The sequence below is a fragment of the Enhydra lutris genome, unplaced genomic scaffold (assembly GCF_002288905.1).
Source record: "Enhydra lutris kenyoni isolate GAN:26980312 unplaced genomic scaffold, ASM228890v2 scaffoldscaffold39, whole genome shotgun sequence".
NCBI classification, from domain to species: Eukaryota; Metazoa; Chordata; class Mammalia; order Carnivora; family Mustelidae; genus Enhydra; species Enhydra lutris.
In genome coordinates this window covers 15,505,257-15,762,013 of record NW_019154123.1, presented here as the reverse complement: position 1 = coordinate 15,762,013, position 256,757 = coordinate 15,505,257, and the positions used below count along the sequence as shown (strand labels likewise).

General features: G+C 39.2%; 2 protein-coding genes across 3 annotated transcripts; both read right to left on the bottom strand.

Moving 5' to 3' along the window:
* Positions 1-16,907: 16,907 nt before the first annotated feature.
* LOC111155013 (DnaJ heat shock protein family (Hsp40) member C13) lies at positions 16,908-136,007 on the bottom strand. Of its 2 annotated transcripts, XM_022515006.1 has the most exons (57): positions 135,904-136,007; positions 116,720-116,800; positions 104,056-104,131; positions 103,109-103,258; positions 102,638-102,679; positions 99,589-99,789; positions 96,396-96,602; positions 96,209-96,304; positions 95,756-95,847; positions 91,878-92,044; positions 91,694-91,773; positions 91,442-91,611; positions 90,373-90,472; positions 88,125-88,232; positions 87,355-87,510; positions 86,233-86,289; positions 84,088-84,209; positions 81,890-81,965; positions 81,520-81,615; positions 80,569-80,712; positions 77,493-77,507; positions 76,841-76,923; positions 75,362-75,515; positions 72,153-72,256; positions 71,906-72,065; positions 70,369-70,431; positions 68,356-68,457; positions 66,886-66,990; positions 65,864-66,066; positions 64,698-64,782; positions 61,407-61,561; positions 60,835-60,880; positions 58,856-59,010; positions 57,338-57,539; positions 55,625-55,740; positions 54,717-54,795; positions 53,194-53,329; positions 51,274-51,458; positions 50,762-50,836; positions 49,064-49,183; positions 47,718-47,897; positions 46,812-46,979; positions 44,421-44,534; positions 42,820-42,936; positions 41,311-41,488; positions 39,771-39,862; positions 38,037-38,136; positions 35,797-35,871; positions 35,464-35,576; positions 30,726-30,895; positions 30,535-30,577; positions 30,012-30,185; positions 28,073-28,252; positions 27,640-27,780; positions 25,753-25,896; positions 23,482-23,581; positions 16,908-17,775 (listed from the first exon to the last, which is right to left on the bottom strand). In XM_022515006.1, the coding sequence occupies exons 2-57, from the start codon at positions 116,785-116,787 to the stop codon at positions 17,669-17,671; spliced, it is 6,747 nt and encodes a 2,248-aa protein (XP_022370714.1). In that variant the 5' UTR covers positions 116,788-116,800; positions 135,904-136,007; the 3' UTR covers positions 16,908-17,668. The 2 variants fall into 2 exon arrangements, with proteins under 2 accessions (XP_022370714.1, XP_022370715.1); XM_022515007.1 differs by lacking the exon at positions 77,493-77,507.
* Positions 136,008-190,971: 54,964 nt separating this feature from the next.
* LOC111155122 (acid phosphatase, prostate) lies at positions 190,972-254,362 on the bottom strand. The gene is made up of 11 exons (XM_022515187.1): positions 254,193-254,362; positions 246,584-246,679; positions 242,844-242,930; positions 242,042-242,194; positions 236,679-236,777; positions 232,543-232,635; positions 230,643-230,775; positions 226,295-226,377; positions 224,008-224,111; positions 220,029-220,198; positions 190,972-191,090 (listed from the first exon to the last, which is right to left on the bottom strand). Exons 1-11 carry the CDS (start codon positions 254,307-254,309, stop codon positions 190,972-190,974), a joined length of 1,254 nt encoding a protein of 417 aa, XP_022370895.1. The 5' UTR covers positions 254,310-254,362.
* Between the last annotated feature and the right edge of the window lie 2,395 nt (positions 254,363-256,757).

Genomic DNA, 256,757 nt, shown 5'->3' with positions numbered 1-256,757 from the left:
TATGGTTTCACTTATTTGTGGAGCATAACAAATAACATGGAGGACATGGGGAGATGGAGAGGAGAAGGGAGTTGAGGGAAATTGGAGGAGGAGATGAACCATGAGAGACTATGGACTCTGAAAAACAATCTGAGGGGTTTGAAGGGGAGGTGGGTGGGAGGTCCAGATCAACACGGACCCGCTGGCCTGGGCAGTCTACCTTCCTCCTTCGGTTGAAGTTAGATTTAAATTCTAAATCCCTTTGAAACCTTTCTGCAAGAAACCTCCTTCCAATCCTTCAAGACAGATGGACTAGGGGCACCTGAGTGGCTCTGTTGGTTAAGCATCTGCTTTTGGCTCAGGTCATGAGCCCAGGGTCCTGGGATCGAGACTCATGAGGGCCTTCTTGCTCAGATGGAAGTCTGCTTCTCCCTCTCCCTCTGCTCATGCTCTTTGTCTCAAATAAATAAAATCTTAAAAATAAATAAATAAAAAGATTTATTTATTTAAGGGAGAGAGAGAGGCGGGGCAGAGGGAGAGGGAGAGAGTCTCAAGCAGACTCTGCATTGAACACAGAACCCAAAGCGGGGCTCATCTCAACGACCCTGAAATCATGACCTGAGCGGAAACCAAGAGTTGGACGCTTAACTGAGTGTGCCATCCAGGTACCCCTCTCTTCTTAACCTTTCTTTTGCTGACAAAATTTGAGACAAAAACCATCCAGAAGAAAAGAAGAGAAGCAGAAACAGCTATTCATGGCGGTGCTAACATTTTGCCAGAAGTGGAGCAAGAATGTTAAGGGACTTAAGATATTTCCTTCCTATTCATTGTTAGCTTTGCTGCCCCATGATTCTTTAAAGTGTATTGAATCAAAAAGATTTCTTATTTATATCTAGTTGAAACAACACAATACTAGACCATCTGGAATTGAAAGAACTCTCGATTAATCGTAGAGCTGAGACAGAGGACACCTGCAATTGTGGGCAGCTCTGCTGGCCCTTCCTGGGCACCCATGGGGGATGTCCTTGTTCTCAGGAGGTGTTCATCCAGCTGACAGGTCACTCAACCCTAACCCCAACCATCTGTTCTGGTTAGGGCCAGATTTTTATCTACCACACAACCTTGAGAAGATTAACTGGTATGTAGATAATAAAAAGGTATTTTCAAAAATTTCTCTTTTTAGAGTCCATTTCCACCATAGAAAGCCGAGGACAGTATGCAGGATGAGTCTGAAGCAAGTTCAAATGAAGAATCTACAAGTGAAGCAAGATAACAGGTGGGATTTCTGCTTATTTGGGGACACTAATTCCAGCCCCAAGCCTCACTGGGTCAGATTCTGAAAAACTGGCATTGTCGAATATACCTAGAAGTCAGGGAGACTGGCCTGGAGCAGGAATTTGTAATTTTGGAAACTAGCCCACACAGCACTAATTCAGACACAGCCTGTAACTTTACTAATGTCAATTGGTAAAGGTTGCTGTTGGATGTTAACATCCATTTTGTACCATGTGGATTTGGGCTATTATTTATTTTTAATCATAAAAAAGAACTAATTTATACAAGTACAGTTTAATTCATTCACCAAATACCACTTATTGAGTGCCCGTTATGTTCTACATTCTGGAAGATCCACAGATGAACAAGACAGACATGATCTCTGTACTCAGAAAACGTACTTCCTGTAGAGAGATGGTCAATTAAACAAAATGCTTTCCTTTGAGGAGTCCACCAACTCCGGCAGATGGGAAGAAGAGAAGGTGCGAGTAGGACAGAAAAATGTTCTGGGTGGAACCATGTATGTGAAGGTCTGAGAGAACAGGCTGGCGAATTCTAAAAAATGAGAATTTCCCTATTTTCAAAAAGGATGCAGAGACAGTGGCAGAGATGACCACAGAGGGCCTTGTAATCCAAGAGGAGGCACTGGACTTGGTCCTGCAAGCAGTGAGGAGCCATGGAAGGGCATTAAACACAGGACTGAAAAGACTGTACCTGAGTTTTAGAACTATTACTCCATGAAGAATGGATTGGATTCAGACTATGCTGGAAGTAAGGACAGGAGTTGGGGTCCTGATGCACTGATGCAGGGAAGACAGGTGAGAGGCCTACACAGTGGTGGAGACAGAGTGACCATACTTTGTACAGATACTCAAGATACAGAAGCAACAAACAGAATTAAATGAAAGTGGTGAGGTGAAGGACAGGCTAAAAATCAAGGATGATGCTTGTGGCTCTGGCAAGGCAATTGGCTAGATCCCAAGGTTCACTCAATTTTACTTAATAGATCTTATAGTTTTATTTTTCACTTTAAACCTTTGGTGCAGCTGGGATATATGTGCATGTAAGATGATGAGGTAGGGGCTCATTATATAGATCCTTTTCTAGATAGGGTGGGGCCTATACATAACAGCTGGCCAGTTTGCTTGATGGATCCATTTCTCCACTCACCCAAGTACACACGTCTTTGTCCCAAGCTAGTTGTCATATACTTGGACTGATTTTCAAGACTGCTTCTGTTGACCTTTTGTTCATAGTGCCTATTTCAGTTATTTTCTATAGCTTTAAGATCTGGTTGAGTAATTCCTTATCCATTTCTTTCACATGTTTTTATAGCATTCTCCCAAATAAGCCATAAAATTATTTTATTGGGACTTGAGATTGCATTGAGTTTACTTTGGGGTCAACTGACACCTCTATGATTTTGAATCATCCTACCAGGAAAAAGACGCATCTGTCTATTCAAGAATTCCTTTATGTCACTCAGTAGAGGGCCAAACTCCATATAAATCTAGCATAGTTCATACTAAGGTTGTCCCTAACTATTTTGTGTTTCTTTTTGTCATGGCAGATAATATTTTTTCTATTATATTTCCCATACGTTGTATGTAAAAAAGCTTTTTTTAAAGCTTTGGTTTTGCTAATTTTAAATTTCCCCTAAGTTGTATTAATTTTTTAAAATTTAGCTTTTAATAAAAAGTGTCTATGTCTGAGTTCAAGAGTTCAAGCACCATTCAAAGCTAGCTATGAAAAAAAGAAGCTAGTTATGAAGCACAATGCTTCCTCCTTCCCACCCTCCAATATGCTCATCTCCCAGTCCCATGGCCAAACACTTAAAAACTTTTAATTGATAAGCATGGTTATCTGCTTCCAAATAATGCAATTACACTACTTCTTATCTCCCAGGTTTTTTTGAAAAACTTTCACACCTTCAGAAAAGTTATATGACAAGTATAATGAATACCCGTATACCCTCACCTAGATTCACATTTGCATTCCTCTCTGCTATTTGAGTTAGTTGCAGACATCGTGGCACTTATCCATAACACATTGATTACATTTGGGAAATGCGACCTTGACAAAACACTACTATTCATCTATAGTCTGTTATATTGTTACCCCTTACTTATTTTACCTTTTGCCATCATCTTTTGATTTCTGCACTTGGAAGATTCAATTGTCTTTTGTCTTCTCTCCCCACCAAACATACAACAGTCTCTCACTCACATCCTGTTCTTTTATTCTCCCTATATAATCATATTAGCATTGTCATTAGGGAAGTACCAGTCAGAACCTCACAGCACTACGTGGCCCCACGGAGATTATTCTGCCCTTTGACTCTTCGAGAAACCCCTCCCTCAGGTATGTCAGTCTCTTTTCCTCTCAGGATGCTGAGCCCAGAGACTACGAGCTTCATCTTCTAGAAGAGTTTGTTCCCAGAGTCTCTTGAACTGCTCTGGTCTGGACTGGTCATGCTCTAAGTCAGCTGCTAGCTCTTGTCTTGATTTAGCATCTCTTCACCACCTTTTGGAGAATCCCTCCTTCCTTTCTTAGTTACCCCACTCAGGGGGAGAACATCATCATTCAGGAGGTTCTTGTAACACATTCGTGGGAAGTAAATCTGAGACCTGGTGTTTCAAGTCTAAATGTTGTCCCCTCACTTCACTGGGAGTTTGGCTGACTCTAGAATCCGAGGCTGGGAAATTATTTTTCCCTTAGACTTTTGAAGGCATCACCCTTTTGTCTTTTAACATTCAGTGTTGAGCAATCTAGTGCTATTCTGATTTTTGCTCCTTTCTAAGTAATGTTCTCTCCTTCTCCTGCCACACCCTGGAAATTTATAAGAACTTCTTGGTTCTGTATTGTAAAATTTCACAATGATGTGCGTCTGTAAGGGTTTATTTTCATCTGTTGGACTGGGTACTCAGTGGCATACTCCTCCTTTCTGGGAATGCTTTGGAATTTCTTATTTTGTTCTCCACCCATCTTAGCTCAAGCTGCTATAACAAAATACCATAAACTGGTTGGCTCAATTTTCACAGTTTTGAAAGCTTGAAGTCCAAGATCAAGGCACCAGCAGATTGGGCAGCTAGGGAGGGCCCAGTTTCTGGTTTCGCAGTGCTGCTTCCTCACTGTGTTCTCACATGGCAGAAAGATCTTGAGAGAGCTCTCTGGGGTCCCTTTACAAGGGCACCCTCACGACCTTATCACTTCCCAAGTACCTTGGGGTTTAGGATTTCATAGGAATTGGGGAGGAGAGACACAAATCCATAACATCTCCCTTTCAAAACTCTTTCTGGATCCACCTTTTTTTTGGATAATGGGCCTCCTAGGCTGGGCCTCCCCTACTTTAACTCTGTCTCCTGTTTTTCCATCTCTTTCTGTTTATTCCGCTTAAGGGAATTTCTTCAATGTTATCTCTCAGTGTCTTCCATTGTTTCTCATTTCTGCTGTTTGGTATTTTTTTGTAAGACCAGATTTTAATTCTCTGGAAAAAAATTTTTTTTTAAGTGGCATCCTGTTGTTTTGTGCATGCAATGTTTATCTCTAAAGGTATTAAATATGATACCTTTCTTTTCCAATGTTCTCTTCTTCCTTTATTGTTTTCTACAAATTACCCTTTTCCTTCCTGTTTCGGCCTTGTTCACGCTTAAAATCCTGACTGGAGGTATACACTTGTTGATATCCAAGCTTAGGTTTGACTTCAAAGGTTTTCCATCAGGCTAAGCTGCTTTAGGAATGTCCTGGGTATATGCAGGGTGGGGTATCCTTCAACTCTGTAGCAACTGATAACGTTTCCAGCTCTAAACTCAGGAAGTGCATAAATATTCTGAATTCCTCTTGATCACTCAGGGCTGACAAGCAGTGTCTGGCCAACTCTCACATTTAAAGCCAGGAAACATGCTCCATTTCCTCTCTTGGAATGCTGGGAAACTGGACAGATGTACACGGAGGGCTGTTCTGAGTCCTGTAAAATATTCAAGGGTGAGAGTGGGGTTTGAGCTTAAGTTCTAGTTGAAGTAACTTCAGTGCATTTACACACAACTAAATATTTGCAGAATTACTTCCATATGACCTTTCTTTTTGAAGACAAATGACTCATTCCCTCACTGACTCAAGTCACATTTTCATAAACTTTTCCATGAAATAGAGAAATTGAGGGCATGGGATTCCTCTTTTCCTGCCCACAGATACTGCCATTTGGCAAAGGCCAGGGAATGAGCCGAATGTTCCTCGCAGACATTTAATTTTACATATACTGTCACTGACATATAACCAAAAACTCTTTATATATACTAACCACACAATCTTGTTAAATAAACCATATACCTTTTCCATGTTAAAAGATGTAAGCGTAAACATTGATTCTTATTTATATATGTAACTCGGTTACATATATAAATAAGAACATTTATATATGTAACTCGCACACTCGGTCCCTGAGACTTTCCATGAACAGTTCTGGGACCTTTCTTTTCTCTTACAAAGTCATTTTCCTAAATGGGGGGGGCGGTTTTGTAAAAATCTGAACATGTACACGTCTTTGGTAAGCTTGGTGGAAAAATAAACTTTTAAACTGGCTACCCTACTTCCTGCATTCATGGGCCCTGGAACCCGTAGTAAACTGCTCTTGCCTTTTACTCTTTTCAATCTGGAAGTCAGGGGATGGTCAACAACCCAGATGTCAAGTTTTTTTGCTCTAAATGCTAAGTAACATATTAAAGATATGTAGTTTAAAAAAAAAATAGCAATAGGCAAGCATTGATGACCAGGAGAGAATCCACAGCAGAGGAAAGAGTGTTTCATGATAAGCCCAATTTGTGGCAAACAATATCGTACATAATTTTTTTTTAAAGATTTTATTCATTTGACAGACAGAGATCACAAGTGGGCAGAGAGGTAGGCAGATAGAGAGGAAGGGAAGCAGGCTCACCGCTGAGCAGAGAGCCCGATGTGGGGCTCAATCCCAGGACCCTGAGAAAATGACCTGAGCCGAAGGCAGAGGCTTAAACCCACTGAGCCACCCGGGCGCCCCTATCGTACATGATTCTTAGAAGCGATCTAGCTCTGGGCTTTTTAACTGGAATTAGAGTGGGACTGAGTTCTGTAATATTTAAAGAAATATGTGCTTTTGTACACTTTTGCCTAGAGGGCTTACATTATCTTTCATCAGATTCCTAGCAGTGAAATATTTCCTGACTGACCAACTCAGACATTTTATAGAAGAAATTGATGCCCAAGGTCAAAGACCTAAGCAGGGTAGATTCTGCCTGCCACACCAGCGACTTCCCTGATGCCATCCAGGAGGCTGGCGCCCTATCAGGGGTTTACATCTGTTGCTTGTTAGTGACAAAACAGCAGGATAAGGGAGGCATTAATGACCTCATTTAAAGATGAGAGGTCACACAGTGAGGGCAGGACTGCAGCCTGATGGCCCCAACTTGCTCCAGGACAACTGGTAGCCTCTCTCTTGCTCTCACGTCAACAGACTGGGTGACACAAAACCAAGACACAGACAGTTCAAGTCCACACAACCTTTTGGGGTTGAAGTGAATGAGTATGGACTACTTAGAATTGACATCTAGACCCTTGGGCATCAGCGGTGATTCTGATATAATGTGGATAACTCAAAACTCTACACATGCTTTTTAAAATTTTTTTAATTTTATTTGTTTATTGACAGAGATCACAAGCAGGCAGAGCAGCAGGCAGAGAGAGAAAGGGAGGCAGGCTCCCCGCTGAGCAGAGAGCCTGATGCAGGCTCGATCCCAGGACCCTGGGATCACGACCTGAGCCAAAGGCAGAGGCTTTAACCCACTGAGCCACCCAGGCACCCCCCTTTTTTTTTTGAAGATTTTATTTATTCATTTGAGATGGAGACAGAGAGAACACAAGAACTGGGAGAGGCGGAGGGAGTGGGAGAAGCAGACTCCTGGCTGAGCTGGGAGCCCAACATGGGGCTCAATCCCAGAATCTGGAGATCATGACCTGAGCCAAAGGCAGATGCTTAACCATCTGAGTCACCCAGGCGCCCCTTAACACATACTTTCAATTAGCCCCAAAGAAACACATACTCGGTCCCTGGAGCCAGCCACTTACTCAGTTCTAACTCAGTGTCCGTTTCAAGTTTTGGTGTGTGCTGTTGATCAGCAGAGCTGTCACTCCATGCCCTGCCATCTGGACTTTTGCAGGCCAAGGTTTTAGCTTTGGTGCTTCTTTTGGGAAGGGAAGCTGGAGACTGCTTGCTGCTGTCCCTCAGCCCTGCTAGAAATCCACTTCCCAAGGAGTTCTGTATTTTCTAGCTTTTTCTTTCTTTTTTTTTTTTTAAAGATTTTATTTATTTATTTGACAGGCAGAGATTACAAGTAGGCAGAGAGGTAGGCAGAGAGAAGAGACGGAAGCAGGCTCCACGCTGAGGAGAGAGTCCGATGCGGGGCTTGATCCAGGATCCCGTGATCATGACCTGAGCCGAAGGCAGAGGCCTTAACCCACTGAGCCACCCAGGCGCCCCTTTCTTTCTTTTTTTAAAATATTTTAAAGTAACCTCTATACCCAAAGTGAGACTCAAGCTTACAACCCCAAGATCAAGAGTTGTACACTCTACTGACTGAGCCAGCCAGCTGCCCCTCTAGTTTTTTCTAATCAACTAACTTCAAACTCTGAATTCTACAATTCATTTGAAGACAACGGGACTGGCTCAGCTATGTACATGGTCTGTGCTTCAGTCCACAGACGGAACTTTTCATTGAACCCAGTTGTCAGGCATTCTTCTCAATTCAGAAGCAAATTTAAGTCACTTTCTCGGATTTGCCTCTTGGACCTCCGCTGCCTGTGCACAAGCAGCAGCTCAGGGAGAAAGATGTTTTCGTTGTAGGAAACAGGTGGATCTGCTGACTAAGACTGCAGCATCTCTGATGTTGGAGTCAAGATAGTTCCTTTTTAGTTAGGGATTACATGGCAACATGACTACTTCTAAAAATGACTAAAACATTACAAATTGTTTTATGTAGACCTTAAAGTCCTTGGAATTTGTTTTACCCTATTCCTGATCATAAACATAGGGAGAAAAATTGCTATTGACAATTGCTGACTTCAAGGCTCAGGATTATTTCCGCCAGTGTTTGGCCCGAGGTTCTCAGAGTCCTCACAGCAGCTCTGCAAAGGAATGATCAACCTGACCATGTAGATAAGGAAACAAGCTGGAAGGAGTCTTCACATTCCTTGCTCACACTTACTCGGGTCACTCGAAGGGAAGTGGTGGTTATTGTTTTTTAAGTAGTTTCTGCTCCTGGCATGGGGATTGAACTCAGGACTTGGAGATCAAGAGTCACATGCTCTACTCAGTGAGCCAGGTGCCCCAGAAGAAGTGTGGCTTACCATACAGGACACCATGAGGTCCTGAAAATTCAAGCAGACCATTAAATTTCTAGTCAACAGGTTGCCAGAAATAGACTAAATTTATCTGTAACATTTTTTTCCTTTATCAAACTGCTCTTTCCAAAAACCTAGCTAAGCTTAGGTATTTAGAGACATTCCATCCTATAATGGAATTTAAGATAAGGAAAGGGATTACAGAATTTCTGGACTGAAAGGTATTCTCCAGCCACCTGGTGATAATCCTCACCTTTACTGGTGAGGGCTTGTTCTGTGTTCGTCCCTTGCTCTGCTCCTCCACATGGGCTGAGTTACCTGTGTCTCTGAGTTTCACCACCTGTGACCACCTTCCCTGAGATAAACATAAATTGATCACACCCCACTGCTGTCTGTTTCCTAACACAGATCTCCTTCCTAAATCACAATTAGGCTGGGATGCCCACACCTCCATCTGGCTCTCAGGATACTGCCCAACCGGCCACTCCCCGGGTTACAGGCTGGGTTCTCTTTCTCAACCCCTATACACCAACCACTCCCTAGAGGTCCTCTATTTACTTTCTTGTCCCCGTGCTTGTGCTGTCTTGCTTTTATACCTGAGAACCAAGGCAAAATGCTCCATGTGTAGGTCTTAGGTAAACCCTCTACTCCAAAAGATTAAAACTCAGTTTTCAATCTGAGGCCCTGCTTTTTCATCGGTTGTTTTAGGCATTTACCCGGAAGTGGAATTGCTGGATCATATGGTAATTCTATTTTATATTTTCTTAAATTGAAGTATAGTTGATACACAATGTTACATCGGTTTCAGGTGTACGGCATTAGTGACTCAACAAGTCTATGCTCACAAGGGTTCAACGGTATTACAATACCATTGACTATAGTCCCTATGCTGTACCCTTCATCCCCAGGATATATTCATCCCAGAAGCTGAAGTCTGTATCTCCCACACTCCTTTGCCTATTTTGCACATACCCCATGTCCTTTCCCTCTGACAAGTACTAGTTTGTACTCTGTATTTATGAGTCTGTTTCTGCTTTTTTATTCATTTAAGGTTCCACATATAAGCAAAAATTATATGGTAGGTCTTTCTATGTCTTATTTCACTTAGCATAACACCTGTAGATCCATCCACACTGCCACAAAAAGCAAGTTCTCGTTCTCCATCATGGCTGAGTAGCATTCCATTAGATATAAACCACATCTTCTTTATCGGTTCATCTATCAGTGGTCACTTCGGTTGCTTCCAGATCTTGGATATTACAAATAATGCTGCAATGATAATAGGGGTGCAAGTATCTTTTCCAATTAGTTTTAGTATCCTTTGGATAGATGCCCAGTAGTGGAATTGCTGGATCATGTGGTGGTTCTGTTTTTAGTTTTTTGAAAATTCTCCACACTGTTTTCCACAGTGACTGTACCAACTTGCATTCCTACCAGCAGTGCATGAGGGTTCCCTTTTCTCCACATCCTCGCCAACACTTGCTGTATCTCATCTTTTTTGATTATAGTCCTGACAGGTGTGAGGTTGTATCTCACTGTGGTTTTGATATGCATTTCCTTAATGATGAGTAATTATTTTTACTTCTTTTTTTTGAGGAACTGCCACACTGTTTTTCCACTGTAGCTGTACCATCGTGTTTTCCCACTAACAGTGCACAAGGGTTCCAATTTCTCCACATCCTCATTGATGTTCGTTTTCTGTTTTTTGATAGTAGTCATCCTGCTGGGTGTGAGGCGGCATCTCACTGTAGTTTGATCTGTATTTCCCTAGCAATTAGTGATTTAGCACCTTTTCATGTGCATATTGGCCATCTGTATGCCTTATTTGGAGAAATGTCTATTTAAGTCCTTTGTACTTTTTTTTTTTTTTTTTAAAGATTCCATTCATCCACTCGACAGACAGAGATCACAAGCAGGCAGAGAGGCAGGCAGAAAGAGAGAGGGAAGCAGGCTCCCCGCTGAGCAGAGAGCCCGACGCGGGGCTCCATCCCAGGACCCTGAGACCATGACCTGAGCCGAAGGCAGAGGCTTTAACCCACTGAGCCACCCAGGCGCCCCAAGTCCTTTGTACATTTTAAAATTGAGTTGTTGTTTATAGTGTCGTTATTCACAGTAGCTAAAATATGGAAACCTAAATGTCCATTAACAGAGGGATGGATAAAGAAAATGTGGGATTAAAAAAAAAAAAAAAAGAAAATGTGGGATATACATACAATGGACTATTATTCTTAAAAAGGAAATTCTGACATGGGACGCCTGGGTGGCTCAGTTGGTTAAGCAGCTGCCTTCGGCTCAGGTCATGATCCCAGCATCCTGGGATCGAGTCCCACATGGGACTCCTTGCTCTGCAGGGAGCCTGCTTCTCCCTCTGCCTCTGCCTGCCATTCTGTCTGCCTGTGCTCGCTCTCCCTCTCTCTCTCTCTGATAAATAAATCTTTAAAAAAAAAAAAAAAGGAAATTCTGACATATGCAACATGAATGAATTTAAAGATATTATGCTAAAGTGAAATAAGCCATGCACTAAAAGATAAACACTGTACGATGCCACTTGTTTGAGATACCTCAAACAGTCAAACTCACAGAGACAGAAAGTAGAATGGTGGTTGCCAAGGGCTGGGGAAAGGGAGAATGGAGAGTTAGCAATGAGTTAATGAATATGGAGTTACATAAGTACATTAACTCAGTTCATGAGTACAGAGTTCCAGTTTTAGAAGGTAAAAAAGAGTTCTGGAGATAGAGGTGCTAATGACAGCACATTATGAATGTACTTAGTAACACCTAACTGTATACTTAAAGTGGTTAAGATGATAAATTTGTTATATGTACTTAGCACATTATGAATGTACTTAGGTGTTACACCTAACTGTATAATTAAAGTGGTTAAGATGATACATGTTATGTGTACTTTACCACATTAAAGGGAGAAAAAAAAGGACTTAGGAATCGGGCTAAAGAAGCTTCCAATAACAAAGACAAGACACTTCCAATTTCAATAAAGATACAGACATACCTTGGAGATCCTGTGGATACTGTCAATCCCAGAGCACTGAAATAAAGTGAGTATCACAATGAGTCAAATGAATTTTTTTGTTTCCCAGTGCATATACAAAATGTTTACATTATACTGTAGTTTATTAACTGCAATAACATTATGTCTAAAAAAATGTACATACCTTAAGTAAGAAATAACCTAATTGCAGGGTGCCTGGGTGGCAGGGAAGGTGGTCACAGGTGGTGAAACTCAAAACTTAACTTGAGTTAATCAAATCCAGCTCTTGATTTCAGCTCAGGTCACGATCTCAGGGTTGTGAGACCGAGCCCCACGTCGGGCTCCAGGCTGGGCAAGGAGTCTGCTTAGGATTCTCTCCGACCCATCTTCAGGCTCCACTTCTAGTTCTGCTATTTCCACCACATCAGCAGTTACTTCCCCCACTAAGATCTTGATCTCCTCCAAGTCATCCGTGTATGCTGGAATCAACTTCTTCCAAATACCTGTTAATGTCGATATTCTGACCTCTTCCCATGAATCCCAATTGTTCTTAATGGTATCTAGAATGGGGAATCCTTTCCTGAAGGTTTTCAGTCACTTTGCCCAGATCCCTCAGAGAAATCACTAGCTATGACACCTAGAGCTTTACAAAGTGTATTTCCTAAATAAGACCTGAAAGTCAAAATTACTTCACGACCCATGGCTGCAAAATGGATGTTGTGTCAGCAGGCATGAAACATTAATCTTGTTATCTCTATCAGAGCTCTTGGATGACCAGGTGCACATGAGCCGCAATATTTTGAAAGAAATCTTTTTTTTGGAGCAGGAGGTCTCAACAGTGGGCTTAAAATATTCGGTAAACCAGGTTACAGAGGTGCTGTCATCCGGGCTTTCTTATTCCATTTACAGAGCACAAACACAGTAGATTTAACTTAATTCTTAAGGATCATTCAAACAGTAAACAAGCATTGGCTTCAACTTTAAGTCACCAGCTGCAGTAGCCCCTAACAACCTGTCTTTCAAAGCTTGGAAGCCAGGCACGGACTCCTTCTCTGTAACTATCAAAGTCCTAGATGGCATTTTCTTTCAGCAGATGGCTGTTTTCATCTGCAATGAAAATCTGTTGCTTAGCGCAGCCGCCTTCACTAGTTATCTTAGCTGGATCTTCTGGATCTTTTGCGGCAGCTTCTATATCAGCACTGGGGGCTTCCCCATGCACTTTGATGTTATGGAGACAGCTGCTTCCCTTAAATCTCATGAACTCACCTCTGCTGGCTTCAGACTTTTCCTTCTGCAGCTTCCTCACAGAATTGAAGAGTCAGGATCTTGTTCTGGATTAGGCTTTGGCTTAAGGGAATATTGTGGCTGGTTTAATCTTCTGTTGAGACCACTCATACTTGGCCATGTCAGCAATAAGGCTGTTTCACTCTTAACATTCATGTGTTCACTGGGGCAACACTTTTAATTTCCTTCAAGAACTTTCCTTTGCGTTCACAATTTGGCTGTGTGGTACAAGAGGCCTAACTTTCCACCTAGCTCAGATTTGTCATGCCTTCCTCTGTCAGCTTCATCATTTCTAGCTTTTAAATCAAAGTCAGAGATGTGCAACTCTTCCTTTCACTTAAACACTTTGTGGTCATTGTGGGTTACTAATTGGCCTAAACTCAATATTGTTGTGTGTCGGGGAACAGGAAGCCTGAGGACAGACTGGGAAAGAGGCAGTCAGCGGAGCAGCCAGAACACATACATTTATTAAGTTCACAGTCTTAAACAGGCATGGTTTGTAACTCCCCCAGATAATTCCAATAGCAACATCAAAGATCAGTGATCATAGATACCAAGAAATACAGTAATAGTAAAAAAGCTCAAAATATTGCAATAATTACCATAATGTGACACAGAGACATGAAATGAACAAATGCTTTTGGAAAAAATGGTGCCATGAGTTGCTTGACACAAGGTTGCCAAAACCTTCAATTTGTAAAAAGGAAAAAAAAAAGGCAGTATCGTGAAGCACAATAAAGCGAAGTGCGACAAAACAAGGTGCGCCTATAACTGCAAAGGAGTGAAACAAAGCAAATGTTTAAATCTAGGATACCCCAAAATACAACAGTAATGGTAAGAAAGCATATTGGTCACCTTCAGAACAAGACAGGGAGTAAATTAGTTATCTTGAAAGTTGATAAGGAAATGAATGAAGACTTTATCCTGCCTCTCCCATAGAAATGTACCACTGGATAACAAACAGCAGATAAAAGAAAGCATTTCCTTTTTCTTTTATCGAGGTAAAATTGGTATATTACATTTTGTTAGTCTCAGTTATACAATAATTCAGTGTTTGTAGAAACTAGTGATCACCACAGTAACTCTAGTTACTACCCATCACTATACAGTTGACACCCTTCACCCATTTTCCCTACTCCCAAACTCCTTCTCCCCTACTAACCACTAATCCGTTCTCCATGTTTATGAATTTTATGTTAGTCCGTTTGCTTTTGAGATTCCACATGTAAGTGAAATCTTGTATTTGTCTCTCTGACTTATCTCACTTAGGGTAATACCCTCAAGGTCCGTCAATGTTGTCACAAATGGCAAGATCTCATTCTTTTTTATGGCTGAATGATATTCATATATATATATGTATATATATATACATATATATATATATATATATTCATTCCACATCTTCTTTATCCATTCATCCACTGATGGACATTTCAGTTGTCCTCATATCTTGGCTATTGTAAAGAACACTGCAAAGAACACAAGCGGTGCATGTACCTTTTTCAATTAGTGTTTTTGGTTTATCAGATACCCAGATGGAGAATAGCTGGGTAATACGGTAGTTCTACTTTTAACTTTTTGAGGAACTTCCATATTGTTTTCCAGTGACTGCACCAGTTTGCAGTCCCAACAGTGCACGAGGGTTCCCTTTCCTCTGCATCCTCTCCAACATTTGTTATTTCTTGCCTTTTCAATACTAGCCATTTTAACAGGTATGAGGTTGTATCTCATGGTTTTGATTTGCATTTCCCTGATCATTAGTGATGTCAAACATTTTTTCATGTGCCAGTTGGCCATCTATATGTCTTCTTTGGAAATGTCTATATAGATCCTCTGTCCTTTTTTTCAATCAGATTTTTTGCTATTGAGTTCTTTGCATATTTTGGATATTAACCCCTACTAGATATAATTTACAAGTATTTTCCACCACTTAGTAGGTTACTTTTTCTTATTACTGATGATTTCCTTTGTTGTGCAGAAACTCTAGTATGACGTAGTCCTACTTGTTTACATTTTCGTTCTTTTTTCTTTTTTTGCAGGAAGCATTTCTTATTAAAGTATTACAGTTATTAAGTGAAAGGGCCTTAGAATAGCAGCATTTGGTACTCCTGATGTATGAATGGATCCAGTCACAATGAGCTTCCATTATTGTCAATATCACATGACCTACAGACATACTGTGCTTCTAAACAGAAGAACCCAACACCCCTCTAGTCTTCCAAAGGGACAGAACCTGAATCTGATGAAGATTCTGGATGTAAAGGACAGAGGATTAAGTTGAACTGCACCATAAGTGTGTAATCAGTAACTTCCAAAGTCTGGGAAAAACAAACAAAAAAATGGCCTTGGGGCCTTCAACAAAATTTTGGGGGAAAAGGGGATAGAAGGGGAGCCACAAGATTAAAAAAGACTCAAAAAGATACTTAAAGAAGAAAAAGTGCAAGACCAAACTCTAGCGTTTAGGATGTACACACGGGTGATGAACTACAAAGGAAAACAAGGGAGTGTCGGACCAGTGGTCACTTTTGGAAGGAGGGGCTGTGATTTGATAGGTGCACATGAAGCGGCCTCTGGAGAGGCTAGCAAAGTTCTTGACCTAGATGGTAGTTTTAAGGGTGATTTGCCTTATATAATGATGCATTAAACTAATTTGTCCAGTGAGATTTTCTGTATCTGTTTTGGTTTACAATATAAAATGTTTAAAAACAAAACAAAACAAAAACCCCCTTAGTTTTCCTAGTTATGTACACCTGCTGGAGATTGCTTTTCTGGCAGGATCACGGCTTAGAACACAGACTTTGGTGTCAGGTCTAAGTAGCTTTGATTTCTTACCCTGTTACTTACTGTGTGACTTTTGCTAAGTTGCTTTGCCTCTCAGAGCCCATGTTCTTCACCTGGAAGATGAAAATTTTATCAGTATCAAGCCCATAGGCTTGCTCTGAGGATTAAATGAGGCTATGTATGTGTAAGTTTATATGATGTTTGGCTTTCAGGCAATGTTCAGTGAAGATGAGCTATGACTGGTATCCAAATATCAGTGATCATAGATTAAATAGCCTTTTAAATATCACCAATACAGGGGCACCTGGGTGGCTCAGTGGGTTAAAGCCTCTGCCTTCAGCTCAGGTCACAGTCCCAGGGTCCTGGGATCGAGCCCCACATCGGGCTTTCGGCTCTGCGGGGAGCCTGCTTCCCCCCACCCCCCCGCCTGCCTCTCTGCCTACTTGTGATCTCGGTCAAATAAATAAATAAAATCTTAAAAAAAAATATTATCAATGCAATATTTATGTTCTCATAGTATGTAAAGGAAATATATTGATATGCACTCTCCTAAAACACCTACTCCTAAATTAGCTGTTATAATCTCTTTTAATGAACATATTTTTATGACGAGTACTATCTGGAGACTAAAATCAGTTATCTATTAAAATACTTACACGGGCATATTATTCCATAATCTTTGAGAGATTATGCAAAATTCTGAATTAGTGATTCCATTCCATTCTAGCTCTGTTTACACATCAACTGTGGAATAAACTTGGTTCTTCCTTTCAAAGTCAATGTGGAGGTTTGGGTATCTCCTCATTCTTCAAGAAGTGTTTGTATTCTTTACATGTTCATATTTTCTTGCAGCTTGTGACCATACTAGGAGACCTACATGTTGAGATCTGTGTTATCTGAAGTATGTTCTCACTCTCAATTTCTCACCTCTTAAAAATACTGAAATGTGTGGACAGGCAATGTGTCTCACACGTCAGAGTATTGATAGGCTCGCCCACTAATGAATTCCTTAATAGAAACTAAAGGAAATGCTATGTTTCTGGAAATTTAGATGCAGCTGAAATATTAACCAAGGACGTTAGGAATAATCAGATGATCAGATGTGTCAATGTACTTGTTTGTAGGAGGAGCAGTGAATGTGAGGCAAGTCTGTTTATTCCTACTGCGAAATCGATCTCAGGAACAGGTAAGAGGTATTCCATGGAAAAATTAAATTAGAACAAATATATCATTAACAAAGCAGTCAATTCCCTTTATTTTTAAAATTTTATGTACACATATGAATGATCTGTATAATGTACATTCAATATAGAAAGCTTTATATATTTGATAATGTATAGAACATTTCACAATTACACTAATCTCTTACATAACATCTTGACATCCGTGTTTAAATTTTTAAATTGTTTTGCACAAGCTCCTTTTTCATTCAATTTGGTAAAGCCAGTTTATACATACCGACATGTACTGTGAGCTCGCAGAAGGTTAATGATTGATGAGAGGATACCAGTGAACGGGCGCAAGGACAAAACCCAACGGTGTTTGACGGTGGAGGACAGCCACGTGGACTCGATGCAGGAGAGGGAAAGACCCTTTCCCGGGGGTAAGTGACCTAGTCCAATTTCCGGAGATTGCAGTTCAACCCCACAGTCACACTAATTCAAAAAAACATTATAAAAACTAGGAGAAAGTTTTGTCGTTTTGATTCACAGTCTTGTAAACAGATATAAAGGAACAGAATGTGCTTACATACATCAAGAAAAAAAATTCTTGTGTACCCACTTAGGTTGATCCACAGAGTGCTTTCTTACAGCGTGATACGATTAGAATCACTGACTTTTTTTCCTACATAAAAATATTTTTATAGAAAAAGGAGTAACACTGTCATGAAACCAGGAGAAAGGCAGTAAGAGTTTGCTTCAACGTATCAGCTGGAGGAATGTGGACTGGGCACCGGCCTTTCAGCATTTATTGTCTCTCACAAATGTGTCAAGTCTGATAGCCAAGGTCGCCTGCCTCGTGGTCTACGGGAGGCGGCAGGTTAGACATGACTGACGAGGACGTCCCTGCAGTAAGATAGCCAGCAACTCCAGGTCCTGCAAGAGAGAAAGGAAAACACACACCTTCTAGAGGGCAGAGCCACGGGAAAACAGTGACCTCTACAAAAACGTAAGAAGCTAGTCAAGCATCTTATCATACCTTAACAAACAGCTACACAATGCCATTTTCAAGGTATGGCGTTAGTAGATGACAAAGTTAAAAATCACTTCAAAACTGATGCTGGACAGGCACACTGGTGTGGAAACATGGGAAACTGCCCCTTCTCAATTCTGGTAATTTAATGTTTCCAAAAAAATCCTGGGCACTAAAGGATAGCTATGTCAAATGGGGAGGGTGAGGAAGGGAACAAGTAGAGGAAAGAAACTGTACTCAGTTGGCCCAACCAAAAGTCATCCTTGATGATATGCCCAAGAAAAACACTTTATCAACATTAAAGGTAACCAACTTTCATTTGGTGCAAAGAAGTGCTATCGTAACAAGTAACACCAAATGAACAAGGGCAGCTACACTGATGTCTCTAAAAAAGGAATGCTCTGGACATCTGTCATAGATCAAAACAAGAATGCCATGGGAAAAGAGCAGTATTTTCACTTTTTAGGTCTTCCTTGATTCTAACCATCTCTAGTGCATGGAAATGCTACGTATGCCAGCATTTATCAAGAGGTGTCCTGTGTGCATTCTCTATAACGGCTTTAGCCCTCCAGTTTATCTTAAACATCGCAGACAATTACATCCCCGGAGCAGTGCACAAACCATACAGAGTACTTGTGAGAGACATTGTAGCATAATACTGCAAACTGAGCAATACTTTTAGCTGAAACTGGAGGAAATAAGGCAAACGGCTAAGGAACATCAAAGGGTTAGAACTAGAAAGGCAGTGGAAGCGGCATGCATTTAGCAAAATGGTTCTCTACCTGCTTCAGAGAGCTACACAGAAGTTAGCAAGCTGCCTGGCAGAGCGGATCTAAAGCCCGCTCCTGAGGTGAAGGGGGCTGCTGCCAGTTAGAAGGGAAGGAGAGACACCTGAGGGGAGAAAAGAAATATAAGCAGCAAGGGAAGTTATAAGGAAGTGCAAACAGCAGAGCAGTTTGATGGAGGCTAAGGCATAACAGGCACTAATGCAGGACAAAAGGGGCACAGTTCAGATTCATCTCGTTCACCTCACACCTTATAAGCACTTGTATCGAGGACATGAAACGGCTCGCATCACTGAGCAGACACTGCGTCTAGTATGTAATTACACAGCCAGAGACAATTCAACCCATGTGAGCTGTCACATGCCAATCAGAGGGCCGAGGCACTGGGAACCCTCATCTAATAAAATGGAGAAAAGGGACTTTCCCTTTCGAAGGCACCACAAGGTCTGCATCTATCAACTCCTGTGTTTCGCCCATCAGGGAGCCAGGCCTTCCCCAAGCTGCCCAGGAGAAGACCTCCGGGGCACCCTACCCCTTCCAACAGGACAGTACGGAGCCACCGCCCCCACTGTTACCATCACTTGCCACCCACCTATCACTCTTTGAACCGTAGGCAGCAGCAAGATGACCAGAGAACTATTAAGCAGGTCTCACCAAAGATAGAAGCCTGAAGAATAAAGCCCCAACACCCTGGACTGGTAAAGTGCCCAGATACTTCCAATTATGGACTCAACTTGGTTTGCACCAAATGAGTAGATTATGGGACCAAATCACAAATGCTACTATGTAGAAAATAGAGTAAGGCTACTGTTCTCAAACTGGGTGCTGAGACATCCTAGGACAAATTCACAGGGATGCTGCTAGGTATTTTACATTGGAGAGAAACACAGCAAAATTTCTGGACACCACACAACCACTTTCAAGTTGTTTGGATCTAATACTTAAACTTAACTGTTAGGTTATTTCTTTTGGCCTAAGGGTAGAAGATATTAAGGGGACTGTGAACTGAGAAAGTCTGGGAACCTCTGGGCTAAGATTAAATTGTGAAATGCTGGGCCTGGAAGGATTATCCACAAGAGACCAAATTCTAGCCCCACCATTTGCTGCTTTAGGAAAGATAAACCAATTCCTGGACATTTCTGTAAATAAAGTCTGAAATGCTCTTTCCCTCATATCTCTGACCTCTCCTTTAGAGCATGTCTGGTTTCCAGGGGCTAGAAGGTACAGTAAAGTCATGAGGGCAGGACAGAGCAGTTGTATTCTCCAGAGAAAGTCAGAAGGACAGAGTAGGGGCTGCCAGAAATAGGGGTGTGCGGCAACTCTGCGCCAGGCTGCCGGACTTAAGAACGAGAAAAGATGCACTATTAAAGAATCCCACAAAATGGAACTGGCTGCAATGGAGTCGTGAAAGAGCATAGGCTTTGGTAAAAATGAGCACAGGATTCCTAGCAGGGAAATAAAAAGAAGGAAGCTCTGCCTTAGCAGTGATAAACTGACAGCCTTAGGGAATCTTTGCTAACATTGCTCACATTGTGTAGTCTTGGGACAGGTGTAAAAAGAAAAACACAAGGTAAAAAAAAAAAAAAAACCCAACTCTGTAAAGAACCGACAGACTGGTTTGAGGAAGGACCCAAGAACTGCACCCTCTCTCCCTTTAATGACCTTAGGAAGCCAAGTTAACTATTCTACATGCCTCTAATTAAACATAATGTAAACATATACGGAGGGCTGTGTGTGCGTGTGTGTATAAAGCTCTTCCTCTCCAATTCCAATTAAATATAAATATACGTGTACATGTTTGTGTGTATACAAAGCTCTTATCTTCTTTTCCAACTCCTAACAAGCATGTTTACCTTGGTCTGTTTCTCTTCCTTTCCCTGTTGTTCCTTCCTTCTCTATTCTGATTTTTTAAGTGAGGTAATCTGAGGATTTTCACTGCCAAAATGATTTTTATAGGCTGTGAGCTTGTCAGTACCCAGCTCTTCTAGAACCGAATAAATAGCTACGTAACAGGGCCCACAAGCAACCACAGCTTTCCTGCATCCTGGGTAAAACCACACTGAGATACTTTTAGATGAAGTGTTTATCAGAAAACAAAACAATTATGCCAGGCTGGAGAGCCTCTGGAACCAGCAGTCTCATCTCGATTCATCAACGATGAGTAGTCCTGTCAGGAAGCCTTATTTATAACCCCAGTCCTAAGCCTGTGACTGAATGGCATCTGCTCAGCAGCCAGGGTGAAGAAAGTCATTAAGGAATATTTTTATTCTTATCCTACTCTGAAATAGTAATTAATTTTCTTTTCTCTTTTCCCATCTCCTACACGAAGTCCACTTACTTGCCAAACTCCCCAGAGGCACTTCAGAAAAAGGGCCAGTGAAGTGTGTTCTCACAGCACCTTACTTCATTTGCACGCTGATGAGAGAGGCGCTTGGGCACAATGAGAACCGTCTCAGGGAGACTGAGGGTGGCGTGGGGTAAATCCTAATCAAAGTTACCACTCAACACACCACTGTATACACTGCCTAGAGTTATACATCGATTTTACCATTATACAAAGAACTTGCCCCTTTTAGCAAACACATGACACACAACACGAAGCACCCATGGAAAAGCTCAAAAACAAGAAGGAAACATTTGGCAGTCTAAACAATGAGCAGACAGCAATTCAACCCCTAGCGCTCTCTTTAAACAGTCCTTTGAAAAAAAACACTAGAACTAATGGGAAAAATTTTTCAAACTTCTCGCCAATAGAACACCCCAGATGGATGATGCGCTAAGAACTGGACAATCTGAGGGCCCACGCAGCTCAGGGCTAGTCCGCACTGTCCCATGCACACGTGTCTATAGGCTTCAGGAGGGCCTTCAGAATGGCCACAGTAACAGTAGTCCATTTTCAAGTTGGGATTTATACCATTGCCCCCTTAGTCGACTGACTTTCTATAGAACCTGCTGCCCCTTGAGCAGGCCCTAAGGAGGCTGTAAAGAAATCTGTGACCATTTTTCTTCTTCCCCAACCCTCTTCCATCCCTTATAGCTCATCATAGCTCTTTTCACACCTTACTCAGAAGCCACCCCAGGGATCCAAATAGAAGGAAAGGCACAGAGAGGAACCTTTTTGATCCCTGTACTTTCTTCTCTAGTTTTAGCATATTTGGATGGGGTGAGGATCAACAGATTTCTAAATGAAATCTAGGTCCCTGAAGATAAATCCCTATCTCTTCTGTATTCTAACCATAGACCTTTAGGCCCACATCTTGTTAGTAAGTCAAGGACCACCTCAAGTCTTTTACTCTATTAAGTCAAGTCAATGAACACTAAGCACAATGGAGAGCACAACAAATTAGAAGAGTTCTCCCTGCAGGGAAGCTTATAATCTACATCTTACTATTCTTCAGGGCCAAACTTTCAATAAGTACTTATCTTTAGCTGGAGGAAAAACAAGGCAGATTTTCCAGTCACAGCATCCTTAGATACAAAGTAATGAACGTAACACCACAGAAAGGTGGCTTTTGGGGAAAAAAAAAGTCTAAACAGATAAAGTTTTTAGTTCCATACTCTTACTTAGAAACTACAACTTTACTTCAAATCTGAGAGAGAGACAAGAGATAAACAAAGACCATTTTCTAGGTATTTCTCCTTACAGAAATCACCGGACAGGGCATGGAAAAGTTAGATGGAAGACCTATGACACTACTCTTCATTCATGTGCACCTGGCACTGGCAATCAAAGCACCATGTGTTTATAAATGTTAGGGCGCTGCCTCTACATTTTAGTAGATTCATATGAAAGTGGTCATAGCGAAGAAAAAAGCAATAGTGTCACAACTGAGACTAAAATTAAAACCAAGCAAAATGTTTTCTAAAGCTGTCGCTTTTTAATACTCAAGATTTAGTCTTTACGATGTAGACACTTCTATACTAGTGATCTAGATTACTAAAATGATTACACAGGCATGCAAACCACTGGGTACTGTTTCTTTTCTCTCAGTCTACCCACATCATCTCTGGTTAGGGGAGGACGCAGAACTGACTTTTTTTTTTTTTTTTTTTTTTTTAAATATACGTATTATACACAAGCAGATGGCAAAACCTACCTATTATTCTTAAGGTTAATTTCAAACTAAAAACTCTTATACCAGAGACCATATTTCATCTTCAGATATAGCAATAAAATGGTATGACTTTCTTTTTAAACAGAAATCAGTATGAAAACAAATATTCCAAAATTGTTGAGCAATTAGCATGTCAAATGGACAAATGCCCTGAACTTCAAAAATATACGTTCTTTTGATCCCTACATAGTAAAATGTCCCTTCCTTTTTGGTACCCACATTATTTCTCCCCTTGAGAGGACAAACTGTAAATATTTTGTAAAACTACAGATCAATCACTGGAAACTTAGAAGAAAAGTATTTCACATGTGAATGTACACATCTGGAGCTTCAAACTGCTACTCTACCAGAAACAGAACGATGCTATCAGGTTTCTGATACTGATCCTTCTGAGTAGATAGTTCTCTTTTTACACGTCTGAGACAAACATTTTAATATCATGCTCCAACTATAACCTATGACACCATGAATTAACTGGGTCACAACTGAGCAAGGTCCACGTTTCTGTGAGCACACGTTCAACACAACAGCGGTTGGTGTCTGTCCAGGGCTAACCCCAGAGGTCTACCGCATGCCCACAGCACCCGGGACAAGTGGCTAGCAGCCTAGGAAGAAACTCTAAGCACTACATTCAGTCTAGTCAGGACAAAAGGAAGGCTCAAGTGGCTTTTGCCCTATGTCTCAGAGTAACCAATTAGGTGCGGTTTACCTGTGAGGTATCCTGCTGTTTGTGACTCAGAAATAAACAAATCATGTTTCTGATCTTTGAAGGCACTCCAGACTGAAGAACGAGACAAGATTTCATTCACCTAGGGAAGTAAAGCAAACTCTTTGAGCATAAATGAATTAATAAGGACCAGGTCCAACTAGAGCTGGACGCTGTTATTTGAGCCTATAATTTACTGGCTTGTTTGTAATTTGAGCAGGAAGATTTTCTCATGATAGTAACAACTAGCTGAGCATGTGGCATGAGCCCATGAAGTATTCCTAAGGAAGGGGTCTGGGGAGAAGATGCTACAAACTCAAGCTAAAACTTAAAGCAGCCTTTCAAATTATGGGTTGTGACCTGTTAGATGTTTATGAAATTGATTAAGAGGGTTGTGATCGGCATGCCTGAGGTTAACAGGTTAATACAGAAAGCTCCAGAGCATCACATGTAAAATGGGTAACTACTGATCTGTGATGTATATACATACCAGAGCACAAAATATGTATGTAGAGTGTAATGGACAAAGATGAAGGACATATTTCTTTGTGATACAGATTTATTAAAAAAAGTTTAGGAAATCCCAACTCAGAGACTGTCTTTCATGTATCAACACTGAGATCAAATATTTATTGGGCACCTCCTTATGTGGAGGCACAACGGACACAAAGATGAGAAAGCGTCTGTCTCTGAAGCGCTTACAGTCTAGTCCTAGTGTGGGACACAGAGAGCGCCAGGTAATTTGGTGGCAGGCACTACAGTACAGACACACACAGGGCCATGCGGGTCCAAGAGACTCCCTGCCCCAAGCTTGGAGGCACCCCTGGAAGTAATCACTTGTGAAGGTGGCGGAGGAGGTGCTATTTTGAAAACTATCACACCTGCCTCCTCCTCTTCAGACTGGAAGATGCGTGTCAGGGTTACTTGGCTAATTTCATCAACAGAAATCTGGAGGCAGGTCCAGGGTAAGACAACCGCATGCACATGGTACACACCCACAGAAAAAAACCCCCAATACTTCTAAGCACATAGTTGATGACCACAGCAAGATATGTGGCCTCTCTTCTTTAAGATTATTTAAAAACATTCAAATGGTGATACGGATAGAATGGACAATGGCATAACAAATGTTTCTTTAGTGAGACTCTACACAAACACAGTGGAATCACTAAAAGACAATTTAAACCTCTGAAAGAACACTAGTAGGGAGTAACAGTCCTTGGGCTGCCTGGGTAGCTCAGTTGATTAAGTGTCTACCTTCAGCTCAGGTCATGATCCCAGGGTCCTGGGATGGAGTCCCACATCAGGCTCCTTGCTTATTGGGGAGTCTGCTTCTCCCCCTGCTTGTGCTCTCTCTGATAAATATATAAAATCTTAAAACAAACAAACGAACAACAAAAACAAATGTCTATCACCAGAAGAATGGATAAACGAGTTGTGGCACATACATACAGGATTATTTCAGCCATAAAAAGGAATGAAGCATCGATACAAGGTATTAATGTGATGAACCTTGAAAATGCGCTAAATGACATACCAGACACAAAGGTCATACATTGTATGGTTCCATTTTACATGAAATATCCAGAATAGATAAATTCACAGAAAACAAAGTGGTTCTTGCCAGAGGCTAGGGGGAGGGAGAAATGGGGAGGAACTGCTCAACGGATATGGAGGTTCCCTTTGGGGTGATGTTTTGGAACTAGATAAGGTGGCAGTGGCACAACACTGTTAATATGGTGAAACACAAATAAAATGGTTAATCTCGTGTTGTGTAAATTTCACCTGAATTAAAAAAAAAAGAGAAAGAGCTTTACTAGATAATGCTAGATGGTAACATTGAATGAGAACTCTCAGAAGCAACAATACAAATAAAGCCAAAGAGGAAAATTAAATTACTGGGCCAGGTGGAAGTCAGCACAAGCATGCGGCTGACACACACTGTTAAGTGTTAACAAAGAAAGAGGATAAACGAAAATGGCCTTATGGGATTGTTAATCATTGTGGTTAGTTATCACTGCCTGGCAAAAAATCCTACAACTAAATATTAACCTCAACCAGCACTAAATGCTCCATATTCTTCTATGCTGAAGAATTCCAGCATTTTTCTTCCTGAAATGTACATCACACTATCAGTATTCCAAAAAAGAACCCCCACCAAGTGACTATTTGAGTCTATGACGAGAGGCGCACAGATCATCCACAGCCAGGACCCCTGGCTCAGAGACTACCCTACTGTTACCAGCCAGCTGAAGTCACCCCGTGCAGACCCACCTGTTCTCCATGCTGCAGGCTTCGAGTCATGGCCTTGAGAGCTTTAACAATCTGAGCCTTCGTGGCTGCTGGGCTGTCGAGATTTTCAAGGCCAATGCCTTCAAGTAATTTTAAGAGGTATGGGACCAAATCTACTTTCAGGGCCTAAAAGAGAATATTGAACATATATAAATATGCTGAAAAAGATTCACCAACGAAACAATTTCACCCTGGAACCATACCTGGAAGAAGACAACCTCCTTTCTTTCATTTTAATGCAGATAAAGATTTCCTTTAGAGATCTAATGAGAATGACACTCTACTTTACTCCATGCCATTAACCGTTCTAAATGCTGTAGACTGATCATTTTACTTAATCCTCACAACATGTAACAGCATAGGCACTAGGATTATTACTGATGAAAAAAATCATCACACAGAGGTAAAACCTGATAATCACAGGCAGTGACAGAATCTGTATGTTGGCCCACAGAATGCAGAACATGACCTTTAGCCACGACACTGGACTGCTTCCTTTAATCACTCCACACTAATGGGCACAAAATTTTTTTTCACATTTTCTTAATACATCAATCTTTGCATTCACCAAACATTTCCCATCAGCCTATTAAAAGTTAGATAATACTCAGGTATCACACAATTGTCACTACCCACCCTGAAGCTCAAAGGGAAGAGGGAGAAGTAACTAACAGTGAGTGTACCTCCCTTTACAGATAGCATTCTCCTAACAGCCCTGGAAGGATTCAGAACTATTTCAGATGAGGAATCTGAATGGTCTAAGTTTATGTGTCATGCCTGAGGTCACAGAGCCATCAAGTGGTAGTACTAGCTCAAGTTTTTTCCAATACAACAACCCCTTCAAGCCAATCCTAAATTCGAATTCCAAAGTATCCAGTTACCTCTTTGAGAGGTACCCAGTACTTCTAACCTGCCTAAATGAGGGGCAAGTGGTGGAAGGGGATAGAAGATGGAAGAGGAAAAGGGGCCAGGAGAATTGGAGGGCCAGATATAAAGATGCAGGACCTTGTACTGAGGCTAAGGATGTCAGCTGTCACTTTATCATCTGGTGGTAACGGGCAACCAAAGAAGAGTTTTTAAGATGAACAGTGACCCAGTTATATTTAAGAATTGTATTTTAGAAAGATCACTTTTGCAATGGTTTTGCTCGTTTAGTGTCTGTCTACATTAGTATCCACCAAGTCCTATCTACATTAGGTGGGAGGGTAATCTCTCTGAAAAAGACAGTAATCTTGGCATGTTTCTTAAACATGACTTAAGAAATGAAGGCATCAAAAGACAGTGAGTCCTTCCAAAGAGGAGGAAGTAAATTTTACAAAGCAAGCTAAGAATAAATGCTTAGCAAAAAACCAAAATTTAAAATTAAGCATCACAAAGGTACTTTTGTTTGCTTATTTTTATAAAGAGAGTGCAGGAACAAGATGGGGGAGAGGCAGAGGAGGAGGGGGAAACAGAGAACCTTAAGCAGGCTCCACACCCAGCACAGAGCCTGACATGGGGTTCACTCAATCTCACCACCCCAAGATCATGACCTGAACCTAAATCATTGAGTTGGACTCTTAACCGACTAAGCCACCCAGGTGCCCTGAAGTTGTTAAGATTTTTGATAGCTGGTCTGCCTTTATGAGTGAGTGTGTGTGTACATGTGTGAATGAAAGTATATGTGTACACATACATATATACACATTTATATATATGTATATATATATGCACGCCTCTATGAGTATAAAATATAAAATCATGCACGCACAAACCCCAACTTATCTCCCTACCAAATCTAAGTCACAGAAACCAAATCAGTGCTAAATAATGAAAATCTATTTGCTATGTTTGTTTTCCTAAAATAGTACTAAATGTAGAATCACTTACTTGTGCCACTAATTCACTCTGCTCCTTCTGAAACATTCGATTAATTGCTTCACAGGCTAGACCAACAGTATCTGGTCGCTTTTTCATTCCATTCATCAGTGGGCCAATGGTATCTAAAGATGCCATGGCTCGAACACACAGCTAAGTGTCCAAAAAAAAGGTTACTTGTAGAACAGCAGTATTTCATATAGCACAGTAAATACAATAATAAAATATGTGGAAAACCTCCATTCAGCTCAAGTTTAATAATGAACTCAAATTCAGTCTCCTATTAATTACATCCTTTGAACTACTTTCAGAGTTGTTATAATACTGTTGGTTCATATGCAGAGAGGCACATGGTAGGAAGGGGATCTATACTACACTGTGCACTCATCAGAAGAGGGGACCATAAACTCCAGAAGTAGAAGCTACAAAATGCATTCATACATACCTCGTTTTCAGACAGGGCATGGATAACACGAATGGCACTCTTAGGAATGGCATTGTTCCTATGATTCATCGCTTGGATCACTTTAGGGAGGTGGCCCAAAGGTGGGACCTGGTCAGCCAGCTGAGGCTGTGCATTGAAGAGACAAACTGTGGCCATTGTCAAAGTTTCCAGAGTTTCTCCCTGGAAGGTGTAAAACAAACAAACAAACAAACTATAAAATACTGACAAAGTAAGTCCTAAATACCCTTGGATATTATTTGATATTCTAACCTAGAGATCTATAAATTCTAAGTGCTGATTTTTGAAAATTGATTCACAAATCCTAAAAAAACAACAAACTTCCCATCTTGAAAAAGAGGTATGAATTCCAAGGACTTTAAGAAGGTCATATCCTACTCTAAGCAGCCTTTCACTGGGACACGTCATATCTCATTTCTGTTGCAGGTTTAAGAGATCATCTCCCAAAAGGTATTATGAGAAAGCTGTAGTCAATGTTAGAGAAATGTCAGTTATCAGGGAACATCACTAGTTCAGGAGAATGCAAAAATCATGAAATGTGTGTTCCAGTTCTGTTAAAAATCCTACTCAACAGGTCCGGCTGCCATAAGGCACTTTCTGTTGTAGACAGCAAAGACCTGTAACTTATACCACTATATGCAGACATATACAACCGCAGCATCTCAAATGAACATGGAAATTGGGATGAGCCTACCAAGAAAGGTGATGTGAGGAAAAGATTGTGTTTTTTTCCCCCCTAAGTTTCTGCCTTTTGAGGATTTCTTTCTTTTTGTTTTTTTTTTTAAAGGAAGCTATATACGTAGTAAAAATCCTAGTGAAGAGAAAACCTGATTATGGCAAGTGACATATGCAAATATTTGGTAAACTAATTTTTTTTTCCGAAGCTGTGCTAATCTAATGTTAGTAACTAGTAATTCTGAGGCAGTTGGCATGTGCCAGACGTTATGCTAAGGACCCTCTATATATCAAAATTCATTAAAACCTCGGCCTTACGGCAGGTGCTATGATCCATCTATAAATGAGGCAGAACCACGAGGTACTACTGCTCAAGATCACATAGTCAGTCAGTGGTGGAGCTGGTACTGGGTCCAGGACCATCTAATAACACAGCCTGGGTTCTTTACTCACCTTGCCCACAGCCCGTCTGTTTAATATAACAACAGTCACGTACCTCAAGTATTTTTGGTCTAAAGGTTTAAGTAACAAAACCTTATATACTTTCAGGATTTGACTCAGCGAATGAAGACCAAGGCTACTTTCTCACTCCTGCTTCCCTAGTAGCCTTGGCTTTGGTACTAGGTTCCTTCATACGGTTAACTACTCTGTTGTCAACTGTTAACTACTCTTCTTTCACGAGGGTCATCCCGGTCACATATGGAAAGCTGAGTGAAGAACACACCCTAGCAGGACACGCTTCCAGGGGAGTACTGAACATTTACATTTCTCCTTAAAATTAAAATTCTTTTAGAGCCTCTGTAATCGTCAGAAACCGCATTCTGTCAATAGTCATTTCCAACTTTGGTTCAGAAATAATTCTTTTACTAATGAGTTGCACTTTTGAAATGCACCAAAAAAGACGAATAGGTATATCTGAATTTAAATGTGGCCACGGTATTAGAAGAGGGAGCCAGTTCTTAGTGTATGGTCAATTATGATGGTTTTTTTTTTTTTAAGATTTTTATTTATTTATTTGACAGCGAGAGATCACAAGCAGGAGGAGAGAGAGGAAGGGAAGCAGGCTCCCTGCTGAGCAGAGAGCCCGATTTGGGGCTTGATCCCAGGACCCCGGGATCATGACCTGAGCCAAAGGCAGAGGCTTAACCCACTGAGCCACCCAGGTGCCCCTATGATGGTGTTTTAACAGAAACACCATCAATATGTTTAGCAAATTCAAAATGTTCTGCTGCTGGCTGAAGCTTACATGTGGATTGTTCTTCTCCAGGAGCTCAGTTAATTTTTCTAATAGTGCAATAAGAAATTCTCTGGGCTTTCTTAGAACCCAGGCTGGTTGTGCAATGAAGATTCTCAAGAAAACTCCTCCAACAGCAAGTTCACCCTCTGCTTCTCCAAACACCACAGCAAAATCTTCAGGCAACTTTAAACAAAGAATGAATCACAGTCAAGTCACTTAATCATTAGTCCTACATGAAACAAAAAATGCAAATCCCATTAAGTGGTTATTAACATAATCAAATTATAATTACTGTAAGTTTTATTTTCCCTTAATAAAATTCAAAAAAGGTGCTTTGATTACTTACTTAAAAAGTGAATATTCCCATTTTTGAATTTAAAACCTTATTTTCCAGGGGAATACTTAAATGTCTTAATGACAAAATATCTGACGGTCATTAAACTGACTCAGTAGGAATTAAAAAACAACAACAAATCTACAAAAAATATAGTAAAATGTAAAATTCCTTCCTCTGAATAAAAATATATTTTACCTTCCAATTTACATCAGGGTTGTCTCGCTGATTTTTAAAGTGCCTTAGGGGGAAAAGAAAAGGAGAGGGGAATATCAAACTTCAGTCATAACATACACTTTCATTAAACATTAGAATAAGTATTAGAGAGATGATGGATGATGGAGAAAACATCTGTCCTTCTTGGCGATTTACCTGAAGGCTTTACTTACTCTAGCATCATTTCTCTAACTGTTGTAGACACTTTATCTCTGGAGCTATCATTCCAAATCAGCTCTGGATTTTCGTGAGTTCCTTCAAAAATATGTACAGCAGCTTCTGGGTTGTCTCTCATGGCATCCATAAAAACGCTTGGCAGAAATTTCATTAATGTAATGCGGACCTATATGAGGGGATTTGAGAAAGAAAAAAGGTCTATTGGACAGCTCAATGTGTTTGGTGTGCTTTGCATTTCTCTAGGATGGATTACTGCTGTTACTTGTGGTGTGGCTGATCTGGGCCTCAACTATCAACCAAACCACCCGGAGTAGGAGAAGAGATCAATCTTGGTTTATGCAAAGGTAACTTTAACAAGACTCATATGACCCGCTCTTACATACCTATCCAGTTTCGTTTTTTCTGTTTCAAATTTAAGACCCTTGAAGAAATTCAATATTGCTAATGCATATACTGTCCAGAGCACACCTTGCTAGATCACGCCTTGCACACATGGTTTCTTCTTCCCAGAATACCCTTGGTTGGCCTGTCCCTTCAGCTCTCCATCATGCCCCTGCCCTTGCAAACAAATTTTTTTCATGCTGCCTTTGTGCCTTTCAAGTGCGTTTATTTTGCTATACTCTGTTTTATACTACACTGTGTCTTTTTTCCAAAAAGGACTTAAAATGCAGCTTTAAAAATAATACAGGGGTGCCTGGCTGGCTCAGTCAGTAAAACAAGCAACTCTTGCTCTCACAGTCATGAGTTCAAGCCCCATACTGGGTGTAGAGATTACTTTAAAAAAACAAAAAAAAGGGCAGTAAAAATAATACATCCAACACACACACGCACGCACTGAAAATTAGTTTGAGGCCTAAGGTCAAACATAAAATGAAGGTTGGGAAGTGTTTAGTTTTCCTCTGAGATCTTCACATGATTTCTTTCCTTCATATCACTCGAGGCTGTGCTCAAAGTTTTCTTCTTCTTCTTCTTCTTTTTTTTTTTTAAAGATTTTATTTATTTGAAAGAGAGAGTGAACACAAGCAGGGGGGAGGACAGAGGGAGAAGGAGAAGCAGACTCACCACTGAGCAGGGTGCCCAATGCAGGGCTTGACCCCAGGACCCCAAGATCATGACCTGAGCCAAAGGCAGATGGTTAACTGACTGAGCCAGCCAGATGCCCCTCAAACTTATCTTCTGGAAAGCTTCCCTGACCTAGTCTTTCTCACTCATTGCTTGCATTCTCAGACCTTGGCATGGAGCAGATAGTCAAAAACTTATTTGAACAAAGACTAATATAAAGTCAGGACACAAGGGAAACATCAAAAACTACGTAACTGATAGTGATGTACTACAAATTTAGTTCTGAACTTCCTAAGCAGCCAATGAACTAAAGGAAGTTATGTCCATTACATAACAGACAACATTCACAAAATAGGAAGTATTTCACTTTTCTTGGTCATGAGAGAAATCAAATTAGAAGTGATCAGTGACTGATATTATTAAACATTTAAGTAAAACAATTTATATAATGCAAATTCTTTGACTATAAGACTTGAGAGTTACGTACAGGCTACTCAGTTATCCGAGAACAAGAGCTGGCACACTAGGAGCCAAACTTGTCCTGCCACCTGTTTTTGCATACAAAGTTTTATTGGAACACTGCCACAACCATTTACAGTTACTGTCTATGGCTGCTTTCCTGTGACAATGGAAGAGTTCAGTATTTGTGAAAAAAAATCAGATGACCCAAAAAGGATAAAATAGTTACCATGTTTTTTCCTTTATAGGAAAAGTTTACTGGTCCCACCCCCACCTCACATCATCTATGAAAATTAATTCAGATGGATCTAGGATGTAAATCCAAGAGCTAAAACTATAAAACTCTAGTAGGAGGACACACGGGGATAGCTCTTTGTAACCTCGGATTTGGCAATGGTTTCTAATATATGAGATCAATAGCACAAGCTATAATAGCAACAAAAAACCCAGACTGGGCTTCATCAAAACTAAAAAAATTATGTGCTAAGGGGCACCTGGGTGGCACAGTCAGTTAAGCATCTGATCTTGGTTTTGGCTTAGGTTGTGATCTCAGAATCGAGAGACTGAACCCTTTGTCAGGCTCTGTGTTGGGTGAAGGGCTTGCCTGGGATTTTCCTTTCTCTCCCTCTGCCCCACCCCCTCACACTCCCCCTCTCAGATAAATAAATATTAAAAAAAAAATTTGTGCTTCAAAAGACACCATAAAAAAACAGAATGACATTCATGGAATGAGAGAAAATATCTGCAAAGCATGTACTAGATAGGGGACTGGCATCCAGAATGTATAAAGAACATTAAAGAACAATTACAACTCAACGGTAAAAAGATAACCCTATTAGGGCGCCTGGGTGGCTCAGTGGGTTAGGCCTCTGCCTTCGGCTCAGGTCATGATCTCGGGGTCCTGGGATCAAGTCCCGCATCGGGCTCTTGGCTCCGCAGGGAGCCTGCTTCCTCCTCTCTCTCTCTGCCTCCCTCTCTGTCTACTTGTGATCTGTCTGTCAAATAAATGAATAAAATCTTAAAAAAAAAAAAAAAAACAATTAAAGAATAAGCAAAAGATAAAAACAAATAGTTATTTTTCTAAAAAAAGATGTACAAATGGCCAAAAGCACATGAAAAGATACTCAACATTATTAGTCACCAAGGAAATGCAAATCTAAACCATGAGATTCTATTTCACACCCATTAGGATGGCTATAATCAAAATCAATATCTAATAACAAGTGTTAGAGAGGATGTAGAGAAATAAGAACCCTCAGACATTGCTGGTAGGAATGTAAAATGCTACAGCCATTTTGGAAAACAGTATGACAGTATGACCTTCCTCAAAAGGTTAAACAAATAGTACCCTCTGATCCAAAAATTCTATTCTCAGAGAAATAAAATACATATCTTTAGTCAGAAGAGCCAAAATGAAGGAACAATTCACATGACCATCAACTGATAAATGGAAAAACAATGTGGTTTATCTATACAAGGGAGTATTATTTGGCAAGAAAAAGGGATGAACAGTATGGAATAACCTTGAAAACGTGCTAAGTGACAGAACCCAGTCACAGAAGAACATATATTACATGATTTCATTCATATGAACTGCCCAGAATAGACAAATCCAGAATATAAGTTAGTGGCTGCCAGGTGCTGGAAGAAGAGGAATGGGGAGTGACTGCCAAAGAGAACAGTTTTTTTTTTTTCCTGCACTGAAGAAAACAGACAGTGGTTACCCAATCTGTGAATATAATAAAACCACTGAACTGGTCACTTTACATGTGTGAATTGAATTATATCTCAATAAAGCTGTTAACCGGGGCGCCTGGGTGGCTCAGAGGGTTGAGCCTCTGCCTTCGGCTCAGGTCATGGTCTCGGGGTCCTGGGATCGAGCCCCACATCGGGCTCTCTGCTCAACGGGGAGCCTGCTTCCTCTTCCCTCTCTGCCTGCCTCTCTGCCTACTTGTGATCTCTCTATGTTAAATAAATAAAAAACTTAAAAAAAAAAAAAAAGCTGTTAACCAAAAAGGAAAACAGTTCACACCTCCCAGTTCTAAAATACCTTCCTGCAAACCAGTCAATGAAGGGGCTGGTACTTGTATCGTTCCTATACAAAAAATTTAAGTGTAAATATATTTACTTTGAGAAAATCTGTCCCTCATGTATTTCGATGGACAAAAAATTACTAAAGAGCTCAAAGTTAACTCCAGTACATGTTTAAACAACTAAAACATTATGTACATCATGTAATATTAGATATTACAACTTTGTGCTACCCAACTCTAGCTTTAAAAAACTCTGTATTATATACCAATACTCATACTTTTATGGACCCTTTCTACAGAAATCCAAGTGTAATCTCCCTCATCAACCCTTGTGATGACAGACTGTTAACTTTATTCCCAAAATAAAATTGTTTCCGAGACTCTGACACATTCTCAATATCCCAATCTAGAGACAAGACAAGGAAAAAACCTAAATCCAGATTGTTTTTTTGAGGTAAGACTGACTCTGGAAGTGGTGGCTCGGGGGTTTGAGTCCTGAAACACTTCTCTGAGGTGCTAACTTCCCGGGCTAGGCACAGACAATGAATGCTTCAGCTAGCACTACTTCTGCTGAAACTGAGTTAATGAAGGAGACTGGCTACACCTGTGTCTGGATGGAATTCTACTCAGAAGTACTGTTTTAACAGGTTCATGTTCTACAAACAGGACTGTTTCCAAAGATCATCCGATCATCTTCAGATTCTGGACGAAAGATCTCCCTGCAACATGGAGAAGCTGTTACACTCCGTGCCTGTATGGACTTACTTGCCCAGGTGCTATGTCTGTACTAACAAAGATGTGGGGCGTTTAAGAACACAGATCACCATATCCCCTTCACGAGCTACTTCCACAGGCCAGTCCTCACAGTGTCAAAGTCTAACCCAACTATCTTCTGTCAAAACTTACATATACTCTTCTTCTTTCTTCAAGGAAGGCATACGGTTTACCACCATAATCCAAACACTGTCTTAAGACTTCTCAATTCCAATAAAGCCTTCTCCATCTATACTTTTTCTCAAAGTAGTAATGCAGAGCAACAATTTCAAGTATATCGATCTTTCAACTTTCACATCAAATCACGTCCTTAGCCTCACCATCAGACTTTGGTAAACTTCATGAAATCAATATCAAAGTAACAGACCTTAAATAATTTCTTTCTAAGGACCTATTTTGTGCTCACCTTTGGACCTATTAGTTTGTCTGCTGTCATTTTAGCAAAAAGTTCCGCTGTTTGGGCTCGAACCTGTGGATGCGTTGAATTGCAGAACATATCTAATAAGTAAATCAAAGCTCCTAGGAAGGAAAAAAAAGAATTAGCATTTATACTATAAAGAATATGACTTTTCTGATCAGCTGAATTCATTTTCAACTTTATTTCAACTTATTGGAGTATGAGTTTTTTAATTATAATCCTTCCAAAGCATTCTCCTAGTTTATCAGACTGTACAGAAACAGTTTAAAGTAAGCTTCTTATTTGGAGCATGACTGGATGAGAAAGCAATCTATACGTTACCTTTTGCCATTGCTTCTTTGATTATTTTTGTGCTTGATGTCAAAGCATAAAGAGTTTCCAAAACAAGTTGGCGACCTGTAGGATAGAAGATATTTCAAGGAATGCACCATCATCACATCAGCTGACATTTACTGGGCATCAGCTCTGGCCTGGCACTGGCCTAGGTGTTCTACAGAGCGTTATCATACTTAGCTCTTCACAATAACCAGCGACAGGTATTATTATGGCCTTGTTAGGAATGGGGAAGAGAAGGCCCAGTTTAACCAGTCCATGGTGTCACAGCTAGTGAGTGGCGCAGCTGGGTTTTACTGAGAGGTCTGACTCCAAACTTCACACTCGTAACCACTGTGCCATACTGTCTTCCTACCTTGATCATTACCTTCTTACCTTCCTACCTTGATCATTAAACAGGCAAAATCTTTCCACTTCCTGGCACCACACTGAAGATACTGGTCAGGAATCCAACATTTTTATCTGGTGCTCTGGTCTTAGAGAAGTGAGTAGGAAGCAGCAGTCGCAAGACACTGCTCCAATCTAAGACATGACAGTATCTTTCTGGACGCAGCCTATACATCTCTCATCCCCTGCCATCAAAGTATATTCGGCTATTGGACTTTAACTCTTCCAGAGTCAAACAGCAATGACATACAGGGGACCAAAGGGGTAAGAGTTGGCAATAAGGGTGGAGGCTGCCAAGCATTAAGCTGACCCTGAAGCAACAACAAAGGCTGCTCCCTGGGCTGGGCTCTGCTCACATACAGAAGAACACACATTCAAAATCCTAAGAGAAGCGACAACACTTTACTGAAAATGCACCACTGCTGAAACACACTTTCAGAGGAGAACAGTAAGTCTTTGGAGGGGATACTAGGAAGGTTAAATATTTTATGTATTTAGTATCCCTTAGCAACCAGCGGGAAGACAGGTGATTTAGTCTAAAATATTAACGACAGCAGAGTAGGCTGAGCTGTCTAGATGTCAACTACTTCACCTGTAAGCTTAAAATACTGACTGGACTATAGTTCTCAAACTATGATTTTTGTAACATTCTTTACTTCATAAGTCAGTGTGATTTTGCATTGTTTAAAGCCTCACAAAACCACTGAAAACCGATAAAAAAGAAAAACCAACTAAGGTTGTAGGTATGACACAAGTAATCTGCAAATGACTTTCAAAAGCCGTCATTTTAGAGAACTATTTCAAATGTTATTTATTAAAGAAAACAACATCATTCAATGGAAATTCAACTCCATTCAAGTCACTGAAGCACTACTGTGTGCAAGTCACTAAGGCATAAATAGAAAGAGAAAGGCTCTTGTTCTTAAGGAGGCAGACAGGTGTGAGCCAAGAGCAACATGGCTTCCAAGGGGTTGGCAAAGCCAAGTGAGTAATGTATTCTGACAGTCCGTGGTGAAGCTGGAGTTATACTACAGTTGCCTTTGAAAAGCAATCTCAAGGTTAATTCTGGCACGAACACACACGACTGTGTTAGACAACCGCATAGTTTAAAAGAAGCCTATATCAGTGCAGGCTGTATTCAAGAAATAAGATAGGTATATTTTTAAAAACTGATCTCACTTTGGTGGTAATAATCTCTATCCACATCAAATCCGTAAAGGACAAATAATGCAGGATTGAACTGTAAGCTGAAAACAAGGTAATTTTTTTTTTAAAGATTTATTTATTTATTTGACAGACAGAAATCACAAGGAGGCAGAGAGGCAGGCAGAGAGAAAGGAGGAAGCAGGCTCCCTGCTGAGTAGAGAGCCCGATGCGGGGCTCGATCCCAGGACCCTGGGATCATGACCCGAGCTGAAGGCAGAGGCTTTAACCCACTGAGCCACCCAGGCGCCCCACAAGGTAATTTTTATCTTAAGCATTTTTTCCTATCATCTAAGAGCAATGAGGTTTCTTTACAAACCATGGGTCAATTCTCAATTACTCAGTGCATACCATTCTCAGAAAACTGAAACTGAAAAACCTAGGTTATTTTCCTTTGCTTTTGGACCTCTCTTACCTCTAACTTTCAACCTTTGAAATGGTAAATACAAAATAGTTTTATTTACTGATGTAAAACACAATTAAGAAGACAACTCAATATAACGGATACTACTTAAGAGATTCTAAAGTAAATATGGATATCATGTTTTGTCAGAGGTTTTCTATTTGCTATGTGATTGCTCCCTCTATAGGTTGGCTATGCTCTGGTTTCCAAAATTCCATTCATGAAATATACATACTTGATGGTAATGAATGCAGAAGAGCCAATAAATTGGACAAAACCATTGATTCAGCAATATTGTTGACACAATCTTGGTTAGATGTCACTATATTCACAACCTGAAAATTAAATCAACAAGATATTAAGAGTTTGGGAAATAATTTTGGTCCTAAATAAAATTAAGTCCAATTAGTCAGACCCAAAAAAGTTTGAGGCTTCCCAAAGTGGAAAAAAATGTTTGGAGGAGAAAATAACTTTTAACAGTTTAATTTTAAAAGATTGGTTTTATTACTTTGATCTTTTGTGAAATAATAAAAATAATTAAAAAACATTTATGCTCATGTATATAGTATATATATATATATAAACTTCCTATTAATTTAGAGATAAGAATTAAATGTAATCATCTAAAAAATATATTAGAAACAAGTCACAATCTCGAGGTTATAAAGATGCTTTCAATCCCATACAGTTCATGCTCCATACTATGTATTTCAATCACAACTGGGGTGGGGAGTGGTTAGAAGATAATGATCCTCACTACTGGGACTTCCTTTTTGCTTTTAGAGGGAGACAGTAAATATCTTCAGTGCCCAGCACAAGAGATTTAGTTTATCTTTCTATCTGTTATAAAGGAACAGGCATGTTTTTCTTTCAAAGAAGATGACCTCTCAAGTCTAACTTTTATAGTATACATCTAGAAGATCAATGTCACTTGAAACACATGGTCAGCATCTCAAACCAACATGTCAGATTTAATGATGTTCATTTAAAAAGTTATAAGGATATGGAAGAATTAAGTAGAGAAACATGCTTTCCAATTAAAAGAACATGCTTGTTAATAAGCTTTTTAAATTATTTTATTATTTTATTAAAAATAATTTTTATTATTTTATTAAAAATCTTTTCAACCAAAATGCAACCTAAGAACATGTTATGCAACTAATTCATAAACTGCTCATAAACCTATTGCTTCAGGGTTTAATTTGGCGTTCTTTACAATAAATTGTGTATGTTACAATTAGCAGGATCATCTGAAAAATGATCCGGGAAGCCTACTCTGGATTGCCTTGACAATGAGACCCCTGTAGCCAGAAACCTCCTGCTTCTCCCAGAGGAAAAGGCTGCACCCAGCCTCCCATGGGACAAGTGGTTTCATTCTCCTAAAAAAGGGACTTCCAACTTCTCTTGGACCGCTAAAGCCCAAAGATTCTGGGCAGCTGGCTTTCTTAGACAGCTCCTGTAAACATCGTAACAGCCCAGTTGTCTGTAACCCTCAGTGAAGAGGGTGCTTTTGTACTAATCTAATTTTGTACTAAAAAAGGACAGCAACTGAAGGGAAGGGGGTAGGTGAGTCCTCTGAACACAAATGTACAGCGTGTGGCCAGCAGTATGCCCTGGTCTCTGGGGACACTGAGAGATCAGGGAAATCCTGCCCCCTGTTCCTGTCATCTCTGGCTTCCAAGCTTCCCCAGTAAGGCCCATTCCTTAACCCACATTGCATGACACTATATAATGCATCCCAAGTTCTGATGCATGGCAGACAATGACCACACAGGGAACCACCCTGAACAACAACGTGCAACACTGTTCTTCAAAATGAGTATACTAATTTAAGTTTTAAGAACACATTTACTTGGCTTAATAGACAAAATAAGAAAGAAAAGAAAAGAAAAGAAAATACATGCAAACTTCCATTCAACTTCAGATAGTGGTAGGAGAGACAGCATGCTTTAATACAAAATTCCTTTACCTCTAATGCCAACTGCTGCACTTGACCCGCTCCATGGACACGGAGAAGAGAAAATATTAACTTAAAGTGCCCAATGCATTCACTCTCAGAGCCTAAGGAATAAGAATAAGAGGTTTATCTTTTATTTCTAAGAGATGTTCTAAGTACATACCTTCAGAAAACTGATCTACACTGTTGTTTACTATCGATTCTAAGTCTCTGACAACACTTTCTCAACATTTGTGACACGGAATAAATGGAATACCTTCTAAACAGCAGTAAATCTTAAGAGGCAAAAAGTAAGATAAAATTTCTTAGGTTTGTTTTGTTTTCATTTCCATCCATATCCCCAGCCTTCAAACTAAAACCAAGTATCTCAAATACACAATGCAAATGCAACTTAAAAAATAAGGGTGTAAGATAATGATATTTCTACTCTTTACCTTTAGACCTTAGACCTACCCCCTCAGCCTAATTACAGTTTGAGAGAGTGTGACATCATTTGCTTTTAATATAAACTGAATTAGAACTCTGTCAGTTGAGGACTACATTACAAACAACTGTAATGGATATACAAAGGGCTCCTTGTGAAAATACATAAAACTGAATACTGTTTCCATTCCTATGCACCTCAAACCCCAATCCCATATACTTACTATCATTATGTTAATTGAATAAAAATATTAAACATTAAGGTTCTGTGCAGTGTATTTTTCCTTTTACTATATGTTAGTGGAATATATAGTATAATCTGTAGTTTTTTAAGACTTCAGAAGATAATTCACTAAGACTCCTCAATTTAAAGGAGTCTGAAAATATTCTATAAATAGATTGCTTTTAAATTCATTTTCAAACCACTATACCACTGTAATATATATGGAAAAGAGCAAAAGAGTAACTGAGAGTTAATGATAAATGTTAACAAAAAGGATTTGGGGTCCTCAAGTTACTTAAACTGAATCTATATTGTTTTAGGTTTTATGCACCATATTTGTTATCAAAGTTAGAATTAGAAGAAGCTTTCAAGTTTTCACTCATGCGTCTCCCTGCTGTCAGGCAAGAGTGGTAACATTTTTGGAAATATCCTCTTAAGCCTGTGTAAGAATGAAAACTCACTTTTTTTATTACAATTTTTATACACCAAAACCTTCAGGTAGTTTCTCAAAAATATAAGAGCCCATCTATACACAGCATTGGGTTAGATACCAGAAGAGACAAATCAGATCACCTAATAAATCGATCTAATTTAAGCACTTACATGTCAACTTATGTAATCAATATGAAATTTTATACTATCAAGTTATTCTGTCTCTTCAACTCATCGAGACTAATTTTTCTCCTAGAGATATGAATTCTAAACATGATGCCTTCATCTCCCCTCCTTCTACTCGACTGTTTATAGGTAAAAATATTATGAGCCAATTCTTGTTACATTATATCAAGTATAACATTATAACCAAGTATACGGTTTTCCTTAAGTTTCTCTGATAAAATCAAGAACTGGAATGTTTAGGGCCCTGCTATTGTAAGGATCTTACTGATCAAGGGTACAGTCACACACCTGGATTATATTTTATGACATTTCTCAGAGCTTCCAAAGCCATTTCCACTCTTGGCAAGCGGTCTCCATGTTGCTCTGACTCCACTTTTGCAGCATGTGTGATAGCCATGAATGTGTGGAGGTACTGGGCCTGGGAGCCTATATAATCCAAAAGACTTGCAGCAAATGCTTTTGGGACCTAAGTCGAGTGGAGAAATATTTACAAACATGTGTGCTCTCAGAAATAACTATGAGACTCCACAGCAACACCCACTCCCTTCCTCCCAAAAAACTTCAGGGTATGGAACGATTAAATTATACATATACATGAACACTTATGGATTTGGGGGCAGAAGAAGTAAAACCCAGTTGCATTAGAAATCATTTCTCAACTTTTTTTGTCCCAATACATTAGAGATCTGATAGAGTCCCATTAGGACCTTAGTATACAAATTCTGAATTAGTGTATCTCTTCCTTTTATAAATCAAAGTAACTGATAGTACCGTATGTAACTTCCACAATTTGGTTATATTTTTATATTTAAAAAAATATTTTTTTAGAATATAAATTTGAAGGACAGTTTTCAAAGAGACTTCACAAATCAATGAACTCACTCTGCTTAATAGCTATTTATACAAATTATTCTGTGATACATAATATACATTATGGTTTAGTAGATTCCTTTTTTCCCAAGTGCAAACTTTAAAACAAAGCCCCAGGGGGACACCTGGGTGGCTCAGTCGGTTAAGCATCTGCCTTTGGTTTGGGTCATGATCCCAGGGTCCTGGGATCCAGCCCCGCGTTGGGCTGTCTGCTCAATGGGGAGCCTGCCACTCTCTCTGCTTGTGCTCTCTCTCAAATAAATAAATTTTAAAACACAAAAAACAAAAACAAACCAAAGCCTCACTTCTTCCCTTCTTATAGACCAACCAACCACCAAATCTTCCTTGCCACTCCCTCCAAAGAAAAAACTACAACAAAAAATTCCTATACATGACCACCAAGCACTAGAAGATAAAAAAGCTCCTCGTTTGCTTCTGAAAGTGATTAGGGATCATCAAAAGAAATGACATGGTTTGACCTCAATCATTTTCTAAAAAATTTCTTTGCTTTCCACTGGTATCTTCTTATTTTCCTCTAATAATTGGCCAGAGAAATACTTCTGTCTGGTGGTCTGATATTCTACATGATATAGTTAATGTGTAAGTGACCTTGCACTTCCAGGAGAGACTAGTAAGTCAAAGGCATATGCACATGACACAGTTAGGTAGGTAGCATCATGCATAAAATATAAAAAATAGTCGGGCAAGGAATATTTATTTTCATGAATCCACAAAATAAATTCTTCAACAAGCAAAATAAAGAGGTTTACAAATTACTTATGGTAACCACATCACATACCCAGGTGAGTGTAACACACTTGGCAAAGAACATGTATTATTTCAACTTATTTAGTGTGAATAAACTAGCAGCTTTCAATAAAAAAAATGACTGAGGGTATCAGACAAAATGAAAAGTAGAGAGCTTACCTCTAGTTGGAAAGTAGGGACTTCATTATACACCCTAACAAAAATCTCCCCTACAATAAGTTCTTTGGCATGATCACTATAGACAAATTCTGATCCATAAGTTTTGTCACAATCACCCTTTTTAAAAAAGAAAACAGACTGTTAGATGTAAATGAGGATCATCATCTGATTTATAAATCTAACCATAGTCAATTTAATAACTTAACAGATAAATAGCCTGGAAGTTCCATTTTTTTTCTAGAGGGAAACTGTGGTGGGACACACATCAAAGCACTCAATGCAGTATTAATGTTTACAACTAATAATATTAACTCTTGAATAGGCATGAGTTATTTTTTAGTTCAAAGGTTAATATTATAACTCATTCTAAAATTTCAAAAGATCACAGAGGTCATCCAACGAGGGGTCTTAGAGCTAATGTTTATAAAGCTAGTATGACACTTGGTTCTTCTCACTCCACTCAGCAGACATCTGGCCTGGTCAGCTCCAGGGTGATGGAGCTAAGAAGTGAACACATCTGGACTGGCCTTTAAAAATTAATACACTGGTATGTGCTATGGTGAGTGCTGTGAAGTGTGTAAACCTGGTGATTCACAGACCTGTATCCCTGGGGCTAATAATACATTATATGTTAATAAAAAATAAAAAAAAATTAAAAAATAGTAAAAAAATAAATTAAAAAAAGAGAAGTAATACACTGAATGGAAGTGCTAGAAAATAGAGTCTCTGAAGAAAAAAAAGAAAGAAGACATGGTAATACAGAGGTTGCCACACTGGGAAGCGTATCCATTTAAGGAAAAGGAAAAAGACAGAAAAGAGGAATGTCAGAAAAACAGCACCAATGTAGATTTAGGTGGAAATTACACAGAATTTAAGTTGGACTGAAATGGTATGTAAAAGTATACAATAAACTGTAAAGTGTTAAACAAAGAGAAGATGCTATTATGTTTCTTCTGGCAAATGAAGAGATGTACAAGAATGTGAGACCTGTTCTCTCCAGCTCCGCAATTCTCAAAACTTTGATCTGTAGAGTTCTATCATGAAATGAGTTTAAAAAAAAATCCTGAATAATTCAGGACATAACATTGGTCTTTATTGTTCAATAAAATCTAAGCCCATAAACGTAACTGTCTGCTAAACCATCAAGTCTCAACCATCCAGTGTATGGACTAAGCAGGCCTTATCTTTGGCCACAGGACTATCTTGGTTATTTTGTTGTTGTTTTTTGTTTTTCACAGCTTCATAGATTCTCCACCAGAAGGTGGCAAGACAGGAGAAACTGTTCGATTCTGATACCAGAAAGCAACTTTGATGTACTGGGAAAAGAAGCCAAAGACAACAACTCTAACAGTGTTTTTGGAGATAAAAATTCGTTAAAAAGGGGAACAGCTACATGTAAACGGGACAACAACAAACACAAATTTATCATTTAGTACAAGACTGCTGTTCTTACATGGGCCACCCATTAGGTGGCAAAAACCTGTAGGCCTAACACCAAATGGAGAAACAGTATGTTTCTGTCTTGTCAGTACTGAATTATGTTTCCAGAGAATATTTTTTGAGACCAAGTAACCCCAGAAGTTTATGAAACAATAACATACCTTTTTAATCATGTTTTCTTGTTGGGATTCAAGAAACTCAAGTAGTTCTGCTCTTGTAGAATTATTCCATATCAAATAGGGGCTCTCGGTGTTGCTGTTGAGCATCTTCAGAATCTAGGACACAGAATATTACTATTTTTTAACAGAAAAAAAATAGTGCAAGTTAGCATTTACTGAAACTGCTGATGACATGCCAAGCCCTGTAGTAAGTGCCTTAAGTATAATGGGCCTCAATAGTTCTAACGAGTTTGTTGATAGTATCCATTTTACAGCTGAGAAAAATCAAAGCTAAGAGCAATCTAATGATTTGTCCCAAGTCACACAACCAGCCCTTAAGTGGGGGAAAACTGGGATTCAAATTAGAGTCTGTGTGACTTCACATCCTTAACATTTGCTCTGTTACAGTGAAAAATATGAGAGATAGTTTGTGCTGAAACATTTAATAAACTCTTAGTAAACATAGGCTTAGAAAGAATCATTCCATACTACCTTTATATAAACATGTCTGAAAACAAAATCGAAATCTTTCTGAAGCACACTGCTGTGAAGGGAAGCAAAATTTATGGGCAGAGAGTCACTTTCGATTTTCTTAGCCAAACCCAAGGCTGCATTAAGCAATTCTGAAAGCATAGCTTCTGCTTAGCCATCCACAGCGCTTTCCCTTTGTCTATCTGGTCCTCTGCAATTAAAAGTGAATAGACATCTAACTCTCCTTCAAATGTTTTAATACAAATTTCTGTACATTTTGCATTTACAAAGCTCTATGCTAGCAGGAAGTCAGTGGGTTAATACCTTTGTCTTAGACAAAGCCATCTAACTTGTTTTAAAAATGTTAACCATTAGTTAACTAAAATGACTGAAGAATACATTCTTAGGTAGGACACCTGGGTGGCTCAGTTGGTTAAGTGTCTGCCTTCGGCTTTGGTCATGATCCAGAGTCCTGGGATCAAGCCCCACATCAGGCTCCTTGCTCAGCAGGGAGCCTACTTCTCTCTCTGCCTCTCCCTACAACTCCCCATGCTTGTGTTCTTGCTCTCTGACAAATAAATAAAATCTTAAAAAAAAAAAAAAACTCTTAGAAGAATTGTAAAACTTTGAGAATTGTGGTTTAAAATAAACATTTTAAAAAATCCAAATGGTGTTCAGACCAAGATTCTGAAATGCTCCCCCCCACCCCCGTAGTGTATCAACAACCTGCCAGTATTTCTGGAAAGAATGTCTCCCCAGTAAAATACATCATGCTGCTGAACACAAAACTCAGAAAAAGTATGAAGATTAAGAGTAGCATCTAAAGCTCTTCACCTCTTACTCAGGGGACACTGAAAAGCAATGGCCTACACCAAAAAAAAGAGTCAGACTGAATTAAAAACAAATATTTAAAAATTCTAAGAGTACTTTATATCTGGGACACTGAGGACTTCTTCCCTTACAAAAGGATTGCATAATCGTAAGAGAAAACATAAAAAAAGTCTAGAATTCTTTCATTCAAGGGTAACTACAGTTACCATATTAGCACAGATCCATCCATACACTTTTTTAATACCAAAAATGGGATTTTTAGCCTTTTCACTTAAAATACTTTAAACTTCTTTTAATGTCTTTAAACATACCTTTACAATTTAGGGCTTCATAGTATTCTAATGAATGGATTTTTATAGTTTAATTCTTTAATGCCACATTCTTAGATTGTTTCTCAATGATCCTCACAGAAGAGGCCAAAGAGGTTGGCAGAGCTGTTAAAAAAAATGCTTGATTTCTGTCATGAATGCATGTATGTGTGTTAGCTTTTAGGATTTCAACTCTGTGTCTAAGTTAGAGACTGTAAGAAACAGCCAAAAATGGGGGTGCCTGGGTGGCTCAGTCGGTTAAGCGTCTATCTTCAGCTCAGGTCATGATTAGGGTCCCTGCATCAAGCTCTGTCAATGGGGAGTCCGCTTCTCCCTACCCGGTACTCATGCTCTGTCTCTCCTATTTATTCTCTCGAATAAATAAATAAAAATCTTAGGGGGAAAAAAAAAAAAAAGAAAGGAAGAAAAGAAACAGCCATAAATAGACTCAGAGTCTCCTAACTCCCACTTCTCTGCCCATTGTGAAATACCATTTCCAAGTTTGTTCTCTTTTCCTGTCCCCTTGTGACACAAGGCTGCTAAGAATTATGGTGGGCTCCAGAGCCAAAAAACAAAGTTAATTTTCCCCTGCAGAAAGAGTAGGCTTGCAGACCTGATATTATCAGGATCAATCCACAATAAACTGAATTTCTTGGATGAAAGAACAAACATGATCATTCTCAATTTTTAGGTTTCCTAGAGCAATCAACATTGTTGTGTTATTCTACTATTTAAATGATCTTGGAACATTCATCAAAACCCAGGCTATTCTGAAGCAACATACCTCTGTAGCACTAACCACAGCAAGTTTTCTAGCAACATAGGGTGTCAGCATGCCAGCTAAACTTTTTCTTATGGTTGGATTTTCTGGGGTCGCCTGTTCTTCAGGCAGATATCCTCCAAGGCGACTTAGGGCACGGACACTCAGTTTAGCAAGGCTGTTGGCTACTTCCTGTTATAAAAAAAAATTAAGACATTGAAGTAGATCTGTTATATTACATAAGTAACATGGTACCTTTATGGAATCAAAACCATAAGGAAAAAAAAACAAAACAAAACTATTTGGGACACATTTAAGGAGCAAAAGCAAGTCCCCAACACTGATGTAAGAGCTTATGCATTAGAGCTTACTCTTTCATTTACACAAAAGGAAATCAGAATCTGTATACTCATTTATAGCCAATACAGTATCTTGTAGATAACTGGAAGAAGCACATTTGGGCGTAGGGTGGGGAGTAGGGGATAGGCAGGCAGACTTGCCTGCTAAAGAAACACATGAACGACAGGAATAATGAATGACAGTGACTAAACAAGGAGAGACAGGAAAAAATATTCAAGAAAATCAGTTAAGTACTAAAGTATCTAGGGGTGGCTAGCCCCAACAGCCCAATATTACTGTTATATTTCCCTGTGTTACACAACCATAATTTTGCAATCATAAAGGTCACTCTAAGTAATCAAGAAAAGACTGTTACATTCTGTATATGCTACTGCAAATTCCCACCATTGTATCCTTCTAGCACAAGTAGTTAAGATAAAAAGTTCTGGGGCTTAAAGAGCAATAAGCTTAAGTTATCTAGAAAACAGTTTATGTCTGGGGCTCTGAATAGCTGGAACTCTGCTTTGCATTAATTCCGCATTAACCTATGGTATGGGTTCAAATTCAAGATTAGAGCAGTGTGAAAGTTACCTGCTGGTTTGTTTCCTCGCTTTTCTGAATGCCACTCTCTTCTAGTGTGTAGTCATAATTAAACAGATAACCAAGCAGATGCCACAAAATCCCAGCCTGAAATAGGTGTGTCTGAAGCCAGAAATCCACAGCAAAAGAACTGACACATTCTACTCCAAGAGCAGCAACCCGCGGAATACTCTGTGAGAATAAGAATAATAAAATTAGCAGCGCCTGGGTGGCTCAGTTGTTAAGCATCTGCGTTCTGCTCAGGTTATGATCCCAGGGTCCCGCATCAGGCTCCTTGCTCTGTGGGAGGTCTGCTTCTCCTTCTCCCATTCCCCCTGCTTGTGTTCTCTCTCTCGCTGTCTCTCTCTGTCAAATAAATAAAATCTTTAAAACAAAGAAAGAAAGAATAATGAAATTACAGGGTTTAAAAAACTCCCAAGAGAAACTGGCTGTGAATTTATGTCAAGGTAGCTATCTTACTGTGCAAGATGTTTACCTCCTAGTCGATTTTCAATTCCAACTTAAATCTGAATCCAATATCCTTTAAAGCCTAAAATTAAAAGTGACCCTGTGACAAGACAGAGAATTATCTTTGAAGCTAGTGTTTAAAGTCTTGGGAACACAGTTTTTTCCATTTTTCTTATCTTTAATTTTTAAAAGTAGTGATAAGGCATTAACAGCAACTCACACGCTAGGATCCTAAGTGTATCAGCAGTATCTTCAGCAGAGTTCTGTGGATTTGCTTCCTTAGGTCAGAGTCTGTATTCTTATTAAATACTTCTAAGGACATCGTGTAAATATAGTTGAGAGATTTTCATCAGATTCCTTATTTCTAGATACCTCAGGCCAGGATCAGCACCCCAATCCTGTTCTATTCCAACACAACTCATTCTCTCTGGTTATCTAAGAAATCTCTCTCTCCTTCCCAGTCACCACTTCCATCTACCCCAGCCAGCTGCCCACAGCCCGACTGGATTGGGAGGAAGTGCTAAGTTCTCAGCTCCACAGAGCCTTTCTCACCAGGCAGTTACTGACTATTTCATGTTTCACATGGTCCTTTACTTGCACCACATCTATTTACTCTAGTCTCTCATTTCTTCTCTGCCTCTCTTCAAATGTTCAGATGAGACCCACTTCGCTATACAAGTATCACTTTAGTTTTATTCCTTATAGATCACAGTTAAGAACAAAAGCCTCCATTTACAGCAAAGGCTCTGTGAAAAATGATTTTAGAGATCCAAATAATGCACATAAAAATGATTTTGGGAAAAACAGCTGATTTATAAATTGGGAACTGGCTACTTGACAAGAACACCCATTGCTTACTGCATCCAGAAAGCATTAAAAATGAGCTGTACCTTGCCAAAATATAGCACCCGACAGAGATCCTTGATGATGCCAGGCATTTCTGTGATCTTTTCTCGGCATTCTTCAAACTGAGCGGCCACGCTATAGCATTTGCTTATGTGTCCACACACCTGCACACAACAAAACAGAGCAAAACAAGAGAGTTACATGAGCTCCTTATTTAAGACAGCAGAAATAAAATCAGCAAAGATTCATGAATAATGTTTTAATAGTACATATGATGCTTCAAAATTAAAAAACATTTCTGGGGCACCTGGGTGGCTCAGCCTTGGGCTCAGCTCATGATCTCAGGGTCCTGGAACTGAGCTCTCATCAGGCTCTCTGCTCAGTGGGGAGTCTGCTTCTCCCCACCATGCCCCCACCCCTGCCTACTTGTGATCTCTGCCTGTCAAATAAATAAATAAAATCTTTAAAAAAAAAAAAAAGAGAGAGAACATCTCTGTTGAATCGCCAGTATTCCTGGTTATGATTATGATTTCCTACAGATGCAGGGTTGGCAGCCAATGGCCATGCAGCATAGGGCAAAATGACTGTGGCCTATTTTTGCATGGCCGGAAGCAAGGAATGATTTTTACATCTTTAAAGGGCTGCAAAGAAAACCACAAAAATATGCAACAGAGACTGTATCTATAGCCTGAAAGTTTGAAATGTTTACTCTTTGGCCCTTTATAAAAATTGTTTGCCAACTCTGGATTAAGGTATTTTTGTCCAACCTATTAACATTGCAGAATTACAATTCTCAGGATGAAACTAAAAAGCTTGAACTTGATTGTTTTAAATCCTAAAATCCACTGGCATTAAAAAAAGGATCACATAAAAAGATGCATTCTACAATAATCTCAATGAATTCCTGATGGATTTTTCTATCATTCAATTATAAACAGAAAGAAAATAAACCAATCAAAACACTGTAGCAGTGGGGGGAGCACCTGGGCGCCTCAGTCAGTTAAGTGCTTGCCTTCTGCTCAGGTCATGATCCCAGGGTCTTGGGATCAAGCCCTGCATTGGGCCCCCTGCTCAGTGGAAAGCCTGCTTCTCCCTCTCCTTGCCGCTCCCCCTGTTTGTGCTCTGTCAAATAAATAAATAAACCTTAAAAAAAAAAAATAAAAACTACAATAGGGGTGGATTATTGAATCTGTATAAGACAATGAATGTTAGTTGAACCTGTGGTAATCTTTTCACAATATATATAAATCAAAACATCAAGCTATATGCCCTAAATTTATACAATGATGCATGCCAATTATTTCTCAACACAACTAGGAAAAAAGTACAAGGGATGATGGACAGAGGTAAACAAGAAAGTTAGGGAAGGGGGCAGATGATAAAGGACACAAGAATGGCAAAATGACAAATGTGTGAAACTGGGTGATGGAGATAGAAAGCTTCATTATATTATTCTCTAAGAAAAAAAAAATTAAGCCACTAGATCACAAGTAATTTACTGCAGTACTTCTTAAAGCATGATGTAGAGACCAACAGCATCAGCATCACTTGGGAATTTGTTAGAGAAGCGTATTCTCAGTCCTCCACCCCAGAACCACTGAATCAAAACAGTGGGCAGCAGGGCAAGTGGAGGTTAGCCAACCACATTTTCATGAGCCCTCCAAGTGATCCTCATAGATGTTCAAGTCTGAACTACCACTAGTCAAGTATAACTTTCTTAGAACCATACATGTTAGCCTCACCTGTACTGACATGTCACTTGGTTTACTAGAACGATTCAAGACAGCCACACAGCGACTAAACGCCTCCTGTAACACCTGGAAAAAGAGAAGATCAGCCATTAATTCTACATTTGGACTTGAAGCCAGAAAAGCCTTTTCTTATAGGAATAAAATATTAAAAATCTTTTCATGTTAGATACTTGGTAAATAAAGGTGTTTTGCTTAACATTTGTTAAATAAACAAAGGATTACCATAAGTTTCTTTTTAAACATTCCCAATAAGCTAGTTTGTAAGCTGCAAGTTTACCAATCTTGAATCCAATACTATCCCATTCATATTATGAAATAAGGCTCCATTCTATTTTTAATTCTGACACTAGAATATGGAGACTATAGCATGTTATTTGCTGGAATAAATTAAAATTAAGAAATTATATGAATTTTACTTATACTTGGTGAATTCTCTATTGCCAAAAGTCATACAATGTGCCTGAACGAGCTTGAAGTGAAGCACAGAGGACATTCCACATTACCTCAATTCCATTCTCCCTTCTGAGCTCTTCAGCATTGAGGGCTGAGCAGTTGACAGTATGGAAAGCCAGCTCTGTAGCAGCAGGCAACAGTGGTGATTCTTTTGAGAAAAGGAGGTCATCTGAAGTTTCCATTGTTATAGTCCTAATTAGCATGGGGTATCCTGCATATTTATAAGGCTGTAAATCTGAAATAATCAATGGTTAGTGTTGGAAAAATGGCAAACAAAACAAAAACTGACTTATGGTTTTAAGTTAACTATTTTTAATTATGTTCCCTTAAAGAAAATGATAAAATATTTGACATTTTAAATGTCTCCTAATTCTAGTTCATAAAAAGAAATTAAAATGGTATAAATCTCTTGGATCTTTCTTTTTCTAGCACACTTGTTTGGCTCATTTCTCCAAAATGCTTCCACCAAAAATAGAGTATTTTCTGATAAATTTACTGAACTTAAGTATGTAGTGGTTTTGATCCTTCACAAAATATCTACTTTCTATGTTGTCCATGGGATCTTTGTAACTTTTCACTTGATCACAGCACAGACAAATCAGGATCCCACACCAGAATTAATTAGCTATAAATCCCCTTTGGGTAAGTGGGATACACAGCCTGAAAAAACTTTATGACCTTGATAACAAACCAATGGTAAGCCACAACTACCACTCTTATATAGCTGTTAGCCATTAAAACACAACCAATGGTTTGAAAATGACTTCTTTAAACTCATTTTTTTAGTGGTAAATGTGATATACCTAAATGTGTTCTGTTCAACTCATGCAAAAGTGAATCAATTAACCACTGCTCTCAAATTGCTAGATCCCCATGCTGTCCCCTCCAATAGTAAAACTGCAAGCCCACTTGTCTTTAATTACCCAACAGTCCTGCTTATGTCAAATCCCCACTGTCCTCCCTTCCTTTTCTCCTAACATCATCCTACAGAGCAAATGGGTCTCCCACAGGGCACTTCAAGCCATTCATTTCCCAAGCCAAAGGATACCTGCTGTTTTGAACCTAACTTCCCATCTCTAACAAAGCCTTTAACGTTTACAACATACTCCTGGCTTTGTAGGCGCTATTGTTATTGCAAATGACCCTGCAAACATGCCGGAAATTCCCAATAACCCTGTATGCTGAAATCATACCTATTTCTTCTAAAACAGTGTTTTTCAAACTGTCCCACAGGATCAGAGAGGGTTGTTGTTTTTTTTTTTTAATTTTTTGATTTATTTGACTGAGAGAGAGACAGAGCACGTGAGCAAGGGCAGTGGCAGAAGGAGAAGGAGAAGCAGGTTCCCCACTGGGCAGGGAGCCCCATGCAGGGCTTGATCCCAGGGCTCTGGGATCATGACCTGAGTTGAAGGCAGACCCTTAACTGAGTCACCTGGGGCCCCAGGATCAGAAAGTTTTGAGAGCTACCAGAGGAAATGAGAAGTATGAGAAAAGCATATGATCATCTGAAGTTTCTGTTGCGTTTGAAAGACCAGACCAGCCTTTAGAAGCTTTTAAAAAGTTTTAACAGGCGCAGTCTTTTACATGTGATTTGTGATTTAAGAACAACATGAAATGATCCTTAAATTCCAGATCCATTACAGATCTCCTTTAATGTTTGCTGCTTAATGGCTAAACACAAAAAACTACCCAAGTACCTCCACAGAACACAAATGTCCTTCAGGAAAGAAAAATGAAAATTTGCTGGAAATGTAAAGTATTGAAAAACATAGGCAGGAAGTAGAAAGTATAATACAAACAACATTTTGGGCCTTCTGACAGAAAACTACTCTTTTACTATATGTGAAATGCAATTCTAAGAATCTTTTGCAATAATAACTCTAAATCTATTGAAATATGCTATAGAAACAAGTAACCTTGTAGAGTTAAATGGAAGGTAAACTAAAATTTGAGATTAACATATGCCTTACCTTCCTTATGACGGTTGAAGAGGATGCTCTGTGTTTTCAGAATTAAAATTATATTCTCTGGATCTGGTCCATCCACTATTTTTGCTGATTTGGTACATAAAAATTCATATGCTTTATTTACTTTTTCAAACATATCCTGTAATATGACCAAAGATAATTAACTTTTAGTTTGGAACATCTCAAACCACAACTTCAACAGAACACAGCTGGTCTGTATTTTACCAGCAACTTCTTTAGTTATTATTTTGGTTTTTTTACATTAAGGAACTCATTCCAATTGTAATCTAGCTGGTATACTTGGAAGGTGAAATTTTCTCTCTCCCCCACCCCCAAATAGCTTTTGATTGATCTTAATACCATTACTAAAAAAATTCTTCACTGGGTTTATACCCACATTGAATTCATACACACTAAAGACAGTTTCTAAGCTATTATAAAGACAGTTATAATAGAAGAGATACTATTTAATGAGTACTATAGCAGGCATTGTACTGAATATGCTTTACAAACATTATCTCATTAAAGCCTCCAAACAGCCACATGAGGTGTGTACAGTTATATCCTCATTTTTTAGATAATGTTAAATAACTTGTCTAAGAGCACAAAGCCAACTGGTGATGGGCTAAGACTTACACTCAGGTCTGACTCCTAAATCCATTCTCTTAACACTGTATTATGTTCCTTGATCTACATGTTGATTCTTGTGTCAAGGTCATATTGTTTTATTATTATAGCTTTATAGAGTATTTTAACATCTGGTTGGTTAAGTCTAGAAATTTAACACTGATTTCAAAAATTTCTTCCTACTTTGATTGTTTTCTCTCCCAGATGAATCTGCATTGCTACCCATTTCTCAAAAAATTCCTAGTTTTTGATTAAAAAGTCTCAAATATATAAAAGCATTATCATTTCAATACCAAGTCTTCCCAATTAGGAATACTATCTCTAATAAAAAAAGTTATTAACCTTGAAATCAGTGAAAATTACTACAAGTTTCTAGCAATAAACTACCAGTCTTAGTTACAGAAGTTACTGTGTGATTTCATCTTTTATGAATCCTTCTTGGTATTTTAGTAAGAAGCTGGAAGAGGCAGGATCAGGAAACGCTGACACCTGTTAACTTCAAGTCTGATCCAAATTTTCTACTTTTTCAGGTGTCATTAGAAAAAAAAAAGTACCCAGAGCAATTCGTATGGCAATAACATCATCTACAAATGAATTAAGTTCATCCACACTCCTGATGTTCAATTATTTATACAACTGTCCATTAGCGTTAATTCTCAGATGGGAGAAAATATCCAGAAGTTATGAGTCACAAGGGCAGTCCTTTTGGTAAACTGAGGGAGGACCATTCATGCAGAAACCATGAGCATGTGGGCTAAAAGTTAATTTAACATACACTGGGCATTGTATTATGAGGCAGATACGAGCAGAGGGAGTAAGTGTCTCTTTTATCCATCTACCATAATAATAGAGCCAAAGAAAGTCAATCCGAAAGTCCTAACTCCAAAGGCAGTACATACCCTCCCTTCTGGATTCTTATCAGGGTGGTACTTTTGAGCAAGTCTGAAGTAAGCTTTTCTAATCTTGCTCTCATCATGCCTGTTAAACAACAAAATTATTTTTTTTAACAGAGTAAGGTGCAAGAAAAAATTTTATATTATTTAAAACAATACTGTAAGAACCTTACTTTTATTGTATATGATCATAAATTAGGCATCAAATTAAACCCAGCAAGAGTCAAGAAAGAATATTCTTTATATTAACTTTATATCTAAAATATAAAAACTCAATGTTCCCTATGGAAAGTTATCAATCACTTCAAATTACAAAACCATATTTGAAAAACTAAAGTATGTTTTTTTCAAACCAATTTTTCAGAATGACACTTCAAACTCTGTAATATTAAGTAATTTTAACTATCAGCCTTGTCAAAAATACACAAATTCAGTCTATACTTGAGAAAATGTCCTATAAACCATTTTTCTCTCATATTATCTATTCTACTACAAAATCATCTCTAATAAATTAGTGAAGTAAACCTGCATTCTTACACATCTGTCACTTAGTGACCTAAACATACTGTTACCAAGTCTCTTTCTCATGTATAACACGAACTGTAAGAGGAAAGGCGAAGATGAATATCTGAGTATCCACCATGTGTCAGGTATAGTGCCAGGTGTTTTGCAACCATTACTTCAATTAATAGACAGCGAAGGCTTACCAGCAAGGACAGAGAAGTGTTAATTCTGCTAATAAATGTGCAGTAAATGGTAATCACATGGATACAGTTCCATATGGCTATTCCCATAGGTGTATATACCAAATAAGCAAAAAAATTTAGAAGTTGTTGGTTTAAGAATTTCATCTTTGATACTAATATCCTAAGACAAGGCAGAAAGTTACTACTGAAATACTGAAAATAACTCACGGCCCCTGTCCTTGAGGGAGATTAAGCACTTCATAAGCATCATCTATTGACATTGTAGGTGGCTTCTTTTCTACTTCCTTCTTCCAGGCATCAAGTGTATCTTTTAGAAGCTTAACCTTAAAGACAGAGGATTAAAATTTGTATCTCTTAAAGTTAAACTATTTCTGAATGTAACTTTTAAGTTACAGAATTCTTGTGCTATATATATATTTAAACTGACATTTCTAGGCTATCCAATTATTACAATTATTGAACTACAAATAATCAAAATCACCTTCTTGGCACTGCTAAACAGAGAGCAAGGTATCTGCTATAGGGCTACATCCCTCTCTTTATCTTATGCGATTTTTTTTAGAGGGGGTGGAGAGGCAGAAGGAGAGAGGGAATCTTAAGCCAGATCCACGACTAGCACAGAGCCTGATGCAGGGCTTGATCCCACAACCCTGAGATCATGACCTGAGCCAAAATCAAGAGTTGGACACTTTACCGACTGAGCGACCCAGACAACCCTCTTATGTGAAATATTTATTCTCTGCCAATTTTTAGGTCTTTATTTTTAATTGTTAAACGTTCAGGAAGTACAGAAAAATTTGAAACTAGTAGATGATACACTGCAGTAAGAAAGAAAGCAGTCTATGGTGGCATGCTTCTCCAGGTGATCTCATGTAATTCCCCATAAGCTGGCATTCAAACAAATCTAAGGGATAGTAAAAACAAGGGAGTCTGGGTAGCAGGTCAGAAGAAGAAAGCTAGCATTTATGCATGTCTCTATGCCAAGGAGCTAGGTGCTTTACAGACTGTAGCAGACTTAATTCTTTTATAAAATTTCAATAATACGTTCAAAAACCATTCAGATTCTGAGCTATAGCTCAATGTTTCTCACTTAGGAAGTGATGGAACTGGATTCAAACCTAGGTCTCACTAAAAAACCCATACTCCTCTATTACTTCATGCTGAATCCAGACCAAGTGGCAGAGACACCCGTCTTCATCTGGTCACAGTACTGTAAAGAGGCAGTGTCTACTGGTATAAACAGAACTTTTCTGAGATCTTTTGTTGGTAAGGATGATGGCATAACCTCTGCTGCAGTAACAAACCAACATGGGCACCCAGGCTTCATTCCAGGCTTCCAGTAGATATTCAGGGGCTCAAGTTGGAGAGTTCCTAAGGGCAGTGCTGTATAAATCAGCAGGTCTCACTTAGAACCTCCTATGTGTGCCAGGAATTATGCTATTTTTTAATATGAGTTCTCAATTTGCCCAACCACATGAGATAGTTGCTATTAGTAATAGTAGTACTATTACCGTAACTGAGGCCTAGAGGAATCAAGCAATGTTAAACAGACCTATTAATGGCCCAACTGAGACTCAATCCCAGACTGCCTAACTCTAATATCTGTGAGCTTACTCAGTATGCTATAAAGACAAGTTTCCACCAAGCCATTACAGTATATGATTATTTATATAAGTGAAATTATGTTTATATTTGTCAAAAAGATAAAGATTGTAAAGTTCTTAATAATTTCTCAAAAAGTTATCTTTCAGTTTGAGATTTACCCAAATATATTAAACTACACTCAGAGTTGCATAGTGCTTATGGAAGGGGGAACACTTAAGGAAGCTATAATCCTTATCAGAGGAGGAAGAAATATCCAGAAGTGATTAGAAGCTATTTTTACAGTTTGAGAAGGCACAAAATAATCTACTGACTTACTGGATCTTTAATGGGCCAATCAGGAAATCGGAGTGTATCACAAAGTTGTTTGAGGTAATAAATATTACAAAATAGTTCATTTTCTAGTTGTGGATAGTTGATTACTGGGATGGGACAATACTGATAAAGTGCTCTTGTGTTACTCTGAAGACGTGGTGTGAAATCAGCAAGATGGGCAGCAATCTTCTCTATCATGAGGCGCCTGCAATTACAAAAATCTCCAAGCATTATAAGGGATTATTTCAGTGGGGGAAAAAAAAAAAGGTTAAGACAGGTAATCACGTACGATAACAACATGGATCTTCTTTAGAATAATTCAATTATTGGCCTAAAATTAAGTGTTTATAAAATATGTTACTGAGGGCATTCTAAAGTTATTGTGTAAAAATCCTCAATCAATATAAACTTATTTGTAGTATTTATCTATAAACACAACTATAGAACAAAAGGCTGATATTCCCAGTCCTTTCAAAAATCAGTCATTAGAAGGTCAAATGGTATGGCATCTGCATACCTCATACAACGCATGAGGGCATAACCAGAGGACTGTTTCCCAGCACCCCAAAGAAACCCACTACATGGTATTTATTTTAGTTAACAATCTGGGCTCTGACCCTCAGTTCAGCAAAAACGTGATGTAATTAGTACACAGACAGCTGTATCTTTTAGACAGGGACTCATATTAACCAATCAGAGGAGAAAAATATTAGATAGAAAAACTGTTGTTAAGACTTTCCATATTCCTATACATTTGTACCCAGTGAAAAACAGGACTGTCATACAGAACATATTCAAGTTGGTGCCTAGCACATGCCAAGTCCACGGGTCAACCTAAGCCAAATGATAAAGAGCAAGTGGCACTGTGAGTGTGAAGTTAGCCAAGGGAGTGCATAACTGACTCAGAAGATCAACTGCCATCTAGCTAAGAGGACTGAGTGGCCCTGACATTTAATCTATGAAGTGTAAACTCTTTTCCAGAGCCTGTCTGGATGCTGACAACTGCTTCTGTGCCTCTACTTTTTCTTTTCCTCTTAAAGGACATTCTTTAGAAATGCTAACTTCCACATTAAGGTCAAAATAAGCTGACTAGGGGGCTTCATTCTATGATTTGGGGTTATCTTTGGTGCGATCCATTCGACATAGGCATAGTTTTTAATTAGTGGAGTACAATTCTATTTCCAAATACCAAGGAGGCATGTCTTGATTTTATCTCCATATATTCCTCATACATACTGCCTAAAATTCTACCAGTTCTATAAACTGGTTTAAGAATCACCAGTGGTTAACAGGCTCTGCCCTTATATAAAGCTCTATTAAGGTAACAGTAACTTTGTCAAATCATGTTAGAATAGAAAAAAGCGTACAGCCCAGTCTTATCAAACTCATCACCGACTTGGCACGAATGACTACTGTAGCTGAGATCATGCAGCTAGTTAAAACAGTTCTTTTAACAGAAGTCAAACCAGATGGCAAGATGCACAGATTCTGAGTATAAAATGCAGTCAATGGGCTATTTACCTCATTTCACTGCTCCAGATTGCTTCTGGAGTATCAAATTCTCCTAGAAAAATCTCAGAAAACTTTTCAGGCTCATAATTTTCTAAGTAACAAACCATTGCTTCTGGAAGGATGTGCCCAAGTATACTTCTCTGAAAAATATCTTGTCCTTTTGTCTTTAAAACAAAACAAGACATAGAAACACTAAAGTTATCTTTCAATTTTCTAATAAATGAATTAAGGTTAGAGAACATTTTAAGAAAACAACTGGAACAAACTGCTTTTATGCTTTGGAAATTAAGATGAAAACATGGCAAAATGTGAAGGGGAAGATGTCTGGTATTAACTGGATTTGGCATGAGCCAAATCCAAGATAGGATTAACATTTGCTGGGCCTCCAGCAGTCAGGTGTCAGGTGCTGCCAACGTTACTTGGGACAACTGGCTTAGTTATACAGGAAGGGAAACCACAAGGAGAAGATCTCACTGAAGATTTACATCCATTCTGTGTTATGCTGCTGGTTACAATTTTCACCTGCTTCTGTTTTCAAAAACAAGTCAGTCCAGAAAATCAGCATCTTAAAAAGTCTGTCCTCATGAAGTATGGCTACTTAGATGGAGAATATCTACTCAAAGTAATTATAATTAGCTATTTTAAGAACTTCATATTCTCTGGCTGGCCAAATGTAATCAGAATAATGACCATACTTTACCATACTAAATTTTAAAACTCATTTCTTTACCTGATAGAAATAAAATCCTAAGGACTAGAAATAATTTTCTTTTCTCCTTCTAGGCAAATTGATAATGTTTTATTTCTCTAGGATCTGACAAAGACAAAGAAAACCCAGACATAGTTTTACCACCTAGTGGCAGGACAAATTAGATGATGAATACTTCCAGGCTTTTTGCTAATAAAAGTCATAAATTCACTATCCGTTAAATTTTAGGATGAAAAAATGCTTGCTTTGTTCTTTATACTACTATGATTTGGTAATTCCTGCACCCAGAGTTTTGTCACACAGTTTATTCAAAATATTGTTAGGTGAAATGATGTATCATTTCTCATGTTATAAAAATTTGGAAAAAAGATTACATATGCATTAACTGCACAGGAAAAAAAAGGGAAAAAAACGCTCAAGAATGCCTAATGATAGCATTAGAAGCAATTTTTTAAAAAACTTCCTTAATATTCTCATTTTCTATTTGTATAAAACTGTGGAAATTATATTGCCATGGCCATCTCTTTAATAGCATTAGACAGATTATTTCCAGGGCCTCACTGGCTTCTCTAGAAAACATGCAGTTTGAACTAGTATCCACTGTTAAAGTGGCATAAACATTCCTTGATTAGTCTCCTCAACAGTGGTCTGGTTTTGGTTTATTCTTATGCTCTCAATAAGATCTGAAAATCAATGCTCCATGAAAACCCTAACAAAATTTGAAACATCTTTTAGTTATGTTTTGACAATAAAGATAAGGTTTCAGGTTGCAAAAGCTATCTGGATGAGTCTTATCTTTTTTGGATTCCTATTTTTCTTCCCCAGTAAAATGGAAGGACACTTGAGAGCACCCTAAAAATTAAGCAGGTTCAAAAAAGAAACCTGGCACTTCTGCCACCTTGTGATCTGAACAAAAAGAAGACTGATGTCTTAACTAAATTTTAGCTGATTATATGAGATTCAGTTATACACTCAAGTATTTATGAAAATTATTAATCTAAATTTCACACAAAGGGAAAAAGTTATAGTCATAGTGTCAAGTTATAATTCACATCTAAAATTTCAATGTTAAGTCTAATGGGCAACATTTATTTTCATTAAAAAAATTACCTTACGACTTTCTATGTACAAGGTAACACAAGGAATATGAAAAATGAGTAAAACAGTACCTGCCCTCAAGTGCTTACATTCTAGTAAACATACACAGCTAGGGGAACTTAAGTGCCAAGATAGCTTATCCAGCGTTAAGTTATATATTCAGAGGATTAATCTGGCTTACCTCCTCTGACTTGAAAGCCTGTTTGGTATGCGTATACTTCAAAAATCTAGGGGAAAAAAATGACCTGTCAGACATAGGAACTGATTTAAATTAAGTAACCTTAGCTTCCTAAAGATCAGATTTTTTTATAGATAAATAAAAGCCGCAAAATACATATTCCTAAATTGTTTAATTTCTAATTAAGGAAAAAAATTAAATGAATTAGGAAGATTTTTAAATTACAGTCATAGTAAGATTATGTAGTAATATGAAAAATCACCCAATTTGAAGAAAAATCAAAATGTAAAACTGTATGTGTAGTATGAGTAGAGTTATATTAAACACATATTAATGGAATTGTTATGTATTATAAAAGATGTTGACAAATTCTTCTTACCACTTCGTGGTAAAGTGGCATAATTCTGAGTTATTTTTTTACTCACTCTAACTGCCAAATTTTCAGACATATAGTTAAACAGCTTTTATAATGAAAAACTTAACAAAAGCAATGATGTACTCACAAAAATAATCAATTTAAAAAATCTATCCCTCTACATTTCAAATAACTTTAAGATTACCTTTAAAGTTCTTACCGAGCAATAGGAAGCACATTGGAACCTGTATACATCATGATAAAGAAAAATACTCCACTAAGATAAAGACGAGGTAACTGTGGGTTATCTTGCATGATATGGTGTAACAAAATCGCAACCTTCTCAACAAGGATAGGGTCAAAGGTCAGCAGTAGCTAAAAAAAATAAATTGTTTTTGTTACTGGATTATTAAAAAAAACTTGCAATAACATCATTTACTTTAGGAGTATGTATTTCATGTGCTGAAGTTATAGTTTCCTTTCTGTGAGTTATAAAATAAAAACTGTGGGATTTAGTAACTCTGTCTACCAGACTCAATAGATTTGAAAATTAGTTCATTTTACAACTTAATGTACAGACAGTAAAACATTGAGAACTGATTAAAACTTATTCAGAAAAGGCCCAAAGACATGGGAAGCTATGTTATCATTACAGATAAAACTGTTTCTTGGGGCGCCTGGGTGGCTCAGTGGGTTAAGCCGCTGCCTTCGGCTCAGGTCATGATCTCAGGGTCCTGGGATCGAGTCCCGCATCGGGCTCTCTGCTCGGCAGGGAACCTGCTTCCCTCTCTCTCTCTCTCTCTCTGCCTGCCTCTCTGTCTACTTGTGATCTCTCTCTGTCAAATAAATAAATAAAATTAAAAAAAAAAAAAACAAAAACAAAAAACTGTTTCTTATGCAGGATTCTTTCAGAGTGGACTTCTTTGTTAATGACAAAATAAAAAGGAAAAGTAGCTATGCTTTGGGTTAGTTTCAGAACATGAAGCATTCCCTGAAGACTACTTGAGAACTCAAGGAGCAGAGAACTATCAGTGCACACTAACAGCACTGAAAAATAGATGTCCAAGTGCAGGTAGAGGGCAAACAGGTAACCGAGTATCAGTAGTACTTCCACTGCCAGAAAGTACCAAGAGAGGAGGTCTCTAGAAATTTGAGCTAAGAGTACTGAAGAGAGTACCTGGGACCACCATAATGAATCCAGGCTATTAAAAAATCATACAGAGTTGCTATGAATAAACACTTGACAAAGATATGTGGTAAGTTTTATCTTAATATAGGTAGCATCTCAATTTTCTATAAACACTTTACAAGAATCCCCAACATTGGGTCAAATTCTACCAGTAAAAAATTGCATAACGAGTAAATTCTGGCTCATATTAGGAGGTCAAAGTTGTAGACTCTGTTCTAAGACTGAACTGCTATATGTCTTTAAGTAAATAATTTGGATTTCTCTGTGTTTTGGTGTCTTTACCTTTTCAATGAGTTATTTAGATTGAGTGTTTAGTACTATGCCATATTTTATAAAGGAAAAACTGAGATACGGTAGCACAGGATTTTCCCTAGTTTAATAGCAGTTGTAGTTCAAGACTTGTTATCATTTTTTAAAAAATACAGGAATTAGGAGGCACAAACTCAGAATATTTGAAACTGACTATACCAGAAAACCTAGGACATGCACTCAGATACTCTCTAAAAATTCTGAAGATGTTACCAAAAAGGTCAAGCCAGTGATTGCTCTTAAAGTCAAATAAGTACAGAAATTTGTACCAACCAATGTAAATAGCATGTTCCTAAAAACTACTATAGCTGCCTGTGTTTAGCAAGAGTACAATCTCCCAGAATGTGGGAAATTGAGGAAAAACAAAAAGGGCTTCTAAAAAACATTTTTTGAACTCAGCATAAAAGATATAGGCAGTATATACTATTAAGAACAGATAGGCTGGGCGCCTGGGTGGCTCAGTGGGTTTAGCCTCTGCCTTCAGCTCAGGTCATGATCCCAGAGTCCTGGGACTGAGCCCCACATAAGGCTCCCTGCTCAGCCGGGAAACAACTTTTCCCTCTGCCTGCTACTCCCCCTACTTAGACTCATTCTCTCTCTCATACAAATAAATAAACTCTTTAAAAAAAAATAAATAAATAAAAGATGGACTCTTTCCCTCCAAAGCTTCATGTTACCCCAACCGTATCTCTTAGGTTTTTTTAGTCATTCTTTCCTGGCCTGAAAATCAACAGTGTTTGCATTTACCTCTTTCTTTCCAGCTTCCTAAGTCTTATACTTGGAAGAGGAAGGCCTTTACCTACATGCCCAGAATAGAAAACAAATCCTTCTCTTGTACCACCCCACATACACAGCCGTATAATGCTCCAGACCGGAATGGGTGGTGGGTTCCAAGAAACAGTAATTATAGCACTCTTTCATTTAAGCAGTGAAACAAAAAGGTCCATAACAGAAAAGCATATTTTGAAATGTTGATACACTTAAATGACAGAAGTTGCAGAGGTGGGGGGGGGGGGGGGGGAGTTAAATAGGGCACTGTCACTGTTTTATTTCAGAGGACAATTTTCATTATCAGTGACTTACACAGGCATTTGCATATCTATGAATGTAAAAATATACAAACTAAGTAATTCTCTCCCTTCTCACACCAATGTACAACTGATGTGTACAAATAGCAAAAGTTACTGCCATATACTTCAAAGTCACATCATGCGTGGTGAATACAAAAAATGAGATTTAGGGGTGCCTGGGTGGCTCAGTCAGTTAAGCGTCTACCTTCAGCTCAGGTCATGATCTCAGAGTCCTGGGATCAAGTCCCACATTGGGCTCCCTGCTCTCTGCCTCTCCCCTTGCTCATGCTCTCTCAAATAAATAAAATCTTTAAAAATAAATAAATAAAGAGATTTAATGACAGGATATTTAACAGATAGGAGGGAAACACTGACCTAAAATCTCTGGGACCTGACTTACTTGGATTTAATGTGAATCTGAATAGCATAATTCTAAAAAGCGGAATAATAAGGGGAAAAAAAGGAGAAAAAATACTTTAGTATATCCTATGTAATTCCAACTCAATGCGTTGGACTGGTTGTTATCCATGAAAACATTTAACTGAAAAGAGTAAAACTCTAAGGCAAGCTGGCAAGACTGCTATGATTATTTCTTGGAACACAGTGGACCACATGTCCACTTCTGTGGCCTACTGGTGTGCTTCCCAGGAGTCCTAACTTCAATGGTATGATTTGAAGAATGCATAATAAATAAAACCTTCTGAGAGTAATTCTGGAGTCTGGAAGCTTCCTATGTTAAGGTTCTTAGATAGAAATCTTCCATAGTGTATTCAGAATATTGACTCAATTAGGACTAAGTGAAATAAATGTAAATCAGGGTTTAGGTTTTTTATAAGTGGAATACACTACAATAAAACAAAAACTAGGGCTTATGCCAAAATTGAATAAGGGAGAATGATTCTTAAAATATTGTTCCTAATTTGGTAACAGAAAGGTAACTCACCTGAATAATATGGGGAAGGCAAGCACTGTCTGACAGCAGTCTTTTTACTCTGGGTAAAGGGCGAATGATGGCATTATCTTGATCCCTAGAAAATATTTTCTAAGGTCAACATTTAATATATTTATTAAAATTTGTATGTGCAGAGGATATGACATTCTACTAGGCATGAAGCATGTTACCTTACTTTTTTGTTAATGAAGACTAAGCTCTCATACAGCTGGGAACATGATTAGGTATTTTGGTTTAAATCTATTTGGCTGTTTAATATGACTTCATTTCCTTCCATAAGATTTCCTTGAAAAACAGTGCCCTAGAAGAGCCAAAGACTCTTATTTATTATTTAATTGATTAAACTTGGTGTTGTCCAACACACTGTCAGAGGATATTTCCCCCCAAAGGGCGTATCAAACTTTGTCACATAAATTTAAACCTTAACTACTCTCAGTATTTTCCACATAGAGCTTTAATTTTAATGTTACCTTCCTTCTAAATGCTAACTGTATGCTTTTGATTCTGATCTGAATTTTAAAGATAACTGGCACCATAAAAGCCTTAAGTGTTATGAAACTGATAATTTCTCAGTAACTTCCATCACAAAATGTCTCCAGTAGAGTAATAAACAAAATGATACATACACAAATATTCTATAAATATCAAAAGTTCCACGCAAAAGTTACAATTATTATTGAAAAACACATTCTCACCTTCACTTGTCAAGTGGGACAAGATAGGGGCCAAGATGTGGGTTTAGACTCAAGTTCTATACTAGGAGTGGCTAACCTGACAAAGAGCGGGTGGCACTCAACATCAGACTGCAGTAGACTGCAGTATGTTTATTTCAAATGTTCATATTTGATTCACAGGAATGTGACAATTGTTACTGTTGCTAGAGTGCAGCTAGTAAGTCTCAATTTGGTAACATTATTTGAAGTCTCCCAGAGAAAGCCACTTTTTAGTTACCTTTTCAATATATTTTGCAAATAATTTGCGTGTTTCAAAAGGTCCAAAACTCAAAGCAGCATTCCCTCAAGGTCACAAATGGAATATCTTTGCTCTAAATCACCAGGGTTATCCCATGTTGCTACTGAGGAAGCTCCCATACAAATGGAGAGAACAAGATATTTCAGAGTCACTGTTAACCATGGAAATGTTCAATTATATTTTACCTGCTTGGAAAATATCCACACATTGTGATCAACATGTTCAGTATAAGGGTAGCAAGGTCAGTTTCATTTAGCACAGCCTGTCCACTGGCTAACAGACACCATTTAAGCTGAGGTATTGCCTGAAGTGGTCGCCATCCATCCATGCCTTGAGCCCAGCATCTGGTTTTTGCATTTAACATTCCTTTGGTCCATAATTCTTGCATCTAAATCAATGGAAGGAACCATTACTACCAACACAAACGAAACAAAATGAGGTTTGCTAAGGTCTTCTATTTTGTAGTAAATACATGAATGACGGTAATAAACATCCAAGTCCACTATCACAAAAAAAAAAAAAAAACAAAAACCAGTAACAAACTTTTGTTGACAAGTCTTCAGGAACCTGAAATAGGTTACTAATGTAAGAAAATAACCATTGAGTTTGCCAACCTGCAGAGCATAAAGAACACTGGAAAGAATGAAAACAGTAGGCTGAGTGTAAAATAATATATACAAGCAGAAGGCTTGGTCCTCTATAAAACTATCTTCAGCTAAATTCCAACTGAGCCTGGGAGGGCAAGAACAAATATCAGCAGATGTTAAGATGGAAATTGCCCCTGGATTGCACTGGAAATTTTCAGTGAATTTCAGACTGCATATTAAAATTTACCTATTCATTCCATATAGAAGCATTATAGTTTGAAAAGCCTTAATATTTATAATATAATATCTTATAATTATTAATGTAGCAATTGCTATTATTACTTTAAAATTCATTAAAAATCTAAGTGCTACCTCTGTAACAACAGCCTGTAAACAACAAGGTTTGAAGACAGGACTGTGTCTGTGTCTGCGTGTGTGGTTCTTTATAACTGCAAGCCAGTTAATCCTTCATGTAGAAATTGCATGGCAGAGCCCCTGAAGCAGATCACAGTACTTCAAATCATAGTTTAAAAATACTCAACATCTCTTGCTATGTGTGCTAAGCAGGAGGGCCTAAGAAGAACAAAGACCATCACAGAAAGTTCCTCTAAAACACCAACCTCATGAAATCCATATGGACCACTCCTTTCTTTGTCTGCATTGCCAAAGTACCATTCCTTTTCACTCTCTCTTTTCATATCTGGAGCAGCTTCGATTACATTGCTCTAAGTTTTAAAAAGATGTAGTTATTTTTCAAGGCAGAAATCTAAGGGGGCAGATATCATAAAAAAGTAACACAGTACTAACTTTCTAGGTTTATACGCCCTTGAAAAATCACCTAAATTTCAGGTGACCTTATCTTAAGAGTAAAGTATTAGATGTCCAACCGAGCAGTCCAAAAATGCTATTTCCCTACTAATAGGCATTTGAAATAAATGGTTTCCTAAATTCACTTGGCAATCTAAACTAAATTCAAAGACATCTGCATTCCCTATGGTCATTAATAAATTCTCAGGCCAGTAAAATTTTAGTAGCAAAGAATATTATAAATAGCTATATAAATAAATATAACATTAACTTTAAACCACAATGCTGAAAACATTAAAGTTCTTTTGAGGGAAGAAAACTCCAACCAAAAATTTCAATAATCATCTGTGATCGAAGAGTTAAAATACTAAAAGGGAGGTTTTTAATGCTTTTAAACACTTTCAATCTACTACCCTCACTGCAGTAATTCTTATAATTTTATGTATCAATGTTTATGGGAACCAAAGATAAAATTTTTATGTAGTTAGTATATTTTATTAAAACAGGTTTTTAACTACCCTCATAATTACTACTTATGATTAGATTCATATAGAGAGGCACAGCAAAGTGGTTAAGTGCTTAGAATCTGGGTTCTAACTCTGGCTCTGTTCCTTAATGGTTGGTCCTGGGTAATACACTTGGCTTCTCTGTCCTGCAGTTTTCTATAAAATGGGAGGGCCACCAGGGAATTTAAAGAGTTAATATATCATGTATTCCAAAATAGTACTGGGTATACTGTCACTCTACAGAAGCATTACAATTACTATTATGTATACCTGATAATAGAAAATGCCATATTCTAAATATTCAAATAGCACTTTTGTACATAACTCAGCCAAAAACTAACATGGAACATCTCCTCGAACCAGGAGATTAAACAAAACCAAAACGTAACACCAAAAAAAATCACCAGTGAACTAGGTATGGATTTCTTCTACTCGTTAGGTACTGAAAGTTAGCTTTCAGTAGAGACCTGGAGCTCTATCCTCTTACTGTCTGGTTTCAATAAGGCCTCCAGATTTCTAAAGGCAAAATATATTCTCAGTGGCTGTCAATGGTATAAGTTCTAATTACATAACTGACAAATTCAGTTTAAATCTTACAGATTGCATTGCCTCAAAATAAACCACATTAGAAATACAGTTACTTTCAACACTGTCCATTTGAGAATGTTCTTATGGTTATTTCAACTTTTACTGGCCACATTCAGGGCCACATATACTGACACGTTTTCATGTCCATTTTTAGGATTCTTTTTGTGAAATCTAGATAAGCATACATACTTGCAGTGGTACTGTAGCTCGGCTCACGTGGAGATGTGCAAGGGTAAGCAAGTCCACAAGGATTCTAATTCCATTTGAATCCATGAGATCTTTAACATTTCTCTGGAAGGCAAAAACACTTTTACCTAACTGAAAATTTATCTTTCCAATAGGTGCTATTACAAAAAGACTCTCAAAGAAGAAAACATTTAGGATCTCTTTGGAAAAGCTGACATACAACTGATATTACTTAAGTGTTTTCAGGATTATGTGTTCAACAAACATGAATTTAGATAAATGTGAAAAGGCCAAAGCAAAGAAACAGCATAAAGAATTTTTACTTAAACATATTCTCAGCAAATAAAAATAAAAATAAACAAAGCCTGGCAGGAGCAACACCCACGATAAATTCTGTGGTTCTCGAATTATCCAGCATTTTCCTAGATTTTTTTTGTTAATAGCCAGATTATTATATAATCAGAAATAAAATCTAGTATATTGAAAAACCTTTTAATGTTCCAGTTCTTATAAACTTAAGATAAAAACTGGCAATTTCTTAGAAGTTCGGAAGAGATTATAATTTAAATTTTCATAAAACTTATTAATTATACTTCATTTTAAAATGTGCACTATTTTCTAAAAGTGAGAATAAAACTAAGCAAGTGAGAATATCATGAATTTTAGAAATAAAAGACTTGCTCAGATTTCACTGCAACATCATATAATTGTGAGTTAATGCTACATTTACAACTATGAATTCTTGTTAGAAACCAATATTAACCTATTAAAATGTCTTTTTTTTTTTTTTTTTTTTTTTAAAGATTTAGTGCCTGGGTGGCTCAGTCAATTAAGTGCCTTAGGCTCAGGTCATGATCTCATCAGCAGGGAATCTACTTGTCCCTCTCTCTCTGCCCTCCCCCACTGCCTGAACTCTCTCTCAAATAAATAAGTAAAATCTTAAAAACAAATGAAATTTTCCTTAAAAAAAAAAAAGATTTATTTATTTGAGAGAGAGAGAGGATATGTGAGAGGGGCAGAGAAGGGGGAGAGAGTCCCAAGCAGACTCCACACAGTGGGGCTCAATCTCACCACCCTAAGATCAAGACCTGATCTGAAACTAAGAGTCAGAAGCTTAGGGGCACCTGGGTGGCTCAGTCATTTAGCGTCTGCCTTCAGCTCAGGTCATGATCCCAGTGTCCTGGGATCCAGCCCCACATCAGGCTCCCTGCTCAACACGGAGCCAGTTTCTCTCTCTCAGCTCCCCCATACTTATGTTCCTTCTCACTCTATCAATCTCTATCAAATAAATAAATAAAATCTTGTGGGAATAAGAGTCAGATGCTTAACCAACTGAGCTCCCTAAAATGTCTTAAAAAAGAAAATGTGGGGACGCCTGGGTGGCTCAGTCGGTTAAGCCACTGCTTTCGGCTCAGGTCTTAATCTCAGGGTCCTGGGATCGAGTCCCGCATCGGGCTCCTTGCTTGGCAGGAAGCCTGCTTCTCTCTCCACCTCTGCCTGCCACACTGCCTGCTGTGCGCATGTGCTCACGTGCTTGCTCTTTCTCTCTCTCTCTGACAAATAAATAAATAAATAAAATCTTAAAAAAAAAATGTGAAGAGCTAAAGTGCCTCTGGAGCTTGTCTTCAAAATTACTTTATCATCAAAATGTACACTGAATAAATAAGAAACCTTCCATTTTATGTCAAACATTTATTTTACTTCAAGTCCAATCCTACAGAGTCCCTAGAGAAAAATCAGCTATTGGATTTCATCTCTCATTATTCTTCATTCAGAATTTTATTATCATTAATTTACTCAGTATCTGTAACAGTAGGACAGAATGTACGGAGAATATTTGGCAAAAAATTTTCACTCCAGAAGTTGATAGCACAAAGAGATTTCTGATCTAAAAGGAGAAGATAAGAAAAGAATCATGTCTGGATAATTAGCTCAAACTGTAATAATTTATCTTTTTGTTATATATTCGTGTGATTTATTTCCAAATAACTGTACACTTAAGCAAAAATACTGTACCTTATTAAGGATCAACTTGTTAAGGAAGAGGATCAACCGATCTCGTTCAAGTTTATCTGTGCACTATTGAAATAAATGAGAATTTAGTCAGAAGTGAACATAAACACAAACTAAGTTATTATCATCACTAGACAAACAACAGTCAATAAGAAATAGTCATCTTTTAAATGTCAAGAACATGAGAGAAGACTATTCATTATTCTTTAATTCCTCAATGTCTTACATTCCCCGAAATTTTATATAACTTATCTAATTTCCCTAGAAAGGCATATATTTTAAAAGTCAAAAACAGAGTACTTTAACATGTATTGTATACATATACAAATACATGCTTTAATATATGAACATTGAGACAAATTACCCCAGATGACACTTCTCAATTAAGGAAATATTCTAAAGAATGGTTAATGATATTTCATATAAACCACATCATGATGAACACAAACAAGAAGGAAAAATGTATCTGCCTAAGAAATACAAAGGCTATGCTACAAGTACTCGGGTTTGCTGGAGTTAACAGCGAATTAGAATTCAATAGCACAATCTGGTCTAACAACAAACAATAAAAATTTTCATCTGGTTATCTTATTTCCTAGGTATGCTTTTATGATCTTATCCAGAATCAGTTTTCTAATATACAAAGTATGATTGACAGTTAAGGTAATTATAATAAGCACTGATGGCCATTTAAAAACCGGTGAAATGGTTCTAGGCAGTTCACTGAAATTCAAAATGTTAAATATAAGAGGAATATAAGCACAAATGAAAGAACAAAGTGTATATACAGCAACAAGTAGCTTATACTCGTATCTGAGTTGCAGGATAGATGAACAGGTCACTATGTTCTTTCCCCCAGCCAACCTCAAGTGTTAAAGGACAAACTTTCTAAAATGTACTAACTCAAGGTTCCCCTTTTTTGGCTATCATTATAGTTCTAAAAACTTTTATAATCTTCACACTGAAATTCAGCATGCTAGCCAGTGCCTGGGTGGCTTGGCTGGTTAAGCGTCTGCCTTTGGTTCAGGTCATGATCCCAGAGTCCCAAGATCGAGTACACCATCACGTTCCTTGCTTGGCAGGGAGTCTGCTTCTCCCTCACCTTTTGCCCCTTCCCACCACTCATTCTCTCTCTATTTCTCTCTCAAATAAATACATAAAATCTTTTAAAAAAAATTTAGTGTGCTAGCATAATTTAAGATTCTTCTGAACTGGAAAACCAAGTATATACACAAACCCAACAGTCACTATTTCTTTTATACACTGGTCCAACTCGTCCACACTTAAAGATTGGCAAATAAGTCACTAAAGTTCAAAAGCAGCAACTGAAAAAAATAAACTTGACATGTACAAACACTAACCCATTAGTCATTTTCTATTCATCTAACTTATATTTAACTAAGTATAATATAAACTACACAAAACTCATACAGAAAGTTATGTTAACAATGTAATCAAACAGAATTTATATTCAGTTGAAAATTTAACAAGTACCCAAAAGGCACTATCAAGTAGCAGTTTCCTTAAATGATATTCTTACCCTCTCTAACATTCCGATGATATATCTTGTATCTGTAAAAGGTCCTATTTCTTCATGACATCTGCCATAAACAATAGCAAGAGCTTGTAAACATAAACACTTCATGTTTACTTTTGGGGTGAGCAGGAAACGATGATAGAGCTCGTTGAAAAATTCATACCTAGATTTTTTAGAGAAAGTTCACAATGGAATCAGCCATGAAACTAACAATGAAATCAAATATAACAATTTATGAAGAGTAGCTTACGATCTCTTAATTGATCCACTTTCTTCATTCTCATCTTCCTCCAATAGTAATCTCAGGTAATAGTCTCCTATTTTGATTTCCTCTGCCAGGCACTCATATTTAACCTTTATTAATAAATGTACATTAGAGTATTTTAGTTTACAAGAAAGTGTTGGCAGTTTCCACATAATACTTCTTAAATTCTGTTCAGAGCTTTTTTCTTTTCTTGTAAGGCCACCTTTAGTAGGAAAAAAATTCATCATTTCTTAAAATATCTGATAATTCATTATTACTAATATAACTTACTATTCTAGTTAAATGTTACGGAGTTGGAATTCTATGCCAAATTTACTAAAGTAAAACTTGCTGATAAAAACTTTCACAGGACTATATGGTATTAATGAGGCTGAAGAGAAGGAAGACTTACAACACTGTTAAGAGATAATCTGCTTCACTCCTTTCTCAGTTTGTGACAATCAACTATGGAGTAAATGATCCTGCACCACACACGGTTTGTGCAATTCATACAAGTTACCCCAGGTTTTTCCTCATCTCCCAAAACATCAACTACACTTTACGGTGTATTTTTATTTATTCATTCTCTGCATGTCACATTACCCCAGATTACAAAGGAGGTACACATGAAGGAGAAGTCCATGATGATCAGGAGTTATGGAAGCACCATGACCTTTGTACTCAAGCTGCTTGTCTAAAGTAAAGATTTGCAAGCAACTGTAAAAAGGAATTCTACTGACCAGATTATTATAATTCTTTTTCCTAAGCCTAAAATAACTAATTTCTAAAAATATAAATTCTATAAAATCAAATATAAATATATACGTATATCCATTTCACTTTCCTTCTATAAACTGAGCATTCAATTCAGTCAACTTCTATTTACTAAATATATACTGTGCGTGCCATGCGCTGTTCTAGTCGTCAAATAAACAAACATAAAAATTATTGTCCTTGCCGGAGTAGCAGATAAAAAAGCAAAATACACAGGGTAATTGGGTGACAGTAAGTATTATGGGATGAAATAAAGCAGGGAAAGGGAGAGGGAGGGGGAGAGAGTAGAAGGTTGTATGTATATACAAAGAGGGCCGCATTTTTAAAGATTTATTCATTTTTAGAGAGAGAATGAGTAAAGGGGTGGGAGGAGGGGGACAGGGAGAGATCTCAAGCAGGATCCTTGCTGAGCATGGAGCCTGACACAAGGCTCGATCTCACAACACTGAGATCATGACCTGAGCTGACATCAAGAGTTGGACGCTTAACCAACTGAGTCACCCAGACACCCCAAGGGCTGAATTTTTTTAAACAGAGTGGCCAGGAAAGGCGTATTCAGATGATGACATTCAGTTAAAGACCTGAGGGAAAAAACAAGTTATAAAACTATCCAGGGAAAAAGAATATTCTACTAAGAAGGAATAGCAAGTAGAGAAAGATCTTCAGTCAAGAACATGAATCTGGTGGTTTCCAGGGAACTTGGTGTTGCTGCAGCAACAGTGAAAAGGGTGAGTAGTAGATCATGAGATCAAAGAAAGAATGCTTGGGATTAGAGGATACGCAAATCCTGTCTCTCTCTCTCTCTCTTTTTTTTTTTTTTTTAAAGATTTTATTTATTTATTTGACAGAGAGAGCAAGAAAGCACAAACAGGGGGAACAGCAGAAGGAGAAGGAGAAGCAGGCTCCCTGCTGAGCCAGGAGAATGATGCCGGGCTGGATCCCAGGACCCTGGGATCATGCCCTGAGCCAAAGGCAGAGGCTTAACCATCTAAGCCAGCCAGGAGCCCCGTAAATCTTATCTCATAAGTCATTTGAAGGACCCCAGGCTTTTTCAAAGTGAGAGAAGCACCAGAGGGCTCTGCGCACATAAGTGACATGACCTACTTTATTTTAACAAGATCACAATGCTCCTATGTTGATAAGATTACAAGGAGGCAAGGGTGGAAGCAGAGATACTGCTACAATCCCACAAAGAGAGGAGGGTTGGGTTCTGGACAAATTTTGGAAGTGTACTAAACAGGATTTGCTGACAAACTGGATGTGGGGCATAAGAGAAAAGATGACTTCAAGGGCTTTGACTAGAAATTAAGAAGGAGCCATTATCTAAGACCAGAAAGACTACAAGAGAAGTAGGTTTGGGAGCAGAGCAAGTGCACAGTTTTAGAGCTACATTCTAGTTGCTTATTGGACATCCAATTATAAAATAAGAGTATGAAGTCTCAGAAAGAAAATCTGAGATAAAAATCTGGAGGCCACCAGCAAAGAAAAAACAGTTAAAGCCATAAGACAATAAATATAAATATGAGGTCCAAGAACTGGTCCTTTGTGCCAGTTTAGCAGTAGGGAAAATAAGAAAAATGAACAAAGGAGGAGTGCACAGTGAAAGAGGAGAAAATCCAGGATAATACAGATTCCCAAAACCAAAGTAAAGGAAGTTTTTTGAGGAGGAGGGATTGAGCACAATCAAATCACTGTATTTTGCAAATGCAGCTGGATTAAAGCAAAGCCTACAGGATCATGAGTATGTTCAAATTCACAACTGCTATGAAAGCTTACATTATGCACACACTTTTCTTGATCTTATTCTATTGTTCTTCACATGAATATTTTAATAGCAAAGTAAAATATGGGGGTGCCCGAGTGGCTCAATCGGTTAAGCATCTGCCTTGGCTCAGGTCATGATCTTAGGGTCCTGGGATCGAGCCCCGCATCAGGCTCCCTGCTCAGCGGAGAGCCTGCTTCTCCCTCTCCCTGCTGCTCTGCCTACTTATGCTCTCTCTCCATCTAATTTAAAAAAAAAAAAAAAAAAAAAAAAAAAAAAAAAAGTAAAATATGGCCACATTCAGAATCAATTACCACAAAAAAGTTAGTTAAACAAGGTACAAGTACAAGGAAAAAAGAACAAGCTGTATTTCAGTGGAGAAAAAAAATCTAAGGGGGAAAAAAATAAGCAAAGAACAGATCTAGAAAGGAGAAGACCAAACTCACTGAAACTCCTACATTCTCAGGTACAAAAGTTCAGGTACAAAGCTGAGTTACTTAATGTAATGAATTTTTATTTTTTGTCTCAGACAAAAATAAAAGTTTTCTAGTATTTCCTCCATAAAATTAAAAGGGAAAGGTAAAAAAATGTTATATAACCATAAATCTTTGAAAAACACTCCAAAAATAACATGTGCTTCCAAAAAGAAAAAATTGGTATTACAAAAATTAAACTTTACCTCAAATTCATGGTGGTTCCAGGAGATCACATTAGCACTACCAAGCTCTCTATCAATATTAAATGCTCTCATTTCAGATTCAAGACAATCTCTCAGTTCTTCTCGTGTTTTGAAATTCCAAATTAGGTTTGACTTGGCATGATCCTGACCAAACCTATACATATAATCAGAAAATAGTAGGAAGCAATAAACATTTTAAAAAAATCTATAAACGTCACTTACTGCTTTATAATAAGAAAACAGTGGAATTAACAAACTTCAGCAAAAACTATGTTCTTTATGAAGAACATAAAATCTCTGTAAATTAAGTATAGTACAATGTAAATGGTAGAATCTTGGTGATAGGTAACAGGTGTACACTGTAAAATTCTTTGACCTTTTCGGTATGTTTGAAAGTTTTCATAATAAAACACTAAAGAAAAAAAAAATGAACCCAAACTACAAAACCATATCTGTGTGGATTTCAAAACAAGGAACTGATATTTCAATTTCAATATTTATTGCTAGTATAAATTTCAGTCAGAAAATAATTACAATTGACTATCAAATTTCAGGTTGGGAATAAGAATTTCTGAACTATGCACCTGGGTATGAAGTATGTAGGATGAGCAACATTCTAGATTAAAATGTTACAAACTACCCAAGAAAGAATACAGCTAAACAGCCAAGTTCTGATTGATATTTGTAAAATATCTTCGTTTTACTCCTAGAATAATTTAACTGCAGTAATAAATTTGGACACAGGTCTGAATTGGAGGTGGATGGGCATCATATCCTTCTGTTTTCATTCTGCAACACTCCTAGAAAATCTGATGTTAGAGTTCAAGAGAGTTCTATGGGAGACAACATAATTGAAGGATTTCTGAGAAAGAAAACCAATATTCTTAAGACCATACTATATACTACATTTATATTCTATACTTTAAAAGTACCGTGAGAAGTTTCCAAAGCACATTATTTTCCTTTATCAGCCAAGGTATAATCAATATGTCAGCTTCCAGAGTAAGTATTGTAAATTACCCCAATTTGGAGTTAGCAAATCTCCAAACTGTTTCAAAGTCTATGTGTGTATGTCCGTGTATGTGTGTTTGGCATGGAGAAACAGTGGGCAGGGCCAGTAGATGGAGAAGGGGTAAAAAGATCAGAAAGGCTGGAAAGTATATTCAGCCAGCTAAGCTGGATACCATTTCCTACATGTCTCCTTATGTTTTCATCATCTACCACTTTTAAGTAGCCATCTCAAAGCCTTAATAAAAATTTAAAGATAACTTTAGCTCCTCAGTCTACCAACACTCTTAAAAGACATTAACATATGGAAGCATCATTAATCATACCAATCTTAACAGTTATAATTCTTGACCTTGAGAGCGTAAAAATAGCCATAGCATAGAGCACTAGTTTCAGGCAAGAAAAACCCATCATGGTTCTTCTAATGGCAATGCCAAATTTAATCTGTTGGAAAAGAGGCTTTAAGTTTACCTATAATAGAAGAGATCCCAATTTGCTTCTATTTTTATTCTTTGTCTTCTCTTTCGAAGAACCACTGGCTTTTGATTTATATTCTGGAAAAAACAAAAATAACACTTCATAATGCTCAATCTGGGGCTACCGAATAGGCTCAGTGAGAAAAATCATCACTTTATAAGTGATGAGAAACACGTTCTACATCAAATTTCGGCAGAAATAAATTAATGAAGCCAAATCTATAGGATACGAATATAAAATTTGTATCACAATGTGATAAATATGGTACTAGCAGATAATTCTAGTGTTGTTGAAATATTTTCCAAGTAGCCTAAAGTTATTGTTTCAATACCAAATTGTTACAGTTTATAGTGATGACTGATAAAATTTATAGTGATCAAAAAGTGACTTGTTTTAAACATTTACATGCAGTTAATACATAAGTCATGGGAAAACAATAAATGCAAAAGATTACAGGTTATTAAACTGCTATCAAAGCCATAAGGAGCAAGTATAAATTGAAACAGCTGATGGACAAGAAATAAGAATCTACATTCAGACACATGTGAGGTGAGATATGAATTTATTAGACAAAGAATCTCAAAGACAACTCCACATGCCAGGCAGCTGAATGCATTTCACACATGTAGCAGGTACTTAAACTCACCGTATTGTTTCTGTCCTGAATTTAAGTTTAAAAAGGAAAAAATGAAAAAGTTTTAAATAAAAATGAGAGTGAGCCTGTATGTGTTAAGCTGTATCTATCATACAAACTTCAAGAGGAGGTCGCAATTATAAATCATCTCATTTTAAGACAGAAGGCGGCCCACCTGCTTCTCTAAGTCTATGACTCAAATTTTAGGAAGTCATAAACCCTTTTGAGAATACAAAGAAAGCTATAGCCCTATTCCAGAGAAAGACATATACGTAAGGCTTGTAACTAACTGAAGGGGAGGATTTCAAAGATTTCTTGAAGTCTATACATGGGCTGGTAGTTAGGAATCTCCTCTCCAAGTGAAGCCTGAAGATATGGTAGACATTAAAATTCTGACCTTTGATGTGACAGAACCAAAAAGTAGAAAGTAGTAGAGATTAAAACACAAAAGTCTGTAAGTAACTTCATTAAAGAAGTGACAAATTATATAAAACAAAGCAGGAAAAAAAAAGAATAAAAGGAATAAAGCCTAAATGAGTAATAAAATTTAAAAAGTAAATACTGTTTAAAATACAAAACCTACTGGTCATATAAGGAACTGTCTCTTGCAAATTTTAATTCTGTGCACCCTCATGAAAACTAATGAAAGGTGACTTGAATAAAGCACATAAACAATTGAAAGATTTAGTTTTAATGATAAAACTTTCTCTGTAATTTCTAATTAAGCAGCACTTTCTTCAATTTCCCCTGTACTCAGGACAAAAAGCTGGGAGTACAGAGTAGTGAAAATGTAAATGCTATACACAAAAAGCACAATCAGTTCTCTCCATAAACAGAGTTCACAGATTCACGAGACTTAGGCTAAAACCCCTAACTAGCTAAACAAATTCCTCAACTAAAATAACAGAAGTAAGAAAAAAGCAATATTATACATTGGCCAATGGTTATTATTAATCGAACACACAGCAATAGCTACAAATGAAATTGACTTAAAAACATTCTGATTATAAAGAAATGCAGTTCCTTTTAAGCCTAGCCAGTTAATCTTGACAATGGTTAGTTTTCAGACTAGCTAAAGCACATGATCATTCCATATTTGGGTGTTATTATTTCTACAAACAAAAGAATCACAAAGATTATTCACTGTTTCCTAAAGAAATTAACATTAAAAATGGCACTACAGCAAAAACAATCCATTTGCTACTGAAACACTTTCTTGACCAGCAGTTCTATTTGGCATCCTTATTTGTTCAAAGTTTTAGATAACACCCACATAAATGAAACCAACAGAACAATAAAACATTATTGATATTTACAAATATATTATTTTTCCTCTGAATTGTTGTCTTTAAATAGCATGTGTTATCTGCATTTACAGCTAAATGAGCTTTGCGTTCAAACTTTTGTTGGATAGATGTATATGAAATCAGATGCCAAAAACTTACTTCAGTTAATTACATCCAACAGCTTGAACAACTATTTTAGAAATAGGCTTAACTACCTGAACTCAAGAGGTCATAATTTTTAATATCTGAAAATCATTCATATCCTATCTGTAGATTTTCAATTACTCAAATGGTATAGAAATATTATCATGACCAGACATATATAGCGCGTCTATTATTACCTTGGTTTTTTTTTTTAGAGAGAGAGAGAGAGAGATAGGAGAAGCAAGTGAGTGGGGGTGGGGTGGAAAGAATCTTAAGCAGCACACTCCGCACAGACCTTGACAAAGTGCTTGATCGCACAACCCTGAGATTGTGACCTGAGCTGAAATCAAGAGTCAGATGCTTAAATGACTATGCCACCCAGGTGCCCCTATAATTACCCTACTTTTACATCAAAGCAGCCCTACAAAGTAGAAAAGGGAGGCATTGTTATTCTGATTTTATGGAAGAGGAAAGTAACGCTCTGAAAACCTGTAAGTTGTTTTATGGGTTAATAAACCACAAAATTAGGCTCAGATGTAGGTTAAACAGTTCAACATGGAAGATTCTCCTCACTATCCTAGCCATTTAGAAAGCATGTCTAGTTCTTAATCTCAAGAAACAAACTGAGGGTTGCTGGGGTGGTGAGAGGGTGGTAGCAATAGGATGGCTGGGTTGTGGCCATAGGGGAGGGTATGTGCTATGGTGAGTGCTGTGAAATGTGTAAGCCTGATGATTCACAGACCCGTACCTCTGGGGCAAATAATACATTATGTTAATAAAAATAATTAAAAAAATTTAAAGTATGTCTAGTGATTCCTTATATTGCATATGTCACTTACACAGATCAGCATGAACTCTTTAGGCTCAAGTTCTATAGAACTGAATTTTGGGCTCAATTTCAGATAGACACAAAAGACTACAATTGTTCTGTAGCACTGATTCCTATGTCTAGATGTTCAGGAAATTCGTAAGAAACCTGTTCAGTGAGATATTTATATTATTTTCTCTGTATAAAGAAATAGCTACCATAAGTAGAGATGGTTTAAAGGAAAGAATGTAAGTGTGGTCAATAAAAATGGTGAGATCAAGTCAACTTTAGTTGATTTAACCATTGTACATTCCATCCTAGAGAGAAGAATATGCATTACTGAATTAGGTTCTACTGATCATACTACATGCTAAAGAGTGAGACTAAAACTGTTTTTGACCTGGCCTTGATTTGAGGAGCTAATATTGAATAATTTAAGTACACACAGTAAATTTAAAAATGTGAATCTTATAACCAAAGCACCTGTCTAGCTCTGAATAAAAATGCTGAAGATGAGCACCTTTATTTTTATAGCTATAAAATAAAATTCAGAGAAGGAAGGAAAGAAGCAGATTCATACAAATAAATTAGCATGGAAACTAGAAGTCATGGAAGAAAACCTAAGAGTGGAATTTTATATTAAATTTCATATAAAATACCTAACTAAAATCCTAATCACTGATTCATAAAACTATGAATTAAGAAAAATTTATATAAAAATACGAATCACAATTAGGTGACATTTCTTCCTATGTTCAGTCAGAAATATCTGACTACCCTCTCTGTGAACAACAATGAAAGCAAACCTACAATACACAGAAGTGCTAGAAGTCTGGAAGCAGATTTTTACCTCTTTTTGCGCAATGCCCATTCTATCCCTCCAGTGCATCAACACAAGATCTACTTTTTCTTTGGCAAATTTTTCAACTTCCTTAGCAGCTTTTCCAGCTAGTCTTTGCCACTCTGGAACTTTATTAAATTTTCCATACTGATCCTGTAAAATAACATTAAAATCCATTATAGTCCTGTTTGCAAATTTATTTTTAAAATCTAAGTAAAGCTGAGTCACACTATTTATTTTACATAAAATACATACTGGATGTTGGGGACTCAGTGAAGAAACAAAGTGAAAATTCCTACAATAAATTATACTTTTGTCCAAGAAATCTTAACTTTTCTGCTTAAGTTTCAAGATGACTCCTATGTGAAGGGTGGCAAGATGTGAATGGGAGATGGGCATAAATAGAAAAATGGAGTGAGGAAAGGAAAAGAACACATACAAGACATTATTACAATGGTGTATCTTGAAAGATGTTTAAGTAATTTTCTCAGAGATAGCCTAACCTTAATAAAAAAAACAGCTTTTGTTAGAAAAAAAAATTCCTACCTAAGTTACTTTTTCACTATTGGCCCCTTTCACCAACATTTATCAATCACACATTATATGCGAAATATCACATTATACATTTGAAACTTAAAAAAAAAAAAATCCATTCCTGAATGTGCCAATAAGCTGAGTTAAGGAAACAAAACATACAAGGTTACTACTATTCATAATACTAGGTTGAGGTGATGGTTTTAAAACTCTATAAATATATGAAAAATTACTGAACTGTACACTCAGAATAGGTGAATTATATGGGATGTAAATTTTACCTTAATAAAGCTGTTACTAATAATACTACTTTTAGTACTGCTATTCAATACAGTGAATTCTTGGTTTATGTCTAAAATTTTTAGTGTGTTTTACAAAGAGTGGTCTTTTCAACCTGAAAAGACACTTAGGACAATCTTTATTTACCATTGCTATTTTCACATTATCTCTAACATGCATCCGATCAGCATCCTTCTCAGGAACTGGATCTGAGCTGTCCAAGTAAGCCAGCAAGCCTGGCGGCTAAAAGCAAACAAACACAAAACATAAAATCCATTTTCAAGACAACGGCACCAAAGAAAATTTAGCTTTCAAAACCCAAATAAATACTATGATTTAAGCTACTGAGGTTAGCTTTTATGTGACAATTTATGTTAGCAATTATGTGACAACTCCTATGATATGCATCTTTTAAATAAAAAACAAACTAAAAAAATCCTTTAACAGTATAAACTTACTCAATGAAATTTTACTGGGCAAGAATACATAAATCTTCCCGGGCGTTCAACCGACTTACCAAAATGCGTTTCAACAAGTTCGTCGCAGTTGCATTATCAGCTGTCCAGAGTCCCACTAAATGTCTACTTAGCTGTCTGAAAAAAGCAGACGTTGAGAAAGGTTTGCTGCTTTATCTCAGCTAGAACAGAAAGGAATTTTTAAGAACAAAATATCATATAAGAAATATAGCTACAGCAGAGAAACCGTTCTGATGTTAAATACTTAAAGTTAGTATTTTAATGTGCAGAGGTGTATGAAAACTAATTCAAAATACTGTTAACATTTTAGAATTTTCTCCAAATCAAAGTGCGTTCCTGATAAACTCACTAATTTTCAGTGGACTGGAACATGAAAAAGTAAGTAGGTTTTTACCTCATTTAAAGAGGGAAAACAAGACAATTGGATTTGATGATGTTATTAGTTTGTGTAACAAGTCCTAATACAGCGATCATACAGCATTCTGGCATTCTTTGGAATTCTGCACATGAGTAAAAGTCAATAACTATGTTCTAATATAACCTACTTGGCAAGGTCAGAGATAGAAAATATTTTCAGTTTTGCAGTCTGGAGACTTAAAGCACTTAAAGCAAATTATTTTACTCATGCCACTTTAGAGGTAAAAGCGTATTTTAGTTCAAAGTGAACAACTAAGATCCGTGTTGAATTTATAACTTAGTGATTTATTAATCGGACCCTCACTATTATGCTCCTCATAAGCACAGAATATTTTTTTTTTCTGAGAATATATTTAATTCACTGTTGACCCTTCTGTGCTTCAGTAGGGATTCAAACTGTCATTTGCTACAAGAATGGGTGTGAAACCTATAAGAGAAATAACCCAAACTATAGACATATGTCCTTACAAGGTTACACTCCCAAAAGAAAAAAGTTTAAAAACCCAAACTGTACTCTGCGCTATCACCAAAAAAATGAACACTACTAAAACTATTCATTTCTATGTCTAGTTAAAAATTAACTACTTAATTACACTTATAATTTCCTTCACACGTATCAGGTAGGTATCATTTATCAGGGATTCCTAAAAAGCCTTTAAATAGGGATAAATGGGATAACTTTTCATCATGGTAATTTGTAAAAGATAATGCAAATGAAAAGTGGAAACTTGTATTATAAATTGACAGCTTTTCAATACTGTGACTGACCACAATAAAGAATGTAACTGATTGTTTAATATAAAGAGGAACACAACAAGCAAACATCGAACATGTGGGTTTAACGGAGTAAGACATTAAATTGTCTCTATTTTAATGGAAGATGGTATCTAGTATTACTTATAAGACAATACATCAAAGAAATAATCATTCTTTTAGGTCTTTTTGTCCTCTCAGGCAATGTAAAAGACTACTTTCATGGCTAACATTTATAAATTGAAGGATGCAGACAGCCTCTAAAATAGTATAAACAACAGAAAACCACTGGCAAGGCAGCATACCACCATGACATCCAATAACTGGATATAAGTGACAAAAAAAGGAAATTTGTGATATGATAACAAAGTAAACCTAAGTCAGCAATTACTGTTATCATTTAAAAAGTCAAAAGAATATGATGAAAATATTTTATGATATTCTTTTTTTTTTTTTAAACTAATGTGTCATAGTATGCTATGGATATCTGAAGGGTCACACATCAGGAATCATAAAGAAAAATTAAAAGGGATGGAATTTATATGGGCTGGAATAAGTGAATAGATTTATGTACTTCTGTACATTTAATTATTAAAAAATAGACAATTTACCAAAGTGGAAAATGTTTAACTATAAGAGATTTAGAATACCTAAGCCAGTTAGACAAGGTTTTCTTTATTCTTGGAGTACCTAATTGACCAAAGATATTTAAAAACTGACATGATGACCAGAGGAAATACAAAGAGAAAAAAGCCTGGGCATATGGTTCTAGTTCCATAAGCTTCTAGGCACTCTTTTCCATGTTCCAGTCCCATGACTATGTGTGTACAGCCATAATAGGAAAGTGAGGGGGAAAAAATTCACACAGATCTGCTTCCTCCCCCAAGCTCTCCAGGGGCAGGGGTAATGATCATCTAGGCACAATCTTTCTATAAGGAAAGGAAAAGGAGAACTAGGTAAATCAAAAGAAAAAGAAACATTTCCATAATCCAAACAGTCTGTTTTATGTAATATCCAAATCCATTTTATAAGCAGCAAGTTAATTTATAGCAAATTAAATTTAACCTACCTATTTGTAAGCATCCTTTGATCTGAGCTTATTGTAAACATCGCAGTATGCAAGTGTCGAGGTAAGGCACCTTCACTTAGGGCAAGCTCCTGCATTTTTGTAGCAATTTCTTTGTCACCTTCCTTTGGAAAAAGGGTAAGATGATCCCTAAGGCAGCATTCCAGAACAAACTATCCTAATTTTATAGAACTAATTTTACATCTCTAGTTAAATAATTATATAGTATACAATGTAATAAAAATTTGAAATGTAACTTAATTACCCAAAAATAACACAGATGATACAAGTAATTTTGAAAATAATATTTGCCCATGGAACAAGGTTTTAAATGTTTACAGATACATTTATCTTATGAATTATGCTTTGCTTAATTTAATATTAAAATTATGTTCATTCTCTGAGTTTATATAAGCCAATGAAAAGGAAAGGTGACTCAGGGAAATCAGTAATTCCTACCCAAGGCTTCTGCAAACCTGCCTTGCTTTTAATATTAACAATATATTCATTTTCATGGTGAACACAGTTCTTTATTTTTTTAAAAGAATGACGTGATAAACTGGAGTAGTTCTTTTCATCCTCATTTTACTTTGCTTTTAGATGGACTCACTCTGGCAACAGAGTTAAGACAGGGCTACTAATCAAAGGTAATCACAGAACTATGAATTAAGTAAGCAATGTGATATTTAAGACAGCCTGCTGGAAAGCAAAAATGCTCACAATATTATTAAAAAAAAAAAGCACAAGTATACAGTACAAGTGAATATGTATTATGTATATATCATTCTGACAGTATCAATACAAATATATACACAGTAGGTATACATATATATACATAATTTGCATGTGTACACATATAATTTTGAACACTACACGGTCTGAGACAAAATTTACCAAAATGCCAATAGTAGTTATCTCTGGATGATAAAAATATAAATGATTCATTTTATTTGTTCCTTGAATTTTTTCTGTAAACACCAATGTTTCTTCAAACACCACATACTGCTTTTACAATTAAAAAAAAATAATTTAAGATACTTGCCAGTATTTCAGTGTAAATAAAGTGTTCCTTACACAGATATCAGCTCTAGTCACTAGCTATGAGTGTGACATTGTGGCTTATATGATGCCCAAGTTTACATTTTGGTTATATCTGGCCTTCCATGAATGGCAATGAGGGTCAGGAACACACTTTTGTTTGGTCTCACAGTCCTAGCTGTCCTTGGCTGCCAGGTCTGTGAGAGATACATTACTTTGGAAGCTAAAAACCATTAGCTACAGAAAGAAAATTAGCTTAAGCTGTAAATACACACTAAAAAAGAAAAAAAAAAACAAAAACACCTTTGAGGTGTAATGCCTACATATAATTTTTTTAACACCTACTTAAGAGTATACTACTACTGTGCATTCATTTAGCTACATGTTATATTTACAATATATATTTATGTATTATGATATATTTCTATCACTGAGTTTTTTGGTAAAAGAAGCACTCTCACATTTTATCCAAATCACTACAAACAACAAAAAGAATTCAAAGCCATCTGATGTCATTGTAGACATCCAGTATGCAAGTTGATATTTATAACCATGATTTTATTTTCTAAAAATCAGAAGGCTAGAGCAACTATCTTAGATAAACAATATTCCATGTCTGACCAATGATACCATGCCCTGATCTCTAGAGCTTAATGATAAATGCATCTTAGCATGAGGAACTAATTTTTGTTACCATTCTTATTTAATACCACTTTGGTATGAACTAACTCCATTAATAGACTTCTATGTAACCTCAGTACCTAAAGATTTCAATACCACCAATACCACCATCCTCCACCCCCAAAAAGAGCAAGAGAGGAAAAATGCTAACTTTTAATTCTTTTAAATAACAAACAAAATACAAATAATGTAGGAACCGAAAGATTTATTTGCCCGAATCCCACTTACCTCACAACTTTAAACTCTTAGTTCAATATTGAGGATTGTTTCTGTAGTTTAAAACTAATTTCTGAATAAAGACTCAAAATTACTTTTCTGACCCAGAAAAATTGCATGTTTCCCATAAAGGCTAGAAGGTAATTTTGTCAGCTTCAATTAAAATAGCCAATCAACATTCAAGTAGGTTTAAAATTTCAAAAATGCTCTCACCTCTATTATTGCTTTCATAACCAATCCAGCTCCCTTTATGATTGCCATGGAAGGATGCTTTAAGATAGGGGAAAAAAGAATTAAAGAATAAAAGAATTTTATTGCAACATACTAGCTATTGCTTTTAAGGAGGATATACAATTTTATCAGCCATTAAAATTAGTAAAGGCTACATCTCAAAGTCAGATCACAGTCTGGTTAAAAATTTTAGGTATTCTGGGGCACTGGGTGGCTCAGTGGGTTAAGCCTCTGCCTTCGGCTCAGGTCATGATCTCAGGGTCCTGGGATTGAGCCCTGCATCGGGTTCTCTGCTCAGCAGGGAGCCTGCTTCCCCCTCTCTCTGCCAGTCTCTCTGCCTACTTGTGATCTCTCTCTGTCAAATACATAAATAAATAAAAATCTTTAAAAAAAAAATTTAGGTATTCTTACAATATAGCTTTAAGAATAATTAAAACATTAGCAGGAAACTGCTGGCACTTATTTGAATAATTAGTAATCTGAATGATAAATATCAAACAGTAATGATGTAAAATAATACAAAATAATGTTTACAAAACAAATTAAGATAAAATAAAAATATAAGTAACATACAGAAACATCACATGTACATAATAAATACTATAGTATTGTATAAAATAACACTGTTTTCAACTATTTATAAATAGCCCTATTTTGGGGGAATTTATAAAGAAAAGGGTACTCTGAGCCTATCGGAAAATAAGTTTTCACTACTTCTGAGAAAAGATAGGCAATAGGGTCAAAACAGTGGTCAAAAACCATCAACAGAGTTCTACATGAAACACCAAGAAATCTGTGGAATTAAATAACCTTAAGATGACAATGCTTTAGGCTGTATTTATCAGCATTACTATGGAAGCACACATCCTTTTTTTTTTTTTTTTTTTAAGATTTTATTTATTACTTATTTGACAGACACAGGCAGGGAGAAGCAGACTTCCCGCTGGGCAGGGAGCCAGACGGGGGCTGGATCCCAGGACTCTGGGATCATGACCCGAGCTGAAGGCCTAACAACCGAACCACCCAGATGCCCACACATCCCTTATTTTAAAACCAAACTGACCCAAAAAGTGGTTTTCTGATAAGAAAGATACAAGCTCTCACCTGAAAGAGCTTAAAGAGGGTTCTTCCATTGGATGCTACCATCTCTAAGAGCATATCAAACTGCTGTCCTTCAGTTGTCTCACTATATGGAGCACAGAGGGCAAAAGTAAGGAAGTCCAAGAGTGAACTAATAACTAGGGCACCAGTCCCATGATCCTGAAACAAAGTAACATACTGCCTTAGGACAGAAAAATTCAAGTAAAACACAGCAATAAAGTGCTTCTGTTACCCTATAAGTTAAACAGTAAATCCACTGCTTACCATATCTCAAAAGGAAAATAATTAAAATTTGGTCAAATTTCAAGAAAATAACCAAGACTCCTCAAATACACATAACTAAGGTTAATATGTTTAGTGTTTATATAAAAAGCAATCTCTGACAACATTTAAACAACTCCAACAATTTGCTCCTTCTAAATCTATAGGATGCCCATCTCCAAAACTGTTAGCCATGACTGAGGAGCCGATTTGGCTTAAATTTTTTTTTTTTTTTTTTAGAGCAGCTTATTTTATTTTTTACATTAAAGAAAAAGAAAAAAAATCTAAAGTCTTTGCAACTTATTTTTCCCGGATAAATGGATATAGTCCTAAAACAGAGTATTTTACTATTAGCAAATGACCAAGCTGACCAAACTGTTGTACAATCAATACTGACCAAAGTTGGAAGCTGCAATTAAAAAAAAAAAAAAAAACCTGCCAAACCGCACGTCTAGAATACCTTTCAATAATGTATGGTATCTCTCATTAAGACAAATTTAATTACAACTTACCACATGGGAATTAAATTTTTCCAGTAAGTTTTCCAGAAACTTCTTTGAAGAGAGAAGCGAAGCTTTGTTCAGCTGTTCTTGTCTTAAGTCATAGTCATCATGCATGGGCTATTGATTAAAAATAGTGGTAATTCATGAGCAGGCCCACATATTGGCATCACGTGAAAGTCATTTATAAAGAGTATTCATTAAATAATAAAAGAATTAAAAACCACAGCCTTTAAACTTGAAGGCAGAAAGGAAACTCGTGATAAGACAAGCAGGCAAAGTGAGATTCCCCCAGGGTCTGATGAGGCTTCATAGACACTGTGCCCAGCAAGTACCCATAGAGAGTACTGCACAAGGTACTCTCTTGAAAGTCACAAGTCTCCTCCGTAAAAAGCAAGTAACACCCATTTCCTCTCCCCCAATTTTATAATTTAAATTTGAAATGATAAAACTCAGCATTTATTTGCTTATTTTTTTTTTTAAGTGTTTAAAAGCAGGTAATAAAATGAGCAGCAAATACTTCTTTGTCTCTTCTGAATGGTGGAATAAATGAGAATGGGAAAAACATTCCAGTATGATGGTTAGGAGTAAAGATTCAATCCTAACTTTGCTACTGACCACAGCTGACCTCTAGCAAGGTTAAGCTGCTTCAGCTTTAAGTTTTACTTTCCTCAGCCACCCAAGTGAGATTAATAGTACTTAGCTCATAGGACTATTATGAAGCTTAAATGAGATAATTCGTGTAAAATATATAGCCAAAATCTAGTATGTAATGAGAGCTCAATGTGTTTGTTTCACACTATGGTATTTTATTATCCAGTTACCCAACTAGTTCCTTTTTTAAAAAGATTCATTTATTTATTGGGGCACCTGGGTGGCTCAGTAGGTTAAGTGGCTCCCTTTGGCTCAGGTTATGATCTCAGGGGTCCTGGGATTGAGCCCCACATCCAGGTCGTTGCTCAGTGTAGAGTCTGCTTCTCCCTCTCCCCTTGCCCTTCCCCCTATTATCCTCGCTCACTCTCTTTCACTCTCTCTCAAATAGTGCTGGGGAGCATGTGCTGAGGAGGGGCAGAGAGAGAGGGAATCTCTTATTAGTCCACGCTCAGAGCCGAGATAGACATGGGGCTCAATCTTATGACCCTGAAACCACAACCTGAGCAGAAACCAAGAGTCAGACGCTCAAACCAACTGTGCCACTCAGGCACCCCATCCCAGAATTCTTTCAATGGAATTATTAGGGTAGTAAAGATAGTAAAACTGACTTTTGAGTAAAAATGCAAGGTTTTATCCAAGTGATTACTTAGGTTTTATTCTATACCACTAAACTTGCCTGAACCACTTTAGTCCCATATGCTAAATACAACATTGAAGTAAATCAGGAATTTCAAAGTTATACTGAACAATTCATTGCTTTTCCTATATAAGCTGTCACCAACTTAGTTTCTTTACCCTCAGCTTTCAAATTTCTTTACCCTCAAATCTTGACCCCATCCTACCTCAGCATCTTGTTTCTTACATATTTGGTCCTATCTCTAACTTTGGTCCTGTCTCTAACTTCACCTCTAATAGAGTCTCCATGTAACATCTGTGAGCTTTAGGAAGTTCAAACCTAGTATTACTGATTCCCTGATGAAAAACCTTTCCGCTATTCCTTACTAAAGGATACAAATCTAGCTTCTTTGTCTGATACAAAAGGCTTCTGATAACTACATCTCTGCATACATCTCTAGTGGTACTCCTAATCCCACACACCTCCATACAAGCTTTATGATCTAGCCATTTCAATTATTTGCTTCTTACCCAACATGCCTTTGCATATGCTATCCCCTTTTCCCAGGAAATCCTTCTCACAGAGGGAAAATGCCTGCCTGTGCTTTAAGCTTCAGATCATTTGTAACATCTGAAAGATTGGCCTCGAATCTTTTGTCTTCCCCTCACCACAAACCCAAAAAACTAAGTGCTGCCTTTTTAGGGATCCCGTAGGCCCAGCTACTTTAGATTATACACATATGCCCACCTTACTGGACTGTCAGCAATTTCAAGGAAGGAACAAACTCTGTATTTCTAGTAGATAGCACAGTGCCTGGTTTTAAGATGTGCTAAACAAACATTTATCTGAATAAATAAACTGCCAAGAGAGCAATTTAGGAAATACAGAAACACTGAATTGAATTGCTACAATGAAAATCTGGGTTTGCGGAAATTTAAAACATCAATCAACTTAAGAAAAACCAGTCTCCCTTTAAAAAACACTACTTACACACATGAGGGCACAGAGCATATCAACAGCTGCATGGATTACTCCATTGTTGCTCCTCTTGAGTGCTTTTACTACCTTCACTCCTAGACGCTCTCGAAACCTGTGGAACAAAAACAAAACAAGAAAAAAAAGCATATAATAGCAATATCAGAGCATTATTTTATTATTAAAATGTAACATAGTAAGTCCTCTTGAGTTTCTATTGCATTCAGCAAGTACGGATTTTAAATTACACCTCTAGAACCTATCAGTTCCCATAACAGTTTTTTTCTTTGAGGGGGAAGATTTTTTTTTTTAAAGTTAATTAAAACTAAAAGGGATTTTGGGGCACCTGGGTGGTGTAATCAGTTAAGTTTCCAAGTCTTGTTTTCCACTGGGATCATGATCTCAGTGTTGTGAGATGGAGCCCCACGTTGGGTTCCGTGCTGAGCAAGGAGACTTAAGATTCTCTTTCCCTCTGCCCCTCTCAAGTAAATAAATCTTTTTTTTTTTTTTTAAGATTTTATTTATTTATTTGACAGAGAGAGAGAGCAAGCACAAGCAGGGAGAGAGAAGCAGGCTTTCCACTGAGCAGGGAGCCCTATGTGGGGCTTGCTCCTAGGACCCTACCTGAGCCATACTCAGACGCTTAACCCACTGAGCCACCCAGGCACCCCTCAAATAAATGAATCTTTAAAAACAAAAACAAACCACTTAACGGGCTTTAATTTCCTATTGAAAGTCATTTAAAAAAAAGTCAGTATGGGGCGCCTGGGTGGCAGGCTCCATGCTCAGCAGGGAGTCTACTTCTCTCTCTCCTTCTGCCCTTCCCCCTCCCTCAGGCTCACGGGAGTGTGTTCCTCTCTAATAAATAAAATCTTAAAAACAAATAAACAAGTCAGTACATTGCAGGTATGTAGGAGACAACAGTCACACCCCTCAGTTCCACTCACCCTCATTTATTTATGAATAAAAACTACTGTATCATTATTTGATATCAGTTTTAGACAGATATAACAAGATAAAACTGTTAATTATCTGCTACTTTGAGTTGTTTGTATTCTCTAAAGGATGTTCAAAGACAACTTACTTTGGAAGCTGAGTGAAGGCGAGAAAACCAGCTTTGGAAGCCACAAGCCTCCTCACAGCCTGGAACTGACTCTCAAGTTCTGCATTCGAAGCAACAACATCTCCCTCTTGGGACAGTAAAGCTGTTATGGCATTATTGATCAGTTTTTCTTTGTTTTCTGAGAAGAGACCCTAGGTAAGAGAAGAATGTTTCAAAAAGTTTCCATTCCTGAAGTTAATGACAATGAACAAATTATAACACAATTTATCTTACATCCTGCGTTACTGCATGCAGAACTCCACTATACGAAATATTAGCGTTGAACCTGAATACAGCATCTGCAAAGTTGCCATCTGTAAGATGAAAAGGTTCAAAAAGATTTAGAGGTTTGCATTCCTAATTTTTAAATTATTAAGGAGATGGATGGAAATGCAATTATACTTAAATCAATACTTACTTGGAGGTGTGGCTAAAAATCTGAGATGAAGGCTCTCTACCTCCTCATCAACAGGCATGCTGAGTAACCCCCATCGCTGACCTTTATGAGTTGGTGTCATTTTTACACAAACATCTCTGTTACCAGAGGCTCTTACTCCATCCAGCAAACTTGCTAATAAAGAATCTCTAAGCAAGGTAAAAAATAAACAGGTTTTAGGATTGATAATTAAGGGGAATTTTGATTCAGAATATAGCATAGGCCCTTTAGCAGGTAACCTACTCAGGAAGAGCTCAGGAGGGTACAAGGAGAAGCACAAGGGAACAGGGACTTTAAGAGAAAGCCTGGAATTCTACTACTAGCTCTGTTCTTTGCTGTCACATACCTTGTACAAGTTACTTAAGCACTATGAATGTAACACTTTTGGGTTTTTTTAAGATTTTTTTAAACAGTTTTACTGAGGCATAACTTACAAATAAAAAATTCAACCAATTAAAATGTACAGTTTAAGAATTCTTAGTGAATTTATACAGTTGTGCAATCATCCAATTTTGGTACACTTCCCCCACCCCCCAAAATTCCCGTGCTCATGTGCAAAAAACAACCCAGTCCCAGGCAACCACTTATTTTCTATCTCTGTAGTTTTGCTTTTTCAAGTAAGTTCATCAAGAGAATGAAAAGGCAAGCCACAGTCTACAAGAAAATGTTTACAAAAGCCATATCCGATAATGGACTGTTATCTAAAATACACAGATAACTCCTAAAGGTCAACAATAAGAAAACCAACTCAATTAAAAAGTGATCAGAAGGGGTGCCTGGGTGACTCAGTGGGTTAAAGCCTCTGCCTTCGGCTCAGGTCATGATCCCAGGGTCCTGGGACTGAGCCCTGCATTGGGCTCTCTGCTCAGTGGGAAGCCTGCTTCCTCCTCTCTGCCTACTTGTGATCTCTCTCTCTCTCTGTCAAATAAATAAATAAATAAAATCTTAAAAAAAAAAAAAGTGATCAGAAGTCCTTAACAGACACCTCACCAAAGAAGATACACAGATGGCAAATAAACATATGAAAACATAACATAGTTATCAGGGAAATGCAAACTGAAACAACAACAAAAAAGCCCCACACACCTATTAGAATGACCAAAACTGAACACTAATAATACCAAATACTGGGGAGGATCTGGAGCAACAGAAACCCTCATTCACTGCTGCTTGGAGTACAAAATGACACAGCCACTTTTGGAAGACAGTTGGCAGTTTCTAACAGAACTCAACATCCTCTCAGCATGAGCCAGTGATCACACTACTTAGTATTTACACAAAGTATATGTGCTGCCGAAGCAAGCACAGTATTTACACAAAGGATGAAAACTTCCGTCCACCCAAAATCTGCACACAGTTGTTTACCACAGCTTTATTCCTAACTACCCAAACTTGGAAGCAACCAAGAGGTCAAATGGATAGATAAACCATGGTCATGTCTAGACAATGGAATATTACTAAGTATTAAAAAAAAAAATGAGCTATCCAGCCATGAAAAGAGGAGGAGGAAATGAAAGAAGCCAATCTGAAAAGGTCACATAGTATACGATTCCGACTAGGAGACTGTGGAAGAAGCAACTCTGGAGACAGTAAAAAGATGAGTGGCTGTCAAGATTTAGGGAGGAATGAGAGATGAAATCAGTGGAGTGGCATTATTACTGCTGGAGAGGATCCCTGGAGATTTTTAGGGCAGTGAATATAGTCTGTATGATACTATAATGATGGACAAATGTCATTAAACATTTGCTCAAACTTGGCGGTCCATCAGTTTTAACAAATATATCACTCTGGAACAGGATGTTGGTAATGGGAGAGGCTATACCTAGTTAGCAGGCAGGGCAGTAGCTTATAAGAGGTATAGGAAAAAAATCTCTGTACCATCTGCTCGATATTGCTGTGAACCTAAAATACTCCAAAAAAAAAAAGTCTATTAAAAAGTCCATATAAACGGAATCATATAATGTATCGCCTTATGTGTCTTGCTTATTTTATATATCATGCATTTTTAAAGTTCATCCTTTTTACGGCTAAGGAATATTTCACTGTATGGATAATCAACATTTTAGCCTATTTGTTCACCAGGTGATGTATATAACAATTGTCTCTAGTTTTGGCTATTATGAGTGATGTTATTATAAACATTCACATGTAAGTTTTTATGTGGGCATATGTTTTTATTTCTCTTGGGGTAGATTTTATTTCCCTTGGAGTAGAACTGACATAGGGTCATATGATAATTATATGTTTAAGAAATTGCCAAACTGTTTTTTAAACAGTTTAAAATTTTACATCCTCACCAGCAACATATGAGAATCCATGTGCTTGCCAACAATTGACACTGCCAGTCTTTTTGATGTTATCCATTTTAGTGTACATGTAATGGTTTTAATTTTCCCTAATGAATCACGATCTTTTCATGTGTTTATTTACCATTCAAATATCTTCTCTGATGAAGTAGGTGTCTATTTGAATTTTTTTGCCCATTTATTTGTTTTTTAGTATTGAATTAAAAGAGTTCTTTATATATTCTAGAAATAAGAATTTAACTAGCTATATGTTTTCCAAATATTTTCTTCCTCTGTCTTGTCTTTTCCTCTTCTCAATTAGGTCAAAGTTTTCAATTTTGACAAAGTCTGATTAATCAGACTTTTATAATTGTGTTTATGGTGTTTCTGGTATTATATCTAAGGAATCTTTTCCTAATGCAAAGTCAAAAAGAAATTGCTTTACTTTCTGCAGATAGACTTTATTGGGAAAAATAGCATCTTCTTTCTAGGGATCAGAGTTAAACAATGTAATATACATAAAGCACATGACAAACTGTAAATGTTGAGATACCCTCCTCTGATTAGAACATGTGCACTATTCTTTTTTTTTTTTCCCCAGATGTTCTCTTCCTTGAATTCAGGACAGGAAAAAATACGACCTTTTGCTTAGAATGCCATTTTTGTTGAACTTAGATCAAAAGCCTTCCAAGGTAAGAAACTGTTACTGGTCATACTCCAGGAAGTAAAAATACTTCAATAAGGCCGTATTGCAGACAGCGGCAAAATGCACTGCAACTGTTTCAGCTATCTTTTAAAAACAGATTCAGTCTCAATCTATTCACAACAGCATAAAAGAACTTCCTGGAATGTAAAAACTACCAAACCCATGACAACGGCTCAGTATATGAAGGGAGATCAAGTCATCACAGTACAATAGCTATAAGTGGTTTATCTTCCAGTAGGAGTTTATGAGCTATGGCATCTCATAGATTTTCATGGCAACAGCCAATCACAGTAATATAAAATTAATCAGGCACATTCCACTGGAAAATTAATAACTAGCCTACTGATGCAACTTAAAAAATTTTAACTTTTAATTTGCTGCTGTTATCCAAACAATTTAACAATGAAAGTGAGAGACACTATTTTAAAATACCTTAAAAGTATAAATTACAGAAACACATTTTATTTTCATCATTCCATTTAAAATCAAATCACCATTTTTATTCTCTAGAAATTTGAAAACCGAATGAAGTTCATTTTTTTTAAAGATTTTATTTATTTATTTGACAGAGAGAGATCACAAGTAGGCAGAGAGACAGGCAGAGCGGGAGGAAGCAGGCTCCCTGACTCCGGCCTTGATCCCAGGACCCTGAGATCATGACCTGAGCCAAAGGCAGAGGCTTAACCCACTGAGCCACCCAGGAGCCCTAAAGTTCACTGTCAACATGCAACATAATAATATTGTTTTTTCCTAAGTTATATGATTTCAAAGTTCTAGATTATAAATCTTTGCTCCTCTTCTCTGATGGAGGACTTTGCCTTGCATATACTAGGATCTCAAAAGCTTGATGAATTAAAGAAAAAAAATACCTTTCTGTTGAAGAATATTTCCGTATTTGCCCTTTTATAAATTCAATGGTAAAAACTTGTGGATTTTCTGAGTCACAAACCAATGCAAATACCTAATGAAAACAAAAACCAAATTCAACAAAAGATGTTTAGTTTTACGGCATTTCCTTAGAAGAACTACACATCATCATTTTAGCTTACAAAAGTGAATATTTAAAAACTGTTTATAGTATCAGAACTTAAGAACTGCCTAAAAGTCTCGTGCAAATTTTCATATAATTGTTGAATCAAAAGTTCCATTCATTCTGTATCTCGAAAATAAATTTTATAATATTCATTGTTCTAAGTACAAATATAATAATGTGAAGAAAGATTCTCATTCTCCATTCTTTAAGCATTAAAAATGCTAAAATAGAAAATAATTCTAATTTACCAATAGGAAGAAATGTCATAGGCTAATAACGCCAAACTTACTTCTCCTAAAGGCTTCAAAGTCGCAATGTTATAGGTTGCTGGATCACGTTCTACTAGACTTGTCTCTGTAAGTGCTAGAACTCGTTTTACAGGTTCCTTCAAACAAAATTGAGATACATTAGAAAGTCACTGAAGAAAAATGTCAAAAGCAGATGAACAAATTTTTGTTTTTAACACAGCATCTTACCGAATGCCTAGGTGATATTTTTTGGACAATAAACTCTGCTAAAGATGTGATGGATTCATCAGTGCTGTATTTTCCAAAGCGAAGATTCAAATATTGCTCAAATTCTAAAGGTTCTTTTCTGATGCGCAGTGAAATACCTATGTAGTTGCCAGCATGATCTATTGCACTTTTGATAATTTCTTCTCTTTGCTCTGATGCAAATAAATGCTGCATAAGTTTTGAAATTTAAAGTTAGGGTTGAAACAACTAAAATGTGACCATTTTGAATCAACTCACAGGAAAGAGACTGAAATAGCAAGTCTAAAGAAAAACAATGGTATTTGATCTTATCAAAGGTAAATAAGCAGTGTGTTGTGGTTTTCTAAGATTTTATTTATTTGTTTATTTATTTATTTAAGAGAAAGAACGAACAAGCAGGCAGAGCAACAGGCTGAAGGAGAAGGAGAAGGAGGCTCCCCACTAAGTAAGCAGCAAGATGCAGGGCTTGACCCCAGGACCGTGGGATCATGACCTGAGCGCCCGAGGCAGACCCTTAACTGACTGACCCACCCAGGTGCCCTTGCAGTGTGTTGTCTGAACCACTATCACACTAAGTTAAAATCACAAAGTCTGGGATATAAAACCTTGCAAATAACTCACTGTAAGGAAATTATCTCATAACTTCTCCAAGTCTGATTCCCATCACCATGTAGAAAACAGCATGCTGGAGCTTCCGGAAGAGGTCCAGGGACCCCAGCCAAGTCCAGTGGGGGTAGTGGGTACTACATGGGCAGGATTCCCAATTTCAACAAAAGTAGCTCTGACCTAATATTTTTAATATAGTGGGTTTTCCTGAAAAATTACCTTGAAGAATGCTTAAATGTTTACAAGCCATTGGCCAATGGACATTACAAATCAACCTCCAGGAGTGTATTTACAAAGCTACTGCTACTTGCATTTGATAGCTGGGCCAGAATACTGAATGTGCTGCAAAAGACAGGGCAGGAGAGTGCCGTGCAATAAACAATGAACAACTGTCCTGTCCGTAGTCCAACAGCTCCCCTGCTGAGAAACAGTGGTTGCAATCACGTTTTAAAACCCGATTTTAGGGGCACCTGGTTGGCTCAGTCAGTGGAGGGGGCAACTCTTGATCTCAGGTTTTTAAGTTCAAGCCCCATGTTGGGTATAGAGTTTATTTAAAATAAATACATAAAATCCTAAAACCTGATTTTATTCCCACCTGCTCAGGATAGTCAGTACGTATGCGGAAGGTACTAGATAAAGTTTTGCTGAATGAATCTATCATGGTATCATATTTATAGTGAATTCATTCATTTTAGCTAGTGCCTTTTAAAAGGCAGAGTATGCTTAGAAAGTAGATGATTAAAACTAAAATTGCTTGATGCCATTAAGCAATAAAAAACTGTTGCCAATTGAGGAGTATCAAACAATTCTCATCTTTAGCGTTTACCTTATGCATTGTATGGCTTGGCTGAATTACTGTGGTATAGTTGTCCCATCAAGGTCTATAATGCTATATGTAATCCTGTAATTAGACACATTTTCCACGAAGGATTTTTTTTGGGGGGGGGGGGCGGGGAGAGAGTACTGCAAGTGGGGAGGAGTGGCTGAGGGGGGCAGAGAGAAAATCTTAAGCAGGCCTCACCCCCAGCACAGAGCCCGATTCCGGGTCCGATCTCATGACCCTAAAATCATAACCTAAGCCAAAATCAAGAGTCAGATGCTTAACCAACCGAGCCACCCAGGCACCCTCATGACCCGTCATCCCCCCACCCCCACTCCACACCCTCCCCAACAAGGAGCCCCCTTCCCCTCCCCCAAGAAGTTAATCATTACAAATTTCGCTGTCCATGGAAGAGGTAAGCCCTTGGACAGCACTTCAACAACAGGCTTTAGGCTGTTCTAGGGTGGGAGAGGGAACTAATTTTCTCTTTGGGCCTTCATCTTGTAGGTCTAGACTCAGAAGTAACAAAATGCCTAGATGTGTGCTCCTAGATGAAGGACACTAGGACATCACGTGGGCAAAGAGCAAAAGATAGAAAAAGGTCTGTGACTCTGAAGAGCTAACATATTTTGTAAATCAAATAGTTTAGCATCCCTACCCCATTATCACTCCCTTTATTTCCCTTCTGCTACCTTATAACCTCTTGTGTATCTACAAGTTCCAGGCTTGCCCTGGCTCTGCTACCCAGAGAAGGATAATTTATCTATACAACACTAAATCTTGGAAGTAGTTGTTCCCAGGCAGCTAAGATAGCTACAGAAATTAAAATTCTCAAGAGAAAGGAACCTTGAGAGTAAGTTCAACTGAGCCTTTCTTGTGCAAACTCTATTGCTCATCTTTGAGATGCAAGGTTTAAAGAAGACAAAATGTTTCTTATTAAAAAAGATGGTCATCAGAAAAGATGGTCATCATCTATAGCTCAGCTTCTATTACTCATTAACAAATGGGGTCTGAGCATCTTAAGCAGCTTCTACCGTACCACATAATTCACATGTAATTCAGGATTTCAAGACAAGAACATGTAATGAACTCCAAATTTGAAGTTTCAGTGAATATGCAGATTTCAAATTACAAACATCTGGGGAAAGGAGGGGAGACTATAAAAATAAAAAATCCAGAATTACTTTTTCAAAAAAAGCTTAGAATCTTTCAGTTAAGACATTAATACTAATGAAAATAACAACTGTAACTACCACTTATTAAATACTAAGCCACATATTATGCTAAACATCTACGTAAGTTATCTCACAGGATCCCCCCAAAAAACCCCAAAAAACAGGAAACAAAAACCTATGTCATACATATTACTCTCCCCACTTTTTAAAAATATTTATTTGAGAGAGGGGGAGAGCATGAACACAAGAGGTGTGAGGGTCAGAGGGAGAAGCAGACTCCCTGCTGAGCAGGGAGCCTGGTACAGGACTTGATCCCAGGTCTCCAGGATCATAACCTGAGCCAAAGGCAAATGCTTAACAACTGAGCCACTCAGGCGCCCCACTCTCCCCACTTTAAAAAGCTCTAAGTTGGGATTCAAGTTCAGGTCTTTTTGGTAACAAAGCCTGTACTCTTAATACCAAACTTTCTTCCAGAAAACTCATGTGAATTTTGAAAATGAAGTGTAAAAACCCTGTTTTCCTTCAAATGGTCATGCCTCTTTTTAAATGACTTTTTAGAAAAAATACTACTTACCAATCTACTAAATCCTCCATAAAGTATACAAAACCCTCCTTGATAATCAGAGAGATCTACAAAGCCTTCAATATTTCTATAGTCATAGGAACAGAGGACTTTGTTGGTTGCAGGATTAATTTGGTCAAAGCCTCCAGGAGTTACTTCTAAAATGACAGGTTTTCTTGTATCACTCCAGTGATGTTTATAGCAGTTATATCTCTAGAGAGAGAAATAATATTACTTTTAGGTTCATATTTAAGCTTACCATACAATAAAGTTACATTTAATGTATCACTCACTGCTAAAACAACCAGAAATCTAAACAATGTTATAAATATTTAGAGCTACCATCCAAATTGTTAAAAACATTAATTTCAGCTGTTTGGAGGTTTGTATTTAAGTAACAATGTTCACTCAAACTGAAGATACTATATTTTTTTTAAATTAACAAAGGTTTGGGTTACAATATTTTGTGAAACAATTTTGAGTAAGTCTTATGCAAATCTATGAGGATAAAAAAAGAAAGAAAAGGAAGTCCTAAAAGAAATGTTACTCTGAAAGCTTCACTGGGAATAAAAATTTCAACTTGTGTTGATGGATTCTTTTAATTCAGCTTACATACGGAAAAGAGGTTAAGTCACATTTGGGGGAAGTTACAGTGTTCAGTTTAAACAATCTGACCTGGTTCACTATGTTAATATAGATTTTCTTTCTACACACATAAAAATGCTGATACCCCATTTGACCTTAGGCTTTTCTAATCACACCAATAGAAAGTTAAAAATCTGACTGCACTAGCAAGTAAAATTCCACTTAAGATATTAACATTCCTTTGTAAATTAAAGTACCTAGTATCAGAAATGATTAAAATGGTCAACATCCATTTACTACCCAGTTTTATCCTTAAAAAGAAAAAAAATTTAGGTGAGGCTGCTAACCAAAATGTTAATAAAGACAAAATGAGGCAAGGGAAAAGAAAGCAAGTGTCAGAGGTGAAATGAATATCCCCTCACCCATCCAAAAAGTCCACAAAGTTTTCTACCCAAAAATATGAAGAGGAACACATGGTCAATTACAGGACTCCTCAGGTAAAAATAAATTGGTTGACTCAGGAGTACAACTATTTCTAATACTTACATGAGAGAAGTTCTCTTGTAAGTATTCAGAAAAGTGAGTAAGGCATTAAGTAATAAACACCTCCACAACACCCAAACACTAAACCCAGCAATGAGCCTCAGTTTGGCTCATGATCATATGACATCAGGTCCCCTGAGCATTATTGATCGATGGCATAATAATGCACATTATAGCTCCATAAAAGGAATTCTGCAGAAAGACAAAGGGCATACATTAACCCAACAATATATTTAGAACCTTGCTTCTGAACCAAAGGATGGACCAGTGCCACTTCTCTCCAGAAGGGAAGCCACAAAAATGGCGGTGCTTTTCCAAACTATGCTTGTTTGCATTCCCTAACCCACTCTGCAGGATAGTCTCTATTCCCCCCCAGGTGATAATCAACTGTCATAATGAGCTGGGCTGACGGAAACACATCATTATCCCTCCAGACTGTAGAGGCAGAAAGAGACTTAGAGATCTGATTTAGAGTACATCTATGGACAACTGAAGACCTGAGGGTCTAATTCAATTTATGCAAAAGTATTTGAGGGCAGAGCATTTAGGCGAGGAAGAGGTGCCATTTATTCCTCATTAAAACTAGGCAGACTGACTTTCAGACAATCTTTTAGAGACACTGTTTCCACCTCAGTTTTGAAAAGTATTAAGTGGCTAAAGTTAACTGATATAAAGGGGAGCTTATAAACAAAATCTAAAAGTACGTTTTTGGAAGCAGTTGTTTTCCGAACAGGAAATGGAGGAATATGGAAAACTCAACTGCTAACATAAAGTAATTAAAATAAACATACCAAATTACAAATTTTTTTAAAGATTTTATTTATTTGACAGAGAGCGATCATAAGTAGGCAGAGCAGCAGGCACAGAGAGGTGGGGAAGCAGGCTCCCCGCTGAGCAGAGAGCCTGATGTGGGGCTTGATCCCAGGACCCTGAGATCATGACCTGAGCTGAAGGCAGAGGCTTAACCCACTGAGCCACCCAGGCGCCCCCCCAAATTATAATTTATACAAATCTGACTGTGGCTCATGAGGAACAAGAAACAAGCAGCTTGCCAACTGCCATTAATCTATTTTAAATGGCTCCTGGGCAGCCAGTCAGTTGCTTGACTTGACATCAGTGAGGCTTCTGGGATGCTAAAACTAGCAGCAGAACAACCATAGGAAGGATGCAGGCTTAAAAAGACAAGGAAATGATGCTGCCAGCTTCTCAGAATTCAGTTCCTGACTTTTACCAGAAGCCAGAGTTCTGAACAATACTACCACTTTAGGCATTATTCTGCCCTCCTCCCCGTCATAAAAGAGATACCTTCTCATGGAAAGAAATTTAGTATTTTAAAGGAGTGAAAAAAGCATAAACTTCCATCTGCCCTCTTCAGAAGTCTCTGATTTAAATGCTACTGTAACATGACTAGAAAACAGCTGAGAAAGTTATGAAGATTCTAATAAGCACCTGTGACTTCCCCAAAGCTGCCAGTGCACCCACCACTCAAAGCCTTATGAGCAGCCAGATCCAGTGCAAGAATATAGAAGATAGTTTTGATATACCCCAAACTTAAAACCTTAGTATTTCTGAAATAGCAAAATCCTACACCAACTAGAGCATGTTCCAACAGGTATTATCCACAGTGTGATGCTTACTGTTGCTGTTTAGAATATTGAATAAAGAGCACATGAATGGTTATAACACTGGTTTGAACGTTCCATAGTTCTGCCTGAAAACTTTTTCTCCAACCATCAACATTAACAATCACAAATCTAATTCCTGTTGGAGTTTCCTGTTAAACTACATTCATCTCTCACACAGTGCCACATTAAATGATGATTCCTTTTTTCCCTTTAGCTTTGCCATAAAAGAAACACACAGCACAGCATGATTTCTGTAATAACAGGCAAAATTAGAATAAAAATAGGTATTAATAATGTTAAATACTTGCCCTTCCTGTGATTTTTCCTTCTGAAAAATCAGTTCTAAATCTCTGAAAGAGAAAACATAATCATAGTTTATGACAACAGACTGGTAAGGAAGAGTCACAGTTTAGTCCTTTCTATCTAAAACATGTAAATCTCAACTTGGTAACACTGATATTAAAAAATACTGGATGTTATACTTTAAGACTGTTCAATTAAAAATGTGTGTAACTTCACTGAAAAACAAAACAAATTAAACAGAACTGCTTTGCTCTGTATATGCTCAAAAAGTCTAAACACTATTAACTATACAGGATTTTTCGGCCTTTCAGTTAGAGAAAGTGAAAGTTTCACAGAATCAAGTTAACAGTCAATAAGAAAAAACAAGCAGTGTGGGAACAAAGGTTCATAACATTAATATCTGTACTTTAATGTAACTGTTTCATTAAAAAAAAAGAACAGAGAAATTTAGCTTACTTATATGGAACTGTTCTTACCAATGCTTCTGTAAGAAGTTCTGTTCTGTGCTCTGTAGAAAATTTTAAAGTTTCTGACTTTTTCCCACTGCCTTTACGAAATGTGAGGTTGAATTCCGTTCCTTGTCCTTTTCCAACAGGACTGATGCTGCAAATGTCTCCATAAGGCCACTAACAAAAAGAAAAATTCTTCCAACTGATGCTAGATTAAATACTATTTTTACTTTTTAATTTCACAATCACTGATTAAATGAGAAAAATCTTACAAAATAATACAGAGCCTAGAAGATGTTATATCTTACAGTAATTCTGTAACAAATTCTTTTAAAGGCTTTCAGTTATCAGAGACAACAATAAAAATCCCATCCGCATTCCAATTTTAATGATTAATGACATTAATCCAAAGCAATTAATATACATAAAAGTGAAAATAAATGAGGAATAAAATTTTATAATTACCTACAGGTCTGTTAAAACAGACAAAAAGGAATCTGTGAAACATGCCTAATTTAGAATTAAAAATAAGCTAGAATATATTTAAATTTATTTACTATCCATATTCAAGGTGGTCTTGCCTTTATAAATAGTAATCCTACTTCCATAACAAGTATTTTTCACCCACTGCATTGTAACTTAATTTACATATGCCTTTATTGCAGTTCCAATAGTCTTTAAAATTATAAAGAACTGGTGTAGTGATTTACATAAAAGAGATGGCTACAATCAAAAGCAACATATCAAAAAGTTATACTACTTAGAGCCTAGAAAAACATTTGTCACTAACCTCTTTTATTTAATAATTTTTGGTACATGGCATGAAGTATTGTATTAAGCATATCAATCTCTTTCAAAGTTGACTCTTCTAACCTAAAATACTGATTTCAGGCCAAGGAAATCATGGGTCATTATCTGGCTTTTAAAATTCAAATGAAGTTCAAAAAATGTCTAACAGCTTCTAATATGATTACCTGATTTGTTACTTCTAAGGTATTAGGATTATATGTAGTAATCGCATGGGTTCCAACTGAAAAGACACGCTTATACCTACAAAGAAAGACAAGTACTTAAATTTAGTCTTAAAATAAAAACAAATTTTATAATAAAATATATGCTATTAACACAAAAGGAACAGTTCAACAAATGGAAATGTATAAGTTGAATAATGCTAACTAAACATAGCTTAGTTTTATATTCTAAAGTGTTATTAAAAACCTACCCACCACCAATCACTTGACTGTGAACCAAAAAGATCTTTAAGTAGAGAAGTAGGATCTATGCAAGCTTGAGTTGTTAGTATACATGAAGTTAACAACATACTGCCTGAGGACACCAAGATTCTAAATGGAAAAATTTTATTAAAAACAATAACAGCAACACACACTAATTCTTTAGAAACATCCTTTCAACAAAACTGTGATGCAAAGAAAGGAAAAGCTATGGCCTGCAACTGGTCAGTCACAGCAATATTCTGGAATCTTAGTAATTTCTATTTAAGAAAGTACCTATTACATTTAAATGTAGCCATTTTATAGATGTAGGAAGCCTACACCACAGACAAGCAAGTTTCACTTCTCACTTCACTTCCTTCACTTAAAGTAACATCTAAGGAGAAAAATCACTTGGATATCAATAATCCTTTAGGAGAGGAATTCATAATGATAAAAATTGAAATTGAATTGGAAAAACTTAAAAATCAAGAATTAGTCTTTAAAAATAAAATACATAAAACATCAGCTAGTCTAAGAAAACATAAAAACAAAATTAAGAATATGTAAGAATTTATAATCATAGATACAGAAGAAATAATGATGTGTGTAACTCTATGCAGATAAATTTGAAAGTTACAAATAAATCAATCTCTATACAGAAGAATTTAAGAAAGCTGCAAAGAATTACAACCTACATAAGCACCATGGCTCAAACAAGAAGATGAACCTTAAAGAACAGGTAAGTCCCATGCTTCTTAAGTTGTTTCAAGAAACAGACTAAGAACAAACAAAGTTTCTCAATTCTTTTAGTGATAACTAAAATCTGGTAAGACAACACAAAAAGAAGAAAAAAAGACACTCCAATCTATTTTTAAAATAAATATTAGCAATAAGAATCAAGTAGCTCAGGGCGCCTGGGTGGCTAGGTCCATTAAGCGTCTGCCTTCGGCGCGGGCCTGGGTCATGGAATTGAGTCTGGCATTGGGCTCCTTGTTCAGCGGGGAGTCTGCTTCTCCCTCTGCCTGCCACTCCCCCTGACTGTATTCTCTCTCTCTCGCTCGCTCTGTCAAATAAATAAATAAATCTTAAAAAAAAAAAAATCAAGTAGCTTATTAAAATAGCAGTACATACCATGACTAGAGAAGGTTCATTTTAGGAAAACAGAGTTCAATATTAGAAAACTCTATTAATATAAGTGGTCATATTTAATGAAGTTTCTATTTGTATTTTAGTTAAAAGATTCTTAAATTACCAAAACTGGATGTTAAATACAATCAAATGCCTTTTTGATATCTATGGAACTCATGTTTTTCTGCTTTAAGCTACTAATACAGTAAAAAGACATACACATGCCTTAAACCAACTGCCATTATCAGACTTGAGGGTAATGTACTAGAAGGATTTCCACTGAGATCAAGAGAAATCTTTCACAATTTAATTTTTCTATTTTCATTTTCTTCTAATTAGTATATAATAAAAAGGATGATGTTATTTCCATTTGGGGAAAAAAAAGAAAATGGCAGATTTTACTAATCTTTACAATATAGTCATTAAAAAAGTATGGCAATATTACAAATATTTTTTTCACATGTCTAAAATGGAGTGGGAAATGATCTAAAGAATGCAGATACCTTCTTTGAATATAAGAACGTTCATTTGCTGCTTTCTAAAGCCAGGTGAGGGTTGAGAGGTTGGTGAAGTACATGAGGATTAACCTAAACAGCTAAAAAGTCTCAGAACTGCAGAGGCTTTATTACAGAGGCTTATCAATTAACAGGGAAAAGAAAGAAGATCTTATTGAATCACCATCTGCCTCAGAAGACTGCACAATGAAATCAAATATCTGACAGAAATGTGAATTCACAAATTCTAACTTTCAGAATCATCTAGAAAGTCACACATGCCTATTTCTATAATCCTGAAATGGAAATACAGAATTTGTTTACTTTACTTCGGGAGTAAACATAGAAGAATTAAATGCCTGAAACGTTTCCAGTGTCAATTAATGTCACATTCAAAGTCTTAAAGGCTCTCAGCTAAAAAGATATTCTTTTCGATTCTAAACTAATTTCCTCCACACAACTAAAGCCCTTCTAACATCTTTATCATGTAACTTTTGTCTAGATCAGTACTGTGCAAAAGAACTTTCCAAGAAGATGAAAACATTCTATATCTACACTGTCTAATGAGGTAGCTATGAGTCACATGTCACGACTGAGCACTTGAAATGTGGCTAACACAAGTGAATTTTAAATTTTATTTATATTTAATTAGTTTAAATTTAAATAGTCACAGCTGGTTAGTGACTCCTATAACTGGAGAGAGCAAATTCTAGATCCATCAGCAAAGGATCCTGGAGTTAAGTGTCCACTAGGCCCAAAATACTGTCAAGACTAGTGAATTCAGACCTATCTTTCAGACAAAATACTGAGCTCTACAGCCTTCCTAAGAAGAAAGCTATAAGGAAATTCTTAAGAGAATTCTCTTCTATTCTCCTCTTTGCCCCCCCAGAACGGCCGCTGCACTTTATTTAAGTATAGAACAAATACTTCTAGGTCATTAAAAACACCTTTAAAAGCAGCCCTAAACCTTCAGAGATTACCTGTAAAGCCTCCTTAGATACCAGATTAAGAGATTAAAACCTAAATGATCTCACATGTATTGTGTGTTACTCACAACACTTGCAACCTTGAGAGGGTTTTTTTGTATCTTTTACTAAGTCACTGGTGTCCTAAGTCATAAAGAACAAAATTCCCTAAGTTCAGAGAGGTACATGTCTTCATTATCTTGAAACTCTACCTCCTCACACAGGACACATATGGCACATGCTCAGTGTTAGTCATATAGCTTAACAGGCCAACCAATCATAAATCAACACACATTCAAATACGATATGTTCATTTACTCTTGTTTTTAAAAAGAATGTATGTCAGATAGCAACTAATTTCACATCAGTTTTTTACTCATAACCACAATAACATCAGGAAATGACAAAGGTCTTATTTTTATGATACCCCCATTTGCTATCTGCAAAGAGAAAATGCCCCTTATAAATTATAACTTAATTTGCTATTCTTGTGGGTTTGAAATGAATTTGTTGGCTAATTACTTAAAATTATCATACTAAAGGCTCTTATAAAATATAGCTATATTAAAATCAAATAACAAAAGGAACAAGGACTAAAGTAAACAAAATGTATGAGAAACTTATGACAGATGATGCCATCTACATAACATGAAGAAATGTACAAACACCTTTTCCCCCAACTGAAAAATTAATGTTCATTATTGACTTTACTTATTGTACTTGTTTCTGTTTTACTCATGAACTGAAGTTATACATATCATTAAATGTCTATAGGGAATACGCGATTTTCTTCTCTCAAGTTTTCATAACTCACAGATTTATTCTAATATGATAGCTTAATAAATAACATAATTTACATAACCCACTAACATTAATGTTTATTTAGAATCAAGAAACTAAAGCTAATATTTAAATACACATACTTGAGGCACCTTTTCTATGGGGCATTTTGCTCCCATAACAACTGGAGGTAAAGAAAAGAACAAGTAAAAAGGTGCTAATGATATTGCTGACAGAGATGAGAAAGATCATCTGAAACAAAGACCACTGAAGCAAAACCTGGGGATGTAATCCAGTTTTGAATATGACAGGTGATGTTCAGATTTTTCAAGAGACTAAACTTTTATTAATCTACATTAAAATGAACACTCCTGTATTATTCTAATTCCTGCAGATAAAAATATGCTATGCCATTCTTCTTTTTTTAAAGTAGGCTCCACACCCCATGTGGGACCAATGCAGAGCTTGAACGTACCCTGAGATCAAGCCCTGAGCTGAGATCAAGAGTCAGATGTTTAACTGACTGAGCTACCCAGGAGCCCCTATGTTACGCCATTCTTAAATCTTATAATCCTTACAAATACTGCTTTCCTCTTTGAAATACGTTTCATGACACTACTTTTTTTCTACAGCAACTTTTTTTGGGGAAAAAATCCTAATGTATTAGATCAGATACTGTATTAAGTATTACCATGGATTGACCCAGTATTAAAAGAGCATATATCAGGGGCGCCTGGGTGGCTCAGTGGGTTAAGCCTCTGCCTTCAGCTCGGGTCATGATCTCAGGGTCCTGGGATAGAGCCCTGCATCGGGCTCTCTGCTCAGTGGGGAGTCTGCTTCTGTGTCTCTCTCTGCCTGCCTCTCTGCCTACTTGTGATCTCTCTCTCTCTAACAAATGTATAAAATCTAAAAAAAAAAAAAAAAAAAAAAAAAAGTTTTGGCTACCAATTTCTAAGAAGCCATTAGGATTCTCAAAGAACCTAGGGTTGTTCCTTTTACTATTAAAAGCTTCACAATCCAGTTACTTGAATTAGAATTTTAGTCCATCAAATAATGAAACTAAGGATAACTAAAGTGCAAGGTTTCTCAAAGAGTTAGGAGATCAATGGTAAGCAATGCTGAAGGAGGCACTACAACGGAATAGTTTACCCCACCAGCTCTGGAGTCACTGCCTGGGTTCGAATACTATCTGGACTATTCTATTCACTTTCTATGTATCCTCTGATAATTTACTTAACCTCTTTGAGCTTCAGTTTCTCCATCTGAAAGATAGAGATAGTATATATATCTATCTTATAATATGAGGATTAAAAGAACTAATCCATGTCAAGTATTTGTCACTTGCTATTTATAATCAATAAATGTTAGCTATTCTTATTGCTATTATTCTGCTGAGTAACAGGAGGGGTTGAAAACTTCAGTAGAGTAACTGAATTAATTATAATTAGTATCATTATGTTTCCAGTAACCACAACTGTAAATTCATACCTAACACAGACCAAAATTAATGGGCAAAGTGATCATTCCTATGCATATAGTACCACAATACTCTGATTCTGGTCAAACTCCATTTGAATAACATTTGTTGTAACTATTGAAACTACAATGACACATCATTTTCAACACAAATCCAGCTTCCATTAGGCTTCACTTTTGGTGTTGTACATTCTATGGGTTTGGACAAATGTATAAAGACATGTATCCACCATTACAATATCATACACAGTAAGTTTCACTGCCCCAAATATCCTCTGTGCTCCGTTGTCTGTTATTCCTCCCTCCCCCTAAACCTTGGCAACCACTCATCTTTTTACTGTCTCCAAAGTTCTGCCTTTTCTGCAACATCATATAGTTGGACTTATACAGTATGCAACCTTTTCAGACTGGCTTCTGTCACTCAGTAGTATGCATTTAAGTTTTTTTCATTTCTTTCCTAGCTTGATGCTTGATTACGTTTTAGCAGTGAATAAGTCATCACCTGCACGTACTACAGGTTATCCATCCATTCACTTACTGACGGACATCTTGGTTGTTTCCAAGTTTTGGTAATTATGAATAAAGGTGCTATAAACATCTGTGTGCAGGTTTTTGTGTGGATGTAATTTTCAACTCTTTTGGGTAAATACTATAGAGTGTGATTGCTGGATCATACGGTAAGAGGACATTTGAGTCTTATAAGAAACCACCAAACAGTCTTTCAAAGTGGCCATACCATTTTGCATTCCCACCAGCAACGGATGAGACCCTTTGCTCCACATCCTTACCAGCATTTGGTATGGCCAGTGTTCTGATCTCTACATTTGCATTTCCCCAATGACGTGAAGTATCTTTTCATATGTTTATTTGTCATCTGTATTTCTACTTTGGTGAGATCCCTGTTAAAGTCTTTGGCTCATTTTTTTAAAAAAGATTTTATTTATTCATTTGACAGAGAGAGAGATCACAAGTAGGCAGTGACAGGCAGAGAGATGGGGGGAAGCAGGCTCCCCACAGAGAGCCCCATGTGGGGCTTGACTCCAGGATCCCGAGATCATGACCCAAGCTGAAGGCAGAGGTTTAACTCACTGAGCCACCCAGGTGCCCCCAGTGTCTTTGGCTCATTTTTTAAAGGTTGTTTTCTTATTGTTGAGTTTTAAGGGTTCTCTGTATACTTTGAATAGTCAAATAGTCAAGTGTCTTTTACAAATATTTTCTCCCACTTGTTTTTACATTCTCTTGACAGCATCTTTCACAGAAAAGTTTTTAATTTTAATGAAATCTAGCTGATCAATTCATTTCTTCATGGGTCACATCTTTCTTGTTTTATCTAAAAAGTCATTACCAAACCCAAGATTCATCTAGATTTTCTCCCATGTTATTTTTTCTTTAAGATTTTATTTATTTATTTGACAGAGAGAGAGATCACAAGTAGCAGAGAGGCAGGCAGAGAGCGAGCGAGGGAAGCAGGCTCCCCGCGGAGCAGACAGCCCGATGCGGGGCTCGATCCCAGGACCCTGAGACCATGACCTGAGCTGAAGGCAGCGGCTTAACCCACTGAGCCACCCAGGCGCCCCTCCCATGTTATCTTTTAAGACTTCTGTGTTTCACATTTAGGTCAGTGATCCATTTTTTAATTAATTTTTATGAAAAGTGTAATGTCTGTGCCTAGATTCTTTTTTTCTTTGCCCTTTTTTAATTTTTGCATGTGCATGTCCAAATGATCAGCATCACTTGTTGAAAAGACTATCTTTGCTCCTGGAGCTAGCTTTAAATACAAGCAACACTATGTGTAAATATAAAATTCCTTAAAAGGGGGATACATTATTATTTGTACTTTTGGATGAAAAAATGTTCAAATCCCAGACTGCCTGATAATAAGCACAAAGAATTATATAAAGAAAAGACAAAACAATTCAAGATGGACTCATCTAAGGTTTAGAGGCTGGCAGGGTCAAGAGCTAGATCAACAAAGCAAGTGAAAAATCCTCAAGATTTCTAGGATTATCAGAGTTGGTGACACTTGTAAATTCCAGATGGCTAAAGAGAAAAGTATCTTTTCTTTTGCAGGATTCTAGTTCTACACATAAGAAAGGTATCAGAAATTTGCCAGCTTCATTTTCAGTCAATTTTCCTCTCAATTTTCTGTATCTAGTCACTACACAGACTGTATATGAATGTCATAAGCATAAGCCATTTAATTCCACAGATTGATTACCATATATATCCATCCCAACATATTAAAATCTAGTGCAGACACTAAAGTGCTACTCTTAAAATGCAGAGCATTTGATACAATTAATGTATGCAAATATCAAAGTGATCCACACATAGATTTTACTTGTAATTTCTACCCAAAAAAAACCTAAAAACCTGTATTTTGAAAATCATTCTAAAGTTTCCCAAAGTGAATCTGCATTTGTTTTTTGTTTTTGTTTTTTTTTTAAGATTTATTTATTTGTCAGAGAGAGAGAGGGAGAGAGACAGAGCATGAACAGGGCGAGCAGCAGACAGAGGGAGAAGCAGACTTTCTGCTGAGCTAGGAGCCCAATGCAGGACTCCATCCCAGGACCTGGGGATCATGACCAGAGCCAAAGGCAGACACTTAACTGACTAAGCCACTCAGGCATCCCTGCACTTTTGCTTTAACTGAAATATATGTATCCTTCTTCCTATTAGAAATGGCTTGCTTGAGGGGCACCTGGGTGGTTCCGTGAGTTAAAGTCTCTGCCTTCAGCTCAGGTCATGATCCCAGGATCCTGGGATTGAGCCCCACATCTGGCTGGCTCTCTGCTCCGTGGGGAGCCTGCTTCCTCCTCTCTCTCTGCCTGCCTCTCTGCCTACTTGTGATCTCTGTCTGTCAAATAAATAAATAAAATCTAAAAAAAAAAAAAAAAAAGGAAAAAAGAAATGGCTTGCTAAGGCCAAAAAGGAAACTTTGCTCTTTCATGAAAGAAAAGTGCTTTTTACTCCTTAAATCTATTCCCCCGACCAGTTACTGCCACAACAAACATGTAGTTATGTAATTTCCAAGGGGGAAAATGACAAGCACAGGAGAAAAGGCTACTTGGCCAGCTAAGGAGACTACACTAACCATGAATAAACCTGAATTAATAAGAGCACAGAACAGTGGTTGCAAAATGAGACACAAGAAAACTATTACAAAGGTAACATGAAATAGGTCACATGAATAGCCTCAAAGGAAATATGTGAGAAAGGTTATTTTTAATTTAGAACACCTCTAAATATATAGACATATTTAATTTAGACATATATTTTTAACTTAGAAATACACAGGAAGAAAAATATTCATCTTTGCTGCCACTATCAACATTTTTCTGAATGTTGTGCCTGGGTTAGCAGTATGTATACAGGCATGAAGAGTCTTAAAACTGAGGCCTTAAATCCCCAAAATCACATGTAAAATTTGTTGTAAATAGACCTATTTCTAGAGAAAGGGTTCAATATACAACTCTGAAACAACACAGAGCTTTTAATGTTAACCATTTGTTTTTTACATTAACACTGATGAGGAATGCTTTAAGCTACAACTGGCCATATAAAATAGGTAAGTATAATAAAAATTTGAGTGCCACATAATAATGTACATAATTAATGAAATAACTATCACACTCTGGAAATGCAAGATCTTTCAAGAAGGTAAAAGCTTCAAGGTATATACACTAAAAACAACAAAACACTGTTGGAAGAAAATTTAAATATGTAAACAAATAGACATCCCACATTCATGGATCAAATCAATATTGTTAGGGTGGCAATACTCTCCTATTTGATCCACACATTTAATAAAATCCCTATCAAAATCCCAGCAGCCTTTTTGTAAAATTGACTAGCTGACTCTAAAATTCATATGGAAATGCAAGAGACCCAGAAGAGCCCAATCTTGAAAACCAACAAAGTTAGAACCTCAAATTCCTAGTTTTAAAACTTAATACAAAGCCACAGTAATCAAGACAACATAGTTCTGGCACAAGGTCAGGTATATAGATCAATGGGACAAAACTGGCAGTTCAGAAATAAATTTCTACATGAATGGCCTATTATTCTTGACAAGCGTGCCATAACAATTCAGTGAGGAAAGAATAATCTTTTCGACAAATGATGTTGGGACAACTGGATATCCGCATGCCAAAAGAATAAAGTTGGATCCCTATTTCACACTATATACAAAAATTAACCCAAAATTGAAGCTACAGAATTCTTCAAGTATAGAAGTAAATCTCTGAGACCTTGGATTAAGTAATGGCTTCTCAGATATGACACCAAAAACACAAATAGCAAAAGAAAAAGATAAACTGGATTTCATCAAAATAAAAAACTTTGTGCTTCAGGTTTTAACCATCAAGAAAGTGAAAAGACAACCCACAAAATAGCAGAAAATATCTGCAAACCATTTATCTGATAAGCAATCTGTATTTGGAATATATAACGAACTCTTACAACTCAATAATAAAAGGACGACTAACCGAAATAAAAAATGGATAAATGATTTGAATAGACATTTTGTGGAAAATATACAAATGGCCAACAAACACACAAAAAGATATTCAACATTTTAGTATCAAGGAAATGCAAATTAAAACCACAACAAGGGGTGCCTGGGTGGCTCAGTCAGTTAATAATCTGACTCTTAGTTTCAGCTCAGGTCATGATCTCAGGGGTTGTGGGGCTGAGCCCCACCTCAGGCTCTGCACTCAGCGGGGAATCTGCTTGAAGACTCTCTCCTTCTGCCCCTCCCTCCACTCACACACCAAGTGCACGCACTCTTTCTCGAAAGAGATAAATATTTTTAAAAATAATAAAATGACAACAAGGTAACACTTCCTATTCATTAGGATAGCTAAAATAAAAAAAGAGAGACAATGGCAAGTGTTGGTAAGGATGTGGAGAAATTGGATTCCTCATACCCTGATAGTAGGATTGCAAAAAGTTAAATGTAGAGTTACTATGTAATTCTATATAATTCTATATAACATCAATTCCACTCCTAGGTATGTACCCAAGAGAACTGGAAATACATAGTCACCTGTAAGGTTACACACAGACATTGACAGCAGCATTATTCACACTAGTAAAAAAGTGTAAACAATACGAATGTCCATCAACTGATGAATGGATAAACCAAATGCAGTAAATCCGTACAACAGAATACTACTTGGCAATAAAAAGAAATGAAATGCACAAGCTACAATATGAACCTTCAAAACACTATGCTAAGTGAAAGACAGTCATGAGTCTGGTTTCATGGTCTTGGTTTCAGCTCAAGTCATGATCTCAGAGTCACTGGGATGGAGCTCCATTTTGGACTCTGCACTCGGCAGAGTTTGCTTAAGATTCTCTCCTTCTCGGGCGCCTGGGTGGCTCAGTGGGTTAAGCCGCTGCCTTCGGCTCAGGTCATGATCTCAGGGTCCTGGGATCGAGTCCCGCATCGGGCTCTCTGCTCAGCAGGGAGCCTGCTTCCCTCTCTCTCTCTCTCTCTCTCTCTCTCTCTCTGCCTGCCTCTCTACTTGTGATCTCTCTCTGTCAAATAAATAAATAAAATCTTAAAAAAAAAAAAAAAAAAAAAGATTCTCTCCTTCTCCCATTGCCCCTCCCCTCTGTGCTTGTGCGCATACACTCACCGTCACTCTCAAAATAAATAAATAAATCTTTTAAAAAAGCTGATCTTGTGACAGAAAGTAGATGAGTGGCTGCCAGATACTGAGAAGATAGGAAAAAAGGGAAGTAACTGCTAATATCATTAGAGAAGATTTTTGGGGAGATGATGAAAATGCTCCAAAAATGATTAGTGTCCACTACTCTACTGAATATATTAAAACAACCGAATTGTACACTTTAAAAAGGTGAATTTTATGTTATGTAAAATTTTATCTTAATAAAGATATTATTAAAACAAAACAAAAAAGTTTCAAGGTGTCAATGATGGAGGCAAGGAATTGTGCTGAAGCACATGAACAGTTCTGCTCCAAATTATTACGTAAGAAAAAAAAAGAGGGTGTCTTAAGTCTTAGTCCCAACTTTCCTAAAACATCAAAAAATTTTTTCCAGATGATTGCAATTATTGGTAAGTTCACAAAACATAAATATTCAGTAAGCTTATTCTTTTTTTAAAATTAATTATTTATTTTTTTGACAGAGATCACAAGTAGACATAGAGGAAGGCAGAGAAAGAGAGAGAGAGGAGGAAGCAGGCTCCCCATGGAGCAGAAAGCTCGACATGGGGCTCGATCCCAGGACCCTGGGATCATGACCTGAACTGAAGGCAGAGGCTTTAACCCACTGAGCCAGCCAGGTGCCCCAGTAAGCTTATTCTTTAGAATTCATGTTTCAGTATGCTATACTTGTATTAAAAATAGAAGTTATAGTATGATGATCAGAGCAATCTACCACTTGAGGAAAAAATAAAAATCTTTACAACATACAATTTTTTAAAGGCTGATTCAAAGAACTGAATGACTCACATTGCTCTGAGTACATCAATTTTCTAACTTTGCTCAATGAAATTAGATGAAGAAAAAATTTCAAGACAAATATTCTACAAGTTTAACAGTTATGCTCCCTAATTTAGGAGCTCATACAATTGAGTTACTAAACGGAAACAAACACTCTTTCAAAATTATAGTCAGTTTGCTAATGCAAATGAGAAACACTACAGAATTCAGATATTGCACCATTCTAAGAAGTTACTACACTATTACCTAAAAGATGAAAAGTCCAGAAAAAGATCTAAAGTTACTGGCTTTGTATACATAGCATGGTTTATCTGAGGCCTGATGTGGAATAGTGCGGTCACCTAACTGTCGAAGCATGGAACACTTATTTTACTTACTGGTACCTAAAAGGATTAGACAAGAAACTGTTTTTGGTAATGGTCAACAGGTCCGATTCACTGAATACTCAGTGTGTTTAAAGCATGATTTTAAAACCTTCACATGCTCCATGTCACTTCATTTAATCCTCACAGCAATCTGAGGAGTAGGAATTACCACCAGTTTTATAAAAAGGAAACAGAAGCATCAACATCTTGGTCTGACCAGGCAGGCTACTAAAAAATGTCACTGCCCCCCCCCCCAAGGAAAAAATAAGATCAAACTCCATTTTTAAAAAAAATTCATTATGGGACTAAAGAAAGATTATAAAATGCACTATTAGCATATTTCTCTGACAGGCAAATCAACACAAAAATGCAGCCATCACACACAGGTTTGTCTCCAGGCAATAAAGCTGTGGAGTTAAGACTCTGCCGCTACTACATAATCCAGTCACTAATAGACAACATCCAGGAAGGTAGATAGATGGTCTGTTTTCCTTTTGGTACTGTTAATTCTTACCAACTCCCTCCTAACACAGACACAGAAAACCAGAAATGTCAAAAGAAAAAAAGAACAATAATTGATTCCAAGTGTAGCATTTGCATTTAAAATACGCACATATGCTTCTCAGAAGAGAAGGGCTAAATGGCATAACTGAGCTGTGTGGTACTACTCAAGATATTGAAAGCTACATTTAAAATGATACTTCATAGAAACACAGAAAAATAAAACCAACAGAAATACTTACTTTCCCCTCCATGAATGTTTTGTTGTGTAGAAACATGCTAAATCCTTGTTTTCCCTAATTATGTTCATTTTGTGCTGAAACCTGGAAGATAAAAATATGGCTGAATTTAGTACAGTTATCCTTCGAGTTTTTCCTGAATCTCCCATACCATACTTTCAGAGCTTGCCATATACTACTGATTTTAAGGCACAAGACCATAGGTTTTAGGGAATAGGCACTGATCTGTTCACATCTCTCACAGACTTTAGCACACCATATTGTGACTGCCTGCTCCCCTCTACTACACTGTGTTTCTTGAGGACAAGAATTGCCCTCAACATCCCAAGAATAGAGACCTAATAAAAAAAATGTTCAAGTAAATGCATCTTTAAATCTCACATTACCAAACAATGCCTTGGCACAATATGGGCACCTAAAAATGTTTGCCAAGTATCAAATCAACTCGAAAAGATTTTCATTCAGTTACTAAGTGCCAGCTGTTCTGCTGTCACTGTTACTTTAAGGAGACCCACTATAAATACAATTTAACTTAAAAATGACAATATTTAATATTAAAAAATCTAAAATGTCCATAGCAAAAAATCTAAAATGCTCATAAAGTAAATATTAGCATCTAAAGATAATCATTCTAGCCTCCCCTCCTCTATTTAGAATAGGTGTTTTTTAAAACAAAATTGAGACTGTCAATTATACTGCGTAAGCCTGTTTTCACACAATTTTAACCTTCTTCTATAGAACCTTCTACGGAATTAAATATTCTTTAAAAAGAAGTGATTTTTTAAGGCTATATGGTATTCCACTATATGAATATACTAGAACAATACTACTTACAGTGTAATCGCAAGCATCAAGCTAAGTACAGAAACTGACAGTAAGTGTTTAGAAACCTAAAAACAATTTGGTGAGTGAACTCCTGGCTGAAGAGTACACAGACCAAATAGTTCAGGACTCTCAAATTTGTACGATAGACCACAGGGTAATAGCTTCCAACCAGCTTCATGCAGAGGGACCATGTTATGTGTCATATTTTAAAATTAGTCTACTGACTATAACCTAGAAGTGTATGAAATCCAGAACCCACTTATTTCATGAAAAAAAAAATAAATTTAGTTAATTGTACAGGATAAATTATCAGAACTATTTACTAAAAAAAACTCATAAATTTTGGAAATACTACATAGTTTACTTCATACTGCATAAAAGTTAAAAATGAATATGGTCATTTATTTCTTTTGTGACCTGACCATCTTTCCCACCCTTACTTAGAAATGTACTTAAAAAAATACTGGACACATACCAAAGTGTCAGGGCACACTAAATAGCTAGAATTATGGTTCCGACCACATTATGGTTCACACTGGTATAATTTGTTTTTAATCAGCAAGTATTATTCTAATAATGTGAATAAAATGAATTTCATTCAAAAAGGACACTTTTATAACAGCTTTTTAAGATACAATTCACACACCATAGAATTCACCCTTTTTAAGTATACAATTCAGGGGTTTTTAGCATATTCAGAGTTCTACAACCAATGCTGTTTTTAGAACATTTTTGTTATCCCATAAAGAAACCCTGTTAGCAGTCACTCCTCATTCCCACTCACTCCCAGCACCTGGCAACCACTAATCTACTTTCTGTCACTACAGATTTGCCTGTTTTAGACATCTCATATAAATGATTCATACAAAATGTGGTCTCTGTGACTGCCTTCTTTCATGTAGCATGACATTTTCAAAGTTCATCCACACTCTGGAATGTGTTAGTTTCCTTCTATTGTATAGATATACCACATTTTGTTTATTTATCAGTTGATGGACATTTGTGTTGTGTCTTTTTGGCTATTAGGAATCATGCTGCTAAAAGCATTTGTATGAACACGTTTTTATTTCTCTTGAGTATATATACCTCCATAACAAAAACATTTTAAAAGACACTGCCATTTTGAAATTGCTTTCTTCATTCCTACTACTTTTGTATTAGCAAAGTGGCAAGGGCCTCTACACTCTATGTAGAACACTCTTCCCCTGGACACCTACATGGTTCACATGTCCTTCAAATCTGTGTGTTTTAAATGTCACTTTTATAATGAGGCCTACTCTAACTATCCTGTTATAAATTGTAATCACTCTCCTCATTCTACACCTTCAATTCCTCCTGATTCCTGCTCATTTTTCTTCTATGGCACCTTTCACTGTCAATTTATTCAATGTGCAATTTATTACCCATCTAATCCTGCTACCATTATCAAGAGAGAAGCATTTTTGTCTGTTAAGCTAATTTATACACATATATCCCCAAAGTCTACAAGAGTTCCTGACACAAAATGGGTGCTCAATAAGTACTTAAGTGAATGAATGAAATGCAGCAACCCCACGGGAAATCCTGATGTCCACTTTAAACTTGATGTTCTAACAGGTACTCCTAAATAAGGTTTTGTCAAATCTTCTGGAAAAGCATCAACTCATGCTCTGAGGAATAAGATAACCACAAGTAACAGCAAGATTAGGGAAACCTTTAATGTTACTAGAGAGGAAATTACAGTCAACTGACATCTTCCTTTCTAATGTGTATGGAGACCGCTAAATATAGTCTTGACAGTTGGTGCATTTTGTTTGTTTTTTTTCCCCTGGATTGTGTATCTGAGATGAAACAGACAGCCGACTACGACTTATTAAAACCAGCAGACATTTTTCCTGGCTTCTAAATCATTTGCAGTAAATAACATTGCTGAAAAGAAACTTAGGTAAGATCTCTGAGAATATACCAAAATAGTGAAAAATATAGGTCTACAGATGTTATCTTTCCCCTCATATACTACGACTGAATATTGGAATAAGGGATTAAAAAAGGAGGACACAAAAGGTGATGACCAATACTAAGGAGTGGAGTTTGGACTACTAGACCATAACTTATCTGACTGACAAGACTCTGTGCCAAGGCCTATCTTGGTACAAGAAAATGCACTTGAGTGAAGAGTGACTGGTATCATTAAGGGACTTTAAATTTAAAATGGAGGTAAGAGAAAAATAATAAAGACTTTAAAATGATAGCGCCAGGGGTGCCTGGGTGGCTCACTGGGTTAAAGCCTTTGCCTTAGGCTCCGGTCGTGATCCCAGGGTCCTGGGATCGAGCTCCACATCAGGCTCTCTGCTCGGCAGGGAGCCTGCTTCCTCCTCTCTCTCTGCCTGCCTCTCTGCCTACTTGTGATCTCTGTCAAATAAATAATTAAAATCTTTAAAAATAAAAATGATAGTGCCAAAGAACTTAAGAGCATGACCCGGGGTGGGAGGGGGGAGTACTCTTAAAGATGACTTTGTAGGTATTGCTGATTTGGGAATACGTAACTCAAACAGACCTTTTAGGAGGAGAATTAAAACAAGTTTACATCAAGAAGGCTTATCTACAACTTTCTAAAGACCTAGGAACTCGGTGGTGATAAAAGCACCAGACTCCAGAGTTCTTAGGTTAGGACAGTTAAAGGAAAAAGAGAGAGAAGATCTAACTAACATACACATTAGTATAAAATTAAACTACTGGAAGATATACAAATGGCCAACAGGTATATGAAAAGATGTTCGATGTCACTATCAGAGAAATGCAACTCAAAAGCACTAGAGGGGGTGTATGGCTGGCTCAGTCGATGGAGCACGTGACTCCTGATCTCAGGGTTGTGAGCCCAAGCCCCACGTTAGGTGTAGAGATTGCCCAAAATTAAATAAGTAAAATCTTAAAAAAAAAAAGAGGCATGAGATATTACCTCACACCTGTTATGGCAGCCATTATCAAAACAAACAAACAAAAACCCCAAAAGACAACAAGTTTTGGCAAGGATGTAGAGAAACTGAATACTGGTAGTGAGAATGCAAAATGGTATAGGCAGTATGGAAAACAGTACGGAAGTTCCTAACAATTAAAAATAGAACATATGATCCAGCAATGAAACTTCCAGGTATTTATCCAAAAGAATTGAAATTAGGATCTTCAAGAGTCAACTCCCATGTTCACTACAGCATTTTCTATAAGAGCCAAGATATGGAAACAACTTCAAATCCATCAACGGATGAAAAAATTAAAAAATGTGGTATACACACACAAAGGAGTATTTTTCAGCCGTGAAAAAGGAGGAAATCTTGCAATATGCAACACAGGTGAACTTTGGGGGACATGATGCTAGGTGAAATAAGTCAGCCACAGAAGGGCCAATACTGCATTAGTCCACGCTGTATTATATGAGGTATCTAAAATAGTCAAACTCGGGCACCTGGGTGGCTCAGTTGGTTAAGCAACTGCCTTCGGCTCAGGTCATGATCCTGGAGTCCCAGGATCAAGTCCCACATCAGGCCCTCTGTTCATCAGGGAGCCCGCTTCTCCCTCTGCCCCTCGCCCCTTTCATGCTCTCTCTCTCTCTCAAATAAATAAAATCTTAAAAAAAATAAATAAAAATAAATAAATAAATAAAATAGTCAAACTCATAGAAACAGAGAGTAGAATGGTGGCTGCCAGGAACTGGGGTGCAGTAGAAAGGGGGAGTTGCTAATCAATGGGTATAAAGTTTCTGCTGTGCAAAATAATTAAGTTGCAGAGATCTGCTGTACAGCATGGTGCCTATAGTTAACAATACTGTACTGCACACTTAAAAATCTGTTAAGAGGGGGCACCTGGGTGGCTCAGTGGGTTAAGCCTCTGCCTTTGGCTCAGGTCATGATCCCAGGGGCCTGGGATCAAGTCCCGCATCGGGACTCTCTGCTCAGTGGGGAACCTGCTTCTCCTCATCTCTCTCTGTCTGTCTCTCTGCCTACTTCTGATCTCTCTGTCAAATAAATAAAATCTTTAAAAAAAAAAATCTGTTAAGAGGACAGATCTCATGTTGAAGTGTTCTTACCACAATAAAATAAAATTTAAGAAAATTTTAAACTACTGATTACCTGGCTAACAGAAGAAATACTGATGCAGACAACCATGTTGACAGAAAAAATACAATATAAGATTAAAGAAGTACCTCAACTCTCTCTGGACATCAGTAGCCGTTCCTATGGCCAAAATCAGCAGATTTGACAATTATCTCTAACATTTTAGGAAGCAACAAGTGATACTGCTATTGTGCTTCCAATCCTGAATAATCACCACCAAAAAAGGCCAGTAAAATGGAAGTGCTGTTTTTGGAAGAAAATTACTCCTCTACCTGAAAAGCTTGACTTCAGTCATATTACATACATGCAGAGGTATATCTGAGAGGTAAGAGAGGGAGGAGATACTCACCTACATAGCCAAATAAGGGGATAATTCAGTGCTATGTATTACTACTTTCTGTATAGCCTCATAATGGAAATCAGGATAATCCTTTTTTATTTTGAGCCCTTGGTAAAGATTATCCTGAAATTGGGAAGGCACGGTGACTCTAATAAAAAGATTTAAGTCATGTCCTGAAATTATGCAAAAACTAGGTTTCATTGAGTATTCATCACATGTTAATGATTAGACCAGACCTTGGCTATGCGTTTATCCACCTACCTCATTTTGTCTTCATAACACCACTATGGTATAGATATGATGATATGGTATAGATATGATGATATGATGATCTCCATTTTAGTGACAAGAAAACTATAGAGAATTTATATCACTTCTCCCAGGTCACTATGGTAAATAGTTGGGCCAGACTATGGATTCACTCTGCTTAACTCTACACTCTATGTATTTATCCTAAGCAATAAAACCTTCCCTCGAATTTAAGAACTCAAAATAAATTCATTCTGACCATGTAATTACAGGTTTATCATTTGACAGCACATTCCTGGATTAATTCAGAACTAGTACCAATTATTACCTTCACACAATTTCAAACAATGAAACAACCTGCCACACTCAACACAAGGCAAAAGAAAAAGAAAAGGCAAGGCACCAAGGCTGAATATTTCTGTTTATAGATAAGCTTAAAAAAATTTTTTAAGCAGGGTGCCTGGGTGGCTCAGTGGGTTGAACGTCTGCCTTCAGCTCAGGTCATGATCCTGGTGTTGTGGGACTGAGCCCCACATCAGGGTCCTTGATCAGCAAAGGGCCTGCTTCTCCCTCTCCTTCTCTCTCTGTGTCAAATAAATAAATAAAAAGTTAAAAAAAATAACTGAAAAAAAAAAATTTTTTTAAATGAAGTGTTCAAAACAAACATGACAGAAATTTGTTACGAATATAGGAGTCCAGAATAGTCTTTAAAGAGTTCACTAACAGAAAAATACTACTTTAACTAACAATGAACTTTTAAAATAACCAGATTAATGAGATCTGAGGCTGGGACCTACTTCCCAAAAGTGTTATATATATTTTTTAAAGATTTTATTTATTTATTTGACAGAGAGAGAGAGATCACAAGTGGGCAGAGAGCCAGGCAAAGAGAAGAAGGAAGCAGGGGGAAGCAGAGAGCCTGATGCAGGACTTGATCCCAGGACCCTGAGATCATGACCTGAACCAAAGGCAGAGGCTTACCCCACTGAGCCACCCAGGCACCCCTTAGCAGTGTAATATTAACCTCTCCAAATTTTCAGGTAAATCTATTTTATATTCTCAATCAACCTTAACCACTTTGTGATACAGTCATTTCATCTTATGAAGGCAACTGGTCTGGAAACTGCAGTAACTCTTTCAGACCATGAGGATACTCCTGGACACACAAATAACTCACTAGTGGATAATGGCAATACACAAATATCAGAAAAATGCAGAAGAAACAGGATAAGAATATTCTGTACTGAGTATGTATCATTCAAAGTGAGACTTGGAACAACCTCAAGAGAACCACTGGAAAATGAGTGAAGGCAAGTCTAGGGGGTCCACCAAGCACAGTGTCCTTCAAGTGATGGTTTAATTTTGAAACACAGACTTGGAAATAGTTCCTATAGCACAGACACCAGACCACATAAACATAACTAACAACTAGCATAAGAAGCTACATTAGTATACACACTAAACTAGTTTTAATATTCAATCTACCATCAATGTAACTAAAGATGGTGAATTTTTTAAATGTTACTTATGGTTGAAGACAGATTAGTAAAAACTGCCATTTACTGGCTGTGTAACTTGAAGAAAAGCTTCCTAAACTTCTTGAAATCATGGTTCATCTATGAGAGAGAGAGAGAGAACAGTATTTGTAGCAAAGAGCTTTGGTAAGGAGTAAATGATATAAATAAAGGGGATAGTGTGATGCCTGGCTCGGAATAAGCACTAAAAATATTAACTGCAATCATAATAATGATTATTGTACTTTAAACATACTACCCTAGATAAGAAATAGTTGTTTCATATCTCGCTATGATTACCTCTCTCACTTTCAGGCTTACAAGGCCCTGTATCTCTCTTAAGGCATCTCGGGTAGGAAAGTTAAAATTATTAAATTACTTAATCCTAAGTCTTTTATCTTTTAATTTCAATCCTGTAGTATTTATTCAATGTATATCACCAACGAGTATCAGCTAGGATTTCTACCTTCAAAGTACAGTGTTTTATTGCTTTAGTCAGTATTTGCAGTTTTTACCTGCTCATTCCAAGATAACTATAGCAATATACATTTCTAAAGCTAGGTTGAATATAATGAGGGTGTCATTATTTTATTATCTCTTGTTATTTATTCTTTTTTTTTAAAAAGATTTTATTTATTCATTTGAGAGAGATACAGAGACAGAGATGGAGAGAGAGAGAGAGCACAAGTATGGGGAGAGGGAGAGAGAGGGGGAGAAGCAGACTCCCCACTGAGCTGGAAGCCTGACATGGGGCTTGATCCCAGGACCTGGAGATCATGACCTGAGCCGAAGGCAGGCACTTAACCATCTAAGCCACCCAGGCATACCTTGTTACTTTTTTACAATTTTATATTACCTAAAAAGGTTTTCAAAAAGAAACAAATAAGGGCATCTAGGTGGCTCAGTCGGTTAAGTCTGACTCTTCATTTCAGCTCAGGTCATGATCTCAGGGTCGTGAGATATAGCCCTACTTCAGGTTTTGCACTGGGTGTAGAGACTGCTTAGGATTCTCTTTCCCTCTCCTTCTGCCCCTCCCCCTCCAGCCTGTGCACACTCCTGAGCACACGCTCACTATCGCTCTCTCAAAAATAAATGAATAAATAAATGAAATGAAAAAAATAAAAAGGAATAAATATATGAGACAGGTTAAGATACTCATGATAGATGAAATTTTTAAAAATTACCTTAAGTCAGCTGTAATCTGACATTTAAGCTTCTCTTTATTTCAACTTTATTCCCACAAAATACTATGATTTTTCAAGTCAATGTTACTACATTTTAGATCCCCTACTTAGGTGTCTGGAATCTCACTCGTTAGAAGAGTACCTCTTTACGTGAAACCAACATATTTTTAAATTTATTTTGGTATCTACAAGTTAACTATGGTTTGAGAAACTTTTGGAAAAAAGAACTTCACTCCCTAAAAATAATCTATGCTCCATTTAATATTTAAGTATTTCTCCATTAATATTTACATATTTCTTATTTTTTTTTAAAGATTTTATTTATTTATTTGACGGGGAGAGAGAGAGAGAGAGATCACAAGTAGGGAGAGAGGCAGGCAGAGAGAGAGAGGAGGAAGCAGGCTCCCCGCTGAGCAGAGAGCCCGATGCGGGGCTCGATCCCAGGACCCTGAGATCATGACCTGGGCCGAAGGCAGAGGCTTAACCCACTGAGCCACCCAGGCGCCCCTACATATTTCTTTAATAAGCTGCAGAAGTGTTTCTAAAATTGTTGCTCATGGACAAAACTCTTAAGTAACCAGAATTCCCATTAATAGTGATGGAAAATATGCAAAACTTCTAGTATCAAGCAGCTCAAGCATCAAGCAGGTAACAGCAGTAAGTCATTTATAGGCACATTCTCTAAATAGCAATGAACTGTCCAACTAACAAAATGTCAAACTTGCTGCAGGAGATCTTAGTAGCAGCTGCATAGTCAGCACTTGCCACCCTGCCAGTTGTTGAGACGTACCCAAGTTAGCAAGAATTTATCTGTTCAAACTAATTATTGCTTAAATTTCATCTCCTTCAGGGCATCTGGGTGGCTCAGTCGGTTGAGCCTCTGCCTTTGGTTCAGGTCATGATCCAGGGGTCCTAGGATGGAGCACTGTCTCAGCAGGGAGGCTGCTTCTCATCCTCCGACACCCGCCCCACGACACCCGCCCCACTGTGCACTCACTCTCTCGCAGGCCCTCACTTACTTGCTCACTCTCTCTCAAGTACATTAAAAAAACTCTAAAAAGAAAAAGAAATTTCATCTCCTTCATTTCTGTGTGTACCACTTCAAATTCTCAAAGATCTACCTTTATTTTTTGGATGAGAAAAACACAAATTTACATGTTATTTATAACTAAACACACTGAAAGTATCTCCAGTTTTTTAAGCTGCCTTTGCTTGTTCTCATTCTGTACCTTATTATTATACCACCAACAGAGGTTTTTTTGCAACTTAGCAGTTTGTTCTTTTGAGAGAACTGTTCTAAGGGTTAAAAAGTCAAATTCAGGGCAACACAGGCAGTTTGGCTAGATTCACCCTGTTCAGTGAATTCCCTTGCTTCATGCTTTCGAATAACATTTAATGTTCTCACATTCTCTAATTTATTACTGGCAGTAAAATTGGCAATCTATTTGAGATCATTTATGAATAAAATGAGACCAATCTTTCAGAAGATACGATTTTGACAAAAAACCACAGAATTTGAGAGTCCACTAAGCAGAAGCCTACACCAAACCGATATGAAGCACAAAAAGCAGGCTGAATGGCCTCAACACCATGGGAACCCAGGCAGATTACAGCCAAGCTATAAGCAAAAGAATCTGCACACATAGCAAAACTTACGTGTATGTGCAAGTCCTGTGTTTAAGTAAAAACAGAGCCCTCATTTTACCAGAGATGAATGCATATACTCAGAAAAATACAGATACTGACTTACTATGGGGTTACCTCCTGATAAGCCCACTGTAAACTGAAAATGCATTTAATACACTTAAATTACCAATCATCATAGCTTAGCCTAGCCTACCTTAAATGTGCTCAGAACACATTAGCCTACAGCTGGGCAAAATCATCTAATACAATGCCTATTTTATAACAAAGTATTGAATATCTCATGTGATTTACTGAATACTGTACTGAAAATGAAAAACAGAATTGTTGTAAGCATATCAGTTGTTCACCCTTGTGACTTTGTGGCTGACTGGGAGCCGCGGCTCACTGCCATTGTCTGCATCACGAGAGTAGGATACCACATAGCACTAGCCTGAGAGAACATCAAAATTCAAAATACAGTTTCTACTGAACGCATACCACTTCCACACCATTATAAAGTTGAAAGAGTTTAAGTCAAGTCATCATTAAGTTGGGAACCATCTGTAATACACTAGTGAGTAAAGAAAATGGCTTTAATAAAGGGTATTTGCCTTTAAAGCACACATTTTGCATGACCCACTGAGACGAATTTTTACACAATTAGAACAACTTGGAGAGAGCAGATAAGATACTAATTTTTACACTTTGAATCTGTAACATAAAGAATTCTGATTTCAAATAATGAATTAAAAACATGAGTTTGTCCTAAAATGCATTAAAAAATAATATGGATGGAAAGATGGATATATGATAAAGCAAGTAGTAAATGTTAATGTGAAAATCTCAGAAATGAGTGTAAGTAAGTAATGTAAAGTTCTTCAACTTTGCTGTAGATGAAAAATTTATTTGGGGGGAAGAACTGCCTTTACCTTTATTTTCTGACCTAGATCGCCTACAGAAACCCTGTTTTTCTGCTCCATTTCATACCACCTGAAAATATGGTATACAGTCACATGATAGGAACAAATTTATTAATTTAGTATTTCCTCATACAGCTAAATCCTATTAAAAATGCAGGGGGAGGGAGAACCACTGCTAAGGCAAGGGCTAATCTTGAGTAATAACCAAAGAGAGAATCCCTTAATACTAGCTTTTTAAAGACCTACCTTTATTTGTAAATGGATTCAAAATCTGAGTGAATTACATCACTATGCTAGTTGTTTCAAATAAAAGGTTAAAATATAAATAGCTGGGACACCTGGGTGGTTCAGAGGGTTAAATCTCTGCCTTCAGGTCATGATTTCAGGGTCCTGGGATGGAGCCCCACATTGGGCTCTCTGCACAGGGAGCCTGCTTCCCCCTCTCCCTCTGCCTGCCTACTTGTGACCTCTCTCTGTCAAATAAATAAATAAAATTTTAAAAAATATATAGTTAGCGCTCCAATTTTAGATATGCCGTTGAAGCAAGCACAAAATATAAAGTTAACAGAATATTAATTTTTACCCAGATTAAAAAGTTACAACTGTCTTAGATAGAATGTGCTGTGTATGGGGGAAAACTGATAGGAACTTTAACCTTCTTTTTTAATTTTTAATTTTCAGCTTCATGTTTTAATATGTAACATAAGTAGAGGCAAAAGTATTTCCTTCTAAATAAGTAACAAATCAGTATGTGTAATGCGTATAATACCTAAGAGGTCTTTTTTTTTTTTTTTTTAAAGTTTTTGTTTATTCATTTGAGAGAGAGAGAAAGAGAGAGAGCACAAGCAGGGGGAGAGGCAGAGGGAGAAACAGATTCCTGGCTGAGCTGGGAGCCTGACATGCAGCTTGAGCCCAGGACCTGGAGACGATGACCCGAGCCGAAGGCAGACGTCCAACCATCTGAGCCACCCAGACACTCCATTTACAGGGGTCTTCAAACAGTTTAAAAAGGGGCATGGGGTGGCTGTCATTAGGGGCCTGACTTCAGCTCAGGGGGGAGTCTGCTTCTCTTTCTACCCTTCCCCCTATTCATGCTAACTCATTCTCTCAAATAAATAAAATCTTAAAAAAAAGTTATAAAATAGATCACAAAGCAAAGTTTTAATACATCCTACCTTAGCTTTCTAAAAGCTCTGAAGGACCCACTAACTCGAGATAAATGTGGCTAGAGAAGAAAGCCAGTGGTACTATCAAATTTCAGCTGACAATCATATATCCAAATAATTGTCCAGAAGTTGTTAATACTGAAACCTTTGTATTGTCTGCCACATCAAAATGAACTTTTAAATACTTCCACCACCAAGGGGTAGGGCAAATAATCTAAGATTCATCTCCCCATTCTTTAAAAATCCATTCCTTTCCAATGAGAAATCAGATACAGATTCATGAAATAAAAGGGGAAGAGAAATTCAAAAGCAATCCCCAAATCTGAAGAAACACTTTTAATAGTATCTTAACTGGGGGAGGGGCAAGCATAAATACCACAGCAGTTAATTTTGTTGGCCATTCCTATTCAATATAAATATTGAAAAAAATACGTCTTTACATTTTTATCACATGTACGCTGACTTCATCCGAGAGAATAATTCTTACTTCTCATAGCTGTCGTAACACACACACAAAATTTTTTCCCAAGAAATATGCATGATTATGACTTTTCTTTCCAAAACTTAAAAATGCTGAAACAGCCACCTAAAAAACCCAAACAAATGTGTTCATTTAAGCAATCCTGTGAAACTGATGCTAATAATCATTTACATAGTTTTAGTTTGTACACATACCTGAAAATTTTTAGACCTAATTTCTATTTTATCTTTGAAGCTAACCTGGCTCATGAAAGAACAAAATGTACTAGTTCAATAAGCTCTTCTTTAGCTCACAAACAGGTAGTTAATAATCTTCCTCTATTACATGAAAGAGACCCTAATGGGTGACAGATTTTCGATTGCCATGTTTTAACTTGTTGCTGTTTTTTCTATCACTGTAGTGAATACATAATGGAGAACTAAATTTCCTAAGCATATTGCAAATTCTACTTGGAGGAAGTTTTACAGTAAGCATCCTAGTAGGCAAACACACTATTAAAAGACAAGGACCTTGGGCTACTACAATTTCCCTTTCACCCAACACAAAACAGCAACATGTAGGTTTCTTGGCTCTTTTTGAAATATCCCTGTTATTCCAAACTCTGCCATAGTTCTTCAGATTTTAAAGAAAACCCCAAATCTACCAGTTAACTAAAAAAAAATAAAGGAAAATTCCACTTTTAAAATTAAACCCAGCACATCTATGGTTGGGGGGAGGGAATGGCTTTAATCTGCTCTAAGATTTGCTAAACATCCAAAATACGTTCTGTATCTTAACTAGAAATTTGGGGGGGAGAGAAACCTTAAAGCACTAGATGACTAAGGAATACATGCCTGAAATCCATCTATAAGAATAAAAGTTTTACTATAATTAGCATAGAATTTATGAAATACTAGGGAAAATCTCCTATATTCGTAACTTTATCAATCCTTCCATTATGTTCTGGCAACTACACTTGACAAAATTAAAACATTTAATTAATTATTTTAGATCGCTTCAGGGTTTTGTTTTTGTTCACCAAAGATCAAATTTTTACTCATCAACTTCACAGAGGTATTCCTGATGGCCACGAACTAAATATGTGAACTCTGCTTAGGCAGCATGGTCTACTTTTAAAGGCAATTTAGAATGCTGCAACAATAAAATCCCACTGAATGTAGATTTTGTTGTTATTTTAAAGTTTTATTTATTTATTTATTTATTTTAGAGAGAGAGAGAGAGAGAGAGAGAGAGTGTGTGTGTGTGTGTGTGTGTGTGTGTGTGTGTGTGTGTGTGTGTGTGCATGAGCAGGGGGGAAGGAGAGGCAAAGAGAGAAGGCAGGGAACCTGATGCAGGACTCAATCTCAGGATCCTGAGATCATGACCTGAGCCAAAGGTAGCTACTTAACTCACTGAGCAACCCAGGTGCCCAACTTTATTGTTTTAGAGATCACTTCTTCATAAGCAGTCCATAAAAGTGCAAGTAAAACTCAAATATGCAGGCTGTTGAATAAAGTTAAGAGCCTGTGACAAGAACTACTAGCAAATTATGTTTAGCTTTATTGATAAAATAAAGATTTTACTGAACAACACTTAGTCTAAGTTAGTAAAGAGGATCACAACCACGTTGGTTTAAGTTACTACAAAAATATTCCCAGATCAGTGATTCTCAAAGGAGTTCCTGCAATTAGAAATCACTCCATACTACAAGAGATGTTACTGATTGGCATGTGCTGAGCAAATGAAAACTGCTACAGCAGAAAAATGTGTTGAAAACTAGTGACTATAATTTTAAAGATGCTATAATTCGAAACACTATAGTAGGGGCTCCACAGTGGCTCAGTCGGTTACAGGTCTGCCTTCAGCTCCAATCGTGGTCCCTGCGTCCTGGGATCCAGCCCCACATCAGGCTCACTGCTCAGAGAGGAGTTTCCTTCTTCCTCTCCCTCTGCCCCTCCCCTCCCCTCATGCTCTCTAACAAAGAAAATCTAAAGGAAAAAAAGAGAGAAACACTACAGTAGTCCCCCCTATCCTCAGGAAATGTATTCCAAGACCCCCAGTGGATTCCTGAAACCACAAAGTACCAAATCCCATATAGACTCTTACCCTGTATGTACGTACCTGTAATAAAGTTTAATTTATAAATTTGGTACAGTGACATATTAACAGTAAGATGAAACAATTTTAACAATATACTGTAATGTTATATGAATGTGTTCTCTCTCAAAATATCTTACTGCACTACACTTAGCCTTCTCCTGATTTGAGATAAAATGCCTATGGGATGAGATTATATGAGGTAAATAGCACAGGCACTATGATATAGCATTAGGCGACTACTGACCTTCTAACACTATATTAGAAGGATCATCTGGTTCTGGACTGCTACTAACCTCAAGTAACTGAAACTATGAAAAGTGAATAAGGGCTGACTACTGTACTACGATTTAGTGGATGGGGCTAGATTCCCCTCAATGTACAACACAGTCCCACAGGTTGAAATGCCCTCAACTGACTTTCAAATATCCAATTAGGCATTAACACAGGTAAAAAACTATTTATAACCAATCCCAATTTTAATTCTGTATTAAATATAAATCACAAAGTACATTTTGTAGAGTTTAATATGCATATAATTTTCTAGGAATGCACCTATCATGTAAATGGAGAGATTATACTTTGAGTCCTCTTGGCTTTTGTTTGACAGTTGTATTTTGTCTTCATTTTTGAAAAAAATATTTTTGCTTTTTTTTGCTTTTGGTACTTTAAAATTGTCACTCAACTGTCTTCTTGTTTGCATGGTTTCTCTGCTTCAACTCTTTGCTCCTCTGTATAGGTTTCTCTTTTCTTTGGTTACCTTCCTCTCTGTCCCTTGTTTACCTCAGTTTAAATACAATGTGTGCTTTGAGTTTGTGGGTGGTAATGGGGGACAGTATTTATCTTGCTTGGTGTTCTCTAAGCTTCTGGACCCATTGTTTGATGTCTGACATTAATTTTGGAAAATTTTCTATTATTTCCTCAAACATTTTAGTATTTCTTCTACTCTGTTCTCTCTTCTGGGATTCTAATCATTTATATATTAAAATGTTTAACACTATCCCTAAGCTCTAGGGTACTTCGTTTTGTTTTAACTTTGTGTGTCAGTTGGGTAATTTCTTCTACCATTAATAAGTTCACTGATTCTTTCCTTGGCTATGTCAGTTCTGGTAAGTCCAAAAGCATTTTTCATTTACTGTGTAATAAGACCTCTAGCCTTTCTTTTGATTCTTACACTTTCTATCAGCTAAAATTACCCATCTGATCTTGCATATTATCCACTCTTCAATCTTTAACATATTATAGTCATCTTAAATTCCCTAGCAGATAACAGCATCTATGTTAATCTAACTGTTCTTCTAATGATTGCTTTCTCTAGAGATTTTTTTTTTTTTGCCTTTTATGTATGCCTTATAATTTTCAGTTGAAAGCTGGACATGTACAGAACATCAGAGACTGAGGTAAATAATTCTGTGACTGGAAACGGGCACGTCTGTATTTCGGTAGGTCTTTAGTGCAAAATTTGTGTTAATCTGTTTAGGAGTTGAGCTGGATTTATGATTTGCTGTTGCTATGGTTATTCTCAGTGTACCACAGGCTTCAGAAAATCTACAGAATAGCTGGTGCCTATGGCGGGGGATGGTTTACTAAAGCAATGTCTATCTGATTCTTTGTGCTGTGCCTCTTCACATGATATTGTTCCTAGTAATATTATGCACTCACTTGTTACTCAAAACTTCTTATAGTGGCAGGGGGCTGGAAAGAGTCTTTGCAGTTCTGATTAAGGTTCAGTCTTAGGGATACTCTATATCCCTGGATCTCAGGGGTGTGATCTTCTTGTTCCTCCAGGCTGCAGTTTTAAGCTCAGTGCTCCTCCCAGAGAAGATTCTCTCCCCTTTTCTTTCATTGCCCAGCTCAATGAATACTCACCAACAGGCCAGCAAAGATGCCCTTCCCTTCATGGATAAATGTTATTGTTCCATAAAAGATACAAAGAAAGAATCAGTTTTGTGCCCCTTTTGAAAGCTCTGCTGCTTTTCCACTCCTCTAGATCATTACCACAACAGACACTCCCCAGGGTTCTTTCCAGTCTTTTCTAAGGGCGCCTAGTGAGTTTGTGGAAAAAGAGCTTGGAAGAAGGTGCACTCAGAATCAGCCTTCATCAGCTTGTCAGCTATTCTAGCTGAACTCTTACCAGTGTCCTGTTATGTCCCATGAACATGACACTGAATTCATGTATACCCTCTCCTTAAAAGACTGGCCAATGGTTTGCTCTGTGACCTCCGTTCTTTAACAGTTCTCAAAAAAAGAATTTAAATTGAGTCCCAGTGTTTTTTGGTGCAACAGTGAGAGCAAGCCTTCTTTTTGACCCAGGACCAAAGTCAGAAGGTGGTGATATTATTTAAAATCTCCACGTAATAGAGCAGGTGTTACAAATTGTTTGGAATAAAAAGGGAGTCTTATTGGGTTTAATGAAGTTGGGAAACACAGACTTAAAGGATTTCTTTCAAAACAACTGCCCTTTAACCACTGCTAAATATGACAGTCAACATTTAGGCCTAAAACTATTAGCAACCAAATCTTTGCTATAGTTTATGTGCACAGCCTTGCCTGTGTTTTACTAAAAATAAGTATCTCAGAGAAGCAAGGGAAGGGTAAGTGCAATGAAAATCACCTGTGTAAACAGACCTGGTTAAGGAATAGATCCAAATTAGTTAAAACAGATCCTCTTTTTATTTCAATTGTAATTTAGTATCTACTGAGAACCAGATTCCACTATCAACCTTTCTACAAATTTAATAAAGCCAGCATTGTTATAGTTCACCTCAGCAACTACGTTCTATTTATTTGTGGATAAAGTTAAATTCTTTTATTTATTTATTTATTTATTTATTTGACAGAGAGAGAGAGATCACAAGTAGGCAGAGAGAGAGGAAGGGAAGCAGGCTCCCTGCCTAGCAGAGAGCCCGATGTGGGGCTCGATCCCAGGACCCTGGGATCATGACCTGAGCCGAAGGCAGAGGCTTTAACCCACTGAGCCACCCAGGTGCCCGGATAAAGTTAAATTCTTACCAATAACTCCTGCTTTCCATGACTCCATTACTTTTGAACTGATAATGTTCATATAGTTTAGCCTATTTACTACTGTCACTTTAGAAAAAGAGAACACCCATTGCCTCCCAGTGGAATACAAACAGTGGTATTTTCCATGATATGGACTATAGACTTAAGGTTCCTGACATTCCTATCTCTTAAAAACCCTCTGACTATTCTTTTCCTCCCTTAGTATGTTCTACTTCCTGTTTTCAAACTAGGAATACAGTGTAACATTTTCTACACAGGACTTATGCCCCATTGTGATATTAACAACAAAAGCCAAGTTTGAGATATAACTGCTTAAACAGTTTCATATTATATTTAAAATGTTAACAAGGTTTTAGGTTATATGCTAAATCCAGTCAAACAATTTAGCACTTTCCAGAAACCAAGAAATGTGAATCAAGTTTTTTTTGGATACCGAATTTCTGGAGAGTTTTTGAAATCTCCCTTTTTAATTTTTTTAGGGCAAATCCTATTTCATATTCACATAGACTCAGAATATTGATAATCACTGACCAAGTTTTATAATCATAAAACCTGACCACTGTAATTTCCTCGAACTCTGAAGACGGTACTTTCAAACCTAGAAATCGATCAGATCCAGAAAGTAAAAAAGAAAATACAGCAAGAAAGGCAATCACAGCGGCAAATCCTGAAGAATATTCTGAAATTTTTTTGGAAGACATCATACTCCACGAGGCTCAAAATAACCCTACAGTGTAAAGCCCTTCATAGAAGAGGTGAAAGCATAAGGCATAGGCCCTCCTGTTTGCAAGAAATCACAGAGGGTAAAAGGGAAAAAAGAAGGGAAGAGAGAGAAATCATTACTTTGGGAGATTACAGCCTCATTAGGGAGAGATTTTTTAACCCCCCCCCAAAAAAAACTGATAAAGGAAACAATATGAAGACATCAACTGATAAAGAAAACAATCTCGGGACACCCTACAATAAGAGTTCACGGGAAGGCACTCTTCTTAAGTCTAATAAGTCAAATCTGCGTTTAACCGCCACTTCACTGAGCGTCTGATACCTCACCCATTCCAAAGACCACATTCAGAGGCAAAACCACAGCAGTGAAGGAAAGGCCACTGAAAAGAAGCTCCCCTGCAGGAAAGGAAAAACGTGGGGTGTATACTTGATTTTGAAAAAGGGAGAGGCTGAAAAAACGACGCGGGTGCTCCCCATCTCCAAACGAAACGAAACAAAGCTAAGCAAAGAGAGTCAAAGTCTACACCGGACGTGTGGGGGAAGAAGGGTCGCGGACCCCAGGAAACAAGAGTTGCCGGCAACCAGTAGAAAGTGTGTTCAGGCCAGGAAGCGAGAAGGGAACCCTGAGGGCGGAGCCCAGAAAGGAATAAGGGGTGTGTGGGGGTAAGGATGTACAGTGGGGATCTAGGAACCACGGTGGGTATAAAACGAAAAAACAATCCAAAAAAGAGGGGTGGGGCTGAACAAGGCAGTGCCCAGGGAGAATGTCACTTGGTGCGAGGGGGGATCCGACGGGAGGAACCAGACCAGCAGCCCTGGGGGAGGGTAATCTGCTCTCCTTAGCAGCTGGGGGCTGCGGCGGCCAAAATACCACCCCTCTTTTCTCCTTGTCCTTAGCCCCCCAAGTCCCCGTGGCGTGGGGAAGGGGTAAAGCAGAGCCCCAGAGGCCGGTGTCCGGAGTGGTTTACCTTCGCGGGGGCTGGAGAGGCTCCAGCCCGAGCTCCTCCCGCCGCCGGCTCTGCGTCCGGAGTGAGATGAGGCGCCCTCCGGCCTCTTCCCCCTCACCACTTCCCCTTTCCCCTGTCTGGGCCCTGTAGCTCCGCTGCCGCGGGTTCTTGGTACCGCGGCGGCCCGGGCTCCCCGCCCCCTCCGCCTCCTCCCTCTGCCTCTCAGAGGCTCACTCTGGAGGCCGCCATCTTCACTCAGGCTTTCAGCAACCGCGCTCCAATACGCCTGCGTCGCCACCGCCCAGGCTGTCACGAGACCAGGTCAGCTGATTTCAACTCTTCCGCCTTCTGTCCCGCCCCTCTACCCCCCAGCCCTTGCCCGCACACATTTCTCGGCTTTCCCGGTCCCCTGTGCCCGCTTTCCCAGAAATTCCGCGTTCTGTCGGCCCGCCCACCCCCAGAATTTACACATGCGCAGAGTGAAGGGGCCGGGTGTGGGATCCGGAGTCCACGCAGTGCCGAGGAGGGCCCGCCCCTCAGCGCGCGCGCTCACGGGTGGAGCCACGCCCCTCCGGCGTGTTCTCCTAAAGTCACGCCTCTCGGCGTGTGGCTCCCGAGTTCTGCGGGAGGCTGTGCTGCTTGCCAGTTTTTTGCGCTGCTAATCCCCTGGAGTTCTGTTTTAAAGCCTTTCCCCTGCTTCGGCCGCGACTTCAGATGCCTTGGAATATCCGCGAGGCAATCCGAAGGCTCAGCCTGCTACCCGGTTTGGCTGGATTACGAGCCAGCAGGTTCACCACTACTGAGACTTCCAGAACGACAGTTGAGGATTTAAATTTTGGTTGGTTGGGAGGTCGCCAAGACTAAAGCTTGGGAGATGCCTGCGTCTTGTCGTCGATGGGAATGCCAGGAAGATAATACTGATAGTTCCATTTATTGTCTGCTGATCGATCGCATTCCAAGGGTTTTATTTGCATTAGTTAAACCTCAGCTCTAAAGTAGGAATTATTCTCATTTTGCAGATAAATTAAGGCACCTCCCCACAGTAATGGACTTGGTGTTTGAACCCTAACAGTCCGACTGCATAGTCTGTACCCTCAATACCATCTCCTGAATGCACATGGGAAGCAGCTGGAAGTGGGGCGTCAGGTTAGAGAAAAGAGGGGACATTGTGTGTTACCTGTGAGCAAGTTTATGGAAGTTCTTTCAGTCATCTCTCCCAGACCTGAATTCTAAAGACCACAGTTCAAAAATGAATGATTCTGCTGCAAAGCTCAAAAAACAGATGGCGGTGACTTGCATGGATACATTATTTTATGAGGGTTAAAGGTGTCTGCAAAGCAATGGTGAAACTGACCTCTCAGTCCCTTTTCAGGGGTTGGCTTGTTTTTAAAGATGGCGACTGCAGGATGAAAAATATAGACAGTGGTTTTTACAGACTTTGCTTCTTGACTCTATTGACCCTTTGCCCTACCTTGGAGCAGAAAATGACTGCATTTAGCCTGTTAGTAGTCTTTCCTGTACTGACTGCCCCAGTAAGATAAGGTACATCTAAGGGGTGGTGCCAGGAATAGCTGGGTGTGGACAGCACCTTAAACAGAGTAGAAGTGGAGGAGAAGAAAAAAGAAACAGGAGGGCCGAGTTAAGAGGTCTTCTTGTCTTATCCCACGGAAAAAGAAACTTAACGCGGCATTTTGTAGGTTCCAGAGCCTTCCGATAATTCCAGAAGTCTGTATGGAGTTTATTATTTTTATTTTATAAAGGAAGCAAACCCAGAGTGTCTAAGAGACTTGCCCAAGGTGACCTGTTCTCCTAAAGGTTAACAGATTTAGTCACAGGACTTGTAACATCAGGGCCAGTGAAGTAGTAAAACTTCCACACTGCCTCTCTGTTCACTATTTAGGACAGATAAAATAGGTTCTGAGAGTTTGGAGGAGACTTAGGCATTATGAAATGCCCCCGTCCTGGGTAGTGGAAAATTGCCTGCCTCCCAAAGTCCTTTATCTTCATTTTTAGAAACTATGTTCTTTGGATTCAACCAGCTTGACCTCACTTTCATGAACATTTTGGTTGTTTTGTTTTTCTTCTGTGTGTGTGTGTGTCTCTCTTCTGCTTATCACTCTGACTACCCCAGCCACAGCTCCCTATCTTCCGAAGCCATATCCTTCATGCTTTCAGCTGTTGCTTACAGGATGTGGTTTCAAGTCTTTTTCACAATTGCCTTGGTTGATCTTAATTTGATTTGTACAAATTTGTCCGTGTCATTCTTAAGACACTAGAACTAAACGCAGGAGTCAGGAAGGGTAGGAGGACTTGTCCCTTCTTTCCTTATTCTTCCCCACCCCCAACACACATACTCTTTTTTTTAAAAGAGTGACAAATACTAGGCAGACCCTCAGACTTCTCTTTCTGGATTTGTCTTTTTACTCAAAATTTAAATTTGTGATAGCTTTCCTGACACTTTCATAGTGCACACAAATCAAATTTAATTAGGAGAGGAGAACACAGAGAAGATGCCCTTCTAAATTGTGTGACATATACTGACAGTCTTTCACAGCGTTTTAGATATCAATAGCTTTCATCAGTGGTGTAAGTTAGTTTACAAGTCAGGAGAGGTTTCAGATTTTAGGGAACCCACAATATGGTCAACCACCTGTTTCTCAAACTCCCTATCGCTGTTAAATTGCTCTTCCTAATTAAATCAATGTCCAGATCCAAAATAAATCCCTACAAACTCTATGTAATTCAGCAAGATTGGAACACTTTCCAGTGCGGTAGCCACTAACCCCATGTAGCACCTGAATACTTGAAATAAAGAAAAGATATATACCAGATTTAGTATGAAGAGTGGTAAAATATTGCATTAATAACATATATTGACAACATACTGAAACAATATTTTGGATATATATTTGGTCAAATAAAAGACAGTATAAAAGGGGCGCCTGTGTGGCACAGTTGGTTAAGCATCCCACTCTTGGCTTTGTCTCAGGTCATGATATCAGTGTTGTGAGATAGAGCCTGGCATTGGGCTCTGAGCTTGGTGAGGAATCTGCTGGAGTTTCGCTCTCTCTCTCTTTCTGTCCTTCCTGCTCTCTCTATCTCCCACTCTCAAATAAGTAAATCTTAAAAAAAAAAAATACATTATTAAATTTAACTTCACTTGTTTCCTTTTTTTAATGTAGCTACTAGAAAATGTAAAATGTTATAGGTGGCTCCTATTATATTTCTCTTGGACGGTGCTGGTTTAGACAGTCTTGTGCAAACACAGAGTTAGAAAATACTTTTCAGTTGAGTTGGCAAGCTTAAGACTTCTGCAGGATCATCTCCTACCGGACTTAATTTTAATTTTTTATGTGGTGTTTTTTTTTAAGTTTTTCTCAAGGTTTATCTCACCACATACAGTTTTTTTGTATTCCTCTGTACTAATGTAATAATTATATAGAGTTGAAATCTTTGCCAACATGTGACAAATGATGATGACACAAGGATTCCTTGATGCATATACATATGTTTGTGCACATACATAGTTCCCACAACTGGAAAAAAAAAATCTTAGCCTGGTTTCCCCTACTCACTTAATCCTACCCCAAGATCTCTAATTTTATTATGAATAATGTGGGAAACAAAGCAGAAGGAAATATAGATAAAATTAAATGTCCTTATAAATGTTCTTCCAGGAAGCTGCCAACCCTCTTAATGTTTATGTTTTGCTAGAGGGAAAGACGACCTTGGTTTTGCAAGGCCTCTGGTATCCCTTGAGTCTTCTTTAGCACATAAAAAATCCTTTTGAAACTTCCCTCATCTTTACTTCCCTAAGCCCTAAAGTCTATAATTGAAAGGTCCCCCAATAATGGGTCTGTGGTTAAAGGAGCGAGACTGATACAAAGCGAAGGTCAAGTAAAGCTTTATTTCGCACCAAGCATCTGGCCATTCGGGGCCGCGCCTCTTACAGAGAGGGCGACCTCTTTCTGCCTTACAGATTAGCTTTTTTTTTTTTTTTTTAAGATTTTATTTGTTTATTTGACAGACAGAGATCACAAGTAGGCAGAGAGGCAGGCAGAGAGAGAGAGAGAGAGAAGGAGAAGCAGGCTCCCTGCTGAGCAGAGAGCCCCATGCGGGGCTGGATCCTAGGACCCTGGGATCATGACCTGAGCCGAAGGCAGAGGCTTTAACCCACTGAGCCACCCAGGCGCCCCTACAGATTAGCTTTTAAGGGCAAAGGCCATGTGGTTGGGCCTGGCCACGCACAGGTGGCCAATCAGAGTCTAACACAGAGAGAAAGCTGCCCAGTCATGCTAGGTCACACATAAGTGACCAATTGAATTACAATTTACCCTAGTAGATATTTGAGCTAGCCTATCACCTTGGTCAGAATGGGTACCCAAAAGGCAGGACCCACACTCCTTAGTAGCTAGGGAGAAAGTATGCACCCCCACTGATTGGATACCTCCACCTGGCCTGACCCACCCTTGTATTTAGGCTTTGTTACCTGGGACTGGTTTCCCAGGCTTGCTTTTAAGTTAGTCCCCTGGGCGGGGGCGGGGGGGGGGCAGGGTCAGTTTAAGTTTTCCTACGTAAACAACAAAATGACTATTTAATCCAAGATGGAATCGCTCTGGCTAAATAGGCCCTTACAATAATCAGTTGCTCCTCCCAATCCCAGGGCAGCACCTCCTTCTGCTCATGGGTCCTGTCCCCTTGCTTTAATAAAACCATCTTTTTGCACCAAAGAAGTCTCAAGAATTCTTTCTTGGCCGTCAGCTCTGGACCTCACCAGCATTCTAAAACTACAGTAATTAATATGAATGAAAATGTCTTTTTTAAAAAAGTGTAATTAAGTTATATAAAGGATTTTGCACTTATATTAACAAAAAGATACTTTCATTTAATTACAGAAAATTGTCTAGTTCTGACCATATTTTCAAGGTTGGATCAAGAGGGAAATGAAATACCTGGTTTGTCGTTTCACACTTTGAAACCATTAATGAAAAATTAATTGATTAAGGAAAAGGCCTTTCTGTGTTCTTTTGTTAAACTTAACCCCAGGGGCACCTGGGAGGCTCCCTTGTTAAGCATTTGCCTTTGGCTCAGGTCATGATCCTGGGGTCCTGGAATCCAGCCAGCATTGGGCTCCCTGCTCAGCGAGAAGCCTGCTTCTCCCTCTCCCACTCCCACTCCCCCTCCTTGTGTTCCCTCTCTCGCTGTGTCTCCCTCTGTCAAATAAATAAATAAAATCTTAAAAATAAATAAATACATAAATAAACTTAACCCCAAAGACTTTTTTCTCTCCTTTTTTTCAATACACACATTGCTGAAGATTTCCCAATTCAAATGTTCTTACTAGTTAATGCAAACACTTCCAGTATTACCAGATTTGAGAAAAATCTAGAGGCTTCTATATGTTTTTCCATAAATTTTGAAGTGAACAAGATTTCCAATCTGCTATGAAATTATTATAGTCAGACATTTTTAGTCATCAGCTCTTTAAGGAAATATAAGGTGGTAAAAGATCACAGGCAAGTCCCTGATTCTATTTGAGCCTCAGTTCCCTCATCCGCAAACTAGGGTTTTGATATCTTGAGAGATCGTTGTCAGAGTCAAAATTACTTATGTGGAGCACCTGCTTACTGATTGCCCGTTACCTGCTGATTTCCTTAATATAGTTAATCTCGGGGTCTCCAACTGGTTTATATAATCCTTGTGTTTGACCAAGACAAGGTAAAAAGGCATTTAAACTGCCTATTATTCTACAAAACAGGGGAAGTTCAAGTTCTGGACAATTGTGTCTGAATACTCTTATCATGAAAAATCATAAAATAGTTCATGCCAAAATGTGTCATTATTTTTTTATTTCTTACAAGAGAACAGAATCGCCTTGCTAAAGTCATACATGAATGTTAGCGATATGAAAAGAGCTAGATGCATGCAGTGTTTGTGCAATAGAATATTTGAGTAATGAGCCAAATTTTGATCATGAACTTTTTAGAATGCCAAAGGCCCATTCGCACAGAAATTTAATCCTCTAAATTTAATCAGGTGCAATAGAACCTTCTCCTTCCCATTGATTTCATCAAAATTCATCTCAACTACAAGGAAAAGACATCTATCTGTTGATACTGGATAATGACTTGTTCATATTATGTTCATCTAAGAACATAAAACCTAATTAAACAATTAAATTCTTGCTGACTTTGTGCATATGAAGATGATATGACTGCCATTTCTGTGTGAAACCTAATTTTGCCAAGAAAAATATGACCTTTTTTTTTTCCTTCTGAGCAGCAGTAAATGAGGTGGCAGCCACTTACTTAGCATAAAGGAAAATAAAACTAATATAGGAAGTAATATTTCAAGCTCAGCTACTGGTTCTCAAATCTGCACTGCAGATTTGGCAAAAAAAAAAAAAAAGAAAGAAAAAGAAAGAAAGAATGAAAAATAGTAAATCAATGTAGAACAAAATAAAAGGTAACTTCTAATAAAAAAATATTTGAAAAAAATCTTACTAATATAAAAGTAACTCACATATTCTAGTCATTGCAGCTACCCAATTTCAAAAGATGGCACAGTTAAATTCGATCTATTACAGATTTGCCTGTCAAACAAACCTTTGACAGTAGAAAACAGCGTACTCTACTAGAAAGGAACAATGGTTTAGTTACAAGTAAGGCCCCACTTTTCTCCAATTTATAATTATCTTTGGCCACTGCATTTACTTACTTGGGGAGATATATTTTTTTCTCCTATCTTTTCTTCATTTTGGAAATGTTCAAATCCCAATTCTATCATCTATTAGCTACTTAACTTTAACCTCAGTTTCCTTATCAGTGAAAGGAAGGCAAAATATATTATCAACTCCAGTTGTTTTGAGGATTAAGAGTCAAGACACACTATCTAATAATAATAGACCAATATTATTTAATATTATAAATGTACATAATAGAAGAATAAAAATCATAAACTTAAACATGGGATAAGGGAAGAGAGAGAGATAGTCTAAATGTGTCACATCCTTATCTTTCATAATACAGACTAAATTAATACTAAGTTTTAGTTTTAATTTTTTTAAAGATTTTATTTATTTATTTGAGAGAGAGAGGGAGAGCACATGCACAAGCAGGGGAGGGGCAGAGGGAAAGGGAGAAGCAGGCTCCATGGGGCTGGATCCCAGGACCCTGGGATCATGACCTGAGCCAAAGGCAAACCATCAACCAGCCACCTAGGCACCCCAATACTGTCTGAATTTTAAAGACCAAGAAAGAAGTGCAGAAGAAAACTAACCTTTATGGACCACTTAGTAAGCACCATTCATGTTCCAAAAGTGTTAACTTCCTCTCTTCCTTATGTACCTTTTGTTCTCTTTCTCTGTAATTCTAGAAGCAAATAATGCAACATTTGGGGCAGTGCTGGATTACACAGTCAGCAGTTTAAGAAAGTGCTTAGAACACCAGCAAAGCAAGGACTCCCAAGATAAAAGAAACTTAAAAAGGATTTGCTAGTTAATGTTTTATAAAAAGCACCAAAATAATAATCATGGGAAAAAATCATAATTTTGTTGAGTTCCCTTCACTTATTTCAGGGGTATAGAATTGAGGACTTTTAATGATCTAAACCCAGCTCTGAGATGGAGAGGTATTTATTTATGTATTTATTTGCTTATTTATTTATTTATTTATTTAAAAAATCTGTGAATACATATTCACAGAATAGGATGCTTTATATTACTATGTTGAAAATGCAAGTTGGAGACGGGCATGAGAGATCAAAGAAGATTTTCTTTTTTAAAGATTTTATTTATTTATTTGACATACGGAGATCACGAGTAGACAGAGAGGCAGGCAGAGAGAGAGAGAGGAGGAAGCAGGCTCCCTGCTGAGCAGAGAGCCTGATTCGGGGCTCGATTCCAGGACCCTGAGATCATGACCTGAGCCAAAGGCAGAGGCTTTAACCCACTGAGCCACCCAGGTGCCCCCAAAGAAGAGTTTTAAGGGAGGAGCATTACTGTGCCCTGAGAGTTGACCCTGTGCCCTGATCTGTTTTAACATGTTGTTACCTGTTTTGTGTAGATGAGAAACTCACCAACGTTCAGAGGGCTTATGGGAATAGCCCAAAGCTCCCCCTTAAGGAAGTGCCAGAGTTAGAATTTAAATCCGCATCCACCTGGTGCCAAAGCCCAGGATTTCCCAGGAGTAATCTGATGACTGTTTTTTTTTTTTTTTTTAAGATTTTATTTATTTCACAGACAGAGATCACAAGTAGGCAGAGAGGCAGGCAGAGGGGTGGGGTGGGGAGTCTGCTGAGCAAAGAGCCCAATGCGGGGCTCGATCCCAGAACCCTGAGATCATGTCCTGAGCCGAACGCAGAGGCTTTAACCCACTGAGCCACCTAGGTACCCCCTGTTTTTATTTATAGATGAAATGGCACACTTTGAGCAATAGACAGTTTAGATCATCTGGTCCTTCCTCGGTACTCTTTAGGAACTTGAAGATTTTCTGCCATGACAAGAACACAAACTGTGTTTTAATTATTAGTACCAACAGTAGGTGGAGAAAAATATGCCTAACAGAGACACAGATGGTTTTAGGAGAATGACCAAATGAGAATTTCCACCAGAGAGGAAAATGTATATAGTAATAGCTAGTTAGAATTTTAGGGGTTACGTTTTTCACGAGGGTCATTAACATTTCTAAACCAAGGAATTTCCAACAGACAGTCTTATCTGTAGGTTGTATCATTTATGGTCTGATAACAGAATCTTTCAAAAATCATATGAATAGCTTAGATTAAGGAACTCTTTAAAAGCTCACCAAATCATGGGGCACCTAGGTGGCTCAGTCCGTGGAGCATCTGCCTTTGGCTCCGGTCATGATCTCGGGCTTCTGGGATGCGTTCTGTGTTGGGCTCCTTACATGGCAGGGAGCCTGCTTCCCTCTCTGCCTGTTGTTTCCCCTGCTTGTGAGATCTCTCTCTCTCTCTCTGACAAATAAATAAGTAAAATCTTTAAAAAATAAGAATAGATAAATAAAAGTTCACCAAATCACTAAGCATAACGTCCTTCTTATTCTGTTTTTCTATATAGCCTAAGAAGACAGATTTTCTCTAACAGGGATTTCTTTAACCTATGTGTGTGTATATATTGATTGAGAAGCTATGTAACTATTAGAAAACTATGTTTGCCATAGATACCTCTACATTTGTATATGTTAAAGAATTTAAGATTATTTACAAATTTGAAGATAAGGGGCGCCTGGGTGGCTCAGTGGGTTAAAGCCTCTGCCTTCGGCTCAGGTCATGATCCCAGGGTCCTGGGATCGAGCCCCACATCGGGCTCTCTGCTCAGCGGGGAGCCTGCTTCCTCCCCTCTCTTTCTCTCTGCCTGCCTCTCTGCCTACTTGTGATCTCTATCAGATAAATAAATAAAATCTTTAAAAAAATTTTTTGAAGATAAAATGGTTTTTATGTCTAAATTTAAATCTTTGTCAACAACCAAATTGGTTCCAAAACATGAATAAGACCAGGTTTTGCAAAAATATCCCCAATGAATAATACAGTGAGAAATTCAAGTAGATGGTGGCTCCATGGTGCCCCAAGTCTGAAACAAGCAAAAGGTGCTAAATCATTATTTAGCACCTTCCTCTTCCAAAAGGTGCTTAATTTGTTATTAGGGATTTCTATACTACCTCAAAAAGCTAAGGAAAAGATACTCCAGTTAATCCACAATTTTAGTTAAGTTTGGACCAGTTTTCAAAGTAATATCATATCATATGTGAACCTACCTCATGTCTATCACTTATTGAAGAGTTACTCTGTGTACTACAAGCTACAAGCTTCAATGCATCATCTGATTTAATTTTTTTGTTTTTTAGATTTTATTTGTTTATTTGACAGAGAGACACAATAAGAGAGGGAATACAAACAGGGGAAGGTGGGAGAGGGAGAACCAGCCTTCCCACAGAGCAGGGAGCCTGATGCGGGGCTCAATCCCAAATCCCTGAGATCAGGACCTGAGCCAAAGGCAAGCGCCCAGCATCTGAGCCACCCAGGTGTCCCTGATTTAATTTTTATTGCAGGATGCCTGGGTGGTTCAGTCAGTTAAGCATCTGCCTTCAGCTCAGGTCACGATCCCAGGGTCCTTGGATTGAATCCTGAATCTGGCTCCTTGCTCAGTGGGGAGTCTGCTTCTCCCTCTGCCTGCTGCTTCCCCTCCTTGTGTGCACTCTCTCAAATAAATACATAAATAAAATCTTTAAAAAATAAAATAAAATAAAATAAAATAAAATAACTTTCATTGCAATCCTGTTAAGGAAGATGCTATTATTATCCCCATTTTATAAGCAAGGAACCCAAGACATTAGAGAATTAGTTAGCTTTCCCAATGTTTTATCACCAAAAACTGAGAGAGCCTTTCCAGACAGGTCTCTTGGATTTCAAAATCCATGCTCTAAACCAATTAGCTTCATTTAACACATGAGTTCTACTAGCCATGATTCCCTCTTTCCTTGGTTGTTAAGGTGTCACTTCTGTTTATAATGCTACTAAAAATGTAAGTTAGAGATTTTTAAATGAAGGAAAACTCTTCCACACTTTGTTTATGGTGTGTTTCCTCAAAATAACATGAAAGAACTACTTTTGTATCTTGTTCTTATCAACATCAATTTTATAATATTGTTATCCTTTTTTTAAGATTTTATTTATTTATTTGACAGAGAGAGAGAGTGAGAGAGAGGTGAGAAGGTCAGAGGGAGAAGCAGACTCCCCACGGAGCTGGAAGCCCAATGTGGGACTCGATCCCTGACTCCATGATCATGACCTGAGCCAAAGGCAGTAGCTTAAACAACTGAGCCACCCAGGCACCCCTTGTGTTATCTTTTTATTAAAATTTGACCTATAGGTAAATTAGCTCCTCAAAAAATACTGTGCCCATAATTTTAAATCACAGAAAATGGGGCACGTGGGTGGCTTAGTGGGGTAAAGCCTTTGCCTTCGGCTCAGGTCACGATCCCAGAGTCCTGGGATCGAGCCCCGCATTGGGCTCTTTGCTGGGCAGGGAGACTGCTTCTCCCTCTCTCTCTGCCTGCCTCTCTGCCTACTTGTGATCTCTGTCTGTGAAATAAATAAATAAAATCTTAAAAAAAATAAATAAATCACAGAAAATATAACTTACCCTCATCAGCAACTGATCCCTCAGTTCCAGCCCACTTAGGTTAAATTGGGAGTAACAGAAATGGGGGCATTTGTTGAGCATCTGCCCTTGGCTCAAGATCATAATCCCAAATATCTGGGATTGAGCCCAAAGGAGGGTTCTCTCCTCAGTGGAGAGCCTGCTTCTCCCTCCTCTCCCTCTGCAGCTCCCCTTGCATGTGCTCTCTCTGTCAAATAAGTAAAATCTTTAAAAAGAAAAAAAAAAAAAAAGGAGTAGCAGAGGTGGAAAGCAAATAGTCTATTTCTAGTGACATCCAATAAATGGCAAGGGGGAAGTGAAACTGCAAAATAATCCAAAATCAACTGAAATTAAACTGCATAGGGTGAAAGCTGATGGATTAAGGAGGACATTTTCATGTTTTTCTTTAAAAAAAAAAGTAAAATGGCTATATCTTAAGATTTGAGTTAATTTGTTACATTATCAGTTGACTTGCACCCAGAGTCCACGTCTGTATAGTATCAGGTATATTAAGAAATGAAGTCCTGGAAACTGTTGGTTCTTTACTTTGTTTCCCTTAGTTGTACTCCTTAACTCATTCACCTGTTCTTCCAGCAAAAGGTGTCTTAGGAAAAGGAGGAGGACTAGTTCAACATTGGGAACCATCTCCCAATATTTTAAGAAGTGAGACGAATTCAGAAAAGAAGAGTACATTTTTACTCCTTGCATTTAAATCCCCATTATGTTTATAAACAGCATAATTTGGTAACACTACTAACCATCTAATCATTGCCAAGTCACTTTTGGTGTTTTGAAGCACCATGACATGGAAATTGACTTTTGGTTTCGAGAAGCCAGTCTTAGAACTTTTTAGAGGGTGTTACTTTCAGAATAATTGCTAGAATCTTAGTTCATAGGACAAAAATCATAAACGATTTCTTGCATTGACTCTGCACTTTCTCAATAAATGTTGAATTTCTTGAAAACAAAATGCAGAATTATTTAAAAAAAAAAAAGAAAGAAAGAAAGAAGGAAAGAAAGAAAGAAAAAGAAGTAGGCAGATGAATGTATTACCACAACCCTTAATGGTGGTGATAGCCCCCTAAAGGATGAGCAAGGAAAGCTGGTTTTCTCTTCAAACATGTTTAATTGACCTCTCTCTCTCTCTTTTTTTTTCTCTCTCTTTCTCCAGCTGTATTTTTTTTTTTCCTTTTTACTTCACTTTTTAATCACTCCCTCCCTCAACTTCACTCAAGGGGACTTTAACATAAAAAATCACCGACAGTCCTTTGGCCATTAACCCATCAGTGGAGCTGAGGAGGCCTCCTACATAGTCCATTACTCAGGCAACATTTACTATAAAAACACCCTGATTAACCTTGTTTGTAAGATGCTGCCTTGACTTAGGTGGTATTTGATTATACAATTTCAGATTATTAGAGTGTTTCTCGTTGAAAGAGGCGATGAATCACTCCTTGCTGCTGTCCCTCCATGACTGTGGTCTTGAACATCTTTCCTGCAGCAGGGGTCCTGGATGATGGCAAATCCTGACCGGAGGGAGTGGCGGCTTGAGCATCCGAAAAGAAGGCCCGACTTCCTCTGGCTCAGAACGCCAACACTGTTACTACAAGTCATCCCTGTGAGCACACAGCCCTGGGGGCTCACTCAACTCTCTGGCAGTTTGGATTGCGAGAGCCGATCTGGACTGGAGCTCTGACAGGGGAGGGACCAGAGTGAGCCATGCAGCCCTCCCAGACCCTAACAAGCCTCTGCATGGAGGCTGCTTATCTCATTTTATTTTTTATTTTTTAAATTTTATTTATTTATTTGACACAGAGAAATCACAAGTAGGCAGAGAGGCAGGCAGAGGGAGCAGGGAAGCAGACTCCCAGCCGAGCAGAGAGCCCAATTCAGGGCTGGATCCCAGGACCCTGAGATCAAGTCCCAAGCCAAAGGCAGAGGCTTAACCCACTGAGCCACCCAGGCACCCTTGCTTATCTCATTTTACATAGAACCTTGATTCTGCCAGTCAAATAGTGTCACCACAGTTTTAAGAACCCATAAAAACAAAATTCCCAGAGAAGTTTTGAAGGTCACAACAGGATTCGTCAAGAACAGTTCAATGTACTCCGCTGAATGAGAAGGATGGAGATTTCACAAAACATTAATTTTTACCACGCTACATGAAATAACTACAAAACTTCTCTAGTAGGAAGCTAATAAATAATTCCGGTTACGCCTCTCTGAGGAACTGGTTTGATATCAGTCCAAAGAGCCTTCAAAGCACTGTCTCTGTCCCACTCTGCTTTCTGTTCTCCCTCTTTCCTCTTTGTGAACCAGTGCATGACATGAACAGAAACTGTCTAGGATCATTAAAGCAAGCTGTTGCAGAAGCTGGGCTGTTGATTCAGCATTTGGCAGAAGAATAGAAGGCTGTTCGGTGAAAGCCTTGATTTCATTTTTGTTAGGCCAGCAAACAACAGCAGTACACTGGCTTTGCTGATAAAAAGAACAAAGAAAACAAACCAATACCTTTTGCTGACACTTCTCTTACTAAAGCAAAAAAGGGAGGTGTTTTCTCCCCTTTCCACCCTTTTCTGGCTTTGGGAAGTCCACAGCAGCCAGAACCAGACTCAGCTCCATTCTCTGATATCAAAGGCTTAAAAACGAAATCCATAAAAATAAATAAGTAAAATCGATGATTGTTTTTTCTCCCAGTTCTTCACTTCTGACCCTGTTCTGCTCTAGACTCTCGTCACTTCCCACTGTATTCCATGTTACCGGCTCAACACCGTTATTCTCTTCATAAGCCAGACTCCTTAGAGAGGAAAGATGTTTACTGCTTTGTAAACTTCCTGCTGCCATAAGCCGTGTTTTGGCTTCTAGTTCAGAGCTGACGTCGCTGAGAAAAGGCTTTCCACGATCCAGGCACAACGCCCTTTCACTAGATGGTCAACCATTTTCTTGCTGCTGTTTGGCTGAAGTGTCAATGCTGTGCATTCACGAGCCCAGTGTTCTAGAAGGGAGGGAATTTGAGCCCAGAAACAAAGGGCAGGAGTCTCCCTCTGCTTTTGTATCAGCTCTGGTTAAACCTCCGTATCCTGGGTAAAAGGTTTGCTCTGGACAATAAAGAGGTCGTCAACTTGCTCTCTTTGGGGAAAATGTTTTGATAATCTCCCATAAAAGACACAGTACCAGCATTAATATATTTCATAATTTTCAGAATTATGCCTGTTCTGAGCCAGCTCTGTCCTTACTAGAGGTGGAAGGCTAGCTAACAGCTTGGCTCGGATAGATTTTTTTTCTTACCGCTTGCCAGTAGGAGCTGTCAGCAGTTTCCTTTGTCATCTCCTTCTCTTTCTTCAGTTGCTCCTTATTGTCTGTTGTCCCCAGTGCCCTCGCGTGGAGATTTCTGCCACAATTTTCTTCAGTTGGAAGTTTTTTTAGACTTATTTAAAAAGAGCAATAGCTTTCCTAAAATACATGAGATCCAGAGAACAAAGGGACTTTTCTTATAGAAATGACCAGCTAGGTAAATGGTAATGTTACCCGTATTGAGATTATAAAAACCTTGTTCTAGCTTAAGTGTTTGAGAATTAATAGAATGTATGTCATTCTTCTTAAAGATGTTAACCCATCTCACCCATGTTCACCTCTCGGTGCCCATTAAAGCTGTCTGGAGTGGGGTGAGGCAGGCATTTTGAGTGCTATGCTCAGAGCAACCCAGGAATTCATCTTGGCAGGGGTCTTGCTGAAATCAGACCAGAACTTTGATGATAAGAATGATACTGGCTGTCCCTCCTTGATGAATGAAGACCACAGTCGCAGTTCCCACTTCACTTTAAAAGTGAGAGAGTTAGGCAAGTTACTCCAGTCTCTCTGCCTCCATTTCGTTACCTTAAAACGAGTAAAAAGAACATACACCTCATAGAGTTACAGTGAAGAATTCTATGCACATTTAAAGTGCATGGAAAAGTACCTGTAGCATAGCAAGAGCACAGTCGATACTGCTGTCACTACTATTAGGACTACAGTTGCAATGATAATTTGTTTCATCGAGGTACCTGGAAGGCTAAACTCAGGTCCCTAAAAAGATATCACTTAAAAATCTGATAGCATTTTGGGGCACCTGGGTGGCTCAGTTGGTTAAGCAACTGCCTTTACCTTGGGTCATGATCCAAGGGTCCTGGGATGGAGTCCCACATCTGGGAGCCTGCTTCTCCCTCTCCCTCTGCCTGCTGCTCCCCCTACTTATTCTCTCTCTCTCTCTCTCTCTCTGTCAAATAAATGGGTAGAATATTAAAAAAACAAATTTGATAGCATTTCAATTTTTCTGTGTTTTTTAATCCCAGCTATTCTAGGATATAACAAGAGTGAGTCATAGGGGGCTGCCTGGGTGGCTCAGTCAGTTAAGCAGCTGCCTTCAGCTCAGGTCATGATCCTAGGGTCCTGGGATGGAGTCCTACATCAGGCTCCCCACTCGGTGGGGAGTCTGCTTCTCCCTCTGCCCCTCCCTCCCTCCTACTCATGTTTGCTTGCTCTCTTGCAAAAATGAATAGATAAAATCTTAAAAAAAAAAACAAAGAATGAGAACTAGAGAGCATCAAGACCATTCCATGATCCTGAGTATCTTACACCCATAAATAAACAGATGTATACATGTATAATGGATAGACGTGTGTATATGTATATATACATGTATGTATATACAGTTAATTTTGACACAATGGTAGCAAACCACACCCACAGTTCAATATCTTATATTTTTGATTAATGACATATCTTCAAAATTGGTTTCATTTGTTTCATTCTTTGTGAAGGTTGGAAATTATTCCATTGTACAAATGAACCATAATTCAACTTCTCCCTATCGATGAACCTTTCGGTTGTTTCTAATCTTTTGCTTTTACGAACAAGGCTGGAACGAACATCACCGAACATAGGTCATTTCAAAAAATGTACAAGGAGGAGTGGCTGGGTGGCTCAGTTGTTAAGCGTCTGCCTACGGTTCAGGTCATGATCCCAAGGTTCTGGAATTGAGCCCTGCATCAGGCTCCCTGCTCAGCAGGAAGCCTGTTTCTCCCTCTCCCACTCCCCTTGCTTGTGTTCCCTCTCTTGCTGTGTCTCTCTCTGTCAAATAAATAAATAAAATCTTTAAAAAAATATACAAGAAAAAAATGTGCAAGAATATCTTTTGACTTTTTTTATTATTCAGTTTGGTACAATTCTTTCTCATTCTGCAATAAATTGTAGCCTTCCTGTGTCTTAGAATATTTCTACAGTTATCTTATTTTTGTAATATGCATACCTAACATTTTAACACGTGTAATATGTTATTATATATTACAAATGCCAAGCATGTTGCAAAAATAAAGTACATGAACATAGGGGTAATGTCTGCAAAGATTTCCTGAAAACAACCACTCCCAATTCTTTTTTTTTTTTTTAAGATTTTTATTTATTTGACAGACAGATCACAAGTAGGCAGAGAGGCAGGCAGAGAGAGAGAGGAGGAGGAGGCAGGCTCCCTGCTGAGCAGAGAGCCCGATGCGAGGCTCGATCCCAGGACCCTGGGATCATGACCTGAGCCGAAGGCAGAGGCTTTAACCACTGAGCCACCCAGGCGCCCCGGACCACTCCCAATTCTGATATTGATTCTTTTATGTTTCAATCCTGTGATCTAAGTGTCCTATCCCTTTAATGACTACAGCCTCCAGTCATGTTTTATCCTAGATCTTCTTGGAGTTGGATTCATCTATCCCCTGATCATCTCTCATATTCTATATTTTATTGCTTTTATCTCCAGAAATGAAGATGGTGAGCTATTATCTTTTTTCTTTTCTTTTAGCTATCTCCAAAGGCGAGGAAGTTCTTCTAAACATTTTCAAGACAAAGGAATTACCAACAGCAGGAAAGCAATCTTGTGGAATTCAATATAAATAATCAATGTTGAAAATGCAAATCTAAACTCCCATAGGAAAAAGGATTATATTCAACTGTGTTATAAAAGAGCTTGATACAGGTTGAGAAGTATCGGTAAGTCCAAGAACATTAAGCTCATGATGGGTATTGCTAAGACTCAGTTTTATACCTATCCATAGAACAGTCCTAAATAATAATAACAGCAGCTGATGTTTTTTGAATATTTCCTCTTTTCAGACACTGTGCTAATGACACTATACATGCATTATCTTATTTAATTTTTCAAAACCTTATGAGAGAAATGGAATTATTAGTTCTTACTTTAGAGATAAGAAAAATTATCCTAAATCATATACACACATAGAGCTATTATTCAGTTCTTACACTTTTAGCCATTTCACTTTATAAAGAAAATACTTTAAAAAAAAAAAGATTTTATTTATTTACTTGACAGGGAGAGAGATCACAAATAGGCAGAGAGGCAGGCAGAGAGCGAGCAAGGGGAAAGCAGGTTCCCCGCTGAGCAGAGAGCCTGATGCGGGGCTTGATTCCAGGACCCTGAGATCATCACCTGAGCCGAAGGCAGAGGCTTAACCCACTGAGCCACGCAGGTGCCCCAGAAAATACTTTTTTTAAAAAAGTTTCATTTTCAACTCCAATTGACTATTTGATTTTTTTTATACTTCCTTATTTCTTTTATTTTGAATGCAGCTGTTTCTGAACTCAACAAACAGGGCTGGTAAAGAATAATAATAAGTTGAAACACACATTGTTTAAACAGATTTCTAATTACTGTGATTCTACTGAGATTGAGGAAACCCTATGTTACTGAATAAACTTAGATTGCCGTGCTTCCATTTTGCTTATTTTTGAAGTATCATCTATCAGTTTCTTCCAAGATAGGTTTATATGCTTAATTGGTTTACCAAAAACAATTTATCTGAACAATATGGAATACAGTAACAGGAAAAATCAACAACTGACATTGAAATTCGGCAGTAAATCATCTGCAAAAGGCAGCTGATCCATACACAGCAGTAGCCAAGTTCATTGAGGAGATCAGGTGTGGCTATCCTTTGCTTCAAATTCAGGAAAGAAATCAGCTCTATTGTTTTATTTCATTCCAATTCTACTATATTAACATGAAGAATTTGGCTCAGTGTGGTCAGAGGAAGGAGGAGGGACTAAAGTCAATCGAGTCCTAGGAGCACAATTTTCCTATGATACGGTCATTTCAATTTTCTCAAACAGTACAAACACCCTCAGTTTCTCTGGATTAACTCTGCTGTCTTGAGAATACAATGAGGAATGAGGAAATGAACACTGAAAAGCAACTCTTTTATTTGACTTTTGAAATTGCAAACTAATTTTTTGTTCATTGTAACCAGTCTAACAACAGAGAGATAGAGCAAAACAAAATCAATACAGAGATCTATCACCCACCTCTCTCCAAATCCAGCTACTTGAGGTTATTTATGTTTTGCTTGAGTTTATCCTTTCAAGCCTTTCCCTGTACTTTTACCAACACCTACATACATCTGGACCAATACAGTTTTATTTTTTACAAAAGTGGGATGATACTCTATACCTACCCACAAATCTTGCTTTTTCTCCAGCATATCAGGGACATTCCTCCATCTCAATGCATATAACTCTAACTCTATAATTTTGAGAGCTCCACATTATTCTAAATTCCTTTATTGATGGATATTTAGTTTTTTTCCCAGGTTCTTGCCATTCCAGACAATGCTGTCATATGCTTTCTTATTTCTTATATTTGAAAAAAAAATTACACACATGAAATTTTAAAGAAATTGGTCTAAATTGCTTACTAAAAATTGGTCCTCCTGCAAGCAAATAGGTCAGCTGCACAGTCAGGTGATGGACAAATGTAGTTCTCCTGTTGTTTACAGCACCATACAAGGTATGCTTTTAGTAAGTTAACACTTTGCACTGTCCTATTTGATTGAATTTTTCCAATCTATTCAGATGCAGTGAGTGCTTCTACTTTGTTATACAAAAATTCATTTCCATTTAAGCATATTTGAGTTATCTGCTGCTTTTCAGGATTCTTACCATTGTTTAAGCTGAAACAAAGGTAATAGGTAACTTTCATTTGATATTATCACAAGTTCTTATATATGGGATTTGTTTTCTCCTGCATTTAAATTTGTCATTGGAGTCAATTGGGTACCTTATGCTTTTACTTAGCTGAGTCTCAGCCTTGTCGGATCTAATCTTAACAATTCCAGTACTGTCGGTCTTCGTTAGTTTTTATTTTCCAACCCACAAAGTGTTTCTTTCCCTGCTAGCTTTTTAACAGCTTTATTAATGTACAATTTACATATAATAAAATTTACCCATTTCTAAGTGCACAGTTCAATGTATTTGAGTAAACTCATACAGTTATGCAACCATCACCACAATCCAGTTTTGGAACATTTCAATCACTCCAGAAAGCTTTTTCATTTTCGTTTACAGTAATTCTCTGTTCCCACTTTTAGCCTCAGGCTAACTCTGATTTGCCTTCTGTCTCTGTGGATTTGCCTTTTCTAGAACATCATATAAATAGAATCATACAACATACAATCTTTTGTGTCTGGCTTCGTTAGCATGTCTACAAAGTTTATCCATGCTGTTGCATGTGTCAGCAATTAATTCCTTTTTATTTCCTGGAAGTGTTCCATCGTAGGGATTTACCACAACGTGTTCTTTTACTAGCTGACGGACATTTGGATTGTTTCCAGTTTTTGGTGAATACAAATAATGCTGCTGTGAACATTCTTGTACAAATTCTTTAGTTGGACATGTTCTCATTTTTCTTGGATAGATACCTCGGGGTGGAATTGCTCAGTTGTATGGCGAAGTGACAAAAATTATGTCTTAAGTCAATGCTATTGTTTGCATATAATTTTTATGTATTATTCACATATAATAGATATGACTTATATGTATTAAACACAAATTGTTATATATTATCTCTGTTCCTTCTTTGTTATTCTGGGCCATTTTAAGGTGTTGAACCCAGGCTTAGAGACAATACTGTATAAAGGGAAGTGATCTATGATTCTGCTTGCCTTCATGTCCCTAACAAAGCATATTTCTTCATGTACATTTAATTCACTTCTCACAACAGCACTTCATTTAATATCCTATCACATTTCTCCACTAAAGTAGCCATTATATATGCTTTTACACATTACTGAACTCATCACAAGAGTATGAACTTTAACATTGCTTCTCCAAAATTGTCTGAAAACAAGTCAGGACTTATATTATGCAATCCTTGTTAAGAATAGATAGGAGTTGGGGCGCCTGGGTGGCTCAGCGGGTTAGGCCTCTGCCTTCGGCTCAGGTCATGATCTCAGGGTCCTGGGATCAAGCCCCGCATCAGGCTCCCTGCTCTGTGGGGAGCCTGCTTCCCCTTCTCTCTCTGCCTGCCTCTCTGCCTACTGGTGATCGCTCTCTGTCAAATAAATAAATAAAATCTTAAAAAAAAAAAAGAATAGATAGGAGTTGTTACTTTCTTGTGTTCTCCATGTGTCACTGATAGGTGATTTACAGGCATTAACTCAGTAAATCTTCAACAAATTCTATGAAATAGATAATGTTATCATTCACATTTTAAAGATAAAGAAACTGAGATTAGAGCTCTTGTCCAAGTCAAGACAGGTTGAAAGTAATTTTTGTAACTACTCCAAGAACAGTAGAAAAGCTTTGAAGAACATGGTTCTGAGCTAGTGGGTCAGAAGAATTCTTGCTTTTTACTTATTGCTATGAAATGAAATGAAAATTTGACCATGAGTTTAATCACTATAGGTAGCTAAATTAGGTAATACAAGACTACATGCTCAAAGTAATAAAATAACCGAGGTATTAGACATGCCTTAATGGGAACCTGCATGTCTCTGTTAAATGTTCTTTGTTTCAGTTTTTGATCAGATTTTAGTGGCTTGTAATTTGAGCATGGAGAACAGGAGAAATTCTTGGTGGCTGAAAGCATAACTAGATAAAATCAGCATAATTCTTGCCCTCTTAACAAGGAGGACATTTATAAAGTCTTATTAAGGCAACTTGGGCTTTTGCTGAAAGGAGTTAGATCAGTATATTCTAGGAACACGCCTCTTTCCTCAGATGTATCCTCAAGGATGAAATTTGTAAAGATCGGAGGCCAGCCTGGGGCAGCCTCCAGTCAGCTCAACCTGATTTCCAGTGTGTCTTTTCAAGCACTATTTGCTGAGATCCTCTAATAAGGGTATACCAATTTTTTTTTTTTTTAAAGATAGGAATGGAAAAGTGACTAGAAGCAAATACATTAAAATCGGTTAACATTTGGTTACTTAAGAACCTTACGTGGTACGTAAGAAATGTTTTTTAACTTCTGTGCTTTTTCTACAGTTTCAAAATTTTCGATCTTGAGCAAAATAAAACTGTAAGAAATATTTTTTCAGAATAGTATCCTTTCCTAGCAGCTACATAGCTCAGGTAAAATGGAAGGGGACAGGTAATGAGGGAGAAATCAACAGAAAGTTGCAACGGTGATCAACCAACAGCATCATTTCATTTGGGGCTAAGTGCTAGAATCTGGGATTGACTTTTTTATCACCGCAAAAAAGACAATACTTCATAGGATCAACTAGTAGGGAGCGGGAATACTACATTATAGTTTAGTTTACTCAAATTCACTAGGCTCTCACAATTTGCATGAGAAGTTGGAGTAGTGTCCCTCAAGGTCAGGGATCTCTTTAGCCAGAGTGGGAATGTCCACAGGTGCAACTTGTCTCCCTCTTAAATGAACTGAGAACTTAACAAGAGATAAATTCTAGGATTTTACCCTGGTTCTACAGAATTAGGGTCTCTGTGGGTGGGGTCAGCAATCTGTTATAACGAGTCTTCCTGGTGGTTCTGCTGGACACTCAACTTTTAGAATTCATAGACTACAACCTGGTTGTAGCTTGGAGCATGAACTTTGGAGCCAGACCACATGGATGGGAATCCCATTTCTATCATTTACTACCTCTTTAAGAAAGGTGAATTTAGGCCAGATATTAAATCTCTCTCTGTCTCAGTTTCCTCTTTTGAAAAATTGGGGTAGTAAGAATATTTTTTCAAGTTTGTTGAGACTATAAACCAATTAATATTTGTGATGCTCTTAGAACAGTGTATGGCACATGATAAGCAGTTGGAAAGTGTTGCCTGCTTTTATTTCTCTAAAATTGTAGCAATATCCTACTTAATGTTGCTGGAATCTACAAATTCCAGTAAAGGAGCAAACAAATACCTCACATCAAACAAATATCATATTTATTTATGCATTCATTCATCAAATATTGACATTTACTAAGTTTAAGGCACAAATTTATGTTCTGCATATTTTTAGGCACTAATTCATAATCTTTCTTTTTTCTTTTAAAGATTTTATTTATTTGACAGAGATCAGAAGTAGGCAGAGAGGCAGGCAGAGAGAGAGGGGGAAGCAGGCTCCCCGCAGAGCAGAGAGCCCGATGCGGGGCTTGATCCCAGGACCCTGAGATCATGACCTAAGCCGAAGGCAGAGGCTTAACCCACTGAGCCACCCAGGTGCCCCACTAATTCATAATCTTAAGAGACACATTTAAGAGTGCGTTATTCATCAGCAGACCACAGGTGGTCCCTGGAAAATGATGGGATGGTAAAAATGGTAAAACAGAGCAAAATGAAACCCCTACATTAAAGAGTATCTATTTAACAAAAAATAGAAAGGAAAATACATTAGTGAGGATTCCTAACCTTGTCTCAACTTTCTTCCTAACTGTAAAACTATTATTTAGGTGACAAGGGGGACTGATTAGTGTATATTCTACTTTAGTTTTTAATTTTTTTTAAAAGATTTATTTATTTATTTAAGAGATAGTGAGCACAAGTAGAGGGAAGAGGGAGAGGGAAAGGGAGAAGCAGGCTCCCCACTGAGCAGGGAGCCTGACATGGGGCTTGACATGGGGCTCAACATGGGGCTCGTCGATCCCTTGACCCTGGGATCATGACCTAAGCTGAAGGCAGATACTTAACAACTGAGCCACCCAGATGCCCCTCTACTTTAGTTTCAATAAACACACTTTGTTGTAAAAGAGGATGTACAACCCAATAAAAGATATAATTCTACCAGTTGATTTTGCTGTTTCCATTTTATTTCCACTTAACCACTTTGCCTGGAAATCTCCGTGAACAGGTTGAAACCTCACCTTCATGGATCAAAGCCATCTCGAGTATTGAGTTGCAGGTTTTCTGTTTGTTTGCCATTTTTACCTATCCCACATTGACCCAGTGGCCTAACTAATGCAATTCACTCCTAACTGTGGCTCTTTTTTTTTTTTTTTTTTAGATTTTATTTATTTATTTATTTGAGAGAGAGAGAGAGACAGAGAGCATGAGAGAGAGAACACAAGCTGGCATAGGAAGAGGGGGAAGCAGGCTCCCCACTGAGCAGGAAGCCAGATATAAGACTCAATCCCAGGACTCCAGGATCATGACCTAAGCCGAAGGCAGACCCTTAATCAACTTGGCCGCTGGCTCTTTTTTTTTTTTTTTTAAAGATTTATTTATTTGAGAGAGAGAGAGTGAGAGTGAGCCAGGGGGAAGATCAGAGGTAGAGGAAGAGAGAACCCCAAGCAGACACCTCACTGAGTGTGGAACCTGCCCTGGGGCTCGATTTCATGACCCTGAGATCATGACCTGAGCCAAAATCAAGATTTGGACACTTAACCAACTGAGCCATCCAGGTGTTCCTTAACTATGGCTCTTAAGATTACCTGGTAATACCTAAAATTGTGCTATGTAATGTCTTAAGCCCAGTATATTTTCGATAAATATTTGCTGACTGAATGCACAAATGAATTATGTTATACTTGCTTGAAATGGGGTATATGCTCCCCTATTGGGATTATGTATATCTTTTCCAACATTTTACTTTTGATCCATGTGTATCATATTTGAACTGAGCTTCTTACAGATGGCATAGAGTTGGGTCATGTCATTTAATCCATCCTGACACTTCCTGTGTTTAAATAAGTATCCTTAGATCATTTACACTTATGTCATTATTGATACTGTTAAAAGAGAAACTGAAACATATTAAAAATTTTAAGAGCTTATTTGAGCAAAAACCAATTTGAATAAGGGGCAACATCCGATCTAGCAGATAGAAAGAAGCACTAAAGAGCTGTATAAAATTAAAGACCACGATAGCCAGAAGAGAGTGGGAACAAGAAAGTTACACTAGGTGCAAAAGTAAGTTGGTTATTGCAAAGGTACTTTTCCTTAGGGAAGGGGTCTACCAGGAAGATTACCTAACTAGTAGTGATTGGCTGTTTAAGATTTCATTTCTGGGAGAGATGGAACTGTAATTAAGTTAAGTCTAAGTTTGATGACATGGGACTTAGTATAACTGATTTCATTTTGGGCTTGTTGTCTTGTTTTTGACGGGATTTTTGGATTTAGATCGATGGTACTCCAAATTCTGGTGTCCCATCACCCCCCAACCTGCCCATTGTTATTTACTGTCCAGTCTTTCACAGAGTTATTCCATGCATTCTGTCCAGCTTCTGTGGCTATATTCAGTAGGAGACAATGTACAAAGCAGATGGCTGATATCACAAAATAACTGTATCTATTAGTTTTTTTCAACAAATACTGTGGATCAGATCCTGTTCTGAGTGTTTGGGATGTAGCAGTCAACAGGAAAATGACCCTTTCCTCTAGTGGGTATGGGGGTAGGGAAGGAAGAAAGACAATAGACACATTGATAAATAAATGAATCAAATAGTTTCAGTTATTGCTAAGTGTTGGGAAGAAATAAAAATAGGGTAATGGGTAACAGAGTGACTGGGGTGGGGAGGGGTGGCAGAGTGGCTACTTTACCCAGGAGGTCTGGAAAGTCTCACTAGGAAGCATTTGAGTTGCTATCTGAATGTTGACATGGAGGGAAACCTAGGAAGATGTAGGGGCAGAAGTTTCTAGGGAAAGAGAAATGAAATTGCCAAAGTCTGGTCTACCCTTTTTCTACCTCTTCTTTATTTCTGACCACAGAATATAAATCTAGATGAAGAAAAGTTTTTTTCCCTCGAAGTAGCTGGAGACCTTAATCAAACCTCAAACTATGAATAGGTAATAAAACACCCCAGAATTTGATTGATATAACCCACTCCCTTAATAATATTTTTTCTGCAGATTAATTAAAGCCCAGGTTCTGGTCCAATATTAAGGGAATAGAGATACAGTGTTTAGAATGGAGGAGGCAGATCATTAGATTGTGGATTTAAAAAAAAATCCAGATTTGCTGTCTCATTCATTCGTAAGAAACACTGAAACATAATTTGTATTTTGAATCATGTTTTTAAGCTATGAAAGCAAGCATGCAAATACTATTTTTGGACAGTAGGTGGCAGACCATACCCACAAACTAGTGGTTGAGCCTTCTGCAACCTCAAATATTTGGGAAAAGAACTGGCCCCAGCTTCTTGAATCACAAAGATTAGGCCATTCAAAAGGTATACATGAAGGATATCTACAAATGCTGGAATAATAGGAACTTTCTGTGTCCTGGTACCACCAAAAGTACCTCCTCACAGTAAATAGACATCTCAGATGCTCTGGGCCCAGAGAAAGAATATTTTAGTGACAGAAACATCCCAGTCTCAGTCCTATAGGTTCTAAGCAATCATACATGGAGCTAACAGACACTGACACTTGTCTTAAATTAGGAATTTTGAAAGAAGGTGGGTGGAGTGGGGGTCGTTGAAGTCTTTAGCAGACTCTAGTTGAAAAATAATGTGTAGTATACTTAAGCAATATGTGAGGGAAAGGCAGTGAAACCTTCAAAAATGACCCTTCCCTACATAGCATGATTTTGAGACATCAGGCATCTGCCAACCTAGAGATTCTGTTTGGTTTGGCCTTAGAAAAGTCTACAACATTGTGGGTCCTCACCCCAAGCCTCTCTGTCTTAAGGGGAACTTCTGAGTCAGCTGGGTATATTTCTAGCAGCCCTCCCTAGGAATCCTGAGAATCTTGTTTTATTTTTTAACTGCTGAAGGAAAGTGTTTATGTAAGTATGTTGGATTCATGGCAAATTTGAGATCCTGGGATCAGATAGGAACTTGGACATGACAGACAGAAATTTGGAATCTAATTCCTAGATTAAGGGGAGCTCTAAAAATAATTATTCCCAGAGTTCCAGTTATACATAAGCTGGAGTAAGCACAAGTTTATATCTTGTCTTTCACTGACTATAACTACAAAACCTGGAACAATACTTGAAGACTCTGGAAAGCAAATAGCAGATTAGGGGAGAACACCAGAATTTGGAGTACTATCAGTCAAAATCCAAACATATAAATAATAAGGTTAATGTAAATGATCTGAACATTCCACTTTAGTAACAACAGTTCTTGGAATGGATTAAGAAACATGACCCAACTCAGTGCCATCTATAAGAAACTTCATTTATTTTTAGTTAGTTAGTTAGTTAGTTAGTTTGTTTTGAGAGATAGAGAATGAGAGAGAGAGAGCATGAGAGGGGAGAGGTCAGCGGGAGAAGCAGACTCCCTGCCGAGCAGGGAGCCCGATGTGGGAATTGATCCTGGTACTCCAGGATCACGACCTGAGCTGAAGGCAGTTGCTTAACCAACTGAGCTACCCAGGCACCCCAAGAAACTTAGTTTAAATGTCATGATACACATAGATTAAAGTAAAAGGACGGAAGAAAATTTTCCATGCAGACACTACTCAAGAGAGCTGAGGTGGCTGTATTGATGTCAGACCTGACTTCAGAGAAAAGAAAATTACTGGTGATAGAAAGGGTTAGCTAACCGAGAAACTGTAACAACCCTAAATGTGTATTTAACAACAGAATTTCAAAATACATGAAGCAAAAACTAACAGAATTGGAAGGAGAGGGGGCAAATCCATAATTAGAGTTGGAGACATCAACACTCCTTTCTCAGTAATAGAGCTAATAGAATATCAAGGATATAGAGTGATTAAACAAAGCCAGCAACCAACAGATATTTGAAAAAATTCCACCTAACAACAGAAGAAAATATTTTCTTCAGTGTACATGGAACATTCACCAAGATAGACTGTATTCTAAATCTTTAAACAAACCTTAACAAATTTTTAAAAATTCAAAATATACAAAGTGTATCCTCAAGCCATAATGAAATCAAACTATAAATCAGTAAGAGAAATATAACAGATAAATCCCTAAGCACTTGAAGCTAATCAATACACTTCCAAATAATCCATAGCTGAAAAGGAAGTTCTACAGTAAATTATAAAATATTTTGAATGAAATGAAAGTTAACGTAATATGAAAATTTGTGGGATGCAGCTAAGGGAGTGTTAGAGGAAAATTTATAGCATTAAAATGCTTATATTAGAAAAGAAAAAAATAATCAAATCATTACATTTACCTTAAGAAACTAGAAAAAAGAAAAGCAAACTAAACCCAAATCAAGGATAACAAAGGAAAATGAGATGAGACTATAAATTGCCAAAACTTAATACAGAAAATAGAGAAAATCAGTTAAACTAAAGGCAGGTTTCTGAGTGCAATAAAACTGAATAACTTCAAGCAAAACTGAAAAAGAAAAACAGAGAGAAGATGCAAGTTACCAATATCAGACTAAAAATGCAGAGATCAGTACAGATTCTCTAATCACTAAAAGGTTAACAAGAGAATATTATGAATAACTCTATGCACACAAATTCAATACCTTAGATGAAATGGACCATTTTCAGCTCAACCAAGAAAAATCTATAACATGAGTTGTCATATAACTATTAAAGAAATTAAATTTGTAGTTAAAAGCCTTCTAAAAAGAAATTGCCCCGCCCTATGGTTCCAGAGATGAATTCTTGGAACATCTAAAGGAGAAATGAAACAATTCTGCACAATAACCTCCATGAAATAGAAGAAGATGGAACACATCCCAGGTCATTTTATGAGGCTAGCATTATTCTGATACCAGAAGTAGACAAAGAAAGATCATCCTGAACAAAAACTTACAGCAAACTAGGATTAGAAGGGAATTTCTTCAACTTGCTAAAGAGCATCTATATCTATCTATATATCTATATGTAGATATCTATATATATATCTCAAAATATATATATGTATATATATATTTGAGAGAGATATATATCTTTACAGCTAATATCATACTTAATGGTTAAATGCTTTCTTCTAAAGTCGGGAATAAGTTAAGAATGTCCACTTTTACTGCTCTTATACAGCATTGTATTGAAAATTTTAACCCAGAGCAATGAGGCAAGAAAAACAAAAAACAAAAAACCCCAACATACAAATTGAAAGAAAAAAACAAAAAAGTTCCTATTCTCAGATAACATGATTCTGTAAGTAGAAAATCTCAAGCTATCCCAGAAGAGCTCCCGGAACTAACAATTTTAGCAGGGTTATAACACGCAGTCAATGCTCAAAAATCAATTATACATGAACAATGTAGAACTAGAAAGCAAATATTTAAAAATATAATTTACAATAGGTCAAACAATTCACTACTTTGGTCTAGACCTAATAAAATATGTACAGAATCTGTATACTAAAAACTACAGAATGCTGATAAATCAAAGAAGACATATTAATTAAAAAATGTACCATATTCTTGAATTGGAAGACTCAGCAAAGCAAAGATAACATTTTCTCCCCAAATTAACAATAGACTTAATACAATACCAATCCAAGACAAGCAGGAGTTTTGGTAGATATAGACAAGCTGACACTAACATTTATACGAAAAAGCAAAGGAAGTAGAAGAGGTCAAACAGTTGTTTTTTTTAATTTAATTTTTTTTAAGATTTTATTTATTTATTTTTTTGACAGAGACAGAGATCACAAGTAGGCAGAGAGGCAGGCAGAGAGAGAAGGAAGCAGGCTCCCTGCTGAGCAGAGAGCCCAATGCAGGGCTCGATCCCAGGACCCTGAGATCATGACCTGAGCCGAAGGCAGAGGCTTTAACCCACTGAGCCACCCAGGCGCCCCTCAAACAAGTTTTTAAAGGAAGAATAAATTTGGAGCAACCTGTAGAAAGAACATTTTGTACGTCAGTGGAAAACTATGCATTTTCTATAAGTGTACTTTTACTTTATCAGATTCTGATTCTACAGGAGCTGTTTTATAACTGTAAGACAGATAGGCATTCTGTTTCATTTGGTAGAGGTTCAAATGCATTCCCTCACACTCTGGAAAAACCAGTTTCTTCTCCATGTGCAATTCATTTCAATATTGCTTTACTCCGAACAAATGTGTGTCTTTTGACCTTTCTTTTGAATGATTTATAACATCAGCTCAGTTCCCTCAGCGGCAAGTAAAGTAAAATAGTTAACATGTGTTCATTTAATCGGTTTGAGTTATGCTTTTACCTTTTTCAGAAAATTGTTTTAACAAACCACACTACTCGATTTCCAAAATCACTAGGAAGCTACACTTATCAAGACAGTGTGGTGTTGTTGAAGGGATAGACACAGAGATCAGTGGCACAGGATAGAGAGTCCAGAAATAGACACACATAAAATTTATAATTTTGACAAAGATGCAAAAGCCAGTTAGAGTATTAAAAAATAGTCTGGGAGTATCTGGCTGGCTCAGTTGGTAGAACACCCAACCTTTTTTTTTTTTTTTTTAAGATCTTATTTATTTATTTGACAGACCGAAATCACAAGTAGGCAGAGAGACAGGCAGAGAGAGAGGAGGAAGCAGGCTCCTCGCCTAGCAGAGAGCCCAATTCGGGCCTTGATCCCAGAACCCTGAGATCATGATCTGAGCTGAAGGCAGAGGCTTAACCCACTGAACCACCCAGGCACACAAACACCCCACTCTTGATCTTGGAGTCATGAGCTCAAGCCCCACATTGGGCATAGATATTACTTAAAACAAACAAACAAATAAATAAATAAAAACAGTCTTTCAACAAATGGTGTTGGAACAATCGCACATCCCTGGGTTAAAAAAAAGAGAGAGAGAAGCACTTCAACCAGAACCTTATGCAGTACACAAAAATCATTTCAAAATAGACCAGACACCTAAATATAAAATATAAACCTGTACAATTTTTAGAAAAAAGCATAGAAGACTTAGGATTTGGTGAAGAATTCTTACTTATGGCACCAAAAGTATTCTCCTTAAAAAAAATAATAAAATTGATAAACTGAGCTTTGTCACAATAAAAAAAAACCCTTTTGCTCTGCAGAAGACACTGTTAGGAGAATGAAAATAATAAGCTGCAGCCTGGGAGGGAAGGAAATATTTGCAAATCACATATTGATAAAAGACTTTAATCTAGATCAGATGAAGATGTCTCCAGAGTCAACAATAAGTAAACAAACCCTCAATTAAAAATCCACCAAAGAAATGAGTGGGTGTTTCACTATAGAGATCAAATGGATGACAAAGAGGCACATGAAAAAAAATGTTTGATTATCATTAGCTATTGGGGAAACTCCACTAATCAGTGAGATAGCATTACATTTCTGAGTGGCTAAATAGGAATTACTAACACACCAGGTGCCACTGGTGGGAATGCAAAATGGTAGAGCCACTCTGGAAAACTGATAGTTTCTTATAAACTTACTGCTGTGACCCAAAAATTCCACTCCTGGTAACTGCTTTAAGAAATGAAAACATATCTACACAAAAATCTGACCACAAATGTTTTATTTCATTTATGTTTATTTTTTAGATTTTATTTATTTGACAGAAAGAAACACAGCAAGAGAGGGAACACAAGCAGGGGGAGCAGGGAGCCAGCTGCGGGACTCGACCCCAGGACCCCAGGATCATGACCCAAGCCGAAGGCAGACGCTTAACGACTGAGCCACCCAGGCACCCCAGAAGTGTTTATCATAGCTGTATTTGTAATTCCCTACATTTGGAAACAACACAAATTTCCTTCAGTGGGTGAATAGATAAATTAAGTGTAGTAAATCCGTACTAAGGAGTACTATTCAGCAGTAAAAAGTAACGGACTCCTGATACACGAAACAACTTGGATGAATCTTAAAAGCATGCTGAGGGCAAGAAGTTACTCTCAAATGGTTACATGCTGGGTGATCTCATTGATACGACTGTCTCCAAAAGGCTAAACTACAAAGAAGAAAACCAGATTAGAAAGCCGTGGGGATTGGGGCATCTGGGTGGTTTAGTTGCTAAGCATTTGCTTTCAGCCTGGGTCATGACCCCAGGGTTCTGGGATGGAGCAGGGCTCCCCGCTCTATGGGGAACCTGCTTCTCCCTCTGCCACTCCCCCTGCTATGCTGCCTCTCTCACTGTGTTTCTCTCTGTCAAATAAATAAATAACATCTTTAAAAAGAAAAAAAATGAAATTCACAGGGATTATGGGTAGGGGGAGTCACCATTAAGAGATCACTCAAGGGGTATTTGGGAATGAAGGAACTGTTTTGTACCCTGAATATGGAGATGGATACATGGATCTATACATGTATTAAAATACATACAACTGTACACCATAAGAAAAGGGGCAATTTTACTGAAAATAAAATTTAAAAAGAAAAAAATAACAAAATTTTTTTAATGTCCCTTTCTTTTAAAAAGTGCTTGAAGGGAGCGCCTGGGTGGCTAAGTCAGTTAAGCATTTGCCTTTGGCTCAGGTCATGATCCTGGAGTCCTGGGATCTAGCCCTGAGCCCCGGGTCAGGTTCCCTGCTTAGCAGGGAGTCTGCTTCCCGCTCTCCCTCTGCTTGCCATCATCTACCCACCCACCCGCTTCCGTTCCCTGCCCCCCCCCACCCTTGGCTTGTGCTCTTTCTCTCTCAAATATATAAATAAAATCTTTAAAGAGCACTTGAAGAAAAGAAGGAGGTTGGAGCCAAATTCTAACCCCTCAATCAGAATCATCAACATTTGCTCAGTTTTCGATCTTGTTCCACCAAAAACAGTTATTGAGTGAGCCTAAGAAAAAAGTCTTCTATCGACATATGGTTGAAAGTAGTTTTATGCTTTAAAAAATAAATGATTGTTGTTGAGCTATCAACTGCTATTTATCTGTATCATATACAACTGGGACCATGAACTAGTTCTATCACACGAAAATATAATTGCAATTTGTCAAAAACTTAACTAACAAATTAATAATAAACAGTTTCATTAGTGGACATATATGAGTATATAGACCTTTATTCCACCAATCTATCTATCTATGTAACTACAAATTGTAACTACATTTCACTGAAATTCATTAAAATTCAAAAGGCATGCACTTTTTAAGTTTCCATTAGTGCATTCTTTTTTAAAGATTTTATTTATGTATTTGACAGACAGAGATCACAAGTAGGCAGAGAGACAGGCAGAGAGAGGGGAAGCAGGCTCCCTGCTGACCAGCAAGCCTGATGCACGGCTCAATCCCAGGACCCTGAGATCAGGGCCTGAGCTGAGCCTAAGGCAGAGGCTTAACCCACTGAGCCACTGAGCCACCCAGGTACCCCTCCATTAGTGTATTTTATATCAAGATGCTAAACTGGCCAAAAAAACAATTTTGAGCTATATTTTCCTTTTTTATAGTAGTGTACTATATTTCCCTAAAATTATTCAAGGACTCATTTTACTTTACTCATCGGAGTTGTTACGGTATTTTCTGTTGCCCATGTGAAACTGAAAGAAGATTTCTGCTTGCCCACACGCATTTAGAGAGTTTTTGAAGAATGCAGCTTTCCACCCCCACCCCCCCAACTCCTCCCCTTCCCTGTCGCCACCCCCAAGAAAGAACTAATTCAGTGTTGGGAATAAGGAACCAGTTCCAGAATCATGGCATGACGTAGAACGTCCCTTAGTCTGCTTTCCAGTATTCCATCTCCCGAATGAAAATGTGAAATGTGATTAATTACATGTATTTCCTCTTTGCTCCCAGGAATACATAATAAGGCTAATTATGCTGATTATAATGCTGGCTACCACTGCACCAGGACATTTACATATGTTATGTCATTAGATTGTCACAACAGCTTTATGAAATAGATATTATTATTATTATTTTAAGATTTTATTTATTTATTTGACACAGAGAGAGCAGAAGCAGGGGGAGTGGCAGGCAGAGGGAGGGGGAGAAGCAGGCTCCCTGCAGAGCAGGGGAAGCCTAATGTGGGACTCTATCCCAGGACGCCAGGGCCGTGACCCAAGCCGAAGGCAGTCACCTAACCAATTGAGCCACCCAGGTACCCTGAAATAGATATTATAAGTAGATCTGTTAATTACCGGAAACTTGCAATTCTTCAGTTCATTTCCAGCTCTGACATCATGACACCATGACCTTGCAGAGCCCAGGGTCCTCACTCCTGCTCTTCTCCCACAAGTACTCCTTCAGGATGCCTGCTAACAGCTTCTTTCCCTATGTCATCTGTTGGCCATTCTGACGATGTCCACTCTTGCGTCTCAGTAGTGTTACAGATGTTAGGTGTTATAGATGGTCCATCTAAAATATTAATCTTGCCCAAATTCAACTCCAAAGACTACTTTCTGTCCAGTTCAGTTACCCACTAAGTGGGTCACATTTTGCATGTGGAAGTTTGAGCCATCTCAGAAATGAGTCTAAAATCCCAGTTACTGACCAAAACTTCTATCCTTCTAGCTCTTTCATGCCTGCACTCCATTTAGCCTCATAAAAACCTCAGATCCCCTCCGTCTCTCCAACTTCCCTTTGGTGTTGGCTCCACCTTCTTCCCATTTCTCTTTCCTTGTCCTGCTTGAAATTCACAACTAACCCTGGACTTTCTTAATCCGGCCCCTCTTTTTTAAGGCTTGAAATGTTTTTTGGGCTGATTGTTTCTTCCCTTGACCTAGCAACCTCCAGTCTTGTCCAGTTCCCTCCCTTTTTTCTCTTTACATTTTTCACTTTTATTTCCTTATGCCCCATTAGTTCACCATCCCACTGATTTGTTCTTTGTCCTGCTAAATCACCAGAAGTGTTCTCAGGAGGGTTGTTAATGTTGGTTCAACTGTGGAATCTAATGTAAACAAAATTTCATAAATCCCTGGATAGTTTGCTGCATTTCAAACTGCATATCATTCAGTAAGTTTTCCCTTTGAAAGTGATTTGCATTTTTTTTTTCATGTATTGTCATTTGTCAGGTTTTTTTTTATTGGATTGTTGGCCTTCCTCTTATTAATTTCTAAGAACTCCTTACCTGCACAGGAAAGAAAAAAGCCCGCTATCATTCATGTTGCCATTTTCTTCCCAGGTTTATTTGTTGTTTATTAACTTTGCTTATGCTATTGTGTTCCATGCTCTAATTTTTATTTTTATTATTTATTTATTTTTAAAGATTTTTATTTATTTTTTTGAGAAAAAGAGAGTGAGAGATAGAGAGACACAGAGAGAAATCGCATGAGGTGGGGGAGGGGCAGAGGGAGAAGCAGGCTCTCTGCTAAAGAGAGAGCCTGACATGGGGTTCCATTCCAGGACCCTGGGATCATGACCTGAGCCAAAGGCAGAGGCTTTAACCTGCTGAGCCACCCAGGTGCCCCTGTAGTTTTATTTATTAATCTCATAGATCATCACTTCTAAGTGAAAGCCTTTAAGAAAAACTTTTCCTATTCCACAAATTATATTTATATATTATATTTGTATAATCTTACATGTTTTCTTAGTATACTATATATGATTTCATTTAAAATTATAAATATGGGGGTGACTGGGTGGCTCAGTCGGGTAAATGTCTGCCTTCAGCTCAGGTCATGATCTCAGGGTCCTGAGATCAAGCCCTGCATTGGACTCCTCAGCAGGGAGTCTGCTTCTCCCTCTGTGCTCTGTCTCTCTCATATAAATAAATAAAACCTTTCATATATATATATATATATATATATATATAAAATATGCATAATATATATAAATGTGTAGTTCATCTGAAAACTTTTTCTTATATTCTTTCTAAATAGTTAGCCAGTTGCTTAGCCCTCTCTTTTCTTCACTGAAATATCACCTGTGTTGTATATTAGTTTATATCATTTGAGCATATTTCTGGAATTTATATTCTTTTCCCTCTCTTTGGGCTTTCTATTCATGAACCTGTACAAAACTGATTCAATTCCTATGGAGTTATAAAAATCACATTGCCATCTACATACCCATTTTTGTGCCATTATGCATTTGGTACATACATTATAGTCTCTAGAAATAATATACATAAATCTCCTATTTTCTTGATCTATCATAAAGTGTCTCTTGTACCTTTTAGACTTTTCATGGAGTAAGAAGCAAAGGATGATAGAAAGTTAGGTACTTCCTTGTGCCTCAGTGTCCTCATCGTAGGAAATTGGATGAATTAATTCATATTATCTCTCAGGATGAGCATATGGTAACTACTCAGCATTAGCTATTATTTCTTTATTTTTTTTTTAAAAGATTTTATTTATTTATTTGTCAGAGAGAATGAGCACAGGCAGAGGCAGAGGGAGAAGCAGGCTCCCTGCTGAGCAAGGAGCCTGATGTGGGACTCGATCCCAGGACACTGGGATCCTGACCTGAGCCGAAGGCAGCTGCTTAACCAACTGAGCCACCCAGGCATCCCAGCATTAGCTATTATTAATAGCATGAGTAAGTTAGGACTCCTATTCTTCCCTCTGCCTCCTTTTCTACTTTTCTGTCTGTAATCTCCTCCAAATTTGAGAACTTTCATCTTCTTTTCTGTAATCATAATTAATCCTTGCATGTTTTGTCTGTTGGTTGAATCTAAAATCGGTAATACCAACACACAGTATTTCCATTATTGTGATTGTGTTAATATTGTTCATTATTCTGATTACAAAGTGTCTCTATTTTATTTTACTTTTTTTGTCATATGCCTTTATCAAGTCACTAAGATCATCTATCTTCCTAAACATATTCCATCCACGGTAAGAGATGCAATATAATTATTGAAGATATATTTTCCAGAAACTTCTGCCTTCCTATTCCAATCTGGACCAGAGAGCGCTCTGGGCAGGATGCCAGCCTGTCATCCTGATTTCCTTTTTCCCTTGTCTTGGGTTGAAGCCAGTGTTCTTAGATCTCCAAGTTTTACCTTTCTTGGATTTTATTCTTGTTATGGCTGAGAATATCTTCAGGTAATTTTCTTAGAGGGGTGCATAAGAAATAAAACTTCAGAATTTTTGCATGTCTGAAAGTGACTTTATTTTTCCTTCTCACTTGATTGACATGTTTACTAGGTATAGAATCTTAAGTTCATAATTATTTTTCTCAGAGAGTCCTAAGGGATTCTAAGATGAAATCATATTCTTGTTCCCTTGTAGGCCATGTTTTTCCCTCTCTGGAATCTTAGGATACTCTTTAGATGCTAGGAGTTAAGAAATTTTTTTTAAGATATTATTTATTTATTTGAGAGAGAGAGAGCACAAGCAGAAAGAGGGGCTGAGGGAGAGGGAGAAGCAGACTCCCCACTGAGCAGCGAGCCTGATGGGGAACGTGATCCCAGAACTCTGGGATTGTGACTTGAGCTGAAAGCTGACATTTAATCAACTGAACCACCCATTCACCCCAGTTAAGAAATTTCTTGAAGATCTGAACTGCTTAGGTTGATTTCATTTTGTTTTAATTCCTCCTGTGATCATGATTACGTGAGAATATACAACTATCAAAAATCATAAAAAAACATGGTATCTTGAATCAAATAATAGCACCAGGAGGAAGAAATCCTATAGTACTTAAAGCCCGTGCTACAGCATTCAAAATTAGATTTTACCATTATGTAGGGCTTCTCTAATTATTTTATATTTATATGTTTAATGCTTTGATCTTCCTCCAGGTAGGAATTCTTAAACTTTCTTTTGAGCCATGAAACCCTCTGGCTTTCTTGTGCAGTCTGTAGACCCCTTTCTGGAGTAATGCTTTTAAATGTTTAAAATAAAATATATAAGATTATAAGAGAGACTGTTTAAATTGAAATATAGCTATCAAAATGCTAAAAACCAAAATTGTAATAGAGTAATACATTGTTTTTTTCTTTTTTTAGAGAGAGAGGAGGGGCAGAGGGAGAGGAAGAATCTTAAGCAGGCTCCACACCCAGTGCGGAGCCCAACACAGAGCTTGATCTCACAATCTGTTATCATGACCTGAGCGGAAATCAGGAGTTGGACGCTTAACGAACTGAGTCACCCAGGCGGCCCTATATTGCTTCTTTATTAACACTTCACATAAGATCTAGTGGAGGATTTTATTGCCATTATAATTTCAAAATAGTGATGAGTATAAATGATATTTTGAGGCACTTATAACAACAAAATGTGCTGTAAAAATATATGCAATTTTTACTGGTAACAAAGTCACAGGTGTTGCTCTAAGACTATAATTTGTGCTTGTATTCAAAACAGACCAAAAATGCTAAAGCATAGAGACTAGGAAACTAAAAGCAGAATTTTCCCTTTCTAAGTTCAAAGATCTCCTGAATTTTATGCAGAGACTTTTGTTTATGAATCCCTGCCTTAGAGTAGAAGCTCTTTGAGGTGTGGCAGACGGTGTGTTCCTGAGAAGGTGGCAACAGTGTTCCTGCATCTGCTTGCTCCTTCAGTATATGACCTTGGCATTCCCCCATCAAGAGGTAGACTCTTTCTCCACTCCCTTGAACCTGCCAGTGACAGCTTTGACCAACCGAATATGTTATAAGGGATGCTAGACCAGCCTGAGCATGGGCGCCTTAACTGACCTGTCAGCTTCTACTTTATTCCACACAGAAGCAAGACAGCATGTTAGAAGCCCAATGAACCTGGACCACCATGCTGTAAAAAACCTAACTAAGCCCTCTGAAGGAGACCTGGAGGATGAAATGCCATATGGAGAGAAAAGGCAACCAAGGAACACTGAAGTACTAGACACTTGGGTGAAGAAGCCATATTGGAAGTGGATTCTTCAATCTTAGCCATCCTACATGATGCCATGTGGATTAGAGGTGAGTTACTCCCCTGAACTGTTCCAGAATCCCTGACCTATAAAATTGTGGGCAAAATAAAATGCCTGTTTCAAGCCACTGAAATTTGGGGCAGGTCATTAGAGAGTAACAGACAGAACAGAGGACCATGACCATGTTGCACACATCTTTTGTATCCTTCACATTAATTAGCAAATTAACAGGCAGAAAAAGGGAACGCTGGAATTCTTGACATATTGAGGTTTGCATAGCATTTTGTTGACATTAAACAACTACAGGGAGTAACAGGATAGAATCAAAATATATTGTCCAATAAATGCCCTATGATTTTTTTTTTTTTTTTTTATTTGTCAGAGAGAGAGGGAGAGAGAGCAAGCACAGGCAGACAGAATGGCAGGCAGAGGGAGAAGCAGGCTCCCCGCCAAGCAAGGAGCCCGATGTGGGACTCGATCCCAGGACGCTGGGATCATGACCTGAGCCGAAGGCAGCTGCTTAACCAACTGAGCCACCCAGGCGTCCCTGATTTTTTTTTTTTACAAGATTTATTTATTAGGGTGCCTGGGTGATTCAGTCAGTTGAACATCTTCCTTTGGCTCAGATCATGATCTTGGGTTCCTGGGATAGAGTCTTGTGTCGAGCTTGCTGCTCAGCTGGGGAGTCTGTTTCTCCCTCTCCCTCTGTCCCTCACCTCAGCTCATGCTCTCTCTTGCTGTGAATAAACAAATAAAATCTTTAAAAAATATATTTATTTATTTACTTTAGAAAGAGAGAAAGAGGGAGAGAGCATGCGAGCACATGAGTGGGGGGAGATGCCGAGAGAGAGAATCTTCAAGCAGTCTCCTCTCAGAGAGAAGCCCACCACAGGGCTTGATCTCTGGATGCATGACATCATGACCTCCGTGGAAACCAAGAGTCAGACGCTTAACTGACTGAGCCACCCAGGCACCCCTGGCCTATGATTCTTAAGGTACCCAGCCTGGTTTCTAAGATCTCATCTTGGCCCTAGGATCCTTCCCAAATGCTGACTCCTGGTTTGGCTCCCAAAGATTTTCAGAGGTTACACTCTCTCCAGGGCAGATTATGAGAGGATTAGAGAGAGGATAATGGAAATGCAAGTTAAAATGGTGTCATTGTGCTGGAAGCAATCTCTGTACATATGGACACTTGGAATGGACATGAACATAGGAACTCTCCAGACTCAGAGGAGCACTATCCCATCGTGGCTGTGAGTACAGGCTCTGAGGTCAACCTGTTGTGACTGAAATCTGGTGTCACCATAGGGTCTGCTATTGATTTGGGCATGTGACTTAATCTGTCTATGCCTCAATTTACACATCTGTAAACTAGGAATAAAATAGTATCCCCCAACCCCTCATAGAAGTATAATGAGATTTAGATGAGTTAATACATTTGAAACATTGTTTGGCACACATAGTCCCACTGAGGACCAAATGGATCTTTTTTCCCCCCAGAACAGCTTTTTTTTTCCTCCCTAAAGATTTATTTATTATTTGAGGAAGGAGAGGGGCAGAGGGATAGAGAGAGAGAGAGAGACAGAGAGAATGAATCTCAAGCAGACTCCATGCTGAGTACAGAGCCAGACAGGAGCTCAATCGCAGTACCCTTAGATCAGGGTCTGAGCCGAAATCAAGAGTTGTGGCTTGACCGACTGAGCCACCCAGGTGCCCCCAAATGGATCTCTCTTGAAATACTTTCAGTGACTCTTGAATTATTGAAGTGGTTCCTAAAATATATATGTGCCACATGTGATTTCAGATAGTGTGCATATCAACTTTTTATGATTATAGTAGTTTATATTTAACTTAACATATATTAGAATATGTATAACTAGCATTTCTGGGTTCACACATGAGATAGTATAATATTTTAAAAGGGGTCAATTATAAGATACATTAGGCCATAAATGCTATAGTTATGGCCCAAATGGGGAAGATGAAGCTAAAATGCTTGAAATTGGCATGTAGGGGTTGCAAATCCAACAAAGGAGAGAGGAATACAGAAATGGAGTCATTTAGGGGCACCTGGATGGCTCACTGGGTTAGGCTTCTGACTCTTGATTTTGGCTCAGGTCATGATCTAAGGGTTATGAGATCGAGCCCCGTGTCAGTCTCTGAGCTGGACATGTGGAGTATCCTTAAGATCTTCCTCCTTCTCCCTCTGTCCCTTCCCACCCTCCCTTTCTAAAAAAAAAAAAAAAAGAAAAGAAAAAAAGAAGAAGAAACGGAGTCACTTATTCATAGTCACTTGACCAGCATCCAATGCCAGCAATTCTTTGCATTATTTTATTTTATGTTTGACTGATCTAAAATGGGCAACACTATTTAGAATCTACATCTGCCTTCCAACAGGACAATGTATCTTTCATGGGGCAAGCAGTAATATTTTCATTTCAGCATGTTTCCCTGAAAAGGATCATTAATTATGATCTACAAAACACTGGTCTACAAAGTTATTGTGTTAATTTGGTAAAAGTAAATTCAAATTAGGTTGACTAACTTTATTGTTATGTGCTCTGGTTCATGTGCTCTGGTTTCTGGAAACTTGTCCTTATCGGTTAATTAATTAATTAGGGGTCAAGGTTTAGCCCTCTTTGAGGGGCTCATAATGGATTTGCAATACTAATCAGCTGTTCAGATGTGATGATATGGTTTGGCAATGATCTTGCTGCACCAAAATGAGGAGATGATCTGACAACTCAGAGTTCTCAGCACTAATTTTTTGTTAAGTGGAGCTAAGGGAGAGCTGAATTATTAACACATATCTGGTTATTTCATCAACATATTAGATTGTTAACTTGAATATCTTAGCCCCAAAATGTCATTCATGAAATGTGAGACTATCAGATCTTATCTTCATATCCTATTGCACCTATATAATAACCACTTTAAGTTCATGTCTATGTAATTGTGGCAAGTCAGAGTTAATCAGGAGAATAATATATTTTGTGAGTATAGAGTCGCTTCTTAAATCTTTCAAGGATTTTGAAATGGCCAGATTAAGAATATTATTATCCTAAATAAAGTTAAAAAAATTAAAAAACACTCAACTCAATTTCATTAAGAGACATCAAGCTTGAAATTACCAAAATAAAAGGACATTCTACTTGAATGGGACTCACAAATCATCTTAGCAGTCATTTTCTTCAGGCATTAACATCACACAAGTGAGACATTTTGGATAGAAAAAAAAACAACAAAATAAAATAAGAATGTGATGTGATTTTCTGAGAATCGTACCTCAAAGGAAGGTAGTATGGTTTTGCAGTTTAAAAGGATGCTGTCTAGAAGAGGACATCTTGGGGGCAGATCACGTCTTTGTCACATTCCAGCTCTGAGACTGTAGGCAGATCACTTACCCTCAGTCTCTCCATCTATAAAATGGACATATTACTATTCGTACCTACCTCACAGGACTAGCACATAGTAAGTGTCATATAAATGTTTGCTAAATGAATGTACGAAATTTCTTTGTTGACCACAGGAATGTTTCATCAATTGCTTTAGTGAAACTAGGGTGTTCGAGGTTCACACAATCCCATTCATATGGGTACTTTTCCACATTTTAACAAAGAGTAACTTCTTAGGAATTGCATATATATATATAAGTGTAAAATGTTTAAATTATGAAAATAACAGCTTCTTAATGTCTTATGTTTGGAAACGTCATTGCATTAAAAGCATTGTAAATGCTTTTCTCATCTCCATTTGTCCCTGTCAGTCTTTCGGAAAACCAAGAGAAGTAATTTTGTACATGATGAATGATCTGAACACCCTTAAGAGACCAGGAAGGTGATCTGTGTAGCAAGGAAAAAGAAGATGAACAAAGTGACTGTTTTAATAACTTGGTAGCCTACTCTATTCAGGATTTCCAAGCTGTGAGAAAGGATCATTTATGATTTTCTGCGGACTTACTAGAGAGAGAATGCAAACACCGCCTGGAAAAGCTGCTTCATTGTCTGACCGTGGGGATCACTAGACCCTGCTTGGAATCACCTAATTACTGAAGGGCTCCCATTCACCAGCAGTCTGTTCAATTTTGGAGACATTGTCATGTCTGCCTCATTGAGGTCATTGAAACCTGGGCACAGAGGAGGTAATTTACATCTATTATTATAAGAAAGAATTAACTTGTAGCAAGAGATCAAAGAAAAAGAGATATCTACTACCTATATTCAATATTAGTCTACTTGAAATTATTTTATCACTAACAAGATAACATCTTTAGAAACCACTCATTTGCTTGTTTTTGGTTCATTTATTTGCAGTATCTACCTTTCCATCGAATTGGTAATAACTTAAGCCGGCCTCACTGTGGAATCTTTCTTCCTGTTTTAATGACTTTTATTTTCTAAGCATTCTATTACAGTTGACCTTGTGCTAAAATCCAGTTGCTTTGATTTTTCCGGAGAACATTAAGAATACTTTCTCAGAAATAAATCCCCAGCCAAAGTAATATTTTTAATAAGATTTCAAGTTTTCTTATTCTTCCACCAAATGAAACTTCTCATCATTTTAATAATAGTTGTCATTTCAAAATGTGGTATAAGAAGATTGGGGGGAAAAAACCTTGCTTTCAAGATTATACAGAGAGCTCATGAAAAATGACATCTCATGGTTACTTCTTTTAACTTTATAAAACTCAAAATCATAATGTTTTTAGCTGGGAATGATAAAGTCTTATCTTTTCATTCAATATTTTATTTAACAAACCCTTATATGGTGTTTACTATGTTCCGGGCACTCTTCCTGGCACTTTATAAATATTAACCTGTTTATTCCTATAACAATCCTCTGAGGCAGGTACTATAATTATTCCCATTTACAGATGAGGAAACCGAGGCATGGGAATGTTAAATAACTTTCCCAGGATCATATGGCTAGCAAGTGGCAGGCACAGATTTGGACCCATGAAATTTGACTCCTCTACCTTATTCTCTTTTGTTCCCCATGTTTGAAAAATGGTGTTGAATAAAATTCTCCTTGAGTCACTTTACTGAAAATAGTAACTGTTTTCATTGTTAATTTATTATTATTATTATTTTTAGATTTTATTTATATATTTGACAGATAGAGATCACAAGTAGGCAGAGAAAGAGGCAGGCGGAGAGAGAGGAGGAAGCAGGCTCCCCGCTGAGCAGAGAGAGAGAATCTTAAGCAGCTTCCACACCCAGTGCGGTACCTGATGCCAGGCTCAATGTCACAACCCTCCTGATATCATGATCTCAGCCAAAATCAAGAGTTGGCTGCCCAACCAACTGAGCCACCAAGGGAGCCCCAAGAATAGTAACTTCTAACACATAAGCACTTGACAAAAATTTGGTTTAAAAGACTTACTTAGCTTGTCTTGTATAAAATTTTAAAATAATTTCATTATAGGTAGATCAGACATATATGTGAAAAGACACTGCCAAAAAAAGGGGGAAAAAGGGAATAAATACACTTCTAAAGGTTGAAGGAGAGACATACATGTTTTATTTCCCCCACGTATCTTACTCATTTCAAGTATGATTTACTTTGTACAACACATGTAAGGGAGATGGAAGATAGACAGGAAAAGGTGGTACTAACATGTAGTTTTAGAAGATATAGCAACAAAGAGTTATGTATTAAAGTTTGGCTTTAGGGGCATCTGGCTGACTCAGTTAAGCATCTGCCTTTGACTCAGGTCAGGAGGTCAGGGTCCTGGAATCCAGCCTCCTGTCAGGCTCCCTACTTAGTAGGGAGTCTGCTTCTACCCCTCACCCCTCATTCCTCCCCTCCTCCTCCCTTCCGCCCTCCTGCTTGTGCTCGCTCTGAAATAAACAAATAAAATCTTTTTAAAAAATTAAAAATAAATAAATAAATAAAAAATAAATTTTCTTTGGTATGTTACTTACTTATCTTCAGTAAAGTTACTATTTGTTCCAGGTTTTTTCAGAGAAATTATTGTTTCAAACATTTTGTTGCATTGTAAGTTTATTTTTCCCATGTTTGGGCCTGGAAAATATGATCACTGTAAGCATATTTCCATTCATTTGCTAACGAAATTTGTTATTTTGGGAACCACAAATTGTGAATGGCTGACCTTTTGAGGAGCCATCACTCTTTGTTCTCAAAAACCACCGTTTTCATAGGCCTTACTTCTTTAATTTCCTCTTTTCTTCAGATGAGACTTACTAAAACAACATTTCAAAATGTGTGCTTGTTTCCAACTTCTATGATTCTTTTTTTGAAAATACATTTTCAATGTCTACTTAATTAAGGCAGTTTGAGATCTCTGAGTTCCTTACAGACTCTTGACTAAGTTGACAAACCTGAAGTAGCAGGTGAGTGTTCGGCTCAGCCTGAGGGCTTCTGCCTAGTTTAGAGCAGGGTTTCTCAAAACAGGTTGGGGGGGGGGCGCCTGGGTGGCTCAGTGGGTTAAGCTGCTGCCTTCGGCTCAGGTCATGGTCTCAGGGTCCTGGGATCGAGCCCCACGTCGGGCTCTCTGCTCAGCAGGGAGCCTGCTTCCTCCTCTCTCTCTGCCTGCCTCTCTGACTGCTTGTGATCTCTCTCTGTCAAATAAATAAATTAAAAAAAAATCTTTAAAAAAACAACAACCAAAAAAAACCAAAAACAGGTTGGGAACTGCCTATGGCAGAATCAGGTGTAGTGCCTGCTAACAAGGCAGATTTCTAGGCTTACTAAATCGGAATTTGGAGGATTGAGGACTGGGAATCTGAATCTTTAACAAGTATCCTTGTAGAATCTGTTTTAAAAAAAGATTTTTAAAAAGATTTTTTATTTATTCATTTGAGAGAGAGAGAGAGTGTGCGGGCTTGACCATGAACAGGTGGAAGGGGCAGAGGGAGAAGGAGGAGCAGACTCCCCACTGAGCAGGGATGCCCAATGTGGGGCTCATTCTGGGACCCTGAGATCATGACCTTGAGTGAGGGAGAGGTGGGGCTAGGTAGGGAGAGATAGGTAGGAGGCTTTGTGATCAGGCTCACAGAAATCCCCAATATGTGGAGGTGTGGGGAAACCAGAGATAAGGGCACAAATAGGACCACCCTGCTCTAAGTGTGTGGAGTGGGTGCCTTTATGATAATTACTTGTGACCAACAAAGAATAACCAATGCTAAAAAGGAAGTAAGCCATTGAAGGTTATCAATAGAAATGTTAAAAGGATTTAAGCTCCCTGGTTAGCTTTTTATAAAAGACCAACCCTAAAGGTTTTCTTTTTTTTTTTTTTTAAGATTTTATTTATTTATTTGACAGACAGAGATCACAAGTAGGCAGAGAAGCAGGCAGAGAGAGAGGAGGAAGCAGGCTCCCTTTTGAGCTGGGAGCCCAATGTGGGGCTTGATCCCAGGACCCCGGGATCATGACCTGAGCCGAAGGCAGAGGCTTTAACCCACTGAGCCACCCAGGCGCCCCAACCCTAAAGGTTTTCATTGGCAACCCTGTTAGAACCTTTCTCACTCTTGAGAGCTGTTTGTGTATCTTCACTTAAGAAAAAGAAGGGCCATCTGTACCCCAGTGTTCATAGCAGCAATGGCCACAGTCGCCAAACTGTGGAAAGAACCAAGATGCCCTTCAACGGACGAATGGATAAAGAAGATATGGTCCATATATACAATGGAGTATTATGCCTCCATCAGAAAGGATGAATACCCAACTTTTGTATCAACATGGATGAGACTGGAGGAGATTATGCTGAGTGAAATAAGTCAATCATATGGTTTTACTCACTTGTGGAGCATACGGAATAACATGGAGAACACTGGGAGAGAAGTGAGTTGGGGGAAATTGGAGGGGGAGACAATGAGAGACTGTGGACTCTGAGAAACAAACTGAGGGTTTTGGAGGGGGGCGGGGGGATGGGTGAGCCTGGTGGTGGTTATTAAGGAGGGCACATATTGCATGGGGCACTGGGTGTGGTGCATAAACAATGAATTTTGGAACACTGAAAATAAAAATAAAATAAAATAAAATTCAAAAGAAAGAAAGAAAGAAAGAAAAAAAGAAAAAGAAAGAAAGAAGGAAAGAGAAAGAAAGAAAGGAAGGAAGGAAGGAAGAAAGAAAGAAAGGAAGAAAGAAAGAAACTGCTATAGCTTTACTCACTCTGTTGTCCACGGGGTTCATTCTTCGACTCCCTGAGACAAGAACCTAGCTCTCCAGCTTCAGCCTAAGACAAAGGCAGCCATTTAATCAACTGAGCCACCCAGGTGCCTCACATCCTTATGGATTCTTAGGCACAAACCCCTGGTTTTGTTATGCTTCGGCAATGTCTCTGTAATTAATTAATTTCAGGTGGGGCTTCATGAAACTCCTCCAGCTTGAAACTGATCCAAAGGTGATGCGGCACCAACAGTACTACTGGTTGGGTAAATCAAGTATTTATAGAAAATGTAGTTTGAATCAAACCAATGTATATTCTTGAACAAGGGGCCGAAAGAAATCTTAAGAATACAGGCATATCTCACTTTTTTGTGCTTCGTAGATACTGTGTTTTTTAAAAATTGAAAATCTGTGGCAACCCTGCATTAAACAAACCTATCGGTGCCATCTTTCTAACATAATTTGCTTACTTCGTGTCTCTGTCACATTTTGGTAGTTCTTGCAGTATTTTGAACTTTATTATATTTGTTATGGTGATCTGTGATCAGTGGTTATGACTTGCTGAAAGCTCAGATGATGGTTAGCATCTTTAGCAATCAAGTATTCTTTAAGGTATGTACTTTTTTTTTTTTTTTTAAACGAGCTAATGCTGATGTGGTTTTGGAATATAGGTGAGGTTCAGTGGGGTGAGGTCCGGAGTGGACAACCAAGAAAGAATTCTTGAGATGTCTTTGGTGCAAAATGGTGGTTTATTAAAGCACAGGGATGGGGGCACCTGGGTGGCTTAGTTGGTTAAGAGACTCCCTTCGGCTCAGGTCATGATCCCTAGGTCCTGGAATCGAGTTCCACATCTGGCTCCTTGCTCAGTGGGGAGCCTGCTTCTCCCTCTCCCTCTATGTGCTACTCTGCCTGCTTATGCGCTCTCTGTCAAATAAATAAAAATTCTTAAAAAAAAAAAAAAAAAAGAAAAGCACAGGGACAGGACTAGTGGGCAGAAAGAGCAGCTGCACGGAGGGGGTGGGGTGGATGGAGTGGGCTTCAGGAGTAGTGACTGTATACTTGGGAATTGGAGAAGTAATGAAAAGGGAGGTTTCGAAAGAATTTTCATATCCTAAAGAGGACCTAAGAGATAATGGAGGTCTTTCCATTGTCAAGTTAAGGTTATTTACCTCCCTAGCAAGGCATTAACATTAAGATAGTTGGGAGATTCCTAGAAAAATGTCACACTTGTGCCAAGCAGGGGTGAGGTCTGGGGGGAGGTTGCAGGGCGTCAGTTTATGCTTTGCCCTCAGCTAGCCTTCTGTTCCCTCATCAGTGCTATTGCACACTTAATAGGCTACAGTATAGTGTAGATATACCCCCTCCCTTATTTTAGAGAGAGAGGGAGAGAGAGAGAGAAAACGAGCGCGTGAGCAGGGAGGGGCAGAAGGAGAGAGAGTATTTTAAGTAGGCTTCATGCCCAGTGGTCTGAGCCCCACGAGGGTCTCGATCTCACAACCCAGAGATCATGACCTAAGCTGAAATCAATAGTCAGATGCTCAACCAATTGAGCCACCCAGGGCCCCAAATACCACTTATATATACACTGGGAAACCAAAAATTTCAGTTGACTCATTTTAATGCAATATTTGCTTTATTATAGTAGCCGGGACCAAACCCCAGTATTTCTGAGGTATGCCTACATATGAATATGTGCTGGTTAAGACTTGGAATTAGGAGATGCCTTGGATCCCCAAGAGCCCTCTCCCATGAGACTTGGCTTCTCCAGACACTTGCCCTCTTCCAGGTCTGGCCCTTGGTACTGCACACACGTCTTCAGCCTGCCTTGGGAACCCTGAGCCCTCTGGGCCTGTGGACTCCTGCCAGTTTGGAATCATCTGCACGGCCTCTGGGGGAGGGAGCACACCATCCAAAATTCTTTTCTGAGGAGGCAGTTGAGATGGCCCTGTCAGTCCCTGTCTGGACTGGCTGTCTGATAGGGTCTGCACCAATAATTGAGGATCCCAGGTGTCTCTTAGTGAAGGATTCCCCGGCTGCCCTCCAGGCCCTATTCTGGCAAGGCTGTCCAGATTCCTCCGACTTTAACTTCAGGGAGAATATGTGCACTTGTGTAGGTTGAGATTATAATTAGGAAGATGCCAGATACCTGAAACAGCAGTCTCTTTTGACCCAGCCTCCCCCTCCACCTGCCCTGTTCCGGTTCCCTGGCCACCCTGAACTGCGTGATGTGTGCAGGTGCAAACCACACCTTGTGGGCCAGCCTCAGCCTGTGGGGGCATTCCAGGCGTGGGAGCTCCAGAATGAGCCTACAGGGAGGAGGGAGGGTCACTCCCCCAAATCTTTCTGAGTCTGCAGCTTTCAGCAGGCAACAGTCAGCCCCAATTTGGACTAGCTGCTTGATGGGGTATTGGTTTCTCCAGCAAGCGTCTCTTATTGGAGAACATCCTGTGCGCCCCGACCTAGGCAAGGCAGTCCGGATTCCGCAGGGAGAATAGACGCATTTGCTTCAGCTATGGCTTGGGTTAGGCAGATGCACGTACTCCCAAGAACCCCTTCCTGTGACCCTGCCTCTCCCTGTAGCTGCCCGGTTCTAAGTCCCTCGCTCCCCCGGAACATATCTGGTCAGCTGCCAGCAGGCCTGCAGAGTTTCAGCCTGTCCTGAACCACCTGTATTACCCGCTGAGGGTGGAGGGAACCCAATTCCCAAAACTCCTTCTGAGGCAGCAGCTTTAAGCTGGTGACATCAGTCCCCATTTGGAGGGTTGCCTATGGAGTCCTGGGTTCACCAGTCATGAAGGCTCCCAGGTTTCTCGTATTGGATGACACCCTGGCAGCCAAGCAGGCCCCTTCTTGCCAAGATAGTCCAGACGTCTATAGCTACCTTCGGGGAGAATATGTACGTGTTGTGCAAAATTAGCCAGAAGGACAAGGAGGCCACGTGGTTTAAAACCAGACTCGGTACTGAAGGGCAAAATTTGGTGGCGGCACTACAAAGGAAGGGCTAAGTCCTTGAGGCACTATGAAGGAAAAATAGTATAAGCTAGTAAAAACAGAAAAACCCAGTTAAAGAAATTAATGTTATCTGTGAGCCTTATGAAGGCAGGGTCTATAAATAATTCAATACTGTATTCCTTACATCAAATAATGGCACAATGGTATTTAACCTTTCCTTGAGCTACGGTTTTCTTTGAAAAATATGAGAGAGGGATGCCTGGGTGGCCTAGTCGGTTAAGTATCTGCCTTTGGCTCAGGTCATCCAGGATGGAGTCTGACCTCAGGCTTCTTGCTCAGCAGGGAGCCTGCTTCTCCCTCTGTCTGCTGGTCCCTCTGCTTGTGTTCTCTCTGACAAATAAATAAAATCTTAAAAAAAAAAAAAAGAAAAATATGAGAGAAACCATGGGCCCTACTTCATTCTAAGAGCAGGCACTTAGCAAATGTTGGTGAGATTAAATTAAATTGTGTACATAGCATTATATCTTTTTTCTTTTTCCTTCACTGAATAGCATAACTTTCTTAACTTTGACGGATGCAATTATAGACCCCTTTGCTAGAAAAACAAACTCAGGGTTTCCTGTTTAGGGAAAAAAAGACCCATTGCACTTAACTTCCCTTCCTCCCAATGTTTTCCTGCAGTAATATAAAAGATGTTAAAAATAGGAATGAAATCATAACAGTGCTACAGAGAGGGACAGTGGCAGAGCAGATATTTGGAGAAATTCTTCCTAGATAAGCAGGTAAGATTGAACTGATGAAGAAGCCAAATTGGGGAAATTGTAGTCAGACCGACAAGAGATGAACATGGTTCTTTCGGAAGGAGCCAAAGAGAAGGTTGGAGCTTCTCTCATCACATAGTAAGTAATATACCAAGCTAACAAGAATTTTAATGAAGTTATTCAAGAAGATATTGTTGGGAAAACAGATATACATGACTAAAAGGGAAATCAAGACTAGCCATCCCCACGAATCCACAGAATTCTTCATTTGTGGATTATCATTCATGAATATTTGAGAAAAACCCAGAGCATGAAAGAGAAAGACCAAGATTAATAAATTCAAACAACTGAGCCCAGAGAAACAGAGATAATTTAGAGAGCAGAGGAGAACTGACAAAAATTCCAGGTAGAATTCTTTTTTTTTTTTTTAAGCTTTTATTTATTTATTTGAAAGAGAGAGAGCGAGTGTGTGTGCATGAGTTGGGGGAGGGTGCAGGGTGGACAGAGGGAGAGGGAGAAGCAGGCTTCCTGCTAAGCAGGGACCCAGACTTGGGGCTCAGTCTCTCAGGAGATCATGACCTGAGCCAAACGCAGATGCCCAACCAGCTAAACCCCTCAAGCACCCCCCAAAGTAGGATTCTTAAAGATTCAAGAATAGATTGCATTCGTAAAATAAGAAGCGGCCATCATGAAAAAGGAACAATCAATGAATAGGAAAGTATTCTTAGAAATAAAAAAAGAAGAACGGATTCGCTGAAGACTAAATTAGTGTTCTGGAAAATAAAATCTCCTAGAATGTAAAGAAATAAAATGAAAAGCTGGAAAATATGTGAGAATAGTTGAAGCATGGAGGATAAATCCAGGAAATTCAAGTTTAAGGATATAATTTTCTTGAGTCAAAGACAAGTGTAAGCCAGATATAATTAAACAGGAAACAGATACCCATGCCTACATACATTCTAGAGAAATTTCAGAACTCCATGGGTAAAAAGAATATCTTAAAATTTTCAGAAAAAGAAAAGAAAAGAAACAACACCAGATTACTTACATTGGATAAGAACGATACCAATCAGACTTCTCATCAGCAGTCCTGTATGTTAGAAGACAACAGGATACTGCATTCACATTCTGGGGCAAAATGATTTTCAACCTGAAAATGTAAACATTGCTGACTGATAGGTAAGTGGAAGGGCAAATACACACATATTTGGACATGTCAGAATCAGAAAGCTTAGTGCTCAAGTAGCCTTTAAAAAATTACTTCAAGAAAATGAAAAAAATAGTATAAGAAAGAGGACATCTTGCATTATAAGAGCAATGAAAGATGTGAAATTTCAGAAAAATCTAAGTGTAAGTATAGCTCATAAAATTCATGTTAGTCACTAGAAGAACTAAAACCAAATATTGTTGACAAGTTTGCCTCTGATGAGTGGAAGTGGGTAGAAAGAACTTTTACCTTGTATTTTATACCCTTCTATATTATCTGAATTTATTTTTGTTTTAAACACAGTTACTTGTAACAAAAAATTTAATAAAAAATTTAAAAGGCACCCCTCCCCCAATCTAGCAGTACTTATAGTCCAAGTGTGTTGTCAGATTCCTTCTTTAGAAATTTTATAAGAAGAGGAACTAGTTCATTTAGCATAGGATGGTTCTGGAAAAAGTCTAAGGTACTGCTGTTAAGACAGGTTTGCAAGTAAAACACTTCAGAAAAATCCTTGATCAATTCAGCACACATAAAAAACAGGAAGATGTAGGCATATATGAAAGATAACTTTCACTTCCTCACAATCACCTGAAAGTGAATCTTGCAAATTAAAACAAAACAACCCAAAACATTCTTTCTCCTTCAAAACGTTCATCATCTTGTCTAAAGTGTAATTGTCCAATTATACCAGCCACATATGGCTGTTGAAACTTGACATGTACCTAGTTCAAATTGAGATATGCTTTAAGGGTAAAATACACATCAGACTTCAAATACTTCCTCTAAAAAACCCCCCTGAAAAAAATCTCATTAATAATTTTAAATACATTAATGACACATTGAAGTGATATTTTGCGGAGCACTGGGTTAAATAAATTTTATTAGAATAAATTTTATATTGATTTTTACCTTTTTATAATGTAGCTATTAGAAAATTTTAAATCCCATATGGGGTCCTTATTTGTGGCTTGTATTATGTTTCTGTTAGACAGCCCTGGTCTAAAGCACCAAAATGTAGCACATGTTCATTACTACTCAATGGGGTTTGTATAAAGAGAGTTCTGAGGGAGAAAACTCATTTTAGCTTTCACTTGCCAAGGAACTCCCCTGGCAATGAAGAAAGGATCAATGCTAGTAATATTAGAACAAGATGGCTCGAGAACAGGAAGCTGGGAGGATAGGGAACACGACTGAATTCAGGGAGAAGCAATGCCAGTCCTGATAAAAAAATTCTGTTGGTTGAATGACTTCCAATAAAATGTTTGCCTCTAAGGGTTGTACTCTTCTAATACCATAAATTATTCTTTTTATATAATTATATTCTCTTAATACTTTCTTTACGCAATGCCATTTTAGCTAGGAATTCTCTGCGTACACCTTACTTGGAATTTTTATATATATATACATATATATATAATATACATAATATATGTATTCATATTTTTTAGGACACTTCCCTAAAGTGATGTGGTAATGATTACATTACTCTAATCCTGTTCCAAGACCTCTATACCGATTCAAATTTCCCATTCAAAGTGGGCAACACATTTCAGAGCAGAAGTTATCTCAGTCCTAGCAGTTATCTTTCAAACAATATTTATCCTTATGTCAACTGAGATTCTCTGACCCATCTGAAAAGGTTACTTTTATCGATAGAGGAAATTTGAATATTTTTCTGTTGAAGATGGATGATTAGCTTATTTCCCGAGGAATGGTACAGTGGATTTGTGTTGTCAGCTTTGTCACTATAGATCATTTGTCATTTGTGATTTTTCACTCTGCCATGAACTATGAAAAACAATGACAGTGTTTATCAACAGAGCAGCTCTGTGGAAGGTAAAAGAAATAACCAAACCAGGCATGAAAGCTTTCTTTACAATAATCAAGAGATGGTAAAAAAAGAGAAATGAGGGATATTAAAAAAGAATCCAGAAACAATAGAAAGTAGGGGTCCTTTTAGCTGCTGACAGTTTTAAAAGATGATATTAGGGAAAGGTTGTGAAAACTTTTACTTTTATATTCTATCAACCCTATATAAGGCTGTTGTTGTGGCCAAACACCTTGGCAGTTAGATTAGGGATGGGCAATTTAACATTTAAACCAGCGATTAGCAAATAGGTCCTATATCAATGTTTGTTAAATAAGTGAGAAAATCCATGACTTATGGTTCTATTTTCTACTTCTATTTTCAAATCTCATTACGTATTAGCATAAGATGTTAAGGTCTCATTACTAAATGGCTGGCTACTTTACGGAGATGGTAATTTGTCCTTTGTTCTTGCTGCTATAGATATTTTTCCCCTTCCCAGGTTGAGGATGAAGCCGGATCTTGCATTTCTTTGCCTACATGCCTTTTGTGTTGCAGTAGGAAGCAGCAGTTGCCAGGCAAGAGAATACAACTCCCTCCTTCTCAGGCTTTTTTTTTTTTTCCCCCAATAGTCTTGGCTCAGTAGGAATTATGTAGAAAGTGATAGAGGTAAGTGCTTGAAGTTTATAGGAGAAAGCTGTGGAATCCAAGGGGAGAGGAAGATTCCTAGACTAAGAGATGGGGCAGGGTTCTAGGAGAGTTTCTGGTTCATAGGTATCATCCCAGGAAGGGGACTGGACAATGCCAGGATGGCTAAGTTCAAGTGTATGGCCTTGAAGGCCATGCACAGGTGTCCTCCGCCTACCTTCAGGAGACCATGTGGGAATGGACAGTGTGTTTACTGGAGACCAGTGTGGACAGTAGCCTAGAGGATTCTTATCCAACTCTTCCCACCAATTACATTCTGGGATCTTTAGTAATACCTGAGAAGGTGAAGAATCCTACCAATGAATGACACTGAATTTCCCACCAACTGGATGTTAAAGTGTCAGCATGGGATAAGATTGTTTAGAATCCATTTCAGGCTAAATGCAATGGTATCAATCATGAAAGTGCTTGCTTGGACAATGACAAATCCCCAGCATGAAATGAAAAACAAATTGTTCACAGAACATGAGAACTAGATGTTACTTCTATGTTCATTCACCTAGTCCAGACTCTTTATTTTTTAGATTATGAAACCAAGGTTTAAGACTTAAAAGAACTTGTTCCAAGGTGTTGGCCCAAAGCCAGTACGGAGATGAGCCAGGGTGTCATCAACCTTCAGCTCACTTTTCTTTCTACCATGCCACTTGAGAAATTCAGATCTATTTGTGATGATTAAATACATTAGTATTCCATCATGGCCATGAAGAGTTCTCATCAAAGTAAATCTCTTACTTTAAGATGAAAAAAAAAGTAATTGGAACTATAAAAATATCAAGGTCTGATGATGGTAGAGGTAAAAACAAACAAACAAACAAACAAACAACAAAAAAAACCATGTCTGCCTGGATTTTCTAGCTTTTTTCACATTATAGAAGTTGTGGGGGAAATGACCTGAACTACCATTACAGTAGTTGATAGTACAGGTTCTGAAAATGAAATACCTCTCCCGAAGGCAGTTTTAATATAGCTACGTATATGTATGTGTGTTAGCACATATACATACACAGAAATCTGTTAGCTACTAAACACTGGGCGGGAGTTTCTTTTCAGGGGTGTGTACATATTTGTATTAAATCTACTTAACAGCTAAAGAAATGATTCATTTATACCTTCTAATTGGGTCTTACTTCTTAAGAATCACCCTGCATGATACTACTTCTAGTTTAATTGTCCTCATTATCCAGTCTTCTTTAATCTACGTCTTTGTCACACATTGCAACCTTTCACTCTTTGCAGGCAAAAGGCTGATTGGAGTTCGATTTTTTTTTCTTTCTGGACATCCACGCCAGAGAGGACTACCATCCTTTGCAGAAGGACCTCCTAGCTGAATAAGAAGCCCACACTGCTATGAGGAGGGCAACCATCAGGAGACCTAACCAAGTAACCTGCAGTTCATTCTCTAGTCCTTGGGTGTCTTGGAGTTTGGACCCTGCTCTAGACAGGCTCAAAGGGAAGGGTGTGGGCAGGGTGATGGCCACATGGTGAAAGCCTGTCCTTCGAATGAGGCATCACTGAGAGATCATACACGCCAGGAGGTTCGTCTGGTGGGTCCGTCCTTATCCAGCCATCTGCTCAGATGTTCCGATAGGGGTCTCTGTGCCAGCAGGGCCCATGGCGGAGGAGGGTAAACAGCAGCACCACCAGGACACCAGACACCAGGCAAAAGGCAACGGCAAGGACGACCCTTAGAACTGTGGAAAAATTGGAAAAGCAATAACGTAAAATTAATGGATTGGGAAAATATAAAGATTGTAAAATTAATAGATGAGGAAAATAGGAAGATCATACATCAGTGCCTTAATGGTAAACCTCAGTGGCATTTCTGAGGCAACCTTGAAATCAGCATAGTGTGTTGATAAGAAAACTAGACTAGGAGTCAGGAGATGACCTAGGGTCCAGTTCTGGTATGAACTTTGACCTCTGGGCCTAAGCTCCACTATAAAGGGAGGGTAATTAAAGTATTTTGTTCTTTCTTTCTTTCTTTTTTTTTTGTTTTTTAAGATTTATTTATGTAGGGGTGTCTGGGTGGCTCAGTCAGTTAAGCGTCTGCCTTCAGCTCAGGTCATAATCTCAGTGTCCTAGGATCAAGCCCTGCATAGGGCTCCCTGCTCACCAGGGAGTTTGCTTTTCCCTCTCCCTCTGCCTCTCCACTTACGCTCTCTCTTTCTCTCAGATAAATGAATGAAACTTAAAAAAAAAATGCATTAAGTAAATAAAAGACTTATTTATTTATTTGATAGAGGGAGACAGACAAAGAGACCACAAGAGGGGTAGGGTGGGATGGGGGATGGAGTGGCAAGCAGATTCCCTGCTGAGCAGGGAGCCTGTTATGGGATGGGATCCTAGGACCCTGAGATCATGACCTGAGCAAAGTCAGATGCTTAACTGACTGACCCACCCAGCTGCCTTCCCTCTCCTTTTTTTTTTTTTTTTGACTGAAGTATTTCTAAGGTCCTTTTCCAGCATTAACTTTATGCATTATAATATAGTTAAAATGATCAATTGCTAATAGTTTCAGGGTCAAAGGAAATACTATCATTAATTGGGTCTAAAAGAAATGGAATAACATCTTTTAGTTTCTGAATATGATTTTCAGTAAGTATCTTTCAGAGAGGAAACCTTGAGCACATGTTAACAATGACAAGCATTTTTAGGACAACTGTGTACTATTGGCTAATCTGTACCTTTATTTATACATATCCCTTTGGTAGCCGACTAGTTGTGGGGAGATACATGGGGTCATTTTTTATGAGATGCTATTCATTATTTCATCTGGAAAGTTACCCTCTACACACACACACACACACACACACACACACACACACTAGTCCATGATACTGTATAAATCATAAATATCAATTTATACCATCTCTAAAGGTATGTTGGATCCTCACTGTAAAAATAAAGGATTGCTTGTTGGCTTAGGCAGTGGGAGAGCAAACATCTTTCTGACTGTGGCAGCTCTGTCTACAGAAGCCCAAGTGCTCCACTGAACACAGCTGAAAATCACTTACTTAACCTAACCTTATCATTGCACAGATGAAGGACAAAAAGAAGAGGGATTAGGTGATTTGGCTAAGGATAGCAGATAATTGTATTTGGGTTGGAAATGTGGGCTTAACAGTCTCATGGTTTTGAAAACTATCTATTCATTAATGACTCCCATATTTAAATCTGCCCCAAATATATTCATAGGCTGATATATTCAACTGCGTATTTGACATAGTCCCTTGGACATCTAATAGGCATTTCAATCTCAACAAGTCCAAAACTAAAATCTCAATTCCCTGTGCCCTCCCCTGCCTCAAACTCTGTTCTTCCTGTAACGTTTCCCATTTCAGCTGATGGAAACTTCCTTCTAGTGCCCCAGCCCCAAAGTCTTGGAAACTTCCTCTCTTTCTCTCACATTTTGTAATCAATCTTTCAGGAAATCCTGTTGGCTCTACCAAAAACTATACCCAGAAACCAATGATTTCTCCCCTTCTCTGCCACCACCCTGTTTTGAACCACAATCAACTTTTGCCAGAATCACTACAACATCCTCCTGACTTGTTCCCTATTTTCTGTCCTTTCTCCCCTACAGTCTATCTCCAACACAACAGCCAAATGACTTCAAGTCAAATCATGACACTCTGCTACCTAAAACAAAGTTTGCAATGAATGTTTATCTCACTCAGAATAAAACCCAAAGTCGTAATGACAATAGTTTATAACGCTCTGTAACACTTGGCTTGATTAACCTCTTGGAGTTCTTCTCCTCCCACTCTCCTTTCACTTACTCTCTTTTGGCCACACAGGCCTTCCTGTTGTTCTTAGACATCCCAGAAACACCCCCATTTACTGCCTTTGCTATAGTTGCTACCCTCACCTAGATGCTCTTCTCACGAATCTCTGCATTAGGTAACTCCATCACCTTCTTTGCTCAAATCTCGAATATATATATTTTTCAGATGTATGTATTTATTTCAAGGAGAGAAAGTGAGCAGAGGGAAGGGCAGAAGGAAAGAATCTGAAGCAAACTCCCCCCTGAACCTGGAGCCAGATTTGGGGCTTGATCCTACAACTCTGAGATCAAGACCTGAGCTGAAATCCAGACTCTGATGCCTAACCAACTGAGCCAACCAGTATCCCCTCAAATCTCATCTCTCAGTGAGGGCTTTCTATTTATTTATTTTTTATTATTTTTTAAAGATTTTATTTATTTATCTGACAGAGAGAGAGATTACAAGCAGGCAGAGAGGCAGGCAGAGAGAGAGGGGGAAGCAGGCTCCCCGATGAGCAGAGAGCCTGATGTGGGGCTCGATCCCAGGACCCTGAGATCATGACCTGAGCCGAAGGCAGAGGCCTTAACCCACTGAGCCATCCAGGCACCCCGAGGGCTTTCTATTTAAAGGGACAACCCAATATGCCCTTTCCTCATGCCCACCCCCAGCTTGGCACTTACAATCCTCACCTTCCACAGTGTTTATTATGTTTATTATTTATTATCCATCCCTCTTGCCCTTTAATAGAACATAAGCTTCATGAAGGCAGAAATCTTTGTCTTTTTTGTTCATGAACGTAATCCAGGCACTTATAATAGTACCTGGCACATAGAAGGTGCTTGATAAATATTTGTGGAAAGAATTACTGATCTAGAACTCAGTGGTCTTCTCCTGATGTCAGGATGCCTCTTAGCATCATGAGAAGGTGAATATTAATAAAGTTGGATCCTGGTGGACAGGTGCCATTACCACTGTGAATGCAGTTAATATAAAGGTGGAGGGAAATGAACAGACTTGAGGAAGGAAGGAAAGATCTAAATGGAAACGAGGGAAGAAGGCAGACACTAATGATTCTTTAAAATTAATGTCCATGGATGACCATATCTGAAAATTTATTTACAATTATTTTTATTGGCTATGTTGTCATAGTAGTCCCATGGAGTATGCTTTCTCAATCTTTTTCCTTCCTTCTTTTCTAGACATGCAGTGGGAACACACCATATGGTAGGCCAGTTATTAGCCTAACCCAGTACTGGATTCTGGATTTCTATGACCCTTGTTTTTGGGATCATCGACATCTAGTGGGAGAACCTGATAGACAGTTATGAGATCATGTGATGAACAGTAAAATAAAAGTGTAAAAGACTTGCCATTAGAGTAGAGAAAAAGCTGAGATTAACACAAAGCTTTCTATTTAGAAGAGAAAGAGGTTGGAAAGCCTTTTGAGAAATGCTAAGATTTGAGCTGGCCTTTGAAGTAAATAAGACTTTGCCATGAGACAGAATGAGTTGCATACGAGTGTGTTTGGGAAATGATGAGCAGTAGCTGGAGTATAGCCTCTGGTGAGTACAGGTTCAGAGAGGTAGGTTGGGGCCTAGGTCTTAGAAGGTCTGGTTTGTCTTGGACACATGGAAATCATTAGCAAGTAGGACACATGGAAGTGACAGGGCTCAATTTGTGCTTAAAACAAGAAAACCACTGCAAAGAAAGGATGGTGGAGATGTTCTAGGCCTGATAACTGCAGAAATGCCTTTGACAAGATACTGAGGGCTCAGCACTGGAAGTGTGGTCCTGATAGTGAGGACGAGGGAATTCTAGCAGACCCCAAATTGGCCCTGCTGTGGACTAAATGTACTGGTAAAGGAGAAGCGGAATCCCAGGCACCCATGGGTTCTTGTTTGGGTAAAGGAGATGATCAGGCTATGAACTGAAACTGGAAGCACATTAAAAAGGATCAGTTTGGAGTGGAGGACATAATAATTTTCATTTCAGATGTAGGATTGAGATGGCTTATTATCCTCGTAGAAACGATCATTAGGCGGCTGGAGAAAACAGGTCTAGAATGCTACATGGAGACATGGAAGTAAGGATTGTAGGTGTAGAAGATGGAGGCCTGGGTGATACTGGCTCATGGTGAGGGTAGCGTGAGGGCACCAAGGACAACACATAGGATGTGAACATTTAGGGGCTGGAAGAAGGGATGAGCCTGAGAACACAGAAAAGACTCAGGAAACAGTCTCTCTCTTTCTTGCCCTAATTTTTAAAATTATACACTCCCTGGTACTGTGAAGGATTTTGTGAGTTTGACAGAGTCATGTTCTAGGATCTGAGAAAGAGAGGGCGTGATCAGTTGTATCTTGTGCGAAGAGACAGTGCTGGAAGTGACTGAACGCCCTCTTACCACACGGGGACATGTGAAACACGTGAAAGCTGCTGAAGGCAGTGTGCATCAGCATTACTTTGCTGGAAACTATTTTGGCAATAAGTATTAAAAGCCCCTACCTCCAAGTCCCGTCTGCTCGTCCTCTTTCCCCTTTGAGTAAGTGTGCCCTCATCCCCATCCTTGGATTATTGCAACAGCCTTCCAGCCCTGCTCCCTGCCTTCAGTCCCACTGCTCTCCAATCCGCTCTCCCCAAGGAGCGCAGAGGTATTTCTAAAACAAGAAGCCAGTCCCATCATATGTCCTCTGCCTAACCATTTTTTTTTTTTTAAAGATTTTATTTACCTGAGAGAGAGTGAATGAGAGGGAGCAGGACCAGGGGGAAGAGAAGAGGGAGGGGTTAGGAGAAGGAGAATCAGGCTCCCTGCTGAGCAGGGGACCTGATGTAGGACTTGATCCCAGGACCTGACCTGAGCTGAAGGCAGACACTTAACCAACTGACCCATCCAGGTGCCATCTGCTTAAAACCTTTTAAAGGCCAGAGCTACTCAGCTTGACCTGAGACACTTAATGCCCACCTCCTCAGCATCTTTGTGATCTAACCAGACTTAGTCCTTCTAATTCCTAAAACACCGCATGCTGTGTCTAGCCTTTGGGCTTCTACACATTTTCTCTCTTTTTTTCTGGTAACTTTTCCCTCTTTCCTCACCTCTACTCTCTCAGTTAATTCTTTCTCTCCCTTAGGCTTTGGTTTAAACATCACCGCCTTTGTGAAAAGCCTTCTCTGACCACTTAGACTTAAGCTAATTGCCTTTCCCATCTGTCCTTTATTATAGTGTTTACCATCCTTAACCATTAGGGCTTGTTTAATTCTTTATCTCCCTGTCCTCCCGGCCTGCCTCCCCATGCCCCTGCCAAGGGGTCCTGGTCACCTGGGGGCAATTTTCTTGTCTTGCTGCTATTTCCTCAGCAAACTTAATGCCTCCTCCACAGGCACTGATTAGGTACATAATACATACTAAAAAAAAAACTACTGTTTATTGAATATTCACATACTTTGATCCACTAATTTAATTTTTGGGAATCTGTCCCAGGGGGATAGTCAAGAAGCCGGTATGGGATAGAAAGGGAAGATGATACAGTAGAAATACGGTGTTGGAGAGTGTGAGGCTTGAATCCTGACCCTACCACTTGAGGCATGTTATTTTCTGAGGCTCAGTCTTCTTCTCTGTAAAATGGGGATGTGTGATATTGGCAGGAAAAGGAAGACAGGTTGCTGGATTAGGCACCAATGACTTTCAAAAGGGATGTTTCCAAAGAGGGATGGAAGGAAGACCATCATTTTTTCGAATAGCTCAGGAGTGAGAGAGATGAGGAAATACAGAATATAAATGATTAATTAGTTCAAAAAAATTGGGATTGAAGAGACTGAGAGCAGGTGCTTGAAGGTACTCTTTGATGAGAGATTTGGGAATGTTCCTAGTAGAAGGAAGCCAGAGCAGAGGAAGAAAATGAAGCTAAGTGAGATTTGTCAAGGTCCTCGGAGATGAGCGGTGGGATCCTATACATGAGAAAAGGAGTTAGGTTACTCAGGGAGGAACATGTTTTCCTGAGGGGCAGCAGTAAAGTCAGGTTAAGGCTACTAAGATATTTTGAGGTAGTGACAGGAGAACCTAAAAGACTTTTCAATGGACCATCTTGCTCTTCTTAGGACATCTCATAAGAATTAAAGAAGCCAAGATGGAATTCAAAGTTTGGGGAAAATAACAAGGCTTTCCTGTAGAATACAGGAGAAGAGTCCAGTAAGGGTGAATGTGTTTGCCAAGAAGTGCTGAAAGATCCAGCTGGGGTGACATAGAAATTTCAACGTTCATAATCTGCAGTGGTAACAATAGGTTTCTGTTCCACTCAGCCAATCAGAATGTAGAAACTGTGTGGTTGGCTTAATCTAGGGTTGGTTGTTGCTGTGGTGGGCAGCGTATATGGGATGGGCCACTATAGTGATGTCAGACTTCCCTAGATGGAGTACAGGTGTGGGAGTGAGGAGTGAGTTGGTGTATACCAAAGCAAGTTCCCAATGTCGTTAACGAAGGATGACCCATGTCCTGGGAAACTGATGATAGTGGCAACAAGAATGAGAAATGGGTGCTGTCATTGGCCTTCTCTCTGAGGGAGGGGTGGTGCTGGAAGGGGCTCTAAATAGCAATGGGGGAACAAGAGAAGGCCAAGGTGACTGTGATGAAAACAGACCAAATATCACAGACATATTGGCATATACATATGTATTTGTAGTTAGTGACTGGGCCTTTATAGTGTAGTCACATTTGAGGCTCATTCGTAGCTTCTGTCCCCTATTTATTGAACAATTGGGTTCTAGGCTTCTGATATCTGGGCCCAGCCACGAATAAGTCAGGCTAAGTATGAAGGGCTGAATATATATTTATTTATTTAGATTTTGTTTATTCATTTGACAGAGAGAGAGACAGTGAGAGAGGGAACATAAGCAGGGGGAGTGGGAGAAGGAGAAGCAGGCTTCCCGCTGCGCAGGGAGCCCCATGCGGGGCTGGATTCCAGGACCCTGGGATCATGACCCCAGCTGAATTCAGGTAGATGCTTAACGACTGAGCCACCCAAGCGCCCCTGTTGATTTATGTTTAAGGTTTATTTATTTATTTTGAGAGAGAGAGAGAGAGAGAGAGAGAGAGAGGTGGGCAGGGCAGGGCAGGAGAGAATTTTTTTTTTAAGATTTTATTTATTCATTTGACAGACAAAGATCACAAGTAGGCAGAGAAGCAGGCAGAGAGAGGAGGAAGCAGGCTCCCTGCTGAGCAGAGAGCCTGATGTGGGGCTTGAAATCAGGACCCTGGAATCACAACCCGAGCCTAAGTCAGAGGCTTTAACTCACTGAGCCACCCAGACCCCTGGAGAGAGAGAATCTTAAGCAGACAACCCAGCCAAGTGGGGATTGCAACTGAGGGTTCCATCGCACAATCCTGAGATCACAACCAGAGCCAAAATCAAGCGTGGGACGCTTAACCGACTGAGCCACCCAGACACCCCAGGGCTAAACATTTATTCACTTAGTAAATTTTGACAGAAGGTACCAGGTTCTAGGCATTGTCTGAAGATTCAAGGAGCATAAAGGTCTGGTTCTTGCCTTGGGCATGTGGATATTTACTGTGAAGTCTCAGGTTTACAACGACTATAAGGGGGGAATCTAGAACTTCCCATCACTAATTCTCCTTCCCGTGAAATATGTGGTGTTGGGGACTGAGAAAGGGTTTGGGAGATTGCTAGCAAAGAAAGTCTGAGAGTGTCAGTAAAGTTCTGCCATTAAGAAAATATTTTGTAAAAAAGAATTTTATCATTTTCGAGTAACATAGGGTGGAACTTAAACTTAGGAATTTCCCAGCAAAGACTCTGCTTAACTTAGTTGATAGGAGAATGAAACTGATTGGGTCTACTAGCACAAGTAAATAACACTGCTATGGGTGGTGGGGTTGTCAGGCATTCTGCATGTAATTTATTTAATGGTTTGTCCTGCTTTCTTTCCTTTTTAAAAAAGATTTTATTGGGACGCCTGGGTGGCTCAGTTGGTTAAGCAGCTGCCTTCGGCTCAGGTTATGATCCCAGCGTCCTGGGATCAAGTCCCACATCGGGCTCCTTGCTCATCAGGGAGCCTGCTTCTCCCTCTGCCTCTGCCTGCCATTCTGTCTGCCTGTGCTCGCTCTCTCTCCCTCTCTCTCTCTGACAAATAAATAAATAAAATCTTTAAAAAAAAAAAAGATTTTATTTATTTATTTGCCAGACAGAGATCACAAGTAGGCAGAGAGGCAGCAGAGAGAGAAAGTGAAGCAGGCTCCCTGCTGAGCAGAGACCGCCCCCCACCCCCCAATATGGGGCTGGATCCCAGGACCCTGGGATCATGACCTGAGCTGAAGGCAGAGGCTTTAACCCACTCAGCCACCCAGGCGCCCCTGTCCTGCTTTCCGTACTGGCTTTCTCAGGATACCCTAAATATTCTGTAGTCATCTTTATTTCCCCCCAATATAATATAAAAATCCAGTAGTTAAAACTATTATTCAAATGTATCTGGGCACCCTGTACTTTTATTTGCTAAATTTTGTGGCCCTACTAAGAAATCACTCAATACCTATAACCTCTTATACTTTGGCCTGCTTAATGGTGTCTCTGTCAAGGCAAATAGGACTTTCTGTTCCAGCAATTTCCCCACGCTGATCACAGTCTGTCTTTCTGAAATTTTTACCTGCTGCCCCAAGCATCACTCTTTGAGACCACATGGAACAAATCTAAATGTTTTTCCTTCAAGGAGTTCAGATTTTGAATTCATCTTGTTGGAGACCACCTTATGTTATAGACTCTTAACAAGCTCTCTATGAGCTAAAGCCAGTGGCGTGCTAATAAACTGCATCAAAACCACAAGAAACAAAACTCTAATTTGTGGCATATGCTGATTTCTGTGGTGAAAATGCTCCTGCTAGGACACCATGACCAATTTCACACTGCCAAAGTCAAGTCTTTGAGTTCAGAGTCGGGAAAGATGTGCACGTGGTGCTCTTGAGGTTGGTAGGTATTGGCTCCAGTACAACAATCCCTAAGTTTTCTCTTTATTAACATATTTTGTAATTAGTTCCACTCTATTTGAATATTAAGTTGTTGATCCTGGTGTGCGAGAGAGAGCATGAGGGTGGAGGAGCAGAGGGAGAAGCAGACTCCATGCTGAGCAGGGAGCCTGACATGGGCCTCGATCCCAGAACCCTGGGATCATGACCTGAGCTGAAGGCAGACGCTTAATCGACTGAGCCACCCAGACGCCCTGACACTGGTGTCTTGAGGAAAAGAGTTTTATAAACACTCTACAGATAGGTATGGTAAGAAGAGGGGACAGATCAGCTATGGAGAATAAAGGAGATGTTCGGATCAAAAGTTAACTCCCAGGTTACTGGGTATTGATGCAAATCAAGATAGAGACAGTAGGTTCAGGGAGGAAAGATAAGTAATTTATACATTCCTGGAACAAATATTTATTGAGTGCTAATCCATGTCAGACACAGGTATTTCTGAGGACAGATATAAGGGAGAACACAACAGATAAAGATCCTTGCTCTTGTGGAGATGATATTTTATCTTATTAGAATTGGCCCCTTGATTACCTGTGGGATTACATGTGGGAATCTCCTTGGACCCAGAATCTTCTGCTGAATAACTCACCTACCCTTTCCACGTTCGAGCCACTAAGACATTTAATAAATGGCTTTCTAGTACCTTGTACCACACCATTAGAAATCTCCATCCAAACTGATTTCAGATGGTACAGCTGTTACCTCCTACAGGTTGCCTTGGCTGCCAATTCCTGACTGCTTCTGTCCCTCTGAATTCAGTTAACTCTCGTCCCCTAGCAGCCCTTGTAGTCATAAGACACAACCCTTGTGTAATATGTATCTTTTTGCTTCCCCGCTACATTATGCATTTTCCCAGGGTGTTTTCTTGCAAGTTCCCCCTTAACAGATGAAGCAGAGCCATCCATCAGCTTAGCCTTTTTCTGAAGCAGTAAAGTCCAAACTTAGTACATTTTCAATGTAAAATATTCATCCAAGTGAGTCAAAATCATTTTTACTTTCCATTAATATTTACCTCCCAGTTACATTAAGATAAAATCCCCAAACAAAAATAGAGCCCCTCAAATCAGTCCTTCTTGGATTTCATTCTAATTTAACACATACACACTTTTCACAATTCATCATAACAGTAATGTTCTGAACTCCCTACTAGCGACTTTATTCACTATTTTACATTTGGCTTACTGCTGGGGGGAAGTTACATGCACGGGGAGGGAAGGGTAACTAGATTGTACTGCTGGGGACAAATATTTACTTGGGAAAAAATAATACAAATAAATATATGAACCAATGTCTCATGTCAGTCATCGCATAACCCACTAGGCGAGGGAATGGCTCTGCTCTGGACTCTGGCATCCAGCAGATACCATCTCTAGAAATGGTTTCATCTTTAGCTGTCATGGTCACGTGGCACGGTGTTCTCTAGATGTGTTGCACCTGCAACCCAGGAAATCTACACGAGTCTAAAGAGTGTCATTGGTACATGAGTTCTTCTTGCAGAGTGAATCATTTCCGAAGGACCCGTGAGCTTGCTTAGGTTTTCTGAAGATCCCAGGATCAAAGCCTTACACATCCCTCTTGTGCTCAGGACAGCTATCACCCAGCCATACTTTCAACATTCCAGTAAGTTTTGGTCTTGGAGGCACTTAGAACATTCTCACATTTATAATTTTATTCCAGTTTGATACGTGTCATCGTACTTTTTCTCTTAAATCAACTCCAGAGTCAGCATCTCTTACCATCTTCAAGGGAAACCACCCACGCAGGGTTCTCATCTCTGGTGTGTTGTGTGCCTAAATAATATTACTTATTTGCTAGGATGTCTGTGCTCCAAGAGCTGCCATATATATTATATACAACAAAGTTTTCTGGCAAGTTTGCTTTTGGTTTCTTCAAAAGTAACGTGGATTTTCCAGGGCTAAAGGATACAAAGAGGTATTTACTTTTCAGCTTTTCTACCCCATATGTTTTAACATAAATAGAAAAAGATAGGGCCAGCTTCCCAGTGTAGACGATTTCTGTAGATGGCTCCACTGTATTCATTTCTCTGCCTTTCCTTGTGAGAAGGCCGGAACCAATAGGTAAGTTGGTCCTTTGCCCATCTGCCTAGGATCAACTTTTTCCTTTCCTTGCTCTCACTCTAGATTATGGATTTTGTTTGAAATCTGTTTCACTTCAGACACTTAAAGAACAACCTCATTTAATCCCACTCAAGTGATAGCTGGGAGTTCTTAAAAAAAGACCCCAAAACTGTGTGGCCAATCATATAGCTCATGGCAGACACATGAACTTTGACCTAAGTTTAATCTCTGATTCTATTTTGACATGATACCCTTTTCGATTAACACTGGAAAAACCAAGTCAAGGTTTAGGCAAGGGGGGGCAGGGAGAGAGGTAGGAGTTGAATGAAGTTGGGGGCCCCTGAAACAGACAAATTATCACCCCAAACCCATTTCCCTCAAATCTGGGGGTGATGGCCGAGTCATATTCTCAAAGCCACGTCTGCCTGAAGAAAGGGTATTCTGCCTTTTCTGCAGAGCTCTGCAGACACACTAACTCATAACATCCCCAGTACCTTGGTCATTGCTTGCGGTCATACACTCCGTGGACCAGTCTTGGGGGATCACAGGAGCAACCAGCTTAGCAAACTCCGTCAGAGGACAGCTGGGAGTGCAGCCTGGCAGCGTGAGGGGATATGGCTCGTGCCGTGTCTCATTCCGGTAGTACATCTCTACAAAGTACTCCCTGGTGGAGGAAGGTAGACGACAGAGTAGTTAGCCCTTTGTTGTTGAATTGCCATTGAATTATTTTCCACCTGGCCCATAATATGTCAGCTGTAGTTAAGAAGTTAGGGGCTTCTGGGTGGCTCAGTCGGTTAAGCATCTGCCTTTGGCTTGGGTCATGATCCCAGGGTTCTGGGATCAAGTTTCGCATTGGGCTCCCTGCTCAGCGAGGAGTCTGCTTCTCCCTCTGCCCCTCCCCACCATGTGCTCTTTTTCTCAAATAAATAAGATCTTAAAAAAAAAAAAAAAGTTAAGAAGACACAGGTTAAGAGGGGAAGAATTTACAGGAATGAGTGGGTATTAGCTAACTTAGGTGTGAGAATGGGTAGATTGATGCAGGTGGGCCAGATCCAGAGGGTGGAAATGGGAGGGCTGGTTTGTCAGATAACCAGGGGCAAAAGAGGTGGGGACCAGGAGGCTTCACTGGAGAGGGAGCTGAGAGGAGATGGTTGGGGGAATTGGGGTGATCTGAAGAGACTGAGTAAGAAGTGGGGAGCAGGTGGGATATTGGGTTTTCTTTCTCTTATTCTCTCCCCTTCGTGATTCTGATTTACTTCATTTTCTCTCTTCTCTTCTCAGGATTTCTTTTAAGTTTTCTCCTGAACAAAGGTATCTCTGCTCTCCTTATTCAGGCAATAAACACGGAACTGAGCAATATTTAACATATGTGCTTAATTAAATACACATTCAGACTTTGTAAAAATTATACCTCAGAGAGAGGGTGTGGGTGTATACCTAAGTCCTTATACTCCCTCATATTCGATACTTTATTTGAAAAAACAAGGTGTATGCCAGCCTTATAAAACTACTTTGAGAGCCTACGGAGTCATTTGCCAAAGAGGCAGAAAAGAAGCTCAGGTAGGATTTAGTGCTCATTCTTGGGGTAGTAACCTCACAACTGCAGCTGTTGGGTGTTTTTATAAATAAGCCTTTTAAAATATCACTTTCAGGGGTGCCTGGGTGGTACAGTTGTTTTTAAGCACCTGACTCTTGGTTTCGGCTCAGGTCATGATCTCATGGTCAGGGGACTGAGGCCCGAGTCGGGCTCTTTGCTAGATGCGAAGTCTGCTTGAGATTCTCTCTCTCTCCCTCTGCCCCTCCTGCTTGTGCTCTGTCTCTAAAATGAATAAATAAATCATTAAAAAAATTTCACTTTTGAAAGCCACATAACCAGTAGTAACCACAAGTATATGTATGTATATATGTGTGTGTGTGTGTATATATTTTATATATATATTCTCTCTCTCTCTCTCTCTCTCTCTATATATATATATATATATATATATTAGGATTTATTTACTTATTTGTCAGAGAGAGGGAGGGAGAGAGCATGAACAGGGGGAGCACAGGCAGAGGGAGAAGCAGGCTAACCACTGCCAAGCATGGAGCCTGATGTGGGACTCAGTCCCAAGACCCTGGGATCATGACCTGAGCCAAAGGCAGCCGTTTAACAGACTGAGCCACCCAGGCATCCCTAGAGATATGTTTTTTAAAACTTCCCAATATTATGTGAATGACTACTTATACCCTGAAATGATTTTCCCAGTGACAGCATCTTTTATCTCAAGATGATATGGCAAAGATGACTAATAGTTGATCAAAGTTCATGAATCTCTTTTCACATACTAGAGTTACGGCTGAAAAGGGACTACATTTCCCAGACTCCTTTGCATGTAGGTGAGACCAAGCAACTAGACGCATTCCTTGGAGATGCTGTGGGTTTGGTTTCAGACCACCACAATAAAGCAAATATTATCATACAGTGAATCAAATCAATTATCTGGTTTCCCAGTGCATACAAAAGTTATGTTTATACTACACGGTAGTGTATTAAGTGTGCAATAGCATTATACCTAAAAAATGTGTATAAGTTAATTAAGAATACTTTATTGCTAAAAAAAAATGCTAACCATCTTCTGAGCTTGCAGCGAGTTGTAATCTTCTTGCTGGTAGAGGGTCTTGCCTCAGTGTTGATGGCCTCTGACAGTAGGGTGGTGGTTGCCAAAGGCTGGGGTAACTGGGGCAATTTCTTAAAATAAGGCAACAGTGAAGTCTGCCACATTGATTGACCCTTCCTTTCACCAACCATCTCTCTGCAGCATGTGATACTGTTTGTGAGCATTTTACCCACAGTAGAACTTCTTTCAAAATTAGAGTCCTTGCCCTCAAACCCTGCTGCTGCTTCATCAACTGAGTTTATGTGATATTCTCAATCCTTTGTCATTTCAACAATGTTCCCAGCATCTTCAGCAGGCATAGTTTCCATCTCAAGAAACCACCCTCTTTGCCCATCCGTAAGAAGCAACTCCTCACCCGTTAGTTTGGTCATGAGATTGCAGCAGTCCAGTCCCATCTTCAGGCTCTGCCTCTAATTCTAGTTCTCTCGCTGTTTCTACCACATATGCATTGAAGTCTTTTTTTTTTTTTAAGTTTTTTTTTTTTTAAGATTTTGTTTTATTTTATTTGACAGAGAGAGAGAGAGAGAGATCACAAGTAGGCAGAGAGAGAGGAAGGGAAGCAGGCTCCCCGCCTAGCAGAGAGCCCTATGTGGGGCTCGATCCCAGGACCCCGGGATCATGACCTGAGCCGAAGGCAGAGGCTTTAACCCACTGAGCCACCCAGGTGCCCCTGCATTGAAGTCTTAAATCCCTCTAAGTCATCTGTGAGGGCTTTGGAATCAACTTCCTCCAAACTTCTGTTAATGTTGATATTTTGACATCTTCTCCTGAATCATGAAAGTTCTTAATGGCATTTAAAATGGTGGACCCTTTCAATTTACTTTGCCCAAATCCATCAAAGAGGAATCACTAGTGTACCTATGGGAGTTATGGCCTTACTATAGGTCCTAAAAAGATAGAGCCCTGGGTCCCCAAATCACAGTATGATTGAGTCACCTCCTAATGGGTCGGGTCATCTCTCTCTCTCTCTTTCTTTTTTTAGGGGGAGAGGGGGAGGAGGAAAGGAAAAGAGAATCTTAAGCAGTCTCCATGCCCAGTGCTAAGTTTGAGGTGTGGCTTGATGTCATGACTCTAAGATCATGACCCTGAGATCATGACCTCAGCCAAAATCAAGAGTTGACACTTAACTGACTGAGCCACCCAGGTGCTGCAACCAACCACGGACATCACTGTTGGAGCATTAGATGAGTGAGAAAGAAATGTCCATTGGGATAGGCCTCTGAGAATCTGAGGTTCATTTGTACAGTAGCCAAAATTACCCTTATTAGTTAATATATCTGTTTTTAAAAAAAGATTTTATTTATTTATTTGAGAGAAAGAGACAGTGACAGAGATTGCAAGAGACAGAGCACAAGCGGGGAGGAGAGGGAGAAGCAGTTTCGTGCTGAGCAAAAGCCAGTTGTGGGGGTCAATTCTAGGACCCTGGGATCATGACCTGAGCTAAGGCAGACGTTTGATGGACTGAACCACCCAGACGCCCCTGTTAATATATCTGTAAAACAGTTTTAGGGGACTCAAAATTGGCTCTACTGATGAAGACACAAGTTAAGATGCATACAAAGAGTTTGGATAAAATTGTTTCATGAAATTTGAAAGTGGAAAAATAGCAATATTTTTAACTTAGGGAATTATTTTGCATAGTATACATTTTTTTAGGTAGTTAAATTTTTTACGTACTTAATTGAAAATTAAATATTTTAAGAAAATTTTTAATACAATACAATAATAATAATAATAATAATAATAATAATAATAATAATAAAACCCCTGGGGTCCAGTGGTATTAAGTGTGAAAAGCACCTCTTAGATACTTACCCCTTCTCAAGATACAATTCCATTATGTGGCATGAAGCATAGGGAGGAAGGATTCCATTGTAAACATCTAGTGCCATCTGTAGGCCACTCACGGTAGTGTCATGCTGTGGGAATTTGAAGCAAATCATTTTCCATCTTTACCTTTGGTTCAGATGTACATTCCACAGGTGGTACTAAGCACTTGTAGAGAACCATGATGGTTTCTGAATCACTTAAATTTGTCATACCCCCATGGTAGAGAGGGGAAGGGCTAATTTTGGTGGAGCATCTGTTGTGTGCTAGGCAGTACATTCCCATTAAAAAGATGAACAAACAGGGGGCACCTAGGTGGCTCAGTCGTTAGCATCTGCCTTGGGCTCAGGTCATGATCCCAGGGTCCTGGGATTGAGCCCCGCATCAGGCTCCCTGCTCAGCAGGGGGCCTGCTTCTCTCTCCACCACTCCCCCTGCTTGTGTTCCCTCTCTATCCCTTTCTCTATTAAATAAATAAATGAAATCTTAAAAAAAAAAAAAAGGCCCAGATAAATTAAGTAACTTGCTTGATGTCATATAACCCCAAAATGGAAGAAAGTAAACTTGAGTCTGGTGTTCAGGTTTTGTACCATGCTTTTCCCTAGTGGAACATCCCGGTTCTAGCTTGTTTCATTAAATTTTAAAACATTTTGGAACATATTAGTGCTAGATTATATTTCTTCTACAGATTAGAATAATCTGATTTTAAAGTTGGAGAAGAGGGATGCCTGGGTGGCTCGGTTGTTTAAGTGTCTGCCTTTAGCTCAGGTCATGATCTCAGGGTCCTGGGATTGAATCCCATGTCAGGCTCCCTGCTCAGTGGGTAATCTGCTTCTCCCTCGGCCTCTCCTCCTGCTTGTGCTCTCTCTCTCAAATAAATGAATTTAAAAAGTCTTAAAAAAAGTAAAGCTGGGGAAGAATATATAAGGTTATAAATGTTAGAGAGGTCAAAATGTAAGGAAATAGAGAGCATAGCTCAAAAGTAATTGTTAATTGTTTATCCCCGAGTGGCTGGAGGGCACAGGGGGCTGGTTTTCAGTCCCAGTTTTGCCACTAATTAACTTAATAATCTTTGAAAGTCCTTAGCATCTGTATCTACAAAATGGGCATAACATTTGGGTGCCTAAACTATATGGCAGTGTACACATATTAAAAAGGGCTTAGAACTGATTTCCTGGACAAGGAACTAGTTATGGAATTATAACTTGCAAGAAGTCACACCAATTAGAACAGGAAACCAGATGAGAAACTAAAGAAACTGGCAGAACGGACTGGTTTCAGGAAGCCCCTCTCCAGGAAGGACTACATTCTGTTCAATCCATGAGCTTTTGTCTTACACCACTCAGAACCTTTGATGATAAACAGACTCCCCGTATCTGGAGTCACTTCTTCCATCTTCCTGCAGAATGAAAACGTGGCTTTCTCCAGCCAAATCACATCTGAGAAATCCTCTGTCATAAAGAAGTAGGTGGGAAGCTGAATTCCCATACTATGTGTCCTGATTGCAGGACTCATTGCAGACTCCATGGACAGCCATCTCAGTGCTCAATGCACCCCTTGAATTCCCCACCTCCCCGCCCCAACTCCCTGATCAGTGCCTCTTTCCCTGGCTCCTGCTCCTAAGACTGAAGTCTTCTTTCTGCATCCAATGTAGCTCTAACTTCATGTTGCAGCTCTCTTCCCCCCTTCTCTCTTCTAGTCCCTTTGTCTCTTGGAGTTTCTATTTGGGCGCCCCCTGGCATTTCAAACCCAGCTGTCTAAATTGCTACATCCCCCCGGCCCAAGAGCACCTCTGTTAATGGCTCCACCCTCCTTCCAGTCCTGGAGGCTTGAAACATAGCCTTCACCTGTGGTTTTCCCTCCACATCCTTACTCCCCGCCGACATCCCATTCATCACCGCATCCCGTTCCTGCTCTGCTTTTAGTTTGGAACAGAAGGGATGCTTCCCTTCTCCATGCCACCAAGGCACTTGCTTGCACTGCATTTCTATACTGCTTTGTAGGGTGTTTATGTCTTTTTGTCAGTCCTGGATTGTAAACTCCTCAAGGGCCAGAATTATGTATCAAATTTTGAAATTAAAATTAAAAAAAATTTTAAAATGCGAACCACGCAGGTGGTCATATAGACACATATTTAGGAGAGCTGAAGAATCAATATCTAAAATGTCTACCATCTATTGGGCAAAAGGGAGGTGACGATGAAGAAAATGAGGCTCCCTCCTTAAAGAGATTACTGCCTGAACAGATGGCTATTGAGTGGAGGTGAAAACACTTACTGCGGAATACATGATGAGTTTTCTGTGGTTCGATGGCTGAGTTGCACTCTTCATGTGTTTGAGGATCTCACGGACCAGGACACCTTCAAAAAGACAGACCAACAAAAGAGCTGAACCAAACATGGGCTTAAACATTTTGTTAATTCCTACTTCACGATTCTCCCTACCATGAGTCTCAGGACTTAAGAGAGGAAAAGAAAGAACTCTGGTTGAGCACCTACTGTGTGCTTTATGTTATTTTACTGAATTCTGACTTCTGTTCCCCATTCATAGTGAGAAAACTAAGGCCCAGCAACATACAGTGACTCATATGCAGGCTGGGCAAGGAGAGTTGGATTCGCACAGGAGGACCTTACTATCCCCAGATTTTGTCCAAACTTGAGAAAGGAGGTTGAGGAACTTGGAAGGAATTACAAATGGCATTTTTCAGACAGTTGCTAGCTGGAGCTTTTCTCTAGGGCAGCCCTGAAATGACAGCTTGGCATTTATTTTGTAGACAATCTATCTACTTTGTCTTCATCCCTCTTGCACAACTCTGTGCACCTGGCATCCCTCTTTGACTACTCTGAGGTAGTCAAACCTGTGGGAGGCCATGGGAGAAAGCAGCTCTCTGGATGTCTGTACAGGTCACGGAATATTTTCTGTGGACCATTTCTCCAGGTGACCCCGGGGATTACTATTTGAGGGCAGCCAGCATCTTCCATCTGAGGGCTCCCTAGAAGAGAGTTCTCGCCCTCATATTTGTTGTTCCTCACCAGGAACACCACTCTGAGTCTCCATCCTCTTTGCAGACACTGAAGGCTGAGGGGTATCTTGGGGTGCTAGGTCCTGGCTTGAGGACATGGTGCCCCAGGGATTTCCACAACCATCACTGGAAGACTCCTTATATCTCTGGTGTTTCATAAAGATTTGTTAATTTATTTGAGAGAGAGAGAGAGAGAGAGAGAGCACAGGAAGGAGGGGCAGAGGAAGAGGGAGAGAGAGAGAGAGAGTCTGAAACAGACTCCACCCTGAATGTGGAGCCGGATGTGGGGCTCAATCCCATGACCCGGAGATCACAAGCCAAAACCAAGAGCTGAACTCAACCCACTGTGCCACCCCTCCCCCACCCCCCTGGGTGGTTTCTTTACTACATGTGTACTCTCCTGGCTCCAGAATGACGGGTTTGTTTCTGTAAAGAGCAGGGCGTTGATGTTAACAGACTGTCATTCCAGACTCTGTGGTCCACTCAGCCAACACACTGAGCAGCTACCACAGGTCAGATGCTATGCTAGGTGAATCAGATGCCTGCCCTCAAAAAGCTCATAAAATAGTACAAAGAGACTGTTTATTCATCTGTCTACCAAGAGGCACCATAAAGGGCTAATTAGGAAGGGAGGCAGTCTGCTCTCTCTGTAGATTCTGGACACCCCCCGACTAGGAATGGAAGAAGCAGGAAGCCATATCTCCAACAAGTCTGTATCGCTCTGCTTCAGAGAAGGTGGCTTTCTCAGCATCCTTTAGGGACAATACCATCACCTATCAGCAACCTGACTTTGGCAGGTGCCTCTGCAGCAGCCATCGGTGTCAATAATGGGATATGATACCAGCTCTTGGTTCTGGGGTGATGGTCCATCTCGCCCCAGAAGAACCTGGGGGTAACTACCACAGTTTCCCCCAGGCTCTGGCATGCCAATGATTGTGTTCATGGGAGGGGACACTGAGGATCAGAGACATTCAGCAACTTGTTCAAGATTCCACACCATGTGCACAGAGGGGCTGAACTTCTCTGAACCCAGCATCTTTTAATCCTTAGGCTACCCTGTAGCACAGGCTAACTTCTGAGTTCCCAGTTGCATCATCTGGTGACTGCTACACTCGACGAAGTATCACTGAGTGGAAGACACAAACTTCCCTTCCCACACTCTTGAGCTACAGCAGGGGCTGGCACACTTTCTGTGAAGGACCACACAGTCAATGTTTTAGGTTCTGAGACCCTACGGTTGGCCATAACTCTTCCCTTTCAGGGGGAAGCCCCAAAACAGCCATAGCACTACCTAATGAGTATGGCTGAGTTTCAGTCACATTTTACTTATAAAAAATAGGCAGAGGCTGGATTTGGCTTGCAGGCTTTAGCGTACACCAACCTGCAGCACGGAGCGAGGAGATGTTTGTCTTAATACAGATAGGACCAGCCATATATTCAAAATTCCTACACGAATCGTAGGAATTTTTGTGGTGTGTGTGTGTGTGTGTGTGTGTGTGTGTGTAGAAGAAGGTGGGTAGAGGAGTACAGAGTACCAAATTGTGGCATCCCTAAAACCAACTGATGGAACAAAAGTTTCGACAAAGATGGGAAGATGCCAGTCAAAGTCCTGATGTTCCTGTGTGACTCTGTGTCACCCAGACAATACATGTTTTCTCTGTAGGATTGTGTTTAGCCGCCTCATCATCCAACAAGCACGCAGCTGACAAATCTCCCTTGCCTAGCCAGATCCAAACAATAGGCCGAACTCGGGTTTTGGCAGGAATCACTCAGGAAACGATTTCCTGGCCAGTCAATAGCCTGGACTTCTCCAGAGAACAGGACAGGTGTGTTCACACCAATACCAGCCTTTGAAGTCCGAAACCAAAAGAACACCTGAGGGAAGGACTCTAAACAGACAGGATCTAGTTTAATACACTCATCAGAGGGGAAACCCGAATTGAGCCAGGAAGTGACCTCCCTGAAATGCCATGTCTAGTAGTCAAAGGAAAACAAGAAGAAACGTGAACAAAGTGTGAGGAAAACGCCCAGTTTTTCTCCCTATACAGACGCCTGCATCTATTATTAGGCTATTCTCGGTTTCTGTCTGGCTTCCCCTGCCCATGTCTTCAGCATTTCTTGCATTGAGAGAAGTGCTTCTGAATTTTCATGTTTCGTGAGGTGCCTAGGGATTTCGGGAGAAGGCAGATTCTGATCCCTCCGGTCTGGGGTGGAGCCTGAGGATCCTGCATTTCCAACCAGAGGCTTGCTGATGCAGTTGCTGCTGCTGCCCCCTGGCCTGCATGTCGAATAGTGAGGGGCTGAACACCTCAGCCCATTGTGACTAGTTGGGGGAACTCAATCAAGAGCCCTGTCTCCACCATTGATGTGACTTGGGATTGGGTGGTACCAGGGGTGGTACTGGGGGTTCAGGAGTAAGACCTGGTATATATGGAGCCAATGGGGCCCAACAGCCACCCTTTGCCTCCTTCCTTGTTTGCACATCAGACAGGGCTGCTGCCTGGGCCAGGTCCCTACACATAGTCCTGACTGAACACCTGCCCAGTTGGTCCAACAGCCAAGATGCCTTGACTCTAAGTCTTCTCCTGGGGCCCTGCTAAACTGGATGTGGCCCCACAGTGAATAGGATCTGGCGATGGTTGGAGTCTTGATGGGATTGCTCTGTTTTTCTCAAACTGTCTAGAACACCTCCTGTGGCTTAGAATTTCTTCACTGTTAACCTGACATAATGGACCTTCTCTTGCTCTCCCTCCTCACTTTTAAGGTCTAGTTACACCTATGTCTGATGCCACCTTTGGTGTCTTGGCCTGCCGCCCAACCGACCTCAAGGCATCAGCATCTCTTACTGTCCTGGCTCTACCTTCTTTCTTCCACCCAGCTATCCTGATTATAAAGGCTTGGCAGCCTTTTGCCTAGGTCTACTTTCATTCTGATAGGATGTTCTATGCTAGGAAAGGCCAAATACAGCTGAAAGGAGGCATCACTGAGAAGTAAATGCCTTTCAACGTCAATGGAAAAATTTAAGCTGTGTCATTAATTTGTCAATTGCAATTAATGTCAATTAATCTATGTAACATAATTAGTCTGGAAAATAGGTCTTATTAACTTTAGCAATGGCTACCATCAAGGACCTCAGGAAAACAGGCCCCTTTTTTATCATACTTCCCACTTGAAAAATTCATCCTATAGGCCACCAGACACAATTGCTTTTCATGGGCTTAGATACAAAATCTTTCATTGTTTGATTTGGAAAGCATGAAAGTACCATTTAGCTTTAGGGCAAAGCTTTCATTTCCAGATGGGAAAACCAAGGCTCAGATTGGGCAATATTAATGACTATAAAAACACATAGTGTTTAGTGACAGTGTATTAAGTACCAGGTACTGTTTGTCCCAAACTTTTTGAATATATACATTTATTTTAATCCTTACTACCTGTGAGGAGGTATCATTATTATCCCCATTTTGCAGAACGGAAACTAGTGCAGGAGTGATAAAGTGACTAGTCCAAGGTCACATAGCGGATTACTGGTGGGACAGCACTCAGACCCCAATCACTCAACCACAGATCTAGTATAGTCCTTTCACTTTTTTATATACTTACCCCCCTGCAGTCTAGATTTCTCTTTCTGCTTGTGAATTCCATACATGGACAGGATAGATAATTCTGATAATTCTTTCAACTTAATCATGGTGTCCTCTGTGGCCCACGAGGGTAGAGTGAAGTTGTGAATACTCTGTAGCAAAGAAAAAGGGAAGAAAATGTGTATTTTTATTTGTTGACTCTTTTGTCCTCTTTGCCCCGTAAGAACTGCTGGGTCTAGCCTTTCTTAACCAGCCATTTCTCTCAAGGAAAACTTTACTTTGCCGTATGTAGTGGTATTGATTTTCAGAAGGGAAATTCACAGAGACTGATTTGCTCCCTCCTATGAATTCCATAGGTTTTGGCTGAACTCTGGGTCCAAAGGAGGATTTCTATTTTGCAGAGTAAGGGTAAGGTAGGGCAAGAATATACCTCATTCCTTTATGAAAGGTTTAGAAATCTATGAACCTGTGGGGAACGTAACACTGACAGTGTTAGATGATATTTCTGTCAAACCTGAGAGGACAGCTGGGAGAGGCAGTATATTTCTGGAGCCTTCAGTACCAGACCCTCTACTCCCATCAGCTTTCAGTTTACTCACTCCTGGGGAACGTGAACCATACACACAGTAGGCTTTTGGTGAATATGTATTAAATGGATGAATAAGATGGATAGCAGAGCTGGTGTAGACTTCCTGCCAATATTTATTACTTGCTATGAAAAGTTCATTAAGAATCTCCCACATTCAAAGGTAGGATTGAGAGAGAGAGAGTACTTGAAAGAAATGAAAGTGGAGTGTCTAGTGAGGAAAGAAGTGGGAGAGAAGTGAAGAGGAAATCAAGCACCATGGCCACATCACAGAACAGCTCAGATCAACCTGTAGTAAGGAAGAAAAAAAATCAAGACTTAAGCCAAAATGTGGGCTCTTATGTCCACTGAAGAGTCTTTTTTTTTTTTTTTTTAAAGATTTATTTGTTTATTTGGGGTGGGGAGGAGCAGAGGAAGAGAAAGAATCCTAAGCAGGCTCTATACCCAGGACAGAGCCGGACATAGGGCTCTGTCTCATGACCCTGAGATCATGACCTGAGCCTAAACCAAGCATCAGATGCTTAACTGACTAGCCACCCAGGCGCCCCTGAAGAGTCTTTGATAAGGCTAGTAAACCTTCCTTGAAACAGATGCTAATGATATAGTGAAACTATCAGGAAGGTCATGTGAAGGTCCATAAACTCTGTTGTGGAGGGGGCAAACGGTGTCATTTGTTACTGACACGGAACCATGAAGGTAGTTGCTGGTTCCCGGGCCCTCACGATGATCTCAAGATCACAGGTGGTTATCAGTCCTATGGGTAGTCAGAATTTTGCCCCAGGATTCAGTAAACCCGGTGGGAAAAACAGGATTATGGAGTACCCTTTTAGGCCAGTAGATGGTGCATAGTGAGTGAAAAATACCAAGTAGCCTTAAAAACCCCAACGGTAATTGATGTAGTATTTCATATGCAGGTACAGCAAGGAAGAGATTCCCAACAAATCAATTTCAATAGCCTGGCTTAAAGTTGTCTTGCTTATTTTTATATCCAGAAATCAGGTACTTTTTTTTTTTCTCTGTCTTATAATAATATTGCTTTTTTCATTAAAATCCGTGACAGGAGCCCAGCATTCCTGAGGGACTGAAAAATAAGTAAATGGCAAGACAAAAGAAAAGCAATTTTGCCTGCAGTTTTCTAAAGGGTGAAAACATAAATGGAGAGAAAAAGTTAGAGTTTTCAATTTAATATAAAGAAGTCTTGAATTATGTTTCAATGTCAAAGGAAGCATAATATATCTGCCAAAAAGTGTAAGAAAGTGTATTTATCTGTTTCAAAATAGGAATAAGTAAAAAAATCAGACTGCAAGTTAATCTTTGATATTTTTTCTTTTACCTCACAAAATAAAGGGTCGTAGACTTTAGTCCACATTCCAAAAAGGTCCTGGGTATGGTATCCTGTAAATGTTGGCAGGGTTTCTATAAAATCCTGAAACACACATGGACAGAGAAAACATTTCTGCATTAGAGTCAGTCAGTCTCAGCATTACGGCTATTTGGCTGTTGTGGAGGGTGCCCTGGCTTTGTAGGGTGTTTGGCTGTCTGCCTGGCCTCTCACCAACCAGATGGTTACCATCATCCCTAATCCCTCAGTTGGGACAACCGAAGAGTCTCCAAACATTGCCAAGGTTCCCTTTGGGGCAAATCTGCCCCCACTGAAAACACTGTTCTTCACATAAACGTGCACCAGGAACATCGGCTGTGGTAATATGAACCCAAACAATTTCATGAACACTAACTGAGCATCTCATGATTACATTAAAAGTATGGGTGCATGCTGGCTTACTGCCACGTGTTCCTGGGTTGTCCCGGAATCAGGCCAAGTGTACTCCCTCAAAATTTTTGGGGAAGTAGGTGAAGTAGAACTCACATAAAAATGACAAGTCAAGGTGAGAAAGGAAAGCATTTCTTAGGCCAGAGCACCTCAGGAATATACCACAGAAACTGGACCCGCTATTTGGCTATAAATTTGAAATTTGGGTGGGATGTAAACATTTCTCTACTGTATTATTCTTGGATTGTCATGGTCACGAGACCCACTACTCAGCTATCTGCCTGGTGACTTTGGCAGCAATTTCTGGGAATCCTTGTGGGAGGTATTATTTGGTGGGTACATTTGCTAAGAAAATATAATTTGCCAATATTAACCCAAACAGATATCCATAAAATAAATATACTAAAGATCTCCTCCCCCATCCCCAAGCCAAGCCAAATGAAACAAAAACTCCAGGGCCAGATGACTTTACAGAGAAATTCTACCAAGACTTTCAGGAGCAAGTTATTCCAATGCTTATTTTAACTGTTATAGAGTGTAGAGAAAGGAAAAAAAAAGAAAACTTCCAAAACATTTTTAAGAACTAAGTGCAACACTGACATTGACAAAAAGACTGGCCAGGAAAGAAAACTGTAGTCCAATGGTACTTTGAATATGAATGCAAAAGCTCTGAGTAAAATATTAACAAATAATTCGATATCCGAAGAAAGGGGCTTGAGCCTAGACATGTAAAGATGGCTCATTAGAGCAAATCTAAGAATATAATTCATCTTAGTAATTGATCCAAGGAGAAAAATAACTTGATACATTCTGTCTGCCTGTGCTCGCTCTCTCTCCCTCTCTCTCTCTGACAAATAAATAAATAAAATCTTTAAAAAAAAAAAAGATTTTATTTATTTATTTGCCAGACAGAGATCACAAGTAGGCAGAGAGGCAGCAGAGAGAGAAAGTGAAGCAGGCTCCCTGCTGAGCAGAGACCGCCCCCCACCCCCCAATATGGGGCTGGATCCCAGGACCCTGGGATCATGACCTGAGCTGAAGGCAGAGGCTTTAACCCACTCAGCCACCCAGGCGCCCCTGTCCTGCTTTCCGTACTGGCTTTCTCAGGATACCCTAAATATTCTGTAGTCATCTTTATTTCCCCCCAATATAATATAAAAATCCAGTAGTTAAAACTATTATTCAAATGTATCTGGGCACCCTGTACTTTTATTTGCTAAATTTTGTGGCCCTACTAAGAAATCACTCAATACCTATAACCTCTTATACTTTGGCCTGCTTAATGGTGTCTCTGTCAAGGCAAATAGGACTTTCTGTTCCAGCAATTTCCCCACGCTGATCACAGTCTGTCTTTCTGAAATTTTTACCTGCTGCCCCAAGCATCACTCTTTGAGACCACATGGAACAAATCTAAATGTTTTTCCTTCAAGGAGTTCAGATTTTGAATTCATCTTGTTGGAGACCACCTTATGTTATAGACTCTTAACAAGCTCTCTATGAGCTAAAGCCAGTGGCGTGCTAATAAACTGCATCAAAACCACAAGAAACAAAACTCTAATTTGTGGCATATGCTGATTTCTGTGGTGAAAATGCTCCTGCTAGGACACCATGACCAATTTCACACTGCCAAAGTCAAGTCTTTGAGTTCAGAGTCGGGAAAGATGTGCACGTGGTGCTCTTGAGGTTGGTAGGTATTGGCTCCAGTACAACAATCCCTAAGTTTTCTCTTTATTAACATATTTTGTAATTAGTTCCACTCTATTTGAATATTAAGTTGTTGATCCTGGTGTGCGAGAGAGAGCATGAGGGTGGAGGAGCAGAGGGAGAAGCAGACTCCATGCTGAGCAGGGAGCCTGACATGGGCCTCGATCCCAGAACCCTGGGATCATGACCTGAGCTGAAGGCAGACGCTTAATCGACTGAGCCACCCAGACGCCCTGACACTGGTGTCTTGAGGAAAAGAGTTTTATAAACACTCTACAGATAGGTATGGTAAGAAGAGGGGACAGATCAGCTATGGAGAATAAAGGAGATGTTCGGATCAAAAGTTAACTCCCAGGTTACTGGGTATTGATGCAAATCAAGATAGAGACAGTAGGTTCAGGGAGGAAAGATAAGTAATTTATACATTCCTGGAACAAATATTTATTGAGTGCTAATCCATGTCAGACACAGGTATTTCTGAGGACAGATATAAGGGAGAACACAACAGATAAAGATCCTTGCTCTTGTGGAGATGATATTTTATCTTATTAGAATTGGCCCCTTGATTACCTGTGGGATTACATGTGGGAATCTCCTTGGACCCAGAATCTTCTGCTGAATAACTCACCTACCCTTTCCACGTTCGAGCCACTAAGACATTTAATAAATGGCTTTCTAGTACCTTGTACCACACCATTAGAAATCTCCATCCAAACTGATTTCAGATGGTACAGCTGTTACCTCCTACAGGTTGCCTTGGCTGCCAATTCCTGACTGCTTCTGTCCCTCTGAATTCAGTTAACTCTCGTCCCCTAGCAGCCCTTGTAGTCATAAGACACAACCCTTGTGTAATATGTATCTTTTTGCTTCCCCGCTACATTATGCATTTTCCCAGGGTGTTTTCTTGCAAGTTCCCCCTTAACAGATGAAGCAGAGCCATCCATCAGCTTAGCCTTTTTCTGAAGCAGTAAAGTCCAAACTTAGTACATTTTCAATGTAAAATATTCATCCAAGTGAGTCAAAATCATTTTTACTTTCCATTAATATTTACCTCCCAGTTACATTAAGATAAAATCCCCAAACAAAAATAGAGCCCCTCAAATCAGTCCTTCTTGGATTTCATTCTAATTTAACACATACACACTTTTCACAATTCATCATAACAGTAATGTTCTGAACTCCCTACTAGCGACTTTATTCACTATTTTACATTTGGCTTACTGCTGGGGGGAAGTTACATGCACGGGGAGGGAAGGGTAACTAGATTGTACTGCTGGGGACAAATATTTACTTGGGAAAAAATAATACAAATAAATATATGAACCAATGTCTCATGTCAGTCATCGCATAACCCACTAGGCGAGGGAATGGCTCTGCTCTGGACTCTGGCATCCAGCAGATACCATCTCTAGAAATGGTTTCATCTTTAGCTGTCATGGTCACGTGGCACGGTGTTCTCTAGATGTGTTGCACCTGCAACCCAGGAAATCTACACGAGTCTAAAGAGTGTCATTGGTACATGAGTTCTTCTTGCAGAGTGAATCATTTCCGAAGGACCCGTGAGCTTGCTTAGGTTTTCTGAAGATCCCAGGATCAAAGCCTTACACATCCCTCTTGTGCTCAGGACAGCTATCACCCAGCCATACTTTCAACATTCCAGTAAGTTTTGGTCTTGGAGGCACTTAGAACATTCTCACATTTATAATTTTATTCCAGTTTGATACGTGTCATCGTACTTTTTCTCTTAAATCAACTCCAGAGTCAGCATCTCTTACCATCTTCAAGGGAAACCACCCACGCAGGGTTCTCATCTCTGGTGTGTTGTGTGCCTAAATAATATTACTTATTTGCTAGGATGTCTGTGCTCCAAGAGCTGCCATATATATTATATACAACAAAGTTTTCTGGCAAGTTTGCTTTTGGTTTCTTCAAAAGTAACGTGGATTTTCCAGGGCTAAAGGATACAAAGAGGTATTTACTTTTCAGCTTTTCTACCCCATATGTTTTAACATAAATAGAAAAAGATAGGGCCAGCTTCCCAGTGTAGACGATTTCTGTAGATGGCTCCACTGTATTCATTTCTCTGCCTTTCCTTGTGAGAAGGCCGGAACCAATAGGTAAGTTGGTCCTTTGCCCATCTGCCTAGGATCAACTTTTTCCTTTCCTTGCTCTCACTCTAGATTATGGATTTTGTTTGAAATCTGTTTCACTTCAGACACTTAAAGAACAACCTCATTTAATCCCACTCAAGTGATAGCTGGGAGTTCTTAAAAAAAGACCCCAAAACTGTGTGGCCAATCATATAGCTCATGGCAGACACATGAACTTTGACCTAAGTTTAATCTCTGATTCTATTTTGACATGATACCCTTTTCGATTAACACTGGAAAAACCAAGTCAAGGTTTAGGCAAGGGGGGGCAGGGAGAGAGGTAGGAGTTGAATGAAGTTGGGGGCCCCTGAAACAGACAAATTATCACCCCAAACCCATTTCCCTCAAATCTGGGGGTGATGGCCGAGTCATATTCTCAAAGCCACGTCTGCCTGAAGAAAGGGTATTCTGCCTTTTCTGCAGAGCTCTGCAGACACACTAACTCATAACATCCCCAGTACCTTGGTCATTGCTTGCGGTCATACACTCCGTGGACCAGTCTTGGGGGATCACAGGAGCAACCAGCTTAGCAAACTCCGTCAGAGGACAGCTGGGAGTGCAGCCTGGCAGCGTGAGGGGATATGGCTCGTGCCGTGTCTCATTCCGGTAGTACATCTCTACAAAGTACTCCCTGGTGGAGGAAGGTAGACGACAGAGTAGTTAGCCCTTTGTTGTTGAATTGCCATTGAATTATTTTCCACCTGGCCCATAATATGTCAGCTGTAGTTAAGAAGTTAGGGGCTTCTGGGTGGCTCAGTCGGTTAAGCATCTGCCTTTGGCTTGGGTCATGATCCCAGGGTTCTGGGATCAAGTTTCGCATTGGGCTCCCTGCTCAGCGAGGAGTCTGCTTCTCCCTCTGCCCCTCCCCACCATGTGCTCTTTTTCTCAAATAAATAAGATCTTAAAAAAAAAAAAAAAGTTAAGAAGACACAGGTTAAGAGGGGAAGAATTTACAGGAATGAGTGGGTATTAGCTAACTTAGGTGTGAGAATGGGTAGATTGATGCAGGTGGGCCAGATCCAGAGGGTGGAAATGGGAGGGCTGGTTTGTCAGATAACCAGGGGCAAAAGAGGTGGGGACCAGGAGGCTTCACTGGAGAGGGAGCTGAGAGGAGATGGTTGGGGGAATTGGGGTGATCTGAAGAGACTGAGTAAGAAGTGGGGAGCAGGTGGGATATTGGGTTTTCTTTCTCTTATTCTCTCCCCTTCGTGATTCTGATTTACTTCATTTTCTCTCTTCTCTTCTCAGGATTTCTTTTAAGTTTTCTCCTGAACAAAGGTATCTCTGCTCTCCTTATTCAGGCAATAAACACGGAACTGAGCAATATTTAACATATGTGCTTAATTAAATACACATTCAGACTTTGTAAAAATTATACCTCAGAGAGAGGGTGTGGGTGTATACCTAAGTCCTTATACTCCCTCATATTCGATACTTTATTTGAAAAAACAAGGTGTATGCCAGCCTTATAAAACTACTTTGAGAGCCTACGGAGTCATTTGCCAAAGAGGCAGAAAAGAAGCTCAGGTAGGATTTAGTGCTCATTCTTGGGGTAGTAACCTCACAACTGCAGCTGTTGGGTGTTTTTATAAATAAGCCTTTTAAAATATCACTTTCAGGGGTGCCTGGGTGGTACAGTTGTTTTTAAGCACCTGACTCTTGGTTTCGGCTCAGGTCATGATCTCATGGTCAGGGGACTGAGGCCCGAGTCGGGCTCTTTGCTAGATGCGAAGTCTGCTTGAGATTCTCTCTCTCTCCCTCTGCCCCTCCTGCTTGTGCTCTGTCTCTAAAATGAATAAATAAATCATTAAAAAAATTTCACTTTTGAAAGCCACATAACCAGTAGTAACCACAAGTATATGTATGTATATATGTGTGTGTGTGTGTATATATTTTATATATATATTCTCTCTCTCTCTCTCTCTCTCTCTATATATATATATATATATATATATTAGGATTTATTTACTTATTTGTCAGAGAGAGGGAGGGAGAGAGCATGAACAGGGGGAGCACAGGCAGAGGGAGAAGCAGGCTAACCACTGCCAAGCATGGAGCCTGATGTGGGACTCAGTCCCAAGACCCTGGGATCATGACCTGAGCCAAAGGCAGCCGTTTAACAGACTGAGCCACCCAGGCATCCCTAGAGATATGTTTTTTAAAACTTCCCAATATTATGTGAATGACTACTTATACCCTGAAATGATTTTCCCAGTGACAGCATCTTTTATCTCAAGATGATATGGCAAAGATGACTAATAGTTGATCAAAGTTCATGAATCTCTTTTCACATACTAGAGTTACGGCTGAAAAGGGACTACATTTCCCAGACTCCTTTGCATGTAGGTGAGACCAAGCAACTAGACGCATTCCTTGGAGATGCTGTGGGTTTGGTTTCAGACCACCACAATAAAGCAAATATTATCATACAGTGAATCAAATCAATTATCTGGTTTCCCAGTGCATACAAAAGTTATGTTTATACTACACGGTAGTGTATTAAGTGTGCAATAGCATTATACCTAAAAAATGTGTATAAGTTAATTAAGAATACTTTATTGCTAAAAAAAAATGCTAACCATCTTCTGAGCTTGCAGCGAGTTGTAATCTTCTTGCTGGTAGAGGGTCTTGCCTCAGTGTTGATGGCCTCTGACAGTAGGGTGGTGGTTGCCAAAGGCTGGGGTAACTGGGGCAATTTCTTAAAATAAGGCAACAGTGAAGTCTGCCACATTGATTGACCCTTCCTTTCACCAACCATCTCTCTGCAGCATGTGATACTGTTTGTGAGCATTTTACCCACAGTAGAACTTCTTTCAAAATTAGAGTCCTTGCCCTCAAACCCTGCTGCTGCTTCATCAACTGAGTTTATGTGATATTCTCAATCCTTTGTCATTTCAACAATGTTCCCAGCATCTTCAGCAGGCATAGTTTCCATCTCAAGAAACCACCCTCTTTGCCCATCCGTAAGAAGCAACTCCTCACCCGTTAGTTTGGTCATGAGATTGCAGCAGTCCAGTCCCATCTTCAGGCTCTGCCTCTAATTCTAGTTCTCTCGCTGTTTCTACCACATATGCATTGAAGTCTTTTTTTTTTTTTAAGTTTTTTTTTTTTTAAGATTTTGTTTTATTTTATTTGACAGAGAGAGAGAGAGAGATCACAAGTAGGCAGAGAGAGAGGAAGGGAAGCAGGCTCCCCGCCTAGCAGAGAGCCCTATGTGGGGCTCGATCCCAGGACCCCGGGATCATGACCTGAGCCGAAGGCAGAGGCTTTAACCCACTGAGCCACCCAGGTGCCCCTGCATTGAAGTCTTAAATCCCTCTAAGTCATCTGTGAGGGCTTTGGAATCAACTTCCTCCAAACTTCTGTTAATGTTGATATTTTGACATCTTCTCCTGAATCATGAAAGTTCTTAATGGCATTTAAAATGGTGGACCCTTTCAATTTACTTTGCCCAAATCCATCAAAGAGGAATCACTAGTGTACCTATGGGAGTTATGGCCTTACTATAGGTCCTAAAAAGATAGAGCCCTGGGTCCCCAAATCACAGTATGATTGAGTCACCTCCTAATGGGTCGGGTCATCTCTCTCTCTCTCTTTCTTTTTTTAGGGGGAGAGGGGGAGGAGGAAAGGAAAAGAGAATCTTAAGCAGTCTCCATGCCCAGTGCTAAGTTTGAGGTGTGGCTTGATGTCATGACTCTAAGATCATGACCCTGAGATCATGACCTCAGCCAAAATCAAGAGTTGATACTTAACTGACTGAGCCACCCAGGTGCTGCAACCAACCACGGACATCACTGTTGGAGCATTAGATGAGTGAGAAAGAAATGTCCATTGGGATAGGCCTCTGAGAATCTGAGGTTCATTTGTACAGTAGCCAAAATTACCCTTATTAGTTAATATATCTGTTTTTAAAAAAAGATTTTATTTATTTATTTGAGAGAAAGAGACAGTGACAGAGATTGCAAGAGACAGAGCACAAGCGGGGAGGAGAGGGAGAAGCAGTTTCGTGCTGAGCAAAAGCCAGTTGTGGGGGTCAATTCTAGGACCCTGGGATCATGACCTGAGCTAAGGCAGACGTTTGATGGACTGAACCACCCAGACGCCCCTGTTAATATATCTGTAAAACAGTTTTAGGGGACTCAAAATTGGCTCTACTGATGAAGACACAAGTTAAGATGCATACAAAGAGTTTGGATAAAATTGTTTCATGAAATTTGAAAGTGGAAAAATAGCAATATTTTTAACTTAGGGAATTATTTTGCATAGTATACATTTTTTTAGGTAGTTAAATTTTTTACGTACTTAATTGAAAATTAAATATTTTAAGAAAATTTTTAATACAATACAATAATAATAATAATAATAATAATAATAATAATAATAATAAAACCCCTGGGGTCCAGTGGTATTAAGTGTGAAAAGCACCTCTTAGATACTTACCCCTTCTCAAGATACAATTCCATTATGTGGCATGAAGCATAGGGAGGAAGGATTCCATTGTAAACATCTAGTGCCATCTGTAGGCCACTCACGGTAGTGTCATGCTGTGGGAATTTGAAGCAAATCATTTTCCATCTTTACCTTTGGTTCAGATGTACATTCCACAGGTGGTACTAAGCACTTGTAGAGAACCATGATGGTTTCTGAATCACTTAAATTTGTCATACCCCCATGGTAGAGAGGGGAAGGGCTAATTTTGGTGGAGCATCTGTTGTGTGCTAGGCAGTACATTCCCATTAAAAAGATGAACAAACAGGGGGCACCTAGGTGGCTCAGTCGTTAGCATCTGCCTTGGGCTCAGGTCATGATCCCAGGGTCCTGGGATTGAGCCCCGCATCAGGCTCCCTGCTCAGCAGGGGGCCTGCTTCTCTCTCCACCACTCCCCCTGCTTGTGTTCCCTCTCTATCCCTTTCTCTATTAAATAAATAAATGAAATCTTAAAAAAAAAAAAAGGCCCAGATAAATTAAGTAACTTGCTTGATGTCATATAACCCCAAAATGGAAGAAAGTAAACTTGAGTCTGGTGTTCAGGTTTTGTACCATGCTTTTCCCCAGTGGAACATCCCGGTTCTAGCTTGTTTCATTAAATTTTAAAACATTTTGGAACATATTAGTGCTAGATTATATTTCTTCTACAGATTAGAATAATCTGATTTTAAAGTTGGAGAAGAGGGATGCCTGGGTGGCTCGGTTGTTTAAGTGTCTGCCTTTAGCTCAGGTCATGATCTCAGGGTCCTGGGATTGAATCCCATGTCAGGCTCCCTGCTCAGTGGGTAATCTGCTTCTCCCTCGGCCTCTCCTCCTGCTTGTGCTCTCTCTCTCAAATAAATGAATTTAAAAAGTCTTAAAAAAAGTAAAGCTGGGGAAGAATATATAAGGTTATAAATGTTAGAGAGGTCAAAATGTAAGGAAATAGAGAGCATAGCTCAAAAGTAATTGTTAATTGTTTATCCCCGAGTGGCTGGAGGGCACAGGGGGCTGGTTTTCAGTCCCAGTTTTGCCACTAATTAACTTAATAATCTTTGAAAGTCCTTAGCATCTGTATCTACAAAATGGGCATAACATTTGGGTGCCTAAACTATATGGCAGTGTACACATATTAAAAAGGGCTTAGAACTGATTTCCTGGACAAGGAACTAGTTATGGAATTATAACTTGCAAGAAGTCACACCAATTAGAACAGGAAACCAGATGAGAAACTAAAGAAACTGGCAGAACGGACTGGTTTCAGGAAGCCCCTCTCCAGGAAGGACTACATTCTGTTCAATCCATGAGCTTTTGTCTTACACCACTCAGAACCTTTGATGATAAACAGACTTCCCCGTATCTGGAGTCACTTCTTCCATCTTCCTGCAGAATGAAAACGTGGCTTTCTCCAGCCAAATCACATCTGAGAAATCCTCTGTCATAAAGAAGTAGGTGGGAAGCTGAATTCCCATACTATGTGTCCTGATTGCAGGACTCATTGCAGACTCCATGGACAGCCATCTCAGTGCTCAATGCACCCCTTGAATTCCCCACCTCCCCGCCCCAACTCCCTGATCAGTGCCTCTTTCCCTGGCTCCTGCTCCTAAGACTGAAGTCTTCTTTCTGCATCCAATGTAGCTCTAACTTCATGTTGCAGCTCTCTTCCCCCCTTCTCTCTTCTAGTCCCTTTGTCTCTTGGAGTTTCTATTTGGGCGCCCCCTGGCATTTCAAACCCAGCTGTCTAAATTGCTACATCCCCCCGGCCCAAGAGCACCTCTGTTAATGGCTCCACCCTCCTTCCAGTCCTGGAGGCTTGAAACATAGCCTTCACCTGTGGTTTTCCCTCCACATCCTTACTCCCCGCCGACATCCCATTCATCACCGCATCCCGTTCCTGCTCTGCTTTTAGTTTGGAACAGAAGGGATGCTTCCCTTCTCCATGCCACCAAGGCACTTGCTTGCACTGCATTTCTATACTGCTTTGTAGGGTGTTTATGTCTTTTTGTCAGTCCTGGATTGTAAACTCCTCAAGGGCCAGAATTATGTATCAAATTTTGAAATTAAAATTAAAAAAAATTTTAAAATGCGAACCACGCAGGTGGTCATATAGACACATATTTAGGAGAGCTGAAGAATCAATATCTAAAATGTCTACCATCTATTGGGCAAAAGGGAGGTGACGATGAAGAAAATGAGGCTCCCTCCTTAAAGAGATTACTGCCTGAACAGATGGCTATTGAGTGGAGGTGAAAACACTTACTGCGGAATACATGATGAGTTTTCTGTGGTTCGATGGCTGAGTTGCACTCTTCATGTGTTTGAGGATCTCACGGACCAGGACACCTTCAAAAAGACAGACCAACAAAAGAGCTGAACCAAACATGGGCTTAAACATTTTGTTAATTCCTACTTCACGATTCTCCCTACCATGAGTCTCAGGACTTAAGAGAGGAAAAGAAAGAACTCTGGTTGAGCACCTACTGTGTGCTTTATGTTATTTTACTGAATTCTGACTTCTGTTCCCCATTCATAGTGAGAAAACTAAGGCCCAGCAACATACAGTGACTCATATGCAGGCTGGGCAAGGAGAGTTGGATTCGCACAGGAGGACCTTACTATCCCCAGATTTTGTCCAAACTTGAGAAAGGAGGTTGAGGAACTTGGAAGGAATTACAAATGGCATTTTTCAGACAGTTGCTAGCTGGAGCTTTTCTCTAGGGCAGCCCTGAAATGACAGCTTGGCATTTATTTTGTAGACAATCTATCTACTTTGTCTTCATCCCTCTTGCACAACTCTGTGCACCTGGCATCCCTCTTTGACTACTCTGAGGTAGTCAAACCTGTGGGAGGCCATGGGAGAAAGCAGCTCTCTGGATGTCTGTACAGGTCACGGAATATTTTCTGTGGACCATTTCTCCAGGTGACCCCGGGGATTACTATTTGAGGGCAGCCAGCATCTTCCATCTGAGGGCTCCCTAGAAGAGAGTTCTCGCCCTCATATTTGTTGTTCCTCACCAGGAACACCACTCTGAGTCTCCATCCTCTTTGCAGACACTGAAGGCTGAGGGGTATCTTGGGGTGCTAGGTCCTGGCTTGAGGACATGGTGCCCCAGGGATTTCCACAACCATCACTGGAAGACTCCTTATATCTCTGGTGTTTCATAAAGATTTGTTAATTTATTTGAGAGAGAGAGAGAGAGAGAGAGAGCACAGGAAGGAGGGGCAGAGGAAGAGGGAGAGAGAGAGAGAGAGTCTGAAACAGACTCCACCCTGAATGTGGAGCCGGATGTGGGGCTCAATCCCATGACCCGGAGATCACAAGCCAAAACCAAGAGCTGAACTCAACCCACTGTGCCACCCCTCCCCCACCCCCCTGGGTGGTTTCTTTACTACATGTGTACTCTCCTGGCTCCAGAATGACGGGTTTGTTTCTGTAAAGAGCAGGGCGTTGATGTTAACAGACTGTCATTCCAGACTCTGTGGTCCACTCAGCCAACACACTGAGCAGCTACCACAGGTCAGATGCTATGCTAGGTGAATCAGATGCCTGCCCTCAAAAAGCTCATAAAATAGTACAAAGAGACTGTTTATTCATCTGTCTACCAAGAGGCACCATAAAGGGCTAATTAGGAAGGGAGGCAGTCTGCTCTCTCTGTAGATTCTGGACACCCCCCGACTAGGAATGGAAGAAGCAGGAAGCCATATCTCCAACAAGTCTGTATCGCTCTGCTTCAGAGAAGGTGGCTTTCTCAGCATCCTTTAGGGACAATACCATCACCTATCAGCAACCTGACTTTGGCAGGTGCCTCTGCAGCAGCCATCGGTGTCAATAATGGGATATGATACCAGCTCTTGGTTCTGGGGTGATGGTCCATCTCGCCCCAGAAGAACCTGGGGGTAACTACCACAGTTTCCCCCAGGCTCTGGCATGCCAATGATTGTGTTCATGGGAGGGGACACTGAGGATCAGAGACATTCAGCAACTTGTTCAAGATTCCACACCATGTGCACAGAGGGGCTGAACTTCTCTGAACCCAGCATCTTTTAATCCTTAGGCTACCCTGTAGCACAGGCTAACTTCTGAGTTCCCAGTTGCATCATCTGGTGACTGCTACACTCGACGAAGTATCACTGAGTGGAAGACACAAACTTCCCTTCCCACACTCTTGAGCTACAGCAGGGGCTGGCACACTTTCTGTGAAGGACCACACAGTCAATGTTTTAGGTTCTGAGACCCTACGGTTGGCCATAACTCTTCCCTTTCAGGGGGAAGCCCCAAAACAGCCATAGCACTACCTAATGAGTATGGCTGAGTTTCAGTCACATTTTACTTATAAAAAATAGGCAGAGGCTGGATTTGGCTTGCAGGCTTTAGCGTACACCAACCTGCAGCACGGAGCGAGGAGATGTTTGTCTTAATACAGATAGGACCAGCCATATATTCAAAATTCCTACACGAATCGTAGGAATTTTTGTGGTGTGTGTGTGTGTGTGTGTGTGTGTGTGTGTAGAAGAAGGTGGGTAGAGGAGTACAGAGTACCAAATTGTGGCATCCCTAAAACCAACTGATGGAACAAAAGTTTCGACAAAGATGGGAAGATGCCAGTCAAAGTCCTGATGTTCCTGTGTGACTCTGTGTCACCCAGACAATACATGTTTTCTCTGTAGGATTGTGTTTAGCCGCCTCATCATCCAACAAGCACGCAGCTGACAAATCTCCCTTGCCTAGCCAGATCCAAACAATAGGCCGAACTCGGGTTTTGGCAGGAATCACTCAGGAAACGATTTCCTGGCCAGTCAATAGCCTGGACTTCTCCAGAGAACAGGACAGGTGTGTTCACACCAATACCAGCCTTTGAAGTCCGAAACCAAAAGAACACCTGAGGGAAGGACTCTAAACAGACAGGATCTAGTTTAATACACTCATCAGAGGGGAAACCCGAATTGAGCCAGGAAGTGACCTCCCTGAAATGCCATGTCTAGTAGTCAAAGGAAAACAAGAAGAAACGTGAACAAAGTGTGAGGAAAACGCCCAGTTTTTCTCCCTATACAGACGCCTGCATCTATTATTAGGCTATTCTCGGTTTCTGTCTGGCTTCCCCTGCCCATGTCTTCAGCATTTCTTGCATTGAGAGAAGTGCTTCTGAATTTTCATGTTTCGTGAGGTGCCTAGGGATTTCGGGAGAAGGCAGATTCTGATCCCTCCGGTCTGGGGTGGAGCCTGAGGATCCTGCATTTCCAACCAGAGGCTTGCTGATGCAGTTGCTGCTGCTGCCCCCTGGCCTGCATGTCGAATAGTGAGGGGCTGAACACCTCAGCCCATTGTGACTAGTTGGGGGAACTCAATCAAGAGCCCTGTCTCCACCATTGATGTGACTTGGGATTGGGTGGTACCAGGGGTGGTACTGGGGGTTCAGGAGTAAGACCTGGTATATATGGAGCCAATGGGGCCCAACAGCCACCCTTTGCCTCCTTCCTTGTTTGCACATCAGACAGGGCTGCTGCCTGGGCCAGGTCCCTACACATAGTCCTGACTGAACACCTGCCCAGTTGGTCCAACAGCCAAGATGCCTTGACTCTAAGTCTTCTCCTGGGGCCCTGCTAAACTGGATGTGGCCCCACAGTGAATAGGATCTGGCGATGGTTGGAGTCTTGATGGGATTGCTCTGTTTTTCTCAAACTGTCTAGAACACCTCCTGTGGCTTAGAATTTCTTCACTGTTAACCTGACATAATGGACCTTCTCTTGCTCTCCCTCCTCACTTTTAAGGTCTAGTTACACCTATGTCTGATGCCACCTTTGGTGTCTTGGCCTGCCGCCCAACCGACCTCAAGGCATCAGCATCTCTTACTGTCCTGGCTCTACCTTCTTTCTTCCACCCAGCTATCCTGATTATAAAGGCTTGGCAGCCTTTTGCCTAGGTCTACTTTCATTCTGATAGGATGTTCTATGCTAGGAAAGGCCAAATACAGCTGAAAGGAGGCATCACTGAGAAGTAAATGCCTTTCAACGTCAATGGAAAAATTTAAGCTGTGTCATTAATTTGTCAATTGCAATTAATGTCAATTAATCTATGTAACATAATTAGTCTGGAAAATAGGTCTTATTAACTTTAGCAATGGCTACCATCAAGGACCTCAGGAAAACAGGCCCCTTTTTTATCATACTTCCCACTTGAAAAATTCATCCTATAGGCCACCAGACACAATTGCTTTTCATGGGCTTAGATACAAAATCTTTCATTGTTTGATTTGGAAAGCATGAAAGTACCATTTAGCTTTAGGGCAAAGCTTTCATTTCCAGATGGGAAAACCAAGGCTCAGATTGGGCAATATTAATGACTATAAAAACACATAGTGTTTAGTGACAGTGTATTAAGTACCAGGTACTGTTTGTCCCAAACTTTTTGAATATATACATTTATTTTAATCCTTACTACCTGTGAGGAGGTATCATTATTATCCCCATTTTGCAGAACGGAAACTAGTGCAGGAGTGATAAAGTGACTAGTCCAAGGTCACATAGCGGATTACTGGTGGGACAGCACTCAGACCCCAATCACTCAACCACAGATCTAGTATAGTCCTTTCACTTTTTTATATACTTACCCCCCTGCAGTCTAGATTTCTCTTTCTGCTTGTGAATTCCATACATGGACAGGATAGATAATTCTGATAATTCTTTCAACTTAATCATGGTGTCCTCTGTGGCCCACGAGGGTAGAGTGAAGTTGTGAATACTCTGTAGCAAAGAAAAAGGGAAGAAAATGTGTATTTTTATTTGTTGGCTCTTTTGTCCTCTTTGCCCCGTAAGAACTGCTGGGTCTAGCCTTTCTTAACCAGCCATTTCTCTCAAGGAAAACTTTACTTTGCCGTATGTAGTGGTATTGATTTTCAGAAGGGAAATTCACAGAGACTGATTTGCTCCCTCCTATGAATTCCATAGGTTTTGGCTGAACTCTGGGTCCAAAGGAGGATTTCTATTTTGCAGAGTAAGGGTAAGGTAGGGCAAGAATATACCTCATTCCTTTATGAAAGGTTTAGAAATCTATGAACCTGTGGGGAACGTAACACTGACAGTGTTAGATGATATTTCTGTCAAACCTGAGAGGACAGCTGGGAGAGGCAGTATATTTCTGGAGCCTTCAGTACCAGACCCTCTACTCCCATCAGCTTTCAGTTTACTCACTCCTGGGGAACGTGAACCATACACACAGTAGGCTTTTGGTGAATATGTATTAAATGGATGAATAAGATGGATAGCAGAGCTGGTGTAGACTTCCTGCCAATATTTATTACTTGCTATGAAAAGTTCATTAAGAATCTCCCACATTCAAAGGTAGGATTGAGAGAGAGAGAGTACTTGAAAGAAATGAAAGTGGAGTGTCTAGTGAGGAAAGAAGTGGGAGAGAAGTGAAGAGGAAATCAAGCACCATGGCCACATCACAGAACAGCTCAGATCAACCTGTAGTAAGGAAGAAAAAAAATCAAGACTTAAGCCAAAATGTGGGCTCTTATGTCCACTGAAGAGTCTTTTTTTTTTTTTTTTTAAAGATTTATTTGTTTATTTGGGGTGGGGAGGAGCAGAGGAAGAGAAAGAATCCTAAGCAGGCTCTATACCCAGGACAGAGCCGGACATAGGGCTCTGTCTCATGACCCTGAGATCATGACCTGAGCCTAAACCAAGCATCAGATGCTTAACTGACTAGCCACCCAGGCGCCCCTGAAGAGTCTTTGATAAGGCTAGTAAACCTTCCTTGAAACAGATGCTAATGATATAGTGAAACTATCAGGAAGGTCATGTGAAGGTCCATAAACTCTGTTGTGGAGGGGGCAAACGGTGTCATTTGTTACTGACACGGAACCATGAAGGTAGTTGCTGGTTCCCGGGCCCTCACGATGATCTCAAGATCACAGGTGGTTATCAGTCCTATGGGTAGTCAGAATTTTGCCCCAGGATTCAGTAAACCCGGTGGGAAAAACAGGATTATGGAGTACCCTTTTAGGCCAGTAGATGGTGCATAGTGAGTGAAAAATACCAAGTAGCCTTAAAAACCCCAACGGTAATTGATGTAGTATTTCATATGCAGGTACAGCAAGGAAGAGATTCCCAACAAATCAATTTCAATAGCCTGGCTTAAAGTTGTCTTGCTTATTTTTATATCCAGAAATCAGGTACTTTTTTTTTTTCTCTGTCTTATAATAATATTGCTTTTTTCATTAAAATCCGTGACAGGAGCCCAGCATTCCTGAGGGACTGAAAAATAAGTAAATGGCAAGACAAAAGAAAAGCAATTTTGCCTGCAGTTTTCTAAAGGGTGAAAACATAAATGGAGAGAAAAAGTTAGAGTTTTCAATTTAATATAAAGAAGTCTTGAATTATGTTTCAATGTCAAAGGAAGCATAATATATCTGCCAAAAAGTGTAAGAAAGTGTATTTATCTGTTTCAAAATAGGAATAAGTAAAAAAATCAGACTGCAAGTTAATCTTTGATATTTTTTCTTTTACCTCACAAAATAAAGGGTCGTAGACTTTAGTCCACATTCCAAAAAGGTCCTGGGTATGGTATCCTGTAAATGTTGGCAGGGTTTCTATAAAATCCTGAAACACACATGGACAGAGAAAACATTTCTGCATTAGAGTCAGTCAGTCTCAGCATTACGGCTATTTGGCTGTTGTGGAGGGTGCCCTGGCTTTGTAGGGTGTTTGGCTGTCTGCCTGGCCTCTCACCAACCAGATGGTTACCATCATCCCTAATCCCTCAGTTGGGACAACCGAAGAGTCTCCAAACATTGCCAAGGTTCCCTTTGGGGCAAATCTGCCCCCACTGAAAACACTGTTCTTCACATAAACGTGCACCAGGAACATCGGCTGTGGTAATATGAACCCAAACAATTTCATGAACACTAACTGAGCATCTCATGATTACATTAAAAGTATGGGTGCATGCTGGCTTACTGCCACGTGTTCCTGGGTTGTCCCGGAATCAGGCCAAGTGTACTCCCTCAAAATTTTTGGGGAAGTAGGTGAAGTAGAACTCACATAAAAATGACAAGTCAAGGTGAGAAAGGAAAGCATTTCTTAGGCCAGAGCACCTCAGGAATATACCACAGAAACTGGACCCGCTATTTGGCTATAAATTTGAAATTTGGGTGGGATGTAAACATTTCTCTACTGTATTATTCTTGGATTGTCATGGTCACGAGACCCACTACTCAGCTATCTGCCTGGTGACTTTGGCAGCAATTTCTGGGAATCCTTGTGGGAGGTATTATTTGGTGGGTACATTTGCTAAGAAAATATAATTTGCCAATATTAACCCAAACAGATATCCATAAAATAAATATACTAAAGATCTCCTCCCCCATCCCCAAGCCAAGCCAAATGAAACAAAAACTCCAGGGCCAGATGACTTTACAGAGAAATTCTACCAAGACTTTCAGGAGCAAGTTATTCCAATGCTTATTTTAACTGTTATAGAGTGTAGAGAAAGGAAAAAAAAAGAAAACTTCCAAAACATTTTTAAGAACTAAGTGCAACACTGACATTGACAAAAAGACTGGCCAGGAAAGAAAACTGTAGTCCAATGGTACTTTGAATATGAATGCAAAAGCTCTGAGTAAAATATTAACAAATAATTCGATATCCGAAGAAAGGGGCTTGAGCCTAGACATGTAAAGATGGCTCATTAGAGCAAATCTAAGAATATAATTCATCTTAGTAATTGATCCAAGGAGAAAAATAACTTGATAACACACACACACACACACACACACACACACACACACACACACACACACATATATGATTTATTTATTTATTTGAGAGAGAGGGAGACCGTTCATGGGCATGGTGGGGGGATGGTGCAGAGGGGGCAGAGGGAGAGGGAGAGAGAAGGAGACTCCCTGCTGATCATGGAGCCCTTTGTGGGCTGAATTTTTCAAAAAGTTAAACACAAGTATTGGTCAAAACAATCAATAAAATAGGAAGGATGGTTAGTTCCTTAATTTGGTACAAATATCTCTATTTGGTCCTAAAGCCAGCATGCTTAATAGAAAAACACTTCTAAAATAAAAAATGAGGATGCTCACAGTCAATGCTCTTATGTCCTACTGTACTTTAAGTACTGGCCAGGGCAAAGACACAAAAGAAATCAGAGGTAGGGGGCACCTGGGTGGCTCAGTTGGTTAAGCATCTACCTTCGGCTCAGGTCATGATCTCAGGGTCCTGGGATGGAGCCCCACATCAGGCTCTCTGCTCAGCCAGGAGCCTGCTTTTCCCTCTCCTTCTGCCACTCCCCCTACTTGTACTCTCACTCTCTCTCTGTCAATTAAATAAATAAAAATCTTTTTTTTAAAAAAAGAAGAAATCAGGGGCACTTGGGTGGCTCAGTGGGTTAAAGCCTCTGCCTTCAGCTCAGGTCATGATCTCAGGGATGGAGCCCCACATCGGGCTCTCTGCTCAGCAGGGAGCCTGCTTCCCTTCCTCTCTCTCTGCCTGCCTCTCTGTCTACTTGTGGTCTCTCTCTGTCAAATAAATAAATAAAATCTTAAAAAAAAAAAGAAGAAATCAGAGGTAAAAATATTGGAAAAGTAGAGGTAAGTCAAGGTTATTTGTAGATATTTTAATCTTAGAACAAACTTAAAGATAAATGTAAAGACCTATGTGAAGAAAACCTTAAAAAATTCTTGAAGAACAAATAGGAAAATGTACCATGTTCTTAGAAAGGAACACTCAATGTCATAGAGTTGCAAATTCTCCAAGTTAATTTATAAATTCAATATGATCCCAATAAAAACACTAGAAAGTAAGAAAAAAATGTTTTTGGAACTGAGACAAGCTGATTCTAAAATTCACAAAGAAAATAAAAACAGAGCCATGAAAACTCAGAAAAGTTGAGAATGAGGGGTATAAGCCTTTTAGATATTAAAGCAGGTGTAAAGTCTTACTAAGTACAACATTGTAGTTTTGGCTAATAAAATGAAAGAATAATTGAATAGAATAAAAATTCCAGCAACAGACCACATAAATGGGGGAATTTTAATATATTTAAAGGGAAGAGATGGACTTTTCAGTAAATAGTGATCGGGCGATTAGTTAATAGGGGTAAACTTAATCAGGATACAAATTTTGTACCTAACCCCAGTATAAATGGATCCACGCAAAAATGAAGATATAGTGGAATTAGAATAAAACATTATAGAATTCCTTTGAAACCTAGGAATGAGGAAAGTTTCTCTAAATATGACTATAAATATACAAATCATATATCAATACATCAGCACACTTAAGACGACGACATGGCGAAAACACTATAACCAATATCAACAGGCAGACAATAGAAACCATGCCATTTATGTCACAGGAAAAAAAAATACATGGAGAAAGCTCCTAAAATAATAGAAAACAGAAAATCAATAATCCAGAAGCTAAATGGCCAAGGAATGTGAAGACAAATGAAAATTCAAAAAGCATTTAACTAGATAAAGATATCCTAAACTCACTCATCCTAAGAGAAAAAGACTACTGCACAATGCTTTATTAATGGTGATGATACTGGGCTTCCTTGCCTTGTTGCTGATTTTAGAGGGAAGGCTTCTAGTGGTACCATTTTTTTACCTACAGATTGGCAAATATCCCCGAAGTTGTCTATACACTGTTGGCGCGGCTGTAGAGGAACAGGCAATCCTATGCTTTGTTGACTGGGGCAGACATTAGTATAGCTTCTTTGGAGGGCAATTTGATAATATTTCAAATTTCCCCAGAATTTCTACTTCTGGGATATCATTCCACAAATATTCTTGTGAAATTATTTAGATACACAAGATACTCATATAGACTGTAAATGATTAGAAACGACTCACTTGTCCATCAGTATAAACTGGTTAAAAAAGTATGGTACATCCACAAATTCAAATGCAGTTATAAAAAAAGAGGAAACTCTTTATGTACAGATAGAGTAATATTTCTAAGGTATATTGTTAAAATCCAAGGTGTCCATCTCTGTGAATACAGTATACTCCTTTTGTGTAGCAAAGGGGAAACTACCAGAGTATATTCATATTTATTTGTATATGCGTAAAGAAACTGCAAGACTATATAAGAAAATGGTGCCACCAGTTACCTGTGGGGTCATTAAGAGACTTTCCACTGTATTCCTTTTTATATTTTTAAAATTTGTGAACCATGTAAATGTATTAGAGATTTAAAATTTTATTTTTAAATACACAAAGCATTATATCTACCTTTTGCATAGTCTTAAAAAGGGGTATTTTGCAAAGTAGAAACATAAAATAAAAAAGACTATCCTTTGTATGTGAAATCAGTGTCCCGGCTCCTCAGCCTCATTAAGGCAGATCATTTTAGACTTGGATTTATTCTGACCCAGCCATGTACTTTCATCTAGTTCCTTCTGGCACACGGGGATAGGATCAGAAAGGGACTGGCTTCTTTACTGGCTTGTGGCCCCACGCAGGGTAGGGGACCAGATAGTGATGACTGACACTCATTAAATGTTTTAACCCACTGCTATAACTGGCCGCTGGCAGACACATTCCTCCCACACTTGTTAGAACCTGGGGCTTCATCCTTTGTCTTGGCCCTCCTCACTTTCCTGTACCCCACAAAATGACACGTTTTCTAACCTTATAAGGATGCAACCTCTCCTGGAATTCTGTCGATTTGAGAGTCTCCTCCTTTAGTTCTTTAAAACGAGGGCAGTCCCGGAAAGGCAGGTATAGCAACTGAGGACAAAAGAAAGATCATGAATTCTTTTTTAGTCAGAAGAACTTTGCTAAAGAAACTGCAGCCATATTTTAAGCCTCATTAGGTACAAAGTGACCTGAATAAAAGATTCAAATGTGTTTTGAGCTGAATGGAAATACTAAAATTGAGGAAAAAGAGATAAATGATCTGAGGTCTTAAATGGTATAATATGCACCCAGAACCAAAAAGCTTTTTTTTTTTCTTTCATGAACTTGCCTAAATAGGACTGCATTATTGGTAAATACTCACACTTTCCGGTTTTCCATGTTGATATAACTATTATCTCGCTTCCTACCGGACCTCTTATATTTCTAGCACAAGATACACATGTGTGTGCAAAGGCATCCTGCAACACCTCCCCTTTCCCCCCTCCACAAGTATAGAGAAATGAATAAGAGGCTCCGGAAAGAATCTAAGAGACTGATTAACCCCTCATTAACTTAAGTTCTGGTCAAAATAAAGGCATATGCTAAATATATAGAAAAATGTATTTTAAAACCCATTATAAGGACAAAGGGATGAGCTTAAGTTTGACAAGCTTCTCTAGTCTTGACTATAATCTATAGATTGGTGGCCCTCAGCTTATTTTGTTGCTCTGACTTTTCATTCGTGGCCGGCCCTGTATTTCCAGCCCTTAGTGGACACCACTACTCGGATATTGCTCTTTTTCCTCAAGTTTAACACGTACAAAACTGAAGTCAACTTCATTTTTAACCATTTCGCCTTTGTAATCTTCTTTGGCCGATGGTAAAATTTATCATCCTGATTCATAGACTAATCAGTTTTGCTTGTTTACTTTCAAAATACACTCCAAACAGACTCCTCTTCATCAAATTCATTGTTCCCTCCCAGTCCAAACCATCATAACCTATGATTTGACTAATGCTGGAGCCTTGTATTTGGTCAATAGGTATCCATCCACTCTTTCCATTTTACAGTTCATTCTCCACGCCCACAGCTACCCGAATCCTTTTCAGTTTATTTTTATCAACACCAGTCTTTCTATTTTTTTTTTTTTAAGATTTTATTTATTTACCCGACAGACAGAAATTACAAGTAGGCAGAGAGGCAGGCAGAGAGAGAGGAGGAAGCAGGCTCCCCGCTGAGCAGAGGGCCTGATGCGGAGCTCGATCCCAGGACCCTGGGATCATGACCTGAGCTGAAGGCAGAGGCTTAACCCACTGAGCCACCCAGGCGCCCCAACACCAGTCTTTCTAAAGCATTAATTAGATCATGCCATTCTGTAGTTTGTAACCTTCACTGGCTTTCATCTTACTTGGAATGAAATTCAAACTAAGTTAACTCTAGAGATCACTGCGCTGCTTTCCTGCTACTGTCCTCTTATTTTTCTAGAGCAACACTTGGGCCTCGTTGTGGTCCCTGAACCCACAGGCTTAGGAGACTGTTCCCTGCCTGAGACCTTGCCCCCAGACACTCCCACCAGGCTCTTCTAACTCAGCCCCAGCCATGATCACGTCACCTTGCTTTACTTCCTTTGGGGAACTCATCACCATTTCAGATTATTACTACTTTTTACTTTATCATTTATTTCTTATAAAATATCAACTCAAGGACAGCCAGGATCTTGTCTGTCTTGTCCATTGCTGTGTTGTCAATGCTTAGAACAGAGTCTGGCCTATTTGTAGCTGCTCAGGAAACTTTAAAAATAAGCTTCTTCCTGGGGCATCTGGGTGGCTCAGTCATCTAAGCGTTTGATTTCAGCTCAGGTTGTGATCCTGGTTGGGGTCCTGGGATCTTGGCGTCCCATATCTGGCTCCCTGCTCAGCGGGGTGTCTGATTCTCCTCTCCCTCTGCCCCTCCCCCATGCTCCTATGCTCACGTTCTCTCTCAAATAAAATCTAAATAAATAAATAAAAATAAGTTGCTTCCTGATTCAGTGACATTTGCCTTACTTTGTTTTCCATCCTCTCAGTATTTACCATCTAATTTCAGACCTTCATTTCCTCATTCCTCAAAGGCTTCCACATTTATTCTGTGAGGCTCCAGTATCCTTTCCTTCCAAACTGTGGTCAGACAGATGCCTTGGAGCACCGCTCATCATGTGTGCACAGTACTGAAGAAGGAATGTGCATGGGTTCTTTTTATGCCCGCTGCTTTGCAGCTCAATCTCCCTGCATGGTCTTCCGATTTTCCCACAGAAGGAATGGTACTGCAGAGGGAAAAGGCACAGGACTCTTCATTTAAAGGTCTAGGTTTTAGTGAATTACTCAACCTTCCTAGACTTTCATTTTCTCATCCCGAATATTGAAAGAGGCTGAAAATAAGTGGGATTAAATACCTAAATATCTGACCAACATTTTGCAATTCACAAAAGCTCTTCCGTTTCTTAACTGGGTTTTCACGAGTCGTCCTGAAGTATTCAGATTCTCCTGTCTATGCCCAACAGAGTCAGACATTTTCATTCCTTCTAAATAAGAACTCTGGACACAGAAGGGCAAGCCCTCTGTATAGTCACCCACTGCCATGCTTTGGGGGTTTTCTTCTTCTCCTTTCCTTCCCCTCCGAGGTCTGGTTCAAGCTCTCACTCTCTCAGTGAAGACCCAAACGGTTGTCCTGTGGAAGCGCCATGGGAGCGTCGTTCTGTGAGTTCCTCTAGCAGGTGCAGCTTGTCCTTGCTTCATTGCCCACCACTTTGTATCGTGGTCTACACGTGTCAACCATGCAAATCTGTTTTCATCGAATGGATGATAAATGAGGGGAGAAACCTGGCCTCATATTTCTCTACAGCACTTAGCACAGCTCTGGGAATTACTGTGTGTTGACTGACGGATGTTTGTCCGGTTTCTTGGTTGATGTCAGAACGGTTTTTATCTTAGTGAGGACACAGCTGAAAGCCATGAGTGGATAATCTTGCCTCTCTCTTCCTCACTCCTTTTACTCTTTTCCTTTTTTTTTCTTCAAGATTTTATTTATTTATTTGACAGACAGAGAGAAAAGCACACAAGTAGGATGCAGAGGGAGAAGCAGCTCCCACTGAGCAGGGAGCCCGGCACAGGACGCGATCCCGGAACCCTGAGATCACAACCTGAACCGAAGGCAGACACTTAACCGACTGAGCCACCCAGATACCCCTCTCTTTTCCTCTTCTAATAGCTCCTATAATCTCTTTACTACATAATTTAATTACTATCTTTTAGGATTAAGTGTTAAACATCTGCCTTGGTCTACACTGGCTGAATTTGGTGCTGCTGTCTAGTGTCTGTCTATTCAGAAAAGGCCAAAGTGATTTTTTTTCCTTTTGAAAGAAAATATTCACAAACTCCTAAAAATACAGATCATCATAATACTTCTCTCTTGATTCTGTGAAGGAAAGAGGTACAAATGAATAATCCTGCTTTTCAGGAAACATCAGAAAAAGTGGTTGGAGCAGATTTACCTAGAGTGAGGTTGACAGGGTCAGGCTGTTTTCTACAAAGTATTTGGGAAAGATTCTTATGTCATCAGATGCAACAGTTAAGTCAAGTGTCTAAGAGTACTGGCAGGGCAAAGAGGATGGAAGCCTACCCTGGGGGCTCCTGGGCAACAGTCTGAGTGCAGAAGTCATGCTAAGCCTCAGCTACCGAGAGAGGACACGGTCATGCTGACAGTGGCTGCAGGGGAATCAGGACAGATTCCTTGTCCCAAGCTATATCCTTCATATAATCTTTTTTTTTTCTTCAATTTTTACTTTTTTTTTTTTTAAAGGATTTTATTTATTTATTTGACAGAGAGAGAGAGAGAGAGATCACAAGTAGAGGCAGGCAGAGAGACGGGGAAGCAGGCTCCCTGCTGAACAGAGAGCTCGATGTGGGGCTCCATCCCAGGACCCTGAGATCATGACCTGAGCCGAAGGCAGAAGCTTAATCCACTGAGCCACCCAGGCATCCCCAATTTTTACTTTTTAGAAGGGGGAGAGACAGAGGGAGAAGGAGAGAGAGAAACTAAAGCAGACTCCATACCCAGCACAAAGCCCAAAGCAGGGCTCAATCTCACAACCCTGAGATCATGACCCAAACCAAAATCAAGTGGGACACCCAACTGATGGAGCTACCCAGGTGCCCCTCCTACACATAGTCTTAAATTCCACACCAGGGAGATTAGTTAGAGTTATTTAATGCCATTTAAAACCAAAAGCAATTCCTCTGAAAATGTTAAAGATCTTTTGGTGCATCCCACCCAGCGCAAATACATTTGAGAGTTTCTCTCAGATAGCCTCATTCAGGCAGCTTGGTTTACGGTACTGGTTCTCACACTTGGCTGTCCACTAGAATCATCTAGGGAGAATATTTTAAAAGTACTGATGCCTGCATCCTACCCTCAGGGATCCTGATTTGTTATAGAGAATGCCCCAGGTGCTAGGATTTAAACACTTTTTTTCAGGTACTGGAATGAGATAAACCTAGTTCTCATCCCAGTGGTGATGATTATCAGCTTTGTGGCCCTGGGCCTATTTTGTTTTTCTCTCTGAGCACATATTTCCCTGGCTATTAAAGGAGAACAGTAATAGTGTCCATTCAAGGTTGTTATGAAAGGTAACTATGATGACACGTATCAAAGTGCTGGTCACTGACTATGTCCTCAAATTTTCTTTCCCCCTGCCTCAGAATGGGGGTTTTCATGTGGAGAGGAGTATTTTGTAGGTAGAGAGGTCTTAGAAGATTCTGGAGGCAGGAGAACCCTATGTGGCACACCAAAAACCTGGGAATTGAAGGTAGAACAAGGGGAACTATGTATGTGTGTGTGTGTGTATGTGTGTGTACATGTGAAGAAGGAGGGGGGAAAACTGCCATTTAAAAAAAAAAAAGATTTATTTATTTTAGAGAGAGTGAGCACGTGGTGGAGGGGCAGAGGGACAGGGAGAGTGAAACTCAGGCACACTTGGCGCTGAGTGTGGAACGCAGAGCCCAATGTGGGGCTTGATCGCACGACTGGGAGATCATGACCAGAGCTGAAACCAAGAGTTGGCCACTTAATTAACTGCACCACCCAGGCGTCCCCATATTGCCATTTGTTGAAGGGGTGGCAAAACAATGATGATAAAGTTCGAAACTGAAATTCTGTTATTCTTTTCCTATTCTCTCTTGCCTGGGACTTCCTATATCCTACTATGTCCTGTGCACCTTTACAGAAAAGGATTAAGATTGCACAGACTGAGCAGTGTCCAGACCTCCCAACCCACAAGTACGAGGCAACCTGCCTTCCTCCTCCGAGGCCAAACAGGTGGTTTTTCCAGAATACTCACTCGATCTTCAGAAAGAGAGAGCGTGTGCACCGGGATGGGCTGCCAGGGTAGGCTGGGATTCCAGATGCTGACACCCTCTGGAGGAAATAGGCCTGCAAGGTTTGCCATAGCACTCATCAAAGTCCGATCAATGTCCGTACTTTGAATATAAACCTAGAGTGGGAAAATCAAAGGAGATTCCAACTGATCAAAACTGTGCGTTTTTCCCTGTGGAGCAAGGAGTGCATCTGAGAGAGGCCAGGACCCTCACACGAAAACATTACCAAACATTGTGGTAGCATCATGATCATAATGTCTACTGTGAAAGAGACAGTATTAGAAGAATGCCACCTGCTATGTCAATAGCTGAATTGACAAAGAGACCAATTAAGTGGTAGCTACCTGCCAAGCCAAAGTATTTGCCATAGGTGTCCATAAAATTTTGAACTTGTCATATTCATACATTTTTTAGGAACAAAATATTTGTATAAAAAGTAGTACATTTGGGGCGCCTGGGTGGCTCAGTCAGTTAAATGACTGTCTTCAGCTCAGATCATGATCCCAGAGTCCTTGGATTGAGCCCCACATCAGGCTCCCTGCTTGGTGGGGAGTCTGCTTCTTCCTCTCCCTCGGCCCCTTCCCCCACTCATGCTTTCATTCTCTCATGCATAAACACAATCTTAAAAAAAAGAGGAGTGCATTTGTAAATAAGATCTCTGACTTGTGTAAGTTCTTCAGAAACAGGAAAAGCACTTTTGCAAATGCAACATTACGTTAAATTCTTTCATGGTAATATGTTCCCACGCTTGGCTCCCCAACTTGCCTGTTCAGGTTTGTAGGACTCATTCAAAAATTTTCTATATCTTTTCCTTATATACTGTCCAAGTTCATAATGCTGCTCCATGCCCAGCTATGGGAACAAATAAAAGCAAAAATCAGTAGAAGTAAATTCTGTGCATTTCATGTACGAGTCTCATCTTTCCTTATTCAATGTGTAGAGCAAACCATGGTGTAATTTAGTAGTTCAACATATTGACATATTTTTTAAAAAAAGAAATACAAACATATTTACATATTTTTATGTAAATGAAATATAGACATATTTACATATTTTTAAATGAAAACAAGAAAAGAGAGTTGTGCTCTTCAGCCATGACTCCTTGAGAAAACTCATGCACCTTCGTTAGCACTACACATAGAGCCTTGCACAGTTAATAGCTGGTGATTGATCTAAGTAAATGGTTCATCTCTGGTGTGGTAGAACATCGCTGGCTCATCTTTGTTGGTAGAACATTCAAGAGAGCAGGCTAACCAGTTGGTTAACCAGTGGAGCTTTTGTGGAAGAAATTCAACCACCTGATAAGAAGCTGGACTTGATGAATCTGAAGATCACTTTCAACCTCTGGGTGTAATGATTTATTATCTGCACAGTTTATTTATGCCTGGTTCATGAAAAACTAGAGTCTGTTACTCAAAGTGTGGTCTAGGGATCAGCAGGATTAGCATCACTTGGGAGTATGTTAGAAACAGATTCTTAGGCCCCATCTTGATCTACTGAGGGGGTGGAGCTCAGGAACCCCTTTTTTAACAAGCTTCCTAAGATTCTGATGGCCAGTAATCATTGAGAAATGCTGCTTTAGTTCAGTGATCCTCAAGCATTACTGTGCATCAGCAGCAAAATTATCTAGTGATGCTTGTTGAAATGCAGATGCCTGAGCATTGTCCTCAGAGATTTCCTGCTTGTTAGATCCTGAGGTGGCCCTGGAATCTGCATTTTAACAAGCACCCCAAATGATTCAGATCCATGCAGTAGACTGCCATGCTTTGAGAAACACTGCCTTCAAGTCTGTCTTTAATTCCGAGTTTTATTAGAGCTTCAGGAGTTAGAAAGCCTGTGGTCCTTATAGCCTCTGCTTGGTCCCACTCATGCCTTTCCTTGTGGTCTTGGCTGCCATGATCATCACCAACCCCTAGGATGGGGAAGGAGATGGGAAAAGAGTAATGCATGCTTTGAGTTTTGCTAGTTTCCTGGATGACACGGGTAGGTAAAGAGGCAGGTTCTTTGGGCCTAATTTGTTGTACTAACTGACCACTGCATTTTGACCAGAGTCATCTTCTATAGAGCAGTGGTTTTCAAATGTCAGCGTGCACAGAATCACCTGGAGGAGTCACTGAAACAAGGTTCCAAGAACTGAAGCCCCAAGTTTCTGGTTCAGTGGGGAAGGCCAGACAATCTACATTTCTGACATGTTTCCAAGTAATGGTGATGTTGCTCGTCCAGGGACCACACTTGGAGAACCACTGACCTGGAAGGCCATCACCTTGTCACTATGCAGATTGCAGGTACCTGGCCAAGGGTAGGAATTTGAGCTCTAGAACTTTGTGACTTCAAGAGTGGTCAGGTACCAGCATCACTAGCTTCACCTTGGAGTATGTTAGAAATAAAGACTCTTAAGTCCATGTCAGACCTGCTGAATTAGAATCTGCATTTTCCCCCCTAAGTTTTATTGCGATAGCATTGACATATATCGCTGTATAAGTTTAAGATATACAGCATACAGTTTGGTTTACATATATTGTGAAATGATCACTGTTATAAATTTAATTAGCATCTGTCATTTCATAGAGATACAATAAAAAGAGAAAGCAAAAAAATTGTTTTTCCTTGTGATGAGAACTCTTGGGATTTACCCTCTTAACAGCTTTCACATGTGTTAATAGAGCTGTTTTTATCCATAGTTGTTACACTGTACATTAAATCCCTACTACTTATTTACCTTGTAATTGGAAGTTTGTACCTTTTGACCGCCTTTCCCCCAGTTTTCTTCCCCCCCCCAACGCCCTGCCTCTGGTTAACCACAAATCTGATTCCTTTTTCAATGAGTTTGGTTCTTAAAATTTTTTAGATTCCACATATAAACGAGATTATATAGTATTTGTCTTTGTCTGGCTTTTATTATCTAGCATAATGTCCTTAAGGTTTATCCATGTTGTCATAGACAGCAGGATTTTATCATTTTTATGGCTAAATAATGTTCCATTATAATATCTATCTATCTATACCACAACTTCTTTATTCATCCATTTGTTGATGGGCATTTAGGTTGTTTCTATATCCTGGCTATTGTAAATAACGCTGCAATGAACACAGGGGTGCATGTATCTTTTTGAATTAGTCTTTTCATTTCCTTCATTTCATTTCATTTCCCTTAGAACCTGCATTTTAACAAGATCCCCAAATGATACATTCGTTCTAGGAAGCTTGAGAAACACTGCTCTAGGAAATGTGATGGCTAGTCAAGAGACTCCTAGAAGGAGAATCCAGATACTACAGCCTGAAAGAATCTTATAGTCTTACTGGAAAAGCTGAACAAGGGAACAGGAGTCTCCCCACAGCCACAGGTATTAAGAAAGCCCTGAATTTTTATTACCATCCCCTCGTTTAAGGAGCTGAAAGCGGGGTAGGAGTAAGGTATGGTGGGAGGAGCTCTGACCGGGGAGCCCAAAGTTGCTGACCTCAAACAGCCTCTGTGGGGTTTCTCCTCTATGAAACGTTGTGGTTGAATTAGGGAAGTGGTTCTCAGACTTGACTGCACATTAGAGTCAACTGATCAGCTGAAGGATTTTAAAAATCCCAATGTCCAGGCTATACCCTAGCTGAATTAAATAAGAACCTCTGTCTGGGAGGCCGACAGACATCATTTTTTAAAGCTCTCCAAATAATTTCAGTGTTTAGCCAAGACTGAGACCCATTGGTTTAAATCCTTAGTTAAATGTTTAGGGATATTCTACTCTAAACAGTCTATGACATTTTCTTAATGTATTTAAACAGTGCTTTGATCAGGGCAGAAGCAACACATGGGGCCTCCAGCTCTGAACAGAAAAGCCACCCGCTGTTGCAAGAGAAGGGGGTGGTGCTCTAGAGCAGGGACTACAGTGTCTTTGTCCCCCATGCACCCCGCCTTCACCTTCTCCTTTAGTATTCTTTAGGAAGTAGGGCTCCCTGTGTTTAAGACCACTTATAAGAAGGCCCAATCCCAGTATATCCAGCTGATAAAAAAATCAAATTTGGCATCAGCACTTCCAAAGGAATCCTGTCTTCCCAAACCTGCTGATTCAGTTTATCAATTACAAGATTATTTTCTGCTTCCTTGGAGGGAGGCTGAGCAACTCAGGGGCTGGCTTCCAAGGATCTCTTGGCTCTCCTTAGCATCTTTAAGCTCATGTGTTCATCTGTTGCCATGTACAGCTCTCATGCTTTAATAAAGCCAAACGGGGCAAAAAAAAAAAAAAAAGATCAAAACGGGCAATTTTATACAAATTTCCTACAGTTACTAGTCACTAGGGGTGACTTGGTCATGATCAGAAATTATCGAAGTTAACCATTACTGTCTCGCCTTTCATGATCAAAACACACTTTAGACTTTTTAGTTCCTAGGTAATTATGCAAAACAGTCTCCCAGATCTGAGTAACTTAAGTGGTTATTTGGTTTCAATGTATTATAAACTCCACAGTTTCCCTTAAGACTCATCAGCAAACTTTTAGCTGAAAATCCAACCAACCTGAGTGAGTTGGCCAAATCCTTGGGGCCATGAGGATTCCTTAATGGGGTCATTAGGGAAGGTTTCAATGGGACTTCGGTCTCCATGCCTAAATACCTGAAAAGAGATCAAGACAGTAAAGTTACAAATTTCACTTAGGTGTTTTAGCTCAGCTCATCCTCATAGATTTTCTTCTAAACCACTGGTTCTCAACATTGGGATGTGGCCAGGGCATCAGGATTTTACACTTGATCTTAGTTAAGAGGCCGAGAAGTGATTTGGAGCATCAGGATTTTTAAGACCTCCTCATTTAAGGGGTGCCTGGGTGGCTCAGTGGGTTAAGTGTCTGCCTTCAACTCAGGTCATGATCTCAGGGTTATTGGATCAAGTCCTGCATCTGGTTCCCTGCTCAGTGGGAAGTCTGCTTCTCCCTGTCCTCCCTGCTTGTTCTCTCTCCCTCTCAAATAAATAAGTAAATAAATCTTAAAAAAAAAAAAAAAAGACCTCCCAGGTAAATCTCAGGTTAAGAACCACTGTTTGCATCTCACTAACACTTTCCCATGTTTCAGGTAATGTAAGTGAGGAGACAGTCAGTCATTAGGAAGCAGACGAGCCATACATGGAGACTGGTTTGTATACTGGGGCAAGGAGGAACACAAAGTTTAGCATGATCACTTTAGTTTTTATTTATTTATTTATTTATTTTATTATTATTATTTTTTTAAGATTTTATTTATTTATTTGACAGACAGAGATCACAAGTAGGCAGGGGGTGGGGGAAGCAGGCTCCCCGCTCAGCAGAGAGCCCGATGTGGGGCTCGATCCCAGGACCCTGGGATCATGACCTGAGCTGAAGGCAGAGGCTTTAACCCACTGAGCCACCCAGGCGCCCCATTTATTTATTTTTTTAAAGATTTTATTTATTTATTTGACAGAGAGAGAAATCACAAGTAGGCAGAGAGGCAGGCAGAGAGGTGGGAAAGCAGGCTCCCTACTGAGCAGAGAGCCGATGCGGGCCTCCATCCCAGGACTCTGAGATCATGAACTGAGCCCAAAGGCAAAGGCTTAACCCACTGAGCAACCCAGGTGCTCTGCAAGATCACTTTATTGCAAACAGGCTCTGATGAGAAGTAGTCTTCCTTAATTATGGTGTAAAAAATTTTACATATGATAAAACCAGTCACTTTTAAATGTCACATACAATTTGTGACCATCTTGAGCCAATGATTTATTAGTTTTTAGGAGATTAGAGATAAAGGACTTAGGGAAAGGGAGATTAGAAAAGCTAATTCTTAATACTTTAGAATTTGTATGCATGTCATGCTATTTTGATTGCACATTTTCCTCTTTGGAGAGAGTAGTCAGGACTTTCGAAATGTTGGTATTTTCTGACTCCAATATGCTTTCTGAATAAAATACCAAACTAAATACAAAGCTGTTTTATCAGCAAAAGATAAGACATGAAAAATACTCCAGAAGTCCAAGATGAAGTCTATACTGATGCCAGCAAACATTTTTAATACAGAGGAGGGCCGCAGGATACCTTGCATTATCTGAGATTTCCTGCACTTGTCATTTACACTACCTGGCTAAGATGCTTCAGGAGACACAGAGTAAGGAAGAGTTGTCAATTTTAGCCATCTTTCAGATGGGATTCCAGGAAAGTGAGGGAGGCTTGTAGGACCTGGGTTGTGTCTCTGGTGTCTAAAGAAAACTTACCTTTTGGTCCCCTAAACTGGTGAGAAATAAAAATTGCAGTAGAACAGGCCATAGCAAACAGAGACCATGGTGTAGTGGATCAATCTATCTATCTTTCTTTCTTTAATTTTTAAAAAAAGATTTTATTTATTTATTTGATAGAGAGAGAGAGACAGTGAGAGAGGGAACACAAACAGGGGTAGCAGGAGAGGGAGAAGCAGGTTCCCTGCTGAGCAGGGAGCCCAATGTGGGGCTTGATTCCAGGACCCTGGGATCATGACCTGAGTCAAAGGCAGACGCTTAATGACTGAACCACCCAGGGACCCCTCATTAGTTCTCTTTCTATAATCTAAACATATTTTGGACTTTTTAGATCCCAGGTAATTGTGCAAAAATATTTTCTTAGATCTGAGTAACTAAAATTGTTACGTGGTTTCAGTTGATTATAAATCCTACAACGTTTAGTTTCCAAGGAATCTCAACCTCAGCACTGTTGACATTTTGGGCTGGATAATTCCTTGTGAGGGGCTACCCTATTACCTGCAGAATGTTTAGTGGCGTGTCTGGCCTTTGCACACAAGAGTGCAGTAGCAGTCCCTAATTGCGACAATCAAAAAGTTCTCCAGACATTGCCAAATGTTCTGTAGGGGGCAAAATCATCTCTGGTTGGGAATGCCTAAGTTGGCCAAAGGGAAGTTAGATGAGAGACATTGTAGTAAAATAATTTACAATGCTTCTTACCAGCCTTTAACCACAATAGCTCAAGTTTGTTTTTGTTTTTTTTTAAAGATTTTATTTATTTATTTATTTGAGAGAGAGAGAGAGTGCGAGCACAAGCAGGGTGAAGGGCAGAGGGAGAAGGGGACTTGATTCCAGGACCCTAGGGTCATGAGCTGAGCCGAAGGCAGACACTTAACCAACTAAGCCACCCAGGCGTCCCTCAAGGTTTTTTGAATGCTTGATATGTCCTAGAAACTGTGCTAAGTGCTTCTCATAATTTAATCCATTCATCAGTTCTACAAAGCACTTATGAATATTATCTTCATTTCACAAACAAGGAAATCAGTCCTAGTTAAGTGACCTCCCTAAGGTCACACAGCATGTAAATGACAGTAGAGATCCAAGCACAGATGGTGTGCCTCCAGTGCCAGCATTCTTAACCCGTGTTAAGAGGCTCATTTCTCTGCTAAAACACACCCTCGGCATCCCTTCAGTGGGCTCTCCAGGATCCAGGGCTTCGTTATGAACTTTTCCTCTAAGATCAGAAGCTCTCTGTGTTGCACTACAGGAAAACTCTGATGTAAGCAACAATCCCAAACACTACTTAAAAAATAGAACTGAGGGGACGCCTGGGTGGCTCAGTTGGTTAAACAGCTGCCTTCGGCTCGGGTCGTGATCCCGGCGTCCTGGGATCGAGTCCCACATCGGGCTCTTTGCTCATCAGGGAGCCTGCTTCTCCCTCTGCCTCTGCCTGCCATTCTGTCTGCCTGTGCTTGCTCTCTCTCCCTCTCTCTAAAAAAAAAAAAAAAAAAAAATAGAACTGAGATTATGCATCTAAATGACAGTGTAGCCTAGGGAGAAAAATAAGCATGGTGCCCTTAGAGGAGGGTTATTTAAACAGCAGAGCCCTGGAACATAATCACAGGCTTGAACAAGCTTTCTTACTCTGTCCTTACAGGTCAGGAATAATTGCACTTCCCTATACTGCAGTAAGTTTTAAGGGTTTTTGAGATAGTGGCTCAAACAAGCTGTGAGCTCTTCAAAAGGGGTGTCCCCCAGAGACCATTAATAAACCATCCCTCTCCACATCCCCAGACGCTGGAAATCAGTATGTGTGTGTGTGTCGGTGAGCATGTGTTGGTGTGCATATCAGTGAGCGCCCTCAAGTGCACACACGCCATTCTTGAGCTCCTGGAGTTTCAGCTGGAGCCTTTAGACTGTGCCTCAGTGTTTTAAGCCTGCGGTAAGGCAAACTTCTTAACAGCCGCCTGCCAAATTTGTATGAAATCCTTCAGATTTGTATGAAATCCTTCAGAAACCTAAACATATAGGGTAAGCCCCAGGCCTATTTTGCAGCCCCAGAGGTAACTGCAATAGGAAGACATCCAGGATAACAACCCCTTATGTCCGTGTAACCCTCCAGAGTTTTGTACAGTCTTTTCCCTGCTCTCTCTTTCAATTCTCAGAACTCCTGCAAGGCCAGGCTGGCCCTATTGCTGTCCTGAACCAAAAAGGAAACTGAGGTTCAAAGAGACAGAACGAGCCATACAGATCTCTTGGTTTTCATGAATGCTACCCACTGTTTTCTCCCCCACATCACATTCACTTTATCCTTTTAGATCACAGGTGACTTTTTAAAAAACAGAACCATGGTCTGGTTCCCCCAAGAATGATCCTTCTCTATCCAGTCTGCTGAGTGGGTTTGCCGTTTTACATCATCCTATCTGATCTGGCCCTGCCCACCTTGATGCTACTATCTTACACTTTTGCTAAACATGGTCAGCCACAGAGCCCCTGCTGTTGCATCCAATACATTGTTCCAGCCTCAGGGCGGTGAAGTTCCATCGGTCCGGAATGTCCTCCTCCTACTTCTAATCCTGGCGGTCACTGAATCCAGGTCCCTTCTGAAAAAGGCAACCAAGAGAGGTCTCTCTTGACCTCCCATACTCACCATACTTATTACTCTTTCTCTAAAAAGTTAAAAATAATGATTCTCTAAGGGTTTTCTATGGGACACTCTGGGAAAAGAGGAGGTGGATTCTGTGGTCAAATTTTAGGAAATATAGTTCCCTACTAGATCCTTTCCTTTAAAGCCATGGCACATATTAAATTATTATTATTTTTAAAGATTTTATTTGTTTATTTGAGATAAAGCAAGAGAGGGAGAGAAAGATAGCATGAGCAGAAGGACAGAGGGAGAGGGAGAAGCAGACTCCCCACTGAGCAGGAAGCCCATACCAGGACCCTGGGATCATGACCCGAGCCAAAGGCAGAGGTTTAACCCACTGAGCCACTCAGGTGCCCAGAGATGTTAGACTATTAAAGACCGAGGAGTCCTGCCCTTTAGAGACCTGAAATACAATGTGACTCTTGTTTTGTTCCCAAAACTGATTTGACTACTGAAACCCATTTTTTCTTCCAAGCAACTCCTGTTAACAACTCGTCAAACTAGCATTCCATGGGACACACGTTGATAAACCTGTTTTAAAAGATTGTGTGATAACTCTGTTCATGAGACAGAACAAGAGCCAAGGACAGTTTCCTGCTCTTTCTGCCAAGGACAGCTTCTCAGAAGTGGGAAAGATTTATTTTTCCTGGATCTCGGAGGAACTGCGAGGAAACTACCTACTGATTATGAGCTGTTTGTGCACCTAACCTCCAGGGGGAGCGCTCAGCTCCATGTGCTGGCTCCATTCCAGCAGGAATGGACTATGTGCAGGGATCAGGGTCAGAGCCTCCGTCATACAGCCTGGATTCACATCCTGACAAACCACGGCTACCACGTAACTGTGGACAAATTGCTTAGCCTCTTTGCGTCTCAATATCTTTATCTATAATATAGAGATAGTAAAGTTTCTGTAAAATTTTAAAGAGCAGTCGCCAGATGGAGCAAACCAAACTGCAGGATGCCCAAATATTGCACGAAACATACTTTATGCTATAAAATTATTTGCTGTTTATCTGAAATTCAAATTTAACTGGGTATCCTGTGTTTTCCTAGGAACCCTACTTCACGGGGTTGTTGGAAGGATAATGGGACATTTTCCACATCGCACTCTCAGAACAGTGCCCGGCATATAATAACATCGAGTGATGATTGGTTATTGTTACAAATGTTACCACTTTAATTAGAGGCACCTTTCTTTTATTCTGGTTCTAATAATTTTCTAAGGATTTGCCTGGGTATATAATTTAACCATTTATGGTCAAATATTCTCTATAATCAATAAAAAGAAAGTAGTATCTCATCGCTGAAGTCCTTAGATATTGTTTGGTAAGGGCCAAGAAGTTGTATTAAGTTGCTTTTCATCTACCATTAATGGAAGAAAGCCTTGCTAGGAAAAATCATTAACATTAGCCTTGTGTGATAAATGTTAATCTTTATAGCCCCAAGAGAGCTATCTTTGTAAGGTTTTCTTGTCGTTATCCTTTTTATTTTTTTTTTAAAGATTTTATTTATTCAGGGACGCCTGGGTGGCTCAGTTGGTTAAGTGGCTGCCTTCAGCTCAGGTCATGATCCCAGCATCCTGGGATCAAGTCCCACATCCCTGGGATCAAGTCCCGCATCGGGCTCCTTGCTGAGCAGGGAGTCTAAAGTGGGATTCCATCCCCAGGACCCTGAGATCATGACCTGAGGTGAAAGCAGATGCTTGCTTAACTGAGCCACGCAGGTGTGTCTGTCAGGTTTTTCTTAGGGTAGAATGAAGTTGTAGTCCCTGAACATCTGTTAACTGAGAGTGACGGGGGAGAAAGGAAGCCCTAGACAGTTTGGTAGTCAAGGGAGTGAGCCCATGCTGGAGTAAAACAGACACAGAATTGACCACATGCAGTTAACTCCAAGTTCACTATAATACCTCACAGGCGATTACCTCTCAGCCAACTTACCACAGGCCTACAGTGTTGAGAGTGCAGTTTCTGCTGTGTCCCCCACACTTGCTTAATGTACGTGTTGGCAAGAAACCCATGAATATAAGTAAAAGTCCCACTTGCGTGGATTTCTTTACAGAAGGTACACGATATGACACACCATTCTTTTTTCAGCACAGAAGTCTGACAGCTGGTAAATCACTTGTAAATAAATTGATGATGTTTCTCTGATTCTCTCTCATTTGTTGACTCATGACCTAGTAAAGATTTATTGCACTAACAATCATAATTTGCATAATCATATGGTTATGAAATTTGTTCTGTAGAAGGGAAAGAAAGGAGTTCTGAAAACACTCAGCTGAGGAAACAGGAATTTTATGTTTGATTTTTTAGGTAAAAGATGACCTCCCTGAAAATTATAGAAATAAATTTTGAGTATTCTCACAGGAAGAAAATTTACTTATTTACCAGCGTATTTTCCATCTATCAAATAAAAAAGGCGAGGAAGAGAAAGAGATTGAGAGAGCAGGTGTGAAAGACAAAGAAAGGGGCGGAGTCGGGGGAGGAGGGGGTGGAGACAGTGAGTGCAACAGGTGAAGAGAGAAGTAGAGATACAGAGAAAATCACAGACAGGGAAACCCAGGGACACACAGGGATTAACCCCAGGACTCCCAGGAAAGTGATAAATCCCCTTCACTTCGCAAACCCCCTTCCTACCTACTTCTAAGAAAACTCCACAGTGTATTTTCTTTCCTTCCCGTCACACATCAGCCACCCCTCTTTCCCCACAACTTGTCACACATACGGGGGTGGAGAAAAACATTATTTTAATGATCAATCAAATCTACATATCAGGAAGTCCTCCTCGAAATTTCTCGAATTTAATTTCACTTTTATGCTTCAAAGACGGTTGGCAAATAGAGTTTCCAATTTCCTGATAAAGAAAAGGGGAAGGGGCTCCTTCATGCAGTAGATGGGTGTTCTTTGGTTTGCAAACAAATAATCATCGCACTGAGGGAAGCCTGGTTAGCTCCTGGGGCTAACGTGGCCAGCTGGGGCTTCCCGCACAGCGTCTGTGGCTATCTGGAGGAAACATGCACTCAGGGCAGCTGTGAAATACGTGAATAAATAAATAACAGCGGCAAAGGCACAAATAGCAGAAGCAAACACTTTTTGTCGGGACACGTTAAGTATTCGTTAGGAGGAGCTTGCGAAACTTGATTATGCACTTTCTGAGTTAGGACTCTGGAGACCACAGTAGAGGGTAAAGTGAAACCTGACACCTGGGTATCAGCCCCTGCTGGTAACAGTTTTAAGGAAAAAACAAGGAGAAAAGTCTACTCACCAAAGTCAGGAACTTGAGCTCCTTGGCGACCGCACCTCGGTCTACCCAGGAGAGCAGAAGCCAGAAACTAAGGCCAAGGCTTGCTGCCCTGGCCACGGGAAGCAGGGCAACCCTCATGCTGGGGAGTGCTTTCTCGGGCTGGAGTTCCGAGGTGCTGTTTCCAGAGCAAAAGCCATTAGAGGGCAAGCTATTTAACAAAGGGATTGGAAGGGAAGGAGTCCCTGGGCGGAGCCAGACGCAAAAATAGTAAGATCACCAGGTAGTTTGGGGCGGGGTTTGGCAAGTGTCTGTTCGGGTAATTTGAGGGCTGGGTGTGAGAGATCCCAGTCTTCTGGATTTAAGGTAGAATGCTGAGACCCAGAGAGGGGTAAGCTGTTGCTCAAGGTCAGGGAGCATGTTAGGACACTTTCCCCCCCTAAAGTTTACCATTCCCTTTTCTTTAGATAGGGTGTGATACAGTGTTTTCTTTGTGGCTGTCACTTGGGAAAGGGATCTGCCTCGACTTTAGAAAGCTTAGGCCTGTTATTCCTAACTGGGAATTTGGAAATTCAGAAATATAGGCACAGAAATATGGAAGGGACTGCGAGTACTGGTGTATTTTAGGTCTATTCCCCAGGCCAAACTTGGCTCCCTTTTGTAAAACTCTCATGTAGCCTAGAGAGGTGTTTTTATTATTATTTTTTTTTAAATTTTCGAGAGGTGTTTTTGAATTGAAGAAAAGTAAGAGAAACTTTATTTTGAAAACTTTTAGTGACACCTTCAGATATTTGGGGTTCATCTGTGGTGTCTCAAAATTAGGATTAGAAGTGCCTTTCCTAACCTGACACAATTGAAAAACAATGACAACAACAACAAACTGACCTATAACTCTATGTTGTCAGTCACCGTCTTGGGCCCTGAGCCCTGCGTTCTGCATTCTGGGTGAGTCACAGCCTTGCCTCTCCAACCCTGATCTCATCAGGGATGCTACAAAAGAGGAAAATCTGGACTGAGGGAATTTAGCTTTCCATTTTTTCCCCCAACCCATCAGCCCCATTGTAGGCTGAACCTACCCCCTCAGCAGAGGGAGATCAATGGTTGGTCTCACAAGGTGGTCTCTGGTACATTGTACCTGTGGCAAGAGGGTTCTGTGGTGAAGGGATCACAGAATGCCCTAGCGTGTGGTGTGTGGGGAAGTGGGTGCTTCTTTTGGTATGGAAGAGCGTATGTGAAGAATGAATGAATGTGTGGTAGGGTTAGACATTTCAGGGGATTTGGGACCCTGTGTTTGCTATCACATTCTTCACCTGCCAGTCCCCATTGTCATTTTCAGTGGGTGACATTTTGAGGAGATGCATTCAGGGATAAGGGGATGGAGGTTGAGAGCTGGTTCAGGGCAGATTTGAAATTGCTACACTGATGGTCCCTGCTGTATGCACCAGGCAACCTGACCAAGGAAGCTCCAGTTCCTGTTTACCTTTCACTTGGCTTTGACCCACATGCCTTAAATTGTACCAGATATGTCATTTTGTTCAATGTTTTTTCAAGGATCAGGTTGGCTCCTTGTTGTCCTGTCTTCTTCCTTATCTGCCTCTGGCTTGATGCCTGGCTATAGGCTTAGTGCTTCCTGGTACTGTCTCTGGTTCTCTAACCCACTATGCCGTGTTGTGTTGGGTTGGATAAAACCCTCTTCTGATCCAGATCCTACTTTCTCTGCATCACCTCCTCTGGGATCCTTGTAGCCCTCCAAGTAGCAACAATAGTAGCAGCAGCTGCAGCAAACAATTCTTAGAGAAACTGAGAAAGGATAATTACATTGAATACATCTCAACCTAAATGGGTTCAGGTTGGAATAAGTGGACAGTTTATACTTCTATTCTCTACCCTTATCATCACCCTAACTTCTACTTTGATTATTAAATTATAAGGGGAGGAGAAGATCATAGATATAGATCTGACTACTCAGATTAAATTCACTTAAGAATCTTCTTTGGTCTCTTCATAAGGCCTTTGTGAAGGCTTAAAGAGTCATCTGGAATAAATATGCAGATATGGTAGCTTTAAAGGTGAGACTTCAGGGTGCCTGGGTGGCTCAGTCAGTTAAGCATCTGCTTTCAGCTCAGGTCATGATCCCAGGGTCCTGGGATCGAGTCCCCCTTGCTCAGTAGAGAGTCCCCTTCTCCTTCTTCTGCTCCCCCTGCTTGTGTTCTCTCTCAAAAATAAATAAATAAAATCTTTAAGAAAAAAAAAAAAAAGGTGAGACTTAAAAAAAATTGGGTGTCTTTATTGATATCCCAAGAAAGGGTGCCAGTAATTTTTATGTCGACGATTAGCAGAACTTACTGTCTGAATCACTTTTGTTTCTTCACATAGCTCTATGTAACTAACACAACACTATGTTAGGAAGTCCTGTAAGTGGAGCAGGTTGGGTTCATTGGAAAGCCAACTCCCAGATGGAGATTTGCATGCAGGAAATTTATTTAGGAATGTTCTCAGGAGCAACAACAGAAGGGGTAAGAAAAATAAGCAGGCTTGGGCAGAGGGAGAAGACCTCAGCTGACCCTGCTAGGAGAGCGGAAGCTGGGA

Bases quoted from the DNA above. Each gene is read 5' to 3' on its own strand.
- LOC111155013 (XM_022515006.1), bottom strand. From the start codon at position 116,787: ATGAACATAATTAGGGAAAACAAGGATTTAGCATGTTTCTACACAACA. The intron at 59,011-60,834 runs GTAAGCCAGATT...TTTGTTTTAAAG, and splicing joins AGGCTTTCAAGTCAGAGGAG to ACAAAAGGACAAGATATTTT. The intron at 17,776-23,481 runs GTAAACCGCACC...TCTCTCTTGCAG, and splicing joins AACAGCAGGATACCTCACAG to GACCTGGAGTTGCTGGCTAT.
- LOC111155122 (XM_022515187.1), bottom strand. From the start codon at position 254,309: ATGAGGGTTGCCCTGCTTCCCGTGGCCAGGGCAGCAAGCCTTGGCCTT. The intron at 246,680-254,192 runs GTGAGTAGACTT...ATCTCTTTTCAG, and splicing joins AGCTCAAGTTCCTGACTTTG to GTATTTAGGCATGGAGACCG. The intron at 230,776-232,542 runs GTAAAAGAAAAA...TCTTTGCTACAG, and splicing joins ACGACCCTTTATTTTGTGAG to AGTATTCACAACTTCACTCT.